This window comes from Bubalus bubalis, chromosome 8 (assembly GCF_019923935.1).
Source record: "Bubalus bubalis isolate 160015118507 breed Murrah chromosome 8, NDDB_SH_1, whole genome shotgun sequence".
NCBI lineage: Eukaryota > Metazoa > Chordata > Mammalia > Artiodactyla > Bovidae > Bubalus > Bubalus bubalis.
The window spans coordinates 102,249,186-102,537,543 of NC_059164.1; the positions used below are offsets into that span (position 1 = coordinate 102,249,186).

The following is a 288,358-nucleotide window of genomic DNA, read 5'->3' on the forward strand; positions in this document are numbered from 1 at the left end:
CAGAGGAGGGCATGGTAACCCATTCCAGTATTCTTCCCTGGAGAATCCCCATGGACAGAGAAACCTGGCGGACTACAGTCCATGGGGTTGCAAAGAGTCGGACATGACTGAACGACTAAGAACAGCATAGCACAGCAAGCATATACTAGGTGCTAGAGATGCAGAGAGAACGCACAATCCTGATCCTTAAGAAACTCAGTCTAAAAGAAGTATACCCACCGAAACACAGTAACATGTGATTGTTGTCTCAATAGGAACAAGCTACTGAGAGAGAAAATAAGGCAGTGGGAATGTCTGTATCCTTATATAGGAGACACCTCCTTCCCCATTTGGGACAAGCAACCAGAATGGATCCTAGAACTCAACAGCTACCAAGACACCCAGACCTCTGCCATTTGTGCAGCACATGCAACATATATCCAAGTACACAGAAGCCAAAGGACTGCTTTCCTTCTTTATGGCTTGATACACTTAAAAAGTTTCAAGCCAGTGGGCATTAAATCACAATAGTTATATCTACTTTCTAATAACAAAAATGAATTTGTGATTTACTTTTGTTGTTATTCAGTGACTAAGTTGTGTATGACTCTGAGACCCCATGGACTGCAGCACGCCTGACTTCTCTGTCCTTCACTAGCTCCTAGACTTTGTTCAGACTCATGTCCATTGAGTCGGTGATGCCATCCAACCATCTCATCCTCTGTCATCCCCTTCTCCTCCTGCCTTCAACCTTTCCTGGCATTAGAGTCTTTTCCAATGAGTTCGATCTTCGCATCAGATGGCCAAAGGATTGGCGCTTCAGCTTCAGCATCAGTCTTCCAATGACTATTCAGGGTTGATTTCCTATAGGATTGACTGGTTGGATCTCTTTGCTGTTCAAGGGACTCTCAAGAGTCTTCTCTAGTGCCACAGTTCAAAAGCATCAATTCTTCAGCACTCAGCCTTCTTTATGGACTGACTCATATCCACACATGACTACTGGAAAAACTATAGCTTTGAGTATACAGACCTTTGTTGACAAAGTGATGTCTCTGCTTTTTAATACACTGTCTAGGTTTATCATAGCTTTTCTTCTAAGTAGCAAGCATCTTTTAATTTCACTGCAGTCACTGTCCACAGTGGTTTTGGAGCCCAAGAAAAGAAAATCTGTCACTGTTTCCAGTTATTCCTTTCTATTTGCCATGAGGTGATGGGACCAGATGCTATGATCTTAGTTTTTACTAATTATAGTGATTTACTAGTTCCTGTATTTATGACTCCCTTAATATGACTTAGATAAATAGTTATCTTTCTTCTTCATCCTATAAAATACTTCTCAGGTTTGTATGTATTTTATGATAATGTTCAAACAGTCATCTGCTTATTTAGAGATGCTCTCAGAAAAGCAGAGCTAGAGACCTGATGATGTGCCCACAACCTGCCTCGACTCTGGAGGAATATGTGACATTATGAGGAAGCCACACACCAAAAGGATGTGTGAACACAATCAGCTGATGCATGTGTATTGACTGTGTAGTGTATAGACAACCTTGCACTCTTTTCTGCATCAAACCCCTTCCTTGAAATAAAGTCTAGATGCCAAATACTAAAGGACTGCCTTGGTGGTCGGGGCAAAAAGAGAAATGTAAGCAGACACAGCAGGCCCACCACTCAGGCTACCGAACAAGGCAACACAGTTTACAAACCTCAGATATAGGAAAGCAGGAGGCTGCTAGGTGAACCTCAGGAGAGAGGGCAGTGGGAAACACAGATGTGAGCATCCATACCGCAAATTACAGAAGCATTTGATTTAATTCACCTTTGTGTGTGTGTGTGTGTGTGTGTGTATTGATTTATGTATTTATTTGGTCAGTTACTTCTACTGTGTTCAAGAAACAATTAGAGATAAATTAGCAAATAAATATATATACATACATATATATATAACAAATAGAAGGCATTTAAGAGTAAAAGAAGGAATACCCTGGTGGTCCAGTGGTTAGGATTCTGTGCTTTCACTACGGAAGGTCTTGGTTTGATCCGTGGTCAGGGAACTGAAATCCCATAAGCCATGCAGTCTGGTCAAAAAAAAGGAAGGCACGAGTAAAGTTAATACACAAAAATACATACCGAAACTATGAAAAATGGGCCGTAAATCTACTTTCAAGCTTCCCACAAACCAAAGCAAAAAGAGAAATACAAGCAGATAAAAAACTCAGTCCATCTGTGTAAATGAACTCCTTATAGGGGAAAAAAAAAACTGAGATCTCTGTTGATGGGGTTCTGAATTGGGTTTCTGCATCATAACTTAGACATAGCTATATGTGTAACAAAAATTTCAAGGGAATCATATTGCATCTCTAAATATGTATAAGTCTTTCCCACTATGTATAAACTACACATACATACTATGTACAGTTAATTACATGAGCCCTTCCAATTTTCATTTCCTCCACAGACATATAATTATACCCTCCTTTGCTAGTTTTAAACTGAGAAGTAGCTATTAATATGGTGGAGATGAGACATGTTATTCAAGTCTTAAAAATTAAAAGTGTATGTTAGGATGAAAATGTAGATAACAGCAACCCACTCCAGTACTCTTGCCTGGAAAATCCCACGGACAGGGGAGCCTGGTAGGCTGCAGTCCATGGGATCGCAAAGAGTCGGACACGACTGAGCGACTTCACTTTCACTTTTCACTTTCATGCATTGGAGAAGGAGATGGCAACCCACTCCGGTGTTCTTGCCTGGAGAATCCCATGGATGGTGGAGCCTGAGGGGCTGCTGTCTATGGGGTCGCACAGTGTCAGACACGACTGAAGTGACTTAGCAAAGAATAATTGCAAGGTACTGTAAAAGCAATGAAATGATAGGATAGTATAGCTTATATTAATACAGTTACTGACAAAATGTAATAGGGGAAAACACTGTGGATGGGTCACACAGAAAAGGCTACATAGGGGAAGTGCAACTTAAGATGAAACTTGAAGTACAGACTTTAACCACATAGAGAATAAGTCAATAATTATGTCCAATGAAGATAACATAAATGAAGGCTTGAATAATATTTACAAGATGTTTAATCTTAACTTTAATTGTTCCTATTTACCTACTTTCATTTATTCTTTGAGAAACAGTATGGCCTTTTTGGTAAACTTTAGTTTCATACTATGACCCAGGAATTCCACTCTTCAGTAAATGTTCAGGAGAGACTCTTGGATGTCCTTGGTGGTCTTGGGGTTAAGAATCTGTTGCCAGTGCAGGGGACATGGGTTTGATCCCCGTTCCAGGAAGATTCCACATGCCACGGTGCAACTAACCCCGTGTGCCCCAGTTACTGATGTCCGAGCACCTAGAGCCTGTGCTCTGCAACAAGAGACGCCGGTCATGTCAGGAAACACGTGGTGTGTAGACTCTCCCACTTGAGAAGAATTCTATTCTTGTTAGTAGACTTGTATTACCAAAAAAATTGTGGTCAGTTTCTATTTTTAATTTCATCAATAAGAAATTTGGGGAGCTTTGTTTTCTCTCTTGTTATGTAAATAGCTACCGAATAGTCTCAATTTGCCTCTTGGTCTGCAAAACCTAAAGTATTTACTAAGTGATTCTTTACAGGAAGAGTTCTTTGACTCCTGCCCTAGAATATTACCTTATTTTCCTCAAGTGAAACTTTCAAGCAAGGTGTGGTTGCTTGAAAAAATTGTTGGGACTTCTCTGAGCTCCCATGCTACACAATTACACTTCATACATGAAGTATCCAAAGCAGTCAAATTCACAGAAGCAGAAGTTAAATGGTAGTTGCCAGAGGCAGGGATGGAATTGTTTAATGGATATAGAATTTCTTGTTCTCCAAGAAGAAAAAGTTCTGGAGTGTACATTATGTATGGTGGTGGTAGTGGTTTAGTCACTAAGCTGAAACTGTTAGTCACTCAGTCGTGTCTGACTCCTGTGATCCCATGGACAGTGCCTGCCAGGCTCCTCTGTCCATGGGATTCTCCAGGCAAGAATTGGAGTGGGTTGTCATTTCCTCCTCCAGGGGATCTTCCCGACCTAGGAATCGAACCCTGGTCTCCTGTATTGCAGGCAGATGATTTACCAACTGAGCTATGAGGGAAGCCCGTATATTATATATAAAAGTTGTTAAAAGAGTAAATCCTAAGAGTGCTCATGGCAAGGAAAAGTATTTTTTTCTATTTCTTAATTTTTGTATCTATATGAGATGATGGATGTTCACTAAATTTGTGGTAATTCATGATGAAGTCAAATTATGCTGCATACTGTAAATTTCTACAGTGCTGCTGTACATCAACTGTCTCTCAATAAAACTAGAATAAAAAGTAAATAAAACATAAAAAAGTTCTGGAGATCTGTTCCAAAACAACATGAAGATACTTCTGAACTATACACTTAAAAATGATTAAGATCATCAATGTTATGCGATTTTTAAAATCACTATTAAAAAAAAAAAGGAAAGGAATGTAAAAAGATATACCATACAAATAATAATCAAAAGCAAGCTGCCGTGTCTATATTAATAACCAGGCAAAGTAGACTTTAGCTTCCCTGGTAGCTCAGCTGGTAAAGAATCCACCTGCAAGGCAGGAGACCCCAATTTGATTCCTGGGTCAGGAAGATCCCCTGGAGAAGGGATAAGCTACCCACTCCAGTATTCTTGGGCTTCCCTGGTGGCTCAGCTGACAGAGAATCTGCCTGCAATATGGGAGACCTGGGTTCAGTCCCTGGGTTGGGAAGATCCCCTGGAGAAGGGATAGGCTACCCACTCCAGTATTCTGGCCTGGAGAATTCCATGGACTATATAGTCCATGGGGTCCCAAAGATTTGGACACAACTGAGCAACTTTCACTTTCACTTCAAAGTAGACTTCAGACCAAAGAGCCCACAGAAACCACTCAAATCATTTGCCTTGTTTTTGGACTGACTCTTGATGTTGCTCCCAATATCTTAGCTCCTTGAACAATTGTTCTTGACAAAAGGCTGATTTATTCTATTTGCATACATTTTTCATCGACTGCTGCAAGCAAACACAGTTTAATTAACTCTCCATTGGTAAATGGCTTTCCTTGCTTGACTAACAAATGAGCCACTCAGAAACCACTGCAGCCTCATTTTCACACTTTATTTTTGTGAAGAAATTCTGCTGTGATGAAACATCATTTTAAATTTTCCTGTGTTTTCAAACTTTGCTTTCCTGTGAGCTGGAAATAGTGTGGGGACTGCTTAATCTGGAAATGTGACATATTGTTTTCTTCTAGAATTACTACACTCTCATTACATAATAAGCATGAAGCTTTGACATCTAATTTGACACAAAATAATTCATACTCCACTGTCTCTTAAAGGTTCCAATATCAAGGGCAAGAACTCATCGGGGTTTCTCCGTCAAGTTTGTAGATCCTGATTATATGTTAAAGAAAGGGGAAATGACCACAAAGTGGGTCTGCCAACCAGCAGACCCACAGTAAGATGGACTTGGACCAGGGCTGCACTTATTACTTAGTTCCCAGACTCCAAAGCTGTACCAAAAGGGCAATGGTACATCCTGGGTCTCTGTATCAATGTCAACTATGACTTTGAGTCTCCCAGTCTCAGAAAAGTCAAGTATTCCTCAGTTTACTGTCATCTGAGTAAATGGCCATAGGTCCTTTTGGGAAAGGACTGGGGAAATCACCAAATGTATGTTTTTTACAGTTCGACGGTTTTGACAACTGTATACAGTCATTAGTTCAGTCGCTCAGTCATGTCTGACTCTTTGTGACCCCATGGACTGCAGCACGCCAGGCCTCCCTGTCCATCATCAACTCCCAGTGTTTACTCAAACTCATGTCCATTGAGTTGGTGATGCCATCCAACCATCTCATCCTCTGTCATCCCCTTCTCCTCCCGCCTTCAATCTTTCCCAGCATCAGGGTCTTTTCAAATGAGTCAGCTCTTCGCATCAGGTGGCCAAAGTATTGGAGTTTCAGCTTCAGCATCAGTCCTTCCAATGAATAAAATATATATGTTATATATAGATTTGTTAATATATATATGCTTTTTTTGGTATAAAAAAGCTATTTTTAAAAAAGAATACAGGGGACTTCCCTGGTGTTGTCAGTGGTTATGATTCTCTGTTTCCAGTGCAGGGGGTGTGAGTTCAATCCCTGGTTGGGGAACTAAGATTCCACATGCTGCAAGGTGCAGCCAAAATAATAATAAAATAAAAAATATAAATAAAAAAGAATCCCAGGTTTAAGTTCATGCTCACCTGCTATGGTTGCAACCACTGTTTGGAAACTGGCATGAGACCTGGGCCATCTGTCCAGTGTGTCAGTGGAACTAAAAAAGATAATTACCAGAACATTGGTGACAAAGAGAACTAAAGCTTATGATGGGGAAGGTCGGCACAGGTTGCAGACAAAGGCACTGGCGACCCACTCCAGTACTCTTGCCTGGAGAATCCCAGGGACGGGGAGCCTGGTGGGCTGCCATCCATGTGGTCACACAGAGTCGGACACGACTGAAGAGACTTAGCAGCAGCAGCAGCATCCAAAAATGAAATTGATAAATGGCCTTGGACTTCTCAGTAGCAACTCTGGAAGCTTTAAAACAGTGTTGCAAAGCCTTAAGAATTCTGAGGAAAAACTGTTTCCAACTAGAAACTGTCATTCAAGTATATAGTAGAACAAATGTCTTTTCAGACATGTATTTAATTTCATAAAATTAGCTCCTGAATTTTGTGCTTTACTATTTGTTCTTGTATTTCTCCATTTTTCTATTAGGTTATTGTGTGCCTTTGTGCTGTCTCTTCAGTCGTGTCTGACTCTTTGCAACCCTATGGACTGTAGCCCGCCAGGCTCCTCTATCCATGGGATTCTCTAGGCAAGAATACTGGAGTGAGGTGCCATTCCCTTCTCCAGGGGATCTTCCTGACCCAGGGATCAAATCCGCTTCTCCTGAGGCTCCTGCACTGCAAGCAGATTCTTTACCACTGAGCTGCAAGGGTACTGTTGTTGTTTCTCCTTGATTATTATCAGGGAAATTCACCCTTCGTGGAATGTGTTATAATTGTTTCTTTCCAATTTGTCTTTTCACTAAGGCTATTTTTCTTTCATAAAGTTTATTTTAAATAGTCAAAATTATCAATCATAATCGGAAAGGCCTTTCCTAGTGTGAGTTTTTAAAAACATCTCAGATGATTACTTCTAAAGTTTTTTTTTCTTTTTTTTACATTTAAAATTTTGATTCACTACGTATTTATCCTTTTGTAAGGTGTGAAATAAAATTTTATTCTTGTCTCAGATTTGTCTCTTGCCTCTTTCCCCATCTTACTTACTGTGCTCCAGCCACTCTGACTTTTTGTCCCACTTACTCCCTGCTGCTGCTGCTAAGTCACTTCAGTTGTGTCCGACTCTGTGTGATCCCACAGACGGCAGCCACCAGGCTCCCCCGTCCCTGGGATTCTCCAGGCAAGAACACTGGAGTGGGTTGCCATTTCCTTCTCCAATGCATGAAAGTGAAAAGTGAAAGGGAAGTCGCTCAGTCGTGTCCGACTCTTAGCAACCCCATGGACCGCAGCCTACCAGGCTCCTCCATCCATGGGATTTTCCAAGCAAAGTACTGGAGTGGGGTGCCATTGCCTTCTCCAACTTACTCCCTGCACAGACCTTTTGCACTTGCATTTCTTTCTCAGTGATACTCTGCCTTTGGATCTTCCCAAGACATTCTAGTCTTAAACCTGTCATCCTCAGAGAGGATTAACATAAAAAGAACTAACATGACACTGAACTGTCTTTAAATCTACCTAGTCATGTTAATTCTGTTTGTCTCTGCTATTATCAATTAAGATTTTCCTATTTAACTCCACAAAGCAGCTGTTTTAAGCTTATTGCTAAATTCATTCTGGGGAAGACAGGGATTTGGGGACAATCCTGCTGCTCTGCCTCTAGGACAGAACATTAAGGGAAAGGCATTAAATTAAGGATCAGATTGACCTGCTCTTTCTCTATAAGTACACTTCTCCATAAGTGTAAGACTACCACACCCTGGACAGAACATTAATCCTCAACCTGGGATTTGAGAGTCTGTAAATTTATCAAAATTGCTGTGAAGATGTTTTAGATAGTAATTATCCATTAAAAAGGTATGAGTAGCTTGATCTCACGGATATTTTATAGATAACAAAGAATGCCTGCGCTCACAGCTGCTATGTGGGCTTCATTTGTGGCTCAGCTGGTAAAGAATCAACCTGCAATGCAGAAGAGCTGGGTTAGATCTCTGGGTTGAGAAGGTCCGCTGGAAAAGGGACTGGCTACCCACGCCAGAATTCTGGCCTGGAGAATTCCATGGACTGTATGGTCCATGGGGTCGCAAAGTGTTGGACACGACTGAGGGACTTTCACTTCACAGCGTTACAGTTAGATAACATGAGTATCTGACACATTTTAGGTAATCTAGTATTTTAGACAAAGATATTTTGACTTTGAATGAGAATTGACTTTGACCTCTTCCCAGCTTGTTCAAATGACCCCAAAACTAGGATTCTCATATTAGCAGTTGAGAGCTGGGAGGGAACATCAGAACGATCGATTCCAACACCATCTTTATACAATATGAAAGTATTAATAATATGAAGGCAAAAAACCCAGAACCTACTCAGAACTCGTCTACAGCATCACACTGACTCAAAGTCATCCATAGGTGTTAACACTGTTAACCTGGTTAATGGAATTAACAGAAGGCGTGGAGGGCAAGCTCTTAGATTTGTTTTCCATTAAATGTATTATTAATCAAATGGACCTTAACCCTCATTCTTTTAAAGGTGAATTTCAATTAGTTTATGACAGGTGTGCCTGTGAGTCGTTTCCAACTAAGGCTCCTCTCCTACCAGAAACGGGTCATGTAGCATTCCACTTTCAAGAGAGTTTCATAAAATACCAACACACTCTGTTGAGAAGGGTTTTTTGTAAATTAAACAGCTTAGACTTTATGAATGAGTCCAGAAGTGTTCATTGGCTGGTTCAATTTCCCAACTGCAAAACGTTACTGGGCATTTTATGACCCTGTGACACAATCGCGGCGCAGTCCGACCAAAAAAAAACCAGAGGAGTTGGTTTAGGAAAGGGAGGCCTGTGGGAGTCAACGTCGCACTTTCCGCAAGGAAGCTGCAGGGTGAGTCAGGTTGGAGTTAGCCATTTCCTTTCTTCCCCTGACATTTCGGGCTGCCGGGGCGCTGGGCGGGCAGACACCGAGGCTGGTGTTTGCGGCCTTCTACTCTTTTCCCGCATCGGCCTTGACTAACCAGCTGACAACCCCAACTCCCTAGAAGCGACAGAGAGAGAGAGACGACCTGGCGCCATAGCTAGGTCGGTCCCAGGCACACATCTCCACGCTCGCCACTGAGCGCCCCTCAGGTTTCCAGGTGCGAACAGGAAGCTTCTCGCGAACCCCCAGACCCCTCCCCTTTAGAAAGGGCGCAGACAGCGTCTCTGTTTCCATGGAAACCGGTCCTGCCATGATGTCACTTCCGCTGACCTGTCTGGACTCCAGACTGTTGGGAGGAAAAGAGGAAAACTGAGCCACAGCCACGACGGTGGATGCGAGCGTCTCCTGTCTGCGCATGCGCCCGCTCAGCGGCCTGCTTCTATTTATGTGGGGGATCCAACATGGCGCCTGCGGCGACCCTGGCGATGGCGGTGGAGCCCGTCAGAACATAGTGGCGGGGAAGGGGGCACAGTCCGCACTCACGGTGGCGTCGGCGGAGACGGCTGAGGGTGGTGGAGGGAAGAAAAGCTACAGAGAGCAAAAGGAAGGGCAGGCAGGCAAACAACTCGGCGTAGAACCGAGCGCCGGCTCGAGCGAAGGCAGAGGGCCAGAACAGTGGGGATGGCGGAGCCACGCAGAGTAGCGTTTATTAGCCTGTCACCGGTGAGGCGGCGCGAGGCCGAGTTCCCAGGGACCGAACGCGAGCCCGAGTATCCTCGCGAGCCTCCCCGGCTGGAACCGCAGCCGTACCGCGAGCCGGCCCGGACGGAGCCGCCGGCCCCGCGGGAGGTTGCCCCCAGGTCGGACGCGCAGCCCCCGCCGCGGGAGAAGCCGCTCCCTCAGCGCGAGGTCAGCCGCGCCGAGCCGCCCATGTCGCTGCAGCGCGAGCCCCCGCGGCCCGAGCCGCCGCCACCGCCGCTCCCGCAGTTGCACTTGCAGCCGCCCCCGCCGCGGGAGTCGACTTCCCGGGCCGAGCCGCAGCCGAGGCCGCCGAGGGAGACGGTGCGCCTGGAGCTGGTGCTCAAAGATCCCACCGACGAGAGCTGCGTGGAGTTCAGTTACCCGGAGCTGTTGCTGTGTGGAGAACAACGGGTACAGAAGATCCCTCCCTCATCCCCCAGACCCCGGGAGCCTCGAGACCCGTCCGCCTCCCCGCAGTGGTTTGCACCTTCCGACGCCCACCTTGCGCGTCACGGGTCTCCTCAGAGGGTGGTTGGAAGGGGCAGGGGCCGAGCGGGTGTGCTTTCCTCTGCTCCCCTGGGTTGGCCGAGGCTCCTACCCGCTCCACCGACCATCCTCCCCTACCCCCCGCATCCTGCTCTCGCTCCCGCTCCAAACGCTGTTCGGATCTGGCTTTCCCTTGCACCTTTCGAAACCTCAGGTTTCCTCTCTGCCTTCTACAAAAAAACCTGGGGGCCCTGCAAGTTGCGTTGTTGGGTTTTGCTTGAGGACCTCCAGCAGTCGTTTCAGTAGAAAGGAAGGGAAAACCTGGGGGACACGCCCCCCAGTTTGAAGCAGAGACATTGTGTAACCCCTCCAGGATCATCTTCACCTTCGTCGCTGTTTGTTGTGGGCGCTGAGATGTGCTTCTGAGCGTGGGGTATTTTTCTTAATTGAAGGGGATTTAAAAGTAATATAAACATTTTCAGACTAAGGATTCCACTTTTAGGAATGAAGGATACCTGGGCTAGTTATCTGGTTCCTTATTTTTCTCTTTCGTGTTGATATTGGTAAACCTTTTAAGCTTTGTTTTCTCTAGTGTTCATGCAGCAATTGAATGGGAGGGTGTCTCTCGTTTTATTTGGTGCTTACCATCATATTCTTATTTGAGTGTACATATCAGTTTATTGGTTCTAGTTGAAGGATATTGCACTTGGCCATTGTGATTTTTGGATGATGAAAATAATGTTAGCTTTGAATTTCTAAAAACTTTATTAAAAATACCTAGGTATGCCTTTGGTGGAACTGGTGAACAATGGAGATAGGAGAGGGGCTTGTTGGTAGCTGTAATTTTTATTGTTGGTTGGTGATCTTCAGAAGTAAGCTAGAAAGGGAAATGACGGAGTAAGAGTAATAAGAACAATTTCCTCTGTTGTTTAGAGACTATTCTGTTTATTAGGTTTTGCTTTAGCATTCTTCTAATGGACCCCAGAAGTCAATTGTTTTATTTTCATCCTTGATTATCTTTATAGTTGAAATGAATAACTTAGTTTAAAAATACCATATTAAACAGTGTCATTAGATTTTGTTTGTTGTAAAGCCAGCCAATCTTTTGATCATTATTTACAAATACTATTGTGTGATCAAATCATTACTGAATGTTTGCAACCAAAATGAATTGTTAAGGATAGAGATCATTTTGGTCATTTCCACACAACATTTTGCCTTTAGACTCACTTTAGTGCCCCTGTTATTCATAAAGTGATGGCATATTTTTCCTCCAAAGAATTTTGAGAATATTGGACTGAAGCATTTTTCCAAAAAATTGTGCTATATTTGATCTTCTAATCTAAAGAAGGCTTGCAGTTGTACTCCTTAATCTACTTCATAAATTATGGGTTATTATATTAGGGAAAAAATACATAATAATGACTAACATTTACTGATTTCTCACTGTGTGCTAAACACAGTTCTTATTGTGGCTTGTAGAATTTAAGTCCAGCAGAACTGCATGAGAAAAAACCTTCATCCCCATTTTACAAAGAGGTGGCTGGTTCCCAGAGTGCTCATATATCATCTTATTAGTACTTTTTTCCATATGCTAGTACCAATTCTTAATAAAAACAGAGTTCTTACAATTAACTCATATAGTATAAATTTAGAAAGTCCTGCCCAATTGAACTGAAATAAGAATTATAGTAGAAATACAAAGACCTTTGTTATGATCTTTATGCTATAATATTCATGGGATGATAGACTAATAATAGATATGTATCTTTTAATTATGAAGTTGATTTTGACACCCTACCCTATTGATTTGATAATATCAGAACTAATACTTTCATGTACTAGGAGAAAGGTGGATAATTCATTTAATTTTTCTTTTACACTATCAATTTGTGGTGTATGAGTCTAGTTATCTTGTACATTCAGCCATATAACATTTGACATATTCCACTTAACCAAAATATCCATTGTTTATACATACAGTGTGCCTTTGCAACAAATATTTGCCAGATTTTCCTATGATTATTCCCAGTGAACATATTTATTACATGAGGAAGTATAGAAAACACCTTTCTAAATGAAGTTGTCACATTTCCATGAAAGGAAATCCTGGGAAAAGAAACCAGGAAAAGGCAAAATGTAAGCAATAGAATTAATCTGCAAAATGGAGATTACCAGCTTTGGTTTTTCTTCCCCTCAGGAGGAGTCCAGTTTATTTTCAGTGATGATGGAATATTTTCAAAATAGTTTTTAAATTTTGTGGTGATTTAGTGGCTAAGTCGTGTCCGACTATTTCGACTACAAGGACTGTAGCCTGCCAGGCTCCTCTGTCCATGGGATTCTCCAGGCAAGAATACTGGAGTGGGTTGCCATTTCCTTCTTCATGGGATCTTCCTGACCCAGGAATAGAACCCAGGTCTCTTGCATTGCAGGAAATTCTTTACCTACTGAGCTATGAGGGAAGCCCTCATTTTGCCTTATTGTAATTGAACAACATACTATGTAGCAGGTTAAGAGTAGCAAGGGAAGAAAAAGAGATCTTGTAAAATTAAAAGAAGAAAACTTTCTGCAATATTGAGATAGCTGTCTATTACCCAGTAAGACTTTACTTGATAGATATGTAAGTATAAAAAACCTGTTACATGTGAGTACAATCTGTACTGGGGTGAATTTAAACCATCTTTCATAAATATACAACAGTAAAACCCCTATTAACTAAATACAGTCAGGAATTTTTCTAAACTTACTTATTTATAAGGGAAAACATAATCAAATGAGCAGGTGTTGGCAAAATATGGAAAACAAAACCCGCTCTAGTTGTCAGAACACAGATTAGCTAAACCCTTAACCTTGTCTGCAGAGTATTGATCCTGGTTGAGGTGGAGGCATTGTAATCATCTCTATCCTGAAAGAGTAATTTGTTCACCTTTTCTGGCTCAGGGCAATTGATACACAAGAAATTCTTTTTTAACTCTTAGTAAACCAGAAAATCACTTAACCAGAAAACATCTTCCCTTAAACATGATTAATTGAGCATTTCGTATAAAAAATGATTACAGTGGTAATGTGATAATACTGTTACCAGAGCATTCTTTGGTATTCCATTATTTGTCATACTGCATATTTTGGATAACATATATGAAAGCTCTTCTGAAAATGATGTTAATTAGTTAACGTCAAAGGAAAGAATTGTTGCATCAATTTTGCCTATGGGTTGATCGGTTATTTTGGTATTTACTAATTATTAGGTCTTTTCACCCAAAAAATGTAAAGCTTAGAGCCTTAATTTTGAAAGTGAGTCAGTTTCCTTAAATTTACTTTTATAGATTATCAAGAGTAAATAAGTGATTCAATTTTGCTGCCTATATAAAAATCCACATATAAAATATTTGATAATGGTTTATAAGGTGATTCTTATTTAAAATATCTATCCATGTGTTTATATTTGCTCATATAGAAGTGGGTCAGATCAGTAGTGAGATGTAGTATTTGGACTCCATCGTGATATGAGGAACAGTTTATAATGGCAAGGCACAGTGGTTGTTTACTGTCCTTAACTCTAATCTCATGTTAAGGCTGTCCCCTGCACATGCCTGGTGCTTCTTGTTTCATCACCTTTCTGCTTGCTTGCTTGCTTTTTTTGTTTCTGTCGTTTATGTTTTGTTTCTTTCCTTTCTTGTTTCATCACCTTGCTGCTGCTTTGTTTCCTTCAGGTCATATTTATATTTTCCTTTGATAACTCCTGTTGGGATAAAGGACTGTACATGTTATTTAATAGATAATTTTCAAAATTGATTTAAAAGTTCCTTTAAGCTTTAAAATGTATCCTTTCATTCTAATGCCTCCTAAATATGATGAATTGTTTTGTATTTATTCTGTCCATATTTTTTGATTAATCATGTCTCAGCCTTTATAGCCAGGATGAAATATCTTGGTTTCAAAGTTGGCGAAACGTCATCCCTTCTACATTTTTTCTTGACCTTCAGGGCAAATCTGTGTCTAATATTTCAGCTGTAATGTACTCTCATTTTAAGTACTGCTTGAAGATGGTACGTCAGTTAAAGCATCTAGCCTTTTTTTCCATGAACTTTCTAGTCAGTTGTTCATAATTAGATAATGTGTAGCTACTTGTTTTGTTTTTTTTTGTATATTGAAATGTATCTATATATATATGAAGTGTGTCTGTGAAATAGTAAGCTTGAGTAAGAGATGTGATGTGTCTTTTTGTTTATTTTGATCAGTAGGTGGTAAATGCAGGATCCTAGCTGTATGTTTTAAACTGTGCTTTATAGTAGATTTTAACTCTACCTGCTAAAAGGAAGCCTTGATAATGTAAGCTGTAGCTATCTAATTTTTCTGCCTTGTTTAGAAGTCATATGAATTTCTTGAATGGATATTCATTGACAGGATGTAGATGATACAGAGCTTATCTGTGCTTGGCCTCAGCAAAAAGCTGTAGCAGCTACAGATACTCCAATGCTAACTCAGGGCAGATGATTAAATGATGATTGTAATAAATTTTTAGAAGCAAAAGATTTTCTGACCAAATTGGTTAATCTTTGGGTTTTTTTTTTTTTGGTTAATCTTTGTTGGGAAGTTATAGGTGTTTTTTGTTGTTGTTGTTTTTTAACCTAATTTTCTTGGGTTTCTTTGGCCTTTTTATTTTGGATAGGGTAACCATAGATCATTTTGTGACTGAAGACAATTTGAATTGTTGAGTTTTTAACTGTTGAAAAACTTTAAAATGTGTAAGAGTCCATTAAAACTGCAAATATTTTTGCTATAAACCAACATTTCTTTCTAATTAGTTTTTTTTGAATTTTTGAATTTTTTTAAAAATTAAAATGGATTTTTCAAATGAAGTGTAGTTGATTTACAGTGTTAGTTTCTTTTTTAGTTACTTTTTAATGCTTCTAATTTATTTGTTAATATTTGGAAAAATTGACTCATTTACTAAATTTTAAAGATATAGTCAACTCTAATTGAAGTAATACTAATACTTCTATTTCTTTTACCATTCACTTTGAATCAGAAAAAGCCTGTTTACACAGAAGACCCGTTCAATGATGATCATCAAGAGAGGCAAGAAGTGGAAATGTTGGCTAAGAAGTTTGAAATGAAATATGTGAGTATAATAAACTTCACTCAGGTAATTTTATCCTATTGGCCAATTTTTTTTCCCCCTGTGACTGGTTGGGAGGTCTTATGACATCCATTGCTCACATTATCTTGTTCTGATAAATTGAACCCAGATGAATGGTGAGATGATCAAATAAAGATTCTGATAGGTTTGTGGTGGCTATAGTAGTAACTGGCATTTCTTGTACTCCTTCTGGAGTTTCGGCAGTTTGCTTATCATTACCTACAATCCTTGTAACAACACTGCAAGGTAAGTGACATTGACCACATTTACAGATGAGGAAAGAGGTCTGAGCTTAAGGTTAAATAACTGATCTAAGGTCACATGTACTGATGGCAGAAATGAGACTGCATTTCCAGGTCTGTTTAGCTTAATCCTTTGCTCTTTCCACTGCCATTGAGAACACTGCTTTAATTCCTTTGGTGTAGTAGTTCTTAAGCCTTCCTGCCTCTTAAGTGTTTAAGAGATTTTGAATGTGTGTCCTTCTAGGCCACTGACAGGATCAGTCAGAAGCAGCATGAAATTTCTTATAAGAGCCTTGTCTACCTTAAAAATCCATGTGCATTTTATAAACTGTGCTACAATGGATTAGTGCTTGTTTTAATATAAAAATAAATTTGAATTTCTTGATTGTGAAGTTGCTTACTATTATTCTCAGTTTTTCTGGTGTAGTTGACTTGGTTGGAAAATCCCTCCCATACCCTTTCCATGTTTATTCTATGGCTTTAACTACCCCTGTCTCGTTGCTCAGACCTGACCCAAGAGAAGCAAGACCTTACCTCTCTTGTGGTTCCCCTGAGAGCACTGGCAAGTATCTCACAGAGACAGGACATCAGCTCACACTAGCCCCGACATTCGTGTTATCTTCAGAGCAGTTAGGGTGGCTGCAGTAGTAACTGTCATTTCTTGGTGATCTTGGTGAGCACTTGTGAGGAAACAGTTTGAGGGGAGGAAAAGAGATGAGAATGTTTTGAAATGTGGGTCAGGTTCTAGGTCATACTTTGCCAGCTGCTAATTGTATTCATTGGTGAGTTTATTTAACCTCTTTGTGCCAAAGTTTTCTTCCCTGTAAATTTGAGAAGTTCAGATTTTTCACACCCTTCTCTGGCTCTGTATTCTGTGGCTGTATAATATCCTGAGGGGTGAACTGATGGAAAGAATAGCCAAAGTTGTTAACACTGATTTGTAGTGTTAATTATAATGCAGTGTTCTCAGATTATAAATCCTGAAATAGCTGTTTATAATTTTTATACAAATTAATAAATACTTTGGTTAAATTTAGTGTTTTAACCAGCTAATACATTTTACATGGTTCAAATTCAAAAGTATGGAATGAAAAATCTTCCTTTTATTCTGTTGCCCACCCACCTAATCTCATTTCCAAGAGGCAAATAGTGTTCTTGAGTGTCCTTCCCAAAGATATTTTATGTGTATCTTTCTGTATACATTATTCCTTCCCCTACCGCCACCCTTTTACACATATAGCAGAATACATGATTCTGCTCTTTGCTTTTTTCATTTCCTACATCATGGAGATTTTTTTTCATATCCAGGCAAAGGGAGCTTTTTCTCTTTTTCAAAGCTACATGGTATTCCATTGTATGGAAATATCACAGTTTATTTAACTAGTCCCCACATAATTGCAAAATTGTTTCCAAAAATTTGCTTTTCTAATAGTGCTACAGTAAATTATTTAGTAGCGTGGCATTTCATACTTCAAGTTTATCTGTAGAACAAATTCCTAGAAGGGGATTTTTTAGGTCAAAACATTTATGCATATATATTTTGGGTATATACTGTATTATCAAATTAGGAGTTTCAGTTATTACTTTCTACTCCCTCCAACACTCTTACTAAAATGTTTTTTTCCCCCATGGTTTATAAAACCAAGGGTTACAATTGCCTTTTGAAAATGGAAGATTCCCAGCATATCCTATAAGGAAGGAACCTCACAGTTTGCATTAAATCTTATTGGAGGTCTTTCTTGGCATAGAAAAACCAATCTCCAAAAGAAGTTGGTTGATGTGTAAAATTGTTTTATGTGATTAGGATATACTCAAGCACTGTCATTTTGCAAGGATAAAATGTTACTCTTGTTATCATTGAATTTAATGGACTATATTTCTTCTCTAGTTTTTTATTTTGACTGCTGACTCTTTTATTTCATTCTAAGTAGAGATTTAAAATATTCTGCCTCATCAAGGTTTTATGTACATAAATCTAAAAGCATGCCATGAATATCATAACAGTGAATGTTATGTATGCATATTATTACAAGTTATTTGGAACCTTTTAAGAAAATCTCAGACTCTTAAGTGACCTGTGAGAAGATATCTTGTCCGCTCTAGGCTCCAGGCTTCATAAAAGATCACTCTTAAACAGCAGAGATTTTCATTGGTGTTTAAAGACAGTATATGTAGATGTCTATATGTATGTTTATACATATATGACAATTATTTATATAAGCACCATATGTGTACTTATATTTTAACTAAAAGAAAATCTTTTAGATATTTGCAAAATGTTAACCCACCAAAGTTCAATTACTTTTTGTGCATATGACAAAAAAATGACTTAGTTTTTTGAGGTTTATAAAACACAAATCAAACTTGTATCCCTAGCTACCTTTTCTTCTTACTTTTTCCCCCCTTTGTAATATAACTTAGATGTCCTTGTCATTATTTCTGAAAATCACTTAAGGTTATTTCTGACCTTTTGTTTCTTGGAACAAGAGATGGAGATAATTTGTTAAATTCTGTATATAAATAATAAAATATTTGAGTATTTATGTTGGACATACAAAGAATCATGTTATTTGCCGCCTCCTGGAGAAACTTTAAAAATAATTGGGAAGACAAAACATATATGACACACCAATGCAGTGTCTGTGGAAATGAATGACTCTCCTTTGGGGACCTAAAATTGAGTAGAAGAGCCAGTCTCATTCTTGAAATTGGGACGAATTTTGGAGACTTGAATGGATCCTTTGAACTTCCTTTCCACCCTTTGTAGACTTACACTGGATGAGAGGCGGCAGCAACAGCGGGTTGTAGTGGAAAGAACCCAGGGTTATGATTTAATGAAGCTGCGTTCTAATCTTCTCTTTGCCGTAACTAGCTGGGTTACCTTAGTGAAACCTCTTGGCTTCTTTGTGCTTTAGTATGTGTGAGGTGAAAGTAAGGTCTGCTTAGTCAACTTTATAACAAAGTTTTGTCAGCATAAGATGAAAAATAGATTGTTAATGTTTAAAATGTTTAAAGTGCTATCTAAATGTGAAATGCTGTTTAGTCACTTAAACATATCATTCTTTTCTCTGAAAAATAATTTATTTCAGGAAATAGCAAGTAACAGATTAATTTTGCAAAAAAAGACATTAAAACACCAATATTTTTCTCTCTTTTAGGCAGATATATTAACCTGGCCTCCTGATTACCCAGAGGGCTAGACCTATGCAGAGAATTACTTCATTGGATAAAACAGAAATTAAAGCTTATCATTCTTGTGGAGAGTTGCTTTATTCTGTACTTGTCATAAATTCTTTGTATATAAACATCTGTGTGGTTTTAACCTCTTAATTGACAACCCCACTGATTTTGATCTTCTCCTTTAGGCATTTTGTTCCATGTAGCCTTTATCTTTGGTCTTCCAATCACTTGTTACATATTCTTCTTAACTGTTGTGTCTTCTTACAGACCACAACAGATTATTTGGAGCCCTTTAAGAAAAATTATTGGCCAACAGTGACTTGGGAGAAGATATCTTTTCCAAGCCTAGGCGCTCACAAAAAAGAGTACGGTTAAACAACAAATGGGGATATTACTGCCCTATAGTTTATACTGTCCTGTAGTTATTTTAGTGTTTGAAATTCAGGAGTAGCAAATTCAGATGTCCTCAGTTGTGCACTGATCAATCAGTGAAGCAAGTCTGATGGACACTGAAAGTGGGGGATTCTTCCGAACAGAAGACAGACAGCACATGTCCTGTCTGAAGGGGACACTGCTGCTCGGTTCCAGCCTTTGTTAACTTTGCAGGAATTTGGCCTTAGGGTTGCCAAATCTTTCCATTTCTCAAAAGAATGCTGAAATATGCATTTTACTCTATTATTCTTACTTTTAAATGTTGGCTTCTAACTAAAACACCTCCTGGGCTGGCCAAAATATATCTGAGGGCCATATTTGGCTCTCAAGCTTTTGTTTGAGACCTTTGTATACTTGGTTCACCTTTTTGTTTTTCCTAATACATTTAACTTGTCAGTTCATCTACTTTTTACATTCTGCCCTTTCTCTTCTGTGAGCAGGGTGGCTGGTGGTACACGTGGGGGCCTATACCATTTCTACTGTGATGGAGCATGCATTTGGATGAAGATTCAGAGAACCGGGCAAGCTAAACTCAGTTGGGGATTTCCAGATAAGGAGAAAAATAGGATGCATTGAGATGTGGCTGGGTCCAGGAGAGATGTTAGTGATAAATTCTGTGATTTGTTGGAAAGCCTGTGAGGCCAGTTTGTGGGCTTTTTGTAGGCTTTAGTATATATAGCTGTTACTTATGCTGGAGAGGAGTTATGTGAAGTGGGAGCAGGTGACCACCTAAGGGAGAAAGGAAGACTGCCTGTGGAGTATAGGATGCACTTTATCCTGCTGCCATTGCTTGTGGATAGAAGGACTAAGACAGCTTTGGTAGTTGAAAAGCAGTGATAACAGAAATTATGGGGCATATAGAACCCTGTATTGAAGGATTGGTTTGTGTTTTTCCCCCCTTCTGTCCTATTTTTATTGTCTTTCGTATTTCCTGTTACATTACTTGTCAAATAATGTGACAGTGTGTCAGTTCAGTTCAGTTGCTCAATCATGTCCAACTGTTTGCAACTCTCACATCCATACATGACTACTGGAAAAACCATAGCCTTAATTAGATGGACCTTTGTCAGCAAAGTAATGTCTCTGCTTTTTAATATGCTGTCTAGGTTGGTCATAACTTTTCTTCCAAGAAGCAAGCATCCTCTAGTTTCATGGCTGCAGTCACCATCTGCAGTGATTTTGGAGCCCAAGAAAATAGTCTGTCACTGTTCCCATTGTTTGCCCATCTATTTGCCATGAAGTGATGGGACCAGATGCCATGATCTTAGTTTTCTGAATGTTGAGTTTTAAGCAGCTTCTTCACTCTCCTCTTTCACTTTCATCAAGAGGCTCTTCAGTTCCTCTTCGTTTTATGCCATAAGGGTGGTGTCATCTGCATATCTCAGGTTATTGATTTCTCCAGGCAGTCTTGATTCCAGCTTGTGCTTCATCCATCCTGCCATTTTGCATGATGTACTCAGCATATAAGTTAAATAAGCAGGGTGATAATATACAGCCTTGACATACTGCTTTCCTAATTTGGAACCAGTCTGTTGTTCCATGTCCAGTTCTAACTGTTGCTTCCTCACCTGCATGCAAGTTTCTCAGGAGGCAGGTCAGGTGCTCTGGTAGTCCCATCTCTTGAAGAATTTTCCACAGTATGTATTTCCTCAGTATGTGATGGTATGCATTCAGTATCAGTTGCTAAATTATTTTTTGGAAAAAGGGCAATATAGGTATTCAGCACTTACTTCTACCTAGAATATATCAAAACGGTTGTTGTACACTCATAATAAATAGTTAAGTCCAAGTTTTAACATTTGACATTTGTCTTGTTGGTTATTGTAGGCAGGAAGTAGAATACACTTTAAAGAGACCACCATAACTCTGCTCATTCCCAGACTTAAGGCTCCACATGTTGAGGCTAAATATGTATAGTACTTCCCAGTTCAGTTTTTAGATATTTCTAGGTTGTGTATGTTTTTCTGAGGCCATGTATACTCTAGATTAGAGCATGTAAAGAAGTTTGGTTTGATGGGTGTAGACTTGTTCGCTAAGCCTGTGAGGCCATAGGATGACATGTGGTGGTTGGAAGATTTGTTTTAGTGATTTTTCTCACTCTCTTACCCCAGCATCTTGAAAGATCATGCTGTTCTAGAACTGGATATAAATTCAATAATCTAAAGGGAAGTGCTTAACCCAATATCTGATACCTTGCAGTTAAAACTGTTTGAATCTCAATGACTCTCGAGAAAACAGGAAGACGTGTATTCTGCCAGGCATTTATTAGCCTTTATAAAGTCACATCGTGACTTTAAAATCTGCTTATTATATACCACAAAGATTTTGAATCCCACCTCTGATGCTTTGATTTTGGACTTTCTGAACCCTTAAGTGGCTTCATATTTATTTTAAAAGAGAGGATAGGGGTAGATTTGATGGTGTAAAAGTTATGAGCAGTCTTATAAGTAAGGCATTTGATGAAGTTGAGTTAACACTTTTTAATAAAAAAGTATATAAAAAGTCATTCTTTTGGTATGGCTTTTAAAACTGATTTTGTTCAATTATGTTTTAAAGAATGGCAGTGTCTTGGCATAACTAATTTTCAATGAAATTGGCTTCTTCATAGTATATACTAAACTGAGTTGAAAGGAAATATATTTTTGTACTTAAAATAATTATAAATTGTTTGAAAAGTGTCCTCAAATGTGAGAGTGATGTAAGTGGATATCAGAAAGCATTTATGTGCCCTGTCTGGGAATTTTAAGGATTCTGTCTGCTCTTCATATTATTAGATCATCATCCACACTTGCTGAGGCATTTGAGCTTCCTTGAGAACTTCCTGGGAAAGGCACTGGCACCCCACTCCAGTACTCTTGCCTGGAAAATCCCATGGACGGAGAAGTCTAGTAGGCTGCAGTCCATGGGATTGCTAAGAGTTGTGTCACTTTCCCTTTTCCCTTTCATGCATTGGAGAAGGAAATGGCAACCCACTCCAGTGTTCTTGCCTGGAGAATCCCAGGGACGGGGGAGCCTGGTGGGCTGCCGTCTGTGGGGTTGCACAGAGTCGGACACGACTGAAGCGACTTAGCAGCAGCAGCAGAGAACTTCCTGGGCTGGTTTTCCTCTATTTGTTTTGGCCTTATACTAAATCTTGTCCCTAAGGATCAACTTGGTAAAGCAGTTTGGGCCAGCTTGTTAATACTACCACAAAATGAATTCTACTTACAAAGCACATGTATATTTAAGTTCTGTTGACCAGTAATAGTGTGGTACTGCAAATACAATAAAAATGTAAAATAATAGCCTTTTAAAGCAGTCTGATGGGTGTGGTTTTTCAAAGGGCAAGAGAGAATTCTCCCCTCAAATAATAGTTTCTTTATTGCAGTTAACAATTCTAATTGCTTGCCATGACATGCCCTTTTAAGTCCTTGGCCTCTTTAAGCTAAATAAATTCTCTTCATCTTCTTTAAATCCCATAGGAACAGTTGAGAATCAGCAGTTTTAGGGTATTTGGGAGGAAGGTTCTGTATCCATAAGTGGTGATTATAGAAATCTGAGTATACTGTTTCTTTGTTGTTAAGTCAGCTCTTGACTGACTTTCCATTGACTTAAATCTCTACCCTTTTCTGTTGGTAGGTTAAGGAAATTAGTAAAGGTGGAAGATAAGGTTGTGATAGGGCTGCAGCAACTATCTGTATGACCAGCAGATATTTTCTTCTCGTTTATCAAACTGGAGTCTTGGCAGTGTCATGCTTCTGTCTTCCGTAGGTGATCAATGAAAGTTGGTTATTAGTTTAGGGTTATTATAACTTGGAGGCAATAGGTGGTCCTGTAAGTTTGTTTTCCATTTTGGTGTTCCAGTATAATTAGACTTCATTGGCTTGAAACACTGATTATCAGGTTAAGCATGTACTAATGACTCGCTAAGCCATTTTTTTCTGAGTCATGGTATGTGAACTAGTGCCCTCTAGGAATAGATTTAAAGGGATTTCTTCATCTTAGATGTAGCAAAATTCAAAGGCTTTTAAAATTTGGAAAATAAAATTTGCATTGCTTTAAGATGCATTTACTGTGTAAACTATAATATCAATAACTGCAGGAGGCCAGACAATTGATCAGGTAAGGGTTTGATGCTACTGAGAAGTATTTTTGCTAAAGATACTGGACAAGAGAACAGCTCAAAATAGGCCTAGTAGGAAAGACATGATAATAGAGTCCTTTGCCAATCTGTCTTGAGTTTCTTTAGGTGAATTTAATATTTGTAGATTAAAAAAAAAAGAAATTTCACTGGTGGCCTAGAGGTCAGGATTCCAGACTTTCTTTGCTGTAGTTCTGGATTCAGTCTCTGGTTGGGGAACTGAGATCCTGCCAGCCAAAGTCTCCCTTCACTGCTACTTCCAGTTATATCCCTTCCACACTGGTAATAACCATGGTTATCCACTGGTTATAATTCTTTGAGCTTTATATATATAAAGCTATATATATAGCTATAGATGTATATTGTTGTGTTTTTCTTAAATGAAATCCTTCTGTTTGTATGATAGTTGAATAAACAACTTGTTATTTTTAATGTTGTCTCCGTGATTACCAGTTAGGTTGAGCACTTCCAGATACTTAGTGAATATCAGTATTAGTTTTTCTGTGAATAGCCTGAACTATACATAACATTTGGTAAATTGTTCTTGTTACCTTCTATATTATTGAATAGTCCTCTACCACATTGTTTTAAAATGGCTGTTAATATTGAATAGATTTGTCATAGTATATATAATTTATACCTTTATCATTGTTATGGTGCTATAATTGATATGAGCTTGGGAAAATCCTTATACTTCTAAGATCCTATTTCTAGAGGCATTTTAGTTTGATTAATACTCTTAGGTAAAGAATTAGCCATTTTGGTTGCTATCATTGACAAGTGTCACATTTCCTTATTTAACCATTTTACTGAATATAATAGGGATTCAGAGCTATCATTTCCATTGGTAATTACTGGTATCTTTGACTAGACTTAAATGTTCCTAAATCTCTACTTATGTGTAAGTTACTAGACTTATGCATAAGTCTCATTGTGCTCATTAAAATAGAACCTATTTGTTTTTCAAGTTTTCCCTAGATAAATCTTTTATAGGCAACTAATTGTGCTTAGACAAAAAAATACATTAGGAGAGCAGAAAAAGATCATTGTGATTTTGAGTGGAAAACATCTAGGAGAAATGGGCTAAGCTGTAAAGGGTGGGAGTGTTCAGAGAGGAGTAAGAGATTATTCCAAATAAGGGGAAAGCATGAGGAAAGATAAGCCAGCATGTTTGGGAGGAGAGTGGGTATATAAACTGAATGGATTATAGTGCTCAAGTGAAAAAAAAGTTGGAAAGGTAGTTTTGAGTTAGCATGTAGAAGGCATTTAATTAATGCCATAGTAAGAGTTTTGGATTTATTTTGTAATAGGATGCTTCTGAAGTATTTTGAGCAAGGAAATGATACAAAATTATATTTTAGAAATGTTAGATGATATTAGGCAGGATGAATGGAGGATTAATATGAGGAAATAATATGACAAACCTAGGCAGCATATTAAAAAGCAGAGACATGACTTTGCCGACAAAAGCTATGGTTTTTCCAGTAGTCATGTATGGATGTGAGAGTTGAACCATAAACAAAGCTGAGCGCTGAAGAATTGATGCTTTTGAACTGTGTTGGAGAAGACTCTTGAGAGTCCCTTGGACTGTAAGGAGATCAAACCAGTCAATCCTAAAGGAAATCAGTTCTGAATATTCCATTGGAAGGACTGATGCTGAAGCTGAAGCTCCAATACTTTGGCCTTCTGATGCGAAGAACTGACTCATTGGAAAAGACCCTGATGCTGGTAAAGATAGAAGGGAGGAAGAGAAGGGGACAACAGAGGATGAGATGGTTGGATGACATCACTGACTCAATGGACATGAGTTTGAGCTAGCCCCTGGAGTTGGTGATGGACAGGGAAGCCTGGCATGCTGCAGTCCACGGGCTTACAAAGTAACTGAACTGAACTGAATGGGGAAATAAAATGTTTGATGAACTGCACTAACACTTACTGTAATGTGAACCTCATCAATGGGAACTGTGAGACAAGCACTGATTCTGTATATATGACTAGCTTCCCAAAGCCCCTGTCAGTATGTCAATGAGCAGAATCCTTATTTCTCTGAAGGGCTGATAAAACAGGCTTTGAGATGGAACTTCCACTATTATACAGGAAGTATCAGTGGTTTAGTAAGTGTTGTATTAGTAGTCAGTCGCTCAGTCATGTCTGACCCTTTACAACTCCATGCACTGTAGCCTGCCAGACTCTGTGGAATTCTCAGGCAAGCATACTGGAGTGGGTTGCTATTCCCTTCTCCAGGGGATCTTCCTCACCCAGGGATTGAACCTGGGTCTCCCTCATCACAGGCAGATTCTTTACCATCTGAACTACCAGGAAGTAGTTAGGGTTAGGGTTAGGGTTAGGGTTAGGGTTAGTAGTTCAGATGAGGAAGGAGATGCTAGTTAAGGTTTTCATTACATTTAAGTGAAAACAATGGCCAGGATTATAAGCAATGGCAGTTAGAATGGAGAGGAAACTGTAGATGTGAATAATTATATCAACAAAGGTTTGTGGGGAGAAAGAGTTAAAGTAGAAGTATTAATGAAGAGTTTTTAAAAATTGTTATTGGAGTATAATTTAGATACAGTTCATTCATTTAAATATACAGTTTGGTGACTTTTGATAAATGTATGCTGTCCTATAACCACTACAACAATGATGATATAGAACAGTTTCAACATCCCAGAAAGTTCACTTCTACCTCTCTACAGATAACCCTCTCCCCTCCAGCCCTGGCCCCTGGCAACCTCTGATTTATTTTGTGTTACTATAGATTTTTGGGTTTTGTTTTTTCTTTTCTAGTGTTTCCTATAAATGTCCTCTTACAGTTTTTTATATATGGTGTCTTTAACGTGGTATAATGCTTCTGAAGTGCATCCAAGTGTTGCATGTTATCAGTAGTTATTTTTATTGGTGCAAAGCATGTGGATGTAACACTGGGTGATGGGTGATGGGCACTGGGTGGTTTCCAGTTTGTGGCTGCTAAAAGTAAAGCTGCTCTAACATTGGAACATAAGTGTGTGTGTGAACATATGTCTTCATTTCTCTTGAGGAAATAGTAAGAGAGGAATTGTTAGGTCATATGATAAGTGTGTGTTTAACTTGATAAGAAACTGTCAAACTTTTCCAAAGTGGGTGTATCATTTTGCACCAGCCACGAGGGTTTGAATTGTTCCACATCCTTGTTAATAATAAACATCCCAGTGTCATCAAATTGTGTAATTTTAGTTAATAATGAAACTTTAAGGCAGAAAAATAGAAGAATAAAATGGAAACATCTAGTGGGGAAGCTAATTTGGAGATGATTGACGGTAGGAACACTGGTGTTTTTTATTGAGTTTTATGTGTCTCTGAGTGGAAAAATGACCCAGAGGTTCTATAACTTCTCTTACAGAACTTTTAAAAAAAACTTTATTTTTAATTGGAGGATAATTGCTTTACAATACTGTATTAGTGTCTGCTATACATCAATATGAATGAGCCATAGGTATACATATGCCCCCTCCTTTTCTTACAGAACTTTTAATAGAATAATACTTTAGAGTCAGATGGTCATGAGTTTGAAAATTGACTCTATTACTTTCTCTATGATCTTAGACAAGTTATTTATCTTCTCCAAGCTTTAGTTTTTCCCATTTGTTAAATGTGAAATAATACACAGTTGTACTTAGTATAGGTGCTGATGTGGCCAGAGTGATTTTGTTAAAGCACTGATCTTTCTAGGTCATTTCCCAGTTCCACGTGAACTGGTTACTTCCCAAGTGAACTGGGCTTCCACAAGTGATTACTTTCTCTGATCCTTGTCTGGGCATAAATATCTCAGGAAAGCCTTGGTTTTGTCTTCTGTTAAGAAAAAAACCCAGTATTACTTATATTTTCCTATTTACCATTTATTTAATCTTTCTCTTCTCCACAATACTATAAAATCCATGAAGGCTGGCATTTGATAGGTGCTCAGTTAATTTGTTCAGATTATTTTCAGGTTCTTTCAGGACAAAGACTTCATACTTAAACCTAAGGTCCTTCTGACATCTAACATTGGTTTTAAAAAATATATATATATACTCACTTTTTAAGAGAAATTTTATTTATTTTTGGCTGTGCTGGGTCTTTGTTGCTTCATAGGCTTTTCTCTAGTTGTGGTGAGCAGGGGCTACTCTCTAGTTGCGGTGCGCGGGCTTCTCATTGTGGTGACTTCTCTTGTTGCAGAGCAAACTGTGGTTCTAGAGCACAGGCTTAGTGGTTCTGGGACCCAGGCTTAGTTGCTCCACGGCATGTGGGAATCTTCCTGGATCAGGGATCAAACTTGTGTCTCCTGCATTGGCAGGTGCATTCTTTACGACTGAGCCACCAGGGAAGCCCTGTTTTCTTCTTTTTTTTTAATTATTTTTTCTTAAATAATTAAGGTATAGTTTATTTGTAATGTTGTATTAGTTTCTGCTGTACAGTAAAGTGAATCAGTTATACATGTATTCACATTTTTTTAGATTCTGTTCCAATGTAGGTCATTATAGAGTATTTAGTAGAGTTCCCTGTCATATTCAGTAGGTTTTTATTAGTTATCTATTTTATACATAATAGTGTGTGTATGTCAATCCCAGTCTCCCAATTTATCCCTCCCCCCTCAGCCTTTCCCCTTTGGGTAACCATAGTTTGTTTTCTGTATCTGTGACTTTATTTCTCTTTTGTAAATAGGTTCATTTATACCATTTCTTTAGATTACACATATAAGTGATAACATATAGTATTTGTCTTTCTATGTCTGACTTCACTCAGTATGGTGATCTCTAGATCCATCCATGTTGCTGCAGATGGCATTATTTTGTTCTTTTTTAATGGCTGAGTAATATTCCATTGTGTATATGTATAACTGTTTCATGTCTTGGCTATTGTAAACAGTGGTGAAATGAATATCTGGGTACATGTACCTTTTCAAATTATGGTTTTCTCTGGGTATATGCCTAGAAGGGAGATTGCTAGATCATATGCTAGCTCCATTTTTAGTTTTTTTGAAGAACCTTCATACTCTTCTCCATATTGCTTCTACCAGTTTATATTCTCATAAACAGAGTAGGAGGGTTCACTTTTCTCCACACGCTTTCCAGCATTTTCTATTTGTAGATATTTTGATGATGGCCCTTCTAACCAGTGTGAGGTGATACCTCATTGTAGTTTTGATTTGCATGCCTCTGAAAGTGGAGAGTGAAAAAGTTGGCTTAAAGCTCAACATTCAGAAAACGAAGATCATGGCATCTGGTCCCACCACTTCATGGGAAATAGATGGGGAAACAGTGGAAACAGTGTCAGACTTTATTTTTCTGGGCTCCAAAATCACTACAGATGGTGACTGCAGCCATGAAATTAAAAGACTCTTACTCCTTGGAAGGAAAGTTATGACCAACCTAGATAGCATATTCAAAAGCAGAGACATTACTTTGCCAACAAAGGTCCGTCTAGTCAAGGCTATGGTTTTTCCTGTGGTCATGTATGGATGTGAGAGTTGGACTGTGAAGAAGGCTGAGTGCCGAAGAATTGATGCTTTTGAACTGTGGTGTTGGAGAAGACTCTTGAGAGTCCCTTGGACTGCAAGGAGATCCAACCAGTCCATTCTGAAGGAGATCAGCCCTGGGATTTCTTTGGAAGGAATGATGCTAAAGCTGAAACTCCAGTACTTTGGCCACCTCATGTGAAGAGTTGACTCATTGGAAAAGACTCTGATGCTGGGAGGGATTGGGGGCAGGAGGAGAAGGGGACGACAGAGGATGAGATGGCTGAATGGCATTGCTGACTCGATGGACGTGAGTCTCGGTGAACTCCAGGAGTTTGTGATGGACAGGGAGGCCTGGTATGCTGCAGTTCGTGGGGTCGCAAAGAGTCGGACACGACTGAGCGACTGATCTGATCTGATAATTAGTGATGTTGTGAATCTTTTCATGTGCTTCTTAGCCATCTGTATGTTTTCTTTGGAGGACTGTTTGTTTAGATCTTCTGCCCATTCTTTGATTGGGTTCTTTGGTTTTTTATTTTTTTGATACTGAGCTGCATGAGCTGTTTGTGTGTTTTAGACATTAATACTTTGTTGCTTTGTTTGCAAATATTTTCTCTCATTCTCAGGGTTGCCTTTTCATCCTGCTTGTGGTTTCCTTTGCTGTGCAAGAGCTTTTAAGTTTAATTAGGTTCCATTTATTTATTTTTGTTTTTATCTTCATTACTCTGGGAAGTAGATAAAAAAAGACCTTGCTGTGATTTATGTCAGAGAGTGTTTAGCCTATGTTTTCCTCTTAGGGATTTATAGTATCCAGTCTTACATTTAGATCTTCAACCCATTTTGAGTTTATTTTTTGTATGGTGTTAGAAAATGTTCTAATTTCATTCTTTAACATGTAGCTGTCCAGTTTTATAGTACTACTTATTAAAGATACTGTCTTTTTTCCATATTGATATATTCTTGTCACTTTTGTCACAGATTAGGTGACCATATGTGTGTGTATTTATCGCTGGAGTTTTATGGTAGTACCATACTGTTTTGATGACTGTAGTTTTGTAGTATAGTCTGAGGTCAGGAATCCTAATTGATTCAGCTCTGTTTTTCTCAATATTGCTATGGCTATTCAGGGTTTTTTGTGTTTACATAAAAATTGTAAAATCTTTTGCTCTAATTTTATGGAAAATGCTGTTGGTTACGATAGGAACTCCGTTGCATCTGTAGATTACATGTTTCTTTCTGATACTTTTGGATCTAACTAGTGGTTCAGAGTAAGTTGAATTATCAAGTCAAATATGAAGTTTTAAAACTTCAGTTCTCAGTTCAGTAGCTCATTCCTGTCTGACTCTTTGTGATCCCATGGACTGCAGCATGCCAGGCCTCCCTGTCCATCACCAACTCCCAAAGCCTGCTCAAACTCATGGCCATCGAGTCGGTGATGCCATCCAACCATCTCATCCTCTGTTGTCCCCTTTTCCTCTCACCTTCAATCATTCCCAACATCAGGGTCTTTTCCAATGAGTCAGTTCTTCATACCAGGTGGCCAAAGTATTGGGGCTTCAGCATCATTCCTTCCAATGAATATTCAGAACTGATTTCCTTTAGGATTGACTGGTTTGATCTCCTTGCTGTGCAAGGGACTCTCGAGAGTCTTCTCCAACACCACAGTTCAAAAGCATCAATTCTTCAGTGCTCAGCTTTGTTTATGGTCCAACTGTTACATCCATACATGACTACTGGAAAAATTATAGCTTTGACTAGATGGACCTTTGTTGGCAAAGTAATGTCTCTGCTTTTTAATATGCTGTTTAGGCTTGTCGTAGCTTTTCTTCCAAAGAGCAAACGTCTTTTAATTTCATGGCTGCAGTCACCATCTGCAGTGATGTTGGAGCCCAACAAAATAACGTCTGTCACTGTTCCTCTTGTTTCCTGATCTGTTTGCCATGAAGTGATGGGACTGGTACCATAATCTTCATTTTTTGAATGTTGAGTTTTAAGCCAGCCTTTTCATTCTCCTCTTTCACTTTCATCAACAGGCTCTTCCGTTCCTCTTTGCTTTATGCCATAAGGGTGGTGTCATCTGCATATCTCAGGTTACTGATATTTCTCCCAGCAATCTTGATTCCAGCTGGTGTTTCATCCATCCTGCCATTTCACATTATGTACTCTGCATGTAAGTTAAATAAGCAGGGTGACAATATACGGCCTTGACGTACTGCTTTCCCAATTTGGAACCAGTCTCTTGTTCCATATCCAGTTCTAACTGGTGCTTCTTGACCTGCGTACAGATATCTCAGGAGGCAAGTAAGGTGGTCTGGTATTCCCATCTCTTGAAGAATTTTCCACAGTTTGTCATGATCCACATAGTCAAAGGCTTTGGCAGAGTCAATAAAGCAGAAGTAGATGTTTTTCTGGAACTCTCTTGCTTTTTTGATGATCCAACGGATGGTAGCAATTTGATCTCTGGTTCCTCTGCCTTTTCTAAAACCAGCTTGAACATCTGAAAGTTCTCAGTTCACATACTGTTGAAGCCTGGCTTGGAGAATTTTGACCATTACCTTGCTAGCGTTTGAGATGAGTGCAGTTGTGCAGTAGTTTGAACATTCTTTGGCATTGCCTTTCTTTGGAATGAAAACTCACCTTTTCCAGTCCTACGACCACTGGGGAGTTTTCCAAATGACCACTGGGGAGTTTTCCAAATTTGCTTGCCTATGGAGTGCAGCACTTTCACAGCATCATCTTTTAGGACTTGAAATAGCTCAGCTGGAATTCCATCACCTCTACTACCTTTGTTCATAGTGATGCTTCCTAAGGCCCACTTGACTTTGCACTTCAGGATGTCTGGCTCTAGGTGAGTGATCACACCATCGTGATTATCTTGGTCATGAAGATCTTTTTTGTACAGTTCTTCCATGTATTCTTGCCACCTTTTCTTAATAGCTTCTGCTTCTGTTAGTTCCATACCGTTTCTGTCCTTTATTGTGCCCATCTTTGCATGAAATGTTCCCTTGATAGCGCTAATTTTCTTGAAGAGATCTCTAGTCTTTCCCATTCTATTGTTTTCCTCTATTTCTTTGCATTGATCACTTAGGAACGCTTTCATATCTCTCCTTGCTGTTCTTTGGAATTCTGCATTATGATGGGTATATCTTTTCTTTTTTCATTTGCCTTTAGCTTCTCTTTTTTTTCTCAGCTGTTTGTAAGGCCTCCTCCGACAACCATTTTGTCTTTTTGCATTTGTTTTTCTTGGGAATGGTCTCGATCACTGACTCCTCTACAATGTCATGAACCACTGTTCATGGTTCATCAGGCACTCTGAAAGTGAAAAGTGAAGTCGCTCAGTCGTGTCCGACTCTTTGCGACCCCATGGACTGTAGCCTACCAGGCTCCTCTGTCCATGAGATTTTCCAGGCAATAGTACTGGAGTGGATTGCCATTTCCTTCTCCAGCGGATCTTCCCAACCCAGGAATCGAACCTGGGTCTCCTGCATTGTAGACAGATGCTTTACCGTCTGAGCCACCTATCAGATCTAATCCCTTGAATCTATTTGTCACTTCCACTGTATAATCATAAGGGATTTTATTTAGGTCGTACCTGAATGGTCTAGTGGTTTTCCCTACTTTCTTCAATTTCAGTGTGCATTTTGCAATAAGGAGTTCACGATCTGAGCCACAGTCAGCTCCGAGTCTGACTGTATAGAGCTTCTCCATCTTTGGCTGCAAATATATAATCAATCTGATTTGGTATTGATCATCTGGTGATGTCCATGTGTAGAGTCATCTCTTGTGTTGTTGGAAGAGGGTGTTTGCTAAGATTAGTGCATTCTGTTGGCAAAACTCTTTGCCCTGCTTTGTTTTGTACTCCAAGGTCAAACTTGCCTGTTACTTCAGGTATCTTTTGACTTCCTACTTTTGCATTCCAGTCCCCTATGATGAAATGGACATATTTTTTTTGGTGTTAGTCCTAGAAGGTCTGGTAGGCCATCATAGAACTGTTCAGCTTCTTCAGCATTAGTGGTTGGGGCATAGACTTGGATTACTGTGATATTGAATGGTTTCCTTGGAAACGAACAGAGATCATTCTGTTATCTTTGAGGGTGCACCCAAGTACTGCATTTCAGATGGTTTTGTTGACTCTGAGGGCTACTGCATTTCTTCTAAGGGATTCTTGCCCACAGTAGTATATATAATGGTCATCTGAATTAAATTCGCCCATTCCAATCCATTTTAGTTCACCTATTCCTAAAATGTCAATGTTCATTCTTGCCATCTCCTGTTTGACCACTTCCAATTTATCCTGATTCATGGACCTAACATCCCAGGTTCCTATGCAGTATTGTTCTTTACAGCATCAGACTTTACTTCCATCACCAGTCACATCCACAACTGGGCATTGTTTTTGCTTTGGCTCCATCTCTTCATTCATTCTGGTGTTATTTCTCCACTCTTCTCCAGTAACATATTGGGCACCTACCGACCTGGGACTTCATCTTTCAGTGTCATATCTTTTTGCCTTTTCATCCTGTTCAGGGGGTTTTCAAGGCAAGAATACTGAAGTGGTTTGCCATTCTTTTCTCCAGTGGACCACGTTTTGTCAGAACTCTCCACCATGACCTGTTCATCTTGGGTGGCCCTACATGGCATGGGTCATAGTTTCATTGAGTTAGAGAAGGCTGTGGTCCATGTGATCAATTTGATTAGTTTTCTGTGATTGTGGTTTTCATTCTGTCTGCCCTCTGATGAATAAGGATAAGAGCCTTATGGAAGCTTCCTGATGGGGAGACTGACTGAGGGGGAAACTGGGTCTTGTTCTGATGGGTGGGGCTTTGCTCAGTAAATCTTTAATCCAATTTTCTGTTGATGGGTGGAACTGTGTTCCCTCCTTCTTGTTTGGCCTGAGGCCAAACTGTGGACCCATGCCTCCACTGGAGACTCCTGGACACTCTTAGGCAAGTCTGACTCAGTCTCTTTTGGGAACACTGCTCCTTTCTCCTGGCTACTGGTGCACACAAGGTTTTGTTTGTGCCCTCCAAGAGTCTGTTTCCCCAGTCCGGTGCAAGTTGTGTAATCAAATCCCACTGGCCTCCAAAGTCAGATTCCCTGGGGGTTCTCAGTTCCTTTGCCAGATCCCCAGTTTGGGAAATGTGTTGTGGGTCCTAGAACTTTCTTAACAGTGTGAGAATATCTTTGATATAATTGTTCTGCAGTTTGTGGGTCATCTGCTCAGCAGCTCTGTGGTGGGTATCGCTGCATGTCCTAGGTCTGCTGCAGCCAGAGCTAAGAGTATGGAAGAATCTTTGCAGATTCTTTTCAATTGCTTTTCAAGAGTTTTATTGGTATACTCTTGAAACCATTTATCACAGATTAGGACTTGAACCCATGTACTGGGACTTGAACCCAGCCAAAACCCAGTGTGGGACTCAAATCCACATGGCTGTGACTCACACTCAACCAGAACTGTGCTTGGGACTTGAACCCACATGGCTGGGACTCAGTTCAATTCAGTTGCTCAGTCGTGTCTGACTCTTTGCAATCCCATGAATCACAGCACTCCAGGCCTCCCTGTCCATCACCAACTCCTGGAGTTCACTCAGACTCAGGTCCATCGAGTCAGTAATACCATCCAGCCATCTAATCCTCTGGTGTCCCCTTCTCCTCCTGCCCTCAATCCCTCCCAGCATCAGGGTCTTTTCCAGTGAGTCAACTCTTTGCATGAGGTGGCCAAACTACTGGAATTTCAGCTTCAGCATCAGTCCTTCCAGTGAACACTCAGGACTGATCTCCTTTAGGATTGACTTGTTGGATCTCCTTGCAGTCCAAGGGACTCTCAAGAGTCTTCTCCAACACCACAGTTCAAAAGCATCAATTCTTTGGCGCTCAGCTTTCTTCACAGTCCAACTCTCACATCCATACATGACCACTGGAAGAACCATAGCTTTGACTAGACGGACCTTTGTTGGCAAAGTAGTGTCTCTGCTTTTGAATATGCTATCTAGGTTGGTCATAACTTTCCTTCCAAGGAGTAAGCATCTTTTAATTTCATGGCTGCAGTCACCATCTACAGTGATTTTGGAGCCCCAAAAAATAAAGTCTGCCACTGTTTCCACTCTTGCCCCATCTATTTCCCATGAAGTGATGGGGCCAGATGCCATGATCTTCATTTTCTGAATGTTGAGCTTTAAGCCAGCTTTTTCACTCTCCTCTTTCACTTTTCATCAAGAGGCTTTTTAGTTCCTCTTCACTTTCTGCCATAAGGGTGGTGTCATCTGCATATCTGAGGTTATTGATATTTCTCCCGGCAATCTTGATTCCAGCTTGTGCTTCTTCCAGCCCAGTGTTTCTTGTGATATACTCTGCATATAAGTTCAATAAGCAGGGTGACAATATACAGCCTTGACATACTCCTTTTCCTATTTGGAACCAGTCTGTTGTTCCATGTCCAGTTCTAACTGTTGCTTCCTGACCTGCATATAGGTTTCTCAAGAGGCAGGTCAGGTGGTCTGGTATTCCCATCTCTTTCAGAATTTTCCACAGTTTATTGTGATCCACACAGTCAAAGGCTTTGGCAGAGTCAATAAAGCAGAAGTAGATGTTTTTCTGGAACTCGCTTGCTTTTTCGATGATCCAGTGGATGTTGGCTATTTAATCTCTGGTTCCTCTGCCTTTTCTAAAACCAGCTTGAGCCTCTGGAAGTTCATGGTTCACATATTGCTGAAGCCTACAAAGAATATAATCAATCTGCTTTTGGTATTGACCATCTGGTGATGTCCATGTATAGAGTCTTCTCTTATGTTGTTGGAAGAGGGTGTTTGCTATGACCAGTACGTTCTCTTGGCAAAACTCTGTTAGCCTTTGGCCTACTTCATTTTGTACTCCAAGGTCAAACTTGCCCATTACGCCAGGTATCTCTTGACTTCCTACTTTTGCATTCCAGTCCCCTATAATGAAAAGGACATCTTTTTTGAGTGTTAGTTCTAGAAGGTCTTGTAGGTCTTCATAGAACCGTTTAACTTCATCTTCTTCAGCATTACTGATTGGTGCACAGACTTGGATTATTGTGACATTGAATGGTTTGCCTTGGAAAGGAACAGAGATCCTTCTGTTGTTTTTGAGATTGCATCCAAGTACTGCGTTTCGGACTCTTTTGTTGACCGTGATGGCTACTCCATTTCCTCTCAGGGATTGCCCACAGTCATAGATATAATGGTCATCTGAGTTAAATTCACCCATTCCAGTCCATTTTAATTTACTGATTCCTATAATGTCGATGTTCACTCTTGTCATCTCCTGTTTGACCACTACCAGTTTGCCTTGATTCATGAACCTAACATTCCAGGTTCCTATTACCAACCTAGACAGCATATTAAAAAGCAGAGACAAAAAAAAAAAAGAAAAAGAAAAAAAAAAAAACAGAGACATTACTTTGCCAACAAAGGTCCGTCTAGTTAAGGCTATGGTTTTTCCAGTAGTCATGTATGGATGTGAGAGTTGGACTATAAAGAAAGCTGAGTGCAGAAAAATTGATGCTATGGTGTTGGAGAAGACTCTTGAGAGTCCATTGGACTGCAAGGAGATCCAACCAGTCCATCCTAAAGGAAATCAGTCCTGAATATTCATTGGAAGGACTGATGTTGAAGCTGAAACTCTAATACTTTGGCCACCTGATGTGAAGAACTGAGTCATTTGAAAAGACCCTGATGCTGGGAAAGATTGAAGGCATAAGGAGAAGGGGACAACAGAGGATGAGATGGTTGGATGGCATCACTGACTCAATGGACATGAGTTTGAATAAACTCTGGGAGTTGGTGATGGACAGGGAGGGCTGGCATGCTGCAGTACATGGGGTTGCAAAGAGTCGGACACAACTGAGCGACTGAACTTACTGACTAATGCAATATTGCTCTTTATAGCATCGTACTTTACTTCCATCACCAGTCACATCCTCAACTGGTTGTTGTTTTTGCTTTGGCTCCATCTCTTCATTCTTTCTGAAGTTATTTCTCCACTGATCCTCAGTAGCATATTGGGCACCTGTTGACCTGGGGAGTTCATCTTTCAGTGTCCTATCTTTTTGCCTTTTCATACTGTACATACTATTTGTACTGAGAAATCTGTATGCAGGTCAAGAAGCAATAGTTAGAAGTGGACATGGAACAACAGACTGGTTCTGAATTGGAAAAGGAGTACATCAAGGCTGTATATTGTCACTCTGCTTATTTAACTTATATGCAGAGTACATCATAAGAAATGCCAGGCTGGATGAAGCACAAGGTGGAATCAAGATTGCCAGGAGAAGTATCAATAACCTCAGATATGCAGATGAAAGCACCCTTACGGCTGAAAGCGAGGAAGAACTAAAGAGCCTCTTGATGAAAGTGAAAGAGGAGAGTGAGAAAGCTGGCTTAAAACTCAACATTCAGAAAATGAAGATCGTGGTATCTGGTCCCATCACTTCATGGCAAATAGATGGGGAAACAATGGGAACAGTGACAGACTATTTTTTTGGGCTCCAAAGTCACTGTAGATGGTGATTGTCAGCCATGAAATTAAAAGACGTTTGCTTCTTGGAAGAAAAGCTGTGACAAACCTAAATAGCATATTAAAAAGCAGAGACATTACTTTGATGACAAAGGTCCATCTAGTCAAACTGTAGATTTTCCAGTGGTCATGTATGGATGTGAGAGTTGGACCATAAACAAAGCTGAGCACTGAAGAACGGGTGCTTTGAACTGTGGTGTTGGAGTAGACTCTTGAGAATTCCTTGGACTGCAAGGAGATCAAACCAGTCAATTCTAAAGGAAATCACTCTTGAATATTCATTGGAAGGACTGATGCTGAAGCTGAAGATTCAACACTTTGGCCACCTGGTGTGAAGAACGGACTCATTTGAAAAGACCGTTATGCTGGGAAAGATTGAAGGTGGGAGGAAAGGGAGACGACAGAGGATGAGATGGTTGGATGGCATCACTGACTCAGTGGATATGAGTTTGAGCAAACTCCAGGAGAAAGTGAAAAACAGAGAAACCTGGTGTGTTGCAGTCCATAGGGTCACAAAGAGTTGGACACAACTTAGCAACTGAACAACAACAGCAACATCGAAGCAAAATTTAATGATAGCATGCTGTACAAGGCCATGGAAGTGTGTAGTGTGTTTGGGAAAGAAGTTTGTCAAAAGGAATTAAATATTTAAGAGGTTTGCTGTTTAGGAGTCAGTATACATCTAGGCATTCTGAGATGACAGGCAAAGGTCAGGGAAAGATCATCCTCTTGGGTGAAACATGATCAAATTAGCAGAAAATGAATGAAAGTAGTCAGCTTTGGAATGTATTGAGGAAACTTGAAAAATAACCAGTTTGGATCAGTCATCGGTGTCTATCCTCAAGAATAGAAGCTTTTGAACTGTGGTGTTGGAGAAGACTCTTGAGAGTCCCTTGGACTGCAAGGAGATCCAACCAGTCCATTCTGAAGGAGATCAGCCCTAGGATTTCTTTGGAAGGAATGATGCTGAAGCTGAAACTCCAGTACTTTGGCCACCTCATGTGAAAAGACTCTGATGCTGGGAGGGATTGAGGGCAGGAGGAGAAGGGGACGCCAGAGGATGAGATGGCTGGATGGCATCACTGACTCAATGGACTTGAGTTTGAGTGAACTCCGGGAGTTTGTGATGGACAGGGAGGCCTGGCGTGCTGCGATTCATGGGGTCGCAAAGAGTCGGACACAACTGAGCGACTGAACTGAACTGAAAATCTTAAAAGATGTGAGCAACTACTTTATCTCACACCAAAATGACACTCTCGCTGGTGATGGTATTGTAATGGTTTTATTCAATGAAAAGCATACAGTGGAGTCATAGTTATGGGGGGTAGGTTTTTTTTAACATTAATATGCAATACAAACAAAGCATTTACTCAGAATTACCTTACAAAATTACCTAAGAAGGAAATATTTTATGTTTGAGACATTTCTCAGTAAGTTTGTCATAATTGTGTTTTGTTTTGTTTTTTATGTGAACACTGGAAGAGATCACCATTTCTTCATGTGGAAATAGATGAAGTAATTTGCTTTCATTTAAGAGCCATGTTGCAGAAAAGTCAGCCATCTTTCACCGGTGGAAGAAATGGTGAAATGAACTGTGCATTGAGAGACACATGCACTGTGGAAGTATAAACCATAGGAGAGTTAGGTCTGCCGTATTACAGCCTCTACAGGGCTCATTCTCACTCAGTGGTGGCATGTGGGCAGGCAGTACCCTTAGCACTGATGGTTTTCTCTCTGCTTTCTGAGCCTTCTTTTCCCGACTCCTGCTTCACAGCAGGTTTGACCTGGTTTTTCTCACTAGTGACTTAACTATAGTTACCAAAACTAGGAAATTGGCATTGGCACAGTACAGTTAACTAGACTACAGACTTTACTCAGATTTCACCAGTTTCTCCATGCATTCATTTTTTGTTTTCTTGTATGTCTATGTGTATAATTAACTCTAGGACATTAAAAATACTTTTAAGAATAGTTTGGATTTACAGAAAAGTTGAAAAGAAAATACAAAGAATTTTCATGTAGTTTTCACCCACTGTCCCCTATAACATCTTATGATTATATAGCAGACTTGTTACAACTAACAAACCAACTTTGGTACATTACTATTAATCGATACTGCAGTTTATTCAAGATTTGCTTATTTCCCCCTAATGTCCTTTTTTAGTGCCCGCACGCCAGGCAGGAGAGCAGATCACATTTCGTTTTTCTGTCTCTCTAAGCTTGTCTAGACTATGACAGTTTTTCAGATTTTTCTTGTTTTTTATAATCTTGACCACTTTGAGGAATACTTGTAAGAATTCCTCAAATACTGGTTGCTTGTAAGAATGTCCCTCAGTTGAGTTTGGTGTTTTTCTTGTGGTTCCGTTTGTCATGATGTTTATCTCACGGTTAACCGATAACTGAGGTGACAGGCTTTTGAGAGGAAGACTGCAAAGTTTCAGTGCCATTGGTGTCGCATTGTGTCAAGAGTAACGCTGTATCAGTATGACTTACTCTATTGGTGTCGACCTTGATCATGTGGCTGAGTAACGTTAGCCAGGTTTTTCACTGCAGACTTACTTTGGAAGCGAGTCCCTAAGTACAGTGTTCGTTCAAGATGTGAGGGGATTTAAATTCAACCTCCTGAGGGGTATTTACAGAAGTCATTTGCAGATTCTTCTGACAGGTATTTTATAATTTAATGGAAACAACATGAGTACTGATTCAGTCTAACATATCTGTTCTTCACAGGGTGGGAAGCCTCGTAAACACCGGAGGGATCGGCTACAAGATTTAATCGATATAGGCTTTGGCTATGATGAGACAGATCCGTTTATTGATAACTCAGAGGCTGTGAGTAATTTGTCTTTAATATAATAGCACTTCTTTGTTTATTTGGGTAGTGGAATTCAAAGTTAAAGTAAATGTTTCCGCACGTGTTTTTACTAATTCCCTTTTGATGTATGTCTAAATCATTTACAGTTTGGGTAATTCCCTGGCATTCCACTGCTTAGCACGCAGTGCTTTCTTGGTCAGAGCCTGGGTTCGATCCTTGGTTGGGAAACTAAAAACCCAAAAGTGATTGGCATGGTGTAGCCAAAGAAAAAAGTAAGTTTCCAGTTTTATGTGCTTATAAGTAATTGAGCCATCAGTAGTATACATTTCTCTTTGTGTACTTGAGTATGCATGTAATATAATTATAGTTAAAATTATATGTATAGGTTAAGTTTCTAGTAGTGGGATTTATTGATCAGAGAGTATTTCCATCTTGAGTTTTTAATCGATGTTCCCAAGGGCAGGTGTGTTTTGAAACACCTTCCAGATCAGAACCATGAAATTTTGAAGACTGGGGCTGCTGGGTTGTAGTTAATCTGGCAAATACCTTGAAATTGTGCTTCATGGTTTTATTGCTGCCGATCCTTACTACAGTGGTGATAGTTGAATGCTGTCCTTCATCACAGTCTGTTTTGATGAAGCCCTACAGCTTTCCCCCTGGAATCTTCTTTCTCTTATAAAGGAAGAGGAATTCAGGAGAGCATTTCACGACTACAACAGTGCATTGGTCACATAGCAAATAAATAAAGGCATGCCATGTTTAGGGGTTGGTAAGTTGTATGTTCTTACATTCTTCTCAGTGTGCTGGAATAATCTAATCCCTGCATTAAGATACCCCCTGCACTGTGTAGTGACTGCTTAGAATATACAGAAAGTGACAGTAAGGTGGCTGTTGGACTACCTACAAATTCATACCTCTTTTTCCTGTTGCTACAGTGCTTGGTTGTTTAGCGGATGACAAGGCGTGTAGTGGTAGGGAAGTGATAGGAAGGACTGCCAGCACGAGGCGTACATACCCTGTCATACTCCTGTTGTTACTTTGGTTTCCTGACATAAACTGGTTTGCAAGCCTACTCTGTAGGAGTAAAATGTTGACAGTGTCCTTTGGAGTTGAGAGGACTTTCTGTTATCAAAAAGGTTGTCAGCCTTTTTGTAGGTTTGGGCATGGAATGGTCTCAAAGAGTGTTGACCTTGATTTGACACTGAAGTCAAAAGTCCTAGATTCTAGACTCAACTTGTTTTCTAATTCACTATGGACCAGCAGCAAGTCTTTTATTTTAGCATCACCCAGTTTTCTCTGTTACGACTGACTTGCCCAGCAGAATTATGTACTCTGAGACTCAAGATAATGACATGCTGCAAAGCCTGCGTAGGTGCTCAGTCGCTTCATTTGTGTCCAGCTTGTTGCGATCCCATGGACCGTGTAGCCCATCACGTTCCCCTGTCCATAGGATTTCATAGGCAAGAATACTGGAGGGGTTTGCCGTTTCCTTCTCCAGGGGATTTTCCCAACCCAGGGATCGAACTCATCTCTCCTACTGCTCCTGCAGGTGGATTCTTTACCAGTGTGCCACCAGAGAGGCCCATCGAAAAGCATAAAGCAAGTATAAAGCAATGGTACTGATGTTAACACTCTATGTAAAGTAGATTTTCAATTCTAAATAACCCAAGAGGAAACTCAGCCATGGCCATATATAAATGAATATTGCATGTACTCAGGCTTACATAAATAGCATTTAAAATTTTTTTTAATTAATTTTTTTATTGAAGGATAATTGCTTTACCGAATTTTGTTGTTTTCTGTCAAACCTCAACATGAATCAGCAATAGGAATACATATATCCCCTCCCTTTTGAACTTCCCTCCCATGTCCCTCCCCATCCCCGCCCCCAGTTGATACAGAGCCCTTATTTGAGTTTAATTAGTAAACCTAATTTTTTTAGAGCAGTTTGAGGTTCACAGGAAAATTGAATGGAAGGTGCAGAAATTGCCCATATACTCCTTGCCCTCACAACATGCACTGCTTCCCCCATTATCAGTGTTCCCCCACCAGAGTGGTATACTAGTCACAGGGGGAAAATCTGCATCAACACATCACCCAGAGTCCACAGTTGACCTCAGATTCACTCTTGGTGTTGTACGTTCTATGGATTTTGACAAATGTATAATGACATGTATCCACTGTTATACTGTCATACAAGATAGTTTCACTGCCCTAAAAAAAAATCCTCTACCTATTCATCCCTCCCTAACACCTGCAACCACTAATCTTTTTATTGTCTTCATAGTTTTGCCTCTTCTCCAGCGTCATACAGTTAGAATCATATGGTATGTAGCCTTTCATAAAGAGCATTTTTAGTATTTTCCTTTTGTAGCATTCCAAATATTTGAATAAAAGTGTTTTTCAAACTGATTTTTGCAAACTGTAATTTCTTTGTGTATCGATTTAAAGACTGGCCGGCATTTTCAAAGAGAATGAAATAGAGTAGGAGGTGTTATAGTAATCCACTGATACGTTATGCAGTTTTTATTATGTGTGTGTGTTTATACGCATGCACTGGGTTTTGATGGGTAGTGTATTTTCCACTTGGGCTGGTGAAGAAAATTTGCAAGCCACTGCTTTAATAAATGAGGATAACTTTTGTAGGTATAAGTTGTTGTTATATATATATAAATATATATATATTTGTTATATATATGTATATATAACTTACACAGTTACTGACATTTATAGGACAATTTTGGTCCCTATTTTATAGGAGGCAATTGAACTAAAGCACAGGTTGTTTATTGACTTGCAAAATAATTTTGCATCATTTTCTTTAACAGATTACTTCATTTTTACATGAAATAATTCAGTGATTCAAACATAAAATACTTATGAGCCAACCAAATGATTTTCTTGTTTTTTTTTCAATGGGTATATTGCCGATAGGCTTTTTTTTTTCCCTCTGAGTCACCTTCATGGGATCTTAGTTCCCTGACTGGGAATTGAACCTGGGCCCTTGGAAGTGAAAGTTTAGAGTCATAACAACTGGACCACTAGGAAATTCCCACTAGTAGGCTTTCTCTGTTTGTATATTATTCAATAGGGATTAAAAATAATCTGGTTCTGATTCACTTTAAGGATTGTGTACTATTAATACTTACTACTGTAATATCTGAAAATAAATGCTTTTGAAGATTATTTTTAGTCTAACATGCATGCTGCCAAATTTTTAAAAAACAAGGGAAATCTTTTTATTGTTGAAATAATACCAGACATGATTAATGGTTTTATTTAGGTTATGTCTTTTAAATTTCACTAGAACTTAGTGAAGTAAGTAATATTGAATCTTTTTTACAGCCGCAAAGTATTGATGTGAAGTGATTTATTCTGGGTCACAATGGCTAGGCATCTCTGTTGCCAAAGGATCTAATAAGTCTGGTTTGCAGGTTCAGTGATCCATTGCCTCTTAATACATTGTACTTAAAAAGCTAAAATTATTGCAGAAGTAGAAATGTCACACACTCATGAAACTTACGTAAGGTTATAAACGAGTGTTACCTTAACAAAAACAACCCCAGAATGTATCCTGTACCTTGCAAGAAAAAATAATGCTTGGCACGTTTATAACTCACAGTGCAGTAGAAGCTGTGTATTAATACTTGCTCTGTCACATTGGTTGTGTCACTTTAGTATGGTTGCCAGGTTTATCAAATACAACTGTAGTCCACCTGGTTATATTTTTTTAAAAAGGCTAAATAAAATATCCATAAAGAGTTTGTTCTCCTGAAGAGTGTTTTGATAGGGAAAGCTCAGCAGAATACTGCAGAAGAAGATAGACACTGAGCACCTCCACATTGTCTGGTAGCCTGGTGATGAGTGTGTTTCTAACGCGAGATGCTACTTACTATAATGGATAGGTCGGGAAAAGTCAGTGACACTGCCATGAACCAATACAGTTACTGTGGCAAAGTTCTTAACCTCTCTGAATTTGGTTTTCACTTATAAAATGGGAGTAATATTTGCCTTCCTTGCCTCAAAAGGGGATCAGGGGAACCAAGTGAAATAATTTATATGAGGAAGCTAAAAATTGTAAAGCATTATACAAGTTTATGTAAGCAAAAAGTGCAGGTGTATTTATCTTATCACAATTACACATTTTCAAAATAATTACTACAATGACTTTTCACTTTTTAAAAAAATTTATTTATTTTTGTCTGCTCTGGGTCTTCATTGCTATGCGCGGGCTTTATCTACTTGGAGCAAGCCGAGGCACCTCTCTAGTTGCAGCGCATAGGCTTCCCATTGCAGTGCCTTCTCGTTTGTACCACATCTTCTTTATCCATTCCTCTGTTGGCCATTTAGGTTGTTTCCATGCCTTGGCTATTGTAAACAGCGCTACAGTGACCATTGGGGTGCATATATTCTTCAGGATCATATTTTTCTCCAGATAAATGTGGAGATTCCTAACCACTGAACCACCATGGAAGTCTGATCTTTTCACTTTTAATTCTTTACTCCTCACATCACTCCTTTACTTACAGATAGTACTGGGCCCTATCTGAAGGTCTTAGCTGTAGGTCTTTGTAGTAACCCCTCAAGTGCAGCAACAAGAAAGGAGTGTGTTCCTTTTTTCTTTTTCTAACATCATTCAGTTTTGGTTCAAAATCATTAAATGTACAGTCTTTCTCCATTCTCCATGTAACTTAAGAGGATACAGTTTAAAAACACACGTTTTGTACTTAGCCTTAATATGTTTAACAAATATGTTCTGTATATTTTTTGCCCATGGCGAAAGAATTTTCCTTACAAATACGACTTTCTTAAAGACTAATTATATAATATGAAGAGAACCCTTAAGTAGAGTTCTGGGGACCCTAGGTAGCAGGTATCTTGCTTCTGTTAGATAAGTAGTTCCTTTTTTTCTCTTTTGCCATGAACACCTTCATTTACTTAAGATTGACCTTCCATTTAATGCTTGTTTTTTCTTCTTCAGGTGAGATAAGATAAACCTTAAAATCCAGACTTCCACAACTAGAGAAAGCCCGTGTAGCAACGAAAGACCCAGTGCAGCCATAAATACATACATACATAAAACTTTTAAAAATTGAAGCTTAGAGGACATCAGCTTACTGTGATATTCTAGACCAGATCTTCATCTTGATTTATACAATTTGAATCTTTTTTTCAAAGCAGTACCTGAATTCTCAGTGTATGCTTACTGAACAGGGCAGTTCTTTTTCTACTTCCCTTTAAAACTTACTTTTGTTTTATATATTTAAAAAATATTCCTTACTTAAAAGCTTAGAACTAAGGCAGAAGAAATAACCTTTAATTTTTACAATCTATCTATGAATAAAATTATATAATGAAGTTCATTTGTCGTCTGGCCATTTAGTCTTTTTTAACTTGTTTCGATTTCTGAGCAGAACCATTTGTCATTAAGAATAACAGTGATTGTTAAGTTTTTCTCAGCAGATGATATATTTATAATTAGCTTCAGTGTTTGAGAAGTTTCTTTTTTTAATACTGAATGATGATCAGAGCTCATTTCTGTTCCAGATACTAACTTTTTCTAAGTTTATTCACAGACATCTTCATTGCAGTTAGTTTTGTAGTTAAGATGTAAGGAAGATGCTGACAGGATTGAATTTCTTTGACGTATTTATAGAATTAAAGATAGTAAGATATATCTGAAAAATTTTTTTCAATCCAGTATGACGAATTAGTTCCTGCTTCTCTAACAACAAAATATGGAGGCTTTTATATCAATACTGGCACTCTCCAGTTTCGCCAAGCTTCAGATACTGAAGAAGACGATACCACAGACAACCAAAAGCACAAGCCACCCAAAGTGAGTTTATCCAATACTGCAACAGCAATGAGAGGATTCAATTAAAAAGATGTGGTTTTTGAATTTTACTTGTGCTTTACAGCTGTGAATATAAGGAAAAGTAAAATGCTAATCATTTTTTAATGAATTTATAATTACATGCTTTAAAGTAAAATTATATAAATATGGGGAAATATATTTTTATATCATAATAAGTTATATTTTCTGTTAAAACTTCTCTCTCCATATCTAGTCTAATAATCCACTATTTCTGGATAAGGTTGTGGTTCTAGGATAGCTTAAGACTTAATATGGAAATGACTGGTTTAGCAGTTGCTTGTTCTACCATGTAAAGCAAATTTTATAGAATATATATATTGTATTTAAGAAATGAATAAAATGTCTTTAGATGTTTCCTGAAATGTGAGCCAAAGACATATTTGCACCAGAATTATCAAAATGTTTGTTAAAAATGCAGATTAAAAGGCTCTCCCCCAGATAACCAAAACCAAGGTTTGGGAGTTCTCATGGACCCAAAGAATTTGCATTTTTAACAAACAATTCTAATGCACCCTGAAATTTGAGTAAAACCATTTTCCCTGGATGCTGGATTGATACCATCAAAGAGTAAAGCAGTAATACTTAGGTAAGTGATGTACTTGATCATTTTATAGATTCCCAAAATAAAAGAAGATGATATTGAGATGAAGAAGAGGAAGCGGAAAGAGGAAGGGGAAAAGGAGAAGAAGCCAAGGAAAAAAGTACCCAAACAACTGGGGTAAGTGAAAATAGACGTAATGAGGGAACTAGTATTGTACCATGACAAGCACTCTTTTTTAGAAAGATATATTTAACATTAATTAGTTCAACTTAGCTGGATCTAATTTAATACAGTATTTATAAATGTCAGTGACCTATTAACTTATATTTTAGTATTTATTATTAAGTAGCAGTCATCTTAGAGACTTTAGGTGTTTTAGATCAGATTTACATATTTGTTCATGAAGTATTTTGCTCATTACAACATTTTATCAACAAGAACCAGTTTGAAAAATGGAACACGTTTTCTTAATTTTTTGCACTAAAACAAATACCCGGGGTCTGAGAATTGGCAGTAGTCTTTGTGTTAATGATTGATGGTCGTTTTAATATTTTTTAAAAGTCACTGATTTTATTTAGCTATTCTTAATGCTTGTCACAAGTCATAGGAGGGAATTCCTTGGCAGTCCAGTGGTTAGGACTTGGTGCTTTCACTGCCAGGGCCTGGGTGCAATCCCTGGTTAGAAACTAAGATCCTGTACATCAAGAGGCACAGCCACAAAATAAAAAAAGGAGAGCGAGGGAGAGAAATGGAATAAAAAGTCATAAGAATAAAATGTACCTTGCAATTATGAAACTACCAGTTGTCCCTACTTCTCTATGGCTTTTTTAAATAGAGCCCAGGGACAAAAGCTTGTGAGAGGCCGGATTTTTCTCCCCTCCTTAGTAGAGGAAGAGGTACATCTGAATTTGGGACTCTCAAAATCCCAAGAGTTAATATAAGGACGTATTTAGCCCCTCAGGTGGCTCAGTAGTAAAGAATCCACCTGCCAATGCAGGAGACACAGGTTCAGTCCCTGGGTCAGGAAGATCTCCTGCAGGAGGAAGTGGCAACCCACTCCAGTATTCTTGCCTGGGAAATCCCATGGACACAGGAGCCTGGCAGGCTACAGTCGGTGGGGTCACAAAAGAGTCGGACACGACTGAGTGACAAACACACTTCCTGCATACTAGACACTGTCTGGGTTTTGGATATATAATAGTATGAAATGAAACAATGGCCTACCTTCAAAGCACTAATCATCATTTTTAGTTTCTGTAGTGCACACAGAAGCATATAAGCCAATGAAATTAGAAAAGATTTTTTAGAGAAACTGATGGCTAAACCAAGACTACCCTTGCCTTATAATCCCCACAGGGAGAAAGTTGTCACTGAAAATTACATGTATCTATTCAACACCCTCAGAGAGAATGGAAAGTGAAAAAGGATCAGAAGGTAGTAGCAGACAGAATGAGGTCTGGATAGATGACATGGTGATGAATGAAGGCTCACAGATTGACACAGAGGATTTTGCATTCCTTTGGCAGTTTGTAGCACGAACCACCTGGGGTACCAGTTTGAAGGTATACTCTGTAGGCTTCTCTGGTTGTTATTAAAGTCAGCTCTGTTTTCACCAAAAGTGCAATTCTTTACTTCATTAATTCTTTAAGTGACTACTTTATAGATGTGGCAAAAAAAGAACATTCCAAAAGGTGTAGAAGTTTAAGTTCATATACTTTACTTTTTTTTTTTTTTTTTTGACTTCCGGGATCTCAATTCCCTGACAAGGGATCAAACCTGCACCCTTGGCAGTGAAAGTGCAGAGTCCTAACCACTGGACCAGAGGGAATTCCCCAACTTAGTGTACTTAATAAACCAGAGCTCTATTCAGTGTTGTTTATTTCTGTTGACTTTATCCCTTTCATTTTATTCACTCTAATGGCCATTTACCCATCTGCCTTTCATAAATGACAGTCCAGATGATGAAGATGATGTTACTTTAACTCTATGCCTCCTTATTTCCATGGGGTTTTAACCTATGAAATCATACATAGCCTAACTGATCACTATTTTCTTCACAGAGTTATGGCTCTAAATTCACACAAATCTGAAAAAAAGAAGAAACGTTATAAAGATTCTCTTTCTCTAGCTGCCATGATAAGAAAATTTCAGAAAGAGAAGGATGCATTAAAGAAGGAATCTAACCCTAAAACCCCAGTGAACTTCTCAACCTCCTCTCTGAATAAACCCCCCTCTGCTGCTGTAGTGTTGGGAAATGATGTCTCAGACCTGAATCTGAACAGTGCTGATCCGGACCTCCCCATCTTTGTTAGCACAAACGAACATGAACTATTTCAGGAAGCTGAAAATGCCCTAGAGATGCTAGATGATTTCGACTTTGACAGATTACTGGATGCTGCTTCTAATGGTAGCCCCCTCTCGGAGTCAGGGGGAGAGAATGGAAACACCACCCAGCCACCCTATGCCTCTCAAGTTATGCCCAAGGTGGTACCTACACTCCCAGAGGGTCTGCCTGTCCTCCTTGAAAAACGTATTGAAGACCTCCGTGTAGTAAGTGTGATAATTCTCTTGTTTTTTATTTACTGCATAAACATAGCAATAAATATTTTCAAGCAAAAATAATAACCTGTAATCCTAACATACTTGTAAGTAACTTTATTTTCTATATTTCCTTTTAAGCATTGGATCTGTGCATAGGCTTTTTTAAGTATAGTTATAACATGGGAATGGCAACCCACTCCAGTATTCTTGCCTGGAAAATACCATAGACAGAGGCACCTGGTGGGCTACAGTCCAGGGCATTGCAGAGTTGGAAGTGATTGAACACAAATGTACACATGACATGGATACAGTTCACTGTTTTATTACCTCACTTCATCTTATTTTTCTGTATAATTTTCATAAATATAATTTTTATTGGCTTACATAGCCTGGTAAAGAAAATACAGGGAAGGTAGGAACAAATAAGTGTACCTGAACTTGGTCCAACTATGTTGACTAATTATTCTACAGTTGATTTTACCAGCTAGTCCTGACCCGCTAATCAGCTTTAGTAAGCACACATTGTGTTCTCACTAGACAAACTTTTAAGAGTTGAGCTTTTTGCATTTCATAGTAGATTCCTCTGCCGATTGACTTGGATACATAATCTTTGTTGAGCTGCAGATTCAGGTATGTGAGTACACTTTTTCCTTTAATCTCAGGGAGATATTATTTTGACTTAAAATGTTCCAAACATAGCTTAAAATGCCCCCTCCCCCCCTTTTTGTTACTCCTTTGGCATGTTTGTCTAAACCCATGCCATGTTTTTAGTCCTTTTTTATTTTTTTTCCCCTGATTACAGAAGTTATATATTCAATATAAGTTGTATTTTTCACTTAGGGAGGGAAACATGCCCGATAATCAGACATTTTCCACCACCAGTATGGGACAACCCAAAATTTAAATTTAAATTTTAATTTAAAAATAAGTTAAACTACTTATTTTTCTGGATTTTATTTCATGCATTTGCAAATATGTTGTTATTAAAAATAATTATTGTTATTATTAAAAATTATTAAATAATAAAAAATAATTGTTAACAGAAGTATATTCTATAACTTGTTTCTTCTAGGGTTATAGTAGCCATTTAAATCACATTGTAAATTTATTAATCATCTCCATGTTGTATTTATTTCTCTTAACTCTTTCTAAATTTTAAGTATCTGATTAGGGGAGCAAGAGATCTATCTAATTTTTCCAACAGGTGACTCATGGATTTTAATTATCAGTTTTATTTTTTTTCTATTTTTTGTTCTTTAGCATTTCTTCTGAGCTCATCGCTTATTAAATTCCCTAAAATTTTTACTTATTTTAAGGTAATTTGTTAGTTCAGGACTTACAGAAGTGTGTTCAAGTATCTCATTGCCAGTGTTTTTTAGCTTATGGCTTGTATTACCGTAATTTTTGCTTTATGTCTATGCTGTGTTGTTTGTTGGCCCATACGGTTCTTGCTGGCTAGGTCTCTGTTGTGATGTGTATCATTTGAAGATGGCCCTGTCTGTGCTATTAATGTTTCTTAACGCAAATTCAGTATTGTCTGATTTTACTGTGGATTCTTTTCTCTTTATTTTTGCATGGAATAGCTTTTCCCATCATTTCCCTTCATTTTAGCTCTTTTTTGAGTTTGTTTGTTTAAGATTCTCTTTAAGATTTTATCTTACCTACAGCTGTTACAATGATAATGACATAATCTTTATTCTGTGATTTTCTTTTATATTCTGTTTTATTCCCTCCCCCTCTTTTGTTTTTTACTCTTGCTATTTTCTGTGCTTATCATCATATAGTTTTTTTTATTTAATCTTCTTAACCAGTGTATGAAGTATAGGTATTGTTTCCTTTTTATGGTTAACAAACTTAAGTGGAGGTAGATTAAGTAGCTTGGTCAGGCCCCACAACTAGTAAGTGGTGGAGCCCTAATTTAAACACAAGGGTTCACCTAACTCCAAGGTATGTGCTTTTTCCTATCCCATATGGCCCCTAAAATCTTCAGTTTCTTTGATGGTTTAAATATAAAAGTGCTAGGGATGTAATCTAGGTTTTTCAACATGTAATTAATAATAATTACTTATTATTAATAAGTAATTAATTACTTATTAATTTATTAATTACTTATTAACCCCACTTACTGTTGAGGAGACAGTGCCCTGAGTGGAAGTGGCTAAGCCGTGATGCAAAGTCAGAATTGAAAGGGAGGCCCATCAAGCTTTATATAACTTGCACTCTGCCCACTGTGTTGTGTGCCATTCTTTCCCACTGAATAAACAAAACTGATTAGCGGTGAGTGTGCTTCAGTTTTGTCAAGTGCTGTCATATCTCATATATTAAAACTTTCTCTGTAGTAGCCATGGCAGGACTGAAACAGCTACTTCCTAACCTCTTAGGAAGTGATCAGTAAGAAGATTCATTTCATTTGCTAGTATCTATAAATTCTCCATATTTTTCTCTTTCAAATAGGACATGGTATTTTTCCTCAGGAAGTAAGGATTCATCATTGCCTACAGTGCTCACCTCTGTCTTATAAGGACTTTATTCTTGTAGCTCTTTTCTCGCTTTGTAACATTCTTCCACTGTTCAGCCTCTTGAAAGTTTAGTTTTCATTCTGGCTTTCTTCCTATATTTCTTCTCCCTACACATACCCAGTCTTCCTCCTTTCTAAGAAATGCTGAGGCACATCCCCAAAATGGTCTTCATCTATTTATAGCATTTGAGGTCGTCAAACAGTGTAAAATTATCAACAGAGTTGACAGAGTCAGCATATTTCTTGCTCAGATTATTGGATCAGGATGTTTTACATCTTGGGTGTCTTAAGATAAACTGTCTTTTGTGATTTCCCCAGTAAATTTTACTTATGGTAGTGTATTGGCTTGCATACTCTTTGTTTCTGGTAAACTGGTTAAGAGACACAGTGATGAAAATACCATTCTTATCCTCGTTGAATTGATTTTTGCTTATTCCTTGGTAATGACCATGGCCAGTTTTTTCATTGTTAGTAATTAAGTGGAACCCAGACTGGCTGCAGGGCTTCCCTTGTGGCTCAGATGGTAAAGAATCCGCCTGCAATAGGGGAGATCTTGGTTCAATCCCTGGCTCGGGAAGATGCCCTGGAGAAGGGAAAGGTTACCCACTCCAGTATTCTAGCCTGGAGAATTCCATGGACTGTATAGTCCATGGGGTCGCAAAGAGTCGGACATGACTGAGTGACTTTCACTTCACAGACCGGCTGCAGAAGCTGAGTATCTTTGTACAGAGTCACAGTGTTATATAGTTGAAGTCAGAAAGCTTCTGGTCTGACTCTTGGATCCACCACTTGCAGTGTGATTTGGGGGCATATCACGTAATTTCTGTAAGATTTAGGTTCCTTGTTTGTAAAATGGGAGCTATAATACCAGTGTCATTGGCTATTACGAAGATTAAACATGGTAATGTGTACAGTATATAGAATATCAGACATATTGTTAGACAATATTGTCTAGTAAAAAGTGAGACAGCTGCTTTCTGTTATCTTGGAGATAACAGAAAGAATTAATAAAATTAACAGATATTCAAAATACGCAAGACACCCATAGCACTAAAAAATCTTATATGTAAAACTTATTGAATTTGGGAAAATTCAGAAAAATGAAATACAGACATAAAATTAGGAAAGAATGTTATGTATGCTAAATTTTGTTTTAGCACCCTTTAATTGCCTGTCATGCCAGGTAATAGTTGGGATGTGAAGTGAAACTAATCTTAGCCCCGCCCTCAAGGAGCTTATTCTAAAGTAAATAGATATGGAAACAAATGTGTTTATTGAGAATTATATTGACAATCTTGTGTTTCTGTAGGCTGCCAAACTTTTTGATGAAGAAGGAAGGAAAAAATTCTTTACACAGGATATGAATAATATTCTTCTGGAGTAAGTAATTTTCTTCTTTGATTAAAAAAATGTAAGAATTCTTTGAGAAATATTATAGACCTTTGAGGTGTAGATGCTGCTTGCTTGGTTAGTCTCAGGCCTTAGCTCTTTCCTTTTGGCCTCACGACATGTGTGATTAAGTTTCTTAGCAAAACTATGTGTCTGTGTACAGTGACCCCTTAGGATAATCAAAGCTTCCAATGTGAAAACCGCCAGAGCAAGTGACCACTGTATGGGTTGAATGTTATCCTACTTTTAAATGCAGTCTTTGTCATGTTATGTGAAGATATCTTTTTGAGACATCTCTGATTGTTTACATTAAAATTCACACAAACATTTTATATCCAAATGGAAAGTATGGTTTAACGAAGAATCATTGTTATGGGATAGAGTGGAGGCAGTGTAGAGAAGACAGATGTTCAGTTGGAAAGGAAAGGGTAAAAGCTGCTGTATGATGCAAAGAATATTTAAATTAGTGATAATCTTCACCCTTAGGTAGAATTTGATGTTAATGAAATTGCAGGTTCTAAGATTGTGGTCAAATAAGCTGTATTTATAAACCTATTGGCTTATAAATTTTGACCATGGTTCCAGAAATTGAGTATATAATTGGCTACAGGCAGGAATGGGCAAAAGAGAAGTGGTCCTGGGGAAAGCAGTAAATTCCTTTCTGATGAAAATAATGTATGCCTACTTTTGGTGGTTTAGTAGCATCATATATATATAGAAACGAGGCAATGTTTCCAATACTGTGATTCCTGTCTTTTAAATGCATAATGGAGATAGTTTCTCATGAGATGTAAAGGATGAGTTGGTTTACTGGTTTTGATAACTATTTTAATTAATGCATTCTCTCTTTTTCCTGAAGCACTTAAAAAAATCTTTTTGGTCCCATGGACTCATAAAACACATAACCTAGTATGCTGCTAGCATGGAGACAGAGGAATTTCTTGTTCCTGTTATTTATTTTAGCCAGGGGTTTTCAGATTTACTCAGTTTGCTTGCAAATGCTTCCTGTCAGTGCCACCTCCTTTTACCTAGCTCTCCTCTAAACCTTAGATTCAACAACCAGTGTAACCATTAATCATCAGAGCTGCCCCAGATTCCAGGATCAGGGATCTAACTAGCTCTTTTTCTTTTTACCTAATAGCCCAAGTTTACTAGATTAGGTCTTTTTCCTGTGACAGAGTGTGCCTGTAATTCTACAAGCCTTAGTGTTCAGGCTTTGAATTTTTTTCCCTTTTAGTAACTTTCTTATCCTCTCTTGTCTTCTTACACTTTCCTGAATAAACAATCCCTTATTTCTCTGTACTGAGTTGATTGTCTAAGGGCATATGATACACGATTATTTGGGGTAGTAATTCCATGAATTTTTTCAGATAAATTTTAGTCATCCCCATATACTAAAAGCAGAGAAGGTAATGGCACCCCAACTCCAGTACTCTTGCCTGGAAAATCCCATGGACGGAGGAGCCTGGTAGGCTGCAGTCCATGGGGTCACTAAGAGTCGGACACGACTGAGTGACTTCACTTACACTTTTCACTTTCATGCTTTGGAGAAGGAAATGGCAACCCACTCCAGTGTTCTTGCCTGGAGAATCCTAGGGACGGGGGAGCCTGGTGGGCTGCCTTCTATGGGGTCGCACAGTGTTGGACACAACTGAGGTGACTTAGCAGCAGCATATACTAAAAGATTGGAATTCTTAGAAAAAAATATTAAAGTATATATGTGAGGGATGTGTACTTAAACTGCTCTCACATACGAATTTGTATCTATTTGGGATAGACCAATACAGTCAGTAACCTCTAGGGTTAATTCTTTCTCTAATTTTTGCCTAATAGGGGCTTGGGAGCAGAGTCAGTGCTTTCTGAGTTACCCCCTCTTTGGAAACCACTAATTTTTATAAGTAGGTCATTGATTTAATCTGTTCTTACTTGGAATCTCTTACTATTTGAAGTTTCTATTTTATTTTCAGCTTTAACTAACCTTTTATGATGGGACAAGCCTAAAATGCCTCCTACTCAGAGTCTAGACTTTTAATAAGTTCTAACCACATTTAACCAAATGTTTATACACAGAACTCATGACCATAGTGATTATCTTCCATATGTACCTCCTCTGCATTTGACCCTCTGGCTCTAGTAGGTCTTAAACTTCTGTTCATTTATTTCTTTATTGGGTTGGCTTCTCTAACACTGAAAATTTTATACTGTCGATTCTAAGGCGTATAGTTAGTTTTCCATATTTCATTGTTTCTGAAATTGCAGTGTATATTTTAAGTGTTAGGTACATTTGATTTGGCAGGGATTCTGGTTTCTTTTTTTCTCCAAAATCTGTTAATTGAATCTTTGGATGCACCTACATTTGTGAAAGTATTTAAGTCTGTCAGCACCTTCTCCTATAGAAGAACATGATGATTTGGACATAATTTGCTACCAAGGGCCCCAGCTTGGTCTTGGCCTTCAAATTAAAATCTGTTCTCACCTTTCTACAGTAGCAGCTGCCAGATATAATGTCTTTCATCTTAAAGAAACAACTGTTTATTATAGACCTGTCCTGCTAAGAATATGGTGGCTGTTACAAAATCTTTTTTTTTTTTAAGCAACTATTTGGCTTAATAGCCTTTAGGAACTGGAGAATTAGAATATATTGAATAAACTAATAAATACCTAGTTTGTGCAGTGGAGGCACAATAAGGCCAATAAAAGATGGATAAAACGATCTGTGTGTGTAACCTCTTCTGAATCTGTAATTTTTTCAAACATCTTTAAGGAAAATTTACTCTGAGAACTTACAGAAATTGTAACTCTAGTATAGCGGCTGCAGAGTGGTGAGGGGAATTATGAAATCTCTTTGATGAAATGAGTTTTTGGTTAATAGTGGAGTTCCTGTGCTTTATGCAAAAATGAAGACTTTATCTCTGTCATTAGGAAGTTATTTGGTTATAGCTGATTCATGTGGTAGTGTTGTACGACAGAAACCAACATAATGTTGTAAAGCAGTTATTCTCCAATTAAAAGTAAAAGACCCCCCCAAAAATTATTTGCACGGAAGGGGAGTAAATTAGGAGTTAAGGACTTTTTTTCTGGCCATGTTGTGTGCTTGCGGGATGTTAGGGTCCCGACCAGGGGTCAAACTTTTGCCCCCTGCAATGGAAGCATGGAGTTCTAACCACTGGACTACCAGAGAATTTCCAGGAATTTAGGGGTTAACAGATATACACTGTTGTATGGTAGAGAATATGCTTGCAGTGCAGGAGACCTGGGTTCAGTCACTGGGTTGGGACAATCTCCTGGAGAAAGGAATGGCTACCTACTCCAGCATTCTTGCCTGGAGAATTCCATGCCTTGCTGGCTATAGTCCCAAGGAGAATTCTTTGCCTGGCAGGTTACAGTCCATGGAGTTGCAAAGAGTCAGACACAGCTGAGTGACTAACATGATGATGATATATAAAATAGATAAAGATACTGTATAGCACAGGGGACTATATTAAATATCTCATAATAACCTATAGTGGAAAAGAATCTGAAGAAGTATATATATAAAACTAAATCACTTTCCTGTATAACTGAAACTAACACAGTATCGTAAATGGCTATATTTCAATTTAAAAAAAGAAAGCAAATTATTTGCTATCTTGTTTAGGGTTATAAATTCTAGTCTTAAACTAGATTCATTGAAATTTTTTTATAGCATTGTTATTTATGTTGGTTTTTTTGTTTTTTTTACTTGAACAATGCTGTCTGGGAAATCAGGGAAGTATAAAATGAGAAAAGAATCTGCCTCTGTCTCCTTGCCTGTTTGTTACTACCTAAAAGAAGTTCTCTGCTACATATTTGTTATTGTTTTTGGTCAGCATTGAGTTACAGCTGCAGGAACTAGGCCCTGTCATTCGTAGTGGTGTCTACTCCCACCTTGAAGCTTTCGTGCCATGCAATAAAGAAACACTGGTAAAACGTCTGAAGAAGTTACATCTCAATGTCCAGGTAAGAGGAGGAACAATAACAACTGTATCTGGGGTTTTAGAACCTGTAAGGAGACTGGTTTCTGTTTGCTGCTTTTGCATATTAATTGCTTTATAGTCATAGTATATATATTTAATAACCATAGAATGTTCTTTTTAAGGCCTGCGATTCAATTGCTTTTCAACAGTTGATAAGTTTCAGTGAGAAATAATGTTTTCTGATGCTTCCTGGATGAGGTAAATAACTTCATTCCACAGGTGACACAACTTTATCCTCAACAAATAATCTGACATGTGTCACTCAATTTTCTTATTCCTGAAATGGACCTGTATAGATATACTCACTCACACAGGTATGAAGACCAATGGAAAGAATCACAGGGTTGCATGTAAACTCAAAGGTTATTCATTGTGATCATCTGTGTTTTGCTAGGTTCTTTTCCACTACAACCCTTCTAAGTGTTTCATTACAATATCAGGAAGTTCTTCCATACACTGGGCCAGATCCAAGTCCTTTCCCTCCTTTTGACCCTAATTCTGCTTTTGGCATGGAATTCTGTGTTACAGGTTGTATACTTCCATTAATAAAATGGTTCTTTTGAATTGAGAAACAATTCAATTCTTTCTCAGTTCAAGCAGGTTAATGAACAAATGAAATTTATTCGAGGTTGCAGATTTCCTGGACTGTGGAATGTTAGCTATGGAAGAAGACATTTATCTAACCCTTGCTTTTCTTCATGTGGTATAATTATGTACCTTTGTATCCCTAAACATATTATGTGGTTTGCATGTTTTTGACCTTCATATAAATGGAGAAAGAGTGTCTGTTTTCTTCTTCAGCTTGCTAATTTACACTCAACATTATGCATTTGAGGTTTATCTGTCTTTACGTGTAGTGGGACTCTTATTTTTACTGCTGTGTGTACAGTGTTCCATTATATGAATATATTTCAGTTAATTTATTTATTTAACTGTTGATGGATACTTGACGTTTTCCCAGGCAGGTAGTCTCAACTATATGATTCTTAAGATCATCGAGAAACCATGATACAGGATTTGCATTTTTAAGAATGGTATTTTATAGCAAACACTGTCATGTGTGCTGCAATATTAATTAGTATGCATGAAATAAGTAAAATGCTTGTTAGTAATATTTGTGTTTTATTTTATTAGATTTTGGTCTCTGTTTAATCATTTTATTACTGTTAAAGTGTCCATATAATTTACTGCCCAAACATGGAGTATTTTTAAGAATGTAATTGAACACTATTAATTATGCTGAGGCAACAGGCAAATGGAAGGAAAGTTATGACCAACCTAGACAGCGTATTACAAAGCAGAAACATTACTTTGCCAACAAAGGTCCGTCTAGTCTAGGCTATGGTTTTTCCAGTGGTCATGTATGGATGTGAGAGTTGGACTATAAAGAAAGGTGAGCGCCAAAGAATTGATGCTTTTGAACGGTGGTGTTGGAGGAGACTCTTGAGAGTCCCTTGGACTGCAAGGAAATCCAACCAGTCCATCGCAAGGGAGATCAGTCCTGGGTGTTCATTGGAAAGACTGATGTTGAAGCTGAAACTCTAATACTTTGGCCACCTGATGCGAAAAGCTGACTCATTGGAAAAGACCCTGATGCTGGGAAAAATTGGGGGCAGGAGGAGAAGGGGACGACAGAGGATGAGATGGTTGGATGGCATCATCGACTCAGTGGACATGAGTTTGGGTGGACTCCAGGAGTTGGTGATGGACAGGGAGGCCTGGTGTGCCGCGGTTCATGGGGTCGCAAAGAATTGGACACGACTGAATGACTGAACTAAACTGAACTGAACAGGCAAAAACTGGGACTCTGTTTGGCTGTCTGAGAAGTATGATTATCCTAATTTTATATCTAATGTACATTATGAAAAGTCAGCATTGTAGAAGAAATGTCTGTATTTGAGTATGCTAACATTTCAATTGTGTGATCAATATCTAAAACCCAGATTTCATCTTTTGAGGATCTGCTTACAAAATAGGCTATGTAAATATGCTTGAAAAAACTTTTAGTTTTTTTTCCCTCAGGATGATCGTTTAAGAGAACCTCTGCAAAAGCTGAAACTGGCTGTCAGCAATGTCATGCCTGAACAGCTATTCAAATACCAGGAGGACTGCCAGGCTCGTAATCAGGCTAAGTGTGCCAAGTATGTACCTCTTCTATTTGGACTGGCTTTTGCACTTGAGAAATACTTGTTGCTGTTAGGGATTGGTCTTAGGTAGAAAACCACCTAAACCACTAGAGTGGTATAATTGAATATTTTCTAAATGGCAAATCACTTCCCACTCAGTTGCTTCGGGGTAAAAGGCAAAAGATCTTTTGATGTTGTATATGTGTGTGATCAAAGCTAAAGCTGACACTGGTAAGACATTTCACAGGTTGACCTACTTGACTGGTTGCAGTTGGATCCAAAAGATAAGTGTTCATGCCTTTATATTAGAATTTGAAGATCTTATTTACCAGAGTGCTATATAATGCACTTCAAATTCAAAGTATTATGTGGAAAGTTAAATTCCTTATTTACCCTGTCTTCGAAGCAATTCAACAAGTATCCAAGGAGCATATTATAGCAATGTTGGGTTAAAACTTTGCTGCATAAAATGTTTTCCATTTTTAGGTTTCAAACAGATGAAGAACGAGAAAAAAATGGGTCCGAGGAAGATGACGAGGAGAAACCAGGGAAACGTGTCATAGGACCAAGGAAGAAATTCCACTGGGATGACACTATTAGGTAAGGTTTAACGAAAACCTTCACTTTCAACCAAATAGATAATGCAGAAGTACAGTGTTTACGGTTTCTCATTAAAAAAGACTCTATAGTAAATGGAAAACTCGATTAGAAGCAACCAAAAGTTAGTGTGTAGGAAAATTTTATTCAAGAAAAATTAATTTGGTTCTAATATCCTTACAGTTCTATCACTTTTATTTTCATATAGTACTTTTCATAAACCAGTCTTATTATTGAGTAAGTCATACTGGTTTCAGAGGTGAAGTACTCAATATGTTTGTGTAACGCGTCATCTTTCTTACCAGTATTTCTGTACTCTGAGTAGAGGGTTTAGTTGTAGGACTACCCCTTTTAAACTTTGGTGCCTGGATTAAAGGTACCAAAGGGAATTATCTCATACTGGGGATTTGGCTATAGTGCACTGAATGATGTATGTTAGAAATTATTTATCTTCATGTCATCTTCTGAATTCTTCAGATAATATTCTTTATTATTGCTGTCAGATTTGTGTGCTTTAAAAAAAAAATCTGTTTCAAGCTTAATTTTCTACAATTTGCAGTCAGATTTATATATAAATATATATTTTTAATCTGTTTAGAACTTTGTTATGTAACCTTGTTGAGATCAAATTGGGATGCTATGAGTTAGAGCCAAATAAAAGCCAGTCTGCTGAGGATTATCTTAAATCCTTTATGGAGACAGAGGTGAAACCATTGTGGCCTAAGGGCTGGATGCAGGCAAGGTAAGAAATGTGACATCCTAGATTTTATTTTACTCTCTTATTGCCGTTGTTAAAGACACATATATACACACACATTACATTCGTTTTCCTAAGAACCTAGTGTGTTTAACATTCTGTAAGTCATCTCAGATGATGCCTACTCTGAAAGCTTCACTCACTTAAAAGAAAACAGTCATATGGACATAGAGATACACATAAAAGTGACTCTCTTTAACCGACCACTTTTTCTTTGTTGCACCTAAATCTTCCTAATAGAGAAAGATGGAGCGGGCAAGAAGGTTATGAACTTTGGGTGGGGGACTTTATATGGGTATCTTGAAGATAAGTAACTGAATACAAGATTTAGACTGCAAAAAAAGAGGCACAGCCTTAGTTCTATTGAAAATATAGTCAGTGTAGAGTGGTATCTCAAAAACTAAGGGTAGCTCAGTTTAAAGAGTTAAATATAGAATGTTAAAATCAATAGGCTTGGTTGTCTCAACCTGTCATCCTAAAGTGTTCATCTTAAATCAACAGAAATCTGTTAAAAGATTTAAATAAAGAGATAATATAAAATTTTGCATAATACAGGTTATTTAATTTACCATTGTAAGTCTTTATTTGGTAAATAGCAAGTAGTAGCCTATTGAGTATCAAATGATTAAAATGACAAAATGATTATTCTGTTATTGTCTGCTATGGAAAATAACTGTGTTTTTTTAATTTTTCCAGAATGCTTTTTAAGGAAAGTCGGAGTGTACATAATCATCTTACTTCTGCTCCGTGAGTAAATGCAGACCCCAGATTTCTTCATTTATTTTTATTCACATTATGATATTTAGAAAACAAAATATTCATTAAATGCTAGGTAAAATAGGACTTAAACATACAATCTGTCTTAACACAGCTTTTAAAAAAAAATCATTTTAACTGTTGACTCTCTAGACCTAAGGACACATTTCTCTATTAAAAAACTTCTCAGGCTAGTCTCCAAAAACTTGAATCCATAATGTAACATATTGGCTTGAAATCTGGTGGTGAGAAGCCATTTAAATAGGAAGGCTTCAGTGGTTTCCTTTGTTCCTGGACAGTCTGCCCTCCAGTTCTTTTGTATCCTTTTTCTTTTCCTCTTAATGACCATCTACAAAGGTAATCTGTTAGCCTCCTGCTTTCCACTACAGTTCTGTATATATCCTACCTAGCCTTGCCTTGCAGAGTGTTTTATTCCACAAGATTTATGTACTCTTCATGTCCTTCCTTCTGTCCCAAAGTGGATCTTTTCATTAGTGATGTAATTACTAAAGAAAGGTCTCTAGTAAAAAGGCAGGTTTTTCTGTGGTTATATTTTTGGGTGAATACTGGTTATCTTGACAAGGATTCTATTTTTAGTTACAAGTTAAGGCTCCTTCTCTATAGCCTAGAAGTGTAGTGTTAAGGGTTAATAAAATATAAAATTAGCAGGTCACTGAGAAGTTACTGAACAGCTCTAGTTCAGTACTCCATTAAGAGGTCTGGATAACATCTGGGTAGTGTTACAAAATTCCCCCTCTCCTTATATATAATTGTAGTAGATAGAATTTTTTTTACAGCTTTTAGGAAGGACACTTCGTTAGTATACTATCGTAGATATATTGAAGTTGGTTTTGGTTTTCAGATCTTGCTATTTTTGTTTTTTTGGGGTATAAATTTGGAGTAGTTTGGTTTTATCTGTTATAGGTTTACTTTGTTGCAGGTGGTTTACATATCCTAGGGTCGGCATAAATGTATTTTTTTATGCACTTATGTGTATTTATGTCAGTATTCTAGGCCTTTAATTTCCCTATAGTCCTAAAATCCCATTACAATTTAAGTATAGAAATAATTTATTTATTTAATTCTAAAACATAGAATTACATAGAATTTACATAGATCCTTTCCCTCATTTTTTTGTCCTTTTTTTTTTTTTTTTTTTTTTTTTTAGTAATCTCATTATTATGGCTAACTTTTTGTTTTGTTTTGTATCAGAAAGTAGGAATCTGTGTGGTAATGTAGGCCTGAAAGTCATGAATATTACTGTTAGCTTAATGAAGTTGTAGATTGACTGTAAAATTTTTATTAAGACATTTGTTAATTTAATTTAGTGAAGTAGAAATATTCAGACAGTGTTCAGAAATATTCAGACAGTTTTAGCTTTACAACCCTTTAATTATTCAGCAAACATATGAGTACTTTCTTGTGCTGAAGAACCTGTAAGAGTTTTTTAATCTTTTCACTTTTTCTCACTGGTTCACAAATGTTCTAAGCATCCATGGTATTTTTTTATTGCCCTTTTTCTGTCAGCTTTGAAATTTTTTATTTGAACTATTATGTGAAAAATAACTTTCTTAAAAAACTTGAGGATTTTTTTGTTTTGTTTTTTAAATAGTATCTCATTTATAACCTCTTAGCATGGTTTCATTTGAGCTTGAAGTTCCTTGAAGCTCTTTTCTATAAATAATTACAAATTCCTACCAATTCTTTGAAATAAGTCTCCTTTAGTCACCTTCATTAGCCTGTTTTGAGTTTTAATTTTTATTTTTAGTAATTATATTTAATTAAAAAAATTTTATCATCTACATTTTACTAATGGTTTGACCTTTATTGTAATTAATTGAGATTAGTAAAAATATTGGTGTATATTCACATATAAACTGAATACTTACATATGAGATTATGTGTTACAATTTCCTAATGAGTGACTTAACTGCTATTGAGATAACCTCCTTTTTTTCTCTTAGGGCAAAGAAAAAGGTGATTCCTGCACCTAAACCCAAAGTGAAGGTAAGTATTGAACCAAATCTTTAGTTAGTGATAATTGGTGACTATTGAAATACGTTCTTATGATGAAAAGGTTATATGGCATTTAGCATAGATTTAGGTACTGTTCTCTTAAGATGGGTATTTTCAAGCATTGTAAAAATCCTGGAACCATTGTATTTGGGAGAACAGATGACTGGCAATGGGAGGTTTATATACATTAATTGAATTCTAAGGCTTAGTACTACTTAGAAATGTTGGATAAAATATTAATATGACAAATAGGTTTTAAAAGCATGGCTGGGATCTTGAATGAGTGAAATCCATGTCTCAAAACAAAGGAGAAGCTGCCAGAAAGTTAATCTGTCAGTGAAACTTCAGTTGCCCTTAGGTGCATTTGCTGGTTTCTATCACCTTTCACAGCACAGCTGATAAGATTTTCTTAGACTTAAATAGATTGGGAATTGGAATGAAGCTCTCCATAAACCTGGGACTCTCAGAGGATGACATTTTTAGTAAAAGGACTAGAAAAGGAATCCATTCACCAGTAGAAAGATTAAGAAACTTTTGTGTTTTGGCCTTGGTTCTGAATTAGGGAAAGAAAGTCTTTCCTGAAAATTTTCCATGGATTAGTTTATACAACCTGCATGGTCTAGGAAAACCTTAACTTAAAAGTTGTTAGATTAGTATTAACCCAGGACACTGGCAAATCACATTCTTTCTGGAATAACGTACCCTCATCCCAGACCTCAAAGGCTTATTACATATGTGCTTAGTTGCTGAGTCGTATCCCACTCTTTGCGACCCCATGGACTGTAGCCTGCTAGGCTCCTCTGTCCAAGGGGATTCTCCAGGCAAGAATACTGGAGTGTATTGCCATGCCTTCCTCCAGTAAATCTTCCCAACCCAGGGATCAAACCCAAGTCTCCCACATTACAGGCAGATTCTTTACCATCTGAGCCACCAGGGAAGCCCCAAAATACTGAAGTGGGCAGCCTATCCCTTCTCCAGGGGAACCTCCAGACCCAGGAATCAAACCGGGTCTCCTGCATTGCAGGAGGATTATTTATCAGCTGATCTGCTGGGAAAGCCCAAAGAAAGGTTTCCCTGACTGGGAAATGAACCCAGGCCGTGGTGGTGAAAGCGCCAAATCCTAGCCACTATATATACTGTGTCAAACATCTGAAAATATGGGATACGTGAGGAAATTGTGAGGAAGTGTTCCTATGAGTGGGTCAGCAGAGACAACCAATAGAATTGGTTGTCTGAGAATAGCAAGTGATGAATTTATTATGTATAGGACATAAAGTAACTTAAGTTATTTAATATTTAAAAATGTAGAAGGTGGGGGGGAAACATCAAAATAGACAAGGCAGTGTTGAACCAAGTATTGGGTTGGCCAGAAAGTTTGAGTTTTTCTGTAGGCTGTTATGGAAAAAACCAAATGAACCTTTTGGCCAACCCACAATAACCTTTAGAAGTGAAAACTATAATCATTTGAAATTAAAATTGTAATGAAAGCCCACACCTTTTAGATTTCAGACTTTTCCCATAGACTTCACTCTTTGAATAGAGTTTCTTTGCTTGTGAGGTTATGGCCAGAAGATCTGTATTTGCTACTCGGTGGTCTTCTTAACTTAATAGTGTCAGAGGCTTTTTGAATACAGATTAAGTAGTCTTCTTTTTCTTGGTTAACCTACTTTTAACTTCTAATCCAAATAATATTGAGCCAGTATTTGATTAAATCTATTGGTTCATGCTTTGTTTTGACATTTGACTTATTTTTAAACTCCTAATACCCACCATAAAGCGTTGGTTAAATTTTGGTACATCTATTTAAACATACAATTAAATTTACCAGAACTCTGATAATGGGTGTGTTGGGATGGTACAGTGGGATTGTCTGTTATGTTCATCTTAAAAAAATTTTTTTTTAATTTATTTTTGGCTGCACTGAGTCTTTGTTGCTGTGCACGGGCTTTCTCTAGTAGCTTTGAGTGGGGGTTACTCTTCATTGCGGTATGTGGGCTTTTCATTGCTGTGGCTTCTCATTGCAGAGCACAGGCTCTGGGCACAAGGGCTCAGTAGTCAATGCTAGTAATTGTAGGGCATGGGCTTAGTTGCCCCCAAGGCATGTCAGATCTTCCCAGGCCAGGAATCAAACCCATGTCCTCTGCATTGGCAGGCATATTCTTAACCACTGAACCACCAGGGTAGTTCTGTTTTGTTCATCTTTGTGATGAATTTACCTTTTCCTTTTCCCCAAATGGAAAAAACTGTATTCTGATTTGTTTTTTCTTTCTGCTCTAATGCCCCTTCAATACCTATTTCAGTTATAAAGGTAATACAAGGAATGTTTACAGGAGAAAATGCAAACAATATAGAAAAGTGAAGGAGGAAAGTAAACGTATCCTGAAATTTCTGCTCACACAGAGGAAAAAAAGCTTCTTACTTTCTGGTACACATCTGCCCTCCTTTCTTCTGGATCTCTGTCCTTGCCTCCCCTCCTTCCTTCTGAATCCATCTGCCCATCCAGTCATTGATTTATCCAGATTGAATTAACATTTTATATAAAAGGAATAACCTGTTTTTTCCACTCAAATATATATCCTAAACAATTTGCCAGTATAAATCTACACAGTACTCTCGGGTGGATTAAATGTTATTTTTATAAGAAAAAATGTTAAAGAAGTTACTTTAAAATGGCAGTTTTATACTGGTAACACTACCAATATTATTTTGATAGCCTCCTTCACTCTCAGTTTCTGTCCTCTTTATAGTGATGGAGTTTTCACTGAATGGTATGTCAATGCCATCGTGCCTCATCTGCATTTCGTCTTAGCACGCAGGCTTGGCCTTAATGTAGCTACACTTCAGACTGCTGAAAGGCACTGAGGCTTTCAGTCAGGGCTGTTTAGAAGTTTTAGAGAAATTGCTAAGAAAGTTAGAGTGCAGTGGCATTCTTAAGAGAAATAAGAATTTACTATTCCTATTTATTGTTATCATAATACCTTAGAAGGTAGATGGTAGAGACTCTTTTTCTCCATGCTTTCCCCACCATAGTTAAGGTAAGTGCTATGGTGGTATAAATTAATAGATAGGCTTTGGTTTTATTTGGATTTGTCTCTTTTTTAAAAACTAATTGAAACTTTGAAATGATTTTTATGTAGTTTTCTTTCTTCTTAATTATAAAAATAAAATGTCAAGTACTTCATATTTTTCTTGAGAAAGACACTTTTTTAATGCTTTCACTCTTTAAGTATTTTAAACTGCTCTAATTCTATCTCTTCCTTGAATTTTAAGAAGGTTAAATTCTTAATTCTCTCTTAGGTATTTAGAGTTTTAATTTCTAATACTCTTGTTTTCTTAGCATAGTACCTTGCTCATAGTGAATATATATGAAATAAATTATGAATGACTTCTACCATAATGAATAGAAAACATAATTTAAGTGTGCTTGAATTGAATCATCTACCAGTTTGATGTACCAGTTTCTCTATGTACTGTCTGTAGGTAGCTGTAAGGCATACAAAGAGGCCAAAATGCAAGGAAGCAGGGAGTGATGGTCTGTATCATAGCAAACTGTATTACATAAGATGGGTAAAATCCTAAGATAAAGGCAAAGAGACCTGTAGAATTTCAATTATGAAAATTCTAATGCTTTAAAAACTAATACTGTGTAAATTTTGATTAATTGTTTTTATTTTTCCAATATAATGCTGCTTATGCTAGGAGTATAGTCCAAAAAAGGACCAGAAAACTCCTGCATCCTCGGTGGCTTCAGTTGGTGGTCCTTCAACGAGCTCTAGCACATCGGCCGTGGCCTCTACCAGTTCTGGCTCCACGCCAGTGCAGGAGACCATCTGCCTTGATGACTCACTAGATGAAGAGCTTTCCTTTCATCCACCTGCACTGGATCTTGTTTCTGAAGCCTTAGCTGTTATCAACAATGGGAACAAGGGCCCTCCAGCTGGCTCAAGGATAAGTATGCCAACTGCAAAACCTCGTCCAGGACTGAGAGAAGAAAAATTAGCAAGTATCATGAGTAAACTGCCACTGGCTACACCCAAAAAACTAGATTCTACTCAGACTGCACATTCGTCGAGTCTCATTGCTGGCCATACAGGGCCAGTACCAAAGAAACCCCAGGATTTAGCTCATACTGGCATCTCTTCAGGCCTTATTGCTGGTTCTTCAATTCAGAACCCAAAAGTTTCCTTAGAACCTTTGCCAGCCAGGCTGCTTCAGCAAGGACTGCAGAGGTCAAGCCAGATTCATGCTTCTTCCTCTTCACAGACCCATGTCTCCTCCTCTTCCCAAGCCCAAGTTGCTGCCTCTTCTCATACTCTGGGAACATCAGAGGCCCAAGACGCTTCTCCGTTAACACAAGTAACAAAGGTGCACCAGCATTCAGCTGTCCAGCAGAACTATGTGTCTCCATTACAAGCGACTATTAGTAAATCACAGACCAACCCAGTGGTGAAGTTAAGTAATAATCCCCAGCTTTCCTGTTCATCCCCACTTACTAAGACTTCAGACAAGCCACTTATGTACCGCCTTCCCTTATCTACACCCCCACCTGGAAATGGTTCTCAAGGGTCCCACTCCCTGGTTTCTAGGACAGTACCTAGCACCACTACCTCCACTAACTATTTAGCCAAGGCGATGGTGTCACAAATCTCCACGCAGGGTTTCAAGTCCCCCTTCTCAATGGCTGCATCCCCAAAACTTGCCTCATCTCCAAAACCCGCCACGTCTCCTAAACCCTTGCCCTCACCTAAGCCTTCTGCCTCACCCAAGCCCTCTCAGTCAGCTAAGCCTTCAGTATCAACTAAACTTATTTCTAAATCCAACCCAACTCCCAAACCTACTGTATCCCCAAGTTCTTCCAGTCCAAATGCACTAGTGGCCCAGAGTAGCCACTCAAGCAGTAACAACCCAGTCCATAAACAGCCCAGTGGAATGAACATCAGCAGACAGTCTCCCACCTTGAATTTATTGCCCTTGAATCGCACTTCAGGCCTTCCGTCTACAAAAAATCTTCAGGCCCCTTCAAAGCTAACAAACTCACCATCCACTGGAACTGTTGGGAAGAATAGCTTGAGTGGAATTGCAATGAATGTACCTGCCAGCAGAGGTAGCAACCTTAACTCAAGCGGAGCTAATAGGACTAGTCTATCTGGGGGAACAGGAAGTGGAACACAGGGTGCTACTAAACCGTTGTCTACTCCACATAGACCATCCTCTGCCTCAGGGTCTTCAGTGGTAGCAGCCAGTGTGCAGGTATGTATGTTAGATGCACTTACGTGATAAAAACGTAAGGTGGTGTAATTTCTCTCAATTTAATGATCTTATTATAATGTGTCAGTTGTTTATAACTTATGGATGTTGACATCACAGTGATGGATAATCTTGGGGACAAAACTTTTGTTGGGGTGTGTTTTTTTAATCACATGTTTGCTTTCAAAATTTTTGAAAAACAATTTAAAACTGTACCTTATCAAAGTCCAGAACAAAATCGTCATTTATGATTTTAACATACCTTCGCTTGTCTCTTCTCTTCCCTGTCCTAGTCCCTTTCTCCTGTCAACTTTCATAACTTTTTAAATCAAATTTATACATTCATATTATTTTTTTCCTTTAACTGCATCTTTTTTGAATAAAATTATTTTTTATAAATTTTGCAGTTGTTCATATATAATTATCTGTCAAATTAGTATCAGTAGTCTGTTTATACCATACTTTCCCCATTCATGAGTTTTTCATTTAAATTTCTCTCTCAGTTAACAGGAGTACCTAATTCAAGGAATCTTTTCAGAAAGGCTAATGTGAAAGTTGTTCTACGTCAGCACTTATATACCTGATGGTTTCTGTCACACTTGAATAGATAGAGACTTCTTGGGTCACTAAGTGTCTCACTCCAGATTTTATAAATACTGCTCCACTGAGCCTTACTATTCAAGGTTATAAAAAAGTTTGAGGCCATTCTGACATTTTGTTCCCTTATAAGTAACATATTTTCTCTACCTAAATGCTAATCACATTTTATCTTTTTCCTTGAAAATCAAGTGTTCCCAGATAATGGCTAGGTTTATCTAGATAGTTTTCATTAATTTTGTACCTAGAAAATAGTAACATCTTTCAGTCTCTGACCCACCCATTTTTTCAGCTGAAGAATATTTTATTCTATTATGGGCCTGCTTATCATTTCTGATCCATTTGCCTAGGTTTTTGAGAGCTCTGTTGCTCATATATTTCATCTCTCTGCCTTTCATGTCATCTTTTCTGTTATTATTTTAATCTATCTACCACTTATTTGTATTCTGAGGCCTCCTCAGATTTGTTCTTCACTTTACTCATTTGGTTTCTTTAACTTTTTCCCCCCTCCCTTGAAACATAATCCATGTTCACAGTTGGTAAAATTCAGAAAAAAATTAAAAAAGAAAGAAAAGTCATGTATCATCTCACCAGTGTTGATGTTTTCCAGATACTTTTTTTAGACTCTTCAAGAAAGTAGATTTTATATAATAGTATGTTTCATAAGCTTTTTTAAAAATAGCATTTTATGATGTTATTTCTTAGCTTCTCAATTATTCTTTGAAAATATGACTTATTTATGAAACTCTGTTGTCTAAGAAAGTGCTCTAATTTTGTACTGCATCTTATTTATGTGGAATAGGAACATCTAATGAAGTAAGTTTCCCCATGGTATCTGAGAGATTTCCTGCTGTTCAGTACAAGCTAAGTGTTGGTATTCAATGTACACCTAAAACCCAGATCATCACTCTGCCTCTACTATAGGCTTAGGAATGAATGAATTCTAAAATTCTAATATAGAACAAAATTCCATTAACTGACACTTCATTAATTGAAATCTAGGATTTATAGATATTTTAGCCATATGATTTTGCTTTTATCAGAAATAAGAAAATAGCCAAAAAACCCCCTAGGGATCGTATGTTAAAATTTAAGTTATAACTAAGGTCTAGGAGTTCGTCTACATTCTTATTTTATTATCTTTGTTAAAATATTGACTGCTTTTGAAATCAATCTTTAATTTGATTTAATTTAATGAGAGGATTATAACCAAAATGACAGTTTCATGGCCCATATCCTCCTTCCTGTTGTCAACTACTTTAACTGTTAGCTTTTTCTCTTGTGTTTTTTAAAAATAAGAATGAATGGAAGCTCTCTTAGTGTTATCTTTCAGCTTCTCATTGTGATAAATAAGGCTTTTAACTGTCTTATACTTCTCCCATTCTCTTCAGAGACTAAAATGACAACTTTTGGTTAAATCTGTGACTTTGTAAAAGATTGTCATTGTTGAGCTAACTATTGTGAACTGTGGTTTCAGTCATAAATTTTGGGCTTGTTTCCTGGAGTTAAAATTTGCTTGTTTTTTTCTTTCACTTGCTTTGTTTTCTTTAAAGTTAAATCTCCCTGTCTTTTATCATCTCCAGAATCTATCAGTTCTGTTTTTTTTTTCTCCCCGCCACCCCTGCGCGCCCCCCCCCCCCACCCCCCCGGAAAACTTCCTACATTTGATCATTTATCCCAAAAGAACAATTTGGTTTATTGTTTACCAGTTAGTTTCTTATCAAGGAAGCTACATGGCAAAATTTGTGTTTCTAAAATGTAACTCCTTCCTTCTGATTTCTTCCTCTCCAAAATGGCTTTATGATTTGGAGACCTTAATGTTCCTGCTTCATATCTGATCCTTTTTGTCTTTCTTATTGGTTTGACTGAAGAAAAGATCAGTAATTGAATAAGGTTATTCCTAACTTTTGTTCTCTTTTTTAATACAACATCTTATTGATGTCTTATCAGCTACCTTGTGGCCCCTAGATCCTGTCTTTCTAAAGCTAGCCAACACGAAAAACAGATTTCCTATCTATGTCTATAAAATATTCCACTTGCCTCTGAAAGATGTCTTTAGCTGTGTGCAGATGTAAAAATGACAGGTCCTGAGGTTAACCAAAGTTAAAGTCTTCATAGGTTCAGATTGATCTCTACCTGCTTTGTATTTAATAACTTTGCACTGAAGGCTTTCCTGTTCTTTCTTGCCCTTCAGCTTATTGATTTTCTGTGAATCCAGTCTTTGCCACTCTATAATTTCCAAAATAATTCACTAAGCAAATATTTACTAAGTGTTTAATATGTGCCAGGCACTCTTCTAGGTGCTGGGAAAATTGGGGTGAGTCAAGATCAATATATGCCCCCTCTCATGGGGCATATATTCTAGGACGAAGATAAGCAAAACACAGTATTTAAAAATACTTTGTGCTATAAAAATATAACAGAATAATATGATAAAGTGCGATTGCTGCTAACATGGATAAGGGAGATGGAGAAGGCCTCTTGGAAGAGGCAACGTTTGAGCTGATAATTGAATGACTAGGACCAAGCCTTTTGGAGAGACGAGCAAACAGCCCAGGCAAGAAAGGGAAGGTAGATGTGAAGACACTGAGATAGGAAAGAACCTGACAGGGCTGGACAGTTGGGAAAGATGGGGGGGCGGGGGTGACAGGTTAAAAAACAACTCCAGACCATGTGACTGAGGACCTTGGGGGCTACAATAAGGACTTGGGCTTTTACTTTGGGTTCAGTGGGAAGCCGTTGGAGGGGAGTGGTATGGTCTGATACACATTTCAAAAAACCACCCTGGGTGTTATAGAGAATGTGGGGGGCAGATGTACTCACCAAAATGAAACATGTCCTTAAAAAGAAATCTAATGCCCACCACGAAGAGCAAGGTGTTCCTTTATATTTTCCCCTGGGAATGAAATGTGGAGGTCATGGAAAATATTTCTGATTATGGGGCATTATCCTGAACTGTTTGCCTGCTTCATGTTGATAGCTTCTCCTGTAATGTTTCTGAATAATACCAACAATGGGATACCCCGCTTTTAAAAGGTCTCCATCTTCTGTGAGAGAAAATTATAACTGCGATGTAACATTTAGATAATCTGGTGTTTGATTTTAGTTTTATAAACAAAAGTGGATATGGAAGGTTTTTATAAGTATAAAATGTCAGACAGTTAGGGCCTGGTGCCATTTTTTTCTTTTGCTAATACACATAACTTAATTTTGTAAGTTGCCCTAATTTACATTTTCTGTCAGCTTTAATGCTTCAGTGAACCTACTCCAGAAAAGCATAAGAGTTCTCCTTATTAGCAGTATTTAATGTTCCTCACCAGGAGGGCTCTGCTTGGGGAACAGGGTTTTAGAGTGTGTTCCCCATATTATCCTGAGACTGTAGTAGAATGTTGATGAAAAAGAAGAGAAAACCCTTGTTAACTCTTGATACTGATCCTTTTTTTTGCTTCAAACCACTGTTGTTTCTAAGTCAGTAATTTGTTCCTAAATCACCCATTTTTAATATCATGGTTGACACAGTAGAGGGGAACAACTGGCAAATAAGAAAAACAGTTAAGTCCAAGCATAAATTTGTAAAGATTTGCACTTAAATGTGGGAGAAAGTTGTGATGGAAAAAAAAAGGATATGTTGAATATGAGATCATCTTGTCTTTCATTTTGTGTTGCTTAAAAACTAAGGTTTCAAGCCTTGAGTGGTGGGAAAGAATTGAAACTACTGATCTTAGCAGTTAACATATATGGGAGGGAAATGATTGTAACAGATGATGAGTTCAATTCTGGGCATACCAATTTGGTGAGGTTAGATATCCAAGTGGAATTCTTCACTAAACCATTAGCTAAACAGGATTGCAACCGAGGTGCGAGGTCAGAACTATAGGTACAAATTTGAGACATAAATAAAGGAGGTAAGGGAAGGCAATTGGAGAGCTAGTGAAAAAACAATAGAAAGCTTTTTAAGAATGCTCTTCATTTTTTCGTTCAGCAGTGGTGTGGACCATTGAGTGTATAAATACGTGAGATGATGTGGCATTTTTGCATGGGAAAATCACCTACATTTTTCCTATAGATTAACTGAGAAATTAAATGACTAGCCCTTTATTAATAATGTTTACTGGTAGAAATCATCAGTATACAAAATAAAAGTAACAGTTGCTAATGCTTATTATTGATTAACAAATATTCAGAGAATTCAGTTTTCTTGACCAAACTTAGAACTGTGAAAATTTTTTACCACAGAAATTTGGAGTTGATAAAATAAGGCTATAAAAGAAAGCTCACAATTGCAGATGTAGTAGGTAATATCTGATACTGAGAAATTTTGGTTATAATCTTTACTAAGTACACAAAAAAAAGTCGGAATGGAAAAAAATGTTTACTTGTTGTATAGAAAATTGTTCAAAGAACTAAATTAGCTTTATAAAGTATATTTCAGTAATTTCTCAATGAAAGCTTATCAGTGCTGGCATGTTTTGAAGTGTTTTTCTTCATAACGATGGCATCAAAGCCCAAGTGAGGGAGTGTCAAAACACTCTGTAATTTACCTTTTGCCTTAGGAGTCTGAGTTCAGAAATGTAGTGGAATTGAAAATCAGCTTTCAGGGGTTAAGAAGAGATGAGATAGTGTGGAAAATGAAGGCTGCCATTCAATAAGTTTGATAATAAAAGAAAGATACATAAGTCAGGTTGTTGCTAGGGGTTAGGGAAGAGCCAGGAGTAATGGTTGGTTGTACGACAGTTGGTTTTAAGGTATGTCAGCAGTCTCTGTATATGCAAAAGCAGAGGAAATGCAGAGAATGTGCAGTGCTTGGTTGACATCTGTGACAGAAAGTTCTGCAGGGGTGGTATTCATGGCATAGGTCTGGTGGTTAGCTTTTGAGGAAGAGGCAGATAAAGCTTTTGAAGAGGAAAACACGGATGGCCATTAACGATGAACGTACAGGGTATCTAGTTGAGGGATCTGAGAGAGTAATAGTCTAGAACAGAAGCTGCAGAGATTGTGCCCAGAAAGACAGTTAAATTACAGATCAGAGACCGAATTGAAATTATATGGAATTAATTCCCTGTGTCAGATGTAGAGGTAAGAGCAAAAGCGGAAATCCAAGTTTAGAAATTAAGAGAGGAATGGGTGTTAATACAGACATTGCAGTAACAGTTAAGGAAGCTTAACTGGTGCTGAAACGTAGAAGTATTTCCAAAGCCAGTATTGGTCACTCTTTGAAATGTAATTTACACTTCAGCCTTCATTTCTGTCTCCCAGAGTTTGTGTTAGAGTAGACGTAAGACACAATCTCACGTTCATGAGGATATTAAGTAAAATAAATCAATTCAGGTTAAAGACTTGATTTCTTATGTATTTTGACCCCTGGTTTCTGCAGTCCACAGCAGGAGCATCATTATTGGCTAATGCCTCACCTCTGACTCTCATGACATCACCTTTGTCTGTAACAAATCAAAATGTGACTCCTTTTGGGATGCTGGGTGGCCTTGTTCCAGTGACCATGCCCTTCCAGTTTCCCTTGGAGCTACTTGGCTTTGGAACGGACACAGCTGGAGTGACAACCACCTCGGGATCTACCTCAGCCGCTTTCCACCATAGCCTAACTCAGAGTAAGTGGGGCTCTTTTTCTTACATGGCTTCCTAGTCTTGAGAGAACAGGAAACCTCACAAATTTATACTAATTGAGAGCAGTCTAGTTGGAGTTAGTGGAGATTATAGAATTTCTTTTTAAAAGAAATCCAGTTTATTTCTTGTGTATATATAAAATAAGTGGAATTACTGGACTCTGAAATCTTTTTGTAGTTTCTAAAGTGAACTGGCTATTCCACATTTCTATCTTAATGAAATTTATAGTAAGAGAAAGTCAGATTTCCTGGGTTATTTGCATGCACATTTATATTTATACACGTAATGTATGTGCTCTAGTTTAAAAAAACCTTTGAAGTTGAGGTCTGTGCTTGCATTGGATAAATTATTTTTATTTTTGTATCTAAGAGGGCTCAGGTCTTAGTTTGAAGAAGATCACTGACAAGTGTGTTCTTCCCCCAGATTTACTAAAGGGTTTACAGCCAGGAGCTCAGCACGCAGCAGCGCTTTCCCACGCACCTCTGCCTACACATGTACAGCAAACATTTAATGGTAAGAGAGCCCCCCGTTTCTTCCTCTATCTAATATTTATACAGATTTACCAATATATTAAATCTTTCCTGAAAACAATGTGAGAGAATGACAAAGATTGGAAAAAGTAATTTTCATATGAGCAAATCCTCATCGGCAACAAACGCCTTTTCAGAGAAAGGAAACAGGTAAAGGAGATCTTTTGTTACATGTGCAGAGAGCCTTTTTGAAGGTGTTTGTTATGTGGGAATGAGGACAAAGAATAGGATTCATAAGACAGTATACAAAAATCATGTCCAGTAGTTAATCACACTTGACCTTTATGGAAATTTTCCAAAGTGCCAGATAGTCTTGTGACACACACATATTAGTTAATTTAATCCTTAAAATAAACCTGTGAATGAGATCACAGTCCCCGTTTTACAGATCAGGAAATAGAATCAGAGGTAAGCAACTTGCCCAAGTTGATGGGATAATAAGTGTTTAATTTGAGATACAAATCCAGGAAGTCTGACTCCATGGCCTGTATTCTTAACTATCACTCTTCTCTGTGTCTTAGCCCTGATTAAACCAATGTGATTTCAGACTCTCTGTGTTATATACTTGCAGCCCATCTAGATTCTCTGAGATCTGGAGTTGGACAGTGGACACTGCACCCAACCCTGGCCTCCAGATTCTTGCTCTCATCAGCAGCTGGCCCCAGTAAAATGCTGAAACTATTTTTAAGGGCCATTTTCAGCATCTTTGAGCAGTTCAGCTGCTCTCTTAACTTTGAAAGCTGACTAGGGCCTCACTGTTCTTTTTGGCCACTGCATTTAAAATGGTTGTTGAGCAAGTTTACAGCTGACCACAAAGTGGAAATGGGAGCTTCAGAGCAATCTTGAGGCAGTAGGTTGTAGTAAATGCTCTAAGACACCCAGGTGTTAAGCTGCCCCAGACTAACTCCTTGAGAGAATGAACACAGGACCATAGTTGTGCCAGTGTGGGAACAAAGTGTGAGTCGCTCGGTTGTGTCCGACTCTTTGTGACCCCATGGACTATAGCCTGCCAGACTCCTCTGTTCATGGGATTCTCCAGGCAAGAATACGCAGGCCTGGTGAAGCTTAATTTTCCTTGATAAGGCAACAAATGATAAGAGATTTTCTACATTTTTTTTTTGGCCCTCGAGGTCACCCAGTCCTACTCTTGTCCAGTTTAAGTAGAGTGATTAGCATTTTCCCAGTATAAGTTACATAGCCATATGTAAAACTAGAAAAATCATTCTTCCCATAGCAGACTTTCCTACCTTTTACAACGTTTGCCAGGTTAGGACTAAAAGATGCAGCTGGAGTTTTCACTCCCAGTGTGGTCCAATCATTTACATAAATAATTGAGAGTTATTAACTGCTATGTCATGGCAAGAAATTTTCACCTGCATGAAAATGAAGTTGACCTTGAAGTTGACCTTGTTTTCTAAGGGAATCAAAAAATGTGATAAGTTCCTTGAAGGAGGGGGACTGATTGTGTTTTTACATTTCTTTATAATCCTCGCAGCATTTGATACAGTTGACTATAAGGTAGATAACAAATACTTGTTGAAATAGTATTTGTAGGACACTGGAAACCAGTTAAACCATAGTCATTTTGAGATAAGAGAATCATTCTTCTTTATATGTCAACTTCTCTGTGGTGTAACATGTAAGTTACTAAAGGTTATCTTTCTAGCAATGTCGTCATCCACGTGAAAATTAGAAGTTAATTGTATGTTTTGCTTCATATGCTTTTAATTTTTATGACATGCCGACCCATACTGATTAAACACCTCTTTTCTCAGATGGAGGCCAAAGTAAAGGGGACACTAAATTACCACGGAAATCTCAGTGACTTCCCAGCAAGCGAAGGAGATGACACACTTGGCTGGCTGTTGGAACCTACCTGATGGGAAAGTACTCGTGTGGTCATAGGGCTGCTGTTCTGTCGATGTTTACATTCTCTCGTCCCAAGCACTGTGGTGAGGAGGAAAAAGAAAAGAAAACATTACTTGAGTAAAGCCAGGTGCAGGAGGAAGAAATGCTTTTGTGCAAAGTTAAGTGTGACCTTTAGTCTCTTCTAAAGAAAGACAAAGTTACCATATTAACTGACTTGAAAGAGACTCAGTTGTCAAACCCACAGAAATACAAATTTGATTTTTCCCTGGGCAGGAAGAAGGAAATTGAGGATTTGGGTAAACTCCATCCATCCTGGGGGTTGGATCTGAACACTTGTAGACATAGTTGCATAATAAAAGGCAGTATACCCCAAATTAGGCCAGTTTGTCAGGAGTAATGGTCATATCTGAGTGGACTATGCAGCTAATTTGCCACAAAAAATATTTAATGGCCCTATGTCTGATGCAGACAGTAGCTGAGTATAAATCATGTACCCTCAAAAATCCTGAACAAACTTGAATCTTCTCCAGTGTGTAGCAACTCCTGTGTAAATCAGTGGACTAAAGATGTTTCAGGAAAGTTATTTTAGCACAGTGATATATATTACATTTTTTTAAGTCAAAAAATTGAGCCTGTTGCTCATAACAGATGAAACTTAGATGTCCCCTTTTTGTAAAAGGGTCAATTACATCTTCCATTCAGAAGCAGGTACTTAATTCTCTTCTTCAGGTGATTTGTGCATCTGGTGTTGACTGGTTAATTCTTATTTCCATTCTTGATGTTAAAATGTGACTTGTGTTCACATTTTCCTCTTGAGAAATGGGGATCTTTGTTGTAGGACTGCAGCTTTGGTCCACTTAGCCTTTGCAGGCCTGCCAGTATGAACTGTCAGTTTCCCCCAACATCACTTTAGTTCACAACCTCTCCTTCTGTTCTTTTAGCTAGTGGTATTTCAGGTGATTACTAACTGTTGATATAAACAGGTATAAGTGTGTATTGCAGTGCTTCTTCATTGGTCATTCAAATGGCATATATGTATTTGGGGGGAATTTTGAAGATGGTATTTTAAAGGGAGGAATTAAATTAGGATCATTGTGTACAGGGGATTATTTTTATAACAATCATAGTGTATTTTTACTCCCTATATCCATTGTAGTGAAACTGACTTGGAGCATTTGAAATTTTAAAGTTTTACTAATACTTAGAGTATTGATATATGAGTAAACCTGCAGATAATAAGACTCCGTTACTAGAGCTTCCTCATGCAAATTGCATGTTCAACAAAGGATGTTAAGGGAGAAATTTATAGTGTTTGGATACATTTTGTTGACTTTTTTCACCTCATCATTGTTCTAGTCTTTTTCTTCCTGTTTAGGCTTCTGAATGTTTTCAAACTGTTCACAAGAATGGTGTAAGCTTGGTCCATTAACAATGCCAGACACCTAAAAAAATTGCACCAGATTGGTAGTAGCAAGATTTCTTACATATGTTTTCATTACAAGTCCCCCAATACCATTAATATTTATCCAGATAAGGGTATTAATCAGGCCCTTTTTTACTTTCATAAGCAAAAGTTGCAAATAGGCTTTAGGACTGAATAAATTAACACAATGCTTTAGATCTGTAAGCCCATATTTTGACTTCAGAGTCATATTGGCTTACTTTACAGTGGAAAAAAAAAGTTAATAACTGAAAACTTTAGTTCCAAGAACTTGTTACAGTAAGGGGAAAGGGTTATTTCAAAGGAATCATTGATATAATTACTTGCCTCTAAGAATTTAGTTTATCAGTAAAGCAAATAAGAATGTCCTGTCAACCCTAGTCGGAGAAGGCAATGGCATCCCACTCCAGTACTCTTGCCTGGAAAATCCCATGGATGGAGGAGCCTGGAAGGCTGCAGTCCATGGGGTCACTGAGCGTTGGACACGACTGAGCGACTTCACTTTCACTTTTCACTTTCATGCATTGGAGAAGGAAATGGCAACCCACTCCAATGTTCTTGCCTGGAGAATCCCAGGGACGGGGGAGCCTGGTGGGCTGCTGTCTATGGGGTCACACAGAGTCGGACACGACTGAAGTGACTTAGCAGCAGCAGCAGCAGTCAACCCTAGTAGATACTTTGGAAGGATACTGGGATGTTGCAGATAGGTTTGACTTGAATGGAGAATGTTTGATTAAAGTTTGTTCAGTTTTTTTAACTAGGGAAGCTTATTCAGTTCTTGAGTTCTTCCAATGTAGCATACCTCTTGCTTTTATCTAATTTAGAGGGGGAAAAAAGTCTGCTAATCTTTAGAAATTTTCCTTTGAGAAGCCACCTTCATTTTACTTCCCTGAACAAGGAGAGAACACAATGCAGATTCATCTCTCTTCTGGTGGAGAGTGGTACGTGTATTCATCTGTGTGTGTATTTTTGTACACATATATTTATCGATAGATGAGTTCAGTGGTAGTTTAAATTGAGGAATGACAGCTTTAATTTGTTAAACCCATCAACTCAGTCACACCATATGAAGACCCCCCCCCATGATTCTGTCTTCATTCGAGAAGAGTGGGATTATCAGTTCCTCCCCCATATCGAAACACCTGAGGGCTCTGGGCTCTGAGGCCTCCTCTGTGGAGATTTTATTCTGTTCTCTTCAATCCTGATTCTGTGAGAACTGCTGCCTCACCCCCATCACATTTTCATTACCTTCATCCATTTCAATCAAGACTGCCCGTTTATATTGTACAAATCAAATAAACATCCTTATATTTCTTAAAAAGTATGATCAGAGAATTACTGCATGTAAATACCTGTTTCTTTTCTAGATCATAACATTGAAAATGGTGTCCATACTGTACGGTCACCTATTTTTACAGCTTTTCTTACTAAAAACATACATACAAATCAGTTATTTTTTAGCACAGAGGCTTGCGACTCATATTCTATTTTTGCACTTGAAAATCAAATTATGTTATTTTTTAAAGTGGGGAGTAATTGGAAAGGCTATAGAGCAATGTGTCTTTTCTGAAGAGCATTAGCAACATCCCAGTGTAAAAGTAATCAGCACACAGTTACATCCCATGCCATGGGATTCTTGATTCAGGAAAAGTAAGCTGTTTTCAACGGTCTTGTATTTTAAATTGCCTTCGCTGACGTATAAGCTGTTATTGTACATACAAGTTAATCCTCAGTATTCACAAGCAATAATGAATGATCAGCAGAGCTGTCTCCAGAGATAGCAGTGCTGAGCCTCGGCTGGAGACTGAGAGCAAAGTGTCAAGCTCATTCAGAGCCTCCACAATCGATGTAAGCAATAATTTCATTACCAGTCGGTTATAATTCTTTCTCATCTGCTTCTGAGATCAGAGGGTAAAATAAATCATGATTTTAAAACCAACTGAAGAGATTAAGTATTGGGGGAAGAAGTGAAGTTCATCTGAGGTCCCCAAATCTTGATTTTGAGGGACTCAGAGCATTGTGTCAGCACATTCCTTCATGCCTGCCACCCCTTTGATGGATGTTGTTAGCCCAAATTTCTTTCTTTCTTTTTTTTTTAACATCATAGAAGCTGAATAGGGTTTATCATATCACCCAGCTAGAAAGAAGAACCGGGCACACACCTGTTTGAATGCTGTGGGTTTGACACCTGTATGAAAACAACTTCTACGAAAAGATATTTAACCCAGGATTTCCCCGCCCCACCCCCCCCAAAGCAGATTTAAATTGTTTACTACCCAGGTTTGGAAAGGGCAGACACCTCTAATCTTTCTCCTCTCGTTGCCCTCTACCACACCCCCTTTCCACCTCTACTTGGTTCAAGACATTTTCTGAAATGAAATTCTACTGTTATTCAAACTACCATTGATTACGCGAATACTGTGTCCCTTGGGATCATCTCTTAGCACTCCAATTAATCTATCAGATTTGCTGCTACATTTGTAAAATGAACTTTGCCTGTAATGTTCAACTTCAATTTACAGTTCTTTATTTCTGGGAGGCTTTGTCATATAATTTGACCCATGTGTAGAACTAGGATACTTTATAAGGGTGTACCATAAAAGCACACTGGTCCTTGTATTCTTTTCATCATTGAGGTTTTGGATTTTTGTTTGCTCTTTTTGTTGGTCGATGTTCATTTTGTCCTGTTTTAAATTAGAAGAGTGAGAGAAATCTGCAATCGGGCCAGACTTGAGACCTTGCCCCCGTGCTGCAGCGCTGCAGTTTCTGCTGATTTTATGTTCTCAGAAGGGCACTTTTACTTGCTGTTGTGCATGTATGGTTGTTTTTGTTTGTTTGTTGTTTTGGTTTTTGCTTTTAGGGAGCTTTTGTTTTTCTAATAATGATGCAGAAGACAAATGCAGTAGTAGGTAAATGATTAGAAACATGTTAGACAGTTTTATTTTATAAAATTTAAGAGGAAAGGTTTAACTCTGTAAATCATTTCTTAGCTCTGGTAAAATGGCTTATACTACTCCTCTAAAGCATATTCAATTCAGGCCTTTGTCTTTGTTAAGTGCCTTTTTTTCTTTCTTTTTTCCCCTCTTTTGAAACTATTCTCAGATACCCTAAAGTAAAGGCTAATAACATCAGGGGATTCAGGAGGAAGAATCTCAGAGTTGCCAAGATCATGTCATGCTGTAATATTCTTCTTTTTCTTTATATGTATATGGATATATGTGTAAGATACACACATACATGCATACATATATATGTGTGTATATTTGTATACATATGTAATATATATATATATATATAAAACTAGTAGCTGCTGTACCATTGCATCGTTTCCAAGCACTCCCCTTTTAATGTTTGCAAAATTTACGCCTTGTTTATTCCATTGCCTTTAGGTGATTTGAATGGGTAGATTGGGAAATTTTCTCACAAGGTACTGTGTTCGCCCTTTGAATATCTGTTTGTAGAAGTTAATAGGAAAAACAACTACATATAAAACAAGTCAGTTACTATAACTAAAATAAATTTAGTGGGCTCATTGGCTGCTCCTGGATGTAATCCACTGGTCTGTGCCCTTCAGACTTGGCATGTGTAATACTAGAGAAAGCATTGGAATAACAAGAGTCTTTCCAGGTCAAGTTGATAAGGTACATGATGTCAGGCAAGACTAAAGACACGGGAGAGCTAGAGTTAGAACCATGGTATTGTTTCTGAGTTTTGAAGCAAGTTAGCAACTTTGTCCATATTAAAAATGCACCATATACTCTTCTGGAAAATGGGTTTTGAAGAATTCATATAGCTGCATATCTTTTAAAAGGGTAATAAACTTAGAAGCAGAAGGACTTCAGATATGGAGGGAAACACTCATATAACCCATGGCATTCTTGAGAGAGCTTCAGTTTTCTCATTTGCCAAATAATTACATTTGGCTTAATATGATTTAATGGTTATTTATGTTTCTCCCTTGAGCAAAATAACATAATATCAGTAATTAGTGTTCATCTGTTTCTTGTTGAAAACAGATGTGACATGTGAAGGGAGACTAAGTTGAACCAATCCTCAAAACCCAGTATAAATATATCTAGTAAATGCCCCCTTTTAAATACATTTTAACTGAGGAGACTGGTGGCCAAAAAGGAGAAAGCAGAGGCTCCTGGCAGTGTTACTTGATAGCAAGACTGTTATCAGGTGCCCTCAGTTCAGTCATGTTACTCTTGAATTATTGTGTTTAGGGGGAATATTGTTTAACCTTTGTGCCTCAGATTACCCATTAGAAAATTGGGTATAATAATATTCACCTACCTCCCAGGGATATCAGAGACTTTTTCAAAAATATTTTGAGTTTTTCTAAAATGTCCTATATAATTTTAAAAAGTATTATCATCTTCCTGCAGAGGCTAAAAAATTGTTTCCCTATGATGGGTATAAAAAGCACCATATGATTTTTAGGTTTAAAAAAAAATCACTGGAATTCTAATTTAGATACATATGTGTTATTTAAACATATTATATTTGTGGTTGGATAAAATGCTTAGTTTCAGGTTAATAAGAGGGGAGGGGGTAAATAACACTAAGTTTCCTAATTATAAGTAGTTTTTTTTTTTTAAAGCTGTTTATGGTATTATTACATGTGTGATTTTTGCCAAGATTGTGGAGCTGAAGCTAGCTACAGTGTGAATGATTGGTTACTAGAGTTGATTAATGATCCCAAATGTTTTATCTGCCTCACTTTGCCATGTTCTCAGCCTAATTTCCTTATATTACTTGTTCAGTGATGAATATAGCTAAGGTTTTAAGTTTCTAAGAATGAATGGGGGTCTCCTTGTAGAGATTGTGTACTATTCCTGTAACCATAGGTTTATCCAGCTTTGCACTGAAGGGGCAAGCACTACACAGTCTGCTAGGTGTACTTTAGCCAGTCTACCTTTGTAATTTATGCTTCTTTAACGTGAAAGAGTTGGAGCCATCAACTGCTCAGGTTGTAGAAAAAGGGGAGAGAGGAGGCAGGTTTCTCTTCCTAGCGGGGGCAGCCATGGGAAGGGTGGGGGTACAAAGAAATATATTTTGCCCGGCTCCAGGGACGAGAGGAAGGTCATCTTATCCTACCCTCCCTCCATCGGGTATATGAAGCAGTAATACATAGAATTTTCCTTTTATCATTTAAAACAATAACAACAGGAAACATTGGATGCTGCTTCTCTGTTAGAGCTAGATGCTGAGCACCATTTGTGAGGAGATGTGTGTAGATTTTGTAGCACATATTCAGGGTCAGGAAAGAGAATGTCAGGTGATTAGGAACAAATGATCCAGTGTTGAGTGAGTTGGGAGAAGGCCCCAGGCCCAAGTAGACAAAGCCTCTGAGTTAATTCCCAGAACTGGCTGAGGCCCATTTACTCTCTAGTGATAGGATGTTTTTCCTTAAAAGTCACTTTTTGTATTTTTGTTTTGTTTTCCAGATAAAGCCTTAGTTAGTAGCCTCTAAATATGAACTATGCAGATAAATATACATGTTTTCCACATTCTTCCTCTTTTTTCCATTCTTTAAATAACAGATGTTAATTAAGACTTCTACCCAAAGAAATAAGGCATAAGGGTTTTGTTGAATGTGTGTTTGTTCCTCTCGGGAAAAGTAATGGAAACATAAAAATAGAGATATTTTGTGTGTACATCTGTCCTAAAATGTGAACTTTATATTCAAAAACTAAGTACAGATTCTGGTGCACACTGTAGTTAGAATCATGGAATGTCTTAGGGTTGTTAAGATAAAACCATCCCAGTGTTCAATTCTGAGAAAGTTTTAGATTCTCTGGCACACTGTTCAGGTTTGTGGAGCTAATAAACAGATGGTCAGACTATCATTATAAATATATGGTGTTAAATATGGTGTTAAATATTAATGTCAGATTCTCATTCTTTCTTCACTTTAGTTTTCATTCTTCTTTTCTCTAGTCTGAGCTCTCAACCGTTTCATCAACCAGTGGCTACACTAGAATAAAAGTTGCTAAGAGTCTGGGGAGGAAAGGTTAAACTTTCACCTCTTTTTCTCATTCACATTGGTCATCTATGCTGGGTCCCCACTGAATTTGAAAGTAAAGACTACAGGCATGTTGTAGGAGACTGTTTACATCCCAGCACACTCAGACAGGGACTGGTAGGATTTTAATCAGGCTGCCTTTGAAAAACTTGATATTTTTCTCAGATATTCCCAAAGTACCATTTGCTTGAAAGTAGCTATTTGCGATCTTTATTTAATTTCCTCATACTGTAATATGTAATACTTATGCTTTTCAGACTTTCTTTCATATGTCCATTTTACAGCAGGTTAGCACTTAAATTTTGGACACTTTTCCGAACTGTTACCCAAACAGGTCAAGAATACTTAATAAATAAATAAATCTCAGTAGTATAATTAAGGGGGTCTATATGTCCAGGACTTAGAATCATCACTGGTGACCTGAATTTTTTTTTTCTCTTCTCCTTTGTGTTAAAAATAGATTTCTCTACTATATAATATAGTAGTAGCTACATTGCATGGCCTCTTCTTGATACTTTTCAAGGTTATTCAAAAGAGAACTTTTATTTGTTTTTATTATTTGTTGGGCTCCTATTTCACATAATAGTCTGCCTTGCTTCTTTTCATTAATTCCTCTGGAATAAACCTACTTTACAAAGGTCTGCGTCAGAAAGGCCATATGAATCCTTAGTACCAATTTTAGGTTCCTCAGAAAACTCTTGATATATTATTTGTTACTGTTTTGCCAATAATAATATAATCCTATTTTATCTTGTCTAGTTTTAAAATATTTTGTAACAAAGCACTAACAGAAACTTAATTGAAACACAAGCAAGGTGACTATTACCATAGATAACGTGGAGGTACTGTTTTTTAATTTAACAGTTCCATCTACCCTCCAAGCACATTTAGGAGTTGGCAGTAACCAAGACTAGCCAAGTGGCATATTCTTCTATGTGACAGCCTGCTATACTACATTTCATGCCCTTCTGGCTATAAACTTCCCTCCTTTTTTGCTTCTCTCATCTGTTTGCAGGAGTAGTGTGCTCTGTGCCAGCATATTGGGTTTTCTTTCTTGTACCTGTGAAATTACCAAGAATTACCCCCAATTTTGGCCAGAGGCATTAAAAGAGAAATTATTCTCAGTTGACAGAGTTATTACTGTTTTATATACATGGTCGGAAAGTTGACCAAGTTTGGCCAACTTTTAAAATCCTGGCTATGCTTACATAATTAATTACATAGACCTTCTGAGACTTGTAGATAAGCAAGGGGCCCTTGCACCAGTAGAGGTAGGTTTCCAACATACACACAGTTTTTTTGGCCAGCCTCCAGAGAAGGGATTCAAGCTTTGTACTGCTCTTTTGTTGGCTGTCTTTGAAAAATTATATTACAGAATGTATCAAAAATATCTAATTGTTCTTAAGAGTATGTAAATCTTAGAGCTTGCCCTTCCTTATCTGTTGCTTGCTAAACACTGGCAAGCTGAAAAGGAAAGGAAAGGAAATCTCTGGCTGGTGAAAATTTTGTGTCCCAAACAATAAGTTAATCAAAGTCTCCCAAGGTAACCAAATGATGAGTGTTTTCTTGTTTATTACAAGCAAGAAAATTTATTTGCAGTTGTAAAAATTATCGTGGGACTGCAGACCGATTTGCTATAACTGATTGGAAATAAGGATTCTGATTTTTAGTCGGGGTAAGCACATATTTCCAACTCTTGCAGTATGAATTTTGATAAAGGAAAGACTTTTGTTTGGTAACAGAAGGAAAAACGGGACTTATTTATACAGTGAATGCTCACTCTATAGAGGAATGTCCCTCCGATTACACAGCATCTTCTTTCTTGAGCCACCTCCCCGCTTTATATAGATGCCAACAGGTTTTATAATGCATTTTGAAGGAAGGAGCCTAAATAATTGCTGCTCCTCTGGGTGAAAGGCCCTGACTACCATATTGCAGTTGTTTTTAGGGAGGTGTGTTTTTGCTAACTTGAAGGGATATGCTGTATTTTAAATTTAAATAAATGTGTGACTTAATATTTTGGGAATTTTTTTTTTCCTCCTTTAAAACTGGACCTGAACACAGCTTTGAGTTGATATTTGTAATAATCTCAGGACCTGAAAGATTGTAGCATTTAGTGTGTCTTAAAAATTATGTACTGTACCAGCCATGGATTTTTGTAAATATACCTGTCTCCCTTTTTTGTATTATTTTAGTAAAAAAAATAATAATAATAAATTTAAATAAAAGGGGGTGGTGATGAGATGTGAATGGGTGTGGGTATGTATGTGTGTATGTTTGTATAAGGCTCTTTTGAGATGAACTGGTGCTTGTTTAATTTCCGGCTCTAATGAGAGCAGGAATATGGACAAACTGCTGCTACCGAACCCTGCACTGAGCCTAGATGTTTCCATTGTGTTTCCTAGTGACTGATCAGGAAATGACTAAGTTAAATTCTTCTTCCCACTGCCATCTTGCCTTTGAATTCTCAGTTCTACACACTTTTTGAACTTTAATGGTAAAGCTTTCCAAACTTTGGGTGGTTTGCTGGTCTCTAGTTTTTAGAGAGCTCTTGTCACTATTTTCTAAAGACAGAGGAGTACAGGTAAAATTTTTTAACCCCCCCAAAAAATCACATTTCATAAAACCCTGATGACTTTTGGATATGTGAGAGGATTTAAACATTCCTAGATGTGGATCTGTGAATTTAGTAAATTGACCCCATTGATATATATACTCCTTCAGTGCAGGGATTTCTTTTTCTTTTTTTCGCAACAGCCTTGCTCATATTCCAAGTGTAGCTAAGCAAACCCCTGTTTTAAAGCAGGAGCCTTATTTGATTGTGTAGATGTTTCCTGTCTATCCTTTGCGACAGGGCCTTTTACATGAGTGTTTTTTCTTTTTGTATGTGTTACGTGTTGTTGTATTAAATAAAGAGGAATGTACATATTATTCTTGTGTCTGTTGTATCATTGAGTTAACTTGAATTTTAATATCTCATTCTTTCAGTGGTGCTGGAGTATCTCTTGCTTGTATCACACTGTGCTGGGTGCTATGGGATACAGAAATCAGGGCATGTATTTACCTACCTACCCTCCATGTATTTACAAAGAGTCTGCAATCATATGACAAGTTACAGTTCAAAATGTGTCACAAAGGTGTGGTCCATGGCCACCTGCCACTTGAGTTCAGAGCAGGGGAGAAAATAGGCTGGAAAGATCTGAGGAGACCTTGTCAGGTTGATGACATTTGAACTGGGCCTCCACGGATAAATGGGATTTGACTGGGAAGGAGGAAAAGGGAGCATCCTGAGCAGACTCAGGAAGAAACAGGAAGGAGGCCAGGCTGGTGTGAGGTGGGTGTTGGGGTGACTAGAGGAAGCCAGACTGTGTGAGTCCTGGAATGCAGGCTTACTAGGTTCTTCCTTCAGATTAGAGGGTGTGTGCCTGTGTACGTGTATGCCTGCCTCCAGGATCAGGGCTTGCAGTTGTAGATGCAGGATGCTCACCTAGTTGCATAAGTGAGCATCTTTTAGTCTTACTTGTAGAGGACTTCTTTAGGGAAAATATTGGCATGAGAAAAAAGTGAAAAAATGAATTTAACCTTAGAAATCCAGGTAGGGACTGGGAAAGAGGGTGAAAAGATAGCAATTTGTGAGAGAAATCGAACAGTTTCATCATTTATAAGTGTATATGTGCATATAAGATACAGAAAAGAACATATGCCTTCAAATATAAGCAGTCCCGGTATTTAAGTGTATTTTCAGTGCACTGTCATTAAGATGAAGAAGTTTAAAGACATGGTTCTCAGGCAGGAGAGGGTAGGCTGCAAGTGCTTTTACGAAAAACTAGTAACATTTAAGGCCAGTTTTGCAAAAGTGTGTTTTTGGGAGTAACAGCCCCTCAAATTTGTAGCTAAGTAATCTGACTACCATCTTGCAAATGTGCATTAACGTATTAAAACTGCCATTGTTAAATAGGATTTTTTAAAGCCATAATTTCCTCAAGCTTCTTTGACTGTGGAATACTTTTTTTCATATAACTTTGATTAACATTAAATTATATATAAGGCATGTGAAGCACTTAGCACAGTGACTCATAGTGAGTACTACATAAATGTTAGCTTTTATTATCATTTATACTAGTTTTATTATTGATTATATGGTGTGTGTGTGTGTGTGTGTGTGTGTGTGTGTGTGTGTGTATATGTATATATATGAAGTTTTTAAGAAGAAAAAACATGGCCCAAGGAGTTAAGGATTTCAGACTAACCAAGTCAATTTAGAGCCAAGAATTAAACAAGAGATGCAGCCTGTTCTCTGAGGCTGAATTGAATGAGGGACAGATATCCAGAGGGGTTGGTTCACAGGAGTATAGAAAACTGAAGCAGCAAGTATGTTTTATACTTGTCCATGTAGTCAAGAAATCATCTCCAACCTTAGCTTTAGTGCAGAAAAGTGTGAGCTAATAAGTGTTCAGGCACATGCATATGTACAGAAAGAAAAAAAATGGACGTATACTTCAAAATACAAAGAGTGGTGAGATAAATGCTTTCTTTTATCTTTTTACATAAATGGATTTTCAATGAACGTGGATACCGTGAATAAGTTTTTTGGTTTGGGAGTTTTGTAAAGAAACAAAGAGGTGGGCTTAGTTGGAGAAAAGGGGGAAAAAATGGGAAGGAGCCACTTGCTATCTAATCACTGGGAGAGGGGAAAGAAATAATTTATTTCTTCCCACTCAGACCCCAAAACTGGATCTGGTTTAGAGGGAAGACACAACTGAACAGCTTGCTATAAAGATTTTAGGGGAAAGATTATTCTTGCACTTGGGTAAAATAAAAAAATACCAAATACATGATTGACAGTGAATGCAAAGCATCTTTTCTACCCATTGTCCCCCTTTTTCTCCCCTAGACCAACTACTGCTACCAAGTTCTCCAGTTAAAAGTATAAATATGTATCCAGCCTTTTAACATTATCTTGGAGGTTATTCCATCTCAGTACATAGAGATCTGTCTTTACGTGTTGACAGTTCATATAGTATTCCATAGTTACAGTACCAGTTATTGATGAGCGGTTAGATAGCTATTACAGGTCTAATTGTGCTGTCCTTTAGGTATTTGGTGTCTGTATGCATAACCAAACCGGCAGTCGCAGGTTTGTTTTGTAATGGATAATAAGGCTTGACATTCCAGATTTGAAACTCAGTGTCTGGAATCTGCGACATTGCTTCATATCCATGTAAAGCTTTAAGGAATACTTGAGAAAATAAATATTTTTTTTAAGAGTTTTGAAAATTGGAAGTAAAAGCAGAAGAGCTGATTCTGGGTGCTCGAAGGATTGCATTACATTGCAGGTGAGGGCACGAGCTTTTCAAAGGGCAGTGACAGGTATCGGCTCGTATGGTAGTTCTTCCTCATCAGAACGTGCCCTGATGTGGCTTGTTTTTTTTCTGTCTCTGTGTATATTTACCTTGTCTGTGTCCCTGTGTCTGTCCCTTCACTATTTCCCCACTATCGTTTCTGTACTAGGGTGGCACAGCGTGCAGAACAGGCTGACATCAGACTTGGGCTCTGAGGTCCCCTTTATGAAGGTGGCACTTCAGACAAGATGTGGCTTTCCGTTCAGCCTCCTCATTTCTGCAGGGATGATTCCCAGTGGAGGGTTTTTGTTGTTGAATTAAGAGACAAGGTATGGAAAGCACCTAGCATAGTGCCTAGCACATGAGAACTAATACAGGGTGGCTACTATTATTCTGTCTCTTCTGCCTCTTTTTTCTCCCCTGCGTAAATTCATGCTTCCTCTTGCTCTAATATTCCCAAATATATAAGTGAAACCAGTACTTTTAAAAATCTTAAAAAATATATATTTAAAAGTACAAGAGTGGATAAATACCAGTTAAGATTTCTTCCATCACAGGTGTCAGTCCCTTGGCATATAAAGTAAAGGGAGACTGCTCTAAAAGTCTGTTAAGCAAAACAATTAAGGGAATCTTTTGGTTCATGTAATGAGCAGTCTAGAGGTAAACCTAGCTTTGTTGCTGTTCAGTTGCTAAGTTGTGTCATTCTCTTTGCAACCCCATGGACTGCAGCATGCCAGGCTCCTCTATCCTTCACTGTCTCCCAGATTTTGCTCAAATTCATGTCTATTGAGTCAGTGATGTTATCTGTCTCATCCTCTGCCACCCCCTTCTCCTTTTGCCTTCAATCTTTCCCAGGATCAGGGTCTTTTCCAATGAGTTGCCTCTTCCCATCAGGCGGCCAAAGTATTGGAGCTTCAGCATCAGTTCTTCCAGTGAAAATTCAGGGTTGATTTCCTTTAGGATTGACTAGTTTGATCTTGCTGTCCAAGGGACTCGCAAGAGTCTTCTCCAGCATCACAATTCAAAAGCATCAATTCTTCGGCACTCAGCTTTCTTTACTGTCCAACTCTCACATCCATACATGACTACTGGAAAAAGTAGGTTTGACTATACAGACCTTTGTCAGCAAAGTGATGTCTCTGCTTTTTAATACGCTGTCTAGTTTTGTCATAGCTTCTCACTGTCCACACTGATTGGAGTCCAAATCACCACTTCCACTTTCTCCGCTTGTATTGAAGAGAAGTAAAGCTTGAAGTGAAGCCATGAAGAGAAATAAAGCTTTATCCAGTGATTCAGTTTCACCTCTGTCTCTGCCCTTGCACTCAAAGGGTCAGGTTTCACATGTAACCCTCTGACAACTACTGCCTCTCCCATCATAGTTTGCTGCTGCATTTTCAAACTGTGTGTCAGTATGTGTTGTATATAGTTCATTTCTGCTTTACTGTACCGCAAATGCAAAGCAGTGCATTAATTGTGTGCCTTAATCCATAGCTCATGGTTTTCATCTCTTAATAGAAGCTCTCGTTTCCTCATTTTATGATAAATTAGGTTTCTTCTTCCTTTCTTACTTCCCCACTCCCTCTATCCCAAAGGTACCCACCCTTAGTTTTGCTTCTTGTTCCGCTTCTTGTTCTTCATTTTTAAAAATCCTCTTTCATGTCTTCTAGTAAACCTTTTAAATTTTCTCTGTAAAGATATTGTTCATGTATTGATTTCTAGGTACTTTAGATTTGTTGTTTTTACAAATGGTTATGTTAATCTCTTACATTTTCTAGTGGTTTTCTTGGGATCAATGCTTTTGATTTCACAAATTGAGTTAGTAATCCAGCAGCTTTATTCTCTTCTAATTACTTGTCTGATTATTAATTTTTTAACTGAGTTGATCATATAATTACAAATAATGGCAGGTTAATTTCCTCTTCCAATTTTTTCACTTTTTTTTTGGTCATGCCATGTGGCTTATAGGATCTTTGCTCCCTCATCAGGTATTGAACCTGGGCCCATGTAGTGAAAGTGCCAAGTCCTAGCCACTGGGCAGCCAGGGTCCCCATCTTTGTTTCTTATTTTAATGGGAAAATTTTCTCTTTTAAGTATAGCATTTATTCTATATTTTTGGTATATAGTTTTTATGAAGTTAAAATTCTATTCCTAGTTTTCTGGAAATCTTGTTAAGTATGAGTTGAATTATGTCAATTGCTTGTCTTATAGCACCTATATACAATCAATCCACTTGTAGACAATTTCTTAGAAGTGTATTAAAAATATTTTTATTAAAAAATATTCTTATTATATAATCTCTGTTGCATCTGTATTTGTTTTCCTGCTCTCATTCTCTGTTTTTGTTATGTGCATCTTCTTCCTTTTCCTTCGGTCTTGGCATATATTGAGTGAATTTATGTTCATTATGGTTATATCTATTTTTTCTTTTTTTTTTTTCAATTGAGGTATAGTTGATTTACAATGTTGTATTTGTTTTAGTTATATCTTTTTGATATATTTTTCTTTTCAACAATATATAATGTTGCTTATCTTGCTTTATATTTTTGCCCTAATATTAAATTTAATATCCAAGCTGTCTATATCCTGAATAGTATTTTGTTGTATGAATGTATTACATTTTTATATATCCATTTATTAGTATAGATACTTGGGCTGTTTCCACTTTTTTAATATTATGAATAATGCTGCTATGAACATTTGTGTACAAGCTTTTGTGGAGTATATGTCTTCAGTTCTTTTGTATATATACCAAGGAATGGTATTCCTGGGTCATATGGTAACTTTATGTTTAATTTTTTTGAGGAAACATCAAACTGTTTTCCCACAGTAGCTGGACCATTTTACATTCCCAGCTGATGTAAAATACTGTATATTATAGTATACAATATAGTGAGTCATAATTTTTAAAGGTTATATTCCATTTATTATTATAAAATATTGACTATATTCCCCATGTTGTATAGTATATCCTTGTAGCTTATTTTATACCTGAGTTTGTACTCTCCCCACTTCCCTCTCCCCACTTGTAACCACTAGTTTGTTCTCTGTATCTGTTGAGTCTGCTTCCTTATTATATTCACAATTTTGCTGTATATTTTAAATTCCATATGTAAGTGGTATTATACAGTTTTTATCTTTCTCTGACTCATTTCACTTAAGCAGGAGGGCCTTCAAAGAGACTTTTTGTGCTGTAAATTTTCTAAGGCCTTGTATGTCTGAATATATCATCTTTCTGGCCTTACATTTAAGTAATAGTTTAGCTGGATATAATACTCTTGGGTTATTTTCCTTAGGAAAATATATTCTATATTCACTTAGAATTCACTTCACCAGTTTTCTTGTCTCCATTGTATTTCTTAGGAAGACTAGTATAAATCTAATTCTTATGCTTTTGTGAGCTTTCTGCTTCTTCTCTCCAGAAGCTTTTCGCATTTTGTCTTTTAAAAAATTTTTATTTTTAATTGGAGAATAATTCCTTTACAATGTTGTGTTGGTTTTTGCTGTCCAACAATGGGAACCAGCCATAAGTATACACATATCCCCTCCCTCTTGTATTCTTAAATATCATGTAATATGTCAAAATTTTGATTTTTCCATAATTTTTCTATTTGGTGCTCCATGAGACCTTTAGAGTCCTTTTTATCTTTAATTTTTGAAAGTTCTTACTTACGATTTAAGATCTCTTCCCTAAATCCATTTTCTCTCTTTCTGGGTAGGATTCATGTTGTTCAGATATTGACTTCCTATTATTTCTTAAATGTTCTTTCATATTTTCCATCCCTTTCCAATACTTTCTAAGAAAATTCCTTGAGCTGATCTAGATTATTATTCATTTTTCAGCTAGGTAGCCATTGTTTTTATCCACTGTATTGGGTTTGTTCAGCTATTACGTATTTCATATATATTTCCATTTAGTTCTACATAATTGCTTGTTTCTTACTGTTATCCTGTTTGTGAGGACTTGTATTATGCTCAAGTTTTTGATCAGTGTTGTTCCATTCTGGTTTGTCTAGCACGGTATGTTGTATGTTGCATTTATTGTCTCTGTTGTGATTATACTCCTCAATTATCTCATTTTCAAAAAAATGAGCTTATTTTTTCCTGGGTTTAGCAGTATTCTTAGCTGGTGAAGTGTACTAAAGAGAGAGGCCAAGGTCAGGGCCCTAGCATGTGCTTAGTGGGTTGGGAGCAAGACCCATAAAGTTCTAGACACTAGAGTCAGATCTTGAAGCAACTGTAGGTCCAGTCCTACAGTTTTTCTACTAACTTGCTTATACTGGCTTATTTCTGCATGTGTTTGGTGATTTCTTCTTCTTTTTTTAATGCTCCCCTGCACTTTGACTTTGCGCATTCTTTGAGGCCTGGATTTAAAGTGTGTTCCTCTAAAGAGTATTTGAGTTTGCTTCTTCCAGGTTTCTAGGGACATTGCCAATCCAAGACCATTTCAAACTAAATGTTCACCTTAAGGATTTCAAGGCCACAGAGATAGGATAACTTTCCAGCCACAGATGTATATAAGTGGTTACTGCTGGTCGTTAAGAATTCTTGTATAGAAGCTTTTCCCCACGTGCCACCCAACCCTGAGCTGAGACAGAAAAGTCTCCTCTCGGTGAGGTCAGGGGATATTGTTTTCATTCCCAGCAATAAGGTTAATTGTTGGGGGTGCCATCATTTTGTAAGAGTTTATGATCTGACCTGGGCTTCCCTGGTGGATCCGTGGTAAAGGACTGCCTTTGCAGGAAATATAGGTTCAATCCCTGGGTCGGAAAGATACCCTGGAGGAAGGAAATGGTAACCCACTCCAGCATTCTAGCTTGGAGAATCCCATGGACAGAGGAGCCTGGCAGGCTACAGTCTGTGAGGTCCCAAAGAACTGGACACGACTAAGGAGCATAGCAACATGATCTGACCTCCCACCAAGGTGATCTGAGGCTTTCTCTTTTTTTTGGACTGCCTAAGGCAAATTAGAGCTTCCCTTGTGGCTCAGCTGGTAAAGAATCTGCCTGCAATACAAGAGACCCCGGTTCAATTCCTGGGTTAGGAAGATCTTCTGGAGAAGGGAAAGGCTACCCACTCCAGTATTCTGGCCTGGAGAATTCCATGGACTGTATATAGTCCATGGTGTCCCAAAAAGTCAGACACGACTAAGTGACTTTCACTAAGGCAAATTAAAATCCACACTCTAGGCCACCAGGGATAGCAGGCCACCAGGATTATCCCTCAGGGTAAATGCTACTTTTATTGTTCCCTTTCTTCCTTTTTGACTTGTGGTTATTCTGGCTTCTTTTACTCATTCACACGTTGAAAAAATATTTTTATGTGTATGGAAATTTCACCCAGCACTTTAAGGTGCCTTATATTGAGATTTCTCTGCACATCTAATCTTCCACAATGTGAAAAACAAGAGTCTTACAGTAATTTTCAACTTCTAGGAAATATTTCAGAATGTCAGCTAATACCTTTGCACAAAGATTTTCACACCAGCACTGTGTGTAATCAAGAAAGAGTTCATAAATATCCAACAATAAAGGAAGTATTAATAAAATTCCTTCTAAATTATATTTATGGGGAATTTTTATAAGGATATTTTTAAGATGTTTTCATGATAAGAGATTAAAGGTATGATTTCATATTGAAAAAAAAAGTCTTATACAGTTTTCATAAAAATAGCTATCTCTCTATATAAACATATGTTAAGGTCAAGGTCCCTGTCCTCAGTCGTGTCTGATTCTTTGCGACCCCATGGACTGTAGCCGCCAGGTTCCTCTGTCCATGGGATTCTCCAGGCAGGAATACTGGAATGGGTTGCCATTTCCTTCTTCAGGGCATCTTCCTGATGCAAGGATTTAACCCACACCTTTTGCGTCTCCTGCATTGGCAGGTGGATTCTTTACCACTGCACCACCTGGGAAGCCCCATAAACATATATAATATTGAAATTTAACAAGTCAATAAGATATACTTAATAATTAATATGTAAGGCCAAAGAAACTGCCTGCAATGCAGGAGACACGGGTCCAATTTCTCGGTCAGGAAGATCCCCTGGAAAAGGGAATGGCAATCCCCACTCCAGTATTCTTGCTGGGAAACCCCATGGATAGAGAAGCCTGGTGGGTAACAGTCCATAGGGTCATAAAAGAGTTGGACATGACTTAGTCACTAAAATGAAAAGACAAATATTAATAGTTCTGTATTAACTGTACATTCAGGCAGTCCAGTTCCCTAGCTGTGTTGCCTGCAGTGCCTCAGGCATCCTGATGAAAGAACAGGGGTTCCATAAGGAAGGTCTGACAATGGTACCTTCATTTACTAAAGTGGGACTCTCTCTGTGTCAGTTTCACCAGAAACCCCAAAGGCCGAGAACAAAACAGTAGGTGCCAAGTCCATCCACGTTCTAAAGGGAAAGGGAACTAGATTACCTGTGTGCCACGTGCTAAGAGACTGTGAAGCGGATCCTGGGAAGCACTAGCTCAGTGCTGGGACGGATGAGCTGGCTTGGCACCTGCCTCCAGGCTCCATGAGAGAATGTGAGAAGATTCCTCTGGAAGCAGTTGTCAATATGCTGGACATTTCCCTTCTGCTGCCCAAGCAGGAGAGGGTCAGGGTGCTTCCTCTTCAACTCGTGCCAAATGAGGGGGCCCCTCCACAGGACCGTTTGGAGGGCTTGACCCATCTCCAGTGGAATCTGAGGGACATAGGAGTCTGACTTACTCCTTAATGTCTAAAGACAAGTGAGGAGTAGGTGACTAGCTCCTGGAGAAGACATTAGAGGAGAGAAGGCTGCATGGGGAGTGTGGCATGACTGCATGCCAAAGTTCCCAAGTTCCTGTGGGTCCGATGTGGTTCTCAAGAAAGGGAATCAGATTTGCTCATTTTAAGAAGGAACCCAGCCAAAGGGAACACCTGGATGGATGAAATGACTTCAGTGGAGGGGCGGATCCTGGAAACTAAGCGGCCGGTGCAGGCATCCTGAGTAACTAGAGGACACAGTCCACAAGGGACTGCAGCTGAGAGATCCCCAGAGAAAGAGGAACTATTGAGCTATAAAAAAAGAAGCAACGCTGGAATCTGCTGCTCCTAGAGGTCACAGACACCAGCTTCTCTCTCTACCAACGGAAAAAAACCTCATCTCTTCTCTCCCTTGCTGCAACTGCTGCTGCAAGAGCAGCCAGCAAGGAGGCAAGGGGGGTGAGAAACAGAAATGACACTGACCCTGGTCCCCCTTCTCTTCACATTTCCAGGCTGGAGGAGGAGAGAAATGTTAAATCAAAACTGGCGTTTGCAGTTTTGATCTGATACTGGATGAGACTGGTTCATACCTAAAAAAAAGACTGTTTTTAAAATGATAACTCTTTAACCTGTTTGTCACCTAAAAGAAAAAAAGCCGTGAATTTCATCCAAGCATAATAAATCATTACAGCAAGTGTGTAGGGGCACTCCTGAGAAAACAACTTGCTTTCTGTTTATACAAATCCAGCTTGTTCCAGGAAGAGGTTACATTTGAAGAGTGGGAGAGTAGTTCAGGGGACATGGAGAAGTAGGCTGCATCCTGCAGTCCTAACTGCTCACCTTCAGCCTGTGGCAGCCGCAGCTGACAACGGGGAAAAGTTTTATGGAAACAAGTTTGGAGTTTTAATGTTAAACAGGTTGAACTTTTTAAAAAACCAAAGCAGGATCAGTGGGGGGAGGGGAGGGGAAAAAAAAAAAAAAAAGACAACTGCCTGTTATTCCCTGGAAAAGCTATGTGAACCACCCAGGATTTCATGCCAGAGAGGAAGAAGTCCATGAGCAGCAGTGGTGGGAGGGATAAATTGCATTCTGCTTACATCTAGCAAGTCTGGCTTGCTGGTTAATAGTCACCTTTGCTTCTGAGTGTTATAACATACTGCAGTCTATATGCTACAGGATGTTATTGGTAAGGTTAATGTTTAAAGTAAGACCTTTAAAAAGCAGAAACTACCATGTAATGGGAAGTAGACTACATAAAAATACATAAGCTACACTGATGCAGTGATTAGCTTGCTTAAAAGGATTTACAAGAGCTGTCTAACTTAAAATTTACCTATTTTTCTTATACGGAAGGGGCGAGTGTTTCTCACTTGCTGTCCCTTTCTGTGATGACAAGAGGCTCAGGAGTATGCTGCTGTGTAGGCTACAGCCTGGTTTTTGGCAGCCAGCATTCATTCCTACATCCTTTTATGTATCACAGGGATTATAATTATGGAAACATTTCCTAAACTCTTTGCCTTCCAGGTTCTGGATGTGATTTCTTTCTGCCAGATGTATTCATAGGCTATTTTGTAGATGGGAGGGAAAAGCGGCAGTGCCTAACAAAATGGGCCGTCCGTGGGAGACTTAAAAGTTCTCCGCAGCTCACATGTAATCTCCTGTCAGCTCCTATATGAGTACTTGGGGGCGGGGTGAGCAGCTCTGATCAGCACTGGGAGGGTTCCCTGTATTTTCTGACCTATGTAAGAGCAGCAACCTCCTGATACTCTGAACTGCTGAATGTGAGTGGCGACTTCCCCTGGCTCCTGCAGGTCCTCTAATAGCGCCATTGGGCATCTCAGTGCCCTGCACTCGACTGCTTTCTGCTTGAAAAGCCTGCAGTTGTTTCTCTTTTTCTGATTCTTCCCTGATGGATACAACTGCCTAGCTGATCTTCTGAAAGAAATGAACATATTTAAAGGTTCCCTTTAAGTTAAAAGTAATTTTTTAAAACTGTAAGTGACTGCCTTTTTAAAAGAAGCTCATGCAATGAAGAGAGAAATTTGAAAATGGATGTTTAGAAATGTTTATCACTATGTGATCTTGTTGCCCCAAATGTGTTAGACCAAGATTTTAAAAATAATAAAATGTATTACACTGCATTTTCAATAAAGTTTGTTCATCTTTCTTTACTGAGAGAAATTAGGACTTTGTTTTTTACTGTTAATAAATACAATAAAAATGTTTTCAAAATACTGTTTTTCATTTTTAAAAATTTTATTTCTACTTTGTGCATGTTTTAAATATATATTCTACACTAATCAATAGTACATGTATGTGATTTTAAAATAAATACAAAGACTTATGGGGGAGGCACAAGATTTTTACCACTGTGGATACACAAAGAAGTTTAGAAATCACTGACTGATGGAAGCAAGTGCCTACGTATGTCTCATCTCAGAATCACCCTCTTTCATTAGTCCTGTCTCTTTCCCACTAAAATTTCCTCTAGATTCCCACGTGCACGGCCAGGTAGCCAGTCACTGCTGTAGTTGCAGAGTTAAGACTAGACCTCCTTTCTCTGGGTATAGAAAACTTGTCCCAGAACTTCTGTACCTCACAGAGCTTGAAGGACAGAATAACGGTGGCCTCACAATGGGTGGGAAATGAAGGCAGGGTCTCTACTTAAAATGTGGGTACACATACACACACACACACAAACACAAGCTGAAGATGCAGTTTCTGCACATCATTTGGGTCTCTGCTCAAATGTCCTTACCTCATCCAAAAGGACCGCCCAGAACCCGTAACAGGTCTTAATCCCTGGCCCCTGACTTCATTTAGTTATTTTTCATAGCACTCCTCACCATTTGATAAATTTTATGTTCTGCTTGTTTATTTGCTTATTGTCTGTCTGCCCCTTTCTAGAATGGAAACTTTCATGAGTAGAGGAAAGGTTGACCTATACTACTTGTGCTTTTGTTTCCCTAGCATCTAGAAGTGCCTGCCTCATCAGATCAGATCAGCTCAGTCGCTCAGTCGTGTCCGACTCTTTGCGACCCCATGAATCGCAGCACACCAGGCCTCCCTGTCCATCACCAACTCCCGGAGTTCACTCAGACTCAGGTCCATCGAGTCAGTGATGCCATCCAGCCATCTCATCCTCTGTTGTCCCCTTCTCCTCCTGCCCCCAATCCCTCCCAGCATCAGAGTCTTTTCCAGTGAGTCAACTCTTCGCATGAGGTGGCCAAAGTACTAGAAGCTTAATAAAAATTCAATGAATGACAAAGTATTTGGTTTCCCAGCCGCCTCTGACCAGCATGGGAACATGACCCAGGCCATGTTTATTAGAAGTACTCAGCCCAGAGCTCTGACTCTTAGGTAATGACTTTCTCCATTCTGGCACAAGTTGGAGCATAAGAGCCAGCTACTGCCAGTGTCCTGGAGCCACAGGCTTGGTGCCAGTGTCCAGACTCTGTGCGGCGCCCCTGTGTTGGCACTGCAAGCTGCAGTGACTGCTGTTTTCACTGGACCACATCTGGAACAGGCTTTTAGGTGAGGTTCTTGGCTGTGTAGCTTCCAAACCTGGTCTCTAACCTTACCCAGTTCTGATTATGACACCCCACCTCTTTTTCATAAAAATCCCTTTTCTGCTTTAAAACTTTAAGTTTAAAAAATACGCTTTGGAGTTAAGACTGCCTGAGAGCAAATGTTGGCTTTATCACTGAGCAGTCAGTAAAGCTGACTAAACCATGAAACTGCTTTGAGCTTGTTCCCACATTTCAAAGTAGGTAAAATCAGAGTACTACCTCATAGGATCCCATGAGACATTGCCTGTGAAATGCCCTGGGACACAGTGTAACCTTGCAACCTTAGATTATATAAGGTCAACAGAAGTTTTTTATTTGACAAACAGTATTGGTTTTAACTGACTGCTAACACTTTTAATTAAAGAAGCATTGCATTGACTGATTTGATTTTCTGTTGACACACAGTTGTTCTAAAATTTAGTGGAATTTATTCCCAAACAACAGTCATTTTCTTTTCACGTTTCTTTGGGTTGACTAGATTCATCTGGGCAATTCTCTGCTACATATGACACCAGTTAAGACTATCGTAATTTGTGGGTGCTACTGGATTGGAACATTCAAGATGGCCCACTTCTCTGGTTGGTAATTAGTGCTGTCAGTTGACAGCTCAGCTGGGACTGTCTCAGGATTCTTCTATGAGCCCTGTGGTTTTCATAGCATGGTAGCTAGATAAGAAGCACACTGTGAAAGCTAACAGTTTTAAAGCCTGAGGTACCATAGAAGTTCCAGAACATTCTACATATTAGTTAAAGCTAGTCACAAAGCCTGCTCAGATTTAAGAGCAGGAATGGTGGGAAGGAGGGGTAAAACGCTTCACCTCTTGTTGTAAGAAACAAGGTATGTATGAAAGGGGAAGCTTGTTTGGAGGCTGCCTTTGGTAACCAGTGGCTACACAGAACTAACATTTTATGATTATCTATTTACTCTGCTTTAGTCTAAAAATGGAAGAAAAGAATCCCTTAGCAGTTCAGTAAAAAGGAACTCAGAATTATGTCTTATTGCCCCTTACCATAACATACCAACAGTTACTGAAAACCTGCTTCCAATTATTCTCCTTTCTCAGAGCATGCTTAAATTTGCAACATCTTTGAAAGCTGGATTAACAAATTTCAATTCAGGGAAGAATATCTGAAAGAGACGGGAATACCAGACCACCTGACCTGCCTCTTGAGAAACCTGTATGCAAGTCAGGAAGCAACAGTTAGAACTGGACACAGAACAACAGACTGGTTCCAAATAGGAAAAGGAGTACGTCAAGGCTGTATATTGTCACCCTGCTTATTTAACTTATATGCAGAGTACATCATGAGAAACGCTGGGCTGGAAGAAGCACAAGCTGGAATCAAGATTGCCAGGAGAAGTATCAATAACCTCAGATATGCAGATGACACCACCCTTATGGCAGAAAGTGAAGAACTAAAGAGCCTCTTGATGAAAATGAAAGAAGGGAGTGAAAAAGTTGGCTTAAAGCTCAACATTCAGAAAACAAAGATCATGGCATCTGGTCCCAACACTTCATGGGAAATAGATGGGGAAACAGTGGCTGACTTTATTTTGGGGGCGGGGGGCCTCCAAAATCACTGCAAATGGTGACTGTAGCCATGAAATTAAAAGACGCTTACTCCTTGGAAGGAAAGTTATGACCAACCTAGATAGCATATTCAAAAGCAGAGACATTACTTGGCCAACAAAGGTCCGTGGAGTCAAGGCTATGGTTTTTCCAGTAGTCATGTATGGATGTGAGAGTTGGACTATAAAGAAAGCTGAGCGCCGAAGAATTGATACTTTTTAACTGTGGTGTTGGAGAAGACTCTTGAGAGTCCCTTGGACTGCAAGGAGATCCAACCAGTCCATTCTGAAGGAGATCAGCCCTGGGATTTCTTTGGAGGGAATGATGCTGAAGCTGAAACTCCAATACTTTGGCCACCTGATTCGAAGAGCTGACTCACTGGAAAAGACCCTGATGCTGGGAAAGACTGAGGGCAGGAGAAGGGGACGACAGAGAATGAGACGGTTGGATGGCATCACCGACTCAAAGGACATGCGTTTGGGTAAACTCCCGGAGTTGGAGATACACAGGAAGGCGTGGCGTGCTGCAGTCCATGGGGTCGCAAAGAGTCGGACACGAGTAAGCGACTGAACTGAACTAAACTGAAGATACAGGCAACGGTCAATTTAGGTACGGTCCAGCGGTCTTAAGTTTATCTTACTGGCAACGGGGAGCCACTGCGAGATTTTAAGCAAGGGGTAATGTCGCTGAGACTCAGAAATGAATTGTCCGATTTATGCAACTAGATAACCAAAATAAACTATTTGTTTCCAATTAACTAATTCTTAATTAATTAACTAATTCCAATTCCCTGCTGTCCCATGTTTCCCACTGAACAGCCAATTCAGAACGCAAGATAAACGTTTCTAACTGGACCCTTTCCCTGCGGAAATGGCCTCAGAGTTTCAACCGGAAACAGAAAATGACCGCCACAAACGCCACCTAATGGCAGGATGGAGGGCAAGCTACGTCCGGAAAGCCGCAACGCCGGAAGGGGCCGGCTGTTTCCGGAGAAAACCCAATGCGACAGAAACTCTAGAGGCGAATCTAGAAGAGTCAGCCAGCGTCCCAAGAGGGTTCGGCTCCGCGACGTCGTATGTGCGCTTCAGCGCAGGCGCGGGGGCACCGCGTAGGAAACGTGTACACAAAACCGTGCGCGCGCCCGTTGTCCGTCCGGCGCATCGGTGCTGTTTTCGAGGGTAAAACCTTTGGAGCTGTAACGTGGATTTTGTTTCTTGAACTACAACTCCCAGCATGCCTTGCCCCCCATTATTGGTGCTGTGTGGTTTCCTAGGATAGGTTAAAAGGAAACTCTGACATGACGTACGAAGAAGGAAAAAAAATTGAAAACGTTGTCTGAGCGCGTTATTCACAGAAGCCCCAGTGGCCTAATGGATAAGGCATTGGCCTCCTAAGCCAGGGATTGTGGGTTCGAGTCCCATCTGGGGTGGTAAAGTTTTTGTTGCCTTTAAAATGAACTTTTCAATAAAACTTTTGCCTTTTCCGCTTCTTAAACAATTATAGCGAAATATGCTAACTTGATTTTACTTTTTAAAGATGGGAAGTGTATGCGTGGTTTTTCTAGGTTTGGGGCTACATTTTGCGAGAATCAATCGACTCCCATTTCCTTCTAAGCCGTAATCTCGTTAACATTTTGGGAAAGCCGATAGATTGAATTTTGATATCCCCTTTAGAAATAAAACAAAATCTCAAAAGTTTTCTATTTTTAAGTTGACACCCACTTGCGATATGCCCTCATTTTCTCCAGGTTCAGCGGTGCTCCGTCAGCGAATGGCGTCTGACATGACGCAGTCAGGAGACGAACAAGGACCTTCTTTCTCTCCGCCAGGCTTTTTCCAGGCCATTCAGTTACACTCGGCTTTCGTTTGCTTTTCTCTTAGGAAGCCGCTCGGCGTTCGATTAATGCTGCTCGGCAGAGAAGGGAAGTGAGACATCCCACCGTCCTGCAATCGATAGGGGGAGCCTGCAGTCTGGTCCCAACCCTACCGTTAAGCGGCTGGGCAGGAGGGTGAGGGAGCAGGAGGGTCGTAGGGCGCCGTCCCGCACCCGACTCGGCGACTGGAAAATGGCGGCCTTAGGGTCACCGCTGAGCACTTGGCGAGGCCTTCTACGGGAGTTGCGCTACTTGAACGCGGCCACAGGCCGACCCTATCGCGACACCGCGGCCTATCGGTATCTCCTCAAAGCTTTCCGTGCACATCGGGTACGGAAGCCTGTGTCCGGGTGCTCCAGCGTCCCCTTTCCGGGGAGGGAGGGAAAGTCGCGTCTGGGCGGGACGGAGCGCGCCTGGCCTTAACCCGCAATTCTGAGGCCGAAGCTTCCTCCAGACAGACCCAGGCCCTAGGCCCTGGTCTAAGACCTAAGCCCAGGGACTAAGCAAGGACCGGCGGGAGGGCAAAGTCGTCCTGGGGTGGAGCCGTCCCTGGAGATTGCACTGGCTGTCTTTGGCCTGTGTGGATGGGAAGGTTAGAGGAAAGTGAAATGGAAGAAACAGAGGGACAAGCAGAAAGATGAGTGTAGGGTTACTAGTCACAGCATCTATCCAACACGCGCCTTCACTAGGAGAGCTATTCTGAGAAGCAGTTGTAGATGGGGCGAGGGTTATGGGAACTACTTGAAGACCGTGACTACGCCGCCACTTCAAGCTGGCTCAGTAGTAAAGAATCCGCCTGCTAATTGAAGAGACGCGGGTTCAACTCCTGGGTGGGGAAGAGCCCCTGGAGGAGGAAGTGGGGGCTCATTCTTACCGGGTCCCAAAGAGTGGGACAGGACTGAGCACGCACGTTGTAGAGCTGAACTAGACACCTCTAATGAGGTGGTACTGTTGAATGTGTGATGTATGACCAAGTAACAATTTTTCCATCTGTAGCAGATAAATATGAACATCCTTCAGTTCAGTTCAGTTCAGTCGCTCAGTCGTGTCCGACTCTATCCATCATCCTTGGACAATTCCTTTATGAATTCTGCACTCCAGCACTCAATTTACCACGGATAGGCAAGATGGAATGAAAGATAGTTTCTTTTTTCAAATGGGGAAACTGAGACTCAGGGACAGTTGAACTATACAAGCCCAAGTAGATATAGAGTTACTGATCTGACTTGGAAAGAATTTGCAACCTATCTCAGAAGTAAGTTGAATAATGAGCTTGGGCTTTAGCGAAGGAAACCTGGTGTCCTTTGAACAGTGTGGAAAGGGGAGAACCATTATCTTAAACTCTTGATTTTCTGAGCCGTGGAAGTTAGAATGCAAAATGTTAGAACTAAAGTTCAACTAAGTTTTGAAAGGTCACAGTAGTAGGTACTAATAGGAACTTGACTAAAAATGACGAGTAAGATCCACATGGGTCTTGTCTTTTAAGAAGCTTGTATTCCACCTGAGGAGCCATTTGACCAAGGACTTAGAATAAACAAATGCTAAAGGAGTAGAGACCCTGGAGTCCTGGTATATAGAAGAGGTAGGCTTTACAGGATGGAATTTATTAAATTTATTACCCAGGAACTTGAAGAATATTAGAGTTAGCAAGTAAGTGAGGGTTAGTAGAAGTCCAAGAAGCTGCACAACTGAAAGCCAAGAGGAAAGAGGAACTGACAGTTGAGAGCAGCTAAAGGAGTACGTCAAGGCTGTATATTGTCACCCTGCTTATTTAACTTATATGCAGAGTACATCATGAGAAACGCTGGGCTGGAAGAAGCACAAGCTGGAATCAAGATTGCCGGGAGAAATATCAATAACCTCAGATATGCAGATGACACCACCCTTATGGCAGAAAGTGAAGAGGAACTAAAAAGCCTCTTGATGAAGGTGAAAGAGGAGAGTGAAAAAGTTGGCTTAAAGCTCAACATTCAGAAAACAAAGATCATGGCATCTGGTCCCATCACTTCATGGGAAATAGATGGGGAAACAGTGGAAACAGTGTCAGACTTTATTTTTGGGGGCTCCAGAATCACTGCAGATGGTGACTGCAACCATGAAATTAAAAGACGCTTACTCCTTGGAAGGAAAGTTATGACCAACCTAGATAGCATATTCAAAAGCAGAGACAAAAAAAAAAGGCAGAGACATTACTTTGCCAACAAAGGTCCATCTAGTCAAGGCTATGGTTTTTCCAGTAGTCATGTATGGATGTGAGAGTTGGACTGTGATGAAAGCTGAGCGCTGAAGAATTGATGCTTTTGAACTGTGGTGTTGGAGAAGACTCTTGAGAGTCCCTTGGACTGCAAGGAGATCCAACCAGTCCATTCTGAAGGAGATCAGCCCTTTTGGAGGGAATGATGCTAAAGCTGAAACTCCAGTACTTTGGCCACCTCATGCGAAGAGTTGACTCATTGGAAAAGACTCTGATGCTGGGAGGGATTGGGGGCAGGAGGAGAAGGGGATGACAGAGGATGAGATGGCTGGATGGCATCACTGACTCGATGGACCTGAGTCTGAGTGAACTCTGGGAGTTGGTGATGGACAGGGAGGCCTGGCGTGCTGTGATTCATGGGGTCGCAAAGAGTTGGACACGACTGAGCGACTGAACTGAACTGAAGGCTTAGGGTGTGGTGGATGAAGTGGAGGAAGATAGTTAGGCAGGAATTTAAACTTTATTTTAATTGTAACAGGAAGTCACTCTAAGATTCTTAATGTGACAAGATTATAGTTTATACCTTATGGAGGCAACATTATTTGCCCTTGAGAGAGCCTTGGAAATGGCTGTGAAATCCCTTGGGAATAAATGTGAAATTCATGCTAAATATTCTAGAAACAACTCTCTGGGATGCATGAGAGGGTCATCAGAATATAGATTTTTTAAATGAAAATGTACATTGTGAGAGGGAGTATAATTAAGTAATATGAACATATGATTCTTATATAAAACCTTCATTTTGTTACTGGTGAAGACAAAACTATTTTTCAGATAAAAAAAGTTTTTTAATTTTTATTGAAAGTCATGTGCCATATTAACCAAAGTCCACAGTCACATAAAATAAAGCAGTCCTTCATTTTTTGAAGGGTAGAAAGTTCTGTATTTTATTCCTTAGGTGACATTAATGATTAGTGACCTGACTATAGTTTCCCGTCTCTGCATTAACCAACGATGGAAACTCTCTGGGCTTTAGATCCTTCATTCGTTAAATGAGGATGTTGAAAGGAGGTAACTTTTTTTTTCCAGTATTAAAATTTGAGGACACTCAATGAAATGCTTCAGTGAAACTCGTAAAATTCTTCAGTTAACAGGTGCCCAAATTACAGATGTATTAAGTATACACAAACATATGTTTGTATTTCCTATGTGCAGTTTACTTTTATTCTAGAGAATGCTTGTTTAATAATGCTCTCGATACAGTGCCCCTGTATCTGCAGCTGTGCTGTTAATAGACTATCTGACCTTGCTACTTCTCCAGGTCACCAGTGAGAAACTGTGCAGAGCCCAGCATGAGCTTCATTTCCAAGCTGCCACCTATCTCTGCCTGCTACGCAGCATTCGAGAACATGTGGCCCTTCATCAGGAATTTCATGGCAAGGGTGAGCGCTCAGTGGAGGAGTCTGCTGGCTTAGTGGGTCTCAAGTTGCCCCAGCAGCCTGGAGGGAAGGGCTGGGAGCCATGAAAATGGAGAAATTCCTTGGATGCTGTCTTCATGCAAGAGTTTACTAATTTCTGTCAATATGTATTTATCATTAAATTTTTTTTTTTAATTTAGGGGTTTTCTCTGAAATTTTGTTGACTGAGTGTTTCTCAGGGAGATGAAACCTCCCTGAAATCTTTACTCTCAGTGAATTTACTGAAGTTCTTACACTGGGCTGATTGATGTTCTTGATTTACTTTGAAAACTCTTATTTTTCAATTTAGAAAGTAATACAGCCTATTATTAAGGAATTCAAATAGTATAGACATATAAAATAAAGCCCTCTCATCTTTTCCCTGTATCTCCCTCCCCTCTTCCAAACCCATTACCAATCCTACAATTGCTAACAGTTGGTGTGCATCCTTCTAGATGTTTCCTATGCACAAACAAATGATTATACAGATGCATCTTTTATTTAAAAATACACAAATACGACGTTAAGATCCTGGTAGGAAACAGATGGTACGTTCAAACAGGGTTATTGAGAGTTAACGACGGGATATATATGTATATGTATGTGTGTGTGTATATATATAAAGATATGGTTTGAATTAAGGTGAATGAGATGGGCTACAACAGTGGAGAGCTAGTGCCTCCCTAGGCCTGACCCTTAGGTAATGAGAACACAGCCACCATTCAAGTACAAGCTGCAGAAAGACCAAGAAGAGGGTGATAGATTGAGAACACTGATTTCTCTCCCCTCTGCCTTCTACCCTTCGTGTCAAATTGCTCTTCCTCTTGAATTCTTTATCAAGGTGAAGGACTCTACCATGCCCTTGGCTGAAAAAGCCAAGAACTTGGGCTTCATTCTGTATTTCTCTTTCTTCTCACTCTCCACATCCAGTCAATAAGTTTGGAGTGAAAAACAGTTCTGCAAGAACTGTTAGCATCACTCTCTCTTTCCTAGTTGAAGCACTGGAAATCATTGGGCTGAACTATTAAAGGAGACTCCTAAATGTTTCCTTTGCCTCTAACATCCTGAATTCCTTAAATAAAAATTCTCTCTGAACTACCAATAATTCTTTACCTGTGCCCCCTTTGTGGTATATGTCAGTTTCTTCTGGTATAATCGTAGACATATAACCTCTTTTTCCCTGAACTATCAGCTCCTTTACAGTAAGGAAGACACCTCTTTCATTTTTGTATTCTGTAAAGCGTCTTCCACAGTGACTTACATAGACAGTTATTCAGTATTTTGAATGCACGGCTCAATTCTACTCACTAGGAGTACAACCTAAACAAACACTCATAAAGTACTTCAAAACATCTTTTTCTTCTAAGAGATTAATATTAAAATAACAGTATTAAGAGTCAAACCAAGCATCTATTCAATTGAACAGATCAAAAAAGTAAAAATGTTTAATATCCTATCTCCCCTGTTTTATTTCATATATGCATGTGTGCTCTGTAGCCTCAGTCGTGTCCGACTCTTTGTGACCCCATGGACTGTAGCCCGCCAGGCTCCTCTGTTCATGGGATTCTCCAGGCAAGAATACTGGAGTGGGTTGCCATTTCCTCCTCCAGGGGATCTTCCCTACCTAGGGATTGAATCTGCGTCTCTTCCATCTCCTTGCCCTGGTAGGTGGGTTCTTTATCACTAGTACCACCTGGGTATATTATTATTTGAAGATGTTTTACTTTACTAAGATGAAGAAAACAAAAGGATTAAGATAGACCAATCTTTTGATTGCTTTTGTTATATACCCAGCAGCTGTATATAATAATTTTTTTTTTTTTTTGGTTATGTGGCTTGTGGGATCTCAGTTCCCCGACCAGGGATTGAACCCAACACACAGCAGTGAAAATGCCAAGTCTTAACCACTGAACTGCCAGGGAATTCCCATAGCATTTTTAAAGAATGAGATTTGAGGCAGAATTGCGTTAACAGGGTGGTTGTTTAGTCAGTAAGTCCTATCCAACTCCTTTTCAACCCCATGGACTGTAACTTACCAGGCTTCTCTCCATAGGGTTTCCCAGGCAAGAATACTGAAGTGGGTAGCCATTTCCTTTTCCAGGGGATCTTCCCAACCCAGGAATCAAACTTGTCTCTCTTGCTTGGCAGGTGGATTCTTTACCACTCAGCCCCAAGCCCTGAATAGCAGGGTAAGAAATACTTACTATGGGTTTGAAATCATATAGTATGCATGCTCAGTCGCTTCAGTTGTGTCCTACTCCTTGCGACCCCATAGACTAGCCTGCTGGGCTTCTCTGTCCATGAGATTCTCTAGGCAAGAATACTGGAGTGGGTTGCCATGCCCTCCTCCAGGGGATCTCCCCGACCCAGGGCTTGAACCCACATCTTCGGCTCCTGCACTGCAGGCAGATTCTTCACTGCTGAACCACTGAAGAAGCCTGAAATACAGACGTAGGCTTTAATCCCACCTTTATAATTTACCACCTTTATAATGTGCGTGATCTTGGCTAGGTTAATTGACCTGGGCTTGTTTCCTCTTCTGTAGAATGAGAATGCCAACAAGGTGGTTATAACAAATGAGAATAATACTTACATAAAACATTTGCACAGTACCTAAGTGCTTGACAAAGAAAATCTTGTTTTCATCTCAAACCACTGCACCCTTATTCTTTTATCACGAACCCTTCTCTAAGCCCTGGAGAAGGAAGTGGCAACCTGTTCTAGTATTCTTACCTGGGAAATCCCATGGACAGAGGAGCCTGGCGAGCTATAGTCCATGGGGTCAAAAGTCAGACAGGACTTAGCAACTAAACAACTTCTCTAAGCCCTCTTGCTACCAGTCTTCTGAAATAAATTGTTTCCCATGGTTTAAATGATTTGCTTAGGCCATTTCTGTCCATATATAACCAACCTGTACCTCTTATCACTGGTCTTACTATCCAGAATTAACTGAACTCAACATTTGGAAGGAACCGATTGTGGAATATGAATTGTATTGGCGATAACCTTTCTACACTTGGAATGTCCCAAAACTAGGGACTCCTGAGGTTTGGGCACTTGTTAGCTCACTATTCTAATTTTTGATGTGGTACGTGCTTTATCATATTCCTTCACTTTAGTGTCTCTTACCTACTATGCTTTAACTGCTTCCTTTCACTGAATTTTATTAGTATTTAAATATGCTCAAGGCTCTTCCATCTAAAAGCAACTATCTAATTGACCCTTGAACAATTTGGAGGATTAGGGGCACTGACCCTCCACTCAGAACTCTGAGTATAACTACAGTTGGCCCTCCATGGTTCTGCATCTGTGGATTCAGCCAACTACAGATCCGGTAGTACTTTAGTATTTCCCATTGAAAAAAGTCCAGGTATAAGTGGACCAGCACAGTTCAAACACCTGTCATTCAAGGCTCAGTTGTAGTCTGCTTTATCTTAAATATTTTATCAGCTGCTATCTTCTAACTTGTTCCTCTTTGCAAACAAATGTATTCAATGAATTGAATGTATTCAGTGAATTGAATGAATTTTCATTTTCTACATTAAAATTTTTTATTATTTATTTTTGGCTGTGCTGAGTCTTTGTTGCTGCATGTGGGCTTTCTCTAGTTGTGGCGAGTGGGAGCTACTCTCTGGTTGCGTGCTTCTCACTGCAGTGGCTTCTCTTGGTGCAGAGCACAGGCCTTTAGCAGTTGTTGCGCTTGGGCTTGTTGTCTCACAGTATGTGGAATCTTCCTGGGCCAGGGATCAAACCTGTGTCCCCTGTATTGGCAGGCAGATTCTCAACCACTGGACCACCAGGGACGTCTTCACTTTCTATATTTTTTAAACTTGTAAAATAAGTTGTATTGAGGTATAATTTACATATAATAAATACACAGGTCAACAAATAATGACAAATGAATGCACCTGTGTAATAACCACCCCAGTAAAGCCATATAATATTTTCACCACCCCTCAAAGTTCCCCTATGCCCCTTTGCAGACATCCCTCCTTCCCCCCACCTGGTCCCAGGCAACCACTGCCCTGCTTGTTGTCACAGTAGATTAATTTGGCCTGTTCAAGTATTTAATATAAATGCAGTCATAATATGTATGTACTGTTTTTAAGTTGGCTTCTTTGGCTCAGCAGACAGATTTTGAAGTTAATTATCTATGTTGTCTCATGACATTTTCTATTTTTCATGGCCATTCATCCTTAATCCACTGCAGTCTGGTTTCTCCCCTACTAGAACTGCCTTGCAAGTTTACAAATGACCTTCATCCACTAAACCCAATGGATCATTCCTTATCTTGCTGAGTTCTAAGGAGCATTTGCCACTATTAACCATTCCTTCCTTTTTTCTCTTGGCTTTCGTGATACATTTTGTTTTCTTCTCACTCAAGCCATTTGTCTTCAGTGTCCTCTTCTGTATATCCCTTACATGTTGGTGTTTCTTGGGTGCAGACCTAGGTCCTTAACCTCATACTGTACGTGCTTTCCCTGGTTGATCACCTCCATTTCAGTGCTTTAATTATCAAGAGGCTAACTCCAGTCCATGCCCCCAACCCCAGTCAAGTTATAAAAACCTGTATGTCCAGTGGCCAGAAACCACTAGATGACTCAAAGGCATCTCAAATTCAGTGCATGTAAAATGGAACTTCCTCATTCCCCCATAAATCTCTCTGGCATTCCCTAACATTTTTACTCAATCACTCAAGTCAGAAATCTGAGTTATTCTAGACTGCTTCCTTACCTTCACATCCTCAGTTAAATAATCACTAAATTAGATTCTACCCCCTACGAATCTTGAACCTCTATTGTTACTACCCTATTGCAGACCTACCTTATGTCTTGCATCTTTTCTCTGAAACTTTGCCGTTCCTAATTGGTCTAAATACAAATTATGCTCTTCAATCAATTAATATTCCATAATGTACAGATCTGATCTTGTCTCTCCAGCTTTTAACCCTTCAAGCTAAACTTAACAAGGTCCTCTAGGATCTGGCCCTTGCTAAATCTCTTTAGCTTCATCTCTCCTCCCTTTACATCTGACAGTCTAGCCATACAGAAATTCATTCAGTTCTAGAAGCCATGGCTCTCTTTCAATATTCTGTTGTTCCATATGCATGGCAAGTTCTTTCTCCCAACTATCCCCCACTTCTCAGACTAATTCCTATTCACTCTTTAGCTCTCAGGTTAAATTTTGCTTTCTCTCTTTTTTTCCTTCTTCCTTCAACAAGGTTTTTATTTTTTTGCACATGCTGTGTGCCAACCAGGGGTTGAACCCTGGGCAACAGCATTGAAAGCGCTGAGTACTAACCACTGGACCGCTAAGGTATTCCCTCAACAAGCATTTTAAAATGCCTATTATGGGGCTGACTGTGGCTTCAATATCTTCTTTTCACTCTTTAAAACCTCTGTCTTTAATAGACCAATCAAGTAGCTCACTCAGTTTAGGCTTGGTTCTTGCTATTTCGGTCAGTTCACTTGCTCAGTAGTGTCCAACTCTTTGGGACCCCATGGACTGCAGCACACCAGGCCTCCCTGTCCATCACAAATTCCCAGAGTTTACTCACACTCATGTTCAATGAGTCGGTGATGCCATCCAACCATCTCATCCTCTGCCATCCCCTTCTCCCACCTTCAATCTTTCCCAGCATCAAGGTCTTTTCAAATGAGTCAGTTCTTAGCATCAGGTGGCCAAAGTATTGGAGTTTCAGCTTCAACATCAAGCTGAAACTTGGACTCAACATCAGTCCTTCCAAAGAACACCCAGGACTGATCTCCTTTAGAATGGACTGGTTGGATCTCCTTGCAGTCCAAGGGACTCTCAAGAGTCTCCTCCAACACCACAGTTCAAAAGCATCAATTCTTTGGCACTCAGCTTTCTTTATAGTCCAACTCTCACATCCATACATGACTATTGGAAAAACCATAGCTTTGACTAGACGGACCTTTGTTGGTAAAGGAATGTCTCACTATTTCTCCTCTCCATAAACTTCCAATGTTTATGAATTTTGACTACACTGTTTTTGTCTGGTTTTGAGTCAGTACTTTGGTTGTCCTTTGTATGGACAAATGTTCAAGACATAAATACAAACATAATAAGAACAAAAGGTTCACATATTAGGATTATGTGGGATGGAAAAAAAGCAGTGTAGTTTTGAACTAAAGGCAGACTAATCCAAGGCACTTTATGTTTGTAAGGTAAATTTTTAATCACTCAACTAAAAAGATATAATTTACATTGATTTTTTTTGGGGGGGGGGGGGTCATGCTGCATACAGGATCTTAGCCCAACCAGTGCTTCCCTGAGGTGGAAGTACAAACTCAACCACTGGATCACAAGGGAATTACCCCAGAATCTGAATTTTTTAATTTGTATTTAAATTAACAGGAACATGTTTATAAAATTTGTTATTAGGTAGGTACTCATGACGAAAGAATCACTGCAATATTAAATTTTACTATATAGCCTTTATTTACTAGATTAATTTATAAATTACAATAAAATGAAGAGTTGTCCGCTCTGGATGGCTAGCAAAATGTATGCTATTTAGGTTGGTACAAAAGTAATTGTGGTTTTGGACCATGAATTTTAAATCATTATAACTAGACTCAAACACATCTTTATTAACCAAAATAGGAACCATTACAATCAACATATTTTTGCCAACAAGAAATAAGTTTGTTTATTCCTGTGGCATAAAAATCCGTGCTTCAGGATCCCATGAACTCCTGGAAAGCATTTTCTGCCTCCTGCTGGTTGTGGAAGCGTTTTCCCTGCAAAAATTTGTTGAGATGCTTGAAGAAGTGGTAGTTGGTTGGCGAGAGGTCAGGTGAATATGGTGGATGAGGCAAAACTTCGTAGCCCAATTCGTTGTACTTTTGAAGCATTGGTTGTGTGATGTGCAGTTGGGCATTCTGGTGGAGAAGAACTGGGCCCTTTTTGTTGACCAATGCCAGCTGCAGGCGTTGCAGTTTCCCGTGCCTCTCATCAATTTGCTGAGCATACTTCTCAGGTGTAATGGTTTCCCAGAGATTCAAAAAGCTGTAGTGGATCAGACTGGCAGCAGACCAAACAGTGACCATGACCTTTTTTTGGTGCAAGCTTGGCTTTGGGAAGTGCTTTGGAGCTTCTCAGTCCAACCACTGAGCTGGTTGTCATATAAAATCCACTTTTTGTCGCATGTCACAATCTGATCAAGAAATGGTTCGTTGCTGTTGCACAGTATAAGAGAAGATGACACTTCAAAATGACGGTTTTTTAAATTTTCGATCAGTTCATGAGGCACCCACTTATCGAGCTTTTCACCTTTCCAATTTGCTTCAAATGCCAAATGACCATAGAATGGTTGACGCTGAGTTCTTTCAGCAACTTCTTGTGTGGTTGTAAGAGGATCAGCTTTGATGATTGCTCTCAGTTGATCGTTATCAACTTCTGATGGCCAACCACTGCACTTCTCACCTTCAAGGCTCTCATCTCCTTTGCAAAACTTCTTAAACCACCACTGCACTGTATGTTCGTTAGCAGTTCCTGAGCCAAATGGGTTGTTGATATTTCAAGTTGTCGCTGCTGTTTTACAACCCATTTTGAACTCGAATTAAGAAAATTGCTCGAATTTACTTTTGGTCTAACATCATTTCCTAGTCTAAAATAAATATAAAATAAACAGCAAGTAATAAGTCATTACCAAAACAGCAAAGCAAGAAATGTGCATTATAACCACATTTAAGAATGTATTCCAATATCAAACAGCAAATTTTAACAATGCAAAAACTGTAATTACTTTTGCACCAACCTTGTACCTATTCTAATTTTTAATTACCTAGTTGATGGCATGTATAGATTAAGAGTATATACTACTCTTGTAAGTTCCTGTTTCCTTATGACAACTTATTCCTAAAGGAATGGATATCATTGCTAGGATGTACACAAAGACATATTCACAGGTTTTGTTTTGTTTTTGGATAAGAGTAATACACAGTTACTAAATTTTAAAAATTAAAAAAAGTTTAAAAAGAGAACAAACTTCTAATTCTGTTAATGACAGTCTAGGTAATTTAGATTAAAACTCGGTTGAACACAGCTAAAAACCATGGATGAAATATTTTAATTCTTAAAATCATTAAAGAGCTATTAAGATAAGTAGGAAATAGTAGACCAGATCTTAAAAGACAAGAACCAAGAAAAGTGCAGCACACAAAGGCACATTTTTGGCCTCAGGGCATTTGCCAATTTAGTAGCAATAGCTTCAGTTTTGGAGAAGGCAATGGCAACCCACCCAGTACTCTTGCCTGGAAAATCCCATGGGTGGAGGAACCTCGTAGGCTGCAGTCCATGGGGTTGCTAAGAGTCCGACACAACTGAGTGACTTCACTTCTACTTTCATGCATTGGAGAAGGAAATGGCAACCCACTCCAGTGTTCTTGCCTGGAGAATCCCAGGGATGGGGGAGCCTGGTGGGAGGCTGTCTATGGGGTTGCACAGAGTCGGACATGACTGAAGTGACTTAGCAGCAGCAGCAGCTTCAGTTTTGAAATTAACCTGCACTTTTGGTAGGATCATAGAGGTTAGGGAGGCAAAAGGCAAAGTCTCAGGCCCACCAAGGTGAGCATTCTAAGAAACCCACACTCACTTTAAACTAGGACTCTGGAGTTCACTCTCAAGGGTGAATTGGAAATAAAAAAGTCCTTGTCAGCCTTTCAGACTAGATTTTTGCCATTTTGGTATCAAGAGAAATTAAAGCATTGAATTTGTATTATGATGATCTTTGACATGTATTTCACATTACTAACAGAAAAAAAAATAAAAATCCTCTTTGGAGAAAGACAGCATTATATCCTAAACATATTTTTTCAAGTACATGTTCAGCAGATGAAGACAATCAGATACATAAGAAAACAAGACCCCAAAAGAGAAATCCAGGAGAAACAAGAGACACAGAACCATAGAAAACTTCAGATATTATAATTAGCAAACTCAGATTACAAAACAATTATGATCACTGGGTCAAACAATAGCCAGCCTTGGGAATTTCATCAAGGAACCAGAAACCATAAAAAATTACTTAGATTTGAAAAATAACCAAATAAAAATTCTGTAACTGAAAAAATAAAGAATTCATCAGATAGGTTTAACAGCAAACTAGATACAGCTGAAGGGAGGTTAGTGAACAATAAAATTCATCAGAAAAAAAAGCATGAAGAAGGGAGCTTGGCACAACAAGGTGGAAAATGCAAAGAGAATAAAGAGATAGAGAGGAAACAATGAAAACTTTATTCGGAGGTCAAGAAGTAGATGAACGACAGTATTCAAGAATAGCTAAAAATTTTCCTGAAATTGATTTAAAAAAATGTCAGTCCACTGTTTCTAAAAGCTCAATGAATCACAAGCAGAATAAAAATAAATCCACACCCAGATAGAGTTAGCTGCAGAAAAATACAGGCAAAAAGAACACAATTTGAAAGCAGACAGCCCTGCTTTCTTCAAAGGAATGACAGACTGAGAACTGACTTCCCAGGAGCAAGGAAGGCAGCAGAATGATAGAATCTATGTGCCAAAAGAAAATAACTTTCAACCTAGAATATCCATCTAGAATTGAGAAAGACAAGATAAAGGTCTTTTCAGATCAACAAAAATGGCAGAGTTCTCTACTAGCAAGCCAATAGGAAAGCAAACTCGGAGGCAGGGCAGGCAAGTGTCTGCAAAGAGCTAGACAGTAAATATTTCAGTCTTCCAGGTCATAGGGTATGGTATCTGCCAACCACTTAACTCTGCTGTTGTAGTCTAAAGAAACTGTAGACAGTAACAAATGAACAAGCCTGGCAGTATTCCAATGAAACTAGTCACAAAAATTGGCAATGGCCTGGATTTGATGAGTGAATTGTATATTGCTGACTCCTGTCCTAAAGTTTAAACATCAGACAAAAGGGAAATGATCCCAGATGGAAAGGCAGATTCCAGAAAGAAAGAAGAAGTGGTAAATAAACAAACATTGATATGAAATTTGGTTTTAAAAAGCCATAACGAACTGGGAAATCCCAGGTGGCCCAGTGGTTAAGACTTCACCCTTTCACTGCTGCGGGCCCAGGTTCAATCCCTAATCGGGGAGCTAAGATCTTGCAAGCCCTGGGGTACAGCCAAAAAAAGAAAAGAAAAAAAGAAACCAAAAATCTAAACCATATGATTAACAAGTGCGTTTATCTTGGGAAGAGGTTTAAATGTAGTTAGTTTTCTTGGTTCTCTGTATTAGCTCTCTGAGTGAAGTGTAAAGGCATTGATTAGACCTTGATACATTAAAAATGCCCCTTTAACTTCTAAAGTAACTGCTAAAAGAAAAGACTAAAATTTCCAAACTACCAGAAGTGGAAAAAATGAAATGATTAAAAGGCAGACAAGAAAGGAGAGAAAATTAAACCTATAACAGGTGAGATAAATAGACAAGAGCTTTAAACTCAAGCACGTATGTAATTACATGAATATAAATGAGTAAATGCTTCAATTAAAAGGCAGTGAATCAGATTATTAAAAAAGACAAAAACTATGTTTTCTGAAAATAAGAGATTTATCTAAAATGTGAGCAATCAGAAAGGCAGAAAGTAAGCGAGAGATAAGAACTAAACTCTCTTCACTAACACAAACCATTTCAATATTTTAGTGTATTTTCCTCTTAAGGATGGCGTGCTGCAGTCCATGGGGTCGGCAAGAGTCGGACACGACTGGCCGACTGAGCTGAAGGATACTGTGCATGTAATAGTGTTAGTTGTTCAGTCGTGTCCTTCCCTGCGACCTCATGCGCCACCAGGGACGGCCATATATAATAGTGCATTTCTCTCACACGTATTAATTTGTAAAGTTTTCTTTTACTGTAAATAGTTTCCAAAGCATGACATTCCACGTATTTGGAGTTGTTTGAATTTTCAACTCTCTGAATAACTGGTAGGAAACTATCTTTTCAGTTACTAAACACTGCGATGATTCTAAGAGACCCAATATGCTTTTAAAGGGATCTCGGGGGATATTCCCTGAAGGTGGGGCCTGTGGTTAGTTCTCAGAGCCTTCCCTCCCAAGCTGCACCGTAGGGCCGAATAAAAAGGGTGTGGTGGGGGGCACGTTGAGACTACAATTGCTATTTCATGTACATTTTTTTATTGATCTTGCTAATAAAGTTCAAAGGCAATGTATATAACATTTTAATGAAACAAAAATTTTCACCATTATTTACCTGTGTCTCCTCTTAAGGAATTATTATTTTACAATAAAAGTTAAAACATCGGGACAAGGCTCTGGGATAAGCATTTTCTGTGAGCTCATTTAGTCCTCACATATGTATAGCTTCATCGGAGGTTGAGATTTAAGGAAAAAAAATCACTGAAGGTTCCACAGTTAGGAATCCGTCCACTTACGTCTGGAACGCAGGGTGGTGGCTAAGCTAAACCCACGGGCTTTCTTTTCCATTGTCAAAGCTGCTGATATACCAAAAAGGCCTCATCCTTCAAATTTAGCTGTCAAATAGGGGAAAAAATTCTCTACAAAATGACCTCCTTTCCTTTCTTAGAATAGTGCTTAATTTTTATAGCTTCTAATTTAGACTAACAGCCTCCTGCTATATAAGTTACGATGATAAATCCGTAATGGGTTGGATGGCCTGCTCCTAGTGTATTAATTTCAGGCGTTATTTCCTGAACCTAATTTATTCCAGTTGGGCGGCTTCAAACCTCTCTGCATAGATTAAGGAAAATGACCCAGCTGTCAGATCTCCAGGGCTTCTTTCGTAGAGGGTCGGGTCACAATGAGAAAAGGGTTGAGTCTACATGATCACAGGCCCCTAGGCCTGTGAAAACGAGTTAATTGGTCAGGTCAATGAGCATTGTCAAGATTACGCCCATAATAGCTACTAACGGTGCTAACTTCCGTCGAAATGCCAGATATGGTTTCTACTTACTTTCGACTCTGGCTAACCCTCTGGCCCACTGGCTAACTTGGGTCTGGCTCGCCAGCACACCGTGCGGCGAAGCCCTAACGGACCCGCAGCCGGGAGAGCGAGGTTTCGCGCCCGGGGCGGATCCAGCTTGAGGCACCCGAGTCTCGCGAGATCTGGAGGTAGGGGCGGGAGAGGCCGGCGTGCACGCGCCCGAGAGACGTTAGGGTGGAACCCCTCCCGTGCGGGGCGGGCGGAGCGAATACAGTTAGACGCCAGTTGGTGGAGCCCCCGCGGGAAACGACTAAGCGCGAGGAGCGTGCGCGCTCACGTCGCGGCGACGGTGGCGGCGTCAGAACTTGGAGGGGGGGCTGACGTCTTCTGGCGGGTGGCGGTGTTGGAGACGAGAGCTTGGTTAGCCGGTATTGCTTCCGTCCCAAGAACCGACGGAGAGAGGGGGAACGAGGGTCGCTTTCGGGGGCTGCTGACTTCCACGTACGCGTCGTCGTGAGGAGCCGCAGCCCGGACTCTCCTGCAACCCCTCCGGCTTCCTTTACGCACGCCTCGAGGCAGCGGCGGCAGAGACAGGCGTCTCAGCTTCCCCCACCCCTTCCCCTTGACCCCCCCGCCCGAAAGGGCCCTTTCTGCGCCCCACCCCCGCCCGCCCGCTACGCCGCCGCCATGTCGGCGCAGGCCCAGATGCGCGCGATGCTGGACCAGTTGATGGGCACCTCCCGGGACGGTAAGTCTCTGCCAGTGCCCTGGGGGTGGGGGAAGGGATGGGGAAGGCGAGGCGAAGGGGCTCCGCGGGCGCACCTGGGCTTGTGTGTGTGGCTGAGTAAGGGGCTCCCAGATTGGTAACACGAGGTCCCGGCTCCCGTCCCATCCAATGAGGGTTGGGCAGGCGGGCCCGGGGGGCGGCGACCGAGCGGATTGGCGGGAACTGCTGCCAATGGGGTCAGGCGGGGCCTGGAGCCTGAAAGGAGAGTTTGCACTCCGAGTGTTGACTTGGCTGGGACCGGAGAGCCCACGTCTCTCCTGCGTAGTCGGGCGGCCTGTCTTGTCGCTGGTTAGGTACCTGCGGACCGCTAAGGCCTCCGCCCCCCTGAACCAATTCCTTAACCCAGAGCTGTGGGATCAGCTCTCGCCGCCGCCCTGCGGAGTTATCCAGAGAGAACTGGTCCCCACCCTCCACTCCTTTACCTGGGTCCGGAGAAAACCTTTCCTAGAATCCAGTCCCAGAGATGAAACCACCATTCTTATGGGAAAATCTGACCCAAACCATGGTTTCCTGAAGCGGGTGTGTTTGGCCCATTTTGTGAAAAGAATGTTACGGCCTGTTTTTTCCGAGAGACCTCCATTTTGTTAGACAATTTAATAGAAGCTTTGTTCAGTAAATATTGACGAACTTTGTATGTGCCCCGAATAGAACCATTTTGAAAATGTGCCCAGTGAAGTAGAATTGAGGGAAACAACGATGCTTTTAGGCGCTTAGGTTAGTGTTTGTACAAAGAACTACTAATGGCTGGTTATCTTTTTGTCATAGAGAATTTCTAGGTAAGATGAAATGCTGTTGCTTTTTTGATGATGGTAATTAGTAATATACTCTTTGGAATTCGAGTGAAGCCCATGCTAATATGGAGGAAGAGTCTAGTCCACTACTTTCTTAGAAACAAAGCCAATACTTGCTCATTTTTGTATGTTGCTTGTTCAGGCAAATAGTTTCATAGCCATTAAACCAATGCTTTTTTCTTGACAAGTTACTTAAGTTGTTTGATGTAAGAGAAAAGGCACACTCTTAACTTTTGAGCAGTCGCTGTTATAATTTCCTTGAGTGCTTTGCAGCAAAATGTGAGTAGATTTAAAACATTTTATTGAATTCAAATGTTTTTAGCAGTGCATAATTTGCATGGTTTATCAGTGTTCATAATTCATTTTTAACAAAAACCCACATTTGGAAGTTTTCTGCTTAGAACGTATAGAAAAATAGGTGTAGATCGCAAACCTACTTGTTGTGTATAGAGGAGGGGAAGATTGGGAAGGAAATGAATTTTATTTATGTAGTAAACCCTTGAAAGTTAGCATTAATTAAAAATGCCACTGGAGAAATTTCTATCAGTTAACATTTTTCACTTTTAGGTTAGAGTGGTTTTTATAACAGTAGCATGTTTTAACATTGCTCCTTTTCCATTATGAAGCTGGTGTTGAGAAGGGGCTTAATTCAGGATTTTAACTAACAGAATAACTAATCTTTGTAGTATAATTATAGAAATCATTTTATTTAAGACATACTTTACACGATCCTATTAATCCTAGTTGGATGCCATTTTTGGTATCTTCCTCATGGATTTAGTTTCCTAATTTTACTGGGTGGGTAGTTGAATCAAAGCAACTATTATCACCTGATAAATTCCAAACTAGACTGCAATCTACTATTGCAAAACGGAATTAAAATACATGGGTGTGTGTACTCACTCACATATATACATACATACATATTTTTCCTATGTGTGTAATCCACAGAAACTTGTGTTTCTTAAAATCCACTCTGCTTTGTATACAGATAAATTTATATTTTTATGTGTCTGTTACTGGATTTTTTTTTGCCTCCAGACTGATTTACCAGTGAACTCAGGTTTACAAGTCCACGATATTACTTTAGCTGAAATGACTGGATTTTCACTGCTGTGTTGGGCTAGAAGTAAGAAACATACTACTTTCAAGGAGAAGAATGTTTTTTAGATACCCAGATTAGTTCTTTTATGTATATAGAAATCAGAGCATTCTTTTCCTTCTTACCACATAGTTAATGAGTTTATATACTCATCTTATTCAGGACCTTCAAATAATTAGGATTTTTTTTTAAGTGTTCAGTCAACTTCAAGTTATCCAGGGATAGGGGATATGGACGCCTTCCTGAATAATACCATGTAATTTGAAATTATATAATGGGAAGCTTTGTATGGGACACAGGAACAGCTTAAGGGAATGGTTACTAAGAAGTGGAAATGGGGTCCAAGGGGTGGGAGAGAGATGGAAAGGGTAGGTAGGAGAGTATTTAAAGTAGCTGTGTCCATTTTTTTTTTTTTTTAATCCCAGAGACTAACTATAAAGCAACCACTGTCTTTTTGTCAGGGTGGCAGTAACCACCCCCTCTACTCTTAGAATGCTGTCTGTGAGGGAATCTGAAGTGGCACAGGAAGCCCAGGGCACTTTCTCTTTCACCTCCTTTGCCCCTCTAATGAAAATTTTATTTCCTCTTTTCCATCCCCAAATCAGAATTTTTAATTAGTTCCTTTTTAAACTCCTTGGAGATTTGTCTGTTAAATGTAACTTGGAATTACTCAAATCAGTTAATCATGTAGATGACCTAAACTTCACTGAAATTCTCAGAAGAGGGACTTTTAGTAGGGAAAAGGAGAGGTAATTTTGGATCACTGGGCACTTGTAGAAAGGACAGTCCTGGGTGAGTGGTGGAAGTGGGAGGCTTTGAACAACCAGAGGGCAGCATGATCGCGCTGGGAGGCTGGGCAGGGGGATGACCAGGAGGTGGGAGAGGAATGCATAAGGGAAGTGGGAGGGCCAAAGACAAACTTTGCCTTCTTTGCAATTTTGCCTAGGGCCCTGGTGGTGGCAACCGCCTGTGTGCCACTGAAAATCGTGCCGATGCCTGGCATACTGCATAAATGGAAGCAGGGTACCGCGTGAGTTGAAACATTGGTCACACTATATAAAGTTTGTATATGTGAATCAGTGTAACTCATACACATGTAACTGGGGGTCTGACTGTATTTGGATTTTTCTGATAAGGCATCATGGGCTAAGGAAAAGAGCACTGGGCTGAGACTCAGGAGACCTGGTTTCTAGCCCCAGCTGTACCTCTAATTGTAACCTTGGGTAAGTCACTTAACCTTTTTTGCCTCAAGTTAAATCTATACTTTGTTAAATGAGAAGCCAAGTAATTTCTTATGTTATCCTCAGAAATGTTGACAAATAAGTATATTTTAAAATTTTTTAAAGGAAGAAACCATAGATAGATATTAACATCTTATTTTAAGATACATTAAATTTTATAAATACTTTGTTTTAGTTGTTAGCAGTAACAGAAGAGAGAGGGATAATTTGTTTTCCCTAAAATATTCCATTTAAAAAGGAGGAGCAACACAGGAGAAGTGAAACAGTGGTTCAGTTGAATTGTCTGTGATGGTCGGAGGAGCCTAGTGTCCCCACACAGACTAGCCATTTTTGTTGTGTTGGTTTAATTGAAAGGGTGTCCCTTAGCTAAAGCCCTTTCGCCAGCAAGTACGGTTTAGTTATGAGAGGTCTCTAGTCCTGACCCCAGAAAGGTCTTGCAAGATTTGAGGGATAGGAGTTAAACAAAATTGAGGGTGTATATTTAGATTACTTTCTAAGTTTAGCAACTAGGGAAGTTACAGAAGGTAGTTTTAAGGATTCCATACCTCTTGAATTGCTTATAACTCTTAAATGGGAACAGAGTCCATCTCTGAAAGGTTATATCAGGCCAGAAATGGCAATCTGCCCTCAAAAACAACCAGTAGGATTCAGAATATAGATAAGAATTTTACAGCATCATTTGTTGTCCATTATAGTTAGGGAATGTTAGGGCAAGTTAAAGCTTTCAGGTAATTTTAGCTGTTTTGGATGATAATCTTTCTGAACCTATGATGTACTTTCTCAGTTAACAGAGTACATTAACCATAATTAAATATTTTTGCTGATCATTTATATTGTACGGTGGTTGTATCTTATAGGATGTAAAGTTAAAGGGACATGCATCCTAGGAGATAATCAGGAAAATACAGTTCAGAAAATCCGTTACTTGTTCCTGGTACTAGTGATACGTAAGTGTTGAACCTATAGGACAGTATGACCATGCTGCTTTTTTCTTCAAAATAAATAGTGAATCAAAGATTGTAGTGTTCTTTTCAGTGGATTTTCTTCATAAAATCACCTTGACTGTAATCTGTGTTCCTTGAGTTGTCATCAACATCGAGAGCATTTTCTCCTCATTTTCTCTCATTAACATAATGGATCATTTATTTCTTGGTCAGTTGTAAATCATTCTTCTGTTCCACTTGGATTGTTCATTTTAAGTGAAGGAGGCGTAGCCTTTAATGTGTAAGCACACAGTTTTTGAAATGATAATGGGATATATCTAGTTTTAGACCTTGTGAATTCTTTTGACATTTTAAGAAATTTTAACATTAAACGGTTTTAGTAAATATAGGATTTTATCAGAGGTCCAGGCATATCAAAACACCGAAAACTGTTAACATCCACACAGTGAATTCATTTAAAAAAAACTAGTTTTGAACTCTGACTGATATTTCTGACTACAGTACAATTCAGAAAACAATAATAGTATCACCTCCTACATCTCTGCATCGTTCTTGGATTTTCTACATTTTAGCTCTCCTGAAGGAAACCTGTGCTTTTGAGACATTCTTGCTTCGGGTAAAAATAAATAAATAAAACCAAAGAAATCATTTTGTCTATCAGTGCATAAGCTTTATAAGCAGCAAGTAAACACTTTGATTTGGTTTGATTAAGGTGTCATATAGGGATAAATGTTAGTGAGCTACATCTTTAAGATGGATAGCAGGAAGTTAAGGGCAAGTAAGGTGTCATGGATGTGGGTGAGGGTTAGTGAGTCAGTGTTCAGTACCAGGTGGCTCATATAAACATTAAACCTTGGAGTTGCTAGGGATTCAGGCAAATTCGGGGTTGCAAGGATAGGCAGAGGGCTTAAAACTGGGCAAGACTAGATAAATGAGACAGGTACTCCTCAAGAATGGAATTCCAGAAAGGTGCTTGAAATGGACTGAATCCTAAAAGCTCAGGGCTATTAGTATTGAGGACACATACATGACTGTACTACCCAACTTAATAATCAGTGTATGGAAAAATTGTAGGTAAGAAGATGAAGAAAGTTGGAACATTTTGCTGGAGAAAGAGGGAGGGAGTGGGCGGAAGGCTAAGTTTATGACAGGAATCTTATGGATTCAGCACCTGCAAAAGTCATTCTATTCCTTTCCAGTTTAAGTTCTCATACACTAGCAGCTGCTAGGATAGAAATTAGAAGGCAAGGCCTTTTGATCATTTAATCAGTTATGTAAGATTATTGAGGATGTAGAGAAAAGTAGTTTGTAAAAACTCTGAATTTAGGTACAGTTTTGTGTTTTAACTAAGTAGCTTAAGACTTGAAAAGTCAAAGCCATTAGAAAATAACATGTAACTCAGCTGAATAAATGTTATATTTTGCTATTTAACATGGGCTAGAGAAAGGAGTCTTTAAAACTTTTTTCTTAAAAAAGCACTCCCTAGATACTGATCCTTATGTTCTAATTTAGTTGTGAACCATGTGCAATGATGTTTGACCTCTGTGATTCTACATGAAAAGAATTTAACCAGCTGCCCTTGCTGAATCTTTTGTCATGTCTCCTGAATGCATGGTAAATTGTTTTGTTTTTATTTTCTTGAGACCTCAGTTTTCTGCAGACATCAGTTTTTTCTTTCAGAGTTAAACTTTACAAAACTTTTCCTTTCAATAAAATTGGTTAGATATTTATGGATAGTGTCTATAGTGTATGTACCTTGCTGTTTGGTGGCTTCTATATTCTGTCCTACTGCTATGTTATACATTATACTCTTCTCTGTCTCTTGAGGGTGTGTTTTAGATCAGGGTTGGCACTATGGCCCCCTCGCTTTTTGTAAGTTTTGTTGGAACATAGTTGTGCCCATTTGTGTATATATGGTCTATGGCTACTTTGCTTTGCAGCCGAGATATATAGCTGGTAAGTTTAAAGTATTTGCCATCTGGCCCTTTAAGAAAAAGCATGCTGACCATTGTTCTAGATCAGTGTTTCTCAAAAGTGTGGTGCCTGATCAACTTTAGCATCACCTGGGAACTTGTTAGACATACAGATTCTGGGACCTACCACTCCAGGCCTACCAAATTAGACGTTCTGGGGTTGGGTGCAAGCAATTTGTGTTTTAAGACGCCTTCCACATGACTCTGATGCACATTAAAAGTTTGAGAAACCCTATTCTAGATAAATGTTTCCCAAATGTTAGTCACACATATCACTTTACTATTTTTTACCCTGTTTTAACATTTTTAATTGTCAACTCACTTTCTGAAAATTTAAGCTAACTTTAAAGTGAAAGCTTATGTCACCAGAAAAATAAATACAGTGAAAACAACATGGTGTTATAAGAGAAAACTAGATTCTGCCGTCATTTACCTGTGCTAAAAATTAGAGCTCATTAGACGTATTAATTAAACACATACTAGGCAGTAAATGGGAACTTTTTCTTGACTTAATCATGATATTTAATCACCACTAAGTGATTGAGTGGTGTTCAAAATGTCATGCTGGTGAAATTATGTAACACCTAAAATCACTTTTTGTACAAATTCCATACTTTAGGAAATGCAGTTCTAGTTCCTTACATGGAAGGAAAGCTGTTTGAACTCTACATATCTAAGCCCCTAAGTAGAAATGACTTTTCCTTGGAAATAGAAATACACACGCATAAGATGGAATGATACAGAAGTCCCTAGAGAGGTCCATTCGGACTTCTAGGATGAAATTGCCTATTTAGCTTGGTCTTAGCTCTCCATTAATGTTCCGGTCTGTGGTGGTCAGTATTTCTGCAGGATTTCACCAACTTGTTCCACAGTGGGATTGTGAAAAGGTGCTGGTTTTTTGTCAAAGAAAACTCATGGACTACAAACAGGAGAAGTGCTGTGATTCTGCATTATGGGCAGGCTAAGGAAAACAGTTGATTCACCTCAGATTTTAGAAACCATGTATTTTGAGAAATTATGGTATGAGAATAAATGATTTAATTTGCCTCATAGTATTACAGGGAATACTTCCCCAGACATGGTATTCTGATACTGGCTGAAATGTTTAGGATGTAGTAATTGTTGGTGCGACTAGAACCTGAATATCTCTAGGTTGCTGGCTTGCTTCAGATTTTTCTTGCTTTATTTTTCTTATAGATTATGGACATATTTGCTGCTTTTGTCATTTGACTCTGCAATAAAGTAGTAACATAAGACTCTGACCCTAGATGGACTGAAAGTCTAGTAGGGAGTGAAGATGTATAGTAAGTGATAAATTCTGTATGCTGATTGCATATATAGATACCTAATTTTGAAAAAATGTTAAAAAATATAAAAGACCGCCAAACACCTCTAAGACTGAACAAATGTTTTGTAAGTTTCCCTTAAGTTAAAAAAAAATTTAAAGTGTTACAAATTAAGTCTCTTAGGTTCTCCTTCACAGTTTTAGTCCTTTCCCCCAAAGGCATTTTTTGTTAATATGTCAGTGGATTTTCCTCTGTGTTGTTTCAGTACTTATAAGGCTCAGTCTCCTTCTTCATGCTAATCTGTTTATTCATTTTAAATTCCTTTATCATTGAGTTGTCTGTCACCTCTATCCTTTGATATTCTCATTTCTTTCCATTTTTGTTTCTTTACTTTGTTTTAGATTTGGGGAGGCTCTGCTTAGCTTTTATAGCAATCACCAACCATTGAAAACTTGCCTCATTAATAGACAGATCTGCCAAATACTTTTTGTTCTGCTCTTTTCAGCTATTTTTTCATAGCCAGAGATAGCTTTTGTTACTTCTAATTTTGTGTATAAAACATTGTGGATGATAGAAGGCACCAGATATCCAGAGTATGAGTATTATTGTATCAGAATTGCAGCTCTGTAAGTAAGCATCAAAATATAAAATTTAGCAGGCTACAACTTTTTAATAATTGACTTCGTTTAATGGCATATACCATAAAACAAAGTATATGTAATCCACTTTTAGGACTACATTTATGGATAACTATTTATTCAAGACACACTTCTAATGTGTGCCTTAAATCTAAGAGGAGCGACATGTTGATTTCCTAAAGCATATATCCCCTGGCGGAAATGTGATGGCACTGACCCCTGCCAGTGGCCAAGACTCTGCTTTATAATGAGAGAAAATAGGGTTGTGGCAAGGGGTGGAATAGAATTCTTGGAATGCAGCTACTTTAGTATTTATTTTTGAACGTTTCTTTTACCATTCTGTTAGCTCTTAAAGACTCTGAGTAAGCTTTTTCTCCTACTACAAGGCTGTTTCTCTGTTTCATTCCTTATAATTTTTTTGATATGGATTTTCACAGACAAACAGACTGGAAAATTTGAAAAATTATTTTAGCATTATTTATCTTTGATATTCAGCAAGAACGAACTTGTCTTGAAAATTTCTTCTGCAGCAGGCATTGCATTTTAAAAATGGGCTTGTCATGGGGAATATGATGGTGGGGGTGATACAAGTACCGATTTGTGATGATAAACCTATAGGACCATATGAAAGAATTAAGAGGGCTAGCCTTGTAATACCCTAATTTTTTTGGATTTTTCTAGGGGAAAGGAAAGCCTCTACTAGTACTCAGGATAATTTCCTAAGTTCTGTTAGAAAGAAATGACTTGATATTTCATTTGGAAGGGAAAATGCCCTCATTAGTTTTTCCTGCTGCCATCTTTGACTTGAGTATTTTTTCTTTCCTTATATAATAAATATGTTCCTGGAAAGTTGCATATGTACCAGATCGTATTAAATATTTTCAAAGCATCAGTAATCATTATTTTAAGACATGGTAGTGAATGCTTTCATAAAATGAACTTATACTTTGTACTGTATAAATATATGATGAATTAAACTGAGTGTATTTATTAACAAGGTAAATGGAGTAATGAGTTTTTTCTTTGAAGATTATTTAAAAGGATCCTTATAGGTGAGCTTTAGGCTAAATTTAGGCTGTAGATGAGCTTCAGGCTAAAGGAATAGCAAAGGTAGGTTGGAGAAGTTAGGGGTTGGTGAGACTGTTGCAGAAAGCTGTAAAAAGGATCAAATTTGTTCTTTACTATAATAGTTACTGTGCAGCAGTAGCTATTATCTTGGTTCCACAAGAAGACCTAAGAGTTTCACGAAAAGATACGAAGATGAGTGTTTACCAGTACAGGACAGGTCTTTTCCCGCTCTGTACTAGATTAGAAATTGGTGTTTATATAGTTTCCACATTCTATGGACTCATAGCTTATGTTGTAAGAAATGGTAATAAGGTGAGACATTTGAAGATACGAGGGCACAGGGAAATAAGAAACTTTAAGCTTAAAGAAACTTAAAGACTATTCACTGTTCTTTCTAGCTCTGGCTTTTATTTGACTGAAAGAGTAGGAAATTATTTCAGAGGGAGTAAGCCTACCCTGCTCCAGCCAACAGTGACACACGGCCCCAACAAGTATACCTGTGGGGAGGGGAGGGATTTGATTGTCACATCAGAGAACGTGGGAGAGCTTTTCCCCTCTTGGCCCCGTTTATAAACTAAGATGCTTCTGTTTGCTTTGTGTGCTGTTGAGTTTTTCCCTCTCTGTTTTCTCTAAGCTAAGCTTTAAGCTAATTCTGTACAAAAGAAATACTAATTAGTTGTTTTTATAAATTGCTTGCCATTAATGCCTGATAAAATGCAGTAAAATAAGGATTCTGCATACCATTATATATGTCAAATATTACAAACTTTAAGGTTCTTTTAAAATTACAATACTAAACTCAGTTCACTTTTGCTTAGCCTTCACAGTTGTTGATCACATAGCATGGTCATCCACTCACAGCTTAAAAAAATACAGGGAGCATCGGAGAGAATGGGTAAAGTAAAATTTTGATGTTTTTAAAATAGCACCTAAATCTATGAAAATTGATTTGATTTATTGTTTGTATGGGGGGGGAGAGGGTGGTTGGCACTCGAAGGGAGGGGGTGGATATTGGGGAAATAGCATGCACCATGTAAAATGATGTTAAATATCATATAGGCTAAAATTGTAAGTGTTGCTACTGCAGTTTAAATACAAGTCTGTTTCAGAAGAGGCAGGACCATACAGTGGCAGTGGTGGGATTTACAGTGGGCCTAGCTTTTTCTCCCTACATATTGAAGGGGATTTTGAGAATAGCAGTTTTTGAGTAGTTTGGACAGAAGTCGCCTTTTTAGAGTGACCTGTCCATATTCCCTGAGTGAAGGTGCTTTGGTAGCACCTCAGGTTCCGTTAATGTTACTGAGGAACGTTGTTTAAGAGGAACAACGTGCATTCTAGTTTTTATTGTACACCTGTGACTCAGGTGTTCCTAAATATAGGTTAGGATTCATGAAGCCCTTGAGGGGGTTGAAGAACAGAGAGAGGTTACTCTGAAGTTAGTTGTTTGGTAGAAAAAATAGAAATTTTGGGGCTTCCTTTCAAGTGAAGAATACTTTTCCTTTCAAAGTTCTAAATCAAGGTTTTAATCTCAATCCTTACCATTATAGTTATCTACAAAGCCTAATTAATTAGTATTGTGGAGGTTATAGAGAAGAGAGTCTGCCATGTTTTTATGGGTAGGGCATTTTGTTGTAAATTGTGTGACTTGATCTAATCTTTGCCTCATTATTTTTAAGCTTTTTCTTTGTTTACACATTTAAAATCTGGGGGAAGAAATTAAAGAAACCAGATTTTACCCTAAAAATATTCTTGCCTCAACTTTGCTATTCCCCTACATGAAACCACTTGCCAAATCCAGATAAGATAGATTTACGTACTGCTTCCCAAACCTTCCTGCCTTCCTAAGCTTTGTCAAAGATGGTATGCCAATTTGGAATGCTCTTCTTTCCCCATTCCTTTGGTCTAAGTCCTATTTTTCCTTCAAATAATGGCTTCTATGTATTGCACAAAGGCTCCTCTAACCTCTTCAGTCCTTGTGGTCATTCTAGTCTTAGAATTCCTGAAGTACTACTATTTAATAGTATTCCATCCATTTTAGACATTCATTTGGCACTTGGATCATGTCCCCTTTTGTTGTTACTGTATTTAAATACCCTCTCTTCTCTAGGAAAGTGATGGGCTCCTTGAGGGTAGAGAGCTTGTCTTAATTAAATGCCTCTTTGTAATCCCATTGGCTGGCACAGAGGATATCTTCAGGAGTCGGCTTGATTCTTTGATTTGGATCCAGTATTAGTGTAACGGGACAATTGTTTAATTTAGGTTATTTTTATAGTGAATACATACCCAGAAACCCCAGAGATAAAGTACATTTGAAGTACATTTGATTAATAAAATAATTTCTTGTATTGTAAGGAGATTTGGTTCATATTTGTTCCTTATTAATTACAGCCCCTCTCCCCACCTTTGTTTTTCAGTGGGTGCTGTTTTACCTAGTTTCTTTTGAAAAACATGGTTTGGGCCAGATATATTGACAGAAATCAAAATTACTAGTATTTTTATTTTAAAATTCTTTGATTAGTCAGATGATACTTTCATGGTATAAGCCCAAATATACTTATTAAATACTACATGGTAATATAGCCAAATTATTTTAAAATGTTAACCTTAAGGTCTCTTAAGTAAAATTTTAAAAATACCAATAGACAGATACTCAGTTGCTAATCCTTTTCATTTCTGTATCTCAGATTATTAGGAATTTTATTATTTCCTTGTTTATAAAGATTTCTTTACTGTGCAGGCTGATGTTTGATAACTGTGTTTATTGTGTTTGCTGCAGTTATCAAATAGAGCAGACGTTTATATGCAGTGAAGAATTAATTAAAAATACTTTTTGATGTTTATAGAAACGGATGCTTTTTTTAGTATCCCCACACTCATTGGGGATAATTTTGTTTAATTCATATTTAAAACTGTTTACATTTTATCTGATGGCAGTATCTTCAAGGCACATATGTTAATATTAGATTTATGTTGTGATTTCTTACAAAATGCTTAACTAGTAAAACTTCTAAAATCTTAATTTTACTCTGAAGCCTGGCTTATAGTATTCTTGAGTTTGACAAAGCACTGGAACGATACTGCTGTTGCATTACTGAAAAGCTTAGATAATTGTGGCAGGGGACTTGTAGGATATATGATTTTTTCCTCTTCAAAATTTTTTTTTTTAATTTCTTACCTTAAAGGTAAAATATTTTTTCTTACATGTGAGGAAGCAAAAAACCTCTAATAATGGCATTGTCATTCTGATGTGAGCTCATCAGAGTACCGTTCTGACATGAGCTTAGGGCCCTGATCAGTCTTAATGAAATACACTTTATAAAAATTTTTTTTCCTAAAACCCCAGTTGGCCCAGGGACCACTTTACAGAGCTCCAGCCTTGGACTTTTACCTATGATCAGTCCTATTCTTCTCCAGGGTTTATACTTGTTAAGACAATATTAAAACACAGAAAACACCCCCCCACCCCAATTTTGTTCACTTTTGTTTTCATATACAAGAATCTTAACAGTGAACATGTACTTCTAGATGCTGTATTGAAATTGCTGGCAGAGTCTATTCTATACAAACTGAACAATCTGGCCCCTTGTTTTATTTGTAAAGGTTCAATGTATCTATGCCTGACTACTTCAATCTGCAAGGGAGTGTCAGAAAGGCCCCGCATTCGCCGAGCCGTGAGTTATCACTAACTTTTCAGATGTGTTAATAAATGTGGAACAAAAAGCAGTTGTGTTTAAAAGGAAAAAAGGACCATCAAAATAACCTCTATTATAGTAGCAGGCGTGAACACTAAATGAATTACTCCAAATTGTGGTGTCAAAAATAACATTAACTAGAGACTAGCCTTTAGAAAACCTATTGTTGAACTGCTCTGAAGCTGTTGTTTTAGCTATAAGTTACTGTTCTTAAAGTTTTATAAACCATGATTGCAAATTAATATGTTCTTTAAGTCTTTTTAACCAAGTTAAAACAATCTGAACAAAATCTTACCCTGCCTAAAAATGATAGTATTTAATTGACTTTGAGTTAAGCTCTTTAAAATAATACCATGTGAAAGGGGTAAAGTTTTAACCTTTTTTGTTACTCACATGTGAAAAACAAACAATTGAATCTCTTCCTTGAAAGTTTTAGTACAGTGTTATTTACAGTCTGTTTTGGTACCAACAGTTCTTGCTTCAGTAATTCACCAGTAGGTTTTCATTCATCAATGACTATGTCAATTTAAGGCTAAAAATAAAACACTTTCATTTCTTAGGGCTTAATCAGTCTCCTTAGAGGAAACCATCCTTAAGAATTCCCCCCTCCCAAAGAGATTTGAAGCCAAAAAAAAAAATCTAACTAACATCTATTTTTTTTGTTGTTATTAGAGATAGTTACCTTTCTTTTTCTTAGATTCTTTCAAGTTTTGAGTAGACAGGCATATTTGACTAGCAGGTCGGAAGCTTCTGTTGCCTAGGAGGTGTATTGTGTTAAGTGAAGACAGAATAAATTTAAATGGACCCAGTTTGGCCATTTATAGCACAGACTACCTAAAACTTGGAGATATGGGACCTTTGGAGCCATTAAGTTAAATGTTTCATTTAGGCAGTGTGCCTTTGTTTGACTGGTGTGTAAGTCCTTCTTCCAGGTTTGTACACTCTTAAACACGTCATTCTACCCTCTCTAACTCCTCCCAGCAGCAAAAGGGAGACACTTCAGCTGGAACAAAATAGTGGAAGAAATGGCGTCTGGGGTTCAGTGGGGATTCGCAGTGTGTATGCAATGTTTGCAAGATTACTTTTTATGTTTTTCAATTAATGTAAATAATTACAGAATGAATCAGTGCTTAGTGTCAATGTAGGGAACATCGTATACCAATAGAAATTCTCCTAGTGGGTATGCTGCAAGTCATTTAACCTCTTGGGTCCTCAGTTTTCTCATCTACAGTATGAAGGAGTTGGACTCAATAATCTTTAAGGTCCATTCCTGCTCTAAATCCTGTGCTTTTCTGAAGTACTCTATTTAACAGAATGCATTGCTTTCTCACTTTGACTGTTTGAATTACATGTGCAGTACATGTACTGCAACTGCATGTTGTCTAAAATAGTTTTTCTGTAGGATATTATATGAACTAACCCTTCTTGAGGTGATTTATAAATGTGTGTGTATAGCCACACATAAAAAGCTAGTGTTAGTAGGGCTCTCAGAAAATACGTATTTTCTAAATGTCTAACCTTGAATGTCATTAACTTTCCTCTATTACAGGAGATACTACTCGTCAGCGAATCAAATTCAGTGATGACAGAGTGTGCAAGAGTCACCTTCTCAACTGTTGCCCCCATGATGTCCTGTCTGGAACTGTATGTGTTTATTAAATCTATTATTTTATTGTTGGTATACTACAAAAACAAACTACTTGATAAAGTCTTAGTTTTGTGTCAAATTACTATGCAGTGATTTTTTTTTTTAAAAACACTTGTTAGCAGAGCAATTTACATCTGTTATATTCAGGTTGATTATTTAGGTCTGCAATAATGGGATTCCTCAGAAATTATTGCTATTTTACTTTATAATATTTTCCATTCCTTGGAGCATTTATTTGGAACAAAGAGACAGTTATAATACATCAGTTACATTTTTAGTTTAGAAATAATGTAAATGATTTTTTAAATTATTTGCCTCAATGTTGAGCATAGTAGACTTTTATCCAAAACAGTTTACATTTTCATTAAGATTTCTGCACATTTGTAGACATTATTGTGAAGCAATATATTGGTAATTACTTAAATTCACAGTAAAGTTTGTGAGTAGTGTTGTTGGCTAAAACTCACTTACATTGCTTACTCCTGATAATACGTAAAGCTCACTTAATTTATATTCTACATCTAGTGATGTTAGTTTATCTTAAAGTATTATAATTTTTAATTTGATGGATAAATCACATGATCATGGACCTGTAGAACAAAGGATTTTGTTACCTGGGTTTTGGATTTGATTGAAATGATACTTTCAAGAGCTCCTGGTCACCCGGATAGCAGAGGAGGGCTGGTAGGGCTAAATATTCAGCTGATTTTGTCATTTTTTTAAAATGAAAGGATTTCATACTTCATTTGAAGAAGCAGTGAGGTCCCTTAATTAAAAATGTCTTAAGTGAATGGTTTCTTCTGCCATAGGACGTGGGGTGTTCGTTCCCTGACGAGGGATGAGACCCACGTTCCCTGTAGTGGAAGTGTGGAGTCTTGACGAGTAGTGTCTTTTTGATAGGAGTAAAACACCCCAAATGTATAGGTATCCAGGCATTTTTGATTTAAAAAAACACCTGTCTTTTGGGGGCTTCCTTGATAGCTCAGTTGGTAAAGAATCCACCTGCGGTTCAAGAGACCCAGTTTGATTCCTGGGTCAGGAAGATCTGCTGGAGAAGGGAAAGGCTACCCACTCCAGTATTTGGTCTTCCCTGTAGCTCAAATGGTAAAGAATCTGCCTGCAATGCTGGAGACCCGGGTTCTATCCCTGAGTCAGGAAGGTCCTCTGAAGGGAATGGCAGTCCTCTCCAGTATTCTTGCCTGGAGAATCCCATGGACAGAGGAGCCTGGCGGGCTACAGTCCATGGGGACCCAAAGAGGCAGACATGACTGAGTGACTAACACTACTACACTTGTCTTTTTCCAATAGGAAAGACCATTGAAACTATGTTATATAAGTTAATAGAAGTGCTAACATTTAAAAAAATACATAAATACTTAAATTTATTTTTTAAGTATCAATATATTACAAGACAAGCATACCGGTTTCTCAGTGCTTGAATTAGGACTGTGACAGATATCTCTGTTAGACCCTCATATCTACTCTTTAGAATTTGCATAATTAAAATATTCTGCTCTGCTGTAATATTGAAATCTATATTATCTGTAGTTATCTGTGGTATTATTTGATTCTTCACATTTACTGTTTAACACTTAATGATACTTAATGGATAAATTATCACTTCAAATGAATTTTGAGAACAAGATTAGTTGATAAGTGGCAGAATTTCAATTTTTGGTACTTTAAAACCAGCAATAGCAAGACTTTGACATATTATTACATTCTTCAGTTATGGCATTTAATAATAATTTTAAAAATCTGACATCACAGTTGTGCTTTTACATTTTATAATTATATAATTCAGTTACACTCATTTATTTCTCTGTTGGGTAAAACAATTTGTTGAGTATATGTTCCATAATTAGCCTTAATGATAGTAAAGTGATTTATTAAAAATTATTCAGTTCTGTTGATTTAAAGTAAAACTGGGACCAAAGCCAAATTTTCTGAGCTCTAGTTTTATTCACTCTAGTTTTATTTACTCTGTAGGTAATACTTAATCCTTCATCATGTTGGTCTTAGACTTTCATTGTAAAATTCTTGCTGGTGGATTTGTAAGAAGCACATTTTTTCAAATTTCAGTGTCTCTGTAGTATGCGTCTTAAAATTGATGATAGAAAAATACTGTTTTAATTTGTAACATTTTTCTTACATTGAGGCTTAAAATTGGTGTTTTGGGTCACATGAAAAATAGCGAATGACCTTTGAAAGGCACTTGTTAGAGAAATTCTATATGAGACCTATCTTCTTTATGTCAGCTTAATAGGCAAGTCATTTATGTAAGGATGGAGTTAAGTCCTTATGAGCCTCTGAAGCAAAATTTTCAGGGCTGGCTCTAGAATTTTGTAAGAGTCCAAGGTTGTCTAGAGTGATGAACTTGAGAACCTGAAACCACCCATGAGTGACTGTCTCATGATGCTTACTGTAATACTAAAAAGGGCTGTTTATAGCAGTTTTTGGAGAAGGCGATGACCCCACTCCAGTACTCTTGCCTGGAAAACCCCATGGACGGAGGAGCCTGGTGGGCTGCAGTCCATGGGGTCGCTAGAGTCGGACACAGCTGAGCAACTTCACTTTCACTTTTCACTTTCCTGCATTGGAGAAGGAAATGGCAACCCACTCCAGTGTTCTTGCCTGGAGAATCCCAGGGACGGGGGAGCCTGGTGGGCTGCCGTCTATGGGGTCACACAGAGTCGGACACGACTGAAGTGACTTAGCAGTAGCATAGCAGTTTATCCTGTGTGCGTGTGGTTTTTACCTACAGAGCTCTGACTTCTTGAGCAACCAATCTCTGTAGGGCTAATGCTTTTCTGGCACAGAATCTAATAGTTCACACCTCTGTATGTTGAAGATATTTTTTTGACCTGTTAGATCAAAGATGAAAAGAACCAAATTGTAATTATTGATTTTATAGTGCTTTTTGTCTTTTTTATAACTAAAAGTTGCCCTTTAGTTTTCCAGACCTTGTTCCTCAGATCTGTCACTTCCAAAAGAATATGACTCATCAGTGTTCTAGATAATTTAGCAGAAGATACCCCAGAAATATATTCTCTGGCTTTTCTTTATTATTATTGTAAAAAGGTTGAACTTTATACTGACTACTTGGAGAGAAAGGGTGTAGTTTCTGAAAACATACTCATAACTGACAAATTGGAATATTTTTGAAATTCACTTTGATGAAAATGGCCCTGTAGCATTGTACCTTTCTTCAGTCTGGTACTTTGGTATAACCTTTTTTTTTTTTTTTGGAGTATAGTTGATTTACAAAGTTGTATTTCAGGTATACAGCAGACAGATTCAGTGTTTTACACACACACACACACATACACACATACATAGATACATACAAATATAGTTGTTTGTTTAGTCACTTAAGTCCATGTGACCCATGTACTGTAGCCCGCCAGGCTCCTCTGTCCATGGGATTTCCTAGGCAAGGATACCGGAGTGGATTGCCATTTCCTTCTAATTCAAAAGCTTGGATTATTTTCCTATTCATCTAGAACTTTTTGTTTGTCTCACTCTTTTCATCCTTTGGTCCATTTAGTTGTCTCCTTATATTTAGCATGCATAAAGTAGACAACACCCCCTTTCAGATTTAGGCAAAACAAAAAGCCTAAAAGTTGTCATCTCCCCCTGCTCCCTCCCTCCACCAAAATAAACCACATTATTTCTGGTTCATATATTCCCTAAGGAAAGATAAGGATATTGAAGTGCTTAAAAAAATCTTTGCATCTGGTTCTTAGGAACCTGGGGAAAAGGTATGTAATAGTAATAATTTACAGAAGGCGTTAAATCGGAAGCAGGCAGCATCAGAGATTGAAATTAAGATCTGCAGGGATGGGGATGTATACTCATAATACATTTATCCTAAATTCAAAAATGGCCACTACTAATTTTCTTACAGACTTCATCATAGCATAATTTTAGTGTTGACAGGCCATCATGTCTTCTAGCTTAAGGCCATCATTTTATATAGATAGAAAAATTAAGATTCAGGGAAATTGTGTTTGTCAGATGTCTCACCAATAATCATGGTATATTATGCCATATGGGAATCTTAGAGTTATCTTAATCCAAATACTTCTTGAATGTTTTATGTTGTAAAGAGCTGATCTTGAGAAATACTTCAGTTCAGTTGCTCAGTCGTGTCTGACTCTTTGCAACCCCATGGACTGCAGCACGCCAGGATTCCCTGTCCATCACCAACTCCCAGAACTTGCTCAGACTCATGTCAATGATGCCATCCAAACATCTCATCCTCTGTCGTCCCCTTCTCTTCCTGCCTTCAATCTTTCCCAACATCAGGGTCTTTTTCAGTGAGTCAGTTCTTTGCATTGGGTGGCCAGGTATTGGAGCTTCAGCATCAGTCCTTCCAATGAATATTTGGACTGATTAACTTTAGGATTGACTGGTTTGATTTCCTTGCAGTCCAGGGGACTCTCAAGAGGCTTCTCCAACACCACAGTTCAAAAGTATCCCTTCTTCAGGGCTCGGCTTTCTTTATGGTCCAACTCCCACGTCCATACATGACTACTGGAAAAACCATAGCTTTGATTAGACAGACCTTTGACAGCAAAGTCATGTCTCTGCCTTTTAATATGTTGTCTAGGTTGGTCATAACTTTTCTTCCAAGAAGCAAGCGTCTTTTAATTTCATGGCTGCAGTCACCATCTGCAGTGATTTTGGAGCCCAAGGAAATAAAGTCTGTCACTATTTCCATTGTTTGCCCATCTATTTGCCATGAAGTGATGGGACCAGATGCCATGATCTTTGTTTTCTGAATGTTGAGTTTTAAGCCAACTTTTTCACTCTCTTTTACTTTCATCAAGAGGCTCTTCAGTTCCTCTTTGCTTTCTGCCATAAGGGTGGTGTCATCTGCATATCTGAGGTTATTGATATTTCTCCTGGCAACTTTTATTCCAGCTTGTGCTTCATCCAGCCCGGCAGTTTACATAATGTACTCTGCATATAAGTTAGATAAGCAGGGTGCCTGTACAGCCTTGACGTACTCCTGTCCCAATTTGCAACCAGTTCTATTCTTCCATGTCTGGTTCTGACTGTTGCTTCTTGACCTGCATACAGATTTCTCAGGAGGCAGGTAAGGTGGTCTGGTATTCCCATCTCTTGAAGAATTTGCCACAGTTTGTCATGGTCCACATAGTCAAAGCCTTTGGTGTAGTCAATAAGGCAGAAATAGATGTTCTTCTGGAACTCTCTTGCCTTTTCTATGATCCAGTGGATGTTGGCAATTTGATATCTGGTTCCTCTGCCTTTTCTAAATCCAGCTTGAACATCTGGAAGTTCTCACGTACTGTTGAAGCCTGGCTTGGAGAATTTTGAGCGTTACTTTGCTAGCATGTGAGATGAGTGCAATTGTGCAATAGTTTGAACATTCTTTGACAGTGTCTTTCTTTGGGATTGGAATGAAAACTGACCTTTTCCAGTCTTGTGGCCCCTGCTGCGTCTTCCAAATTTGCTGGCATATTGAGTGCAGCACTTTAACAGCATCATGTCTTAGGACTTGAAATAGCTCAGCTGGAATTCCATCACCTCCACCAGCTTTGTTCATAGTGATGCTTCCTAAGGCCCACTTGTCTTTGGACTCCAGGAGAAATACTTAGGGACAGGGATAAGGTAAAATTTTATCTGCCTCTTTGAAGTGATTGGGTGGGAGTATTGGTTGTCAAAATTCCTGAGTCGATTTTATGGTGTCCCCAGTAGGTTCTGGGTTTTACCCAAAATGAAATTTTTATTAATCAGAACTCCTTTACTGCTTCTCTCTTGAGACCTGGTTAAAGTCAGTTCCTTGAATACCTACAAACCTGAACTTTACAACTGCTGAAGTGTCTTTGATAGTATAAATTTAAAGGAGCCATGCAAGTTTAGAGAAGCATTGATAAGAAATAAACCTGCACAAAATTTTCTCAGCCACTAAGTAGAATGTAAATTTCATAGTGAGAGCAGACCCGTTTCGTTCAGTGCTGTATCTAGCATCTAGAATGGTGTCCTTCCCTTGTGTTAACATGAATAATCAATCACCCAGAAGTAGGACATGGAACAAGTGTTGTTCAGAGCAAGCTTTAAGTTTCAAAAATTAATTATTGTGGGAAAAAGTGTGACCTTCTAATGGATAAGGAGTGTATCTTGATTTTGGATTACTTACCAAAACAGGACAACAGTGGTTTCACATGCATATATGAAAAAGTCTGTAGATAATTTAAACTCATAACCTTTTCTCTGGAAAGGCTTTGTTTTGAGACACTTAAACATTTTTAAGCAAGTGTTTGTTTATTTTTAATATAAATTTATTTATTTTAATTGGAGGCTAATTACTTTACAATACTATATTGGTTTTGCCATACATCAACATGAATCCACCACAGGTGTACATGTGTTCCCCATCTTGAACCCCCCTCCCACCTACCTCCCCGTACCATCCCTCTGGTAAGCAAGTGTTTTTAACATTAGGTTCCCTAGTGATCTAGTGGTTAGGATTTAGCATTCTCACTGCCATGGCCTGGATTCAGTCCCTGGTCAAGGAACTGAGATGTCCCTTAAGCTGTTGTGGCATGGCTAAAATAAAAAAAGAAAAGAAGGAAAGCAAAATAAAACACACGCCTAGATAACTAGCTTGAAATTTTTTCCCCCTAATTTCTATGACCCCCAGCTTCTAGAGCTTCCCAATCTGTGAAACTGCCAGATAACCCAGGTTTTTAGCACAATTGGCTTTTGAGGTGTTCTTACATTATCAAACTTGCTGTTTGTATTTTAGTCTCTGTTTCTTACAAAAATTCCTTTAACAAGCAGTTCTAGAGAATGCCTTACACTAAAAATACATTTGATGCCTAGGAAATCAGAGGCACATTAAGAGCTTCCCAGTGAATAATTTGATCTTTACTGCCACACTTCATGGAGAAGGCAATGGCGCCCCACTCCAGTACTCTTGCCTGGAAAATCCTATGGACGGAGGAGCCTGGTAGGCTGCAGTCCATGGGGTCGCTAGAGTCGGACACGACTGAGCGACTTCACTTTCACTTTTCACTTTTCATGCATTTGAGAAGGAGATGGAAACCCACTCCAGTGTTCTTGCCTGGAGAATCCCAGGGACAGGGGAGCCTGGTGGGCTGCCGTCTATGGGGTCGCACAGAGTCGGACACGACTGAAGTGACTTAGCAGCTTAGCAGCAGCCACACTTCAAACACCTAGTCCTTTTTATGGCTGACTAATAATATTGCATTGTATGTATGTAGCACAACTTCTTTATCCATTCATCTGCTGATGAACATCTAGGTTGCTTCCAAGTCCTAGGTATTGTAAATAGTGCAGCTCTGAACGTTGGGGTACATGTTCTTTTTCAGTTGTGGTTTTCTCAGGGTATGTGCCCAGTAGTAGGATTGCTGGATCATATGATAGTTTTATTCATAACTTGTTAAGGAAACTGCATACTATTCTCCATAGCGGCTGTATCAGTTTACATTCAGGAAGTTCAACCCTTTACATTCAGGGAGTTCAGCCCTATACAATGTGACAGGGATAGGAATGGGGAATGGCCGGGGAGGCTCAGGAAGGAGGGGGAGGGGTCATAAGTGTACTTGTGTCTGATTCACACTGTTGTATGACAGAAGCCAACACAATATTGTAAAGCAGTTATCCTACGATTAAAAAAAAGAAAAACCCAGTCCTGGGGACTTCCCTGGCAGTCCCAGTGGTAAGGAGTTTGCCTTCAAATGCAGGCGGTGTCGGTTCAGTCTCTTGAGCCCAAAAAACGAAAACATGAAACAGAAGCAATGTTGTAACATATTCAAAAAAGATTTAAAATGGTCCACATTTAAAAAAAGAAACAAATTTGAAACCAAGTCCTGAATATAATTTGGAGTATTATTGACTTGGTATATGAATACCCTGAACTGTTCAGCTTCAGGTGGTTCTGTCCTTTGGAAATAACCCTTTTCTATTGTTCTGAATAATCTTGCAGTCATTCATTTCATGTTCTTAAAATAAGTTAATATACTTTAGGCTTGTGGAACTAATCTTTTAAAAGGAGACCCTGAGACCATCTCTGGGTCTTGTTCTACTTTAGTGTCTCTAGTTAAGATCAGTCAGCATATTTGTCCATGACACTTGGATTAATAGTTAAATGCAAAAGTACATATATGTAAATATACGTGCATCTATTGTGCTGATGTCCAGTCTTTGTAGATCAAATACAAATTAATTTTACTTTTCATTTTTATTCTGTGCTGTTGAATCAGTTTGAGGGAAAAAATCTTTTGAAACTTAAATTTCAGCTATGTAAAAGTAGAGTTGTATACTGAGCTTCATCTACCCATATACCAGCTTCATAAGTATTTTACACACAACTACCTTATGTCATTTATAATTACTTAATGTCCTCTTCATCCTTTTGTTTGTTTTTTGAGGTAAATCTTAACATTTTGGACCTGTCATTTAGGATAACTCTTGAAACACTATAAAGTAGCAAAGACCAGTAACTTCCAAGCAAAGAAGAATGAGGTCTGGAAGTCATTGTTCAAGCAGATTGTTTTTAATACCCTGGTACTTGGTCAGTATATTTCACATTGGTTTTTCTTTTGGGGTGGGGCAGGGTGTTTTGTGGGATCTTAGTTCCCCAGGGATTGAACCTGGACCCTCCACAGTTAGAGTGTGGATCCTAACCACTGAGCTGCCAGCTAGTTCCCACACGTTTGTTTTTCTGTACGATGGCTCTCAATAAATGTTTATTATTTAAAAACTAGGAATCATCACTCAGTAATCTCTTGAACATTTTAGGTCTTTTTTTAGACGTAGGAATAGTTTTAAAAATTGCATTTTAACAAATCTGAATTAGTGTGTTCTCTGAGGCTATTCATTGAGAAAGGTGGGATGGAGTTATAAATGGATTGTTTGGAAGAATCAGACTGTGAACACAAAGCAAACATAGTAATAAATGAAAACTTGAAACATATTTTTATTGTACAGGTAATTAACCGCAGGCATCAAGCAAAATCATGAAATGTCTTATCACTGAAAATGTTTTTTTTAATGTGATGCATTCTACCTTGATGTGCTGGTGGCAAGGTCAAATGACTTAGTATAATCCTTCCTTATTTAAGGGTAGTTACAAAGGAAACTTTTAAAAACATTTGGTGTTTTACTCTGATTTATATTGACTAAAACATCATGACTATATATTACCCTATAGCCTTTTTCTTGGTCTGTAAAGGCAAAAAATATAAGCATATATGTTGATGTGTTTGTATAATGCAATTTGTAAAATATCTAACTTTAGGTAGATTTTTGTGTGTTCCTAGCCCTTTTGTATTTATTATTACAGTGTTTGGAACAATGAAGTTAAGCAGAGGAAGAAATAGAAAAGGGCGAGCAAGAGTATCAGATTAATGAGGGCTAGATGGAAAATGTAAAGAAAATTCACAGTAAAAATTAACAGAAAATTCTCCTTCAAGAAATTAATTTTTTTTTTTAAATCTCTGGGAGTGTTGCTGATTGCTGAGATCAGCATTCATTCATTAATTCACTTAACGAATACATATTGAGGACCTGCTCGGTGTCATATGAAATAATGCTGGTGATTTCAGGAATGTTGCAAGCCCTGTGACAAAAATGCATGGTTAGATCTGGGATGGTGGGCAAGGGGCTGCTCTGACAGGACGACTGGAGAAAACATTTTGATGAGATGACATTTGAAGAGTTCTAAATGTGGGGAAAAGAAGCCAGTTATTCCTGAGAGGAAATAAATTTGGCATATATCGCCTCCACTCAAAAACTTTTGGTCGTTCCCTATTATGTATTTATATATGGTCAAAAATCTGAAAGTCTTCAGTTGGATCTGTCTCTTCCTTGAATAAATAAATCAGTTTGGTCCTCTGTTTGGACCAGACTGATTTTTTCATTGTTGTCTCACTGCTGTCCTTGCCCAGCATGTTCATTATTGCCTATCTGCCTTTCTATAACCCTTTCTCCACAAATTTAAATCCTGCCTAGGATACTACATGTGATTGCTCTGAACCCCAGGGGAGCACCTACCCTCCATATTACCGAGTGGTCACTTGTTGTATCTTGTTTATATATATCCTTTCTCTCCTTGATTAGATGGTCTTTGTGAGGCAAGGCCTTCTGTTTTAATTTTATCCCGTTATGTTTGCATATCTAAGATTAGAAATGGATAAGATATTTCCTACTGTATTCATGAAAAAACATTCATTAAGAAATCGTAAACAAAGAGCTTTATTTTTCTTTATCCACTCAGGAAAAAGTGAACTTGGAGGAAGAACATTCAAGTGAGAATGGGCAGTTAACAAGTGGGGAAGTGGTGGAAAAGCAGGAGCTACTTGGTGCGTTCACAGTGGGCCCCATTCCTCTTCATTCGCCACTCATGTTTAGTTTGTTAGTTTTGAGTGCCAGCATTGGAATTAGGATGTTAAAACATCCTAATTAAAACATCCTTCTTAAAACAATCGTGGCATAACTGAAACTCGTATCCAGGTTTTGTCATTTCAAGACTTTTTCCGAAGTTTTTTCAGCTTTCTCTTGTTCTTAAGCTGGGTCTTAAGGTGGGCACTGAACATGGATGGAAGAGCAAGATTTTATCATTGTGAGGAGGAGGAGGAAGAAAGTGAAGATGTAAAATGTGAAGATGTGAACGTCAGAGTATAGATGATTTGTGTTTTGGAAAATAGCATTGGCATTGGAACCATGCACGGAATGGTTCAGATGCTAGACTAAGGGTTTGTATTTGCTGTGCTCTCTCCCCTGCCATCATGGTTTTGTTTTACTTTTTCTTCAGTTGGTATGTATTCCTTTTAGTACTTTACCAATATTGCTGTCCATTCTTATATTTCTTGCTGTCTGACAAGGATGTTCGTCCACCTAATAGTGTGGTGTTAATGCTTCTGAAACAGGTTTTATCATGTCATATTCCTGTCCAAGTAGTCCAGCATTCTTCTCTGCCACAGAGAAAGTTCTGCATGTGTTGATTCACATTCAGAATCTTCCACAGTGTAGTCAGTCTGTAAGTAAATCATGCTGCAGTCCTGAACTTCTGGAGAAAAGAGAAGTTCTGAGAGATTAAGTGAATTTCTCACAGTTAAATGGATAATGAGATATGGGATAATGAGAAAATGGGATATTTTCTGAGTTCAGACCAGGTCAGTGCCTGGTCTGTCATATTTTATTTATTACTTTGGCAATATAGTCTTCAAGTAGAAGAGGAAAAGCATAAAACATAGAAGTTTCCCCTTGTTTATCATACCCCTCTTCCCAGAACTAAACCCTGTTAACAATTTAATGTACATCTTCCACTCTCCTGTACATTTGCGAGTATGTGTGATGTGTGTGTTTTAACAAATAGCATCTTTGAATTTTTCTCACTTCTCTTGGAGAAGTTTCCATATCAGTGGTCTGTATTTTTTAAATGCAGATATAATATTTTACAATATAGCCATTCCCTAAGTTACTTATCCAATGACTCTTAATTGTTCTTGTTTTTGGTGTGCAGTATGGCAGTGAAATGCTTGTATATACATCTTTATTTACATTTAATTCAACCATTATCCAAAAATCCAAACAAAATATTCAACCTCACAGCAGTGTCTCTTTAAAAATGGCTAACTTGTGGGTTATGCAAACCTGATCTGTGTTGGACTTTGAAAAGAACAGTTAAAAAGCACTTAACAGAATCAGCTTTGTTAAATAGTAAAACATAAAATGTTGGGAGGTTGTAAGAGAATTCTGTTACCAAGATCAGGTATAGTTATTTGATCAAGACTTCATTGGAAAAAGTGGATTTAGGATGGAAAGGGCAAAATGCAGAACTGAATTTATCCATTTTCCCAATAATCTAAGAATTTAAATGTGCATTAATTAAAACACCAAGAACAAGTTTGTGGAAAGAATTTATGAAGTAAATTACTTGTTAAATTTAAAAATTTTAAACTCTTCCTGTGGCTTTCATCGTAAATAGTTATTTTAAGTTAAAATAAATGACCAAACATTTTATTTTGTTCAGTTTGAAGCTCAACTATTTCAAAAGAGAAGCAGTAGCAACAGAAAATGTCCGTGCACTTAGTGTTCAAAGCACTGTTACACCATCAGTGATGGAGTCAGGTCCATGCTTAGTCATGGTGTGGTTCTACCATGCTTGGCTCTGGTGGCTTTTTAATTACATTACTAGGGTCATGAAGAGCATTACTATACTTTCCCTTCACTCAATTTTACAGTGGCAGGTAATTGTTGAGTTTATTTTGGCTTCTTAAATACTCATGTGCACAATATGACGCCAGTGTAAGTGCTTAGTAATGATGTTACAGACTGAAGAAAAAACATGGCTAGTATCCAGAATTGAAAATCTGCCTTGCTACACATACTGACCTGATAGGTCCCTGAAGAAATAAGCACTGAGGCTATTGGGCTGGGGGGTTGGGGGGGAATTTTCATTATAACTAGGCTCTTTGAGCTCCTACGGCTTTGGCCCCCAAATCTACTTTGGTGAGCTAGACAAGACTAAAGCTGAAGATGCTTTTAGCCCACCATAGTGAAAAGCCCAAGTAGGTCTTCCTCCAGGAGGAGAGGAGTGCATAGGGAAAAACAGAAGAGTAGCTCAAAACAGTTAAGAAGAAAGGGAGCCTCCAAAAGGACAAAATCCAAGGAGAGGCTAAGAAGACCTTCCCTTTCCAGAGCTCAGACCAATTTTGCTCTAGTCCAATTTTGCATCTTGACCACCCTTGCTTAAGGATAGGACCCTCTGTGCCAAATGTTCTTCTCTGCCCAGTTTTGTTCATTCAATAAAGGTTAAATATTTTAAGCATTTTGATGTACAGACCCAGGTATGTAGTGGATAAAGTAGAAAAAAGTCTTTATCCTTGTGGAGCTCACATTTTCCCTTCCATGAGTCCCCTACAAGGCACTCTCCTTTCACTACAGCTCTACTCCTTTCACCCAGATTCCAACTTTGCTATAGTGACATAATTGGATCTTTTTTTAGTGTTCATTTTGTTCTTGATCCACATAGTTGCTTTTGTTTTGATTGGTTGTGTGGTGTGAATTTAAAGTTAGAGGCGGGCAGGGGGCGGGGGGAGCCTGGAATTCCTGCCAAAGGATAGTATGGGTGGACAACAGATGTTTAGGTTAAGCGCAGTGAGGCAATTAACATGTTTTTGAAAACAGATTGGAAATACAGTTATGCACAAGATAAAAATAAGGGAGATTGCTGAAGTAAAGGCATTAGACAGCTGCTTTGAATATCTGCTGTACAGAGCTTTTTTAGATGTTATGGGGAATGATAAAAATACTAAAAGATAAGTTAGTACTGAAATAATTGGAATTAGCATAATAAAGCAGAAGAGGTGTTAGAGCAGAAATCTCTAACCAGATTTCCTAATGAGCGCCCTGAAGAAGGCAGTCTGTGTGCTTCAGTTCCGTCGTCTTTGGAATGGGGATAAAACTAGATCAACTAGTGAGTCACAACACTGTGCATTAAAAACTTCTGGGGGACTTTTACAATTCAGTTTTTGGAGGTTAGGGCTTGGGCCTATTTTCAGAAGCTTCCACTGATAATATTTAAATCCAAGTTCAGATTCAGAACTGCTCCCAAGATCAAAGGCATTTCCAACTCTGACATCTTAACATTTGATGAAGTAAGCGTAGCATGAACAACTATGGCTGTGGAAATATATGTAAATAGGATTGTTGGGATGAGTAATATTAAGATATTATTAAATCAACAGGCTAGTGTAACAGAGGGTAAGAACATTCTTTTGCCATTAACTTCTTTCATTCCTCTTATTTTCCTGCAATTTTTTAAAAGGGTATTAAGTGTTTTTCTAGTTGTGTTTTTTTTTTAATAAGCATTGCCTAATAAACAGCTTTGAATTTCCAGACATCTGTAGAAAGTTTCAGTTGCTGTTTCTTCTCACTGGAAATCTCCTTAGTTTGTTAATCCATGGACTAATGATTGAGAGTAAGCATTGGAGTCTGGAAAAATCTCAGCATCCTCAGCATCACAGTGACACTTTAGTAGTCCCCAACCTTTGGATCGGAGAAGGCAATGGCACCCCACTCCAGTACTCTTGCTTGGAAAATCCCATGGACGGAGAAGCCTGGTGGGCTGCAGTCCATGGGATCACGAAGAGTCGGAAGCGACTGAGCAACTTCACTTTCACTTTTCACTCTCATGCATTGGAGAAGGAGATGGCAACCCACTCCAGTGTTTTTGCCTGGAGAATCCCAGGGACAGTGGAGCCTGGTGGGCTGCCGTCTGTGGGGTTGCACAGAGTCGGACACGACTGAAGCGACTTAGAAGCAGCAGTAGCAGCAACCTTTGGATACCAGGGACTGGTTTCATGGAAGATAATTTTCCATAGACTGAATGTGAAGGACTGGTTTCAGAGTGATTCTTGTAAGGAGCAACCTAGATCCCTTGCATGTGCAGTTCACAGGCCGGTTCCCACTCCTGTGAGAATCTGATGCCACCTCTGATCTGACAGGAGGTGAAGCTCAGGTGGTAATGCAAGCAATGGGGAGCAGCTTTAAGTAAATACAGAAGAATCTTGGCTCACTCACCCACTGCTCACTTCCTGATGTGCGGCCTGGTTCTTAACAGGCCGTGGACTGGTTCCAGCCTGGGGGTTGGGTTCCAGCCTGCTTTAAACCATTAGTGTGATGACTTTTATAATGGTGGTGAATAGTCCTTATTATTTCCCAAAGGATAACTTTGAGGACATTGTCTATTTATATTTTCCCATTCATTCCTTTACATAATTAAGAACCAAGGTAATACAGTTTTGAGAACCTTTTTTTTTTTTTTTTTTTTCCAAAGATAGTCATAAAATCTCAGAGTTGGAAGAAAGACTAACAGTTACCTGATGTTCGAATTCTTTATTGAGTACCCCAAAGAAGTAGTTGTCTAAACAGTATTTGAATCTCTGTTACCTGGAAACTCAAGTAACTGCCAAGAAAGCTTGTCCATCTTTTGAATAGCATTAGATTAGAATGTATTATGTTAAGAGGACCAAAGTGTCTCTGGAGTCCCTTGGGGCCATAAAACAATCTTTGTCTGATTCCATCTTAAAAAGTTCTTCAGTTGACTTTTCACATCTTAATTCTCCAGTTTAGTTACATCTGTTCTCTGGCTATTTTGTAAAGCTTTGTTTTGAGACACTAATTTATTCATATCACTTTTGAAATGTGTTAGCACGCAGAATGTGTGTTTTGGAAGAGAGGGACTTGCTTTTAAACCAGCTTTCAGTAAGAGTATTCTCACTTGCTCATATTATATCCTATAAATTACTATTGTATCACTTAAATTGATCTCAGTCATGCCACCCTGTAACCCTTACTCTTGACTGGCAAGTTTTTCAGTTTGTCTGATTTTTTGCTTATATTTAGTTATTTATAAATTTCATTTTTTGGTGTAACTGTGAAAGTGAAAATATTAGTCATTTAGTCGTTTCCGACTCTTTGTGACCCCATGGATTGTGTGTAGCCCACCAGGCTCCTCTTTGTCCATGAAATTCTCCAGGCAAGAATACTGGAGTGGATTGCTGTTTCCTTTTCCAGGGGATTTTCCTGACCCCAGGGGTCGAACCTGGGTCTTCTGCATTTCAGGCAGAGATTCTTTACTAACTGAGCCACCAGGAAAGTCCTTTAGAACTTTGTACTTATTTCTTCATATTAAATTTAATCTGGTATATCAGTATTTTTGGATCTTAATCCAGTAAATTCACTATCCTTTTTCACTTGGGATATTGCACAGAATTGTTAATCATATCCTTCTATATGTCCAGGTGGTTGCAAAAATGTTAAATAGGCGGAGTCATTTTAAGTAATATATACAGAGGTAAGACCCAGACCTGTGTGCTATAGATACGTTAGTCCTGTTCCTTGCTTCTAGAAACTTCCCTCTTGAGTTAACTTGTATATATTTTCTTAAAGATCTGCTTTCTAAATCTGTAAAACTGAAAGACTCTCTTCTTAGCTTTCCCTAAGGTTAGTCTGCTTCTCTCACTTTTCTAGATCCAGTTGGAATGTAGCCTCATCAGAAAGGGCTTCTCTGACAACCTTATCCCAAGTAGCTTCCCCTAGTAATAGGAGTGTTACTGTTTTGCTAGATCACTTAACATTGTTCAGAGATACAAATATGGTTTATTATTAACTTCTCTTCTAGAATGTCAGCTCCGTGAGGTCAGAGACCAATATCTTTGTCATTTAGTGCTATGTCCCTTGCACCTAACATAGTGCTTGGCACAAGTTGGGGACTCAGTTGAAGGAATAATTTTACTGCTGCAATGTTTTTTTGTAGTTTTACTTTATATATAGTTTTTGTAATATATACAAAAGGAACGTTTAGCTTTTTGAATTACTGTATTCCCTTTTACCACCCTTATAGAGATTCTGTCACATTCCAGTGATGGGATATCATAACTCCAATTGGAAAATCTGCTTTGCTCTGATCACCTTTCAGTTCAGTTCAGTAGCTCAGTCCTGTCCGACTCTTTGCGACCCCATGAATTGCAGCATGCCAGGCTTCCCTGTCCATCACCAACTCCCGGAGTTCACCCAAACTCATGTGCATCGAGTCGGTGATGCCATCCAGCCGTCTCATCCTCTGTTGTCCCCTTCTCCTCCTGCCCCCAATCCCTCCCAGCATCAGAGTCTTTTCCAGCGAGTCAACTCTTCGCATGAGGTGGCCAAAGTACTGGAGTTTCAGCCTCAGCATCAGTCCTTCCAATGAACACCCAGGACTGATCTCCTTTAGGATGGACTGGTTGGATCTCCTTGTAGTCCAAGGGACTCTCAAGAGTCTTCTCCAACACCATAGTTCAAAAGCACCAATTCTTCGGCTCTCAGTTTTCTTCACAGTCCAACTCGCACATCCGTACATGACCACTGGAAAAACCATAGCCTTGACTAGACGGACCTTTGTTGGCAGAGTAATGTTTCTGCTTTTGAATATGCTATCTAGGTTGTTCATAACTTTCCTTCCAAGGAGTAAGCGTCTTTTAATTTCATGGCTGCAATCACCATCTACAGTGATTTTGGAGCCCCCAAAAATAAAGTCTGCCACTGTTTCCCCATCTATTTGCCACGAGGTGATGGGACCAGATGCCATGATCACCTTTAATCACATCTAATTATCTTTACAGCAAGCCCATTTTTCCATTGAGCCACCAGGAAAGCCCAAGCAAGCCCATTTTTTTTTTTTACACAATATGCTTCTAAAAGAATTTCATGAAAGATCTTATCAGTTGTCCAGATACATGTAAAAATGAACAGATTTTTAGAAATGTTTGTCTTCTAACTGGGTGAAAAAGTAAAACCGTTAGCCCCCAGTCCTGTTGACTGGGGACTCTGACTCCGTGGACTCTAGCCCTCCAGGCTCCTCTGTTCATGGGGTTTTCTAGGCAAGAATACTGGAGTGGATAGCCATTCTCTTCTAAGGGATCTTCCCAATCCAGGGATTGAACCTGGGTCTCCCGTATTGCAGGCACGTTCTTTACCGTCTGAGCCACCAGGAAAGGTAAATAATGTCGAATTGGAATTCCCATAGAAGGTTCCTACTAGATTCCTTATTGAAATAAATACTTAATTGGTATAAATAAATATACCAAGTAGGTATTTATTTTCCTGACATATGCTAATCATAGTGGGGCTAGATACTTACTCTTTGTCAAATTGTTATGGGTTTTAATAAAGTACCTCTAGTTCACCTGGAGTCTTGTCTGGAATCCATATCAAGATTACCAGTCTGTTGTTTGAGGACTCCATCTTTATTTGAAAGTTAGAATGTTATTCATAGAATATTGAGTATAATTCAGCAGTTTGGCTTACACGTTCTGCTAGTTTGATTTTAAATTTATCTTTTTTTGTCTTAAACAACCAACTGAAATATGTCTTGAGATAGAAGTGAGAAGCTTTTTTCAGTTTCTGACAGGCTTTTCCTTTTCTATTTGTTCTTAAGTACAAAAGTAATCATGGTTCCCATCTGTTGGTAGATAGAATTCATGTGGGTTTTTTTCTGGCACCTAGTTTTATAGTTGTCTATGAAAGTTTGCATGATTCGAAAAATCCATAAAGAAGCATCTGTATGACTCAATAATTATTCTGAAGAGAACTGTGATTGTTAATGAATTTTTGAAAAAAGTGTTTTCTGTTTTAATAATATGTGTCTTTTTTCCTCCTCCAGAGAATGGATCTTGGAGAATGTCTGAAAGTCCATGACCTGGCTTTAAGAGCAGATTATGAAATCGCATCCAAAGAACAAGATTTTTTCTTTGAACTTGATGTATGTGATTTTGTTTTAACAAGTTGGATTACCTTTTGCAGTAAAATATTTTGAATATAGATTGATATTTCTTAATGGAAAAGCCTCTTAGCAAAATCATCTTTTTTTTGTGGTTAACATGAAGGATGGTTTAAGGAAGTCCACAAAGAGTCAGACACACAGCTGAGTGACTGACACACACAACACACACATGAAGGGCAATACTAAATTAGTAGGATTATGTACTTTCCTAACTAACAGTAATTTTGAAAAATATGAGATGAAACTGCATATTTTAAGAAAGTGTGTGAAAGTTGTGTAATTCATATATTGATTTGAAAATTAAGGATGTTCTTCCCAATTAGGTATTTGTGATTAAGAAAATACCATTTTAAATGTAAACAACTAATTTCTAGTGTATATAAAACCCTTTAATAATTAACTGAATTTTTATATTCATACTTGTTTTTGTATCTATAAGTATACATGTAAAGAGAGGGAAGATATTTAGGACGGTGTTTTTTGTTTGTTTTTTTTTTTTAATGTGCGTAAGAGAAGAAATAATAGAGGAAATAGAAGATGCTATGTAGGTATCTAAAAGGCTCAAACTTGTTATACAAACATGAGAGTAGTTGTGACTTTTTTTTAGGTAGAGGACATACTAATCAGCATTATATAAAACATACTGATGACCATAAACCTTATGGTATATTTTATCAGTGAGGTAACAGATGGTTTATTTGGTTTGGGAGAAAAGTAGTAAATAGCCACCTCCCCTCCCCTGCCCCCCATTTACTTCTTTGAACTTCCAAGAATTTCTGCTAATGGAAATGAAGTCATCTATGTAAACATAATTTTAATATGGGGCTGGAGCAGTTGGGGAAATGCCTTTAAGTGAATTTGTTATGATTTAACATACACTGGGCATAAAATACTGCAGAAATTCACCAACATCTAGATGTAAGGGTGTGGGGTTTTCAATCTTATACTCCCACAAGTATGTTTGAAACTATTTCCCATATGCTATATAGTGTGTTGGTCACGATTTCCTTGCAGCTTTAATAAATGAAATGGACTATAAGTATAATTTTAATTTGCATTTCTTATTATAAGTAAGTTTGAAAATTTTTCATGTATTTAAGATCTATTTATATATCCTTTTCAGTGAACTTTCAGTGTACATCATTTTGTGTGTATGTGTGGGGGGTGCTATTTACTAATTTCAGATACTAGTGTGTGTGTGGGTTTTTGTTTTTTTTTTTTAATTTTTGCCATGTGGCATATGGGATCTCTTAGCTCCCCAACCAGGGATCAAACTCAAACCCTTCGTAGTGGAAGCAGGGAGTCTTAGCCATCAGACTACCAGGAAAGTCCTGGATGTTAGTATTTTTCTACTTGATTTGTACTAAATAGCACCTTACATATAATGAAAATGAGTCCCTTATCTCAGATAATATGTTGTGGGTTTTTTTCTATTTCTTTTTTGGGAGTTGTGAGTTTTGCAAAATATTTGTGTAGTTGTGTAGTTTATTAATTGTTAAAAATCTGTTAAATTAAGTCAGAAGGCCTTCCCTGTCCTGCTGTGATAAGAATTCTGTTTCATGATTTCTTCTGGTATTTTTATGGCTTTGTTTTATGTATTTGAATCTGTGAATTAAATTTATTCTGTTACAAGGAATTGAGGTATAGGTCTCACCTTCTACATAGCTGCTTAGTTGACCCAACACTATTGATTAGTTCCATCTTTTTTTAAAAATAAAATTTAAGTTAATTAGAGTTCAATATTTCTTTTTCATCACAGATAAAAGGTTTTAAATTTTCATGAAATTCATGGGTTAAATAACCATTTTTAGAATTTTATGTGTGTCTAATAAATTTATATTTTTAAACATTGGAGTTTTGAATTAGCTATATTTCTGTACGGTAAGATATGAAAGTCTAAATTGGTTGGGAATACATCTTTAAAGCTTAGTTTTATATGAACTGTAATTTATTTATAGACATACTAACATATGCCTGATAAACATCTATGTAAATACTGATGTAGATTTTTACAAAATTCTCAGTGGTTTATTCTTTGAGAAAAGAGCAACTGTTCCTGATTGTAACATTTTCATTGTGGAAAATTTGAAGGACACAGAAAAACAGATTACTAAAAATTATCCATATATTCAGAAATTGTTAATATCTAATGTATGCTCGTCAATTTTTCTACTGTTTTTTTATTTTACAAAATTGGGCTCTTACTGCATATACCATTTTGTAACTTTATTTACAAATGAAGCATGAGCATTTTCTTAGGTCCTTACGTGTTCTACTGGCACCTTTTTTAAATGACTGAAGATTAAATTCTCTACATGTTACCTGGATATTTCCCCATTTAACACTGTGAAGAACATTTTTGAATATTAATTTCTCCATATACCTCTGATTACTTTCTTAAAATGGATTTCTAGAAGTAAAAGTTACGAAGTCAGGGCATATTGTTAAGGCTTTTGATAAAGATTACCATATTGCCTTTTTATTGAGCCTGCACTGGTTTGTGATCCCTTCAGCAAAGTGTGAGAGTGGCGGTTTCCTTACAGCCCTACATTTTCTGGGAATTTTTATGTTTGTTCTTTGTAGATTTGATAGATGATGATAGTGGTTTTCAATTTGTAGTTAAACTCACTTTTTTTTTTTATTCCCATAATAGCATTTAAAATAATAAAGTATAATTTTTGAGTAAAGATGTTTACGGATACAGTTGATTTTTCTTACAGTAATTGTCTTAATTAAACTTTGTAGGCTATGGATCATCTGCAGTCATTCATTGCAGATTGTGATCGAAGAACAGAAGTGGCTAAGAAAAGATTAGCAGAAACTCAAGAAGAAATTAGTGCTGAAGTTGCAGCGAAGGTAAGATGTTCAATTATTTCATTAATACAAAGTAGTTTTACCTTACTATACTTTGAGGTATACTTTTTATGACTTTTTATTTTTTAATAATTATATTTATAGGAGGCCTGGCGTGCTGCAATTCATGGGGTCGCAAAGAGTCAGACATGACTGAGCGACTGATCTGATCTGATCTGATTTATAGGAGATTGCAGAGACATACGTAGAGATTTTGCATACTCTTCCTCTAGTCCTCCCCTATGTTAACATCTTACATAATTAATAGTGTCAAAGCCATGAAGTTGATACTGGGCCAGTCCTTACATTTTATTCACATTTCATTAGTTGTGCATGTGTGTGCAGCTGTATGCAATTTCGTCACATGTGTAACAGTTAACTACCACTGTAATTGAGATACTTAACTGCAGCATCACCACAATACTCCCTCATGTTACCCCTTTATAGGCACACTCGTTCCTCTATCTCTCTAGCCCCTGGGTACCACTAATCTATTTTCCATCTCTGTAATTATGTTATTTTATTGAATATTGCATAAATGGCATCATGCAGGTTGTATCCTTTTGAGATGGGCTTTTTATAGTCAGTACAGCGTCCTTCAGTTTCATACAAGTTGTGTGTATCAGTACCTCATTCTTAGGCAAAAATGTTTTGTTCTGAACTTATGCATAAAGTAGAGAGAAAAGTACAGTGAATCCCAATGAATTCAAAGGCATCAGTCTTCTGCTATTTCATTATTTCAAAAGCAAATTGTAGATGTCATATCATTTCACCTTTAAAACATAACCACAAAATTACATTCATAAAGGTAACAAATTTTTAATATTATCCAATACCCAGAATGAATTCATTTTCCTATGTAGAGTTGGTGTGTTAAATCAGTTCAGAAGTCCACATATTGACTTTTGCTGATTTGATGATTCACTGCTTTATAATATTGTGTACCATTCAGTGTAGTCTGGCACATTTTATGAAAATGCAGAATGGAGACAAAGTTATCCAATAGAGTTTAGGTAACGTCATTAAATGTAGTGCTCAGATACGTGTATACAAAGTGAAATGGATCCCTTGTCTGAGGAGAGGATTATGTATAACCAACTTTTTTCTGGAAAGTTTTCTTAATATGGGGACTATAAAGATAGGTGTCCTAAAGTACATGGGATTTCATATCTCATGGTAGGAAGAGATCCATAGCAGTTGGCTAGACCCCAGCTATATTGGTTTATAAAGCTTTGTATTAGTTATCCATCACTACAAAAATGCTGACAGGTTACCTCAAAACTTAAAACAATAAGAATTTATTTAGCTCATGAGTCTGTAATCAGTAACTTAAGCTGAAATTGACTAGGCAGTTACTCATCCGAGCTGGGCTCACTCATGTCTTCCAGTCAGCTGGAGGCCAGAAGTCTGGCCTGAACATATTCTCATGGTGGTAGCAGAGGTACAATAGTATCAAGCCCCATTGTACAAGCAGTTTTTAAGCATTCACTTATGTCATATTTGCTACCATCCTGTTAACCAAAGCCAGTTAGTTACATGGCCAAGTTCAGAGTCAACGTATGATGGTGTCATGTAGCAAAGGGCACAGGTGCAGGAGGGTGAAGAGCTTTGGTCACTAATGCAGTCTTTCTGTGGCAGATACTTGAGGAAAATACCATTTTTTTAAAGTAGGACAATAGTGATAATACAATTGGGAATTTCTTTGAGGGACAAATATCTTGGATTGAGGGAAATTTAAGGAGTAAAGATTACTGGCACACTACTTTGTTGGGACTGGATGTCAATATCAAATCAAAACCTGTTTTGCTAATTGGCCATATAGGCTGAATACTTACTTTGTAGCCAGAATAAAGACTGTCATGTGCCATTAAAACAATAGGAATGAACTAGATACCCATAATGGTGGTGATGAGGTGGTGTATCAGAACCCAAGGAAAGAGATAATCCCAATGGAAAGGGATGGACCATGGGAGAAAGGTGCCATGCTGGTATACTGAATATTAGTAATATGCCACATGCATATACAAGGCACATTTTCTCATGTCTCACAACCTTGAGAGATAGGTATTATCCCTACTTCTCAGATGAGGAAGTAGATTCAGGTGTGGTAATCTGGCCACAATTACATAGCTGTTAATTGGTTTGGCCATAAACCAGATAGATATGTTGGACTTTAAAGCCATATCTTCACTTTAAAGAATATCCGCCAATTCATTTCTTTTACTCATATTTGAGCGTATCTTAGGCATTGGAAATACAAAAATGGCATACAGAGTAATGTGATATAGATAAAATAATTGTCATAGAAGATACAGAGATGGCACAAAGGAGTGTATGATGCTCTCTGCTTAAGTGTCTTGGGTGAGGTGTGGCTATTGATTGTTCACATAATAGACTGTTCAGTTGGATCTTACTGAAAGGATAGACATGCATGAGGCAGGTAAAGGAGATAATGGACGACATCCTAGCAAGAGAGAGCAGTATGTGGAAAGTCAGAGAGGAAGAAAACAACAGGGTGAGTTTGGGAAACATATAACAGATTTGTTGTGAAGTCAGAGAACAGAAAGAAGATGGTTTGGAAAGGTACAGAGTGCTAGAATGTGGAAGAAAATGTATTTTATACTTGGAATACACTGCCAAAGCAGAGGTTAAAAAACAATAGTTATATTGAGATCAGTTGTCTCCCTGAACTCACAAGTAAAGGCAGGCAGGCTCAAAATATTCTAATGTCCACCAATTCATTTATGATATGCTCAGAAAGCGTTAGTTATATTGCCTTAGATAGCTCAAACGTCTTTTCTGAGCACTTACGAAATATTTTGAACTTTGGTACATGCCGCTTTTTATTCATGATCATCTTTTCTGTTTCTTTCTAGGCAGAACGTGTTCATGAGTTAAATGAAGAAATTGGTAAATTGTTGGCCAAGGTGGAGCAGCTAGGAGCTGAAGGAAATGTGGAGGAATCCCAGAAAGTAATGGATGAGGTGGAAAAAGCACGGGCAAAAAAAAGAGAAGCAGAGGTAGTTTATAGTTACAGTTTCTAGAGCCTTAGCATCTGTACTTCCAAAAGAACATATATTTGATCAGAAGTTACTGAAAAGTTAAAGGAAATTTAAACCAGTTTAAAAATAAATATCTAGTTTATGTCATGCCAGTGGGTTATATATCAAAACTAGTGGTTGTTTTGGAATTTAGAGTCATTGATCTGTTGAAATTGAAATTACCTAAACAGCGTCTGAAGGAGATCAGCCCTGGGTTTTCTTTGGAAGGAATGATGCTAAAGCTGCAACTGCCATACTTTGGCCACCTCATGCGAAGAGTTGACTCATTGGAAAAGACTCTGATGCTGGGAGGGATTGGGGGCAGGAGGAGAAGGGGACGACAGAGGATGAGATGGCTGGATGGCATCACTGAGTCGATGGACGTGAGTTTGAGTGAACTCCGGGAGTTGGTGATGGACAGGGAGGCCTGGCGTGCTGCGATTCATGGGGTCACAAAGAGTCGGACACGACTAAGCGAGTGAACTGAACTGAACTGAAACGTCTGTCACACACACAAACACACACATACAGTATTCATATCCATGGTCACTATGATACCCTACCCCCTTCTCCATCCCCATGCAACTATAGTATTCTCCCTTTTCTTCCTTCCTCATTACAGTCTGCTAGCACACTAGAAGCCTCCTCTCATTCTTCTTCCACAGCACAGCTCAAAATGTGCTATCCGGCAGACAAAGTTCTATTTTTTTTTTTTTTTGCCCCTCCCCCCGATATTTTTCAGAAAATCAAATACCTTCAAATAAGATTGTACTCTCCCCTTTTGCTATAGTCTCCATTGTTCTTAACTGTATCACAGCTGGGTGTAATTTGTTCTTTTTTTATAGTGTTTTGAGGCAGAAGCTTAGAGCATTGATTCAGTTTATTTTATTGATTTATTTTTCATTTTTTACTTCTACTGAAGTATAGTTGATTTACAGTGTTGTGTTAATTTCTGGGCTAGTGGTGCTAGTGATAAAGAAACTGCCTGCCAATGCAAGTTAGACCTAAGAGACGCTGGTTTGATCCCTAGGTTGGGAAGATCCCCTGGAGGAGGGCATGGCAACCTACTCCAGTATTCTTGCCTGGAGAATCCCTTGGACGGAGGAGCCTGGCAGGCTACCGTCCATGGGGTTGCAAAGAGTCAGACACGACTGAAGCAACTTAGCAGGCCCAGCAAAGTGACTCAGTTATTACATATTTTTTTTCTTTGCCATTATATTTTATCATGAATTATGAAATATACATATAGTTCCTGTGCTATACAGTAGAACTTTGTTGTTCATCCATACTATATATCGTAGTTTGTGTCTGCTATTCCCAAGCTTCCAATCCTTCCCTCCAACCCCCTTGGATCATTCTTCTAAGTACAGCAATAGCATCTCATAGATTTTCATATGTTGTGTTTTTATTTTCATTCATTTCTAAATATTTGCTAATATTGCTTATGATTTCTTTTCTGACCTGTGGGTTTTAAGAGATCTGTTTAGTCTTTATTTTCACTGATTTTAATTGTGTTGTGGTCAGAAAACATGTTGTGATTTCAGTTCTCTTAAATATGTCAGTACTGGTTTTGTGACCTTGCGTATGGCCTGTCTTAGTGAATGTTCCATTTGCACTTGAATGATACTCTGCCTTGTTAAATGAAGTGTTCTATAAATGTCCTTTGAGTCAAGATAGTTGATAGATTTTTTCAACTTATCTATATCGTGTTGGTTTTCCTGCCTACTTATTCTGCTATTAATATTTACTGAGAGGAGTGGTTGAAGTCTAATTGTGGATTTGTTTCTTTATGCTTTCCATTTAGTCACTTTTTGCTTCATCTATTTTGAAGCTCTGTTATTAGCTTAATACACATTTAGGATTTTTATGTCTTTTGATTAATTTAACCCTTTGTTTTGAAATGTCCTTCTCTCTCCCTATTAATGTCCCTTGTTTTGAAATCTCCTTTGTCTGATGATAATAAAAGATTCTAGCTTTTTTTATAAGTTGGAGTTGTATACTATAAACTCTAGAGAAACCACTGGAGCAGAAAAAGAGGTATAGTGAAAGTGAAGTCGCTCAGTCGTGTCCAACTCTTTGCGACCCCATGGACTGTAGCCTATCAGGCTCCTCCATCCATGGGATTTTCCAGGGAAGAGTGCTGGAGTGGATTGCCATTTCCTTCTCCAGGGGACCTTCCCGACCCAGGAATCAAACCCGGGTCTTCCGCATTGCAGGCAGACACTTTACCGTCTGAGTCTCAATAGTCCAATTAAAAAGAGATTGTGAGACTAGATTTACAACAAAAAGAAATAAGACTTAACTGTGTACTAGCTGCAGGAAACCCACTCTAAATACAGAGACACAGATTAAAGGTTCTAGGCTGGGAAAAGATATACCAAGTAGCCATTCTAGGTAGTTTTAATTTCTTAATATTAGGATTTTTTTAAATGTAGTTAATGTCAATGCAGAAAATAAACAGTTTGTGGTACCACCATGGTCTCTAAGCCTAAAGCCTTTCATTTCTCCCTAAGCAGAAAGAGGAGGAATAATAAGGCACAGAAATTCAGTTGACCTGTGCTTTCTTGTGCTTTCGGATTTTCTTTTTAAAAATATTTTATTTTGAAGTATTTTAAGAAAAGTTAAAATATCGGGTGAAGAATTCTCCTATATCCTTCACGCAGACTCTTCAAATGGTAGCATATTACCACATTAGCTTTATCATTCTCTTCCTATATCAGTGTGTGTGTGTATTTGAACTGTTGGACAATAAGTTATAAAAATGATGCCTATTTATCCCTAAATGCTTCAGTGTGTATTTCATAAAAACAAGGATATCTTACTATATAACCACAGTACCAGTTGTCTGAATCACAGAATAATATTGTTACAATACTATTAATCTGAAGACTTTGTTCAGATTTTACCATTTGTCCCAATAATGTTCATTTTCAGAAAAGAAAAACTTTTGTTTAAGATCCAGTCCAGGATCATGTATTGCATTTTAGTTGTTATGTCTTACTCTAGTCTAATTTAATCTGGTACCTCAGTCTTTGTCTTACATGGTCTTGACCGTTTTGAAAAGTATAGACCTGTTATTCTGTAAAATGTCCTTCACTTTGGATTTGCTCCATATTTCTTTCTCATTAGATTTTTGAGAGGAATACCACTGAAACAATGTCATAGCCTTCAAAGGCATGTGTTAGTGGTTTGTTTACATGTATACCTGTACCTCCTCCCTCTAGAGCCTCCCTCCCATCCCACCCCTTTAGGTCATCAAGGACACGGTGCCATACAGCAGCTTCCCACTAGCTGTCTGTTTTACACGTGGTAATATGTGGTTTTGTTGCTAAGTCATGTCCGACTCGTGCAAGTCCATGGACTGTAGCCTGCCAGGCTCCTCTGTCCATGGAATTTCCCAGGCACGCATACTGGATTGGGTTGCCATTTCCTTCTCCAGGGGATCTTTCTGACCCAGGAATCAAAGTTGGGTCTCCTGCATTGCAGGTAGATTGTACCAGCTGAGCTAATAGGAAATCCCTAGAAATGGGAGAAATGTCTTATTTAGGAAGAAAATATTTGCAAATGAAGCAGCAGACAATGGATTAATCTCCAAACTGTCAAACAGCTCATGGAGCTCAATATAAAAAAAAAAAAATCAAAAAATGGGTGGAAGACCTAAATAGACATTTCTCCCATTGCCTGTTTGTTGTTTTTGTTTTTTTTTTTTAATTGGTATACAAAAACTGGGCCCAAAGTGGAGGCTGCATTTTATTATTTTTTGAAAAAATTTCACTCATTTATTTCTGGTTGCGTGTGGTCTTTCTCTAGTTGTGGAAAATGGGGGCTACTCTCCAGTTGTGGTGCAGTGGCTGCTTTTGTTGCGGAGCACGGGCTCTGGAGTGCTGGCTCAGTAGTTGTGCTATGTGGAATCTTCCCAGACCAGGGATTGAACTGATGTCCTTTGCTTTGCAAGGCGGATGCTTAAAGAACCTCCTATAGATTTTCTCCAGCAGTGTCCACTTATATTTCCTTAGCCAAAGCTACGTGGAAACTTGGAAATGTCATGCTTTTATATGGGCATGCTGCTGCCTCAAAACAAATCAGAATTCTGTCAGTATAAGGAAAAAGGGTAGAGTGGATGCACAAATATACTAATTTATTATCTCCTTAATATAAGTAAAATGATGAGTCCAAGACCTCTTAATCTCAGTAAGGCACCTTTCATCTATGTCTTATAGAGCCACTCTGTTTGAGGCAAAGTTTTATCATTTGTAGGCCTTGTCTGTATTTACATCGTGGGGAGAACGATACGTGGAAGGAAGCTGTAACAGTATGGAAGGCGTGCATTCCTTTTCTGCAAGCATGGGCGGCAACTACCTTGATTCTTCACTAGTGTATATTTTTGAGGTTGCTGCATCTCATTTTTAACAAAAAAATACAGAAAACAGAACATCGAGAAAACCTTTGAAGAAAGTTATATCCTGTTAATGTTATTGTAGTTCTTGGCAAAAGGCAATTTGAGGCTCTGATCTTTCATTTCTAGTGGAGAAGTCCTGAGGACGGAGGATGGGAGTAAGGGGGGGAAACCTGTTTCATGACAAAATAGCTATACTTTCGTATGTTCACTAGAAGCATTTTTTTTTTTTGTATGAACATAGTGAATTTTGTTTAATTGTGTGATTTGAATGCAGTTTATATGAACATGGTTTTTCTCACTTTTGTTTAGGAAGTTTATCGGAATTCTATGCCGGCTTCCAGTTTCCAGCAGCAGAAACTTCGAGTCTGTGAAGTTTGCTCTGCCTATTTAGGTCTTCATGATAATGACAGACGACTGGCTGATCATTTTGGGGGTAAACTGCACCTGGGATTTATTGAAATAAGAGAGAAGCTTGAAGAATTAAAGGTACATTGGTAAATTAATATCCCACACTTTTTACAGTTATAGCCACTCATTTTGTGTAGTATTTTTCTTTGATATTGAAGACTATTCTTAACTGTGATTCTGTTAATAATTCAGATTATAGGATTTTGTGTAGGATTGTAAATGGAAATAGCAGCTTGTTTAATGGATATCTGACAAACTTGAAAAATCCTCTTATTCTTGGTGGAGATAATATTTTCTCTTGGACATTATATTGAATCAGGTAGGAATCTTGCAAACTGGGTTATAAAATCCTACAAGCCCCCTAAAATTTCCAATGATACTTTCTTTAAAAAAAAAAAACCTGGTAATAATGTTAATATAACATTTAAAGGAAGATTAAAAAAATGATCCAATATTTATTTTAAATAGTTTGCAGTTCACTAAAGAGCAGATTTTACAACCTCTAGTTTTATGCTTCTGCTCCCACTTCAGAAAGCTTAGAAACCTATTTTTTTAAATGGACAGTCTGTGTCATTTAAATAGGCTGATGTGAGAAAGGCAACACAACTCTTACTTGTCTGCCGAATTCTTCTGAGAAGATAAGCAAAGACAGAAAAGGATATTTCTAAACCATTGAAAGTGAGCACAGTCAATGGATAGGGCCAGTTTACTTTTCAGCAGTCTGATGTGGCTAGCTGTTTTTTGTCTTTTTTTAATTGGCACTGTCGAATTTTGTCATGAATTGAGGACTTTCTTAAAGATGGCAAACACCAGTAGTGACTTTTTGTGTAGTTATCACTGAAATTAACCCAGCATCCATAGCTGGGCATTTAAAATAATGTAGAATCAGAATCACCTAGGGATTTCTCCATATTTTTAGTTTATTGTGAGCTCTTGTCCAGTATTCTGAGTAACTTAGATGATCTTGGGTAAATTTTTTGAAATTACAAATGTGTCACCATGGCAAATGATCATTGGGCTCAAAGATAAAAATGGTACCTGATTGGGTACCAAATACAGACCTACAAGCAGAACTGTTGAGCATTTCACTGGTATTTTTAAAAGGAGTAGCATCAGGATTGTAACCAGAAGTCAACAGAAGACATTTCTGTGTTGGAAATCATAGAGCATGGAAATAGTGATTTATAATGATTGATTTTTTAAAATCATTTTTAAAGAATTTAGAAGATATAAGAGGAGAAAAATCTTAAAAGTGATTTTGAAATATCATTAAGAAGTCATAGAGAAATATGAAATTTTATATGAAAAGGAGGAAAGATTTTGGAAACCAGACTTGTAAGCGTAGTGATTAAACCTGACAAAACTTCAAACTGAATTGGTATTAAAAAGTTCTGATATTAGATATGGTAAAGTTGAGGATAATGCTAAGAATGGGCCCGGTAAATAATGCTTCTCATTTAATATTATTTGAACTGTCGTTGTGTTTTAAGAGAGTTGTAGCTGAGAAGCAGGAGAAAAGAAACCAAGAACGCCTGAAAAGAAGAGAAGAAAGGGAGAGAGAAGAAAGGGAGAAGCTGAGGAGGTATGGCGTGACCACTGGAGTGGTCCAAGGACCTGAATGAAGTGGGGCATAAAAAAGATGTGATGGCGCATAAGATTTTAGACATCAGTAAATCTGGACTTGGGAAATTTCTGTTTACTCTTAAAAATATTACCGGGTCTAAAAAAGATGTGATGGCGTATAAGATTTTAGACATCAGTAAATCTGGACTTGGGAAATTTCTGTTTACTCTTAAAAATATTACCATATGAAACAGTGTTTATTCAAGTATATTAACTAAAGACTGTTTAAGTCCAGGAGATTTCCTTCAAAATGTATGGAAGAGGGCACCAAGAGCGCCTCACATCTTTATGTTTAGTAAGATTTATAACAAGGCCCGTTTCTACCCTTTGATTACCGTAATAGGCTCACTTTGAGCTAGACTGGCACAGAACTGCTTTATGGTACATACTTGTTGATAGAAGGGCTGGGGTTTTGTTTTTTTTAAATCTGTTTCACTGATTATTTTACATGCTACTTTGATTCTCTATTTCTTCAATTTAGAAGCTATAAACTGTTAAAACTTTTATTAATTTAATAATAGCTAAATGTGCACAGTTCTTTTTATATTGGTATATTGATAAAATCAGGATTCTTCATATTTAGAACGTGTGCATGTTCTGGATCATTGTTACCCATTGGCAGCATGTTGTGTGATAACATGTTTAAAAACTTAAACAATTTTCAGATGGAGGGATGTGCCAGAAAAGATCTACCTATCATTCTAACTTACAGTGTTTCCTTAATGGTATTATATTGCTCTGAAATTTAAATAGCTTCTCTTCAGTAGATGTTCCTAAGTTAATTAAAACCTTTGATAATATGTGACTCAGCTATGTCAACTTCCTCCAAGCTTTGAGATTGTTACATGCAATCTATTTCAAGACACTTAAACTGACTTCATTTTTGTTACATGGCTTGTAACAGGTAATCTTTTTGCACTTTGATGACAAAAATGAAACAAAGCTATATATGGACATGTTCCTGTTTAGAGGAAGTACTTTTATTCTTCCATGGATATATTTTCTTCATTTACTAGTAAATTTTACCTTAGAGCTTTATCCCTGTTCTCTTTTGTGTATACTAAGTTTCCATGGAAATAGCACCCAGTATTGTAATATTTAAGATAATACAAATGGAATTTGAATCTCAGTTTAAGTTAAAATTCAACAGAATATACTGCCACTAATACAAATTATACATCTGAGATGACAGCCAAATAATAAAAATAATTCTTTGCAGGACTACATTTTTACATCTGTCAGAGATGAAAGTACATCACATCTTATTCTTCTAATGCCACATTTCTTTTAATATTGGTTATGAAATGTTAACACTATTTCAGAAATGTTTAAAAAAAATTTTTTTAAACTATCTGTGAACTTGAAGGACCCTAAAGTATGGAAGATGAGGAAATTACTAGTAAGTATAAAATTATACACAAAAAGGGGTTCCAACTATGGTGTTGAAAGGATAATGATAAAAATTATCATCACTTTACTGGATGCTTACTGTGTGCCCGATACTGTGCTAATAAGACTTCCTATATTTATTTATCTATTACTTGAAAGCTCCCGGTGAGTTTTTTTATTATTATTCCTCTTTTCAAATGGCAAACTAAGCTGCAGGAAGATACATAATCTGCCCAGGCCACACAGATAGTGAGTGATGAAAACAGTGGTGGCTTATATGAGGTTCAGTCCACATTCATGTTCCAGCCAAGCTATATACACTCCACTAAAAAAACCCTTTGACTTCCTGGTAACCGTAATACTTGCTCTTACTATCTGTTGAGCTTTAATTGTGTGCTGGGCAACACGAAGAGTACTTTGTATCGGAGAATTGTGTGTCGTATTAAGAAACATGTAAGATTGAATTGAGTGTTCTAGGGGTTATTGTATGCGATGATAATTCCAGAGTATGTGTCCCTCAGAAGTTCTGTTCTAAGAGGGAAAGACGAAATGACAGATGTAAATAACAAAGAATTCTTTCCAGGTTGGGAGGTGGTTTTTGGAGAATTAGTGAATTGCATTGTGTTTTAAGTCTTCTAAGAGCATATTCTAAGAGCCAGCCTAGGTAAGGGATGTGCCAGAGTGAGAAAGTCTGTAAAGTTTGTGGTGCTTTTTGGGAAAATTTGTGTATACACACATGTGCCTTATATTTATAAAATTAATATAAAAATTAGAAATGGGAATGTAATTTTAATAGCACATTGTACCTTTTCTTCCTTATTTATAGTTATTTTTCTAAAAACAGAATTCTTTTTTTAGGTCTCGCTCACATAGCAAGAATCCTAAAAGGTAGGTATTATACAAGATAAGTGGTGAAGCTGTGTTTTCTGAGGGTAGTGAATGAGAATTTATTAGTTCTCTTAATTCTTTTGTAGTGCGTATTTGAGCAGTGTCATTTGAGAAGTTGGTCAGAAGATACTCATGAGCTACAGTTTAATTTTATCAGAGTAAATTATATACAGTGCCCTGAAGTTAACAGGGAAAGCTAAAAATATTTCAGAATATTTCATTAAAATCTTATTTAGAAGCTGAGTATACATGTGACAAGATTTTTTTTTAAAAAATCAGTTTGGGTGGTACATCTAAGAAACACATTCTAAGAGGTTGTATCTGTTCAAAATACAAATAAATAGTTGGATATGTTTTGAATGAGGGAATCCATGGTGAGTTAATTAAGGGAAACGAAAACGTTAGTTTGCACCCAAGCTAGACTTGGGCTTTATTACTTCTCCCTTTGCACAGGGATCACATAAAGCTTTAATGGGGCATTTTACATCCATAAAAGAGGAAGAGGAGAAGACTTAATTTTGATCTTTGGCCCTAGTATTGGTGGACTTTTTGAAGCTTTTTCCCCAAATTCTTCCATTGCTCTCACTCAAATCACATCTTTTTGAAACCTACGTATTCTTGACTTTAAAGAATAAGAGCATCTGCTGTTATGAAAGCAAAACCTTGTGTTTCTATTAAACGTCCCTTAATACTTTTTAGTATTTTTTTTTAGTACTAAGTACTACTTAGTACTTTTTTTTGGTGGCAGGGAGAGGGTTCCCTTGTAGCTCAGTTGGTAAAGAATCCGCCTGCAGTGCAAGAGACCTGGGTTTAATCCCTGAGTCCGGGATTTCCCCTGGAGAAGAAAATGGCAACCCACTCCAGTATCCTTGCCTGGAAAATCTCATGGACAGAGGAGCCTGGTGGGCTGCAGTCCATGGGGTCACAAAGAGTTGGGCATGACTGAGCGACTAACACTTACTTAGTACTTTTTAGCATCTTTCAGTGGTATTTCTGCATAAAACACTAAAAAACTAAGACATTAGTCAGGACCAGTTGTATCAGCTAATTTATATGGTTGTGAGTTTCTCAGTCCAGGATGAGAAGTAGAAATATTAAATGATGATGATTTTTTTACTGATTGGTTACTGCAGGCTTGTCCCTTCGTTGGAGAGAAATTTAAACTCTTTGTACACAGAACATCCTTAGATATTCAGGCTAGAAATTTAATTTCTGCTACCCTAGTCCAAACCACTTTTTACCTCGCTATTTACACTAGCCTTTTAACAAGTCTCTTAATTTCTGTTCATGTCCACGTCCCTTTTTGGCCTCAATCTTTTTTTTACACATTAGCTAAAATGTATTCTTTAAAAAGTGGACTAAAGCAAATCAGCCCTGTCTTCAAACCTTCTAAAGGTATTCCGTTTCACTCAGGAGAAGTTGAAATCCTCACCATGGTTTTTAAGTAGAGTGATCAATCTGCCCTAGGAGAGTTACAGTTTATTTCTTATCTCAGCATGTTTATTAGTAGCTCCCTCTTTTCCTCTGTATAATTTAATACTGAAAGCATCCTGATTTGAATGACAAAGTCATTCAGGTCAAGCAGGTCATCCTGCTTATTAGACTCCTGATATTACTCCCCCTTGCTAATCTCATGACAGCCAGAAGGGTTTCTTTCATTCCTGTGAACTTTCTCCCCCTCAGGCCTTTGCACCGGAGTTCCCTCTACCTGACGCATTCTTCTCTGTGCTCCCTGATTAGCTGATAAACCTTTTCCTGCCTATTCTGTATAAAAGAAGACCACCTAATTTCACTCTCCTTTTTTACTCTTCTGTCATGTCCTTACTACCTGACCTATATTTCATTTGCTGCCTACATGTCTGGAGGCCTCTTTCTGGACTTTAAGTACCATGAGGTTAAGGACTGTGCTGTGTGGGCTGCTCAGTCTCCCTAGGACCTGGAACATGCAGTAGGCACCCAGTAAATGTTTTTACCAGGCAGTTATTGTCAAGTAAAATGAAATATGCCTTGGGGAAATAATTTGTTACAATAGCTCAGAGTGAGTGATAAAAGAAAATACCATTTGATAAAAACACATGGACTGGATTTTCTCTTTTCCCTTTGTTTCTTCTCAGAAATACTCAATTGTGGAAACACTGTATTCAGCTGCGATTGATACTAGATCCATAGTAGATGCCTTTCTTTCTAATGTTGATAGAAGCTGAATACTTTTAAACCGTAACAAAGTAATCATTTGAAAATAAACCCAGTTTATAAATTACCCGAATAATGTGCTTTTGAACTTACTGTAATCAGATTACGAGAAAATAGTTCATTATTTACACACCATGTGATAAGTTTACCTATTTAAGTTTGCAGGTTGATTTTTCAGTAAATTTTTATGTTGTGCAACTGTCACAATCCAGTTTAAAACATTTCCATCACTCTTAACAATATTCTGGAGAAGGCGATGACCCCACTCCAGTACTCTTGCCTGGAAAATCCCATGGACGGAGGAGCCTGGTGGGCTGCAGTCCATGGGGTCGCTAGGAGTCGGACACGACTGAGCGACTTCACTTTCACTTTTCAGTTTCATGCATTGGAGAAGGAAGTGGCAACCCACTCCAGTGTTCTTGCCTGGAGAATCCCAGGGACAGCGGAGCCTAGTGGGCTGCCGTCTCTGGGGTCGCACAGAGTCGGACATGACTGAAGCGACTTAGCAGCAGTAACAATATTCATTCATTTCTTCCCATTGTTCCCCAAATGTTTTATATCCTCTAGATATGTTGTCCCCACCCTGACCATATACACAATACATAAATTAGTTTGTAACCCAATAGAGGCTACAGAAGTGTTTTTCCTTCTCTGTATGCCTACATACTTGTTGTAAATTATTATTATTATTTTGAAGTTCAAGTCAAGTTCTCTAAAATGATTTATGCATGTAATCTTTTTCTTCCCAATAAATTATGTACTACTTGCAGAGAGAACTGTCTTAACTGTTTTGATTACACTGACAAGACACATTGTGGGCATTTATTTTGATGTTCATACAACCTTTCCAATTCAGCGAGTTAAAACTTACCCTAAACAATATTCTTTCTCATGTGTCTCTTCCCTTCTGTCCATGTTTACCAGGTACATACTTTGTTTCTAAAGTATACTAAAAATCATAGTTAAATCCATAGAGATTTAAAATTAAATCCATAAAACATCTAGGTAATATAGTCCTTGGCATGTAGTAGTATTATAGATTGTTTCCTTCATTTAAAAAAATATTCCTAATGTAAATTTATACAACACTGACCTGGGAACTGTATATTTCAAAATTCTAGTATGTAGTTATTTAATATACCAGCAGTTTATTTCATTGTAGATTTAGCTGATTTGAAATAGTACTGGCATTAAGTTTCTCTATAAAGAGTAGGCTTTAGTAAATGAGAAACTTAAGTGACAATGAAACTAAAAACTAAATATCTTTTATAGATCCAGGTCCAGGGAGCATCGCAGACATCGGTCTCGCTCCATGTCACGAGAACGGAAAAGGAGAACTCGATCCAAATCCCGGGAGAAACGCCATCGCCACAGGTCCCGCTCCAGCAGCCGTAGTCGGAGCCGCAGCCACCAGAGAAGTGGGCACAGTTCTAGAGACAGGAGCAGAGAGCGATCGAGGAGGAGGTACTGAGGTCCATAGGAGGATATGGAACTACCTTTACAGTTTAGACTTGGAATACTAGTGGTTTGAACTTGCATCTGGTAATTTGTACACATTTGTGTGTGAGTGTATAACTTTTTTTTTCCTGATTATATGGGTAGTTCAGAAAGAATATACTTAAGAGCCAGAGTAAGAAATTGGAGGTTATTGCTTTTCTCTGGTTAGTGTGTCTTGGGGAAAAGTACTTTATGGGCAAATAATTTTAGGTACCAGTACTGTGAGAGCTTCTCCAGTATGTATTGGTAAATTAGGGACTCTGAGAAGTCCTTTTGTTAAGAGTTGTTTGACTTACTGTTTTCTAAACTTCCTGGAGCTGGTGTACTTTTTCAGAGCAGATGCATTCAGTATATTCTTGTTTATTCCGCACTATAGGTATGCAATGTTATATACAGTTAGCTTGGCAGGGCAGGTTCAGAATTTTAAGGAAGTTAGACATCACTGGCATGAAAATTCAAAACATGCAGGGAGGGCAGACCCAGGCTGAGGTATGTTTAAGGACTTGGTTTGACAAAGGACAAAGGATTAGAATGTGATGGAGCCTTTGCACTCATGGTCTGTATAGACCAAGCTCCCCAAACTTCTCAGGTCCCATCATGGCCCTTGAGCCAGGTCATTTCTAAGGAACAGAAACATTTTTTTGAGTGCCTAGTATCTACTAATCTCAAGCTTTCTATGGATTATTACTCCACATAAAACCTGTGATAAATTTTTAACAGCTTTCTGCAGATTCCTTTTTTTTTATTTTTGGCGCCTTAGCCAGCCATTCCCTGAAACTGCTCACAGACTGAGTTGGATATGATAGGCCCTTTTATTTATTCTTTATTTTCTTGCCTTGTTCCAAGTAGGTTCCCACCCCCTCCTCCAGCTTTACTGAGGTGTAATTGACAAAGTTGTAAGATATTTAAAGTGTACATTGTGGTGATTTGCTATACAGGTACATTGTGAAAGGATTCCTCCCATCTAGTTAACACATCCATCACCTCACATATATTTTTGTTGTTTTTGGTGAGAACATTTATGTTCTACTCTTAGAAAACCAAGTAGTTTTTCTACTGCGCTAGGCCTGGTAAAATATATATATTTGAGCAACTTTATTCAAGTGAATTAGGACATAGGACTAATATTTTGACAATAATGAGGTTGACCTAAGCGCTAAACTGGAATCAGAGTAAACAGTATGGGCGTTTAGTGCTAGTGCTAAGTCGCTTCAGTTGTGTCCGACTCTGTGCGACCCTAGGGATAGTAGCCCGCCAGGCGCCTCTGTCCCTGGGATTCTCCAGGCAAGAATACTGGAGTGGGTTGCCATTTTCTTCTTCAGGGAATCTTCCCGACCCACGGACCGAACCTGCATCTCTCATATCTCCTTTGTTGGCAGGCAGGTTCTTTACTGCTAGCGCCACCTGGGAGTTTAGATGAGGGAAATATCAGAGTAATTTTAAAAGATAGCTTCAGGGAGTAGCCTAAAGCCTAAAATAGAGTAGGTGTAATTTGAATAGATAAAACCGGGTAGGAAAGAGATATTTTAGATATTACAGGCACATGCAGAGAATGAGCTGGGAATTTGTGAATTTTTAAGGGACAGAGTTGTTCCTAGTGCGCTTCTAGGTCCCTTATCTCATATCCTTATAACTAGGCACACAGTACAGTGCCCAGAAAAATACATCTTAAAAAATTCTCTGTGACTCTTACCTACATTGTAAATTTTAAGAATCATCTTGCTGGTTGGTAGAAGGTCTAGATAATTTCTCTTGTCACCTTGGCCCCCTGTCATTGTTTTGGTATCTCTGCACTCTTAAATGTTGTCATTGGTGGTGGGGATGGCGGGATAGGCATGAAGTCTCCCTCTTCCGGGACCCAGTCTCTAATGTTTCCTGCGTTTATGAAGATATATAGGAAATTTGACCACCATGCTACCTGACATCCCTCATCCAATATTTTCAGCATATTGTTCATAAAGAAGATTATTTTTGTAGAAGTATTTTTTCCTCAAGAACACTTCTAATCTTGATACTCAGATTACTATCTCAAAGCAGTATTTTGTTTTTTGCCGAAAATGAGCAATTGCTATTGAAATCTATTTGATATAAAAGAGAATATCAAGGTATTGCTACATAGTACCAGTTTTAATTTCAAAGTAAAAATCCCAGTTAAAGGTCTTTTATGACTTGGCTTTCTTCTGCTTCAACTGTGAAGTATTGGCCTCAGTAGAGTCTGCTTGTGGCTTTTGCTGGGAACTTCCACCCTTGGTAAACGAGGACCATGTGCATTTTTCTGCTGTGTTCAGGTGCATACAGTGCAGACTTCAGAGTCAGACTACTTGGATGAAAAGGGCCTTGGCCAAATTATCTAGTTACCCCTCCTGTCTCTCCTTATCTACTTAGTAGAAGAGTAGCTGTTTCATCAGAATTACTGGTATACTGAGTAGAAATTGCTTCTGTACAGGACATTGTAACCTCTGGCAAAATGTTAGTTGATACTCATCTCATAGTTTGTCATCATTTCTCTGGGCTTAGTACATGTCCTTATTCTTAGGCAGCATCTCAGTCTTCTTTCTCCATATTCCATTCCTACAAAGACATGGGTAGGATGTGTGGAGTGATTTAACACATCATTTTAAATTAAGCTTATTAAAACCTTAATTCAGTAGAATGCTCAAAGTTGACATTTAATCTTTCAACCTTTCTGGTTTAGTCTTTTTAAACGATATTTCTACAGCTGCCTAGTATAGTAGTGTTTTTTTCCCCTTGCCTTAGTAGTTGAAAGTATTACTTCATCAGGCTTCAGATCCTAATTCTGAGCATGGATTAAGTGAGATAATTATGTAAAAGTACCGTGTCACCTGTAAAGAACCAAATAAATATGATATGTTCCTAATTTATTCTAGATGTTGAAGGTATAGAAGATTCCATATTAATTCTAATCCCCTAGTGTCCTTTGGTTTTCCTTCTGATTGAATCTCTGGTATGAGCTTATATTTACCTTTCTTATTGGCTGGGTATGGGAATGGAAAGGTGGTATTAAGAAACAGTCACGTTAATCAAGATTGATTATAGTGTGATCACCTGTCTTTTATTCTGTTTTTTTTTTTTCTTTTGGTTGAATGAGCTAACTCAGGAGGAATAAAGCAGAGTTTTAAAATAATTGATGGTTACCATTCATATGGTAAAGCCATATCATTGAGTAGTTCTCTTACCTAAGTTGAACGTTGGCAAACGGTTGCCTGCAGGCCAGATCTGGTCCATTGGCCTGTTTTTATACAGCCAGGGAGCTATGGATGATGGTTTTTATATTGCTAAGGAATTGACAAAGGGAAGAGGAAGAATATACCACACTTACATGACCTGTAACACCTAAAATCTTTACATCTCTGGCCAGACAGCAAAGAAAAATTAGTTCCTGACACCTATCATAAGTCAGTGCTTTCCATCTAATTTGGAATGTACATTCTGTTTTTAAAATGTTGGATAACATTTTTAAGGGTATTATATTGTATATTTTCATATTAAATACATTTGCTGTGAGCTGGAGAAGCTTTAGGGTTGCCTCTGAGATAATGAGACTGTCTTGGAAATCATTATTTTGGCTTACAGTTTTTTACCCTTAGCTCTTTGTTTTCACCCATCTCCTTATTTAGTCCCCTTAGCAAAATACAGTAGTGCTCTTTTTCTGTCAGAAAACTGACTCCTCTTTCTTGGTTGTATTCTGTGTATCTTCAGCTAATCAGTACCTTAATATTTATCCGATTCTTTCATTTGGGTTTTGGGTTTCCCAACACATTTTGCTCCTCAAATTAATATTTTTCAGATCCTCAAAAGAAAGATTCAGAGACCAAGACTTAGCATCACGTGACAGAGACAGGAATTCAAGAGACAGATCACCTCGTGACAGAGATCGAAAAGATAAGAAGCGGTCCTATGAGAGCGCTAATGGCAGATCAGAAGACAGGAGGAGCTCTGAAGAGCGCGAAGCAGGGGAGATATAATTAGATGTGTACATATCCTCAATCCTTAAGCTTCTTCTGGAGTTACATACTATTGTTTAGTTTACAGCTGTTCGGGGTGGCACAGTGAGCAGTTCCAGACACCGATCCAGCTAGGCTAGGTGTACAGCATCTAACTCAGTCTGTACTTGTTTTCTTTGATGAAGCCTAAAACTACATCCATAGTTTCTGGTGAACCTGTAATACACTTCTGAAAGTCCAGTTTTATATAATAAGACACAGATGTCTTTATTCTTTCTAGTAGGACTGATAGTGGGTGAATTGTGTTACATGCCTTGGGATTTTTTGAACATTTGTAAAATGCTGTCTTCCTCTGTAGTCCCAAACAACAGCGACTTTGGGTATTTCTTTTTAATCCTTCTTCCTTTGACTCTATATCCCCTGACACTTCTACCCTCTAGTGGTAAGAGAAAGGGGTACAAGGAAGCAATATAACTTCTGTTCTAAGGTTCTATTCCCATTATTAATTACTAGCTGATTACAGTTCAAAACATTTATACTGGAATGTGTGCTGGAGAAATTCAAAATATGAGGCGTTTTGTTTGTCTAACGGTGCCTATTTTAGAGTTGGAAGTTGAACAGCTGTTGCATTACATACTTTGCTTTTTTATTGAAATTTTGAAATCAAACATGTCTTGATTTTTCTGTTCTTCTTGAATAGCTACATTCAGGATGTTTTGAGATGGGGGTGGGGGCAGGGACTTTCATAAGCACTTGTTTTATTTTGTGTGTGTGGAGTACAAAGATGACACCCTTATTGTAAAAAATAATAAAGTGAAAGAATCACCACCACCATCATTAAACTGTAACTTGTCTAGTAAACTGTCACTAGAGCTGTTTGCGGTGGCCATTTCTATTCTGTTATTCTAGTGCCTTACTGTGCAAGGCACCAAAGGAAAGAAATGTATACTTACAGAGATTCAAGCTGAATTGTTGCTCCACCTGGGCCCTTGCTGATTATATTCCAGCTGCTTCAGGACTGTAACAACCACTGTAGAGAAGGACCAGACCTGCAGAAGAAATTGGGTTTGTTTTGTTTTTCTTCACATTAAACAAACCAAAATAAAAACATGGTGTAACCAGTGTAAAGAGACTTAACGATTTCTGCATTGAAAAGCTGTATATCCACTCATGTTGAAACAGTAGTTAAACTTGTGATTCTAGAAAAGCTGAGAAATATATTAAGTAATATAAGGATCTGTGAGTATAACTTTAGATCCTTTCAAGGATCACATCTCTCAGGTTAGGCTGTGGCACAGCTGAGAATCTTTGGAATCTTGATCCAGCACAATATGCTGTACTGATATTCTGGGGGAAGAACGTTCTTGTCTGTTTTTCCTATCCAAAAAGAAGCTGTTAACATCCATTATTCATTATACTTCAATTGCTGGTATTCAGATTTTCCCCGGTATAAATAAGGCAATACAAAGTTGTTCTGTTTTTTCTTTAGCCGTTGTAATTTGAAAATGAAAATAAGGTCTCACCTTCAGCAGAGTTAGGGAAGGCAGGAGAGGGCTGAGAACAGAGGTTTGGTGGCAGAGGCTGACTTGGAGGGCCAGGCATGGGACTGCCAGTGGAGTGAGTAGTGCTGGGGCCACAGGTGAGCAGGACTTGGGTAATTGGGGCAGCAGGTGTTCTGAACTTCAAGGTGGGCCTCCATGTTTTCCAGGTGTCGGCAGAGACCAGGATGTCAGAGGTTTGGGGTCTACAAATACACCAAGGGTCAAACCAAACCGACAGCTTAACAGGGTTCAGGCTGCAAGTAAGGCATTCAGACTCGCAGAACTGGGCTCTCGGTCGAGGATTCAGCCAAGTGAAGCCTTGTAGGAAGCGCCCACACCTGAATCTGCTGATACTGCTCTGGGAGAGGCTTCTAGGGTCACTCCTGTACCTGGGTACTGCTGACTGCTTGTAACAGAAGACCCAGCTCCATCAGCCTTATACAAGGAGATCACTCAAAACTCACCTGCTTGAGTTCCATGTGGCAGCTCCATTCTCAGGGTAGCACCAGATAACCCAGATGAACTGTTCCCAAACCAGCTTCATCTTGCCTGACACACAGGGAACCAAAATGCTGAAATGCCAAGGTTTAAGGCAAAAGAGGGTTTCTTGGCAAGTCAGCTGAGTGAGGAGATGGGAGAACAGATCTTAAACCGGCCACCCCAAAGGTGTCAGAGTATTGATAGGATGATGAGTTATGAAGCAGGGCAGCATGCCTTGCCTTGGAAGAATTGACATTGTTAAAATACCCATTCTGCACAAAGCATTCTGCAGGTTCAGTGTTCTGTCAAATTACTCATGATGTTTCTCACAGAACTAGAACAGTCCTAAAATTATATGGAACCATAAAAGATCAAGACAGATGGAGTAGAAGGTTGGTTTTTGTTTGGTTGCTTGGGGTTTTTGGGGGTTTTTTGGCTGCACTGGATGGCTCTTGGGGTCTTAACTCAGCGACGAGGGATCAGACCCAGGCCCCCTGCAGTGGTAGCGTGGAGTCTTAACCACTGGACCGCCAGGGAATTCCCTGTAAGCTTTTATGAACAAAGCCCTATTGTATAGCACAGAGAACTGCATTCAATACCCTATGATAAACCATAATGGAAAAGTATTAAATATGTATGTATAACCAGATCACTTTGCTATACAGCAGTAATTAACACAACATTGTAAATCAGCAGTACTTCAATAAAAAGAAGCAGGGAGGTGTGGGGTGCACGGGGAAAGGTGATTGGAAAATGTGCAGGGGTCATTCTGCACTAGTGGAACTAAGCTACAGGCCTCTGCAGGTTGGAAAGGTCACCAGGCAGGTGTCTGAGCGTGCTCCGCTGGAGGTGGGTTGGGGGTGGTTCTCGCCAGCCTTAACCAGTTCACTCGCACCAGGTGCGGTTGGGACTCCCAAGTGCCCGGGAAGGAGCCCAGCCAGCCATCTTAGTGTTCAGGCTCCTGGCCTCCTAGGAAAATACAGATGTTAACCGCGAGCAGTGAGGCAGGTAAAGCAGATTTGACTAATCCTCATGCACCATTTCAGCCCACTGCATCTTTGGATCATTCTTCAATCTTTTATTTAAGTGTTAAAAATTTAGTTTTTTGACTGTACCACACGGCTCTGGGAGCTTAGTTCCCTGAATAAGGATCAAACTCGTTTCTCCTGCAGTGGACACGCATTTTCTTAACCACTCATCCATTGAGAAAGTCCCTTGTTCCTTAGTCTTGAGGAAGGAATGGCAGCGCCCACTCTGAATACTTTTTGCTGATAAGGGGTGTGTAGACCTAACAAGGACTTAGTAATGAGGCTATTAGCACTCATTTGAAAATACTCTTACTCCTGATTTCAAGTTAACATTTTGACCCCAGTAAGCAAACGGCACCTATGTGCCAGCTGTCACAGCATTTATAGGCCAAAGTTGGTCATCAAAAAGATGTACCTTGGTGGGGAGGGGAGGGCAAAGCACACAAAATGTAAGTGCGAGACATACTGATAAACTTCACACATCAAGTCAGGGGTCAGTGGCTTACTTTGACCTAAAGTGCCTCAGTTGTTAACCAGTTTAACTGAAACACTTAGATACTAAATATGGAAGGGACATGGGCTGGGAAGATTAAGTATGATCGCTACAATATTCTGACCAAGTGGACTCTTAAAGGGGAAAGACACCCAGGGTTATTTGAGGACACAAGGAGAGGACCAAGTTTCAGCTTCCGGGGGACTGGAAATTGGGTTGATTAGTCCAACCCGACCTTAAGATCTGAGGGCTCTTTTCCTAAGTGTCAGTGAAGGCAGAGGTGGTGGAAAATTGCTGACAGGCATAACTAAGGGGGTCAGCATGATCAAATATATAAAAAGGTTTGGAGTAACATATCCAACAGCTAGAGAGAGTACCTGCTTTTGCCAGAGTCTGAGAAATCCTAATCATTGTTCTTCCAAGCCCGGGAGGTCAAAAGAACAGTCATTCTGGTAACCTAACAAGTTATTAAAGGAACTTACCTTCTGAAGAGTTTTGTTTAACCAAAGCCAGCACTGCAGCAGTCTTGTTCACCTTAGTTTCCTTCTCACAGCTTCTTTCTGGAAAGCAACTTAAGATCTACTAGGGCCTCACTTGCCCATTCAGAGAAGTCAGTGTCAGGGCTATGGAACCAGACAAGGTTTGGATGACCTTGGGCAAGGTTTGTTTCCCTTCTGCAGCAGGGTCTCTCTTTCCCATTGTGTTCCTCAGGTCTAGTCCAGCAAGGATGGCACTGGTCTTCTAGATGTTTACGCTTCTAAGATTTCAGGGTAGAGGTTCATTATCTCCTCCTCTAAGAGTTTCCTGGGGAACTTACGCCTGCCAATACAGGGGACACCGGATCAATCCCTGGTCTGGGAATATTCCACGTGCCACAGAGCACATAGCTGCTTCGGGGAGGCACTAGTCCAGGCACCAGTTAGATCCTTGGCACTTTCACTGACAAGGGCCCTGGTTCAATCCCAGGTTGGGGAATAAAGATCCCACAAGCTATGTGACTAAAAAAAAAAAAATGGTAGCTGCTTCACATGAATCCTCCCCATCTGATGGTCTAGAGACTGGAGACCAGGCTTTTCAAAATTTCTCCAGACACCTTAGTTATGAACTTAGTGTCAAAGCTAGATATTTGAAACAGAGTAAGTGGCCCCCATATTGATCAGAAAGTCCAAAAATTGATTTCTTACTGTCCTAGTCCTGTGAGGTTCTATATGCTGGAAATTGATGGACTTGGCAGGACTTAGGGGAGCCCTTGGGTTCCTTGGTCTCTATCATTCTCAGCTATCTCAGCCATCTGATGTGCCACTTGTCTTATTATCTTCTTCCAGAGTCTTCCTTAGGACGGCACAATCTTTTCTGGGGTCCCTCCTATTTGAAATATGCACAGTGGTGGGGGGGGGTGTCTTTTTTTTTTTGGTTGTGCTATGTGGCATATAGGATCTTAGTTCTCTGACCAAGAATCAAGCCCACACCCCCTGCAGTGGAAGTGTGGAGTCTTAACCACTGGATCGCCAGGGAAGTCCCAGAGGTCTCACTATTGGTTGCCCCATTCACATAGAAGCCTGGGGCCTCCTACCTTTTGCCAAGTCCCTTGTAGGGTCTTCACCCTGGTTCAGCTCTTCCCTCTGTGAAGACAGAGTGGCCTGTTTCATTCTCTTGTTCTCTTCTGAGCCTGCCCTGCCATTAGAAACTGCAGGCAATCTCAACAGGTTAAGACATAGGCATTCCAAGAGCATCTTCCATTTTTTGTGTATGGTAGAAGTGGGGGGGGTGGGGCACTCTGACCAATAAGTTTTATTAACCACCTTTAAGTTCTCTGGGGCCTCAGGGTCTGTATCTGTATAATGCCTCTAAGCTTTGAAGACCCTCATTTGGGTTCTGTTTATCTCTTGTACTTTTAAAGCTTCTTCATTTGCGCATCCCTCTTTGAATCAATCTCAAGTTTTGGCCTATCCCCAGCATTCACATCCCACTTATCATCCGCTGTTGACATAGCCATGCTCACAGCCTCCCACGCCGGCTTGTCAGGGCTACATAACTGCCTCCTCATGAGTTTTATCCAGCACCATTCTGCGATCTTCTGAAATGAGAAGGGTATTGAATGAAATTCTGAACATCTGCCCAGGTCGGATTTGAAGTTAAAAAAAAAAAATTTTTTTTTTTTTTTTTTTTTTTTTTTTTTGACGAAAAAAGAATTCTTCCATTCTCTCTGCTTCATCTCTATAAGTTGGCATATTGTTCTTCCAATTAAATCTGAAGTTGAAAGTGAGACTGGACCCAGATCATCCCCATCAGCTGCCCGGTCTCAGCATTCACATCCCCAGTGGGGACTTGCCTTGTTGGATGCTGCCCCACCTGAGTTTGCATAGCTCCCTGGCCCAGTCAAGTGACAGGTATGAGAAGGGCGAGATCACTCCTGTGGGCCCCTCAGAGACCGGAGGGCCCCAAGCCTGAGGCTGTGCTCAGACAGTGGAAAGAGCAGCAGCCGCCTCGCATAGGATGAAGAGCAGATCCCCCTTTACATTAGGATTAAGCAAAACAGGTTTCTCTGCCTTCCCTTCTTGTTGGACCATGACCTGACATCTTTGCACAGGTTTATTCTGATTCAGTCACTGTACCTAAGGTACTTCATCCCATTTTTCTTCCCATTTACAAAGTAAATCCAGTTGCAGAGGGATATTGTAAATGCAGGATCCATTTACAGGCCATTTTGCTCAGGAATCTACAGGATATTGTGGTCATGCTGTGTTACCAAAATTACCATCACTTTCTTTTCCATGGATTCATACCTGAAAGTCTCCCAATTTTGGAAAATGCAGCCTAGAGGGCTGCAAGGGGGAACTGAGTACTTCCCGTTTTGAAGGGGCTTTGCTTCCAAGTGGTCTCAGTAATGAAGTCTTTCTAAGGGTCCTTGCTGCCATTACCAAACTCAATCCCCAAGTGTCAATTTTATTATTTACTTATTTTTGGCTGGGCTGGGTCTTCATTGCTGCACACATGGGTTTTCTCTAGTTGCAGAGAGCGGGAGTTACTGTATGTTGTGGTTCACGGGCTTCTCATTGCGGTGACTTCTCCAGTTGCAGAGCACAGGCTGTGGGGTGCTCAGGCTTAATTGCTCCATGGCATGTAGGATCCTCCCAGGCCAGGGCTCGAACCTGTGTCCCCTGCATTGGCAGGCAGATTCTTTACCACTGAGCCATCAGGGAAGTCCCCCCAACAGGCGACTCTGAACAACTGAAACAATAAGATGAAGATGGACAGAGACAAGACCCAAACAAGATCAGCAACCAAAAACCCCTGGCCTCCAACGCAGGTAGAGGGTACCTCAGCAGCTGTGACTTTTGTATTGTCTGCCAGAATCCTTCCAGGTAGATGGGCCCCCAGCCCATGACCTGGTCAGGATTATCGGATGGTTTAAGCACTGCTGGATTTCTTTGATGCGGTTACTCACCCACAAGACATCTTCCAAACTAGCTTCTGTGAAATGAAATGTCGGTGGCACCTGGCAGGGGAGATTCGGGGGAGGTCCTGGAATAAACGGACCAGGCAGCTGCTTGGACCCGTCCATGGGCTCTCAGTTCCAACCAAGGGCCAACAAGCATAAAGTCCACCTGGACTTCCCCTCCTACCAGGTTCCACAGACGTGTTACCAACTCAGCTTTGTCCTGCCGCATTGCAGAGAGCCAAACACTGAGATGCCGAGCTTGGGGACAAAGAATGGGTATATTCCAGCCAAAAGAGGAGATGGGATAACAGATCTCAGATCTCGAATCTGCCTCCCAGAAAGGGAGGGGCTCAGTGTATATACAGGATGACGAAGAGGCAGAGCTGATGAGGGATGGGGAGAGGAGACAGGGAAGAGGTGTAGGAATCTTCCCGTGCACGGGTGCAATGAAGCTACAAGGAGGTTGTGGGAGCGGGCATCCACTCATGCTGGGGGAGGTGGAGGGAGGGTGGTTCCATCCAGCCTTAACTGGCTTAGCTGAGGCTCCAAGGTCCTGGAAAATAACCCAGGCAGACACTGTTCAGGCTACCTGCTGCTTGAGAGAACACCCAAGTATCCTTGATTAGTGGAGACAGGTGAAATGGATTTGATCAATCATCACGTACCGTTTCAAAACCATTGCTCCTGTGTCTGTAAAGAGCAAGGCCATCTTTGCTTAGGTCTATGGCCCAATTGAGTCAAGTTCCCATTTGGAAACCAAGCAAAGTGGACAGAGTTAGTGACATCCCTAATTGACTTCGGCCTGGACTCCTGAACCAAACACTGGCCAGAGGGCTGGGACCACACGACGAACGTTAGGCTTAGATGTATCAGGTGCCTCCCAGGTTATCGCTGCTCACCTCCACCTGCAAACTGGCGTCACTGCCAGACCATGTGGCTGCTCCACGGTGGCGGTAGGAGGTTGGAGCTTATAGGGAGAAGCCCAGTATCCCCAATGATTCTTTTGCCTGAACACACACCCGTACCATACAACCCAGTAACCCTACTCATAGATATTCAAGAAAATTGACAGCTTCCTTCCACACACAGACTTATATTTGAATGTCCATAGCATTGTATTCATAATGGCTGTAAACTGGAGACAACCAACTAGAGAAATGATAAACAGATTCTGACTTATCCTTACAAAGAAAGGAACTATCAGTAAAGGTGGCAACCTGAACATGTCCTTAAAACCTTGTGCTGTTGCTAAAGAAGCACACAGTACATAATGTACAGTTCATGTACAGTTCATCCCAGAACAAGCAGCCCCAGTTTGCCTGGGGCTGGAGGTCAGGAAAAAGAGCACTGACCACAAACGGACAGGAGGGAACTTCCTGGAACTACTCCATGTCTTGACTGGCAGTGGTTTGGGTGCCTACAGTCTTCAGAAGGTACCCTCTTTATTTTTCATTTTTGGCCATACCATGAAGCCTGTGGGATCTTAGTTCCTTGACCAGGGATCACGCCCATGCTCCCTGCAGTGGATTCTTAACCACTGGACCACCCAGGGTAGTCCCAAAAGGTACTCTTGAGATGAGGTTATTTTCTTCTTTGCAAGTTATACCTCAATGAAGTTGACAAAATATGCTTTTCCTGGTGACAATATGGACTCTTTTAGACAGTGTGTCTCACCAGGAAAGCTGGTTAAAAACCTGACTTGGGGGTTGGTACCCACCCCCTGCCCATCTCAGGATGAGTTGTGTGTGCTGCACACCGGTGACTTCCACAAGCGAGGTGGCCTCTGAGCTCCACCGCAGAGGCCGCTGTGACCTGCTGGGCCAGCCTGTGTCAGAGGCTGTTCTCCAAAGCTCCGAGAAACAAGTGGGTGCCGGTGGCAGGGTTACTAGTGTGGATTTCAAACAATAGCAGTTGGCAATGCCTGGTGGGAAAAGAGCCTAGAAAAACTACTCAAGAGGAATTCCATGCAGACCAACCTGCTGTGTAACTTTTCCAGCTTCCATTTAGTAGAAAGGGAAACACACGCTCTGAAGGTGAGGTGAGGCTGAAACTTGTGAAAACATATCTTGATGTAAGAGATAATTACAGGTTGTAAGAAAAGGCATTCCAGTCACAGGAACCCTTTCTAAAACAAGTAGTTCTCAAGCCAGGCTGCACATCAGTCTCTTTAGGACCTTTAAAGCATTTCACTTTCTCTTTTTATCGAAGTAGTACACAAATACAGGTTTTTTAATTATTTTATTTCTTGGCTACATGGTACAGCAAGAGGGATCTTAGTTCTCTAGCCAGAGATCGAACCTGACCCCTCAAAGGGGAAGCTGGGAGTCTTAACTCCTAGACTTACAGGGAAGTCCCAAACGCTATTTTTTTTTGAAGTGAATATGGTTTAATAGTACTAAAGGATGTATATTTTAAAAAAAGAACAAACATCAGTCCCCTTGTAATCTCACTCCTGTTTAAGTGTACAGCTTGATGAATTTTTACATGTGTATCCACCTAACCTCACCCAGATCAAGATCCAGACCATTCCAGCATCCTCAAATACTCACTGGCACCTCTGTCCAGTTAATACTGCCTTGCCTCAAGACAAGTACTGTCACCATCAAATAGTTTTAAGGTGACCATCTGAAATGATTTTTGCCATTTCATCTAGTGAAGTGAAAAGTCACTTGGTCCTGTCCGACTCTTTGTGACCCCATGGACTGTATAGTCCATGGAATTCTCCAGGCCAGAATACTGGAGTGGGTAGCCTTTCCCTTCTCCAGGGGATTTTCCCAACCCGAGGATCGAACCCAGGTCTCCCGCATTGCAGGCAGATTCTTTACCAGCTGAGCCACCAGGGAAGCCCATTTCTTCTAGTACTTTCTCCATAATTCTAAATAATAAGTGTACACTGCTATTCCTTGGTTTGCCAACTTTGGCCAGTAACTAGGAGCTTCCTACTTTGGTAGATCAAACTTCACTCGTTTACTCACCTTCCTTACCCACTGACGGAGAAGGCAGTGGCACCCCATTCCAATACTCTTGCCTGGAAAATCCCATGGATGGAGGAGCCTGGTGGGCTGCAGTCCATGGGGTCACGACTGAGCGACTTCACTTTCACTTTTCACTTTCACGCAATGGAGAAGGAAATGGCAACCCACTCCAGTGTTCTTGCCTGGAGAATCCCAGGGATGGTGGAGCCTGGTGGGCTGCCGTCTATGGGGTCGCACAGAGTCAGACATGACTGAAGCAACTTAGCAGCAGCAGCAGCAGCTTACCCACTGAAGCTGAGAAACTCTCAGGTTTCTACACCGCAGTACCACACCACCCACCCTGGGCACCTGGGTCCTTTAAGCACCGCAGGTGATCGTAAGTGGCACTGAGCCCAGAGGGCCCCAAGCTGGTGGTGACCCAGAAACTGACATGAAACCAGCCTGACAACGCCAGAACGTTTGCCGGGAAGGGCTCTGATGATAGTTAAACTAGGACACGTCATCAAGCTCTGGACTAATTTGTAGTTGGAAGGAAGTCATGAGAAACACCAGCGTGTTTCTAAGATTTTTACTGATCATCATGTGTGTTCTCGTGGCTCTCCACCCCTTTCTCCCAGGCAGCCACACACTCTGTACAGTTAAACTCGACCAGTAGAGCTTTCCCTGAGGAGTGCGGGCGCCAGGCCTGCCTTGAGAGGAAGGCTGGTTTGCACCTGATTGGCACCATAAGCAGGGCAGGCAGTTTCTTTCCTTTGGAGAAGCCTCTCCAGCCTGGAAGGGCCTCCCAAGTGGTGCTAGTGGTATAGAATCTGCCTACCAATGCAGGAGGTGCAAGAGACGTGGGTTCAATCTCTGGGTCAGGAAGATCCCCCTGGAGGAGGAAATGGCACCTCTCACCCCAGTATTCTTTCCTGGAGAATCCCATGGACAGAGGAGCCTGGTGAGCTATGGTCCATGGGGCCTCAGAGAGCTGGACACAACTGAATGAGCCTGTGTGCATGCGTGTGCACACACTCTCCCTTCCCCCCACTTTGCTGCCATGCCCTTCAACCCGAAGACCCTCACTGAACCTCAACTGGGGAGCATCTCCAGGCTGTGTCCCCACAGCTGTGAGAGGCAGGGCTGCCTCATGCCTCCCCACATTTCTGATTGCTTTTTCTCACTCAGACCCCAAGCTTTGCAGCAGCTTCATCAACCAAGAGGGGGTGCTCCCTTGGTTCCCCTTGCCTGGATGGCTCTGTCCTCACCACATCCTCAGCCTCTGGCATCAGCTGGGCGGATGCCCCACCAGCAACCCGCCAATGCTGGTCTGCACAAAGAACCTTGCTCTCTGCCTGCTCCGAGAGCAGGGACGGGACCTGCTTCCTCTCTCCTCCGAGGCGGCCCTTTCTCCTGCCCCATCCTCCACATGCTGTGGGTGTGTGGGTGCATCTGATCACCTGGAAAGGGTCTTTATAGCAATGACGTCATTGCTGCCAAATCCCAGGCATGAAATAGGAGCCTCCCTCTGTGGGCTCAAGAGCCCAGGCTGGGATCACCTGTGAGTCCTCTGTTCCTCTCGGAAAGGGCACGCGCCTGTGAGGCAGCAGGTACGTGAGAATGGGGAATGGCCGGTTTAACGAGGGAGAAACAGGCTTAGAATGCTTTAAAAAAAAAAAACACACAAGGAACAACAAATACACTTCAGCAGCTGGAGATCCAGCGGGGGGCTCAGCTTCGGGGCCACGGCGGCTCTCCTCTCCCATGGACCCCATCTTCCTGCCCCAGGACATGCTCCCTGGTTTGCTGAGGCAGGACTGTTGAGCACCGAGTGGGGAGACCTGGGCACCCTGGTCCAGGGAGGAGGCTGCCCCAGCTCTCAACCTGGCCTCCCTGGGGAGCCACAATCCCCCAGCAGACTCAGGGCCGGCAGAAACCTAAGTCACATGGTGCCCTTGGCACAGACCCAGGGTCTGGGGGAGGCACATTCTGAAGCCACCAGCTTGCCTCCCTCCAGGCACCCACACTCGAGATCTGGCTGGTCCTGGTCTTCCTCTGGGAGCCTGGGGAAGGGTGAGAGGACAGAGAGACCTTCAGGAGGATGGGCCCTCCTGGCCTGTGCAGCCTCTGCCTGTGTACTGCTGGGATCACCGCCTGGAGCCCGGGGTCGGGGAAAGCCCTGGGGCAGGAGCCAGGAGGCCGCACCCTCTCCTGCCCCAGGTGTCAGCTGGGTGGCCCTGGGCAAACCACCAAACCTCTCTGAGAGGCACACCCCTTATCCAGAGAAGAGGGTGACAGTCCTTCTTGGGCAAATGTGTGGGGGACCCAAACAAGGGATGGCATGATGGGGACCAAGTGAAACTGAAATACCCATCCTAGGAGGGGGATGGAGAAGGGGAGGGGGTATGAAAGGACTCAACTTGGGGACAGGTGAAGGGGAAGGCTTCTGGGTCCCTCTGGTGCTGCTGTGATGTCACACTGGTCACACAGGGGGGCCAGTACTAGCAAATGGGACAGAGGGGCCAGCCACGGTCACTCACAGCTGGGGTGGCAAGGGGGTCCCGTCGATCCAGTGCCAGCCCTGGGGGCCTCGTCGGGCTCCCACCCAGGAGTACTTGGTGACCGGGTGTCTGCTCAGGAAATCCTGAGGGAGGAAAGCAGCGGGTCATTCTTCTCAGGTCACTGGGACGGCTCACCTGGGCTTCCATCCCCCTGTCCGATCCCCCCCACCCCGGCTTCCACAAGTTCCCAGCTCCCCAAGCCAGAGACGTGACTCATTTCTCCCCAAACACCAGGAAGTGGGAAGCTGTCTTGGATGCTTGCTGGTTGACAGGCACTGTGCTCAGGGCTGGGGACCAGAAATGGGGGCGATCCCCTCTCAGCCTTCAAGGGGGTAACGGATATGATCCTCCATCCCCACAAGCAATGCATGATGGATACTGAGCAGACAGAGAAACGAGGAAGCTCTGAGAAGATGGTGAAAGGCATGGGGAAAGCTGGGAGCCTACGGAGAAATCCAGGTGACAGACAGCAAGCAGCCTCGCTGGGCGGGAGGCTGCAGAGGTGGTCAGGGAACAGATGGTCACCTCCACAGTTGCCAGCAAGAATAATAAACTACATTACATCCACTTGGGAAGTATTGTTAAGACCACTAAAGGGGACTTCCCTGGGGTGAAGTGGGTAAGAACCTTCCAATGCGGGGGGACAAGGGTTCAATCCCTGGTTGGGGAACTAAGATCTCACATGCCGAGGAGCAACTAAGTCTTGAGAACCGCAACTACAGAGCCCTCATGCTTCAGAGCTTGTGTTCCGCAATGAAGACCCAGTGCAGCCAAAATCAATAATAATAATAATAAAAGATGTTTTAAAGAAAAACCATTAAAAATAAGGGTGAGTATGAAATCCATGGGGCAACATGGGGAAAAGTTATAGTATGTGAGGGGTTAGAGTCCATGAAAAAGCTGAATTAAAGTTGTGGCCTGATTATAAGAATGGAAAAAAATGTGTACACCCCTGGACACAGATACATGAGGAACAACAAAACCAAAACAAGGGTGTGCAGAGAGCTGTTGGAGATGCTTTTTTCTTTTAAATACTTGTCTTCAATGCCATGTTTTTAGCAATGAATTAAAGCAAAAAAAACCCCGTGTTTAAAAATGTTGAGGGGGGCAGAGTGGGAAAGAGGCTCAAGAGAGAGGGGATATATGTATATTTATGGCTGACACGTAGTATGGCAGAAACCAACACAACATTGTAAAGCAATTATCCTCCAATTTTAAAAAAATCTTCAACTCGAAAAAAGATGTTTCCATATCCTAAGCCCTGGTGTAGGGAACTGGAAGGTGGAAGGGCGGGGCAGCTGTCCATACCAGCCCAGTCTTTCCAGAACATAAGTTGTGCTGTGTCACAAGAGCGGTATCATGGTTCCTATTGCTCAGATGGGTAATTCCACTTTGGGGAAGAAATCCAAGAACAGAAAGAGAAAATGAACGTTCTCAAAATTTCCTGCTGCTATTTATAAAGATAAAATGGAAACCACCCAAATGCTCAGCAGTCAGGAAATAACTAGGCAAATTATGGGATATCAACATGATGGAAAATTACAGTGCTCTTAAAGATGACAGGCACACCAAAGACACAGTTAGGCAAGAAAAATGTAAATATGAAATCATGCCAAGTGGAAAAAAGCAAACCATGCCAGCAAGCCCATGGCGCTCACACACGGCAGCACACATATTAGTGATGACAGGAAGTGGCCTGGCATACGTCTGACATAGACTTAGTTCCTCTCTACCAGTGTTCAGGATGACAGAGACAAAAGTCTATGTTTGACCCTGGGGATTAGGAAGCAAGCACGGGGACTTCCCTGGAGGACCTATGGTTAAGACTCTGCACTTTCACTGCAGAGGGCGCAGGTTCAAGCCCTGGTAGGGGAACTAAGATCCAACAGGCTGTGCAGTGTGGCCCAAAAAAATAAAACCCACAGAAAGGAAGCACAGAATGATGCCTGCCCCCTTGATGACACTATCTGTCCTTCGGGTCTCAGTTTAAAGGTGACTTTCTGTAGGGACACTGCACGGAACCCCTCCCCTGGATCACTACAACCTTCATAGTTTGGAGCGTGGTGTGAGACACTGAACTTGTCAGTTTTCTGTATCAGTGAACTTGGTGAGGACTGGGGGCCTGCCCTATTGATCATTGACCGTGACTCCAGCACACAACAGACCAGCCCAACAAAATGCACCCCCCAACCCCCATGTCCCTGCCAGTAACCAGCAAGGGCCACAGGTAACACGCGAGCTGTGAGGCCAGCCCTGCACCCAGAGGTGTTAGTGCAGACCCATCCCCCACCACCCCTTTCAGGAACATCAGCTGGGAGAAGAACCTAAAAGAACTTCCAGACTGAGGGGTGACAGCCTTACCCCTTTTGAAACCCCAAAGACCAGAAGACCAGACTGCACAAGGCACACAGCCATTCCCGGGCATTTCATTTCCTCTCTGGCTGGACTCCACAGGCTGGGGCCCAGGGGCAGGGCTGGAGGGAGCTTTGGAGGGGATGAGAAGGAACCTGGGCTGGCTTTGAGTCAGAGGGCAGGCCAGCCCTGAGCATCTTGCAACTGAGGCTGCAGCAGATGGGCCTCCTGCTGCCCAGCCTGGCCTCCTGGGAAGAGTCACTGGCTAATCACCAGATCTTAGAGCTTCTTCCAGTGCTGAGAAGGAAGCTATCACTGCAGAGCAGAGCTATGGGGCCTGGCCACCCCTTACTCAAATTCTGGTTCTGTGACTTGCAAGTTATGTGACCTTAGGCAAGTTCCCTGACTTTTCAGAGCTTCAGTATTATCCTCTGTAAAGTGGGGGATGAGTGCAATTGTGCGGTAGTTTGAGCATTCTTTGGCATTGCCTTTCTTTGGGATTGGAATGAAAACTGACCTTTTCCAGTCCTGTGGCCACTGCTGAGTTTTCCAAATTGGCTGGCATATTGAGTGCAGCACTTTCATAGCATTATCTTTCAGGATTTGAAATAGCTCAACTGGAATTCCATCACTTCCACTAGCTTTGTTCGTAAGTGATGCTTTCTAAGGCCCACTTGACTTCACATTCCAGGATGTCTGGCTCTAGGTCAGTGATCACACCATCGTGATTGTCTGGGTCGTGAAGATCTTTTTGTACAGTTCTTCGGTGTATTCTTGCCATCTTCTTAATATCTTCTGCTTCTGTTAGGTCCATACCATTTCTGTCCTTTATCGAGCCCATCTTTGCATGAAATGTTCCCTTGGTATCTCTAATTTTCTTGAAGAGATCTCTAGTCTTTCCCATTCTGTTGTTTTCCTCTATTTCTTTGCATTGACTGCTGAAGAAGGCTTTCTTATCTCTTCTTGCTATTCTTTGGAACTCTGCATTGAGATGCTTTTATCTTTCCTTTTCTCCTTTGCTTTTCACTTCTCTTCTTTTCACAGCTATTTGTAAGGCCTCCCCAGACAGCCATTTTGCTTTTTTGCATTTCTTTTCCATGGGGATGGTCTTGATCCCTGTCTCCTGTACAATGTCACGAACCTCATTCCACAGTTCATCAGGCACTGTATCTATCAGATCTAGGCCCTTAAATCTATTTCTCACTTCCACTGTATAATCATAAGGGATTTGATTTAGGTCATACCTGAATGGTCTAGTGGTTTTCCCTACTTTCTTCAATTTAAGTCTGAATTTGGCAATAAGGAGTTCATGGTCTGAGCCACAGTCAGCTCCCGGTCTTGTTTTTGCTGACTGTATAGAGCTTCTCCATCTTTGGCTGCAAAGAATATAATCAATCTGATTTTGGTGTTGACCATCTGGTGATGTCCACGTATAGAGTCTTCTCTTGTGTTGTTGGAAGAGGGTGTTTGTTATGACCAGTGCATTTTCTTGGCAAAACTCTATTAGTCTTTGACCTGCTTCATTCCATATTCCAAGGCCAAATTTGCCAAGCCAGGCTTCAGCAAAATGTGAACCATGAACTTCCTGATTTTCAAGCTGGTTTTAGAAAAGGCAGAGGAACCAGAGATCAAATTGCCAACATCTGCTGGATCATGGAAAAAGCAAGAGAGTTCCAGAAAAACATCTATTTCTGCTTTATCGACTATGCCAAAGCCTTTGACTGTGTGGATCACAATAAACTGTGGAAAATTCTGAAAGAGATGGGAATACCAGACCACCTGATCTGCCTGTTGAGAAATTTGTATGCAGGTCAGGAAGCAACAGTTAGAACTGGACATGGAACAACAGACTGGTTCCAAATAGGAAAAGGAGTACGTCAAGGCTGTATATTGTCACCCTGCTTATTTAACTTATATGCAGAGTACATCATGAGAAACGCTGGACTGGAAAACGCACAAGATGGAATCAAGATTGCCGGGAGAAATATCAATAACCTCAGATATGCAGATGACACCACCCTTATGGCAGAAAGTGAAGAGGAACTCAAAAGCCTCTTGATGAAAGTGAAAGTGGAGAGTGAAAAAGTTGGCTTAAAGTTCAACATTCAGAAAACAAAGATCATGGCATCCGGTCCCATCACTTCATGGGAAATAGATGGAGAAACAGTGGAAACAGTGTCAGACTTTATTTTTTTGGGCTCCAAAATCACTGCAGATGGTGACTGCAGCCATGAAATTAAAAGACGCTTACTCCTTGGAAGGAAAGTCATGACCAACCTAGACAGCATACTCAAAAGCAGAGACATTACTTTGCCAACAAAGGTCCGTCTAGTCAAGGCTATGGATTTTCCAGTGGTCATGTATGGATGTGAGAGTTGGACTGTGAAGAAGGCCGAGCGCTGAAGAATTGATGCTTTTGAACTGTGGTGTTGGAGAAGACTCTTGAGAGTCCCTTGGACTGCAAGGAGATCCAACCAGTCCATTCTGAGGGAGATCAGCCCTGGGACTTCTTTGGAAGGACTGATGCTAAAGCTGAAACTCCAGTACTTTGACCACCTGATGCGAAGAGTTGACTCATTGGAAAAGACTCTGATGCTGGGAGGGATTGGGGGCAGGAGGAGAAGGGGACGACAGAGGATGAGATGGCTGGATGGCATCACTGACTCGATGGACGTGAGTCTGAGTGAACTCCGGGAGTTGGTGATGGTCAGGGAGGCCTGGCGTGCTGCGATTCATGGGGTCGCAAAGAGTCGGACATGACTGCGACTGAACTGAACTGAACTAAAGTGGGGGAGATGTTTGCAATGAGGCCTGAGATCATGTCCACAAAGCCAAGGGAATGTAGTATACACTCATTAAATGAGGAGTCTCCAGTCTGCTGGGTGGAGTGTAAAGCTTCATGTCTCATCCCAACATACAAGACCTCATCTGATGTTTGCCAAGGTGATCCTGCCCTTCTCTGTCAGCCCTAGGCCATCGGGCTCTCTCCCTGGGCCTTCCCCACCCAGCTCCACCCATTCCATTCCTTGCAGCTCAGACTCCACTAACCTGTTCCCATTGTTAGGGAAAACTGTGACGTGGGAAAAGCACTGTTTAGAGATAAAAGTTTAAGAGAAGGCAATGGCACCCCACTCCAGTACTCTTGCCTGGAAAATCCCATGGATGGAGAAGCCTGGTAGGCTGCAGTCCATGGGGTCGCAAAGAGTTGGACACAACTGAGTGACTTCATTTTCACTTCACTTTCATGCATTGGAGAAGGAAATGGCAACCCACTCCAGTGTTCTTGCCTGGAGAAGCCCAGGGATGGTGAAGCCTGGTGGGCTGCTATCTATGGGGTCACACAGAGTTGGACACGACTGAAGCGACTTAGCAGCAGCAACAGCAGAGATAAAAGTAAATTCTAGAAATTTGGGGGGCTTCCCTGGTGGCTCAGATGATAAAGAATCAGCCTGCCATTCAGGAGACCTGGGTTCGGTTCCTGGGTCGGGAAGATCCCCTGGAGGAGGGCATGGCAACCCACTCTAGTATTCTTGCCTGGAGACTCCCCATGGACAGAGGAGCCTGGCGGGCTACAGTTCATGGGGTCGCAAGAGTCGGACATGACTGAGCAACTAAGTACAGAAACTTAAGAGTAATTTACAGCTCAAAGGAAAGCTCTGTGAGGGTGGCACTGACAATGGGGCTCCATGTCTCCAGCCCGTATGTCTCCAGTTTTGCTACCAATGTGGGGGTGGGGGATGTGATCCTGATATTACCTGAAAGCTTCTGTTCTACATCTTAAAATTAAGGTAAACTACTTACCATGCTTTCATACATTTCTTCTTTAAAAACTGTGGTAAAATATACGTATAAAATTTACCATTTTTAAGTGTGTAGCTCAGAGGCTTTAGGTTCACTCACTGCTGTATGACCATCACCGCCCCACTTCATCTCCAGAACTTTTTCATCTTCCCCAACTGAAACCTTGCACCCATGAAGCAACTCTGATTTCCCCCTCCCCAAGCAACCACCATTTTACTTTTTGCCTTCAAACATTTCTGTGTTAATATTTAAATGTTTTAATGTTTAAATGTTTTAAGCTGAATCCTATGATATCTATTTGTGTTTTCATCTTTCTGCACTCAAGATGTGGCTTACAGTCGATGTGTACATTTCAAGAATCTTCTTCCTTCCCCATTCAGAAAACTAAGATCATGGCATCCGGTCCCATCACTTCATGGGAAATAGATGGGGAAACAGTGGCTGACTTTATTTTTCTGGGCTCCAAAATCACTGCAGATGGTGATTGCAGCCATGAAATTAAAAGACGCTTACTCCTTGGAAGGAAAGTTATGACCAACTTAGACAGCATATTACAAAGCAGAGACATTACTTTGTCAACAAAGGTCCGTCTAGTCAAGGGTATGGTTTTTCCAGTGGTCATGTATGGATGGATGTGAGAGGTAGACTAAAGAAAGCTGAGCACAGAAGAATTGATGCTTTTGAACTGTGGTATTGGAGAAGACTCTTGAGAGTCCCTTGGACTGCAAGGAGATCCAACCAGTCTGTCCTAAAGGAGATCAGTCCTCGGTGTTCATTGGAAGGACTGATGTTGAAACTGAAACTCCAATAATATGGCCACCTGATGCAAAGAGCTGACTCACTGGAAAAGACCCTGATGCTGGGAGGGATTGGGGGCAGAAGGAGAAGGGGATGACAGAGGATGAGATGGTTGGATGGCATCACTGACTCAATGGACATGGGTTTGGGTGGACTCCAGGAGTTGGTGATGGACAGAGAGGCCTGGCATACTGCGGTTCATGGGGTCGCAAAGAGTTGGACACGACTGAGCAACTGAACTGAACTTCCTTCCTTCCTCACCCCTGGGAAACCCAGCTGATCTTAAACCAGTGGCTAGTGAATCTAATAATTGATGGCACATGTGTGCAAGCTAAGTTGCCTCAGTTGTGTCTCTTTGAAACCTGTGGACTGTAACCTGCCAGGCTCCCCTGTCCATGGGATTCTCCAGGCAAGAATACTGGAGTGGGTTGCCATGCCCTCCTCCAGGGGATCTTCCTGACCCAGGGATCGAACCTGTGAATCTTGTGTCTCCTGCATTGGCAGGCAGGTTCTTTACCACTAGTGCCACCTGTGAAGCACGGAAACTTTCTCCTTTCCTCTTAAACTCTTGAGGAAGAGGAGCTGTGTGTATCATCGGGCTGTGTGTACCACTGGCACTTTGGCATGTCCCAGGAGTCTGTGCCTCCCAACTCGTGAGCCCAGCCTTTGCCAACCAGCCCAGCCCCTCTACCAGCCGCCGGCCTGTCCTCAGCCGCTCTTTCCCACCTCCGCCTCGGTGCCTCCTGCAGCTTCTGGCCCTCATCCAGAACTCGGGACAATTCTAGAACTCCACAACCATGATATTCAGGATTTTAACTGCTTGAGACCTAAGTCTTCACTTTGATCTTTTTGCAAAGGGCATTTTGGAAGTTCCTTTTTGAAAAAAGCTTATTGAAACTTTGTGATATATTTTCTGATTATATATACTTGTGTCACAAATGATTGATCCTATGTGCTAAGTTTTAAAAGAATTTAAGATCCATTTGCAATTGGGATAGTTCAGCCCATCTCCCCCCTTGGAGGACCCCAGTCACAGGGAGGCCATTTGTTCAGGTGACATCCAAAGTCATTGTGGACCAAACCTGTCTGATGTGAGGCCGGAGGGCAGGGACCTTTTGCTTCACCAGTTTTCTGATGACACTGCTGCGCTGAGTGGGTCTCAGGAGACGGGCTGCTAAGGCCTTGCCCAGTTCACCCTCCACCCGCCATCAGCTCCAGGCACTCTCTAGGGACCCAGCAAGTTCTCACTGGCCTTTACTTTGCAGACCCAGCCGGGCTGGGTCTGGCAGGAACCATTATATTCTGATCTCTTGGGCTACCATTCCTCTACCATTTCCCCCTACTTCTAGAGCACACTATTTGTGGAACACCTAGAACATTCCAAAAAGCTGGAAAGAAAAAAATTCTCACTTGTGGCTCCAGTGATAACCATTAGTATACTTCCTTTCAGTACTTTTCATGCCCCTCCCCTGCCCACCTACCCACGTCTCACCTGGGTGTGTCTCAGCAGGGGGAGGGTAGCCTGGTGGGCTGAGCAGAAAGCCTGGCTGGTCTCCCAGGCCTCAGCTTCGGCAGCGAGGTAGTAGCACTGCCCCTCGGACCACATCCAGCCCTGGGGGCATGGTCGGCATCTGATCCCTGCAGCACGGAGGGAGACCGGAGGTGAGCACAGGGTAAACTGTACAGAGCTCAGGGTTGGTATGGACGTTCAAATATCAGGGGGCAGGTGCGGAGACATGGAGCCGGCGAGCCTGGAAGGGGAGAGGGAAACGAGCACGGCGGGGGGGGGGGGGGGGGGGGGGGGGGGGGGGGGGGGCGGGGGCAGGGGCGGGGGCGGCGGGGCGGGGCAGGTCCCGGGAAGGCTTAAGCACAAGCTTCATCCATCATCCATCCGGAAGGGGCTCTAATCCCTTACCTTTGCTCACTGAGCCCCCTATCTTTGTGCATCTGCCCAGGGGTGTGTCTTTTTCTTTTTTTTTTTTTTTTCCCTCAAAAGATTTTTTGGATTTGGACCATTTTTTAAAGTCTTTATTGTATTTGTTACAATATTACTTCTGTTTCATGTTTAGGGTTTTTGGCCGCGGGGCATGTGGGAGCTTAGCCGCCCAACCAGGGACTGAACCTGTACTTCCTGCGTTGGAAGGCTAAGTCCTAACCACTGGATTGCTGGGGCTGTCTTTTACTAATTTCACAAAGAAGCTGGAAGGACTAGACACCCTGCTGGTGGAGCAGGGGAGGAAAGGGAGGAAAGGGGATGGGGAGGAGAGGGGTGAGGGTGGGGAAGAAGTTCCACACCTGTTTTCGAGGCCAAGGCCACAACAGCCACCGCCAACACTGCCAGGAGCACGGCCATGACTGCCAGGGCCCAGCGCAGGGACCTCATGTACATGGGCAGCCCTGGGAGGAGGGGAGGGGACAACCAGGAGACACAGGTTAGGGTATCATCGCAACTCAGGACCATGCTGAATCCTACAAGAGCATCACACCCACCTCAGCACCCACCCCCTTGGCCCATAACACCATTCAATTTAGGTCCAAACTTCATATTTGGGAGAAAACTGCTAGAAGATATTCCACTTCTTAAATAACTAGGAGACACAAGATTCTTTTCAAGTGAGAGAGTTAAGTGGCTAACAGCCATTAACGGAGCACCTGATGTGCACTAGAGGCAAGGCACCAACAACACCGAGGAGGGGGCAAGGTCCCTGCGCTCAGGTTGCTAATAGGACAGGCAAAGATGCCAGGAGATAAAATTCCACAGGAGAGAGGGCCCAGGGCTAGATTCAAAGTTCAACAGACCCTCCAATTCAAGTTCAAGTCCTGACTCCAAGGGCCCCTCAAGTGTTCTTGGTGTTTTCCCATTTTAATGTTGGACTCACACCTGCCTTTGCTGTCTCGCTCCAGGTCACTGGAGACCACTGATGAAGCATCAGGCAAAGAGTGCTTTGCAGGCTGCAGAGCACTACACAAATGTGAGCAGTCAGCCGCTCAGGGACCAGGGGACCAGATGGCTGGAATGAGGCTGCGGAGGTGAAAGGAAGACAGGGGACACTCCAGGAGGGAGGAAGGACTCAGAGATAGAACGTGTTCAGAGGTCACATCCTACCCTGTAGACAGACTAACTGGGGAGACCAGAGGGGAACACTTGGAGAGTAAAACATAGTCAATGCTTGCTCATAGACATCGGTAGTTATAAGCAGCTTTCCACCCAGAAAGACACGCGCATCTGAAGTCACTGAGCACTCAGGATGGGACCTCGGCCACAACTCTGGTGTGAAATCAATCAGAGCAAAAACATCTTGCTGCAGGGGGCCCTGGACCTACCCAGATCTTGGGGATGTGGGTCAGGAACGCCACATAATCGGTGTGAGGGTCTTAAGAAATCAGTCATATTTCCCAAAGTCTAGAACAGCAGAAGTAAGTCTGTGGCAAATATTTCATTATTTTGAAAAGACCAATTCCATTAAAAAAAAAAAAAAGCCACGTACATTGTATATACCCACCGTCTGATTCCCTTTTTGTATCTGGTATTGACATCTCTGATGTCACACCCTGTACTGCTATTCATCACGGCTCATCCACTGTCATTCTCTATATTTTGACTACCTTTCCCAACCCACAACTGAAACACTACCTGCTTCCTCCTGTAGCCAAACCCTACAGCTGGGGTAGAGCCGGTTTGGGGGGACTCACAGTTTATTCACCTGGGGCAGCCAAGGGGCATCATAAAAACTACACACTTCCAAATGCCAGAGGACTCAGAGGGCTCCTGCCACTGAGAGATCTGCAGGTCAGTCTACTTTGGCCGGTGGCCTCTGTCCCTCTGGCTGAGCTCAAGCATGCTGGACACCACTCTCTCGGCTCCACTTCCTCCAGACACTGAGAACATTCTTCCTTTGAATGTCCCCCACCTCCCCCCGCCATGCCATTGCAGACTGCCAGGCCTTTTTGTTTTCTCCAGAGTAAGGACTGCCAGAGGGCAGGGGCAGGGCTCTGTTTCCTCCTATCCTCCACCCCTGACGTGCTGAGCACAATGCCACCAGCACCAGCGGGTTAGACAACCACTGAGATCCAGCTGCGGCTCTCCTGTCCCGACAGGGCTGGGGAGGAAGCGTTCCTGGCACGTGCTCACACTCTGAAGTTAGTGCCATGCATTGAGTATTGATTCACAGAGCACTGCCAGGTGTCAGAGATTTGGTGAGATATAAGCTGTCACCAGCCATGCCCTGCAGGGCTCGGGAACCCTGAGGATACTCACAAGAGGAATGCTGAGCTGGGCAGCACAAGGGCCTGTGGAGCACAGAATAGAGACACCTACCAGCCTTGGGACCAGATGAGGTGACTCTAAACCAACACCTAAGGGGGCATATTCTCCATCTGAGGATCCAGCTGTCCCGCCAGTTTTAGGCTGTCTGCAAAAAGTGACTTCTGGTCTGCATGCTGCCATAGAGAACATTCCCTGAGTCTGGTTTTTTTTTTTTTAATATTTATTAATTTGACTGTTCCAGGTCTTAGTTGCAGCATGTGGGATCCCAGGGATTGAACCCAGGCTCCCTGCATTGGGAGCTTGGAGTCTTAGCCACTGGACCACCAGGCAAGTCCCTCCCTGAGTCTTTGATTTTTCAGTTTACATGGGGCCAGCGCCTCTGGGACAGTTGCCCCCCAAAGCAGTGAAGAGACAAAGCAGTGATGTCCCCTAACTCTCTCCACAGTGGCCTCCACCCTCTTGGGTTCACAAGGAGGGGACATGAAACAGCTGGGTGGCAGCATTACTGTGCTGGGGGCCTGGGCAAGTCCCCCAGCCTGTGCCCTCGAGTGCCCTCTTGTTAAGGTCACTAGCTTGATCCCTTGTGGCAAAGGCCACAGCAGGCAGAAACCACATGCAGAGTTCCTCATCCAGGCAGCCTCCCTCAGACCAAGCCTCAGCCAGGTGCTGGGGACCTTACAGTTCTTTGATCCCACACTTCCCAGAGAGCAAGCCCAAAGCACCAGTGTCTGTGTGCGCCCTGCAGTATTTTCTGTTAGCTGTCTTCCCCCTATACCCTCAAAATTCGTCCCCACGCCCCCAGGTTCCTTGCCTCATGCCCAGAGCTCTGTTCCCACGTGGCAGCACTTCCTAAGTCTGCCTCTCCCCAGGACACTGCTGACCACATCTTCCTCAAACTTTCGCCTTTTGTGGCTTCTTTGTATCCTGAGTCTCTCCCTACCGCCTATACTTTTCTTTCCCAGTCTGTGACTGGCTCCTCTTCCTTTTGTTTTTTGGTGATGCATGGCATGCAGGATCTTAGTTCCCAGATCAGGGATCGAACCTGAGACCCCTGTAGTCGGGCTTGGAGTCTTAACCACTGGACTGCCAGGGACGTCTGACTCTTCTTCCTTTAAATGACATCACTACCTGGAACTCCCAAACGCACCTGCTTATTTCTTCCCCACCTCTTTCCCCATTCTCCACTCTGGAAGGATAACCCAATGAATCCATCACTCCACTACTCAGATCAGCAACTTGGGAGGTATCCCCACTGCTCCTGTTCGCGCATCTTCATGGGCACAGTGGCCTCGCTCACTAATCCTACCTCTTGAGCCCTCCCTCCCACCCCTGCCACAGATCAGGCCTTCATCGTCTCTGGTTGAACAACTGCTATCACCTCCTCAGGTCTGCCTTCCTTCAACCTCATGCCTGTCCCAACCTTCCTCCACAGTGCTGTCAGAGCTCACTTATTAGTCATTTCCTTGTTACCCCACCCTTCAGACGGTAAAGAATCTGCCTGCAACACAGAAGACCCTGGTTCAATCCCTGGGTTGGGAAGATCCTATGGAGAAGGGAATGGCAACCCACTCCAGGGTTCTTCCCTGAAGAATTCCATGGACAGAGGAGCCTGGAAGGCTACAGTCCATCGGGTCATAAAGAGTCGGACATGTCTGAGCAACTTCTATTATGAATCTCATAAAAAGCTATAGACTCATTTTGGTAGACAGAATAACGTCCCCTTAAAGATGCTGGTAAAGAATCCACCTGCCAATGCAGAAGACGCAGCTTTGATCCCTGGGTCGGGAAGATCCTCTGGAGGAGGAAATGGCAACCCACTCCAGTATTCTTGCCTGGAAAATTCCATGGACAGAGGCACCTGGCGGGCTGCAGTTCATGGGGTTACAGCAAGTCAGACACAGTTGAGCACACACAGCACAGCAGCAAAGACATCCACATCTTAACCCCTGGGACCTGGGAATATGTTAGGTTACAGGTACATGGGGATTACGGTTTCCTATCTGCTGACCTTGAGATGGATTTCTGGGTGGATCCAATGTAATCACAAGGGTCCTTATAAATGGAAAAGGGGGACAGAAGGACAGATGAGTCAAAGATGGCAGTGGGAGGCTTCAAGCAGACATTGTCTGGTTTTGAATATACAGAGGACCATGAGCTAAGGAACTCGATCACCCTTAGAAACCAGAAAAGGCAAGGAAACAACCATCTCCTGAAGCCCCCAGAATGGATCAAGGGGGTTGATAACTGGACTTTAGACCCCTGAGCCTACATCAGATTTCAGACTTACAGAACTGCAAGATAATAAATTAGTGCCATTTTAAGCCTCTAAGTTTGTGCCAGTTTGTTACAGCAGCACCAGAAATCGACTACACTTCTCACGCAGAAAGTGTGCTCCCACCCAACTCTGCACAAGTTCCTGAGTGATCAGAGTCCTTGAACTCTACCATGTCCAAGAACAACCTTCCCACCTCTGGCATAGAGCCCCTCGGGATTTGCAGCCTGTCCAGCTGAACCGTCCTTCCTCTCGGCTGGCCAAGCTTTTAGCAATGTGTCTGTGTCTAGCTCCACAGGGTCCCTGTTCCCGTTGGCTTTCTACCTAGGAGGAGGCTACCACCCGCAACTCCTTAAGCTTTCAAGACTTAGCTGAAGGAAGCTTTCCCATGCCCTCAAGTTCACCAACCACTCCCTCCGCTTCTGTGTCCAGGGTTTTTATATTTAGGATCTTTCTTCTTCCCTGCAAACCCCCACGCCGCGGGACACGCCCCCCCCCACGCCGCGGGACACGCCCCCCCCACCACCCCACCCCTCCGCCCCGTCTGGCCTGTTGTCCCCCCGCAGTAGCTGCTGAATGGATGAGTGTTAGGGGCCAGGTGATCCCTGATATATATGAGGGAAAGAGGAACCCTGGGCCTAGAGAGGTCGGCCAGCCAGAGCCAGGAGTAGGCTGTTCTACCCGGTCGCCACCACCGTCACGTGATCCTGAAAGCCTTCCTCGCGCCTGGAATCCTTCCACCCCTACTTTTCAAAGATGTGCGCTCACTAAGATGGAACGCGCAAGTTCTTGGAGAGAAAGGGAGGGAGAATAGTGGCTTTATTTTTTTACTACCAACAATTTGAATGATAATTACGTAGACCTTAAAGTTATTGGCTCTAAGCCTGAGGGACCGGGTTGGGGTTCCTCCGCCCCAGTGGCTCAACCCCTACCGGGCAGCGCTGCTCCCGGCGCCCGCGCGCTTACCTACGCGCTTTATGATCCGGGACATCTTCTTGTCTCCGTCCAGCTCGGCGTGGGGCAGGAGCACGGAGTCCTCCCGGCAGCGGCAGCGGCACATAGGGGAGCCCGAGGACTCTGCACGCCTCTCCGCGGGAGTGGCGCAGCCCTCGGCGTCGAGGCCGCGCTCAGTCCCGGCGGCTGCCGGCGGCGTGCCGCGGCCCCACGTGCCTCCCGGGGACGGGGTCCGCCGCAGGAGGGTGTGCGCGGGGGAGGCGTGGCGGGAGAAGCCCGGGGACTCGGGCACCGGGACGGTGAGGAAGCGCGTGGAGGGCGCCGGCGAGGGCGCGCGGCTGCCGCCGGCCGTGCCCACAGACTTCACGCGCACGTCTACCTGCAGTTCCACCGGGGTCCAGGCGCCCGGAGCTGGCTCACCCGGCGCTGCCTTGGGTATCAGCTCGGTCTCCGGCGTCTCGGCGTCCCGGGGCTGCTCGGCCGCGGCGGGGTCCGGAGACGGTGGCTCCGGGCCGGTCGACGCCTGGCGGCGGAAGGCGCCATAGCCCAGGCTGGGTGGCAGCAATCGCAGGGGGGCGGGGCGAGGCAAAGGCAGCATCTTCCCGCCCGACAGGTCCTGGCCCGTGCCCGCCGCCTCTTTGGCGGGGGCCAGACTCAAGCTGTTCTCAGGACTCTCAGGGCGTCTTTCCTCCGCGGGATCCTGCTGCTGCTCCAGCTCCGGGACCTGGTTTCCCAAGGAATCCATTTCGAACTCGGCTCCGGCTCGGTCTTCCTTCGACGCCCCCCACGCCGCCCGGGCACCCTCCATCCTGTGCGCAGAGGAGCGGAGAGATGCCGAGCGGGACGCACCTGGGCCCAGGTTAACTTCTCCTCCCTGGTTGGGATTGGTCCAGAGGAGTCGCTTAAGTTCTTAAGCCACACCCCTCCCTGTCTCCACACCCACTTTCTCCTCCAAAACCAGGGCCCCGCTGGGATTGTCTATGGCCCGGGTTCTGTTGGCCACGCCCTTCAGACTCCCTTCTGAGGTTTTACTCAGAAAGACAGAGCTGGGAACAGACTCATCCCAGAGCTCAGACTCTTCTCTCTTTCTTGTCCCTGGCCCCAACCATTACTCCCTCTAGCGCTCTGGACTGTGCTGATTTTTGCGAGTTATAGCTTGGGCGGAGAGCGATTGGCCAAGCCTGTAGAAATCCTGGGACCTCAGTAAAATCAGCGAGTCCAAAGGAAATGGGCCTGCTTGTGGAAAGGAGCAGAGCTGAGTATCCGGACAACGTAGTGGGGGAAGGAGCGGAACACCTGAGAGGTCACCCCCAAGGCAGAAGTCGCAGGGACATCTACTCTGGAGGCCCGACTCCCACTGTGCAAACTCAATAAAGACTGAGAGATTAATAAGCTTGAAAATGTGTATTTTCACGGGGACCAGTAATCTAAATACCGTTTAAAAATATAGATTCCTGGCGGACTCCTCCTAGACCTACTGAATCTCATAAGGGGATAAAGAGGGCAATTTTCAACAAGTGCCCCAGGATTCCCAGGTGGTGCTAGTGGTAAAGAACTTGCCTGTCAATGCAGGAGACATTTGGTTTGATCCCTGGGTCGGGAAGATCCCCTGGAGTAGGAAATAGCTATCCATTCTAGTATTCTCGCCTGGAGAATACCACGGACAGAAGAGTCTGGCGGGCTACAGTCCATGGGGTCGCAAAGAGTGGGACTTGACTGGGACTTAGCACACATGGCACAGCACAGACCCAGGGCAGGATTGGCAGATATAATACAGACCACTCAGTTAAATCTGAATTTCTGATAAAAGTTTTTTTTTTTTTTTTTTTTTTTTTTAAGGACAAGTATTTATGTCCCTGCGACTTCTGCCTTGGGGGTGACCTCTCATGTGTCCCGCTCCTTCCCCCACTACGTTGTCTGGATACTCTCCCCTTCTGGAGAAGGAAATGGCAACCCACTCCAGTATTCTTGCCTGGAGAATCCCATGGAAGGAGGAGGCTGGTAGGCTACAGTCCATGGGGTTGTAAAGAGTTGAACATGACTGAGCGACTTCACTCACTCACGTCCCAAGTGCTCCATTATCTGAAATTAAAATTTAACCTGCCTCCTATATTTTTCTTTTTTTTAAATGATGTGATTGTATTTATTTACCTTTTTTTTTTTTGTCTTGGCCATGCTGTGCAGCATGCGGGATCTTGGTTCCTCAACCAGAGACTGAATCCGCACCTCCTGCATCAGAAGGTGGAGTCTTAACCACTGGACCTCCAGGGAAGTCCCTGCCTCCTATATTTTTACTCACGAAACCAGGCAACTCTATTTCCAGGGACTTCTGCTGGAGTGGTCTTGGGAACAGCATTTGAAAAGACCACAGACTTGTTACTCCTGGGGTAAAGAAGGAAGGAGGTGGTGAAGGGGAAGGATCTTAGGAGGGCAGTTAAACTACTATAAAGGAAGCTCCCTGAAGACAAATGACTGCGAGAAAAAGTCCGGCAGAAAGAAAACACAATATGAAAACACTTTATATTTAATGTCGTCCAAACCCAGGCTATATATTTAATGTGAGGACATACATATGCATGAAAATGAATTTTAAAAGATATGGAAAGATACATACCAAAGTGATAATACTAGTGGGTTTTGCTGTAGGTTGTTTGGAGGGTGGGTGGAGGGACTGTCCAGGAGACTTAAACTGATCTGCATTGTTTCCACTTTCTTGAAAGAGAAGGTGTTTATTGTATGTATTTGTTGTTCAGTTGCTCAGTCGTGTCCGACTCTTTGGGACCCCATGAACTGCAGCACAGCAGGCTTCCTTGTCCTTCACTATTTCCCTGAGCTTGCTCACACTCATGTCCACTGAGTCAGTGATGCCATCCAACCATCTCATTCTCTGTCACCCCCTTTTCCTTTTGCCTTCAATCTTTCCCAGCATCATGGTCTTTTCCAGTGAGTCTGCTCTTCACATCAGATGGCCAAAGTACTGGAGCTTCAGCTTCAGTCCTTCCAATGAATATTCAGGGTTGATTTCATTTAGGATTAGTTTGATCTCTTTGCAGTTCAGGGGACTCTCAAGAGTCTTGAGAGTCTCCAACACGATAGTTTGAAAGCATCAACTTATTGGCGCTCAGCCCTCTTTATGGTTCAGCTCTCACATCTGTACATGACTTCTGGAAAGTATGTATATTCTTACATAAAAATTCAGTTTTTAAAGAGATGGCATATATTAATAGTAAGTTTTGTTTATTGCTAGACTGGGAGGCCTGGCGTGCTGTGATTCACGGGGTCACAAAGAGTTGGACACAACTGAACGACTGAACTGAACTGAACTGAAAGATTACTATAAAAATGAAAGTAGTTCAACAAGTTTATAAAATATAAACAAAAGCTGTCTTCTGTACCTGGATGTCACCTCTCAGGGGCAGCTGCTGTCCCTGTTGAGATGGACCCCTCTTCCATTTTCAGCGTGGACTGGAGCTGAGAGGGAGGCTTCCTGACTTGCTTTCCTGCTTAAATATCTTCACCTGAGATGATGATCATCACATATGTAGTTTATAAAAATTAAAAGACTTCTTATCTTCCAGGTGTTTTGACTCAGAGAGAGTCAGTGAGGAAAACATGACATGTTTCACTGTGACACGGTTCCTCAGAGAGGGACGCCAAGGCCTGGCTCCCCTGGCCACAGCCACCAACCCAGGCTGGGCTCCAGACTCAGGGGCACTCAGGGTTCCATCTTGAATTTGAGCTGTAGACCACAGTGCTCATGGGACGCTGGTGGGCACTGGCACTGAGGGATCAGGAGTGGAGAGACCCAGGGCAGCAGAGTGAGAGCCTGGCCGGTCCCTCAAACCTGCTTTCTGGATTTCGTCCCTCCTGTCTGCAGTTTCAGTTTACCACTATTTATGGAGCACAGACTGTGTGCCTGGCATGTGGGTAAATAGCTGGGGCACCAGCTTAGGAGCCTGAACCACATGATCTCCTATTTAAAAAAATTTTTTTTACTTATTTGACTGCATTTGGACTTAGTTGTGACAAGCAGGATCTTTAATCTCATCGTTTTGTTGCAGTGTACAGACTCTCCAGATGTGGTGTGTTGTTCCATAGTTGAGATGTGTGCAGGCTTATTTGCCCCTTGGCATGTGAGATCCTTAATTATCCCACCAGGGATTGAACCCACATCCCCTGCATTACTAGGCAGATTCTTAACCACTGGACCACCAGGGAAGACTGTCCTCTGTCTTCAGTCTCTCCCTTTTCAACTGGTTCTTTCCCATCATCATTAAACATGATCAAGCTTTACATGCCTCCTTGGACCCCAAGTACCCTCCAGCCAACACCTTATCTATTTCTTCCTTATAACAACCAACCTTTTCTAACAAGAGAATTGTCCCCCTCTCTCTCTCCATTTTGTCACATCCTAAGCACTCCTAAACCACTTACGGTCTGTTTCAGCCCTCGCTAGTCTGCCAGCCTTCTTTGCCAAGAACCTAACATATCACCAGACCCAGCAGACCTCCTTCCGTACCTCTTACCTCGCAGAAGCTCTCGCCATTGTCAGTCATTGCCTCATCCTCACGCCCCATGCCTCTGTGGCTTTCCTAGCCCCACCTTCTGCTGGGCTTCCTTTACTGCCCCGCTGCTCCTCCTTGAGTCTGCTCCCAGAGCTCTCCACCCTCCGTCATGTCAGGGGGTCTCCAGCTCTCTCTCTAGCCCAGATCTTTCTCCTGACCTTGACCATAACAGCTGCGCCATGGGTTGGATTTTGTCCACAACCCTGTCTTGCCCCAAACTCATATGTTGAAGTCTTAACCCTGAGAGCCTCAGAATATATCCTTATCTGAAATTAGGTAATGAGTTAAGATAAAGTCACACGGCAGTAGGGTGGGCCCCTAATCCAATATGACTGGTGTCCTTATGAAAAGGGGAGGTGTGAATACAGACACACACACTGGGAGAACGCCTTGTGAACACGAAGGCAGAGATCGGAATGAAGTGCCCACAAGTCAAGGGATGCCAGAGATTGCTGGCAAGCCACCAGAGCTCAGGGAGAGGCCTGGGACCAGTTCTTCCTCCCAGCCCTCAGGAGGATCCAGGCCTGTTGATGCCATGATCTTGGACTTTCAGCCTCCAGAACTGTGAGACAATAGATTTCTATTGTTTAAGACACTGGGCTTGTGGTACTTTGTTACAGCAACCCCAGGAAACCAATACAAGTGTCTCCAATGCAGATGGCTCCCTGTCAGGGGGACAGCTTACCCTGACGGTTCACTGCCTCTGACTCAGCTGGGCCAATCAGATTGTCCCTTGCATGAACTTGGCACTTGATTCTGAGAGACCTGGAGCTGGGAGTTGTCACGACTCCCTAGAGCTCCACAGCTCCACAGCTCTCTAGAGACAAAGGGGCTTCCCAGGTGGCGCTAGTGGTAAAGAACCCGCCTGCCAATACAGGAGCCTCACTGGTAAAACTTACCTAAGCCTGGAGTTTGTAGGAAAAGTTTGATAAGAAATTCAATTTCTATAATAGATATAGGACTACAATATTCAGAGTTTCTGTTTCATCATGTCAGTTTGGGAAAGTTGTGTTTTTCAAGGAGTTTGTCCATTTCATCCCTATTTTCTAATATATTGGCAAAACATTGTTCAAAATACTCCCTTAATATTTTTAAAAATTTTTATCTATTTATTTGGCTGCATCAGGTTTTAACTGCGGCATGCAGGCTCTGGGGCAAGTGGGCTTTGTTGCTCTGCCATATGTGGGCTTTTAGTTCCCCAACCAGAGATGGAACCCATGTCTCCTTCATTGGAAGGCGGATTCTTAACCACTGGACCATGGGGAAATCCCTCCCTTAAATACCTGTGGAATCTGTTATGATATTCCCTCTCTCCTGAACTTGATATTTTCTTAGTCATTACTCATCTGATGGGTGAAATTTCAACTTGCATTTCTTGAGATGTGAATGAGGTTGAACATGCTTTGTTCACTGCATTGCTGATAAGTTTCTTTGGCAGCCTCAGTGAAGTGGGCCACGGAGATTCCCTCTGAGGCCCGTTCCAGATCACGAGTTGGTTCCAGGAAGTGGCCCAGCTGGTACCCTTGTCACCTGCTGGCAAACCACAGAGCTCACTGCTCCAGGAGGCTGATGGTATGTGCCTGTCTGAGCGTAAACTGAACCACAGCTGGTCACTCCCAGAGAGGGAGCAGACACACCCAGCCCTGGCTCTTGGCTGATGTCACCCGCTGTGGCATCCTGAGCCCTTCCCGGGCCCCTGGATGCTCAGATGGGCAGAGGGAAGTTTCTGCACGGCTGGCTCGCTGGTACGGTCCATCTTCAGTTCACATTCCACCTGCTCAGAACCTCAGGGGCCGCCGAGCCCGTGTGGCACTCCCACCCCTGGGGCCCTGGTCCCTCACCTGTGACTGTCTTAATAGCACTCGGCACTGTTTTGGGCCAGCCTGTTCATATATTTGTTTTGTCGTTTAATGTTTGTCTCCGGGCCTCTAGCAGCCACTGTTTTGTATCCCCAGGACAGGACCTGGCAGGCCCCTCTATGGTTCTCTGCTGACATTACCCCTGGTGACATATCATTAATATTTATGAAATAAACATTGCAGAATGGGTGCTGGATGGGGTGCTTGACGTATCTTGTCTCATTTCTTCTTCCTCCCCCACCCTCCGCCAATTTTTGACAAATTTTAAACATTAAGGAAAATGGAAAGCACACCCCGTGAACACGAGCATTTGCAGAGCCTCCAACGGTTAGCATATCATCATATTTGCTTTGTGGTTCTTGCGACACAAATGTACTTTTTGTTGGTGTTGAACCACGTGAATGAGCTTCAGACCTCAAGAAAGTTGTGCCTAAATACTTTAGCATGTTATCACCCACGAATATAGTGTTCTATGGAGGTCCATTGGCTTCCCTGGGGCTCAGCGGTGAAGAATCCACCTGCAATGCTGGAGGCACAGGAGCCACAGGATCAGTCCCTGGGCCAGGAAGATCCCCTGGAGGAGGGCATGGCAACCCACTTCAGCATTCCTGCCTGGAGAATCCCATGGACAGAGGAGCCTGGCAGGTTACAGTCGACAGGGTTGCAAAGAGTCGGACACAACTGAAATGACTCAGCACAGTATGGACCATCCTTGTGCCAAGAAATGAACAAGTACTCCACACCAGATGATGTTACAGAGACATCCCCCCAATTAAATCCCCCCATTTTAAATTCCCCCAATTAGTTTCAAACTGGGATCCAGTCAGTTTATTTTGGTACAGTGCATTTGGCTGTGAGGTCTATTTACTCTTCACCTTAATAACCCTGTGGAGAAGACACTAAAATTACTAAAATTCCTCCTTTACAGGAAATTGAGAGTGAGAGAGGTTGAGGCACTTGCCAGGGTCACACGACCATGAAGTGGGAGACTTGGGATGTGGTCGTGTATCTCTGAACCCCAGACACAGCTTTTCTCCCCATTTCCTACTTCTTGCCCTCCTTGGCCCTAGGAGATTTCTCTCCTGGTCTCTGGAGGCTCCCTGCAAGTCACGGGCTGAGGCCGAGGTGAAGGAGCTGACCCAGTTACTTGGCAGTTACTTGCTTTCAAGTTCCTCCAGCCACCTCCTCACCCCGATCTTTTCTCTGTTGCTCTCTGAGACAGTAGCTGTCGGCTGGGAGTGACACGGCGTCCTGCTTCTGCCTCGGTTATTTGATGGAGGATCCACCTGAGCTGGAGGAGGGATAAATGTGGATCCAGTGGAGGAACAAGTGGTGGCCTTCAGTCAGGTGTGCAGATACAGGGAGGGCTGCAGCGGGGATTCGAAAACGTCCCACCTGGACGCATGCAGGCTCACCCAAGGAGACTTAGGAGCCATAAGCAGGAAAACAGCTCCCCGAGTCATTGGTTGCTTGCTCCCTGCGTGTCAAAACAAAGAGCCTCCCTTGCCGGGAGCTCCATTCCTAGAATCCGTTCCCCTACAACACAGCACACTGAATGCTCTGCACTCAGGCTTGAAAGTGACTGACCTGTGCGAACAGAGAACCCTGATGAATAGACAGTGACACATGGGACAGACCCAGCCCTCCTGTGGATTAATGTTCCCACTGTAGCTGACCGCTAGGGGTCTGGGGCTCCATACGTGGAAAGACCTGGATGGGGGCAGGTGCAAGGAACAGGAGACCAGGGGTGGAAAGAGACAAGGAGGGGCAAAGGGGATTGCTCAGCTTCTATAATGGGATGAGCCAGCTCCTGATTATACATACAAGAAAAAAAAAAAATATATATATATAGGAAATATATATACATGTATGTTTCTAATGGGCCTCCCTGGTGGCTCAGGGGTAAAGAATTTGCCTGCAAATGTGGCAGACTCAGTTCTGATCCCTGGGTCGCAAAGATCCCTGGAGAAGGGAATGGCAACCCACTCCAGTATTCTTGCCTGGGAAATCCCATGGACAGAGAAGCCTGATGGGCCACAGATCATGGAGTTGCAAAACAGTTGGACATGACTTAGCAACTAGACAACAACAATATGTCCCCAATGTTTCTGTCTCTCTAAAGACCCTGACAAATCCAGCCTTTGTGGTACAGACTGCCGCTTTCCTGCCGTCCTTCCAGGGCCGTACCTCCCAGAGGCAGCTCCACACCTCCACACCTCCCCCGGCTGAGGTCCTGCCCCTCCCTGACCCTCCGGGGCAAGCACCTGGCACTGTGGGAATGCCTGTCCCCACCCAGTCCCCACCAGCCTCGGGCTGTTCTTTGGACTCAGTCCATGGAGTCTTCCTCTATCCAAAACCTCTTGTGTTATGATTATTTTATGAGTCCAGGCAGGCTTTTAAAAACGAAAGCACTCAACTCTCCCCTGGGGCTAGGAACAATTCAATTTCTAGGACACAAAGTCCAACCACCCTCTGAAGAGGAAGAAGCAGAAAAATACCGCTCTTTTGGTAGTGAGTCTATCGGAAACCGAGGTGGCTAACTTCGAATCAGACCATTCCTATCCGTCGGCTTTGTCTCTTCACTGCTGTTGGGAGCAGAGGTGATGAGATGCTGGGCTTACGCTCACATCAGAGTCCAGGGGAGTTCACGGCCTGCACTGTTGAATGCACACCCGCCGCTGAACTCTGTGCCCAGGCCCCAGGGGTGAGTGACCACAGTGGAAGATGTGGGGGTCTCCCTGCAAGACCCCAACTACCTTCTCAAGGCCTACCGTGCAGACCTCAGATCAGATCAGATCAGATCAGTCGCTCAGTTGTGTCCGATTCTTTGCGACCCCATGAATCACAGCACGCCAGGCTTCCCTGTCCATCACCAACTCCCGGAGTTCACTCAGACTCACGTCCATCGAGTCAGTGATGCCATCCAGCCATCTCATCCTCTCGTCCCCTTCTCCTCCTGCCCCCAATCCCTCCCAGCATCAGAGTCTTTTCCAATGAGTCAACTCTTCGCATGAGGTGGTCAAAGTACTGGAGTTTCAGCTTTAGCATCATTCCTTCCAAAGAAATCCCAGGGCTGATCTCTTTCAGAATGGACTGGTTGGATCTCCTTGCAGTCCAAGGGGCTCTGAAGAGTCTTCTCCAACACCACAGTTCTAAAGCATCAATTCTTCGGCGCTCAGCCTTCTTCACAGTCCAACTCTCACATCCATACATGACCACTGGAAAAACCATAGCCTTGACTAGACGGACCTTTGTTGGCAAAGTAATGTCTCTGCTTTTGAATATGCTCTCTAGGTTGGTCATAACTTTCCTTCCAAGGAGTAAGTATCTTTTAATTTCATGGCTGCAGTCACCATCTGCAGTGATTTTGGAGCCCAGAAAAATAAAGTCTGACACTGTTTCCACTGTTTCCCCATCTATTTGCCATGAAGTGATGGGACCGGATGCCATGATCTTCGTTTTCTGAATGTTGAGCTTTAAGCCAACTTTTTCACTCTCCACTTTCACTTTCATCAAGAGGCTTTTGAGTTCCTCTTCACTTTCTGCCATAAGGGTGGTGTCATCGGCATATCTGAGGTTATTGATATTTCTCCCGGCAATCTTGACTCCAGCTTGTGTTTCTTCCAGTCCAGCGTTTCTCATGATGTACTCTGCATATAAGTTAAATAAGCAGGGTGACAATATACAGCCTTGATGAACTCCTTTTCCTATTTGGAACCAGTCTGTTGTTCCATGTCCAGTTCTAACTGTTGCTTCCTGACCTGCATATAGGTTTCTCAAGAGGCAGATCAGGTGGTCTGGTATTCCCATCTCTTGAAGAATTTTCCACAGTTTATTGTGATCCACACAGTCAAAGGCTTTGGCATAGTCAATAAAGCAGAAATAGATGTTTTTCTGGAACTCTCTTGCTTTTTCGATGATCCAGCGGATGTTGGCAATTTGATCTCTGGTTCCTCTGCCTTTTCTAAAACCAGCTTGAACATCAGGAAGTTCACGGGTCACATATTGCTGAAGCCTGGCTTGGAGAATTTTGAGCATTACTTTACTAGCGTGTGAGATGAGTACAATTGTGCAGTAGTTTGAGCATTCTTTGGCATTGCCCTTCTTTGGGTTTGGAATGAAAACGGACCTTTTCCAGTCCTGTGGCCACTGCTGAGTTTTCCAAAGTTGCTGGCATATTGAGTGCAGCACTTTCACAGCATCATCTTTCAGGATTTGGAATAGCTCAACTGGAATTCTATCACCTCCACTAGCTTTGTTCATAGTGATGCTTTCCAAGGCCCACTTGTCTTCACATTCCAGGATGTCTGGCTCTAGGTCAGTGATCACACCATCGTGATTATCTGGGTCGTGAAGATCTTTTTTATACAGTTCTTCTGTGTATTCTTGCCATCTCTTCTTAATATCTTCTGCTTCTGTTAGGTCCATACCATTTCTGTCCTTTATCGAGCCCATCTTTGCATGAAATGTTCCTTTGGTATCTCTGATTTTCTTGAAGAGATCTCTAGTCTTTCCCATTCTGTTGTTTTCCTCTATTTCTTTGCATTGATCACTGAAGAAGGCTTTCTTATCTCTTCTTGCTATTCTTTGGAACTCTGCATTCAGATGCTTATATCTTTCCTTTTCTCCTTTGCTTTTCACTTCTCTTCTTTTCACAGCTATTTGTAAGGCCTCCCCAGACAGCCATTTTGCTTTTTTGCATTTCTTTTCCATGGGGATGGTCTTGATCCCTGTCTCCTGTACAATGTCATGAACCTCATTCCATAGTTCATCAGGCACTCTATCTATCAGATCTAGGCCCTTAAATCTATTTCTCACTTCCACTGTATAATCATAAGGGATTTGATTTAGGTCATACCTGAATGATCTAGTGGTTTTCCCTACTTTCTTCAATTTAAGTCTGAATTTGGCAATAAGGAGTTCATGGTCTGAGCCACAGTCAGCTCCTGGTCTTGTTTTTGCTAACTGTATAGAGCTTCTCCATCTTTGGCTGCAAAGAATATAATCAATCTGATTTTGGTGTTGACCATCTGGTGATGTCCATGTATAGCGTCTTCTCATGTGTTGTTGGAAGAGGGTGTTTGTTATGACCAGTGCATTTTCTTGGCAAAACTCTATTAGACCTCAGTGAGGACAAAGAGCCTGGTCTTCCCAGGAGGGTGGGCTGCTCCAGTGTGGCCCGATGCTAGGCTACATGATGATGCTGGAGACAGCAGGCAGCCCAAGGCCACTCAGGACAAAAACGGCGAGATGAGAGGTCTCAGCAACCTCATAGCCCACAAAGGGGTCCCCCGACTGTCTTTCAGGCCCTAGACTTGGCTCTGTCAGGGTTGAACTGACTTGGTTACTTCTGCTGGTCGAAGATGAGGGGCCGCCAGTCTTAGGCATGGAGTTGTCTGCCCTCCTAGGCCCCGGCCCATCCCAATTCTCTAAGAGCTCCCTCTCCCCGCTTCCTGAGTCCCTCCACCCACCTGAAGACAGAGGTGGGTGGAGACCTGTCTCAGATACTGGAAGTGCCCCACACCCTCAAGGACTTTCCATGTGAGAAATAAGAGGGGTCTCACACTTACACTGTGACGCTCCCCCCAGAGATACCCACCCCCTTCATGAGGGAGCAGCCCCGGGACACAACGGATTCCCCACACACTGCCCCCAAATCCTGGCCACCTCTCCTCCCTGCCGACCTGATGCCAGGACACCCCATGGCCACAGAAGCAGGCCTTGTGAGGCTCCTCCCTGCCCAGGTGAATAACACTGGTAATGATCACAGCCTTCAGGGGAGGCCAGGAGCAGGTGACAGTGTGACGCCCTGGCACTAACGCCCGTGAGGAAGTCTAAGCTGGGGAGGGGGATTTCATCAGACCTGGCTCTCAGTGATGTCGGTGATGTCGTACAGATGCTTTCCAAACAGTGAGTGTCTTTGTGCAGACCCTCCCCAGTCCTGCACCCGTGATGCATGTGACTTGGCTGCCAGCCTGTCAGATACAAGGAGAGGGATGGCTGGATGGAGATGCTCACAGCACAGAGTGAGGTGGAGGTACTCCTAGGTGTGGTCCACATGCATCAAAATACCCCAGATTTCCAGAAGACGTTAAAACAATAATGCAGGCAAGTAGAAAACAAGAGGCTTTCTCCCCCCAAAATAAAAGCCAAATTCATCCGTTAGTGAAAAACTGAGGTCTGATGGGGAGACTATTGGAGATCTCTGGCTGTGAAGGAAACTTTTAGGAAACTATTAGTTTTAGGGAACTATTTAGGAAACTATTTAGTTTAAATGGCTTGCTAAAATTTCTTTTATTTCTGTAAAATAAATCTGGCAGGGAAAGCGAGATTTTTTATAATAATGCAGACTGAGAACTTTCCCTACCATGTACCATGAAGGTATACAGCTATCTATCTAACATCCTTCTTTCATCTATCCATTTATCATAGAGTAGAGTAGTGGCAGAGGGCTCCCTAGGTGGCACAGTGGTAAAGAATCTGCCTGCCAATGCAGGAGACATAGGAGACTCAGGTTTGATCCCTGGGTTGGGAAGATCCCCTAGAGAAGGAAATGGCAACCCACTGCAGTATTCTTGCCTGGAAAATTCTATGGACAGAGGAGTCTGGCAGGCTACAGTCCATGGGGTTGCAAAGAGTCAGACAGACTGAGCATGTCCACACACAGTGGTGGCAGAGGGTCAGACAAATGAGAGAGACAGAGAGACAGAGAGAGAGAAAGAGAGACAGGGAGAGAGAAAGAGAGACAGGGAGAGAGACAGAGAGACAGGGAGAGAGAAAGAGAGACAGGGAGAGAGAAAGAGAGACAGGGAGAGAGACAGAGAGACAGGGAGAGAGACAGAGAGACAGGGAGAGAGAAAGAGAGACAGGGAGAGAGAAAGAGAGAAAGAGAGAGAGAAAGAGAGAGAGACAGAGAGAGACAGGGAGAGAGAAAGAGAGAGAGAAAGAGAGACAGGGAGAGCAGGACCAACTTAGTCTTAAATACAAACACTGTGAATCTTTGGTCAAATAGAAGTTGTCGGTCACTCAGCTCTGGGTGACATGAACAAAAACCCTCTAGAGAGGCAAACTTCTAGGGAAAGGGTCTTACATCCTTGTCAGTCTTGGTACCAAGCTCATGGACTCCATCAAGGTCCATCTTTCTCTACAAAGGAACAGATACTTCTATTCCTGGGGACCCATCAGAGAACCCAGGCCACAGGGACCACACTACATGCCATTCTGTGACCACAGAACCTAGCCTGCATCAATCCAAATTATAGATCCACATACACAGCCCTGAAGTTCCTTTGGGGTTCAGATCGGGAGATAACCATTGTCAAGATCAATTCCCAATTTCACGATGAACGTCTATGCTTTAGAAGAAAATTGAATCTACTCATTTACCCTAAAGATGTGTGAGGGGATGAGAGTTTTTAGGACAGTATTTCTTAATTGGTTTATGTATAGATTCCTTTGACTCTGCAGTGAATCCTGGGAACATCCTCCCTGCTGCTAAGTCACTTCAGTCGTGTCCGACTCTGTGTGACCCCATAGACAGCAGCCCACCAGGCTTCCCCGTCCCTGGGATTCTCCAGGCAAGAACACTGGAGTGGGTTGCCATTTCCTTCTCCAATGCATGAAAGTGAAAAGTGAAAGTGAAGTCGCTTAGTCATGTCCGACTCTGTGCGACCCATGGACTGCCGCCTACCAGGCTCCTCCGTCCATGGGATTTTCCAGGCAAGAGTACTGGAGTGGGGTGCCATTGCCTTCTCCATCCTCCCTAGTAAAATACATATACTTTACAGTTTTTGGTGTTGGGAGGCGGGGTCACAGATTCCCTGAAGCCCACCCATGAGCAGCAAGGTAAGGACCCCTGGTCTACAGGCTGAAGCTCTAACCATCTGGCTTATCTATTCCACTGCGTTTTTGCCCATGAAGCTTCTTTCATAGGCCATCGGAAGTCTGGTTTCCACCTGTCTCCTCAGACCCCCAAACTGGGATTACATGACTTAAATACCCTGACGCAGACAGCAGGAGAGCCAGTCTGGTCACTGTGCCTGAGAATTAGACACAGAACTGTGCCGTTTCTGCAAGCAAAATACAACAACTGAAACAGGCATTTAAGCTATGGCTAATTTTGAAGAGACCTTCACTGCGATGATTAAGACAAGGTATAATTTAAAAAACCTGAAGGGGTAAACTCCTGCAAGGATGATGATAGCTCTGGCCAAGGAGGCCAGCTTTTCATAGCCTTATGTTTCTTTGGCTGCTGAGACAGCTCAGGGTCTGTTTGGGCTACAAAGCCTCCCTTTGCTTTGGGGTCTGGAGACACATAAATTTGAGACTGTCTGGCTTGTTTATCTTAAGAGATTTTATTGGAGATCAGACAGGTTTCAGAATCCAACCTGACACAGAAAGAAAAGCTTTCTAGTAACTTTTATGAGCTGAATTTCTCTGTCCCTCCAGCCTGCCCTCCTCCCATCACCATGGCAATGGAGGAGAAGATGAGGGGTTTAGTGCTATCTTGTTTGGGGATCTTAATGGTATCTGCTGAACTGTGTCCTCACAAATTCGTATGTTGAAGTCCTAATCCCTAGTAGCTCAGAATGTAACTTTATTTGGAGCTGAGGTCCTTGCAGATGTAATTAGTTAAGGTGAGGTCATTAGGATGAGCCCTTCGTGCATGCATATATGCTTAGTCACTCGGTCAGGTCCGACTTTTTGCCACCCCATGGACTGCAGCCTGCCAGGCTCCTCTGTCCATGGGATTCTCCAGGCAAGAATATTGGAGTGGGTTGCCGTTTCTTCTTCCAGGAGATCTTCCCAACCCAGGGACTGAACCAGCATCTCCTATGTCTTCTGCTTTGCAGGTGGATTCTTCACCCACTGAGCCATCAGGGAAGGTCCTAATACATCATAAAAAGGGGAGGTCTAGACACAGACATGCATGCAGGGAGAATGCCATGTGAGCATAAAGGCAGTTGGGGGAGATGTGTCTACAGGCCAAGGAACACCAAAGATGGACAGCAAACCACTGGAAGCCAGGAGAGAGGCAAGATTCTACCTGACAACCCTCAGAAGGAATGAACTCTGCTGATGCCTTGACCTCGGACTTCTAGACTCTGGAACTGTGAGACAGGACATTTCTGTTTTCTAAGCAAGTGATCCCCAACCTTTTGGGCACCAGGGACTGGTTTCATGGAAATCTTTTCCACGGACCGGGGAAGGGATGGTTTCAGGATGATTCAAGTTATTACATTTACTGTACACCTTATTTTTATTATTATGATGTCAGCTCCTCCTCAGATCATCAGGCATAAGATCCCGGATGCTGGGGACCCCATTCTAAGTCACCTCGTTTATGATACTTTGTTACAGCAGCCCCAGGAAACAAACACACTGACCCGGGCCTTTGGTAGCCCACAAGGAAATGCCTCATTGTCCCGTTTCAGACATCATCAAAAAGTGCTCAACTACACAGATTTTTACAGACCAGGTGGTGGGAACATAAACTCACTCTTGGCCCACCTTAATCTCTGTCTGCCGGAACTGTAACGACCTTTCTATTTACAGAGGAGTGTCTGTATATCTGAGATAGTCTGGGAACAAGAGAAACGAAGGTGAGCCATTCACAGCTTGGTTTGAAGAGCTAGGCTACAGTCAGCAGAATGGTGCAAGCACTTTTTCTGCCTGAAAATCTTATGATCAAATACAGAGGTAAGAGTCTTGACGTTACACTCCGCAGCTGCACCCCCTGGTGGAGACCACAGGCACAGGAAAAGATTTGCCACTCCAGCTAATACACGGAGCAACTCGGGAAGGGATTTCTACCTGTGGGAGAACACAGGTGAGAAGGGGTCCAGAGAAGCCAGGGAGTCATGGGCTGGGACTCCATGCAGGAGCCTGTTCTCCAAGGAGTCACCTAACTCCCCGAAAGCTGCAGTTGGCCCCTATCTGTGAGAATTAGGAAAAGCCCCACCACTCCCATCCACTGTGGGCAGGCTCACAGAGAGCAGGTGGATTTGAAAAATGTGCCCTTTCCTCCAGGTGACATGGCTCTGTGATCAGGTAAGAGCTGAATTCCAGGTCCTAATGGCTTCACCCCCCCCCCCCAACACCCCCACCCCCGCCCAGGCCAGGCATCAGGTGTTCAGTGAGCAGCTTACACAAACGTGAGTGGCCTGTTCTGATTACTCTCTTGGTTCTCAGTCTGTATCTGCTTCTATTCATGAGCTTGTCCCACATGGGTGGGGGACAGCCTGTTGCTCAAGAATGACAGCCGGGACTTCCCTGGTGGGCCAGTGACTAAGACTGGGAGCTCCCAATGCAGGGGGCTTGGGTTCAGTCCCTGGTCAAGGAACTAGATCCCACATGACACACCTAAAGATGCCACATGCAGCAACTAAGACCCAGCACAGCCAAGTAAGTAAAAAAAAAAAAAAAAAAAGAATGGCAGCCAAGGCTCCAAAAGTGGGTAAGAAGTGCTGGGTGGTCCACATTTTAAGTCTAAAGAGGCCAACAATCAGACCAAACCTATCCACAGGGCTTACTGAGTGGTGCCTATTGAAAACTTCCCCTTGTCTTCACCCTCCTCCCCAACAACCCTCTCCCCCTAATAGGGAAGGAGGTCAGCAGCCTTTGCGAGCTCAGTGCTTGTGGGGAGAAGCTATTCTCTTAAAAGGCGGGTGGTGCCTTCCCTCCGTGAAGCCAAGTTGGGGACTGCAAGAAAACCCCTAAGCAGGGTGTCTGAAAAGAGGAGAGTGGAGTCCTTTTCCACCTGATTGTTTGCTGAGCTGCAGAAACCACTTGCCTCCTGAGTTTTTTCTGGAGCAAGTGGGCTGGTGGGGATGAGGTGGTTTTCTGGAGCAAGTGGGCTGGTGGGGATGAGGTGGCTCAGGGCCAGGCCGGCCCAGAAACTTCGGAGGTCGGTCCGGCCGGGTCTTCTGAGTCTCTAACCCGGGTGCACTCAGGGAGGGTGCACTCAGGCTAACCCTGGTGATGCTCCCTCTGACACCCTGGTCTCCCCGAACACCTTCCCCAGTCCCGACAAGTAGTGGGGTATCTTGAACCAGAATTCTCCCAGAGAGGTCTTATGCCCAGTGTGGCTCTGAGCCGACCTCTGTGGGGCCACCGGCCTGCCCTGCTGAAGAGCGAGGCATCCTCAACAGGAGGCCTGACTCAGGGCTTGGACCAGACCCGCCTCCACCCGCGGAGATGGCCCCAGGCCGCGTGTTGTTGTCGGGCAGGGAAGCGCCATCCCTCATCCGCCCGCAACAAGGCCTTTTGGAACGGGGTCCAGTCCGCTCCACAGAACTTTCCCGCACTCATCAGAACGTTCCACAGCTGTACTTCGGCCACCCGAAGTTAGAACGTGGTAGTATACCCTTAGATATCGCTAGATGGCGACCCTGCGTTAAGAGAAAGGGAAACATCGCTGGAAACAGCGCCGCTCACCGCCTGCCTGCCTCTCCTCAGAGGCGGGGTCCCTGGAGGGAATCGAGACGGTAGGCGGTGCAGGCGGAAGGTGCTGGCTTTCGGGTTCGCCCGGGGACTCCGGGGGCGTGGCTCCTGGGGGCAATTCCTCCCCCAGACCCCCCGGGAGCGGGTGCTGTCCTTCCCCAGGAGCGCGCCCAAGCGCCAGCCCAGCTTCCCGCGGCTCCGGAGCTGTGCGCACACGCGGAGTGGCTCCTCGCGTTACCCCCTGGGGACCGGTTTTGCCCCCAAAGGCTGTTTTCAGGTGAAGCCCATCTCAGGGCAAGGACGTGAGCCCTGCGAGAGGGGGAGAGAACACTCTCAGCTGAGCACCGGCCTCCAAGGCACAGGCTCAAGGCCACGGCCAAGGTGGCGCCCGCGCACCGCAGCAAGGTCAGACCCGGGGCGAGTTCCTAGAAAAACCAGAGTGGATCTGTGTGCTCGCAACTGTACAATTTAAATAATAACAACAACAACAGCGGGCTTCCCAGGTGGCGCTAGTGGTAAAAAAAAAAAACAAAAAAAAACAAAAAAAACCTTCCTGCCGATGCAGGAGATATAAGAGATGCAGGTTCGATTCCTGGGTCGGGAAGATCCCCTGGAGGAGGGCTTGGCAACCCACTATAGTATTCTTGCCTGGAGAATCCCATGGACAGGGGGGCCTGGTGGGCTACGGTCCGTAGGGTCGCAAAGGGTCGGACACAACTGAAGCGACTTCGCCAAAACAAACAACAGCAACAATAATAAAAGCTCTGCAGTGTTTGGAAGCTTGTGGAATTGGTCTGAGAGTCCTCAGTTGTGTCCGACTCTTTGTGACCCCATGGACTGTAGCCCCGGTTCCTCTGTCCATGGGATTTCCCAGGCAAGACTCCTGGGATGGGTTGCCATTTCCTCCTCCAGGGAATCTTCCCCACTCAGGGATCGAACCTGCGTTTGCTGCATTGCAGGTGGATTCTTTATCACTGAGCCACAAGGACGCTGTCTGGGCATATTTGAAAAGTGGCAACTGGAGGCCACTTTCGAATCTTCACCCTTTATATTAATTCGCAGTACTATATATTTTGTGTATGTTTCATTTCAGTCCTGAAACTCCCTCAGGGCGATGGGGAACAGAGCTTTACTGCAGGGAGGTGATTTGCCCAAGCCCAGTGGAGTGGCACCCCACTCCAGTACTTTTGCCTAGAAAATCCCATGGACGGAGGAGCCTGGTAGGCTGCAGTCCATGGGGTCACTAGAGTCGGACCCGACTGAGCGACTTCACTTTTACTTTTCACGCATTGGAGAAGGAAATGACAACCCACTCCAGTGTTCTTGCCTGGAGAATCCCAGGGACAGGGAAGTCTGGTGGGCTGCCGTCTATGGGGTCGCACAGAGTCGGACACGACTGAAGCGACTTAGCAGTAGCAGCAGCAATGGTAAATTAATAGCCCAACTAGGGCCGAAACTAGTCCGAGCCGTATCGCAGGAAGCTTTTGCCAAGATGGCTTCTGTGCTAGACGCTGTGTAAGGTTCAGGGAATTCAGCACTAAATAAGATGCCAGGTTCCTCTTTTTGATAGTTGATAGTTACTCAGAGAGATGTTGGGCCCTGATCACCCCACCTAAAACAGCGCCCCCTACCTGCCAACAGTCATTACCCTCTCTCCTTAAGTCTCCTCATAGCAAACTACCCCACCTGGGTAAGGTTTATTGCCTATCCCTCCCCCCACTACAGCATCCGCTCCGGAAGCCCAGGAAGATGCCTGCAAGTCTCCAATCTCCAACCCGCCCCCTCACCCGGGCTTTCTTGCTCAACCTCTCTTTGGGCAGGGCTGCTCCAGAACTTTCAGTTCTCTAGAAGCGTTCCCTGCTACCACAGCTGCTGCTCCAGAAACCGAGTTATGGGTTTCTTGTTTGGCTTCCAGCCCCCAGAGGACACTCTCCTTCCCTGTGGGCTATTCACTGTGCCCCCACGGTTGCCAAATTCAGGCTTCTGGTCTGGGTGAGGGAAAACATCTCACAGTAACTACTGGAAGCCCAAAGCAGTTCTCATGGTTGGGGGAAGAGTCCGCGGTAGCTGCTTTGTCTTCAAGAGACTTGTTTCCCAGGGGCTTCTTAAATCTTGAACTGTTTAAACATGGCAATGGCTCTAGAGAATTTAATGACTGTCACAACTGTGTGTGTGTGTGTGTGTGTGTGTGTGTATGTACGCGTGCACGCTAGTGACATCTAGTGGATAGACAGACACCAAATTGATGTTTTTTAACTGTGGTGTTGGAGAAGACTCTTGAGAGTCCCTTGGCCTGCAAGGAAATCCAACCAGTCCATCCTAAAGGAGATCAGTCCTGGGTGTTCATTGGAAGGACTGATGTTGAGGCTGAAACTCCAATACTTTGGCCACTTGATGCGAAGAGCTGACTCATTGGAAAAGACCCTGCAGCTGGGAAAGATTGAGGGCCAGAGGAGAAGGGGACCACAGAGAATGAGGTGGTTGGAGGGCATCACCGACTCGATGGACATGGGTTTGAGTGGACTCTGGGAGTTGGTGATGGACAGGGAGGCCTGGCGTGCTGCAGTTCATGGGGTCGCAAAGAGTCGGACATGACTGAGTGACTGAACTGGACTGAACTGGACTGAATTGAATGATGTCATTAGGGCTTCCCTGTAGCTCAAATGGTAAAGAATCTGCCTGCAATGCAGGAGACATTGAACCCAACCCAGGTTCAGTCCCTGGGTTGGGAAGATCCTCTGGAGAAGGAAATGGCAATCCAGTCCAGTATTCTTGCCTGGTGAATTCTGTAAACAGAGGAGCCTGGCGGGCTACCGTCCATGGGGTTGCAAAGAGTCAGACGTGACTGAGCAACTGAATTTCACTTTTCGTTTCCTGCTGTCATTACACATCCCACATTGCACAGGACAGCCGCCCTCCACCCGCCTGCTCCTGTACCAAAGAATCATCCAGACCAAAATGCAACAGTGCAGAAGTTGCAAAACCCTGGGACATGGCTTTTTAGGTTTATTTGACTCCTGAATTGCTCCTTAAAAAAAAACAACTCAATCTGAAAGAAGTTTTGGTGTATATATACATAACGGAATATTACCCAGCTGTTAAAAGAGTGAAATAACACCATTTTCAGCAACATGGATAGACCCAGAGATTATTATACTAAATGAAATAAATCAGACAGAAAAAGACAAATATCATATATCACTTATATGTGAAATCTAAAAACAAGAATACAAATGAATCTATTTACAAAATAGAAACAGACCCACAAACATAAAAAACAAACTTATGGTTACCAAAGGGGAAGGCAGGGGTGGGATAAATTAGGAATATGGAATTTTCAGGTACACACTGCTATATATAAAATAGATAAGCAAGAATGGTTTACTATATAACACGGGGAACAATATTCAATATCTTGTAATAACCTATAATGTAAAATAATCTGAAAAATACAACTGACCCACTTTGCTGTACACCTGAAACTAACACAATATTATAAACCAAATATAGTTTAAAAAATCTCAATCCAGAGTGTTCCTATGCTTATTCTCATACTGCGAGTTAACTACTTGTTAACTTGTCTACTTGTTACTAGTTTCTTTTTTACTTTGTGACCTTTTTTCAAACCATCACGCCAGTTTGTATCATTTCTGGAGCATCGCTTAATGTTCAGTAATGTACTGCGTGCATGCCTGTGTGCTAAGTCGCTTCAGTCGTGTCTGACTCTTTGCGACCTTATGGACTGTAGCCCGCCAGGCTCCTCTGTCCATGGGATTCTCCAGGGAAGAATACTGGAGTGGGTTGCCATTTCTCCTCCAGGGGATCTTCCCAACTCAGGGATCCTCCAGGGTATCTTAGCAACCCAGGGATGGCACCTTCATCGGTTATGTCTCCTGTATTGGCAGGCAGGTTCTTTACCACTAGCGCCACCTGGGAAGCCCTCAGTTATGCAGGGACAACGGCAGAATTGCAGTGAGAGGTGGATGCTGGCTAAGTGAGGCCCACTCACTGGATAACTAACTGTTCTACACCTTTGAAAAACAACACACGACTACATATCATGGCACTTTGGTCACACAAAATGAGAACACTAAGACTCAGGCTCACTACAACTTACCCAGAGTCTTCTTGGGTCGTGTGGTATTACTTTTTTTTAAGAGGTTTAGACTGCGAATATTTACTGGGTGGGTTTAGAGGAAGTGAGAAACTAAGCAGGGAGATAGACAGCCCTGCTGTGTGAGGACAGGTGCTGACACCCAAACGCCTCTTGGGGGCGCTGTTCTCTCTTCAGAACAGCACTTAGTAAGAGTCTGAGGGCTTACGCTCACCTGTGGTCCCTTCCCTCCTGTGATCAACTGATGTGTTCAGTCCATGAATGATTCTGATGCTGCCATCAAAACCCTTCACACGTTCCTGCCAGTGGGGTCAGGGAGACCCGGTTCAGGAATCCTGCTTTGCTGATTTCTTGTCCTCAGGAGGAAAGTGGAATATTTCTGACCAGGCAGTGCAAAGGCACGAAGCATACCCTTGGGCACACTTCAACTCTCACTCTGAATAATTAATCTTGTGCATTATTTTATAACTCTCGGCTCTGCAGAATGTTTACTCACACAGTGTTTTGAGTTGAACCATTTCAGAGAACTTTTGACCCAGTAATTCCCCTTCTAGAAATTTCTTCTACAGAAACACTTGTACAGGGCATAGAAGTAAATGTGCTAGAATATTTATCGCAGCACTGCTCATACTATTAAAAAAACTACAAATAATTTAAATGTCCATCCATAGGAGAATAATGAAGTAATAATAATTATGGCATCTCCATACTGTGGAATTCTATATGTTTAAAAAAAATGCTATAGAGCTATAGGAAGTGACACAAGAAGCAAGTTGCAAGATGTATTAACTTCATTTTTGTAAAAAATAATCATAAATACTTATTTTACATATATTAAAAGGTGCTTAGAAGCATATGAAGTATACCAAACTCTAGCAAAAGGTTAAAATTTAAAAATTTATATATTGCCTGCATGAAAACATTTTCTGTATTAGCTTTATAATTTTAAAAATGTGTTTATTTTGGTTGTTTTAGAAAAAAAGGTACAAAGTCAGATTTGATTTTCATCCTCAGCCAATGTAAGTTTTTTTGTGTCCCTTGCAGGTTCCTGTTACCCTCCAGGGAGAAGGCTAATGCATGAGGCAGCGGTTTGGAGCAGGATTATTATTGAAGACATCATTCTTATCCTAAAGTCAATCTTTTGGCCAACACTAGCTTTTTTTTTTTGGCTGCAGAGCATGTGGGATTTTGGTTCCCTAACCAGGGATCAAACCTGCTCCCCCTGCACTGGGAGCGTGGAGTCTTAATCTCTGGACCACCAGAGAAGTCCCAAGACTAGCTTTTCTTGACTGCAGAAGTTGCTTCCATCAGCAAATACAGCTCACTGTCAGAGCTGGTACCCAGGACACTCACCAAGCGACCCGGCTTCCACGCACTGGTGGGGCCCTTGTCATGAAGCTCTGAGTGCCAGGACTGGGTGTGTCCTTGGCCTCTGTGTTCCCAGCACCTAGTGCCCTGCTCAGTGTGTATTTGCTGCTCAGTAACTGTTAACAGAATTTGTTGAAGGAAGGCTGTTTGATCCCTGTCGGCTTGATTTTCAGATTTTGGGGCAGAGGGGTGTCTGTGAAGGTGGCTGGAAGTTCCTGGGTCATGGGTGTCTCCTGGGTTCCTAACTCTGTACAGTTGTGAGTTGGCCGAGCCACCTGAGCAGCACCTGGTAAAGTCTTAACACACAGGAGCAGACACTGTCCTGGACTCAGGCAGGATGCCATGGAGTTGATGTGACGCGTTTTAGCAATTTGCAGAATGTTTCTCCTACACAGGTGCTGTTGTGTTAGTTGCTCAGTCATGTCCAACTCTTTGTGACCCCATGGACTATAGCCCGCAAGGCTTCTCTGTCCATGGGTTCTCCAGGCAAGAATACTGGAGTGGGTTGCCATGCCCTCCTCCAGGGGATCTTCCCAACCTAGGGATCGAACTTGCATCTCTTATGTCTCCTGCTTTGCAAGCAGATTCTTTACCACTGAGCCACCAAGGAAGCCGTGATGTAAATGGTAATCACCTTAAATAATGGTAAGTGGGTTCATGGCTGAAGCAAAATCAATCACTTCTGGGGTGTCTTTGGAGCCTGGGTGCCAAAAAGGGATCTAAGTGGACTTGTAACTGCTCTGAGCTCCTTTCAAAGATGCTCTGGACTCCAAATCAGGCCCACCCACATGCCGACTCTCTCTCTGTTTCTGAAAAAGGAGGGTGGTCCCCAGCCATGAGCTCTCAGAGCTCAGCCTCAAGCTCCCCTTCCTTCTGAAGGTCTCCCCAGCCTCCACCCCTGACACAGAAAACATGACTGGTGGCCCTGCTTTGCCCAGCTCCTGGCCCAGGCCCCCTGGCCTTGCTATCCCAGGTCCGTTGCCCCTCAGTCAAAATCTCAGCCAAACCTCAGAGTCCTTACTCCCAGTGATCTTTCCCGGCTTCTGTGAGATAAAAATTCTGACATAGGTGTTCTGAATGCAACTCAAATATGGGGCCTGTGGTCAGTTGTATTTAATGAAAATGTGCAAGAACGGAAAACAAAAAATATTCTTCCTTCCACACCCCCTAGTTCTACTGTACAGAGATAAATACCCATTAACCCTTTCTTGTGTGTTCTCATAACTATCTTCTGTGCCAGCGCCCACGCACACATCCTCACCTTTTGGTGGCCAGAGATGGACATACCCTCTGCCACTCTTATGCATCTTCCTTTTTTTTCTTTTTTAGCTTAGCCTGGAGACTGCTCCAAATCAACAGATACAGATTTACCTTATTCTTTTTTTAAAAAAAACTTTTATTTTGAAAGAACTTTATTTATTTGCCTGCACTAGGACTTGGTTGTGTCCTGTGAGATCTAGTTCCTTGACCAGGGATTGAACCTGGGCCCCCTGCATTGTGAGCACGGAGTCTTAGCCACTGGGCCACCAGGGAAGTCCTTACCTTATTCTTTCTAAAGGGCTTTCCTGTCCCACTGTCTATATGGGAAATGCTTGCTGTATTCTTCCTGCCCAGCAGCCTGGGAGAGTAGCATTTTGTCCTGTGAGAGTTCCTTTGTCTCCTCCCCACCTTCAGTCCTATGACTTGGGTGAGGATGGCCTTGACCTAGGCTACAGCCTTGGACACACGACCCCGATCTTATCATCGAGACTAGTTCAAGGGTGGACACGTGACCCAGATGCCGGCAAGGTCCGTGAGGGCCATAGTTTTATCTGAATTATTAAGGTAAGAGAAGCTCTCTTTTTCCTGCTAAACGTGCAACCAGGAAAATGTGGTCCTGGAGCAGTTTCCATTGTGTGGAGTCTGAGAATGAAGCCTATATGAAGAAGAAAGGAACCAAGATAGGGAGATGCTTGTCTTGATGGCATAGTTTTAAGAGTCTGATTCAGGTTTACCTGGAGCCCTCCCTCTCCACCCTGAACTTTTAATTACATGTGCCAATGGATTCCTTTTTTGCCTAAGCAAATTGGGCAGGGCTTTCTGCAGCTCACCCTAGGAAGAGTCTTGCTATAGAAACTGGCATCAAGAATGAGGAATGGCAAGACTTCCCTGGTGGTCCAGTGGTTAAGAATCTGCCTTGCAGTGCAGGGGACATGGGTTTGATCCCTGGTTGGGGACCTGAGATCCCACGTGCCTTGGAACAACTAAGCCCATGCACCATAACTACTGAAGCCTGCGTGACCTGGAGCCCACACGCCACAAGGAAAAGGTCCCACATGACTCAACAGAGATCCTGAGTGCTGCATCTAAGACTCAATGCGGCCAAATAAATAAATGAGGGATGGCAAGGGACCCCAGCATGCTGAATCGGCCGAGTCAAAGAAGGTGGAGATCCTTCTCTTGGTAGCAAGTTGGCCATTCTTATCACACAGTAATGAAGCAACTAATTAAATTGTGGCCATTCAGACTAAGGGCACTGTTCTACTTACATGAGGTGCCTAGACTAGTCAAATTCAGAAGGAGAGAGAGTAGAGCAGTGGTTGCCAGTGGCTGGGGGAGCTGGAAACAGAAAGTGGTTGTTTCATGGATACCGAGTTGCAGTTTTGCAGGATGAAGGGAGCTCAGGAGATGGATGGTGGTGATGGCTGCACAAAACGTGAATGTACTGAGAGCCACTGGAAAACGCTTAAGATGGTAAATATTACTTTGCATGTATTTTAGTTAAAATAAAACATACACGGAAGGAAAGAAACACAGCTCTATTAGGAGAGGCCCCTTTTTGCCTGGGACCTGCAAGCCAGTATGGCTGAGAGTCTGGTCAAGTTCTATTGGAAAAGCTGAATTTTCTGCAACAAGCTGAGGGCACTGCGAGCACAGGCTGAGAGGCAGAAAACAGCCAGAAGAAGGTTGAGACTGAGGAGGCTAGTCACGCGACCTGACACTTTGGTGTCTCTTGTATGGTTCGCATCTATGAGCTCATTACTCCTAACAACCCACTGGGGTAGATGCTGATTTCAGATAAGGAAAATAAAAGCAGGAAGAAGTTAAGCAAGGAAATCCTGATGAGGTAAAGCACGGAGTCCTGGCTATGACCTGGGTAGTCAGTGGTTTCTACTCCACGGCACTTGGGAAGGAACAGCTTGGAAGCCCCTGGAATCCCAACTGGATCGTGTTGTCAGAGAAACCAGCGCTGGCTCACGAAGCCTCTGCCCCAGGGCAATCTCCAGGTCCTGCTGCACCAGCCTGTGACCCGAGGTGCAGAAAAGCCCCAGCGTGGGGACGTCACGGCTGCCCTGCGCCCCCTCCCCTTTAATCTCATATGCTTCAATTCCCATGGACTCTCCTCTTTCCCAAGAACAGTCTATGGAGAAGTTTTGGAAAACCGCTGGCCATACATTCACCACAGTCCTCTTTTTATTTATTTATTTATTTTTTTCGTGGGGATGATATTAAGTTTTTCTTTAATTTTTAAACTTTTTATTTTGTATTGGAGGCTTCCCAGGTCGTGCTTGTGGTAAAAGAACACGTTTGCCAATACAGGAGACATAAGAGCCACAGGTTTGATCCCTGGGTGGGAAAGATTCCCTGCAGAAGGGCACGGCAACCCACTCCAGTATTCTTGCCTGGAGAATCCCCAGGGAGAGAAGCCTGAAGGGCTACAGTCCAAGGGATCTCAAAGAAGTGGACACAACTGAAGCGACTTAGCATACGCATAGCTGATTAACAATGGACATCAAAGGGACTCAGCCATACATAGACATGTATCCCTTCTCCCCCCAACTCCCCTCGCATCCAGGCTGCCATATAACATTGAGTGGAGTTCCCTATGCTATACAGTAGGTCTTTGTTGGTTATCCATTTAAAATATAGCAGTGTGTACATGTTGACCCCCAGCTCCCTAACTGTCCCTTCCTCCTATAGTGTAAAGAAACACTATTTTATTTATTTATGTGCTATGCCGAATCTTAGTGACAGCATGCAGGATCTTCCATCTTTGTTGCCACATGTGGAATCTTTAGTTGTGGCATGCAGACTCTTAGTTGCAGCACATACGATTTAATTCCCTGACCAGGGATGGAACCTGGGTCCCCTGCATTGGGAGCACGGAGTCTTAGCCACTGGACCCCTAGGGAAGTCCCTCACCACACCCTCTTTTGCTGTGCACAAGTCCAGGAACCGACACTCATTTCCTTGTTTCATGTGTCTCACAGTTGACTCTGGGATTGGAAAATCTCCTGACTGAAGTCTTTTGGCTACGCTCATTATTTATGCTTGAACAATCTGCTTGTGTGCGCTACTTGGGGTCCTAAGCTTAGCCTGTGTATTAGGGTTACGTTAAGGATGAGAAAAAGTCAGAGTCATCATCTGGCCTGATTGAAACTGGCAGAGGACAAATCACATCACTGGGGACCCATGACAAAGAAAGACAGGACAGGGGAGTGGAGACTTATTTCAGCAGATGAGCCATGCTCTGGAGAGAAACACAGGACAACTTGACAGGGGGGCTTTGCCCCAGTGGAGAGGAACCTCAACAGATAATGTCTCTTCTGTGCTACAAAAAGGACAATGACTTCCCTGGTGGCTTAGAGGGTAAAGAAGCTGCCTGCAATGAGGGAGACCCGGGTTCAATCCCTGGGTCGGGAAGATCCCCTGGAGAAGGTAATGGCAACACACTCCAGTATCCTTGCCTTGAGAATCCCATGGACAAAGGAGCCTTGTGGGCTACAGTCCATAGGGTTGCAAAGAGTTGGACATGACTGAGCGACTAACACTAACTAACTGACTTCCTGAACTCAAGAAAGAAGGACCTTGAATACCCCATGATTCCAAGCAGCATTGTGAGTCATATGGCAAGACTCACATGGACTTGGCAATGAGAATTTGATTGTTGACAGCCAAGAATAGACTCGTGAAGGAGATGATGCCAAAATAAGTCATGTGACAAAATATATTCTACTACCAGGCTTTAGTTTCTCCTTGTGTTGGCTTCACAGTTTTTTACTTTATGAACTTACAGACAATAACGTGAATTATTTACGTTTGTTATTATAAATTATCTGTTCCTACTCCTCTTATTGCCAAGAGCGAAGACCTTCCTGGTATCCCACGGTAATATGCAGTCTGCTTGCAGATCTCAGGTGATGCCATTGTTTGGGGGAGAAGGTAGTGTGATTTCTCAAGCCCAATCCAAAGGAATAAGAGGAAAAACCTATAACCAGTATATAGGTTCAGCCTTCATCTGTATGGAAATGCCTTTCCTAATATCCTCCCAGTTCAACACCTGCTCAGCCATAAGGACCCCCACACTCTATGCTCACATAATAAGTAGTGAGGAAGTTTCCTTCCAGATGACGGAGACAGGCCAGTAAAGGAGGCCCTTGCCTATTAGGAGACAATTGCTCTCATGGGTCTCATCCAGTGACCATTTTTCCTAAGGGTTTGTGATTTCTTGTGTTATATGGGGTCCCTGACATCAAGTATGAGATGGCTGGATGGCATCACTGACTCGATGGACCTGAGTCTGAGTGAACTCCGGGAGTTGGTGATGGACAGGGAGGCCTGGCGTGCTGCGATTCGTGGGGTCGCCAAGAGTCGGACACAACTGAGTGACTGAAGTGAACTGAACTGAACTGACATCAAATATATCCTTAAATCAGAGACTGTCAACTGGTACCTCAGAGGCTGAATCAATCCTGTAGATGTGTGTGTGTGTGTGTGTGTGTGTGTGTGTGTGTGTGTGGTTATTTTTTTGGCTTATACAAGTTCTCTATTAAAATATGAATTGTTTGCCAGAACTGGAAATGATGAAGTTTCATATAACCACTCATTTTTCCAACCCCTGTGGAAAATACCCAAACGCTGGGAAGCGCTGATAACAGTGGAGCGGTGTTCCCACTTGGCCATGACCCGCTGACCTGAGTGAGGGGGTCCTCCACAGTCCCCCACTGATAGGATTTACTCCCTCTTTCCTTCAGATGTCTGTCCCTGGGCATTTGGGTTCACAATTCTGTGCCCTCCTGGTCTAGCAAACACTATAGCAGACACCATCATGCCAGAACAACTCAGTGCACGTGAGGACGCAGGTGCAACATACATCACACTCTAACAGCTGGCAGAAAAATAGCCTATTCTAATGACATTTATTTGGCAGCATCAGGTCTTGGTTGCAGCATCCGGGATCTTTTGTGTGGCCTACAGTTTTCTCTAGTTGCACACGCAGGCTTAATTTCCCTGTGGCATGTGAGATCTTAGTTCCTGGACCAGGGATCAAACCCATGCTCCCTGCATTGGAAGGCAGTTCTTAACCACTGGGTCACCAGGGAAGACCCCATTCTAGTGGAATTTTTGTTTGACAGTTTACGTATTTCCTGTGCCTGTTCAGTTGCTCCAGTCGTGTCTGACTCTTTGTGACCCTATGGACTGTAGCCCGCCAGACTCCTCTGTCCATGGGATTCTCCAGGCAACGATATTGGAGTGGGTTGCCATGAGTCCTCTAGGGGATCTTCCCGACACAGGAATCAAACCCTCGTCTCCTGTGTCTCCTGCATTGCAGGCAGATTCTCTATCCATTGAACCTGATTGTAAGCAATTCACCAGGCTTTGTATGTCCTTGCCTTAAGAATTTTGGTGGGGCAGAGACCACAGCAGCTTGAAAATGAAGCTGATTTATACTAAGAACCTAAGGTCACTGATGAGATGATGGGGTGTCCTGGAGAGTGACCTTGGAGAAGTGGTGGAGTAAGGAGGGTAGGCCCCTTCCCAGGAAGGGCAGAGAAGTCTGGAGGCTCCTTCAGGGCAGCAGGGCCACCACAGCTCCACGAGAGCCTCTGGAGGGGCCACATGGCCCAGTGGCCTGGAGAGGCAGCTCTGGCCCCAGCACCCCAGGGCTAGCAAAGATTCCACATCTCATGAAAGCCAGGAAGCAGAGTCTGCTCAGCTCAGAGGACACGTGTCAGCCAGGATGTCCCTTGTAAGCTTTGGGGATTCTGATACAACCTTGAAACGACAGCAGCTCTCAAAACAGAACGAGATGAAAAGGAATGAAGGACTGACACGTGCTACAACCCGGATGCTGCTCAAAAACAGGCTAAGTAAAAAGAAGCTAGGCACCAAAGGCCGCATAGTGTATGACTCCATTGATGCAAAATATCCAGAACACGCAATCTCACAGAGACAGAAAGCAGCTAGTGGTTGCCAGGGGCTGGGGGAGAGGGGGATGAGGAGTGACTGCTTAATTGGTACCAGGTTTCTTTCTAGGATGGTGAACACATTCTGGAATTAGGTAGTGATGATGGCTGTGTAACGTTGAGGGAGACCGTTAGGAGGCTGGGGCTGCAATCAGACAAGAGGTGAGATGGACTTGTGTTTGGTGAGTGGCTGCAGGAAGAGAGAAGGATGGACAGATGGAGCCACTGAAAGGGAGAATTCATAGGAGTTGTTGGTACCTTACTGGATTTGGTGGGGGAGAGAGCAGGAGGGTTGAGAATGAGGGACCATAGACTGAGGAAACAGATGTGGGATGGGGCCAGGAGAAGGACATGCCAGCCTCCGCATGGAGCCTGAGGTGACCTGGGGTCAACCACGGAAAGAGCCCGCCCGAATGAAGACCATCCAGGAAGCCCTGGCCCCAGAATAGAATAGTGGCCTAACACGCGCCTGCACGGTGCTGCCTTCAGCATCGCTCTTGACCTCTCTAACTCCCCGTTCTCAACCTAAACTGAGGATGTTGTCAGTTAAGTTTTGTAAAAAAAAACTCCTGGCACGTATTAGAGGCTCAGTCAACTTGAAGTGAATCGGAAATGCTGTTCCACGCGTCCCCTCGGCCCTCGGCTCTCTCGTGCTCACCGATTCCGTCGTTTCTCTCATCTGCCAAGAGTCTGGGCCACGTCCCAGCCCTCACCCTACTGCTCTGGCTCCAGGGTGACCCGGAGGAAAGCCCCCTCATCTTCCTTGAGCCTCGCTGCGTCGGCCGCGGTAACTTGATTCCCGTTTTAATAGAAACTGGCAGGTGGACTGGGGGCCAGGACTCCGGGCTCCCGGCGCCGCGATCCCCGCTCCGCAGCATCTGGACTCCCGCCAAGAGGGCGGGAGGCCGGCGGCCCCGGGCGGTGGGGCCATTAGCGCTCCCGGCGCCTCCTCCCTCGCTCCCGGCCCCCGCCCTGCCCGGGTCCCCGCGCCTCCCCGCGCTCCTCCCCCGCGCCTCGGCTCTGCGCTGAGGTTGCGGCTCCGCCGGGCAGGCGCGCGGGGACCCAGGCGGCGGCGGCGGCGGCGGCGGCCACCGGGTGCAGCGGGTGCGGAGCGGGGAGCCGGGCTCAGCCCCGGCCTGCACGAGCCGCGGCCCTCGCCCACCGAGGCCGGCCTGGGGGGCCCGCAGGGCGCGCGGAGCGCCGAGTGCGCGTGGGGCTGGGCCCCGCACCCCGGCACAGGAGCGCGGGCGCGGCGCGGCGGAGCGCGGGGCATGGAGCCGGCCCGGGAGCCCCCCGCGCGCACCCGGCCGCCGCCGCCTCCCGCCGTTCGCCCTGCGCCAGCCCCTGCCGCCCCCAGGCCGCGCTCGCCCGCCGAGGCGGAGGGCCGCGGTCCAGAGGGGCTGCTGCGGCGATCAGGGTCGGGCTACGAGGGCAGCACCAGCTGGAAAGCGGCCTTGGAGGGTAAGCGGTGAGCGGGACGCGAGAGGCGGGACAGAGTCACCTTGGCCGACCTCCCGTGGGGAGGGCAGGGAGGGCGACTCTGGACCCCCGAGGATGGGTGTCAGGGCATCGGATGCCACACTGCGGGGCAGTGGGGAGGAGGTAACTGGGGACCACCTATCTCTGCAGCTAACTCACACTCTGACCTTGGGAGTAGGTTTCACGCGCTGAGCTTCAATTTCCTCATGAGTGAAGGGGGCGGTTACTGTCCCACACTCACCTGGGAAGCATTGAGAGAGTGGCTTGACCCTCCAGCAGTGAAAACGCCCTGGGCAAAGCTCAAAAGCTGTAGACCCCAGTCGCGGTGTTAATGCCCTGTGAGAAGGGGTTGGCTGGGAGGTGGGGGTGAACGCCTGGAGGTGATGGTCTGGAGAACCTGCAGGGGTCCCACCTACCCCTTTCAGTCAGAGGGGCTCAGGAGGTGACCCCTGACTGGCCAAGGGGGGCGGTAACCAAAGTGGAAAAGAGAGTTTAAGTTCATGAGTTCTCCCAGTCCGCTTGGGTGGCCACTGGTGGTGTGTGGTGTGGGAGGTGTGGCCAGAGGGCTGGTCCTCTGGAAGTTTCTTGGTAAACTTGACACCCAGAGTCCCAAGGCGGAGGACCCGGACAGCATCAGCTAAGGGAAGCCCTAAGTTGGATTACCCAGCCATTAGGGAAGGAATATCAGGATAGGAGGACTTCCTGGGGTAGGTGACCTCATAGACATATGGAAAGAGAAGGAGTGACATGTTCAGGGGTCAAATAGCGAGAGCTAGCCTGTCCCTTGTGGGGAACTGACCTTCAGAGTACAGGATCGGGGAGGGGTGAGAAGAGAGGAGTCCGGAGGACCCAGATTGTGAACGGCGACCCAGGCCTTGCCAGAGTTTGGACTTTGTCTGAGGCAACTACTGAGAGATTTAAAGCATAGAATGAAAATGAAGCGGGTTTCATTTTCCAAGCGAGTTTGCCCTTGGAAAAGTGGTGGTGGCCCAGAAGGGTCAGACCAAGGCTAGGTCAGCGAGGAAGGTGGAGCGGTGGTCAGAGGAGGGACATAGCCAGTGGCAGCCAGGGCAGGGGCCTGGCTGAGGAGGGAGAGATGGGGCAGCCGTGTCTGCATTTGGCCCAAAGGTGGGTGGACCAGGAGACATGGATGGCCTGAGGGCGGGGCAGGGAAGTGCAGACTTGGGGGAAAGCTGGACACCTGGGTGGTGATTTGGGACAAAGGAGGCAAAGATGTTGGAACTTGGAGAAGAAGAACTTTTGCAGAGGGGCTTCGGGCTGAGAAGAGCTGAGCAGGATAAAGGTGGACAGACCCCTCTCTTTGACGTGCGTCTCCAGGCACATTGTTAGATTTGCATGTGACACCCTGCTTCCCTCCCACCCAAGTTATTTCTTGGTTGCTCACGCCTCTTACCTGTATTCTCCACTCATTCATTTGTAAGCATTTCTCCAGCATCTGCCCCAACCTAGCTCTAACCCCCAGGGGTTAGGGCCATTTCAGAGGTGGTGTAGCCTCTTTCAACACCTCCGGCTTGCTGCCTCCTGTCTTACTCCTCATCCTGACCTTGGCCCCGTCTGCTTCCTACTCCCAGGGGTGACTGGGCCAACCACCTGCAAGTTAGGCTGAAGAAGAGGCTGCACGCCCGGCAGGAAATGGTCCAGGGGGTCTTTCAGGACACTGGGTCTTCCGGGCCACCCTGTGGCCCATGTTTACCTGTGGCCCAGCCTCATCTCACCTGTCCAGGCATGGCTCCCTACCTGGCCTGACTCTGGGTCTCGGGGCACCTCTGGTCCCTTGCCCTTGTTCACATGGTCCATCAGAAACAGGCCCACTCTGATGCCTGTGGACCTTGGGGGCTCAGTCTCTGGGGCCTATGGGCCTTTCCCATTGTTTTAGCACATGGAGTCTGTGTCCTTGCCAGGGGCCTCCCCTCTGCTGGTCCCCTAGCATCTCCTGGGTGTTCCCTGGGCGCCGCATCTCCTGTAGGGAGAGGGGAGCTCTCAAACCAGGATGGTGCTCTCCAAGGTCCTGCCCTGTGCTGGCTGCCACCCCCCCCCCCCACCCCACCCCAACTCATTCACTCTTCCTCACCTCCCCCACACACTCCTGGAGGGCCCACTGTCCTGGCGCACCTCTTGGCACAGGGAACATCCCTGTGCTTGAAGAGATCGAGGGGCAGGGGCCGAGGCAGCCTGTTGAGGGGCAGAGAGAACAAATTCTGGGGTTGGCCAAGCCTGAGCCAGATCCTTTCACTGCCAGTGTGCTGGCAGGTTTTCAAACTTGTCCGAGTCTCAGTTTTCCCACCGGCTAAGCTAGAGAAGGATTTCTGCCTCTCAGGGCTACGCAGACAGAGGTGCTGGGGTGTAGGGTGTGTGCAGGTGACCCCTTTCCCCAGTCCCTAGAGCCCGGTGGGGGAACCCAGGCAAAGTGTGTGACTGTCTGCTCAACCAAAATCCTTTGACTGCTGGTCTGCCTACTGAGTCCACAGCCCACCCTGAACTGTGTGCATGCTAAGTCACTCAGTCGTGTCCGACTCTGCGACTCCATGGACCATAGCTCTCCAGGCTCCTCTGTCCATGGGATTCTCCAGGCAAGAATACTGGCGTGGGTTGCCATGCCCTCCTCCAAGGGATCTTTCCAACCCAGGGATTGAACCCAAGTCTCCCACATTGCAAGCAGATTCTATACCATCTGAGCTACCAGGGAAGTCTAAGAATACTGAAATGGATTCAGTATTCTCCAGGGGATTTTCCTGACCCAAGGATCAAACTGGGGCCCACCTAATAAGCCCATGATGAAACCCTCGTGATGGAATGAGTGGTCTGCCATGTCTGTGGACCAAGAGATTTATTTTGCAGCCCTTGCTTAGCCAAGCATCTGTTTTGAGACTTCTTCTTTTGTCTGAGCTGCGGGGTATGTGGGATCTTAATTCCCTGACCAGCTATTAAACCTTCACCCGCTGCATTGAAAGTGCAGAGTCCTAACTACTGGACAGCCAGGGAAGTCCTTGTCTTGAGACTTCTTGATTTGACCAAGCTGAGCCCTTAGGGGAGCTGTGCTCCTTTATTACCACGTGCTGAATATTTATTAAACCCCTACTACGTGCCAGCCCCGTGCTGGGGCTTTCCTATAACTGTCACATTTAACCCTCACGTCTGCCCTTCCACGGGCTGGGTAAGTGTCGTGTGTATTTTATACAAGAGGAAACTGAGACTCAGAGAGGCTCAGTGTCTTGCCCAAGGACACACGTTGCTCTGTCACACGTGAAACCCCGTTGGGTTTGCCATGAGGCCCTCTGACGTGAGAGCTCTTACCCTGTCCTGACCTGACCAAGGGCACGGGGCTTGGTGAGTCTAATTGGAGAGAATCCAGTTGTGCTTATGACGCACGCAGCTCTCCTCCGTGTGCTCCTCAGACGACCCTGCTGCCTCCAGCAGATATTTTTTCCTCTTCACAGGTTAAGTGACGTGGAAAACATCTTAAATCTAAAGCTGAGATTAGAGCCAGGTCTTTAAGACTTTCCTTTGATGAACAGTTAGCTTTATAAATAGGAAGCCAAACAGAAATTCTTCCAACTGAGTCCTCTCCCTGTGGCTATTAACCTTTCCTTCCACCCTCAGCCTTGGGGGACAGGTTGCAAAAGTGATCCAGAGCTGCCATCTGGGTGCTGGAAAGACTGGAGGTGATTGGAGATGGGAATATTTCTGGCACTGGGGGTGTGGGGGTGATGAAAAGCAGCCTGGGGGGTACAAGAGGGGGGCCACAGATGATTCTGCAAATCTCAGGCTATAGATTTTTCAGTGCTCACCAATTCTGAATTTTTAATGTTGAAAGTTTCTTGATTAGGCATAAACCCACAACTTCCTGCTCAAAACCACACACACGCATTTAGCAAAGCCTCTTAAAAATTTAAAAATCACCAAACTCTACATTTGAGAGTTTTTGACTGTCAACTTAGGGACGTCAACTATGAGTCTCTTTTGCACTGTGATATGAGCATTGTCGGGATTTGTCTGGGCTTGGAAGCCAAATTTTTTTCAGTTGTTCTTTCTAACATTAGGCTAAATCATACGCATTTATTACATAAATAAACTGCACCCTCAAACTTCATTTAATAAAGGCCAGTGCATACAAGGAAGGATTGCTGAGTTAGACATTTGTTCTGGCTTGAATTGTATCCCCCTAAAAGATGTGTTGAAATCTTAACTCCACAGTTCCTCAGATTATGACCTTATTTGGAAATATGGTCACTGCGGGTGTAATTAGTTCAGATGAGGGCATACTGGAGTAGAGTGGGCTTCTAACCCAATATGACTGGTGTCCTTCTAAGAGACAGTCACATGAAGACAGACACAGGGAGAAGGACGTGACAATGGAGGCAGAGGCTGGAGTGATGCAACTGCAAGCCCAGGAGGGCCGGAGATCACCAGTAAACCAGGAGAAATGAGGACAAAGCCAGGAAGAATTTGCCTACAGGTCTCAGAGGGAGCATGGCTTGCTGACACCTTGACTGTGGACTTCTAGGCCTCAGAGCTATGAGACGACACAATTCTGGTGTTTTAAGCCACCTAGTTTGTGATGCTTTGTTATGTTGACCTAGGAAACTAATACCACATTGTTTGGGGTTGTCCAGCTCCAAGGCCACCCTTGGGAGTGAACGAACTGTCAGATCCTTTAGTGTGTCTTCTGTCTGTCCACAGCACAGTGTCCAGGGCAGTTATCACATCAAAGACGAGGAGAGTCCTCCATTCTGGTGATGCTGGAGATGCGGGCACAGACTCCCCTTTCCCTGAGGGCAGGTGTATATACACATGGTCAAGGGCATTGTCATTCAGGGCAACTAGATTCTCTGTGTGTTTCCAGCCCCAGTGGGTGCTCTGTAACATGCCAGGCGATGACTGCGCCCTGTTAGAGGGAACCCAAAGGTGAGGAAAGTACAACCCTTACCCCAAAGGACCAACTCAAAGGACATGAACTTGGGCAAGCTCCGGGAGATGGTGAGGGACAGGGAAACCTGGCGTACTACAATCCACGGGGTTGCAAAGAGTCAGACACGACTGGGGGACTGAACAACTGCCCAGAATGAGCCTGTGGGCCGATAACCATCATGATGGTAGTTGTTGACACTGAAGGAGAGCTTACCGTGCCAGGCACTGCTCTAAGCACTATTTGTTGAATTCTCATAAAATTCTAAGAGGCAGATACTATGATGACTTCGTCTTAAAGATGAGGAAAATGAAATAGAAGCTAAGTAACTTTGCCACAAGAAAGTGGCTGAGCTGGGATGTGAACCCAGGTGAAGTGGTTTACGATGTGGACTGAGAGTGTTTACGGAAGGAAAAGGATTCACACAGCATGCTTGCCATGGGCGCCACCATGCAGCTTAAGGGCATCAGCCTTACAACACACAGCCCTTGGGGACGACAGAGCCGACACAGAGAGGGTTCAGCCCTCTGCTCTTAACGGACCTGGAGCCACCCGCCTCTGGATCCTGCTTGGTTGTCAGTACAAACCATGCCCATAGGAAGGACTCCCGAATGTCTGTTGGACTTGCAAGTAAAGACAGCAGACTAAACACATGCATTTTTCTTTCACTTCTGAAACTCACTAATACAATTGTAAAAGGGGTTTATTTTTCCTTTTATTTGGGAGGGAGTCACTGCAGCATGTAGGATCTTAGGTCCCTGACCAGGGATCGAACCCATGCCCCCTGCAGTGGAAGCACAGAGTCTTAACCACTGGACCGCCAGGGAAGTCCCAATAAAGGGACTTTCAAGTAATGATGGCAGACTGAAGACATGCATTTTTCTTTCCCTTAAAAATCCAATAAAGAGATTTTTTAAAAAGACCACAAGAATAATAAGAACAGGAGAGAAAACAATAACAACACAGTTGGGAGCTAGGAATCAATGATGATGATCAATGATGATCAATGATCAATAACTGACACTGACTTCCCCGGCCTTAGAAAGTTCAGGAAGCAGAGGAGCAGGCAGGACCTCATACTGGTCAGCACAGCAGTGAGTAGAGAGGGAGCTGATGTCAGGAGGGCTGGGTGAACCCTTGTTAGGAAGACTTCAGGTCCCCAATCCTCTTCCCACTCTGTGAGCCTCTCCCCAGCCCTCTGCCCTGGGGAGAGAGGGCATCCAGACACCAGAACATTTGAGAGCAAACGAGGCAGCATCTGCGGCTGAGGACGGCCTCCTCACCTCTTCTCCCAGCCAAAACTACATCCTCCAGGAGTGAAAACAGAGGGACAGCCCCCAGGGACGCTGACCCAAAAGGAGAAACCCAAGGAGGCCCACAAACAGAGAGCTGGACTTCCCTGGTGGTCCAGTGGCTAAGACCCAGTGCTCCCGAGGCAGGGGGCCCAGGTTCAGTTCCTGGTCAGGGAACTAAGATCCCACAGGCCGCAACTAGGACCCGGCACAGTCAAATAAATAAATATTAAAAAAAAAATAATAAAATCAAGTGTTAAAGAGAGAGCCTTGAGGACTGACCCAGCCAGGTCACTCTGCCGTGACCTCCAAAGTTAATAAGCTCCTCTCACGGTCTCAGAGGCACCAATACAGTCTTATTCCTCCTGCCTTAATCATGAACAAATAACCAAGGATCTTGAGATGTATGAGGAAAGTCCCTGACATGGAAGCTAGAGATTAAAACACATGAATGGAGGGGAGTGGGGCAGAAAGCAGTTTGGAAAAAACAGCGATTATATAGACTAAACTTTCTGCCCACCTCTCCCCCAACCCTTCTGCTTCCCCCCCAAAATATCAACTAAAAAACTGTCAGTATTATTCAGATAGAGAAGAGAAAATTTCGCATCATTAAAGTAAGAACAGGATGTTTTAAGAGGGAGTATTCAGGGAACAGCAGCAACAAATCCCCCAAAACCTTGCAAGTTAAAAATAATTGTAAAAATAAAAGATTCAGTAGAGAGTGGGAAGGTAAAGTTTAAAAAAATCTTCAGGAAATAGAGCAAAAGACAAAGTGGATATGAGGGCTTGCGCTCTCTGCTCTGGCGCCTTGTCCTCTTTTTGTAAGGGCATTAACCCCACCATGGGAGCCCTGACCAAGAACAGATCTGCTGGTAACCTTGATCCTGCACTCGCCAGCCTCCAGAACTGGGGGAGAGACGTGTCTGTTGCTTCAGCCATCTAGTCTGGGGATTTTGTTAGCCTGTGAAGACTAAGACAGAAGTGGAGTAGAATTCCTGATTTTGCCTCATCAGCTTAAAGGAGCTTTGGAATTGAAATCAGGATGAGCACACAGAAGTGTAGGCAAAGGAAAATGATTACTTACAGGGAAACAAGAAGTTGTGTAGAAATAATACACTGCATAGCTTGCTGGGAGCAGCATTTACATTGTCATAAGAAAAGAACACTGAACTTCCCTGGTGGTCCAGTGGTTAAGATTCCTCACTTCCACTGCAGGGGGCACAGGTTTTATCCCTGGTCAGAAGAGCTAAGATCCCACAAGCTGTGTGGCATGGCCAAAAAAAAAAAAAAAAAAAAAAACCTAAAAACCTCACCAAATTATCAGTCCAACCCAAACTATGATGTTGAGAAGGTAAGTAGTATGTGAGTGGTCAGGGTGGGACAGTAATGCAGAGAATTAAATCTTCCTCATTATTGTGGAACGTCAATAAGTAAGGTCTTAAATAGAAAAGTTGAGAAGTATTGACTTCTTGACACAAAGCTTTTAGAGATTTGGAGGTAAATACCAAAAGAATTCGCTGAAGGAATTGGAAGTAGTTGCCTCTATGGAAGGGGCGATGTTCTTTGGTGGTGTAGTGAAGCCTGGTAGAATTTCTTCCTTTGGATCTGTTGCTTTGCAGATCCTTGATAAAAGACCAGGTTTCTTTTCCCAATCTGTTGTGAAGTACTATACAGATGAATTACTAGAAACAGTATCAGGCACCTGGATGTCACAGGAATTCTGAATTGCTATAGATGTTTCTATTAATAGATACTTCCTCTTGACTTTGGTACTTAGTTCATAAGGGTGGACAACCCAGTGGTGGGCTGTGAAGGTGGTTCTTTCATCTATGCACATATATAACATAAAAGTTTTTTAAAAGACTTAAAAACAAAAAGGGAGTTCTCATCTACTGGTGTCTCAGCTGGTAAAGAATCCACCTTCAATGTGGGAGACCTGGGTTTGATCACTGAGTTGGGAAGATCCCCTGGAGAAGGGACCAGCCACCCACTCCAGTATTCTGGCCTGGAGAATTCTATGGACAGAGGAAGCTGGCAGACTACAGTCCATAGGGTCGCACAGAGTCTGACACGACTGAGTGACTTTCACTTTTCACATCTACTAGGATGGCTATAACAAACAAAAGTGGAAGCTAACAAGTGTTGGTGAGGAGATGGAGAAATTAGAACACGTGGTGTCGGCATCTCTGGTAGGATGCAAAATGGTGTTGCAGCTGTAGAAAGCAGTTTGGTGTGTCCTCAAAAAGTTAAATGTAGAATTATCATATGATCCAGCAATTCTACTCCTAGGTATATACCCCAAAGAGTTGAAAACAGGGACTCAAACAGATCTTTGTTGGCCAATGTTCACAGCAGGATGATTCATAATAACTAAAAGATGGAAACAGTCCATCTAACTGTCTGTCAATGTATGGATGGATAAACAAAATGTATGTAATCATACAATGGAATATTATTCAGCCACAAAAAGGAATGAAATTTTGATACATGCTACAGTATGGATGAACACTGAAAACAATATGTTAAGCAAAAGAAGTCAGACCCCAAAAGACAGATATGATTCCATTTACATGAGGTACTTAGGATAGGTGAATATTAGAGTCAGAAAGTGAATGAGAGATTAGCAGGGGCTGGAGAGGGTTGGGAATGAGGCATTAACGCTTGATCAGTACAGAGTTTCTGTTTGGGATGATGAAAAAGTTTTACAAGTAGATCATGGGGATCAGTGCACAACTTTGTGAATGCAATTAACACCATGTATTGCACCCTTGAGGGTAGTTAAAAGGGCAACTTTTATGTTATGTGTATTTTATCACAATTAACAAAACTTTCAAAGACCCTGTGTCTAAAGTCTATAAGCATTCTTTCATTAAATATCAAATTAAATGCCATTTGCAGCAACACGGATGGATCTAGAGATCGTCTTACTGAGTGAAATAAAGTCAGAGAAGTACAAATATTGTATGATATCGTTTATATGTGGAATCTAAAAAAAGAAAAGAATACAAGTGAATTTATTTACAAAACAGAAACAGACTCATAGATTTAGGGAAGGAACTTATAGTTACCAGTGGGAAGGATTGAGGGGAGGGATGGTAAGGGAGTTTGGGATTGACATGTACACACTGCTAGACTTAAAATAACCAACAAGACCTACTGCATTGCACAGGGAACTCTGTTCAATATTATGTAACAACCTAAATGGGAAAAGAATTTGAAAAAGAACAGATATATATATATATATATATATATATATATATATATAATGAATCACTTTGCTGTATACACCTGAAACTAACACATCTTTGTTAATCAATTACACTCCAATATAAAATAGAGAGTTAAAAAATTGCTGTGCAGGATTCCACTGAATGAATGCCCAACATTTTATCCATTCTCCCTTTGACAGACATTTAGCTTCTTTCCATTTTTGCACTGTTGTGAATAAACCTGCTATGAGCATTTAAAAAATCAAATTAAAATTTGGAGTGAGAACAATAAATAAATAAAAATTTAAAGGGAGAAGCCAGAGGATCAGGAAAGCCTTCCTGAAGAGGATGGAGGGTGTGGGGCAGAATTTCAAGAGACAGCAGTGGAAGAGGAGCACTTTGGGAGCAAAGATCCAGCCACAGGGCTAAGAGGGTGAACTGGGTATTTCAAGGAGTCTGGCTGGCTGAAACTAGGGATGAGGTAGAGAAGCTGCAGGAGATGAGAGACTGGAAAGTGCTAACAGCCACAGAAAGAGTTCAAGTGCGTAGCCCTGAGGGAGTGTTTTTAAGCAGAAGTATCACAGAATCAGACAAACCTGTGCTTGAGAATGGCATTTCAGACTTCAGCATTAGGATGGCCTGGACCAGAGGTCTCCAACCTCCAGCCTGTGGACTGGTACCTCCTATCAGATCAGCATTGGCATTAAATTAGGAAAAAAGTGCACAATACATGTAATGCACTTGAATCATCCCCAAATCATTCCTCTCCCTCATGGAACCCCTCATGGTCCCCATGGACCCCCTCATGGTCCATGGAAAGATTGTCTTCCATGAAACCGGTCCTTGGTGCCAAAAAGGTTGGGGGCCACTTCCCTGGAGGGCTTGTTCAAACAGAGAGTGCTGGGCTCAGCCCCAGTTTCTCAGTATCAGGACTTGGAGTTGGCAGTGGGAATGGGCAGTGGGGATGGGCCATAATCAATCCCTTTCTCTCTCCTCAGACACCACCACGCGTCTCCTGCTGGGGGCCATCGCAGTGCTTCTGTTCGCCATCCTGGTGGTGATGAGCATCTTGGGTGAGCATGGATGTCAGAGCATTTGCAATTCACTTCCTACACACCTTTCAAAAGCATGTCTAATTAGGTCAAGAAAGGTTCCAGACATATCGTCAACTTTGTGGGGGTCAAAGTAAATAGGAAATAGAGTGTTGGCTCTAGATGACATTTTAGCCTAAAATAATATGTTCACACATCGATTATATCCATTCCCTTAACTAAGCCATGCAGCGAAAGTGGAGATGTTACTTAGGTACCATTACAAAAATGCTTCAAGAACGCTGAACAAGCTTGGTGTGCGTTAGGCGGGCAGTGCTTCATGAAAGAGACAGTTTGGGGTTAAGGGCCTTAAAGATCTCATTCACTCACTCAACAAACATTTATTGATCCCAGATGTGTGTTAGGCCCTGGGCTAAGTGCTGGAGATATATATTTTTTAAAGTGTAGTATGACATCAACTCCCTTGTCCAGTGATAGGGTATTGCCTGGAGGTCTCCCATGTGGTAAACCCTGAAGAATGAATAGTTTCCTGGAGACCAGGAGGAACACAGACCAGGGCATTCTGAGGAGGAGAGTCCAGGGAAACACCAGTGGCGGGCAGGACTGAAAGGGTTGAAGGAGGAATAAAAAAGAGGAAATTGCTGCAAGGCAGGCCAGGCTATATGACCTGGGGCTTGGCTGCCTGTAGTGGATTCAAGCCAAAGTGATTTCAGGACCTCTGTCTTTAATCTTTGAGAAGCATCCCAAGATCTCAAAATGGGAGGAAAATCCACGGATAATATCAGTTCTATTCAACCCGCACTTGCAGGGCATGCAGGCTAAGTAGGGCACTGTGGGTGCTTAGAAAAGAAGGTGGTGACCACCAGCTTGGATCCACCTAGACTAATTGCTACAAATTAAACTGTTCTACTGCTGCGTTAGGAGGGCAGGGCAATGTGTAAACAGAGCATATTGTGATTGGAGGAAAGCACAACAGTCTTCGGACATCCTCATGGAAAAGCATGGCCTATACGTCTAAGTAAGCCCGCAGCTCACTGAGCAGGAATGTCCAAGTGCCCATTCATTAATTAATTGGTGTTGGCGTGGGGGTAGCTCCCTGGGGCGCTTGAGTACCATGGGCCTGTTCTTGACTCTGTCCTGGTCTACATTTTAATCAACCTTCTTAGAACAAATGAAAAAAATATGCTTATGGAATTTGTAGGCAATACAACCCAAAGAGGGATGTTCCACAGGCCAGGTGAAAAAGAAATCGAGATTAAAATTCATCCTTAAAAACTCAAACAAGCCAACGTGAATGAAGCGACTGTGCAAGAAATAAACACAAGACCCTGCATTTAGATTTAAACGTGATTTACATGTGTTCTGGGCAGGGGGACCTGGCTTGGAAGGAGATCATAGGAAAATAGTTGAAGAGTATGGCTGAATTCCTTTTGGCAAGGAGGCCCTTAGAGAATCGCATGGAAGCTCCGGGCTTCCTTCCCAGAAAAGTGCACCTATGCACATACCCACAGATTCTTCTCATTGGAGAGTCTGCAGACTGTAAAATCCACGGCAGCCGGAAGGGGTATGGAGATCGCTGCTGGGTGGCGGAGCGCAGCTGATGTGTCGCAGCCTGTGCTGGTGGCAGCGTTTTAGGGGTGACGCGGGCGCATCACAGTGAGGCAGGCAGGATGGAGAAGGTCTGGAGAGCATCCCCTCCAAGGGATTGTGGAAGAAACGGTGTCTGTTCACTTCTGGAAGAGGGGGATGTGGGTCCTTCCTCAAGGAGAAGGCAGAGCAGGTCTGTCTGGGTCACTCCAGAGGCAGATCCTGGGTCCGCGGAGCTAGGTCACAATGGGAAGGCAGGTTGAGACTCAGCATTGAAAAGGAATTTCCAGCACTTCCGCAGCGTAGCCAATGAGGGTGTGGCCAATGAGAGCGGATGGGAGTGGGGGTCAGAGGCGGGGGGTTGGGGGGCTGCAGGTGGGAGTCGGGGGGTTATGGAGCCCATGGAGTCTGGTATGGTTCCCACCATGGCTGAAGAGAGAGGATGGTCACCAGGTTCAAGTCCGAGTTTCTAGGTTTCCACGGCCTCCAGGAGCTCAGAGAGAGAGAGGAGAACATAATCTGGGGGTTAACCTGCTATAATAATTCCCCTCACAGGGGTGTCCCTGCCAAATTGCTCTTCCTAGTTCATGTAGTCCCCAGCCTCCGACCTGCCAGGCACTGTGACAGGCCCTCCCCTGAGATGAATGACTGATGGTCACCAAAGACAGGGGACGTGGGATTCTTGGGGGCCAGGCAGAGACTCTCCGTGCTGGCCGCTACTGAGTCCCTCCTTTCCCTGCAGCCTCCAAGGGCTGCATCAAGTGCGAAGCGCCCTGCCCGGAGGACTGGCTGCTGTACGGAAGGAAATGCTACTTCTTCTCGGAGGAACCAAGAGACTGGAACACGGGCCGGCAGTTTTGCCACAGCCACGAAGCCGCACTTGCTGTGATCCAGAGTCAGAAAGAGCTGGTGCGTGCGGGGCGGGGGACGTGTCGGGGCGGGGCCTGGGCGTGTCGGGGAAAGGGGAGGGGCCATCCGGGACAGCCACGCCCAAGGACCTGGTGCCCCCTGTGACCTGTTTCCAGACGGGTGGGGTGTGCACGTGGGCTCCACAAGTGGAATCTGAGCAGCTCCACGAGGGGCTCTTGTTCTCACTGCTCTTGTCAAGGCCAGCTGCGTCCATTCCAAGGCTGGTTTGCTGAGCTCAACAGTCAAGTGTAAGCATTACAAATTATACAGGCACTTGTGAAATGTGAGGGCTTCCTTGGTGGCCCAGACAGTAAAGAACCCGCCTGCTATGCGGGAGACCTGAGCTCAATCCCTGGGTTGGAAGGATCCCCTGGAGGAGGGCATGGCAACCCACTCCAGTATATCAAATTGGCATCTTCAACTAGTCCACGTCAGGATCTGAGATCCCACCTAACACCCCAAACAGTTATATCACTAGAAATATGAATGTTACACAATGAACAGGTCTCTTGGCCATTTTTGGATTTTGTAGGCAACAGTTCGTGCAATTCAAAATCTAAAATCACTTCTGTTTGTCTCTGATACACAGTCTAATAGCCTCTTTCTGCAGAGAAAGGCCCAGGACAGCCAGTCCCAGATAATCCATCAAGCAATCCCAGGCTTCCTGAAAATCAGGAATGTTGGCATGCTGGGTCCCCGAGCTAAGAGACAAACCCTGTTCCAGGGTTCCTGCCCCATTGGCACATCCCCAGAGTCCAGGTACCTTGAAGGCCATTGCAGTGCATCTGTAAACCCAGCTCCTCACTCTTGGGGTGCAGTGAGGTGTCACCCTCACGGTGTCCACACATCTTGAGATCCAGTCTTCCAAGTTGAGGTTCATCTGTGGATGTGTGAGCAGTCAGGATGCCACACCTGACTCTGAGGTTTCCCTCTTTCCTTGGTGCAGGAATTCATGTTCAAGTTCACACGGAGGGAGCCCTGGATCGGCCTGCGCAGAGTGGGGGACGAATTCCACTGGGTCAACGGGGACCCATTTGACCCGGACACGTGAGCTGAGGCTTCATCTCCTGGCCACCGAGCTTAAACCGGGGAAGACCTAGCCTCCCAGACGAACCTCCTGAGGGAGAACTTGGTTTTGTGTTAGCTAGAGCCACTCATCTGTAGGGTCAGGGGTGAGGGACAGAGACCTGGGCATGGGAATGGCTTTACTACTCCCTCCCCAGTAAAGTCCAGCCTGGTTTGGTGGCCCTGTCCCACGTAGGCATCAGAGCTTCCTGCTGCTGGAAGGGGCCCAGGCTCTTTCCATCTTGTGACTCCCTCATCCCTCTGCACGGCTCAGTGTGGCTCAGAGAAAGGGGAGGACATCCCAAGACAGCCCTCTGCATTGGGCAGAACTTAACCATATGGCCCCACCTGACAGTGAGAGAGGGGAGGAGCTGGGACTTCTCTGCTGGGCAGTCACGTGCTACCTGAACAGTTTTACTATGGAGAAAGGGGATCTGAACTATGGGTCCCAGGAGGGTCCTCTTAGAGAAAACACCTTGAGGGTGTTGGTGGCGTGTGCCAGGGTGGTATTATTTGTGTGGCCCACATGTGTGGCAGCGAGCGTCTGATTTGTGTGGTGCGTGTGTGGGGTGATGGTGGCAGCGGGGGGGGCACTTTAGGCTTAGGGAGACACAGGTCAGCACACACAGGGGTGCAAGAACCTCAGCCTCTGATCTAGACCCTAAGGCTGGAGGACTAGGCCCGAGGAGCTGGGTGCGGGCACAGCTGCTGACCTGATGTGACCCTCGGGCCATGAAGACTTCCCTGTTCCCATGTCTCCCTGTCTCCTGCACTCTTCATTCGGTGCCTCTCTCTGTCCTCACTGCCCCTTCCTTTTTTTTCCTCTTTCCTTGTCCTGTCCTCATCCCCGATCTGTTCTCAGAGCTGCTGAGAAAGTCTTGCCTTGCTGCTGCCCCTGCCTCTCCCCTTCTGGAAGCTTCTTGCTCCCAGAACCTGGGGAGCCCTGGAGGCTGGGGCCCCAGGATGTTGACCACCCAGCAACCAGCAGGCCTTGGGGCCACGCTTCTCTGACCACTCTGACATGGTTCTGGCCTCCCCACTCCCTCTTGGGGTCCTTCTGATGCCTCTGAGACCCCCGTTCTGGCCTTGGTGGTGGGAGGCTCAGGTCAGGGTGACCAAATGAGTTTAAGAAGAAATGTTGAGATTCAAAAGGGATGATTTTAGGCAGGGAGAACCCCCTGTGCTATTAATAGCTATAAGAGGTGCAGGCAGGGTGCGGTGGGGAGGTGGGGTCAGGGGAGGCTTGTCCTAGATAGGGCCCCAGTCTCCTGGCATGAGTGAGCTGAACCTGGCAGGATGGGGAAGCCGGATGGGGAGTGTAGGGTGCGTCCAGGACACGTCTGTGGGCGTCATCAGGGTGATTGGAGCTGTGGACAGAGTTGGGAGATGGTGGGAGCCACACTAGCAAGGTCTGTGGGGCGGACTGTCCCAGAGCAGGGCAGCTCCAGAGGGAAGGATGAGTCACAGGGCCTCAGGGGCTGCCCAGTGATGGGTGGCATCTGCCAGCAGTGAGTGCCTGGTCTCGTCTCTCCCGGCCACAGGTTCCCCATCGCGGGCCCTGGGGAGTGCGTCTTCGTGGAGCCCACCAGGCTGGTGTCGACAGACTGCCTGATGACCCGGCCCTGGGTGTGCAGCAAGATGGCCTACACGTGAGGTGGGTCATGCCAGAGGCCACCCTGCAACCAGGCTCCGAGACCTGCTGGCCCGGGGCTCCACTCCAAGGCAAAGCAGCGAGGAGGATGCTCTCTGCCCCTGGGTGCTCTTCCCCAGCCCCCGAGTCCTGGTCCCTGGTCTCCTTGGCCCCAGGCAGGTCCTGTGGCTCAGCAGTCAACTCCCACAAGCTCAGTAGTACGGTAGGCACCTGTCCCCAGACACACATGCACAACGATGCACTTGCTTATGCACACGTGTGCACACAGCGCCCGCTGAAGTTCACGGTCTACCCTTAGTCAGCCCAACAGGTCTCTCCCTGGCCCCACCCTGGAGCATTTCTTCCTCTGGAGGCCCTGGTGCTCTGAGGAAGGCTGGGGGCTGACAGACTGCCATACTGTCTGCACACACGGACCCCCTCCCCAGGCATCTCTCTCCTGCCGCCTGGGGAGGCAGGAAGGGCAGCCCCCTCACCTGGCCCCTGCATCCACCCCTCTGGCCTTGCCGGGAGTCTCAGGCAGGCCCCTGCTGTGTCCGTGGTGCTGCTCTGTTGGCCACTGGTGGAATAAAGAGATGACTGGAGTCCAGAGAAGTCGGCTGCCGTTTGTTCCATGGTTGTGGCTTGGGGGAGGGGCCATGGCTCGGAGGACTGTCTAGGGAGGGACCACCAAGAGGCACCGGTGTGGCCGGCGACACATGTAGGAACCAAGGCCAAAAACACGCTCTGTGGCCTCAGGGCACCATTTAATGTTGCCAGGCCACTGTGTTATTCTTAGATGTCTGAGGGGTGTGCTCCATCTGGTGGCGTCACTACTAGTCGACTCAACATGGCAAACATTTATTCACACCTATCATGTGCCAGACACCACACCAGGCAGGGGGATCAGCAGCTGTATCCCCCAAGCGAGCACACAGGGAGCAGAGGGGCCAGCTTGGGAAGCACCAGAACATTCTGGAACATGGCCGAGGGATGGCTTATTCTGCCCATGGCCGGGTGAGATACAGGCGGGAGCTGCCTCGGAGTTGCGTCTGTGAATCTGGGTCCTGGCCCATTTTCTGAGAAAACAGCTTGGAAGGAAACACATCCTGCTCTGCTCTGGTCACTCCTTTTACTGTCAGTTTTCAGACAAAACTGTCAGCTTCGGTTTTGTTGATTCTTCTGAAAGCTTTCCAGATATTTAGTAAAATATGGGTATTTTGTGGTTTCATATTTTATCTTCATGGGGATCCAGTGTAGAATCTGTGTAATGAAGAGGTTAAAGGAATGCAGTGTGGTGGTGGTGGCCTGTGGGGGGTTGGCTGACGCCCACTGCCTTCCCAGCCCCTGTGGGGAAGTGTTTTGAGGGGCTGAGGACTGAAGGCTGAGGAAGTGGTCAGCTGCTGCTGCTGCTGCTTGGGTTGGGCAGGGGCTGAAGGGTGAGTAGGGGGGGTGTCTCACACTCACACCTGTTCTCAGTCATACACAGGCCTGGGGTTCTCACCAGTATCTTCCCATCAAAGGCTTTGCTGCTGTTGTTCAGTCACCAAGTTGTGTCTGACTCTTTGCGACCCGACAGACTGCAGCACACTAGGCTCCTCTTTCTTCCACTATCTCCCAGAGTTTGCTCCAACTCAGGTCCATTGAGTCAGTGACACTAGTCTTACCTCATTTAATTCTCTTAAAAAGGACCTGAGGCGGATTATGCTGCCACAGATGACCCAACAGTACCTGGGCAGGGCCCCAAGGCACGAGGAGCGGGGCTGCGCTCTCATTCTGTTTTGTGGGTTCAAGTGGGAAGAAGGGAGCCACGAGGGGGCGGGGAGGAAGCACTGTGGGAGGGCAGGGAATAGGAACCCAGGCCCTTGGGACCTGATCTTTCATTCAGCGCTCCACAGCCTGCTGCCTCAGGGCATACTGGTAGGTGAGCTAACCTTGGGTTTGTCCTGGGGCGGCTCAACAATTCTAAATCAGTTCAGCAAAGCTAAAGGAACTCTAAAGCTAAAAGAGATCAAACCAGTCAATCCTAAAGGAAATCAACCCTGAATATTCATTGGAAGGACTGATGCCGAATCTCCAAAACCTTGGCCACCTGATTTGAAGAGCCGACTCACTGGAAAAGACCCTGTTGCAGAAAAGATTAAGGACAAGAGGAGAAGCGGGCAACAGAGGATGAGATGGTTTGATGGCATCACTGACTCAGTGGACATAAGTGTCAGCAAACTCAGGGAGGTAGTGGACAGGGAAGCCTGACCAGCTGCAGTCCATGGGGTCATAAAGAGTCAAACAGGACTGAGCGACTGAATAACAACAAAAGGAACTCTGACCCAAGGTCATGGATGTTTTCAGAACTTTCTTATCTATTCCTACCCAGGAAGGAAACACAAGAGCAAAACAAAACACCGGCACACAGAACTTGAGAAACGTTGAAAATCCTTTCAAAGGTTATAAACCAGCCAGGGACTTCCCTGGAGGTTCAGCGGTTAAGAGTCCGCCTTCTACTGCAGGGGGCGCGATCCATCCGATCCCTGGTCGAGGAAGATCTTGCACGCTGCCCTGCGCGGCCAAAAGCAAAACAAAATACCGACAGACCCAAACCAGGCACCCACGTCCCTCTGGTGGGCAGATAGCCAGGCTGGGTGGGCGTGCAGTTCCTCCTGAGGCCACAGGCGGCAGCATGGAGTCCAGACCCTCTGCGGGTTTCTAAGCCTGGAGCTCAGAGCTGTCTCCCTGGGTCGGGGGCTGGGGGTTGGGTGGGGGCGGTTAGGGAGAGGTCTAGGGTAGGACTTCCCGTGTGGCTCAGCTGGTAAAGAATCCACCCGCAATGAGGGAGACCTGGGTTCGATCCCTGGGTTGGGAAGATCCCCTGGAGAAGGGAAAGGCTACCCATTCCAGTATTCTGGCCTGGAGAATTCCATGGACTGCATAGTAGTCCATGGGGTCGCAAAGAGTTGGACACGACTGAGCGACTTTCACTTCACTTTACTTCAGGCTAGGGAGAAGGGTAGGGGCAAGGTGCAAAGAAGCACCCTTCAGCCCCAAAGGACCACCCTCCAGCCCCACTCCTCAACCCCTTTGGAAGATTGTCCCTTCCGAGGCGACTCGCCTGGAGTTGAGAGTGTGCTTAGCTTGGAGCCTGGGTGGATCTGAAGCCACACCGCAGCGCTGTCCTCTGAGTAGCCCCTGGAGGAGGCGGGAAGGCTGGAGCTCGCCTCCCAGGCCACCCTCAGACGTTGGCTGTGAAGATGGCGCGAGGAGGGATTTTATTAGCAGGACACACTGGGGGGTAAGGTTCGTTGCTGTGCTGGCAGGTTCACTGGTGTTTGCTTAGTAAATTCTCTTACAGCCTTAACAGATGAAGACGCAGGTTCAGGAAGGTTAAGGGGCTTGCTCTATCACAAGCCTAGGGGGTGGGGGATAGAAGGAGCCAAAGGAGCCACCTTGGGAGAGGACGTGGGATGCCCCTCGGCGATTTTTTTTTTCTGCGCACTTTTATCGCGTTCATATAGTTTTCAGGTGTAATTTCCCATAGAGCGTGAGTGACGCAAATACTGACTACTGCCCTTCTCTCGCTTCAAGGTCCAGCTCTCACTTCCTGGGACTGCTTCCGGGTCGGCAGCAGCCCTCGGTGACCACGCCCTCCCCCAACACCTCCAGCACCGAAGACTGAGCCTCTCCCAGGGCCGAGTGTGTGGAACTTCTCATCTGTGACGCATCTCTTCACTCATCTGACCGCTCTTGTCTGATTATAAGCCTCTGAATAGCAGGGATTATGTGTTGCTGGCTCTTTGTAGCACACTTAACATATGCTCAAAAAAATTGTTGTTGACAATAAGATTGCTGGCGAGTGTCATCTCTTCACCCTTTGCCATGGGGGCAGACAGCGGTGGCCGGCTGCCTGTTAGAGACTTGCCTTTTAGGCTTTAGTGGGTGTGGCATGATTTTAGAGGTCCGGCCAAGATGAGATCTTTTATTTGTTTTGCTTCAGCTAAGTGAGCTCACTCACATTCCCTAAGCACTTACATACTGGGCCGCCTGAGTGGGGGTGGCCTGGAGCACGTGAGCCGAGAGGGAGAAATCCCTCCACTTCTTAAGATGTTCTTTGCATCATACACAGAGGACCCAGAGACCAGGCCCAGGAAGGGCTTCCAGCAGTGACTGGGGTTGGCTGCTGAAGATTCCTGTGATCTCCAGGATAATTATGCTAATGTCGCTGTTCTATGTGTGAAAGACCACTTGGTTTTCAGAAATGTCCACTGTCAGCTGTCTACTTACACCAGGAGGGGGTAAAGAACTTCAAACTGGGAGCAAATATGAGATTCACACAGAGGGGCATCCGGAAAACTTCCTGCCATACCCTTCAGAGATACATTCTCAGCTTGGAGGGCATGTGCTTCCTCTTGGCTCTGAAGACCTGCTGGAGTCTAGTCTGGACTATCTCTACCAATGAGCAGGTGTGCAGCTCAGACTGCTGTGCTCAACCTCCCAGACCCCAGGCTTTACTTCTAATAAAGTAGAAATCATGCCTGCCTGGCCTACCTCACAGGGTTATGAGAACTGTAGATGTTAGAATTTCAGGGATAAAAAATGATCAACCCTGTTCTCACTATCCATGAGGCCCAGAGAGGGTTAAATAACACGTCCAAGGTTGCACATCTAGTGGCAGAGCTAGACCTCAGGTCTTGTGGCTCCTCTCTTCCTTGTTGATCTTCTTATTGTTGCACATATCATGCTTTATTTGTTCACTTGTTCACCATCCACACGGAAGTGTAAGCCCCTAGAGGGTGGGGATCCACTCTCATGCTCCTTTGTTTCTCTAGAGCCTGGTGCATACTAAAGGAGCTTAATAAATGTGTGTTGAACTGATCTTGACCCCTAGTTCACATGCTCCTTTCCTCTATACCATGCCGTCTCTGATCTCGGAAATCTGCACTGCCAGTCCAGCTGCCCACAGAAAGTATGAAAACTTGCAGATGTTTTAGAGAAAAAGATTAGACGCTCAACTACCTTGCAATGCTGATTAGCATCTTTTAGAGCACAGAATCCATCTAAACAAAGACATACACATCTAAGACAAAACTGGAATAATAACAATGAATGCTAATTAGGAGCTTATAATAAGGCCAGGCATTGTGCGAAGCACTTCACACACATAGTAAGTGCTTAATAAAAAGTTGTTATCTTTTTTCACTATTATGTAAACTGAGTAGGGGATTGGAGTATGCTAGCTTCTGTAATACCTGCATTTCAGAGGCTTACCCGAGTAAAGATCTCTTTGTGGCTCACACCGCAGACTAACGCAGGTCAACCACATGGAAAAGCGTTGCTGCATCCAGGGCCTTTGAACATAGAGGCTCACACAGGATGTGTTTTAGGGGATGTGGTAGATGAGGCTACCAGGTACCAATTTTTCCTTTCCTTTCCTTTCCTTGTGGGTATGTAGAAGGACTGCACTTCCGGGTCTGTTAGAAGGTGGGTGTCAGGTGACACCAGAGCTTTAACCATGGAAAGGTGACATGTCATTTCCTGGTGGAAACATTTAAGAACCAGTGCACACTCCTCCATATTCTATACTGCCCCCTTCTCCACTGCCAGTCATAATTTTTCTGTTTGGAGGCTTCCTAAGACTGAAGCATTCTGAAATGCTAAGTCAGTACGTGGAGGATGGGTTCCCTGGAGGGTGTCTGAATCTGCAGCAGATGTGTAAGTGAGAAAGCCTCTGAGATTTTGGGTTTGTTGTGATCATAGCGTATCTTACCCTAGACTAGACAGAGACCTGGAGGTGGCACACGTTCCATCCACAGTTCATTGACCAGGAAGGTTGTGGGAGGCTGAGAAATATCTTTCAGCTGTATGCCTGTTGTATGCATGAGATTCTTTTTTTAAAATAAATTTATTTATTTACTTAGTTTTGGCTGTGCTGGGTTTTTGATGCTGCACGGACTACTCTCTAGTTGCGGTGCCTAGGCTTCTCATTGTGGTGGCTTTTCTCCTTGTGGAACGTGGGCTCTAGGGTACTCAGGCTTCCAGTAGTTGTGCTTCCCAGGCTCTAGAGCACAGGCTCAATAGCTGTGGCGCATGGGCTTAGTTGTTCCTCGAAATGTGGATCTTCCCAGGGATCGAGCCTGTGTCCCCTGCATAAGCAGGCAGATTCTTTACCACTGAGCTACCAAGGAAGCCCTGCACGAGATTCTTGATTCTAAAACTTGAGGTTTTCATAAATTTTGGAAGATTCCTCACCTTTGTCTCTAAATATTTCTCCTGCCTGACTCTTTTCTCTCCTTCCCGGACTCCAATTAAGGCTGTTGGGTTTGTCATACCTTTTATCCTGTTATCTTACCAGACTGACTTGTTAGTTCTATATTTTCAGCAGACTGATCAGGCTTTTTAATTGCACGTGCATCCAATGTTTTATTAAAACAAAGCGTGGGTCACCATGATTCCAACTCCGGAAATCAGCTTCTTCATTTCTCTGTCCAGCTGCTAAGCCAGTGCCATGAATTTTATTTTACCTGTTTGCTACAGTAGTACCTCACTTTCAGGAACCAATGTCTATATTAGTCAGGATAGGCTAATTGCTATAATTTATTGTTGTCGCTTAGTGGTTAAGTTTTGTCTGACTCTTTGCGACCCCATGGACTGTAGCCTATCAAGTTCCTCTGTCCATGGGATTTCCCAGGCAAGAATACTGGAATGGTTTGCCATTTCCTTCTCCAGGGGTATTCCCAACCCAGGGATCAAAACTGCAATTGCTATAACAAACAACCCGAAAATTTCAGTGACTTAAATATTATAAAAAGGCTTTTCCTACTCTTTGTGGCTTTGTCCAATGTGGTTTTATTAGGAGGCCATGAAGTCATTCGGTGGTCCCACGGTTCTCCGAGCTTTCAAAGTCCTTCATTAGCTCTTCCACATTTGGCCAGAAATTGAGGAAAGAGAGCATGGATAAAAGTAGGAGAGTTTTTTTAGGGCTATTTAAAAAATATATTTATTTGACCGTGCTGGATCTTAGTTGCAGCACTTGGGATCTTTGGTCTTGGTCTAGCACACGAGGACTTTTAGTTCTGGTATGTGAACTCTTAGTTGCAGCGTCTAGGATCTAGTTCCCTGACCAGGGACTGTACCCAGGCCCAGACCACTACATTGGGAACTTGGAGTCTAGCTATTGGGCCACCAGGGAAGTCCTGGGCCGGCCATATCTATATGCAAAGAAAGCTAGGAAATATAATCTGGCTCTGTGCTCAGCAAGAAGAGGAAACGACTTTGAGAGTATCCAATTAGTCTTTGCCACTGTTGGCATTATCCCTGTTTTACAGAAAAGAAATCTGAGGCTTGAGAGGTTAAGTGTTCTCTCAGCTTTTACCATCACAAACAACAGAGCCTGGAATTGGACCCAATATGGCTGACTCCAAAGCCATGCTCTGAATTGCTCTGTTATGGATAATGCCTTCTCTCTTATGCCTCATTGGCCAGTGCTAGCTTAAGACCTGGGGCAATCATTTCTCCTTCAGAAGGGCTTCTTCCAAGCACCCACTTTTTCTCTTCTGGTTCTGCTTTTTTATATATCAATGGGTAATTTTTTCTCTTATAAGCAGTTTGGTCCATGGGCTTTTCAGTTCAGTTCAGTCGTTCAGTTGTATCCAACTCTTTGCAACCCCATGGATGGCAGCACACCAGGCCTCGCTGTCCATCACCAACTCCCAGAGCTGCTCAAACTCACGTCCATCGAGTCAGTGACGCCATCCAACCATCTCATCTTCTGTCGTTCCCTTCTGCTCCTGCCTTCAATCTTTCCTAGCATCAGGGTCTTTTCCAGTGAGTCAGTCCTTTGCATCAGGTGGCTGAAGTATTAGAGCTTCAACTTCAGCATAGTCTTTCCAATGAATATTCAGGACTGATTTTCTTTAGGATTGACTGGTTTGATCTCCTTGCAGTCCAAGGGACTCTCAAGAGTCTTCTCCAACACCACAGTTCAAAAGCATTCATTCTTCGGCGCTCAGCTTTCTTTATGGTCCAACTTTCACATCCCTACATGACTACTGGAAAAACCATAACTTTGACTAGACAGAACTTTGTCAGCAATGCCTCTACTTTTTAATATGCTGTCTTTGGTCATAGATATTCTTCCAAGGAGCAAGCACGTTTTAATTTCATGGCTGCAGTCACCATCTGCAGTGATTTTGGAGCCCAAGAAAATGAAGTCTATCACTGTTTCCATTTTTCTCCATCTATTTGTCATGAAGTGATGGGACTGGATGCCATGATGTTAGTTTTTTGAATGTTGAGTTTTAAGCCAGCTTTTCTACTCTATTTCACTTTCATCAAGAGGCTGTTTATTTCCTCTTTGCTTTCTGCCATAAGGGTGGTGTCATCTGCATATCTTAGGTTATTGATATTTCTCCTTGTGATTATGATTCCAGTTTGTGCTTCATCCAGTCTGGCATTTCGCATGATATACTCTGCATATAAATTAAATTAAGTAGGGTGACAATATACAGCCTTGACGTACTCCTTTCCCAATTTGGAACCAGTTCCTTGTTCCATGTCAGATTCTAACCGTTGCTTCTTGATCTGCATACAGGTTTCTCAGGAGGCAGGTAAGGTGGTCTGGTATTCCCATCTCTTGAATAATTTTCAACAGTTTAAATTTTAACAGTCAAAGGCTTTGGTATAGTCAATAAAGTAGATATTTTTCTGGAACTCAGTCTGCAGCAGATAAACAGTCTGAGAGCCACAGCAATAAGACATCCAAACAGAATACACAAAGACATAGAAGCAGATATTAAGTGGTTCTTGAGAAGGGTACCTGCACTCCAGTGTTTTATATGTGCTGTCAAATGCCGAGTGTGTCAGTAGATGGGACTAGATCTATAGATGGACACATGTAAAGACAGCACTCATGAATGGGAATTAGATGGTCATCTTACCAAACCAACGTTGTCTTGCTGATGCACAGTGATTGGAAAAAGGTTTGGAATCACTGTCTGTACAGATGTAACCAAGCTACCAGCCTCTGCAGGGGTCCAGCTGGAGGGTCGCTGGCCTATCCAGTTGAACTAGATGCAGCTGCAACTCCAAATTCCTAGAAAACAACTCAGGCAAAGATCTTACTGTTCAGGTTAAAAGCTGCTTGGAGGACACGTGATTGTGAAAGTGCTCTGGATCAGGGGAGGCAGGTGGAATAGACTTGATTAATCATCGTGTATGGTTTCAGGCTCACAAGACTGGAGGACTCTCTGACTTCTGGCTGTTTCTTCTCTGTAGAGTGAGGATCGGAGAAGGCAATGGCACCCCACTCCAGTACTCTTGCCTGGAAAATCCCATGGACAGAGGAGCCTGGTAGGCTGGAGTCCATGGGGTCGCTAAGAGTCGGACACGACTGAGTGACTTCACTTTCACTTTTCACTTTCATGCATTGGAGAAGGAAATGGCAACCTACTCCAGTGTTCTTGCCTGGAGAATCCCAGGGACGGGGGAGCCTGGTGGGCTGCCGTCTCTGGGGTTGCACAGAGTCGGACACGATTGAAGTGACTTAGCAGCAGCAGGGTGAAGATTAGGGTTGTTGCTGAATAGGGTGTTGGGGAGGGGTTGGTGGTGGGAGGGGTGGTGGGAGGGGTTGGTGGTGCTGCAACCTCAAGCAGCACCAGGCAGTGTAAGGAAAGTAGATCTTCTAAGGAAGATCTGTTGGAGGATGTTTGCATGGATCAAGTTGGGCCTACATCGTGCCAGGTAGGGAAGGGAGGGTCCAAGGGCAGAAGGGAGGGACTGAACACAGTGAAGAGGTCATGAAGACACCTGCCCCATCAGTGTTACATTTACACTTTGCTCTTGGTGTATTCTCTGCTTTTACACTTACTTGATATTTGCGTGTGTGTGTGTGCTTAATTGCTCAGTCGTGTCTGACTCTTTGCAGCCTCATGGACTGTATAGCACGTCAGGCTCCTCTGTCCATGGAGATTTTCCAGGCAAGAATACTGGAGGGGTTTATTTGCTTAAGCTTAGCTATTCCCAGGAACAGTTAGGAAACATGTAAATCAGACTCTTACCGAAAATGTAGTGCACGTGGCTGTTTGGAACAGCCTCTCGGGCAGGACCTCCAGGACCCAGCAATATGCCCCCAAAGGAAGGGGAGCTTTGTGAGGTGGGAGCACCTCCCCCCAGAAGCAAAGCGCCAGGGAGCAGAGTCCTGAGCTGCCTGCTGCGTGAGAGCGCCACCTACCTGTTGGCTTGGCCTTCCTCTAGGGGCTTCTTGGCTCTGCTGGGAAATAGTATTTATTACTGGCCTCTAGAATTCCACTTTCTGTTCATCATCAGTTCAAGAAAAGCGGTTTTTTTTTTTTTTTTTTTTGCTTGGAGGAACATATTGACAGCAGTAGCTTTGTCTTTTCACTTATTATTACTTTACACATTTTATTTTCCTGCTGTACAACAATGTGAATCAGCCATGCGTGCAAGCTCAGTAGTCTCAGTTGTGTTCGACTCTATGCGACCCTTCGGGCCATAGTCCACCAGGCTCCTCTGTCCATGGAGATTCTCCAGATAAGAATACTGGAGTGGGTTGCCAAGCCCCACTCCAGGGAATCTTCCTGACCCAAGGATCGAACCTGGGTCTCTTACCTCTTCTGCATTGGCAGGCAGGTTCTTTACCCACTGAGCCACCTGGGAATATGTATGTGTGTGTGTGTGTGTGTGTGTGTGTGTGTGTGTGTGTGTGTATGTATGTGTGTATATATATATATATATATATATATATATATATATATATCCCCTGCCTCTTGAACCTCCCTGCCACCCATTCCCCCATCCCGCCCCTCTAGGTCATCACAGAGCACTGAGTTGAGTTCCCTGTGCTCTACAGCAGCTTCCCACCAGCTATCTATTTTACACACAGTGGTGTCACGCGAAGAGTTGACTCATTGGAAAAGACTGATGCTGGGAGGGATTGAGGGCAGGAGGAGAAGGGAACGACAGAGAATGAGATGGCAGGATGGTATCACTGACTCAATGGACATGAGTTTGGGTAAACTCCGGGAGTTGGTGATGGACAGGGAGGCCTGGTGTGCTGCGATTCATGGGGTCGTAAAGAGTCGGACACGACTGAGTGACTGAAGTGAAGTGAAGTGTCAATGCTGCTCTCCCAATTTGTCCCACCCTCCCCTTCTCACTGTGTTCACAAATCTGTTCTCTATCTCTGTGTCTCTATTCCTGCCCTGCAAATAGGTTCATCGGAACCATTTTTTGTAGATTCCATATGTATGTATTAATATACAATATTTGTTCTTCTGTCTTTTCACTTTAGATTTAAATAACTTTCCAGAGACACTAATGGTAAGATCTTAAACACAGCTGCCCTGTATCTCCCGTTGACATGCTCTTATCTCACTTGGAATATAGGCTCTGCTTCTTCCTCCATTTCCATGGGCTGTGATCCCTGGAGTGCATTTCTCACTGAAGAAGTTTGTTGGACGAGTTCTGAAGTTCTGTCAAAATTTTTTGCATGGATTTTTATGGGACTTGAGTTTTGGTTGAGTTGCATTTAGGGTTTATTTGTCCTGAATTCTGGGACACATGGAATTTGGCCAGCAGGAAGGTGGGTTGATTGGGCAATGAGGGCAGCCTGATGTAGCGTGTTCATTTATCCAAATATTTCTTGACCTCCTACTCTGCCTAGCAGGGTAATAGAAGCCATGGAAATAAGAGATGAGAGAAAAATCCTTACCTGCAAGGAATTTGTGGTCCATGGGGAAGGAAAATCAGGAAAGAAAGGTTGACAGTGTGGCTTACTAAGAATTATGCACAAGAGGTTGTGGTCAGGGACACCCGCCCTATCAGGAGCCTGAGGACAAGCCCACCAGAGGGATGACTCAGGCTGGTTCTCGAAGGGCACCCGGTGTGAGACAAGCAGGAGAATCCCAGGTAAAGGGCAGACGCTTGACAAGAAAGAGCTCTGAAGAGAGGAAGGGACTCTGGGTGCAGGCCCTTCTTCCTCTGAGGCTGAAGGGAGAAAGGCTTGTGAGGCATAGGCTTCAGGAGGGCATGGGATTGAGAGAGCCCTGTGGGGGCCTGGATTTCTCTGGGTGACTCTGGAGAGTAGGGATTGCGGCTGGAGAGAATGGCAAGTTTCCAAGCAGCCACACATGGAGCTGATGACAAGCACGGATGCTGGCCCGAGGTCCCCATGGTTCTGGGAGCCAGGGTGGAGAAGCAGAGCCATAGATGGTTGAATTCACAGCAAGTAGGTGTAGCAGGAAGCTCAGGGTACCAGCCAAAAGGGTGTGCGTGCAAAGTCGCTTCAATCATGTCCAACTCTGCAATACTATGGACTGTAGCGAGCCAGTCTCCTCTGTCCATGGGATTCTCCAGGCAAGAATACTAGAGTGGGTTGGCATGCCCTCCTCCAAGGGATCATTCTGACACAGGGATCAAAGCTGCATCTCTTGTGTCTCCTGGATTGGCAGGTTCTTTACCATTAGCATCACCTGGGAAGAAGGGATTCCCTGGTGGTCCAATGGTTAGTACTCCATGCTTCCACTGCTGAAGGTGTGGGTTCAACCCCTGGTCAGGGAACTAATATCCCTCAAGCCCGGTGGTACGGCCAAAAAAAAGAGAAGGTGGGTGGGGAGAGTTTAGGCTGGTTGGGGACCTTATGAAACCAGGAGACACAGAAAATGGAGGCCCAGGAGCCTGGCATTCCTGAGGCCTGAGAACACTGGCCACACAGGACAGGATAAGAGTGCTGGGTGAGGAAACTGGAGTTGCTGGGGGTGTAATATGGTACAGCTGCTGTGGAAAATTTTGGCAATTCCTCAAAAAGTGAAGAATCACCATATAACCCAGCAAGTCCACATTCAGGTATTTATCCCAAAGAACTGAAAGCAGGGACTCAGGTGCTTACACCCCCGTGTTTCCAGCAGCATGGTTCACAGAAGCCAGAGTTGAGTGGTTACTCACTTGTCCATTAACAGTGAATGGACAGACCAAATGTGGTGTACACAAACAATGGAGTGGCACCAGTCTTTGAAGGGAATGAAATTCGGATACGTGCTATAACATAAGTAGACGAACCTTGAAAACGCTGTTGAGTAAAAGAAGCCAGACACAAAAGGGCAAATATTGTACTGTTCCACTTACATGAAGTGTCTTTGTTGTTGTTCAGTCTAGAAAAGGCAAATTTAGAGACAGAAAGTAGGAGGTGGTTTGGGACGATGAAAGTTCTAGAAATAGCTAGTGGTGAGGTTTGCACAACATTGTGAATGTAACTAATTAATAGTACATTTTAAAGTGGTTAAGATGGTAACTTTTATGTATATTTTAACCACTTTATGGTGGTTGTGTGTGTGTGTGTGTGTGTATATATATATATATATGTGTGTGTATACATATATATACACACACACATAAAAGATTGCTGGAAGGGTGAGAAGGCCCAGTCAGAGGGATGTGGAGTTTCTCACGGTGGTAGAGCGCTGGTGGGCAGTGCTGGGGGGGCCCTGGTGCTGGTGAGTGGGGGGCTGCCTGACACTGAAGTCTGGTGAGATGGTGGGCCTGGGTGCACAGGATGGTGACCCCCCCACTCGGATCTGGGATGACTTTGCGGAGTGCTTGGGACAGCAGATGATAGCAATGCCTTAGCCCTTAGGGATGGAGCTGGGAAACGATGAGGTGAGTCAGTGGCAGTGAGGAGACGACCCCCTGTCCAGCTGCCCTGGAGCAGGTAGTGACATGACCTCAAGACCTCCCCTCTTCAGGCACATACAGTCCCGCTGGCAGATTTCAAATGCAGTGGTGGGTTATGAACGTGTTCAGAGGTATTAAATATTTTCCAGAGGGCTAAATAACTTAAGCTGTGACTCGTATTAACAACCTCTGCAGTCTCAGAACTGGTCTGGCTCTAGAATAAATAAACGTGCCAGGGCGAGTGTACAGTGATTCCAAACAGTTTAATGTAATTCCAAGACAAAGTGTGATTACATTTCTACACATATACAATATGCATATGTGAGTTTACAAATTTTAATTAATAACTCGTTTCACCTCAGAGACCGAAAAAATGATCAAAAAGAAACTGTGAGTAACAAGCTATAACATAGTTCACCACAACGGGACCCCCCCCTTCCTCACCCTACAGTTAGTAATATTACAATTAAAATAACTATATTCTTCTATAATTTTTTTCTGTTAAAATCATCTCATAAATTTACAATGCTATTATTAGTTTCCAAGACTAATATAAATTCACTCCATTTTTCTACAACGAAAATGATCATTAATTTAGAAGCACACGACGTCATGATGAAAAACACAAGCATTTTAGTAGCAAGGACTGGATCAGTTAAGAATTATTTTTCTTGTAAAACATTCTAAAGCCAAGTAAAATATCCATTCTTATAACATACCTATAATATGAGACTAAGGAATAGGTTACATATAGGCCTACGACACATTGGTTTGTCTTTTTTTAAAAAAAGTAGACATTTATAAATAAAAAAAGAAAAGAGGGACAATTCACATAGGAAAAAGAGGTACACGAGAAAATACTGTTGCACGCAATAATTTTCACAAAGATTAACATGGATTAACACTTTTTTTTTATTACAGAAACCGTACAGTGAAGGAACACAACAGACCAGGGCTTCCGTAGGGTAACTGAGCTGAGATGACCTGGTAGAGAGAGATCTGGGCGAGATGGCCCTGGGGAGGAGCCACGTTCCTTGGACCGGTGACCGAGCCTCACCGGATCTCCTCTTCCCTGCTCTTTCTGGGGAGTGAGTCTTTCTATCCAGAGTGTCCTGATGTGTGGGCAGTTGAAAGGTAAACATTTCTACAGATGCCTTCTCTTTCCATCCTAATGGATACCATTTTTGGAAACGGGATATAATATCAGAGGCTGCAGCTCAATACATGTGGTCAAAGCAAAACGGGATGGAAAATTCCAGTCATTCTGATGTGTTGTACCGCCCTCCCCCACCCCCCAACACTCATCTCTGCCCTGTTACTGGGGACCCAGAGAGAGCAGCAGTACCCTTCGGGGCCACCTGCCTCCACTGCAGCCCGAGGTGGTGCCTGGGTCCCCCGCATCCTGCTTTTCCAGTCCATGTGCGACGGTGCAGCCTGGGTCATCCCTGGCTCCTCTGATATACCAACCAGCTTCCAAAAGCTCCTCTCCTTCCTCATCCATAAAGCTATACTTTTCCTATCCGAAATTTGGTTTGATATATATATACACACACATATATATCAACATCTATTATCTATACAGTGATTCTCCTAGACTAGAAATCCTACCGCCCCAAAGTATGACTTCCGGGTCTACTTCATTTGGTTAAAGAAACGCACACAAAGAGGATGAGGAGGTGCTTTGGGGGCCAGAAATGATTGTGCCCTGGAAAAGCCATGGGAGAAAGCTTTAAAGGAGCAGTAACGCAACGGTGAAAGGGTGGAAAGTGACGGGAAGGATGAGATGGAAGGGAGAAACCACGAGTCGTGGAGGCGTCTACAGGAGTATCTGCCGGAAGGGAGGAGAGGGAACTGGGGTGGGGCACGCTTTAGGTTCCATTCAGAAGTCACAGAAAGCTACAAAGGATGGGCATGGTCAAGTCACTTTCCATTTCCCAAGTTCTTCCTTATAACCTGAGCCAAACTATTAAAATAATAATAATAAAAATAAATCCATTGCCCCTTCAACCAAGCAGGCGAATATCTAACAGGGAGGCAAGACCACCATTGGCAAGGCTAAGTGGGTCCTTCTTCCTGGCTCTTGAGAGCTTCCTGGGCGTCCTGGGTGCCTGGGCATGGATGGGGCTGTGGGGACAGCAGGGCGGAGGCCAAGGTGGCCACGTGTGGGGGCGGTGGGGGGGGCAGTGCCCCAACACAAGAAGAGGGCAAGGGTGCTGGGAGGTTTGCGTGGAGGCTGGCTGAAAGGAAACGAGAGAGAAGGCAGAGCCCTTTTTTCAGATACAGCATATTTACTAAAAAAAAAAAAAAAAAGCTAATTTCTATTCCTCTGTTTTTTAAAAATATGATTAAGCCCCAAAGACAATGACATAAAATATATTTGGTTATTTAAATCACGGGAGAAAACCAGAGGAAAGTGATAGTTGAATTAGGAGGGGCAAGACAAAAACTATTTTACAGTGACATTTCCAACCGAATACTGTGATAAGAACGTGCTGTCAACAGAGTTCACAAGGAAAAAGCAAGTGCATTAAGAACCACCACCAGTTCCCTGGTCCCAGGTGTTCTGCAGCTTTTAAGGTGTTATTTGCTAAAGGAATGCCCTTTGGATCACAGCAGGTCCTCTGTGCTAAGGTTGTGGCACAAAATAAGAAATGAACCAAAACATTTAGGGCAACTGGTGCCCTCCAGGCTGCTTCTGCATGGCGACGGGGCCTCTCAATTGTGACCTCTACTTGGATAGATCTCATCATCTGCCCCCCAGCTGCCCTTCAGTCTCCAGTCCCTTCCTCCTGCTCAGCAGCACTTACAATCTCTAGAAAAAAAGAGTCTAGGCCTCTCCTTTGGGGTCGGCCTGCCCTCACGCCTGGAGGATGTACTACTTACCCTCTGCTTACTGAATAAAACACTGAGCTGTTAAAAAAAAAAAAAAAAAAAATCTAGATCCCACCTCCTAATGACCTAGGCTTCAAACAGAAGTTTGATAAACAGTAAAAAGTAAACATATCCTTTTACACTTACTTTGTTTTAAAGGACAAAAGGAATTAAATGACAGCAGATATATGGAAAACCCAACCAGTAAATATAGGCATGGGGGTGTATGACTCTCCCCTGCAAAACACCAATCAGAGTATTGCTGGGGCCCCAGAAATAGCAGCTGTACCTTTGGGGCCACCTGAATCCCAGTGTCTTCTACTGCCTGGTGCCTGGAAGTCAGTGGGTCGATTAATAAATTAAACATTCAAATCAAGACAAAATCAATGAACCAGATGTCTATTCTCTCTGCCTCTTCCAAGATGTCAAAGGGAAGGCCTTGACCACCAGTGTGCATATCACGTGGCAGATCTTTGCACCTGGCCCAGGCTGTGGACTCACCCCTTCCTGCTCAACCTGGAAATCCCTTTACATTCTCTCGAGTTCCCATGGAAACCAGCAATAGGGATGGACATGCTCACGGTGGGCTACAGTAGGGGCAGAACACACCTGCCTCGGGAGGAATGTGGCCTCCAACTGAAGAGGCAATTGCTGGGCTCTGAAGATATCAGTTATAAACAGAAATTTTCTTTAAAAAGTACCAGTTTAAATGTAAACTATAAAATACTTTAACTATAAAACGTGGCCAGAAATATGTTTAGTTATCCACAGTCAATTGTTTATAGTTTATGCACTTAAAACGTGACTCTCTTGATATCTTAGAAGGCTAACAGCATTTTACAGTAGCTAAAAACATATATACTTAAACATGTGCATTTGAAACTCACATTTGATTACAAAACACAAAGAATATTCTCTCCCTTGGTTTAATTTCTGTTGTAAAGATTACCTATTTTCAGAGTTCACTTAAGCAACAATGACCAGGGTGTGCAGTAATCGTTATTTTCAGCCCACACAGAGTTTATATTTATAGTCTTTTAAATTCCAAGAGCAAGCTGGCTACATGATTTCAAAAAAGGCTAAAACCAGGATGAATGCCCACATTTGAGGTAATTATTGCCATCAGGTCACAGTTTGTGTAAGATAACGTATCTAAAACCTTCTTAAAAAAAAAAAGAAGTCTTCAGGTGTTCTGTCAAGAATTCCAGAATACCTATTCAAACCAACCAGGATCTCAAATTCTGATTAGCTGGGTTTGCTTCCAATGGAATTAAAGCTCTAGAAGACTCTAGAACTTGTGTAAACTACCTAAGAATTGAGGCAAACATGCCTGGAGCCAGTCAATAAGGAAATTTTTAAAGGAAAAAAAAAAAGAAACTGAAAACCCCATTCCAAACAACTGCAGAGATATTTCGTAACAAATGGTAATGGTTTTCCACAAAATGAAAAATCTAGTTCTAAAGCATTGCTAAATTCTTGCCACCTTTCAACCAAAGGAAACATGTTTCTAGGTTACTGTTAATCTCCACCTCAGCCAGAGGCTCTCCTTCCTTGTATCCTGAAAGTTGGCTAATTTTTCTTCAGTTTGCACAACATGTTGCTTCCCATTTCTTTGAGAAGGCTATCTTGAAAGGAAACTTAATTTTGTTCCTCTTTCTAAATATCATCTTGATCTTGTCTCTTTTTTCTTTTTTTTTTTAAATTTTTTAAACACAAAGAAAAAACAGTTCCTGGACACCAGACTCACACATGATTATTTACAAATTTGGTGTGAATCCTGCCTTTGGTTCTACCCAGAGCTGAAGGGTGGATTGATTACAGAGACCAGAGTCGTTATGATATTTATCAGTGCAGTAAAAAATAGTATTTTGAAGAAAATATATACTTTTAGTATTGCCTTTCTAGAATTAACTATAAGCAAGAAAAAAATATTTTTTTAAAAGAAGAAAAGAACACTTTTTTTTTCTTCACTCCTATAAGAGTTTGTTGCAGCAGCAGCACGCTAAAGCTAGTTGGTTCACTGAAAAGGAATCGAAAATGAACCCTCTATGATTAATCAAAAGAAACTCCCCTAAGATTTTCTCTAAAAGTCAAACTAATTCTGCCCTTGCTGCCTGGATCAGATTCAGGACTCCCTCTACATACAGACCTTCTGCTGAGCTCCGTGCACAGGGCAGGGGTGGTGCGGGGCAACGCTCCTGTGAGGCCCTTCTTCGCACACACACCCAGGAGACAGCTGAGGCCGGTGTCTGTGAGCTGGGCAGACCCAGGTCACGGCCGGCCTTCCCTATTGGCTTGGGTGACCCTGGGCTGGTTACCAGTTCACCAAGCCGTCTGCCTCATCTGTAAAGGGACTAGTACTGCCGATTTCACAGGGCTGTTATGAAGACGAAATGAAACGGGATAAACAGGAGCAACTTCCAGCACAGTGTCTGGCACACAGTCAATGGGAGCATCATTAGATGGTTCACCAGAAACACGAGGCCACTCACTGATGATTATTTAACAAGGGAAACAAATTCAGTTAGTAAAGGTCTCAAGAACACAAAATTTCACGAGAAGCTCGGGGATTTGGGGCCACCCCCAATCCTTGTATTTCCTTTCCTTAGCACAGCCTACTTTCTCAGAGAGTCGACTGTCTCATCAACTTCCTCCTCTGTAAATGGAGGAGAGGGGTGTTGTGAATAGGGGTGGGTCTGAGGGTACCGGGAGGCCGTGCTCACTAAGGGCTTGGGATGAGCCTGGTGTATTGAAAGCATTCGACAAATGTTGGCTCCTACTTGACAAATGTTGGCTCCTACTCGAGGGACATGGCAAGTTTTAACAAAGAGATAGTCAACGTGAAATTCTAATGCAATGAGAGTGCAATTAGGGGCTTGCAGAGGCTCCTGGGACTCAAGCTGGGGCGTCAGGAAGCTCCCTTCTGGCAGAGGTACCCTGAGCAAGCATGCCCCGCAGAAGGGTCGCTTCTCTGCAGATTCTCACTGAGTCTCAAATGAAGAACTGGCTCAGAGCTGGCTCTCTTGGACTTTTGGGAGCTGCCAGAAGGATGGGAAAAACCTCTCCTAGGTTGGGTCGCTCAAGTGAGTGAGGGTGCCAAAAGCCTTCAAGGGGTTTCTACTGCCTTTAAATATCAGTTCGCCATCTCCATCTCTCCACTGAGTCCCGTCTGTGGAACTCAGAAGTGAGAATCCTAAGGCATCGAAGTGGAAAAATACTGACCCCCTGAGCCCAGTTCTGGCGTGCACCTGACCCAGACAGAGCCGCACCTCCTGGCTGGTCTGCTCCGGCAGATACCCGAGGTAACTCAAGGTGAGTTCCACCCACAGATCCATGCAATACTTCCAGTTTCCTGACAGCAGCAGCATTTGGGGGTTATAAACCTCCACTCCACTTACAAGATGAGCACAGTTTTAAAATAAAGGCAAAAACAAAAAACCCAAAACAAGTCAGGCAAGAGAAGGACGTAAACGGGATTGCATCACTGACAGAGTCATTATTGCCGGGAGAGGAAGGACAGAGGAATGCCATTCTGTCCACATCTGGGGGTGTCTTTGAGGAGAGGGTCTTTGGCTAAAGAAAGGAACACTTTCACCTTCCTTTCCAATTTGGTTAGGACAGCTCTAGCTTGCTCAACTCTGAGCCTTCCCCATCTGAAATCTCTAAGACACACCAGAAAGAAAACACAGAGAAGGGGCGAGAAACAACTTGGGTCTCTGGGGCTGGAATATTTCATGGCACAATCGCTTGGGCTGGTGTTGAGCAGTGCCACGCAAGGTCTGCGACCCACGGAAGGAGCCCCGGCCTCTCTGCTGCTGGAGGGCACCTCGTTTTTCTCTTCTGTTCTGTCCCCGCAGCTACTTAACAGGCCATGGAGAGCCCCACATCCCACCCCGCCCCCAGCACCAGAGAACCCAGGATGAGAGCTGGGGCCGGCCGGTCAACCCACCATGTTTCATCAACCACAGCCCATCAGCAATAGTTCCTTAAGCCTCCTCATCTCCTTCCTCCAGTTTCCAAGAAAGTCTGCTCCACTCACTCACACACACTCACACAACCCAAATCCTCCACCATGAGCTTGTTCAAAAATGAGTGTCTGCAATTCCAGAGATCCGGTCGAGGGAAATCCGCCTGTCAACAGCTGGGCTGATCTTTCCTTGCCTTCCTTACATCCCACAATCTGGTGTCTGGGCGGGTTGAGTCTTCCAGCTCCCACAGCCCACCAGCCACTCACCACCAGTAAGGCCAGAATGCAAAGACAGTCCAGGAGACAACCAACCCTTCCTTTCCCTCTGAATTCGACCAACCACATGCTCCACATCACAGTATTAATTGGCACCAAGCCTCAGACCCTCCCACCCATCGGCCTGCTCACCCTTCCCTTGGAAACAGCCAAAACATCGTGAAAGGAGGCACTAAGCACAGAGATGGCGGTGCAAACACCCGAGGCGCCCGCGAGACCACATGAGCAGAAGCAAATCAACCTGCGGTTCCCAGGGCTCCAGTTACGAGGCTCCCCTTGACCTGTCTTTTTTAGCCTGCCCCTCTGGGCCGTAACCACGTTGCTTCAGTAAAGGAGGATGGAGCCAATTCCAGAGCAGATGATGTTCTAGGTTATTTGTGGTCTACATGAAGACTAGGTTGGCATCTCTCCACTTGGGAGCTGGGTCCTGGGGACGGGCAGCCTTTATTCAGCCTATCTGCCAGGGCGACTCAGGGTTGGAGGGTGGGGTGGGAGTTAAAGCAGCTGTTAAGGAACCCACAGAGGGGCTCATCTCTCCCACTAGGGCCTTCTCCGAGGGCTTCAGACCCACAGCTCTGTGCTTGGGTTGGAAGAAAAAGGCAGGTGGGGATGCGGGGAGGATACTAATGTTCGCTGAGTGGTGGGGGGCTGGGCATGGCCTGGCGTCTCCCTTCATTAGCCTCAGTGAAGCCCGTCATTCCAGGCCTTACTTCACCCACCTGGGGCCTGGTAGTTTCTGGGTTTGGTGGGCGGCGTGTGGGCACCTCAAGCTGATTTAGAAAGCCCATGGCACCCTGCATGGTGGCCTAGAGGGCACAGTCAGAGCCCAGTAGGCATCGCTGTAAGGCCCCACTGTGCCCCTCCACTGGCCAACGAGTTCATGGGGGCAGCAGCCCACACTGTCCGAGGACCTGCTGGACATGGTCAGTGCTCTTCTGGACTCCTACTATCCCTATTTTATTTATTATTATTTTTTTGGCTCCACAGTTTGTCCCTAGAATTGTGTGCTGAGATGTACTGGGTGGGGGCAGGGACTGAAGAAGCAGGCAGTGTGGTTTGTGAGGGGCAGGGAGGCTGACATCTCCCAGGGGAAGGTACCACCTGCCTAAGCACCTTCCATCAGCTCGTTTACCTTCAGTGGCTTCTAGGAGGCAACATTCTCTATACACTGAAGGGTATAAGCCACACTTCTGGTGGGCTGATGGGAAAAGGGGGGACTTTTAGGGAGGGGGCTGGGTCAGCTCTGGGCAGAGGGCTTTTTTTTTTTTTTTTTTCTTTGACAGGTCAGTATCAGATGCGAGGCAGGCCCAGGGTCTATTTAGCAGATTTCAGAAGCACAGGGGAGGTTGGAGAGGACCATGCTGAGGGTTCAGCCTCCAAGGTGCCTCCTCAGATCTCTTCCCAGGCCACTGAGAGTCTAGAAAAATCTAGTCTTGATGGTGACCACGAACCATGCTGTCCAGAGCCCAAGCTGGCTTACCCAGAGATAAAGGCTTTGATTCTTCTTCAGACTTCTGTTCTCTAGTGGATCATTCTTGACAGCTTTTTCCTGATTCCTGAATCCTTCCTTTTCTTTTCTTTTTGGTCTGACAAAACTGGACATCTGGATGTCCCTCCTGTCTACTCAGATACTCACAGATATAATAAAATAAATTTAAATATTAAAGAGAAAACACAAAGATACTTGGAATAAATGTGCACTTTAAAACCCCAACTAAAATATCAAAATGATGATTAGGATAATAATTACAAAGGTTAATAACCAAAATAATTAGTACAATAATATTATCTTTATGAGCAGCATGAAACTTTCATTTCCTGATCAGGAAGGAAAGGAAAGAAAATGTCAGGTGAAAGAGTAACTTCCAACTTAAGTAGACAAAATAATTTTCATTAAAGTGGAAGGCTACGTTGTCTTTTCCTGTTAAAAAATCAGATCTAGAAAGCGCTGGAAGTGAACAGTACCAGGGGTCCAGTATGCTACCGAATAAGGCAAAAACGCTGGCTCGTTTGCAGCCATGACTTGTGCGACTGGGCACGGGGAGGGTCGGACGGGGCGCTGCTGCCCCCTGGATGCCGCGAGTCCAGAGCGGAGATCCATCCGCAGGCTGGCGTGGCTCCGTGAGTGCGCGGGCTCACGTGTCCTCTGGCACATTCCCCGCCCCCACCCCCATGGACCACTTTCTGGTTGTCTCAGAATGGCGGCACTTCCCCACGTCCAGATAGGAGATGCACCGACTGTGGCGCCATGAAGACACCCTTGTGTCCTGCTGTAGGTGGCTCCCCAGCGGACACGGGGTCCTTCCTTCCTTCCAGGCTGAGGCCGCGACTAAGCTGGTTCCAACCTGGGGACCGATTTCTTTGTCGTTTAAGTAGAATTGATGCATGGAGAGGGGATATTTTCCAGAGTTATTTCACATTTCACAGCTAAGAGCTAAGGTAAGGGCTGGGCTTCGTTACTGAATTAGGTCGGATATCAAGATTAAAAACACCTTTCACAGTAGATCGTTAAGGGAGACCGCAGGATGGGGAAGGCAAGTGAGGGAGGGGGGTGCGGACTGCTGTTCGAACCCGGGAGCGATCTCTCTGCACCTTGGAAGCTTGGCTTTGGGGTCAGGGGCTCTGCATCAAGCATCAAACAGTGAGGACCACAGTTAAAAATCCCGTCTGGGACCAGACAGCACCTCCCAATGTTTTCGTGTGTAACAGTAATTTGCTATGGATAGAGACACCTCTCCACCCCGACCCCCACCAGTGTTCAAGGCCTGAGGAAATTTCCAGAACGTTATCAACGATGCACAGAGGGCAAACGGCAAACTTCCTTGGAAACTTGACTGCCCGTGGGCGTGTTTTCCCAAGGGCGGTCCAAGATCACCGGCTCACCCTCGTGAATGTCCCTCCAGCCTTATGCCCACCCGAACCCTCAAAAACCAGAAACGAAGGCCTGCCTGGGGTAGGCCTGGGTTACGCGAGGAAAGATTTAGCAGCAAATGACGGTTGGCGGTTGTCTACAGAGAAAGGGATCAGGCAAAATGGTTGAGAGAAAAACACAGCCTGGTGGGGTGGGAGGGTGGAAGCAGAGGCCAGATGGGCTGGGCTGGCGAAGTGGAGTGTGGGGCGGGTCTGAGAACACGGGGAGGGCCCCCAGGCCTGCTCTCCGCCCTGCGGACAGGGGGCGACCGACCCGAAGCCAGTGGCGGGCCTGGAGGCTGCAGGCCGCTCCTCTCCTTTGCTCCTTGCGTCAGGAGCAAGGCCAACATTCCTGAAACTGAGATGGGATCTGTGATCCCACAGATGGCAGAGCTAGCCCGCTGGGGGCAGAACTGGGTGAAGGTGCAGGGTGGGGAGTCAGTCTCTCTTGCTTTGTCCACCAGGGGAAGAGCCATGCCAAGCCATCTCCAGCGTCAGCCTCACCCACCACCATCCGCCTCCCGCAGCCGTCTCCTGACCCACTGACTCTCCTAGCCCCTGCCAGTTCCCTGACACTCCTCTGCTAGCAAACAGCCCGGGGAAAGACAACAGCTTATTAAAATAAAATTAAAATTAAAAAAAAAAAAAAAAAAAGGAAAAGACCAGAGTAAAATGTTGCAACAGCACAGAAGAAGGGCTGAGAGGCTGAGACTCGCCTCAGCCGGCTTCTTGGAGTACCGTGGAAGTAAACCCTCAACCGCGTCCCCGGTCGCTAAGGCACTAGGAGGAAAGGATGTAAAAACCAAGTCTGCGAGAGCCGGAGGCGGTGCCGGGGGCGGGAGGGCGCACCTGGACCACCGCGTGGGGGACGTGCCTGCGTGAGATCGCCTTTCTTGTGCAATTACAGTGAGGATAGTCTATTGGTATCAATGGGGTGAACACAAAGCAGCACAGATAGGTGCACACTGCTACATTTACCAGGGTGCTGGCCACGCCGCGAGCCCTACGCTACGAGACGCGGGATGCACTCAAAGAGAAGAGACGTTTTCAGAAAAGACCAAAAAAAAAAAAAAAAAAAAAAAGGCGAGAGTTTGCAACACACATCATTCATGACATTTTGAGGAATATCATTGCTTAGGGATTTATCCAGAGTGCTCAGAAAGAGAAAACACACCCTCTCCCGGGGGCCTCCTTCAGCCCAGCTGCCTGCCCACCCTCCCCATCGGTCCAGGCAAGTGGGCCAGAACTAGGCTCCGCCAACCCCGACCCAACCCCCAGACACCAGCCTACTCAGGCCACAGCCTGGCCTTTCCAGAGGGCTCCCGACCCTTTATAGAGTTCTGGAAAAATCCCTAATCCTTACGTTCAATCATTAAAAATCTATTGGATTTCCATATCAGGTGTCCCTGACAGCAAATTCTTAAACGTCACTTGCTGCCATATGAAAATAATCTTTGCAAAGTTCATAAAGTTCTTCAAAAACGGAGGCCCCCCTCCCCCTACTTCTGGAATCTTCCGTGGCTCTTCTTCTTCTTCTTTCCAGTTTGGTGCAGAACGGGTTCGTGAGCTGTGGTTTTTTGTTTTGTTACTGACGTTTTATTTTTATTTTTTTTTCCTTTTTCTTTTTTAAAATAAAAAGCATAATTTTCCCCCCTCCTTAAATCCCTTCCTTTTCAAAATGTTCTCTCCTCCGCTCTCAGTCCTCCTACTTCCTAGTTCAAGTTTCATCTGTGTCCCGTCCCTGCCCCCTGCCCCCTGCCCCCCACCCCTGCCCGTTTGCATTGTTTCTGTGCGGCATCTTCAGTACAGAAGCCCCAGCTCCCCCCTCTGTCCCTCCTCCTCTCCCTCTGGCCAGCCTCCCTCCCATCCCCTCTCCTTCCAGTGTTTATATGTAAGGGTACTGGTTGACCTTGGCCGGGCTCAGTGGGTATCCAGTGTAGACTGTGGAGGCTGGAGAGGCGCTGATGTAGGTCTGGTGGGCAAACTGGGCTGGATACTGACTCGGGTGGATGGTGGGTGAGGGCAGGACCCGGGGGCCCATGCTCACGGGGACCTGGTGGACGATGCTGGCCGGGTAGGCAGTGTGCTGCACGGTGTGACGCGCCGAGCCTTGGGAGGCCACCAGGTGGGCCACGGTGCCCGTGGAGCCCAGGGCCGCGGGCGCCGTGTAGGTGTAGAGGTGGGGCTGGGCAGGGAGGTGGGCGGCGGCGGCGGCGGCCAGGTGGGGGTGCACAGTGCCGTGGCTGGGGCTGTTGTGCGGGAAGGAGTATGGAGCCTGGGCCATCGTGGGAGTGATGTAGGCCTGCTGACGTCGGTGGCTCCCGGCGCGGTCTGCGGCAATGTGCTGTTGAGCCTGGAGAAGGACCAGGAGGACCGCGTTGAGGGGGGCGGGGGGAATGGACATACGCATGCGCAGAAGAGCATGGTGGGGGGGAACCGGGCAGAGAGGGAGGAAGGTGGGGGAGTGGGGAGGAGGCGGAAGTGAGGACTTGGGAGAAAGCGGAAATGAGGGCTGGGGAGGAGAGTCAGGAGGAGGGTGGGGAGGGCGGCGTGGCAGGGATCACAGAAGATGCCTCGTTCACATGCTGCGAAAAATATCACTCAATCTGTCCGAGAAGCAAGGTGGTGCCCTGATGTTTCCTGGGCCGGGTGACACACCGAGAGAGCCAGCTGCAGAGCCAAGAGGAGACGGCATGTCTCCCGAGGGCATCCCGCAGCTGTGAAGTGTCACACGGCCCGTCTCTGAGTGCGGACCACGTTCTTGCCTCACCGTGAAGTCCTGCTCCCCAGACAGCAGGCTCTCAGAGACGTCGCAGTCTTCTGAAGTCACATACAAATGAAGCCACCCTCTCTCAGCCGGAGACTGAGTCACAACACACACGTGGTCTTACCTTACCTCCCAGCTACTAAGGAAGCAGGCCTGGAGTCCACTTTGCAATTCAGACCCGAGTGATCCTAGACACACAGGCCGAGTACTGCCCGTGGAGACACCGCCTGGTTGATAGTCCCCTGAGCATCAACCACTGTCTCCCAAGTCTACCGGCTCTTTTCCTGGGTTTGGGGTCCCTGTGTGAGGCTGCCTTTGCTGTAATGACTCAGGAGGCCTGGCGTGGTTGGACTCTAGGTCTGTCTCTGGGGTTCTGGCCCGAAGTGGGCCCAGACCCAGTATTTTACCCTTTGCTGGGCTGAAACAGCAACATGTGGGCCAGACTATTTTTAAGCAGGCACCGCATCACTAAGTGCTTTGGAACATTAGACAAGTCATTTCGCGTTGGACTGGCTCTCCATGTATTGAGGATGCACCTTCTCCAAGGTGACCCGCAGCAGAGGGAGACCACCAGAGGTCACCAGGGCACTTCCTGCTACCCCAGGGCACCCAGTGAGCTGGTGGGAGGAGGGGGGGGGCGTGGCATGTGTGCTTACCTGGCTGAGATTGAGAGGCTGTTGCTGCTGGAAGTGTGGTCCTGGCCGCTGTTGCCGGTAGGCAATTGCTCCAGACGAGCTCCCTGAAGAGTGACCGCTGGTGGAGGTCACGTTGCTGGAGGACTTGGACTTGAAGGAGGACGAGTGGTGACTGGTGTTGACTGTGTCAGGAGGAGGAAAAGGGCACAGGTCAGTCACAGGTCCTTGGCTGCCCAGAAGACCCTGCACTCGAGGACACAGTCCTGAGACTGGACGATCCCCATCAGCCGCATTGCCCCCAGACTCGGTGATGATGTTGACTCTGGACTGACACCTGGGCTGCAGCTTGTTCCACTGGTTGGGAGCAAACCCTGATGGACTTTAGAATTACTATCTGGTGACACTGAAAAGCCTAAAGGTCGTCAGAGGCGGAAGGAGAGCTCTCTGAGGTTCCTTGTGTTCCAGCCAGGGGTGCAGTGGGGGGCCACCTGCCAATATGCCAAGATGCAGTAACTAACAGATGTAGCAGGGTACAGAAAACTGAGTCTCAAAAAAGGGACTGTGGTCTCTCAGACAGCAAGGAGACCAAGCCAGTCAATCTTAAAGGAAATCAACTCTGAATATTCATCGGAAGGACTGATGCTGAAGCTCCAATACTTTGGTCACCTTATGTGAAGAGCCAACTCACTGGGAAAGACCCTGATGCGGGAAGGATTGAGGGAAAAAGGAGAAGGGGGCAACAGAGGATGAGATAGTTGGATGGCATCACTGACTCAATGGGCATGAGCTTGAGCGAACTCCAGGAGATAGTGAAGGACAAGGAAGCCTGGAGTGCTGCAGTCCTTAGGGCCATGAAAAGTCGAATACAACTTAGCAACTGAACAATAATAATACATCCAGGGGTGGGGGGAACAACCAGAATAAAATGAAGAGGGGGAGGTGGTTTATATTAAAGAAACCATTTTAGTCATTATTGGTGCTGAGTGACCTGTGAAATTCCCAGCAGAGTGGGACTTGTGTCTCTAGGGAGCAAAGTCAGAACCCCATGCACGGGCACAGGACATACGGAATTGAGAGTGACCGTTTGCCTACCTCTCAGTGTCTCTCCTGTCATCAGGTATTCCTGTCCTGAAGCTTTGTCTAGATGAAGAGGAAGTGATCCACAGTGAATGCCAAGAGGCCTTCAGCACAGGGAGTCCGGACACTTGCCAAAACCTGCAGTGTCCTCTGCAGACTCCCCGCCCCTAAAACCATCCATGTTTGAAGGAGCCTCCCAGAGTAGGGACTTTAAGAGAAGACCCCAGTAAAAGGAGAAGCAGCAAGACGAACCCAGGACCTCAGAAGGCAGGGCTATTTCTCGTGCTGTCAGTTGTGAGAATTTGGAAGATTTATTGGGGATGAGCATCTTTGGGAAACACAAAAGCCTAATATGGTCTCAATCAGGCACCCTGGGACTGTGAGTGTAAAAAGAGCACATCTGGTCATTCCCAGGTGGCGCTAGTGGTAAAGAATCAGCATGTGAATGCAGGAGACACAAAAGATGAGGGTTCGATTCCTGGGTCTGGAAGATCCCCTGGAGGAGGGCATGGCAACCCACTCTTGCCTGGAGAATCCCATGGACAGAGAAGCCTGGCTTGCTGCAGTCCATAGGATCGCAAAGAATCAGATACAACTGAGTGACTGAGCATCCTCCGCACTCTCTGGCTGTTCTAGGGGGTAGGGATGCTAACAATTAATGAAGCACACTTGACATAACTGGGTTGGATCAATTCTATTACAAATCCCAGGGTGATGAGATCAAAGTCATGATGAGGAGATGCCTGAGGCTGGGGCTGGCAAGAGAGAATGCTGATTAACTGTTGATGGAGACAAAGCTGGAGAGTGAAGGCAAATCAGGAACCTGGGAGCAGGAGACTGGGGAGCACACTGAGGGTGAGAGGAGCCTCCTACCCGGAGGCAACAGCCACTCCCCCCCACCCCCCTGCCCCAGTAAAAGGAGAGCTACCTCGCTGGGAAGGGGCGGGTCCTAGCAGAGACCCCAAATTCAACTGTGCATCGGTGCCCAGTGGCCCTCCCATCCTACCCAATGAAGCATGAGATGCCCAGGAATTTGTATTCTTCATAAGATTCGAGGAGAGCAGGAGCCAGCCTGGCGCTGGTGGACACAGCTGTCCTGCATCATGGAATCAGGGTCTGTGCTCAGGCCAAACTTGGTTAGACTCTCAAAGGCCCTCCAAAACCTGGGGGTGGGGGTGGGGGTGGAGGGAGGGGTTCAGGGGACCCATTGTAGGGTGAAGGACGGAAAGCTGCAGATGTTGGCAACTTCAGGACAACTTCAGTCTCCATCACTCAGCCATGGGGCTGCTGTACTGGTATTCAGTTCCTCCCTGCCCTGTGGATCACCAGCTGTGCAGGCTGCCTGGGCCCAGCTGGGGATGGCACCTCTCTGCTCCTGTGTCAACGCTCTGGGTTGTAGTAATTATACTTGAGGGAGGAACTCTTAAGTGCAAGGGACCCATAGCTTGAGCCTGTAAGTGAAGAGGTTAGAGAGCTTCAGATGAAATGGATATGATAGGGCCAGGCCACCATCATCACAGGGACAGGGGTGGGGGGCTGGGTCAGAGCTTGTCAAGTCACCAGAGTAGGGGACCCCAGAATGAGGGAAGAGGGTCTTGAAAGGGACCAAGAGACTAAAATAGGAATTTCCTCCTGCGGAGAGAAATGAAGTGACCTCGGAGTGGAGAAGGCAAGTGCTGAAGGTCAAGTTCTTGGGGCATATTTTGGAGCTGGAAGGATGTACAGAGCTCTCTACCTAAGCCTTGTTATTCAGTCCCTAAGTCATGTCCGACTCTTTGTGACCCCATGGACTGCCCCATGCCAGGCTTCCCTGTCCTTCACCATCTCCTGGAGTTTGCTCAAACTCGTGTCCATTGAGTCAGAGATGCCATCCAACCATCTCATTTTCTGTTGTCCCCTTCTTCTCTTGCCCTCCATCTTTCCTAGCTGCTCTCAAAGATCCACTGCTTGGGAACAGGCCTGGGTTCACGGGTGGCCCCTGGTGGCCCTGTCTGCACTAGGCAGGTAGCAGAGTGCTTCAGATGCCGCATGAACCCTGGAGGGCCTCCTGCATGGCCGTAGTGGAGTTAACCTCTCTGTGCATCTATAGTCCTATGTGGAAAACTGGGAAAGTAATGGAAACTACGTTAGGGTTGCTGTGAGGATTACCTGAGTTAAAGGACGTAGAATGCTTAGTATCCGGCACGTGTTAAGCTCTTAACGGTGTTAGCTATGGTTGATGTCTTTATTATTGAGCCCTGTTCCTTGGCTAAGGCTGATGCTCAAAGAACAGATGTCTGCCCCAACTTGGGACCATCAAGTCCTGTCTCCTGGGACAGGGAATCTGGGAGCCTGGGGGTCACTGGGTCAGGGTGACGCAGTGCCCAGAAAGCAGGCACTGGGCCTCCCGTGGCTCAGATCAAGGAGTTCTGTCCCATCCGGGACTTGGTGGTTGACCCCAGTCCTGCATTTTCCTTATGACAGTGCAGAGTTCGTTCTGTTGCCATCCAGAAGAACCTTAACTACCGCAAGAGACCTGAGGAGGCTACATGAGACATTCTCAGGGATCCTTTCTAAACTGGGACCCACAGAGGGGATGAGCACTGAGAGAAAATGGACCAAAACAAGAATGAAAGAAAATGGACTGTTGGCTGCACGGCCTTTTGTCTTGACCTGAGAGGGCTCAGGGAAGCCCGGGACCCCCGCAGAGGTGGCCGGTTCACCCTTTGGCCATAAAGGGGCCAAATGGGCCCCAGGAGGCCGAGGAAGGCTGCTCTCCTGATTCTTCTGAGCTGAGCTAGGAGCATTGTGCCGCTAATGGTGGGTGTCAGTGTTGAGAGACACCACAGGCTGGTGGGCTGACAGGGACCAGAATGAAGCTCCTTCCTGCCTCCTGCTGTCACTAGGAAGGCAGGTCCTCACAGGGGAACATACATCTCTCTTTACATCAGGAAATCACACCACGGGCTTCCCCAGAGACAGCAGCATGAGGTGCTTTAGAACCAGCAGCCTTTCTGAGAATTCTGAGAATAACTTCCTTTTTTTTTTTTTTTTTTTTTTGGTCCAAAGTATCACTGAGAGATTTTCATCCCTTCAGCTCTAACAATCTCTGTGGAAATGTAGTGGGGTGAGTCCTCAAAACCACCATGGGCGGCCCACAGCGTGACAGCTGATAGTGGAAATGGGCAGTGGAATGTGAAAGAGGTGACCGGTGGGCTCCACAAAGCCGCCTCTGTCCACCTCGCTGTTGTTCTGGGTCCTGACAGAAAACTGCTGTGTTAGGTGGGGCAAAGCTGGCCTTCAGTTTCCTCACCTGTTTCAACTAGGGGTCGGACCACCTCATCTTAGAGTTTCAGTAACTCCCAATTTTGCCAGCACCAAGACCGACAAAGCTCTGAGCTGGAAGATGCCTAACCTGTGATGATGTGGCCACTCTCTCATGCATCCTCCTCTGTGTTGAAAAGGCCAAGGGAATTTCAGCATCAGTTACTTGCGCCCCCCACCCCTGCCTTTATGAATTCCCAGAGGACCTGGGTAAGGTCTGTTCTGAGCCAATTCTTACAGACACTGTCCTGAATTGTAAAGGGGCCGTTACTGCTACGGAGTTCCTCTGAGAGGTCCTGGAACATGGGCATCCTCAATTTACAACACTCATCATCTCATTCTGTAGATCGACAATCTCTGATCGGAAAACCCCGGGGTCAGACACTTATGAAATAAAGACTTTCAGATTTTAGAAGGGAATTTGATACCTATTCAACATTTTAGGTTACCCCCAAAGGAGCCTTGGGCACTAACCACATAATAAAAAGAAGTGAATATTTCTGTTATAAAATACGGGGACATTTCACTAAGTGGCACAGATATGACTATGACACAAATAGGAATATGACAAAGGGACTCGCAAACAGCCTCTGGTTAGGTCAGGTCTGGTTTTACCAGCTGAGTTTGCTGTAAACTTAAAATCTGGTTTTCAGGGCTTTTTGGATTTTGGATTACAGATGAAAAAGAGTATGTCCTTCTCTTTTTGCTGGTCTTAAGGTTTTCAACAACATAGTCTTGACACCTTCACTGTTAATGAAGCAGGAAAGCCCCTCACACCAAGATGTGTGCATTTAAGGCTGTAATCTTTATAAATGGGCTACATGCAGGTGACCTGAGGACTTAAGGGTGAGAGGCAAGGAGAGGTTTGAGGGGTCAATGCCCAGATTCTTAACTTTCAGATGTATCTTTTCCTAAATGGGTGCACTGGCCCTAGGACCCACTGGTTCCCTTACCCGCCTTCTCTCTCGCATTCACCCCTCTTACAAAAGGCTCCCTTCTGACTCTCCTGAATGTTTGCACTGCCGCCAGGTGTGAGAAACCTAAGAGGTGCCCAAATGGAATAATTCCAGAACATATGGTTCCTGAGAATGGTCCCTTGAGAGCAAAGAAAGCCACCCTCAGTAGGAAACATTGAGGGCTGACCAGCCTTGTTCCCACTCAGGCGATAAACTCTTTGCAAACTCCCCACCCATCCATCCATCCATCCACCCACCCATCTGTCCACCCATCCATGAGATATAGTTTAGAAATGAGGCGGCCATCATCACAGGGAGGACTTTTTGTGACAGATATGAGGTCATCTCTGGCCGCCTTGGCTGACAACAAGGAACCTTCTCAAACAGGATCCTTGGTAAAGATCTATTAACCACACGCTCCCCCGACCCAGGGCTTATTAAGTGCTCCTGTAACAAGATTGCGAGCCGCAGGAAGCAGAAAACCAGCCTCGAGAGAGATGCTCCTGGCAGCTCCGCCCCGAATTACCTGGCCCCAAGCTGTCACACTCCACCAGCACCTCGCTGGCCTGGGTTTTCAGGGGGGGCACGATGATGGTCCGGGGGTTCCCCGTGCAGTGTGGCTCCAGGCTCCCCTTGGTGTCGAAGGTGGTGGTGGTGTGCCCGGCGCGGTGCTGCACGGAGTAGGGGCTGGTGTTGCTGGAGGAGTCAGAGTAGGGAGAGTCGTGGACCGTGACACAGCTGATGACGTTTTTTCTCTGCTTGGAGACAGTGCTGGAATTGCAAAGGGAGAAACCAGGACCATGAGAGGCTGTGTGGTGAGACACCTGACCGGCCGGGCAGAGATGCACTTGCTGCAGGCAGGGGCAGGAGAGAGGGTAGGAATGTGACTTCTGCTCTTGAGAACCCTGATGGGGAAACCCAGGTGTCACCAGTCTCACCGGCGGGGGTTAGGGTGGGGATGATGCAAGGACAAGAGAAGGGGCTGGAGTGGGGCCCACAGAACCTTCTGGAAATGGGGTGAGAGAATCTTCTGGGCAGGCCTGGACTCTCCCCCATGCATCAGGGCTCAGCAGACCTGCGGGGGAAGACTGGCAGCCCAGAGCTGTGTGGTAGCTGTCCACTAAAAAAACAGGCACAACCTTGAAATTGAGAGTTATCTTTTGTTTGGTGGGAATTCCTGGTCCTTTGGACTGCTTGGCAATCAAACCACTCAATCCTAAAGGAAATCAACCCTGAATATTTACTGGAAGGACTGATGCTGAAGCTGAAGCTCCAATCCTTTGACCACCTGATATGAAGAGCGGACTCACTGGTAAAGACCCTGATGCTGGAAAAGATTAAGGGCAAGAAGAGAAGGGGATGGTAGAGATGAGATGGTTGGCTGGCATCACTGACTCAATGGACATGAGTTTGAGCAAACTCTGAGAGATAGTGAAGGACAGGGAAGCCTGGCATGCTGCAGTCCATGGGGTTGCAAAGAGTCAGACACAAATGAGCGACCATACAACCACCACCTAGGAGTTGGGAGTCCAAGAGACAGCATCTCAAGTGATCCTGAGATAACTGTTCGGAGGTGGGAGGGAGAGGAATCAGGTTATATAGAAGTTTGTAGCAAGGGGCAAGTAGTCTGAACATCAAAAGATTATTGTTAATTAAGGAAAAATAGCTAGGTTGTGACATCCCTGTTTACTATGGCAGAAAATACGCCATTTGACATTACATTTGGAGGCCTGGAATCGCTGATGGCTGTGACCTTCTTGTTTCCTGATAAGGCAGGAGATATTCCAATTCACACAAGTGCCCTCTGAGCCACCAGGGAGGGACAGAAAAGCACACGGAGCACCCAGCCAGACCCCAGCAACCCGAGGCTGTGGTGTGGAAGAAAAACACCCCTGGGAAGGAAGACATAAGCTTTATTATTATTAGGCTTGGGGCCTGGGAGACCCCGCCAATTTAGGCAAGGGAGGATAAGACATCCAAGAGGGGCTGGGATGCAGTGAGGGGGATGGGAGAGCGAGGTGCTGACCCCGCTAATCCCGCACACAGCTGAGGAATCGGAGCTGGACCCCATAGCATCAGCCACCTTTCGGCTCTGAGGATGGGAGGGGCGATGGCTTTGCCGTGCAGGCCACCCAAGACCCCCAAGTCCCCATCTCAGGGAAGTCCCGACCCTCCTACAGCTTCTCCACTGCTGGGCCGAGGGTGGGATGGCGGTAAAAGATGCCTGTGAGGGCGCTGCTCTGAACCCCTGGTCTTCGTTCTAGAACCGAGACTTCATACACTGATGGGAAGGAACACACTTTGCCTGGCTCTTGGCCAGCACATTTCTTTTTTCCTGAGATATTTACGTTTGTCACTTTGGGAACCAATTCTGTCTGCCTCGCAGATCAGTAGAGGCTGGTGGGATGACAGATACGGAATTGCTTGCTTATTGTGAAAGGTATAAAAATGGATCACATCTATTTTTGTACATTGATCATCTATTTTTAAGAAATATCGATTGCCTAAGTAAGATGGTCAGTGTCCAACCGCTAAGAAGCCGTTATTTATAGAGCGCCTAATGGAGCCACAATACTGCCACCTCCCAACCCAGGTGTCTTGCCCAAGGTCACACAGCCAGTGACGGCCAGATTCCAAGATTGATCTCTGCCCCACCTGAGGGCAGTGGAGAAATGAGAAACTGGAGCCCCAGGTCTGCTGGTCTACAAAAGGCTGAGGGGCTGGGAGTGAGTCCACAGGAGGCCTGATGCCTTGCTCCCCGAAGCCTGCACTGCTGACATCTGGGCTGGATAATCCCTCCTGGGGCTGTACCTTCTGTCCCCCCGGGTCAGGGTGGAAGGGTCCCTCTCTGCGTCTGTGGGTAAGGATACAGGCCCGGCAGACAGATGTCTAACTTCAGCAAGTGCTGGTGGCCTTGGGTGACTGTTCAACCTCCAAGCGAGTCAATCTCCTTACCAGTAAGGTGTAGATAATAATAGTACCTACATCACAGGCTTGTTCTGAGAATCAAATGAGAAAATACACAACGTATTTTGAATGGTACACAACACAGAGTAAGTATTCTATGAAAACTAGCTTCTATTATTAGTGTTACCTCATTTAACATGTGAAAACAGGTTTGCAGGCAAAAAATATCTCTAGGCAAAATGAGTTCTATGAAGGTAACAGACTTGCTGGAAAAGTTTCCAGTCTAGGAATAAACCAGAAGACTGATAGGAAAGAAGTTAAAACTCATCAGTTAGAATCCTTGGCAATCTATGCTAGGTGCTACAGGGAATTTCAGTATAAAGAAATATAATATGTGTCTCCGCCCTAGGAGATGATTAAAATCTCAGTGAAGGATTGTATAAAAACATGACAAGTTACACACTAAAAGTTTTAAAATAATCAGTTAAAGAGAAAGGATGTCACAAAGGCTTCCATGATGAACTGTCAAGCGAGCTGTGCAGATGATAATTAAGAACTCAGAAGAAGGCAAGGAATGAACTGATTGCATATACTTATAGTTCTTCATTCAAACAGATAAAATGGATATATCTTATTTAAGAAAAACTACGTGCATGTGTGCTCAGTCGCTGTCACACCCGACTCTGCAACTCTAATGGACTGTAACCCACCAGGCTCCTCTGTCCATGGGATTATCCTGTCAAGAATATTGGAGTGCGTTGCCATTTTCTCCTCCAGGGGGATAAAGAACTACACTTTCTACTTATAACAGCTGAAATGCAAAAGGCCCACATGCTTGTTGCTCAAACACAGTTTGAGGTAAACAGTTACTGTATGACCCAGTGATTCTGGTCTAGGTAAGTACAAAACGGAATTGAAAGCCCAGAAACTTGTATGCAACGTTCACTGCTGTTAGTGTTCACCACAGCCAAGAGGCGGAAATAACCTCAGTGCCCATCGGCTGATCAACAGAATAGTATTCAGCCACAAAAACGAATAAAGTTCTGATACATGCTACAATATGGATGAATCTTGAAAATGTTATGCTAAGTGAAATAAGCTGGACACAAAAGGACAGATATTGTGTGATTCCACTTATACGAGATTCCTAGAACAGGCAAATTCATAGAGACAGAATGTAAATTAGAGGTTGGGGACCAGGGGCTGGGGGTGGGGAGAGGAGTTTGGGGAGTTGCTGCTTAATGGCACAAAGCTTCTGTTTGAGGTGATGCGAAAGTTTTGGAAACAGTGGTGACAGCTGCACACCGTGAACGTATTTAGTGTCACTGAACTGCACACTTAGCAATGGTTCAAGTGGCAAGCTTTATTACGTATGGATAGAGATGGGAATACCAGGCCACCTGACCCGCCTCTCGAAAAACCTGTATGCAGGTCAGGAAGCAACAGTTAGAACTGGACATGGAAAAACAGACTGTTTCCAAATAGGAAAAGGAGTCCGTCAAGGCTGTATACTGTCACTCGGCTTATTTAACTTATGTAGAGTACATCATGAGAAACAATGGGCTGGATGAAGCACAAGCTGGAATCAAGATTGCTGGGAGAAATATCAATAACCTCAGATATGCAGATGACACCACCCTTATGGCAGAAAATAAAGAGGAACTAAAGAGCCTCTTGATGAAGATGAAAGAGGAGAGTGAAAAAGTTGGCTTAAGGCTCAGCATTCAGAAAACTAAGATCATGGCATCTGGTCCCATCACTTCATGGCAAATAGATGGGGAAACAGTGGCAGACTTTATTTTTTGGGGCTCCAAAATCACTGCAGATGGTGATTGCAGCCATGAAATGAAAAGACATTTACTCCTTGGAAGGAAAGTTATGGCCAACCTAGACTACATATTAAAAAGCAGGGACATACTTTGTCAACAAAGGTCTGTCTAGTCAAGGCTATGGTTATTCCAATAGTCATGTATGGACATGAGAGGTGGACTATAAAGAAAGCTGAGCGCCAAAGAATTGATGCTTTTGAACTGTGGTGTTGGAGAGTCCTTGGACTGCAAGGAGATCCAACCAGTCCATCCTAAAGGAGATCCGTCCTGGGTGTTCATTGGAAGGACTGATGTTGAAGCTGAAATGCCAATCCTTTGGGCACCTGATGCGAAGAGCTGACTCATTTGAAAAGACCCCGATGCTGGGGAAGATTGAGGGCAGGAGGAGAAGGGGACAACAGAGGATGAGATGGTTGGATGGCATCACCGACTCAGTGGACATGAGTTTGGGTAAACTCTGGGAGTTGGTGATGGACAGGGACGCCTGGCGTGCTGCAGTTCATGGGGTTGCAAAGAGTTGGCCCCAACTGAGACACTGAACTGAATCTGAGTGCCACAACTGAAAAAAAAAAAAAAAATAATGTAATAGACCCCGAACCACTTAATTGTACACTTTAAATGGGTGAACTCTACGGTACTCAAATTATATCTCAAGTTTTAAAGTCCATATGCTTATTCAGGGACAAGAAAGCAAATGCGACTCACAGGGTAGGTGGGGATGAACGACTCAGATGTGGCAGAACTAGAAAGTGGGGCACCGGGGAAAGATCCCCAAGCCTCCAAAGCAGGGACAAGAAATCTGAGAGCAACAAGAGTTCTGGAAAGCTGTGGAAATGGGAAGGAGCACTGGGGCTTTCCTGATGGCTCAGCAGTGAAGAATCCGCCTGCAATGCAGGAGAAACAGGAGACTTGGGTTCGATCCCTGGGTTGGAAAGATCCCCTGGAGGAGGCAATGGCAACCCACTCCAGTATTCTTGCCTGGAAAATCCATGGACAGAAGAGCCTGATGGGCTACAGTCCAGGGGGAGGCAAAGAGTTGGACACGACTGAGTGACTAACCCACAACACACTGGGAGGAAGGAGAGCTGCCTTAAAAAAAAAAGAAACTGGTGAGAGAAGCCACAGCTGCTCTCTGTGGGGGGTGGGGCAGGCCTGGGAGCAGTCTATAGTGTAATAAGATGTTATTAGAGCAAACGTCCCCAGCTCTAACCCACCGGACTCCTGGCACCATCACAAAATGCTCCCAGGACCAGGGTCAGCACCGGGAGACATAGAGCGTGCGGCTCGCCTGCCCCGCCCTTCACTCTCAGCCTCGGTCACAGCCAGTTCCGCCTGATTAA

General features: G+C 42.7%; 6 protein-coding genes and 1 non-coding gene across 25 annotated transcripts in view; 5 read left to right on the plus strand and 2 right to left on the minus strand.

The window, feature by feature from the left end:
* The first annotated feature begins 8,667 nt into the window (after positions 1 to 8,667).
* Positions 8,668 to 99,050, plus strand: UBN2 (ubinuclein 2). 4 transcript variants are annotated; one of them, XM_044946940.2, is made up of 17 exons: positions 8,668 to 9,150; positions 15,443 to 15,535; positions 40,266 to 40,367; positions 46,052 to 46,189; positions 46,843 to 46,946; positions 48,830 to 49,319; positions 53,138 to 53,208; positions 57,066 to 57,195; positions 59,235 to 59,353; positions 59,825 to 59,938; positions 60,534 to 60,677; positions 61,389 to 61,439; positions 63,413 to 63,455; positions 67,164 to 68,714; positions 74,683 to 74,914; positions 75,354 to 75,443; positions 77,236 to 77,703. In XM_044946940.2, the coding sequence occupies exons 2-17, from the start codon at positions 15,506 to 15,508 to the stop codon at positions 77,283 to 77,285; spliced, it is 3,459 nt and encodes a 1,152-aa protein (XP_044802875.1). In that variant the 5' UTR covers positions 8,668 to 9,150; positions 15,443 to 15,505; the 3' UTR covers positions 77,286 to 77,703. The 4 variants fall into 4 exon arrangements, with proteins under 4 accessions (XP_044802875.1, XP_006078829.1, XP_025147397.1 ...); XM_006078767.4 differs by lacking the exon at positions 8,668 to 9,150 and adding an exon at positions 9,603 to 10,335; XM_025291612.3 differs by lacking the exons at positions 8,668 to 9,150; positions 60,534 to 60,677 and adding an exon at positions 9,603 to 10,335.
* A 3,423-nt stretch (positions 99,051 to 102,473) lies between these two features.
* FMC1 (formation of mitochondrial complex V assembly factor 1 homolog) lies at positions 102,474 to 107,692 on the plus strand. Of its 3 annotated transcripts, none has more exons than XM_044946943.1 (3): positions 102,474 to 102,617; positions 102,827 to 103,186; positions 103,889 to 104,064. In XM_044946943.1, exons 2-3 carry the CDS (start codon positions 102,879 to 102,881, stop codon positions 103,935 to 103,937), a joined length of 357 nt encoding a protein of 118 aa, XP_044802878.1. In that variant the 5' UTR covers positions 102,474 to 102,617; positions 102,827 to 102,878; the 3' UTR covers positions 103,938 to 104,064. The 3 variants fall into 3 exon arrangements, with proteins under 3 accessions (XP_044802878.1, XP_044802879.1, XP_006078832.1); XM_044946944.1 differs by lacking the exon at positions 103,889 to 104,064 and adding an exon at positions 103,756 to 103,886; XM_006078770.4 differs by lacking the exon at positions 102,474 to 102,617 and adding an exon at positions 107,397 to 107,692 and having other exon boundaries at positions 103,036 to 103,186; positions 103,889 to 104,211.
* Positions 103,365 to 103,437, plus strand: TRNAR-CCU. The gene has a single exon. It is a non-coding gene; the product is annotated as a tRNA-Arg (tRNA).
* A 12,103-nt stretch (positions 107,693 to 119,795) lies between the features above and the next one.
* On the plus strand, positions 119,796 to 176,307 carry LOC102403983 (putative RNA-binding protein Luc7-like 2). 5 transcript variants are annotated; one of them, XM_025291615.3, is made up of 12 exons: positions 119,796 to 120,179; positions 123,058 to 123,141; positions 132,862 to 132,932; positions 134,503 to 134,597; positions 152,804 to 152,902; positions 155,669 to 155,779; positions 158,653 to 158,796; positions 163,526 to 163,702; positions 165,115 to 165,206; positions 167,495 to 167,524; positions 170,990 to 171,181; positions 175,023 to 176,307. In XM_025291615.3, the coding sequence occupies exons 2-12, from the start codon at positions 123,104 to 123,106 to the stop codon at positions 175,198 to 175,200; spliced, it is 1,227 nt and encodes a 408-aa protein (XP_025147400.1). In that variant the 5' UTR covers positions 119,796 to 120,179; positions 123,058 to 123,103; the 3' UTR covers positions 175,201 to 176,307. The 5 variants fall into 5 exon arrangements, with proteins under 5 accessions (XP_025147400.1, XP_025147401.1, XP_025147408.1 ...); XM_025291616.3 differs by lacking the exons at positions 123,058 to 123,141; positions 132,862 to 132,932 and having other exon boundaries at positions 119,798 to 120,179; XM_025291623.3 differs by lacking the exons at positions 119,796 to 120,179; positions 132,862 to 132,932 and having other exon boundaries at positions 123,086 to 123,141.
* Positions 173,321 to 202,997, minus strand: KLRG2 (killer cell lectin like receptor G2). 6 transcript variants are annotated; one of them, XR_006641338.1, is made up of 9 exons: positions 202,135 to 202,997; positions 196,925 to 197,026; positions 196,122 to 196,267; positions 181,679 to 181,952; positions 180,724 to 180,798; positions 180,295 to 180,343; positions 176,703 to 179,540; positions 176,133 to 176,228; positions 173,321 to 173,785 (listed from the first exon to the last, which is right to left on the minus strand). XR_006641338.1 is itself a non-coding variant. In XM_006078771.4 (5 exons), the coding sequence occupies exons 1-5, from the start codon at positions 202,928 to 202,930 to the stop codon at positions 187,060 to 187,062; spliced, it is 1,269 nt and encodes a 422-aa protein (XP_006078833.1). In that variant the 5' UTR covers positions 202,931 to 202,996; the 3' UTR covers positions 185,303 to 187,059. The 6 variants fall into 6 exon arrangements, 1 of the variants encoding a protein (XP_006078833.1); XR_006641337.1 differs by lacking the exon at positions 173,321 to 173,785 and having other exon boundaries at positions 175,858 to 176,228; positions 176,703 to 176,923; positions 179,204 to 179,540; XR_006641336.1 differs by lacking the exon at positions 173,321 to 173,785 and having other exon boundaries at positions 175,858 to 176,228; positions 176,703 to 178,169; positions 179,204 to 179,540.
* Positions 202,998 to 233,293: 30,296 nt separating this feature from the next.
* CLEC2L (C-type lectin domain family 2 member L) lies at positions 233,294 to 253,678 on the plus strand. 2 transcript variants are annotated; one of them, XM_025291628.3, is made up of 6 exons: positions 233,852 to 234,157; positions 244,602 to 244,676; positions 246,985 to 247,151; positions 248,098 to 248,198; positions 249,758 to 249,870; positions 253,423 to 253,678. In XM_025291628.3, the coding sequence occupies exons 1-5, from the start codon at positions 233,968 to 233,970 to the stop codon at positions 249,867 to 249,869; spliced, it is 645 nt and encodes a 214-aa protein (XP_025147413.3). In that variant the 5' UTR covers positions 233,852 to 233,967; the 3' UTR covers position 249,870; positions 253,423 to 253,678. The 2 variants fall into 2 exon arrangements, with proteins under 2 accessions (XP_025147414.3, XP_025147413.3); XM_025291629.3 differs by lacking the exons at positions 233,852 to 234,157; positions 253,423 to 253,678 and adding an exon at positions 233,294 to 233,483 and having other exon boundaries at positions 249,758 to 250,448.
* A 10,086-nt stretch (positions 253,679 to 263,764) lies between these two features.
* Positions 263,765 to 288,358, minus strand: part of HIPK2 (homeodomain interacting protein kinase 2) — a 203,351-nt gene continuing 178,757 nt past the window's right edge. For all 4 annotated transcript variants that reach the window (XM_025291633.3, XM_025291630.3, XM_025291635.3 and 1 more), the window contains 3 exons: positions 282,809 to 283,053; positions 276,968 to 277,128; positions 263,765 to 275,897 (listed from right to left, as the gene is read on the minus strand). In XM_025291633.3, coding sequence (XP_025147418.1) covers positions 275,430 to 275,897; positions 276,968 to 277,128; positions 282,809 to 283,053 — 874 coding nt within the window. In that variant the 3' untranslated portion in view covers positions 263,765 to 275,429. The remainder of the gene's footprint in view (positions 275,898 to 276,967; positions 277,129 to 282,808; positions 283,054 to 288,358) is intronic.

What these genes read in the sequence shown, in the direction of transcription:
- UBN2 (XM_006078767.4), top strand. Translation starts at nt 9,865, where the DNA reads ATGGCGGAGCCACGCAGAGTAGCGTTTATTAGCCTGTCACCGGTGAGG. An exon ending in AGTTACATCTCAATGTCCAG is followed by an intron (nt 57,196 to 59,234) that starts GTAAGAGGAGGA and finishes TTTTTCCCTCAG; the next exon opens with GATGATCGTTTAAGAGAACC. An exon ending in CCACCATAGCCTAACTCAGA is followed by an intron (nt 74,915 to 75,353) that starts GTAAGTGGGGCT and finishes TTCTTCCCCCAG; the next exon opens with ATTTACTAAAGGGTTTACAG.
- FMC1 (XM_044946943.1), top strand. Translation starts at nt 102,879, where the DNA reads ATGGCCTCAGAGTTTCAACCGGAAACAGAAAATGACCGCCACAAACGC. An exon ending in CATCGGTGCTGTTTTCGAGG is followed by an intron (nt 103,187 to 103,888) that starts GTAAAACCTTTG and finishes CTTTTCTCTTAG; the next exon opens with GAAGCCGCTCGGCGTTCGAT.
- LOC102403983 (XM_025291615.3), top strand. Translation starts at nt 123,104, where the DNA reads ATGCCTGGCATACTGCATAAATGGAAGCAGGGTACCGC. An exon ending in GGCCCCGCATTCGCCGAGCC is followed by an intron (nt 132,933 to 134,502) that starts GTGAGTTATCAC and finishes CCTCTATTACAG; the next exon opens with GAGATACTACTCGTCAGCGA. An exon ending in AGAGAGCGATCGAGGAGGAG is followed by an intron (nt 171,182 to 175,022) that starts GTACTGAGGTCC and finishes AATATTTTTCAG; the next exon opens with ATCCTCAAAAGAAAGATTCA.
- KLRG2 (XM_006078771.4), bottom strand. Translation starts at nt 202,930, where the DNA reads ATGGAGGGTGCCCGGGCGGCGTGGGGGGCGTCGAAGGAAGACCGAGCC. An exon ending in GGCCTTGGCCTCGAAAACAG is followed by an intron (nt 196,268 to 196,924) that starts GTGTGGAACTTC and finishes TCCGTGCTGCAG; the next exon opens with GGATCAGATGCCGACCATGC. An exon ending in ACCCCCTTGCCACCCCAGCT is followed by an intron (nt 187,181 to 187,657) that starts GTGAGTGACCGT and finishes ACCCTTCCCCAG; the next exon opens with GCTCCCAGAGGAAGACCAGG.
- CLEC2L (XM_025291628.3), top strand. Translation starts at nt 233,968, where the DNA reads ATGGAGCCGGCCCGGGAGCCCCCCGCGCGCACCCGGCCGCCGCCGCCT. An exon ending in CTGGAAAGCGGCCTTGGAGG is followed by an intron (nt 234,158 to 244,601) that starts GTAAGCGGTGAG and finishes CTCTCTCCTCAG; the next exon opens with ACACCACCACGCGTCTCCTG. An exon ending in TCCAGAGTCAGAAAGAGCTG is followed by an intron (nt 247,152 to 248,097) that starts GTGCGTGCGGGG and finishes TCCTTGGTGCAG; the next exon opens with GAATTCATGTTCAAGTTCAC.